At 35.5% G+C, this 247,412-nt stretch overlaps 2 protein-coding genes across 9 annotated transcripts; one reads left to right on the forward strand and one right to left on the reverse strand.

Annotated features, from left to right (window-relative positions):
- Positions 1 to 28,019: 28,019 nt before the first annotated feature.
- Positions 28,020 to 194,167, forward strand: LOC145686495 (armadillo repeat-containing protein 2). 8 transcript variants are annotated; one of them, XM_081759872.1, is made up of 18 exons: positions 127,230 to 127,403; positions 129,959 to 130,037; positions 132,245 to 132,303; positions 133,893 to 134,149; positions 139,235 to 139,491; positions 142,560 to 143,444; positions 146,079 to 146,260; positions 151,286 to 151,388; positions 156,805 to 156,977; positions 159,431 to 159,627; positions 160,848 to 161,016; positions 164,635 to 164,784; positions 168,722 to 168,941; positions 186,031 to 186,144; positions 186,980 to 187,112; positions 189,244 to 189,404; positions 191,600 to 191,801; positions 193,868 to 194,167. In XM_081759872.1, exons 4-18 carry the CDS (start codon positions 133,923 to 133,925, stop codon positions 193,908 to 193,910), a joined length of 3,216 nt encoding a protein of 1,071 aa, XP_081615998.1. In that variant the 5' UTR covers positions 127,230 to 127,403; positions 129,959 to 130,037; positions 132,245 to 132,303; positions 133,893 to 133,922; the 3' UTR covers positions 193,911 to 194,167. The 8 variants fall into 8 exon arrangements, with proteins under 8 accessions (XP_081615996.1, XP_081615998.1, XP_081615999.1 ...); XM_081759873.1 differs by lacking the exon at positions 132,245 to 132,303 and adding an exon at positions 132,622 to 132,819; XM_081759870.1 differs by lacking the exons at positions 127,230 to 127,403; positions 132,245 to 132,303 and adding an exon at positions 28,020 to 28,145.
- On the reverse strand, positions 67,023 to 67,952 carry LOC145685444 (uncharacterized). The gene has a single exon (XM_081757841.1). It carries the CDS (start codon positions 67,950 to 67,952, stop codon positions 67,023 to 67,025), a length of 930 nt encoding a protein of 309 aa, XP_081613967.1.
- Positions 194,168 to 247,412: the final 53,245 nt, after the last annotated feature.

Here is a 247,412-nt window from a genome sequence, read left to right on the forward strand (position 1 = left end):
CGGATGGATATAGCCGTTCTATAAGACTTCTAATACTTACGCTAGCAGTTTGGAAGTCCAACAACCGTAAACTGGTAGAATCTGCAGTGTGCGAATTAACCGCTTTCGCCAGGGAGTTGGGGGATAAACTCTAAATTTTATCATTTTAGTATTAGACTTCCGAACTATGCTATGCATAACAATCGGAAGTCTTAGAACATCTATGTCCGTACGTTCGACTGTCAACAAGTATCAGTGGAAGAGCGTTCACCTCTGGTTCATGGGGTCCCGGGTTCAAACCCTGCTCCCGCTAAGTGAACTTCGTAGTGGACAAACACTGTGTGCATGGGTTTCCTCGGGGTTCTCGCGTTTCCTCCCACTTTCTTCATTCCACCATTTCATTCATTTCTCATTATCACTGTCTAGCGTAGCCGGCATAATTATGGGACATAAAACTAAAAAAAAATCATAATACATACACAACAGCACCAACTTTAACTTTCGAGATCGGTGACCTGAAAATGTTATTGAATGTGAATTGACACCGTTATTTATATCTTTTTCCAAACAGTTGACAATCATGTATCATTGCCGGGAACATGAATCACTCACTCTCACATGACCTTGGAAGATATTCTAAACTGACCACAATAAACCATTTGAAAATCTTAAGCCTATTTATATTAGAAACTTAAAATTCCATTTACGAGGAAGGTTGGACTTTAAAAATTATCAATTTGATCATTCCTTTAAATATGCATTTATATGCAGTAACGACATAAATATGCACTAACCACCGAAATATGCAAATATATGCACTATAAAACTGCCATTTTATTCAAAAACGGCTGAAACGAATTTCTATTTAAAGAGCATATCAGTATCTGATCAGGAAAAAAAAAAACATGCAAATATGCTAAAATCCAAGTCTAGTGATAAGACAGTGAGTCACAACTAGAGGAAAGAAACGAGCTTAAGGGGATTGACTGGACTAATAGTCTAGGCATCAACTTGACAAAAGTGCTCTCCTTCTCGAGTTTAAGGGCAAATCATGTAACAATTTAGCATCCGATATTTTTTGAATATATACCCATCACTGATCACAAAAATGCCGGATGTCAAAAAAAAAAAAAAAACTCACGGGAGGGGAGGAGGAGAGCCGAAATTTTAGCCGTTTCTATTATTCACTGTAACTCCGTAACCATTGGAGCTAGAGCATCCAAACTTTCTTAATTTTGTTTGTCTCATTGTCTTCTATAATTTAATCCTAGTGCATTTTTGAGCTAAATGTAATGTTTTTTTTTTTTTTTTTTTTTTTGCTATTTTCATTTTTACTGTTTTGGTTGCCTTGTCAAAACACAAAATTTCTCTGAAGAATGAAAAGAGAGCTTTCTCTAGTACACAGTATGAGAAACTCTGCAAATCTGTTTCTTTAGTCTGTCTCTGGTACCTTCTAAAACATGTACAAACATGCAGCTTTCTATTTATTTTTGTGAAAAAATCTTGTTTCGACAAGGCTTGTTTTTGCTAATAATCCTTCGATTATTGTACTATAATGGTACTGAGCAAACTACAGCAGGAACCAGATTTCAAAATGTCCTTCAAGAGAGAATCATGAACAATTGTCATCCACGTTTTTTAACGTTTAAACTGTTAAATCTTAATTACAGAGGAAGCACTTGCCTATTATTAAGATTGAGTACAGTTGCTATAATATAATAAATCTATAATAAGAAACGTAATAGAAGAGAATCATATGCTTAAGAAATCTCTACACAGAGAATGAATTCTTTGATTTCTAGAATTAGGTCTCAATAATGTTATGTCACTCTTATATCCTAGAAAGATAAAGAAATTTGTGAGGTCTTTAAAGCATCTATTCAGTCTTTTTCATCACTCTCTTCATTAACTGATACTGAATTTTTACACTCTCTCGGACAACTACACATTGGAGTACACGAGAAACCGCGATTCTTACATTTGCATTTCAAACTTACACACTCAAGTTTCTGACAGCTACACATGGTAATCTCTAAAGAAGCCTTCGGAATATCTTCGAGTGTTTTCAAAACTGGTTTCAGAATTTGGTCCTCCAAGTATCATCTGGAGTCTTCTGGCCTTGGTAGATAGATCTCACACTTATCAGCGTTTCCTAAATTGCTGTTTGGTAATTGAATCTCTTTATATGTTGTTTCAGAGCATCACTAGTTGGAGGTAATCTCTCCAGGCTGCATTTTCCTAAAAGTAGGAGCCTAGCTGTATCTCAAATCTTCACATTAACCTTGAGGAGTTTTGTGTAAAACAGTTGGCGATAGGGCGAAAGTTAGTTGTTGGTGTGGGTATATCCAATATAATACCTGGTTGTGGCAGTTCAGTTACACCGTGAAGTTGCGTAAGGACATAGTGAACATGGGACCTCCACAAAGCGTCATATGCTGCAAGAGTTCAAACTGGGATCAAACGCTGCTTCAGCGGGGCGGAAGATTTGCCAGCCCTTTGGTGAGGGTGTCGTGACTACGCGGACTGTGCAGTCGTAGTTTAACAAGTTAAAGGACAGTGACGAAACACTCACCACGTGCCGGAAGACCAACACATGTACAAAATGAAGATCTTCAGGTAGCAATTGAGGCGAACAGTTGCCAGACATGTGAAGAACTGAGACTACAATTCAGTGTGTGTGGAAAAATCATTCGGCATCACCTCCATCAACTTCGGAAGCACTACAAGTTGGGTCGAGGGTCCCACATAATTAGACTCCGGGCCAGAAGGCAACGCGAGCAGACACCTGGCTTTCGTTGCTGTCTCGTCTGAGGAAGGAGTCATTTCTGTACAAGCTGTTGACATGTGATGAGAAGTGGGACCTGTACGAAGCTCCACGATGCCATCATCATTGGATAGCATCCCATGAACCTGTTCCAAAACAGCCGTAACCAGCACTGCACCAGAAGAAGCACCTCCTATGTGTTCGGTGGACTGCTCGCGGCATCGTGCATCGGAAACTGCTACCAGCTGGTCAGATCATCAATGCGACTGTGTACTGTCAGCAGTTGAGCTGTGTTCAAGAAAAACTCAAAACTCTGGAACCAGCACTTCTGAATCGCAAAGGTGTCCTCCTGTTATAGTACTACGCTAAGCCCCACGTGGCTAGGATGACCCTGGACACTATTCTATGCCTTGGATGGGGAACACTATTGCATCCGCCATACTGCTCGGACATTGCACCGTCCGATTATCAGCTGTTCCATTCTTTGGACAATCACCTTAAGGGACGCCAGTTCAAATCCCTAGTAGAGGTGCAAAATACACTTGATACTTTCTTCGCTTCACGGTCCACCAAGTTCTACCGCGATGAAATCCATGGCCTTCCTGAACGTTGGAAGAAGGTCGTAGATGTTGATGGGGACTATTTTGGATCTTCCAGGTACATCTCAGGAGACATATCGATGTTCAAAAGTGGTGGGTGAAAAAGCGACAGAACTTTCTTGGTTACCTTTATATATGAGTGGCATAATATTATTGAGAACTAATTCTAGAAATCAAATTATTTGTTCTCTTGTGTAAACTTTTCTTAAGTATTCTTCTATTACGTTTCTTATTATAGATTTATTGTATTATAGGAACTTTACACAATCTTAATAATAGGAAAGTGCTTCTTCTATAAATAAGATTTAAGAGTTTAAAAACTGATCATTTATAAAATGTGTTAGGCATATCTTATTTTATGCTTTTTCTTACCGTTACAGTAAGTATTAAGAGGAAAAGGTAGTAATATGTAGAAAAACGTAGATGGCAAATTGATCATGATTCTCTCTTGAAGGGAACTTTGAAATCTGGTTCCTGCCGCATTTCGCTCAATACCATTATAGTACATAAATCGAAGGACTATTAGCAAAAACAACCCTTGTCGAAACAAGATTTTTTCACAAAAATGAACAGAAAGCTGCATGTCTGTGCATTTTTTTTAGAAGGTATCAGAGACACGTATAAAGAAACAGATTTGCAGAGTTTCTCATACTGTATACTAGAGAAAGCTATCTTTTCATTCTTCAGAGAAATTTTGTGTTTTGACAAGGGTTATTTTCCGAAAAGGCCCTCAATTGATATTAAAAATGGATATTTTAAACTATATTATAGAGAGACTTAATCATTAGGATTATATACTTGCAGGCAGACAAGATTATATATATATTAATCATCATCAGCTGCTAATACCTACCGTTTGCAGGAAGGTAACTTTTGGAATGCTCCGTGATCAGTTTCACACACGACAGAATAAAGTCGCTTATAACTCACACGCTATTAGTCCTACACTAATATAATTGTACAATTTTTGAAAGAGCATAAAATGACGAAAACTTTTAGAGGAAACATTTTCCGAATTCCTCTTATAAAGAATGTGACTAAAAAACTGACGTCACGCGCAACCAAAACTGAGTAAAAATGAAAATAGCAAAAAAACCATTACATTTAGCTCAAAAATGGACAAGAATTAAATTATAGAAGCCAATTAGACAAACAAAATTAAGAAAGTTTGGATGTTCTAGCTCCAATGGTTACGGAGTTACAGTGAATAATAGAAACGGCTAAAATTTCGGGTTTCTCCCCCTCCCCTCCCCTCCCGTGAGGTGTTTTTTTCTGGCATCCGGCATTTTTGTGATCAGTGATGGGTATATATTCAAAAAAATATCGGATGCCAAATTGTTACATGATTTGCCCTTAGAATTAAATTTCTAAGCCCCGAAGGCTAGACTATAACCATTCATCCTACTTTATTTTACATAACAACGAATTTTTAGTTGAACATGTGAAGAAAACACTTCCTAGAGTATGAAGTCATTCCTTAATACTCTGACCTCCTTTCGATCAAAAACACAAAACGTGCTGTTGTTGTGTTATTTTATACTAAAGGATATTCCCAACATTTCAATCTTTTTAATCCAGGCCCATTGGAGATATAGGACAGTGAAACATGTCGAATTGGCATAATTTTCCAACTTCACGATTGTTTTTCAGGCCTTTGGTACCAGCTACAGGTCTGCAAACTTTTGTGTAAACTTATGACTCCGGACTACAAGCACACACAAATTCAGACCTCTATGCTTCAGTTGTTTCCTCTTCCCAAACATGTATTCAATGTCCAAAAATGTCGCATTCAATGTACAAGTTGGAGACGCCCAGCAATTTTCATTTCGGTAGGATCAACTCATGTGGAGATATTGAATAATCCGTAAATGCCTCAAATCGGAAAAACTCAAAATGGCGGCAACCGCTACGGTATGTTTTAAAAATCCAATGATCGTGGTTTTGAAGGGTGTCTTCCCACTTGCGACAGTCCTATTAGCGACAGGAACTGTTAACTGTCCTATGAGCGACCGATTCGATCTGTTAACTGCCCTACGAGTCACCGATTCGTTCATACTAAGATAATGGAAGAAGATAAGGTTCTCTCTTCTTTAACTTGTTTCATGCTAATGTGATTTAGAACCTAACAAATTGTACTATGAAAAATTTCGCTCTACCTGAATTTAATACGTGAGGATGCTCTCATTACATTAACAACCTTTTATACGTTTTTCCTAATATTATATTTTTGAATTAATTTCTATGAATACATTTACTCTATCAAGGGGAAAACTAACTAAATATTTAGAGTAGTTCCGCCTTTGTCTATGATTCCAATATAATTAAAAATTTCATGTTAAAATTATACGGAGCATAAGTTTAGATTGGATATGTTTATGGCATAAGAAAGAAATCAGAAAGAGGTAGGGGCGCCGGAAGAAAACTTTCTAGGGAAGGGCATCTCCATGGTTGCTGTATCACGTCTGGTATATCTGATATTTAATATATGTGGTTTGCTATATTACGTATACATTTTTGTGAGCCAGGGGGGCAACACCTGCCTTCCCATCGGGCACCCATGGAAAGAGGGTGTTCACCACTTGAGGATATCAAAGAAATCTAAAAACATGGTGTATTCGAAGAAATTATTACAAAAGTTACAAATCTCTCGAAGGACTTAACAGTTCGCCTAGTTATAAGGTACCATTTCAGATTGCTACACTACAAGCTTTTATGTATATAAGTCAAAACAAGGGAGGAAGGCAAATTAAGCAATTAGTTTACGTTTTAGTAGCTTACAATAGGGAAGAAGGTAGTTTAAAGAGTTTGTTTACCTTTTGGATTGTTTAGAGTGAACTGTGTTGTAATTGGTGGGATTGGTTGAGAATAGCCAATCAGATGTACGGGATCTCAAAAGCTGTCTTTTGTCATTGACATTTTTTTAAAATTTATTTTATTCACGGCGAAACTGTTACACGTTTAAGTTTTTCAAAATAAAATATATTACTGGACCTAGTGAGTAAGTAGATTTGAATCAAATTAAGTACAAAAAACAGAGCTTTTGAAGAAAGGGGATATTACAACTGGATTTTCAATAATTACAGAGGAATATAACTTACTTTTCATGGAAATATCCCTGTTGTCTCGTTAAGTTAGTTGATATGTTTTATGTCAAATCTAACTCAAAATTAAAATAAGTTTTATTTGCACTCACAGTAGAGGAGAAATACGTATATTTGACGAACAGTATCACTGGCACGTACATATTTCATACCAAGGTTGTTCGGACGCTAATAACGCCAGAAGCAAACATACCTTACGAGATGGAATCATATCATCTTCCATCATCTCAATGTAAATGAACTTGTCGCCCATAGGACAGATAACAGTTCCTGTCGCTAATAGGACTGTCGCTTCTGAGACTAATTCGTTTTGAAGTACTCTGATATAAGATAAACATTCATAAAAAATATTAGATTTTTTGGAGATGGTCGAGCGACATATGCTCGATCACTTAGAATGGATTGACTCGATAGCAAGAATAATTAGAAATAGCGAAAAGCGTTTTTTTGGGGGGGATTTAGCGTTCTAAGAATAGGTACCATCTTCTCTCTTAACCCTTTATTAAAACTAGAAATGGGAGAAATCAACCATTTCCGGTTTTAACATTGATCACTATAAAGTAAAATTGGTACTAGCGAGAAGCGGTTCTCTACAATCAATTATCCGCTCTAATATCTTTACTAAAACAAGAAGTGGTAGACCACTTCCGGTTTCAATGTTAGTTGGGAAAATATTACTCAGTATGAAACTCCATCATGTGATATACATGTGACACTGCTGCTTAATAATAATAATAATAATAATAATAATAATAATAATAATAATAATAATAATAATAATAATAATAATAATAATATATTATTATTATTATTATTATTATTATTATTATTATTATTATTATTCCCTTTCGGACAGCCAGCATAACATTTTATTTTTACTAATTCTATGCTATAAAAGAAGGAGTAAATAGCCAACTTTTCCTTATTGCTTATTATATGTAAGTTTAATTTTTAAACCCCATCTGCAACAGAAATCTCAATATTTTAAATTACAAAATCAATGAATGAGTATGAAAACAAAAAAGAAACTGTCAATGAGTCTGTGACGTATTACAAGGCAAAAAATAGTAAACATTCACTAGTTCAGCATTCCCATGTGAACTGCGTGCTAACCCTAATAATCCAAGGAAAAACATGTCGTGCTAGGTTGTTTCAGTTTACCAACTTTTCCCAACATTTTCAAAACTAATTCGAAGTAATTTGTTGTTTCAGTAGTATGAGTACGTAGATTTCTTCTTCTTCCTTTTTCATTATTGTGGAAGTCAGGTTTGTACTAGTGTCTGTAGTCTGCAACAACAAAACATTATTAAGGGTCACTAGAGTTCACATTTATTATTACGGTAGGTATCTATTGATTATATGTTTAAGTTCCCTCGAAGGAGTATAAAAGCAAAACAACAAACTGCGTCGCGCAATCAATATCTCACTGAGTTATTTTTAACAGCATTTTTATTTTACTTTTTTCGTTGTCACAATAACGGAAATAGGTCATGTTTTTTCCAAATACGTAAGGAAAGGATTCTATAAATCCTTATGTTACTTCATTTTCTCTCAAAACTAAATTTTCTTTATTTTCGTGATAAAGAAAGGCTGCTGAGATATGAAACATCCAGATCAATGGGCTCTTTTCACATGAAATTTCCACATCGGTGGGAGAGAAAGTGTTTCATAAATCAGAATTAGCTTTTAAATATCCCAAGGAAGTCTCAATCGTTTCTTCTTACAAATGAAAACGATAGTTATCTATCTTTTGGGTCATGTATTGTAGCTTTGCTTTATGAAGAAAATGAAGACCTCGGTGCAAGAAGGGGATAGCTCCAATTGTGGATTTGATTCAGAATGGTAACAAAAAAACTGTTAAAACGCAATTTGTTTTCATTTAGTCTGCAAACATTTTGTAAAGAAATGTGATATCATAGAGGTAAAATATTTGTTTGCAAAAAGTTTGGAGGCTAAAGTAGAGTAAATAGATTTCTAATAACATTTTGTTTCAATCCTGAACCAAATGTAAAATTAGAGCTGTCCCCTTCTTTGACCGACGTCTTCCGAAAAATATTTGAGTAATCATAATGCTGATCACAGAATGGAGATTCTTTTGACAAACAGGTATCAAATGCCACTCTTATCAGCTCTGGAGTTTTTCCATCCGTAAAATGAGTGAGATAAAAATACGCACCAGCCTGAAACTACGCAATAATAGAAAGGATTTTTCTAAAGTAGTTATTAGGGTCAACCATCCTAGTGATTTCCATTTAGGGGATTCTTGCTTCTTAACTGTATAACTCCTACATAGTTACAAACTACGACCAGCTGTAGATGATCAGAGCAAAAACATTGTTTGGTTAGGATGACGAGCAATTGCTTCTTCTCCCTGAGTTTGAGAAACACATATTTTTAATAAATCGTATACTAATATACTAACAAAAAATGTGAAATTCTTACGTCGGTGTACAAGCTTGACCATCCCTGTCAAAATCTGAAATGGACACTACTCGACCACGGCTTCCAATGGGTGTTCTATGGTCATAAATCGGCTCCCCTCCTTATTTATAGTTTTCTTCAATTGCAAGGAGCTCCTTCAATTCCGGTGATATTTAGTAAATAAAAATTCTTTACTCCAGAGGCGTCATTTGGGAGTCCAAGGAGATTTACCCCGTGAGTTTGAGAAGTGAATGTGTATTAATGAATTATATAGTAATACACCGATAAAAAACTTGAAATGTTTACATGAATGGATAATCTTGTGTCCCTTTAACTAAATCTGAAATAAGGCTACGGCTTTACTCCCGCCTGGAATCGAATGCGAGAACACACACATATGCGGATACTATACGGATACATGAGTACCGTGTAACAATGACAAATAGAACAAATAGCTTTACATATTGTTGAGAGTAAGTGAGAAGGAAAGTTCATGACACTTTATTGAATGCGAATCACAGATTATTTTTATATTTATCTGTTAGTTTCAGCATTATTGATCAACAAGTTTTCTTTCCTTAGGATTTTACATCTCACGATTAACCACGGTGAGCTAAAGGAGACGGATGATTAATAAAAACGAATGTTTACAAAATCACTAGAGGAATGATAATGTGGAAGAAAACTGAGTTAAGCTCAGTACACAAAGGAGTCAAGTCCACTTTGTTAATTTTGGACATATTTCATATTTAACAATTCTACTTGATGTTCCTTTCACACAGAGAAAAATCCGTTCTCCGGACAGCGGTATATTGTACAAATATACGGTATCCTCTTGCTTACTATAGAAATCAGTACGGAGCATGCTTTATCCGTATGCTACATAGGCACTGCCCTTAGATGTTACATCATGCCGTTGCAGGATGTCTGACATCTGACAGTTTTCCGTATATCACATGCATATACTCATGTTACCTCGTCAGTTATATGTTATATACGTCCATTTGTATCTGAGATCCTGACCGCCTACATTGTTTCATACAGAAAGTACGTATAGATAGAACACTTATACAGAAAGTATTATAAAACATGAGTTTTCAGTTATACGTTTGTTGTACGTTAAATCCAAAAACAACAGGAATTACGCATGTAACCTATCTTTTTAAGTACGCCACCTACAATTTTTTTCTCAGTGCAGTCAGTGCTTAAAACATTCATGCTCAGACATGGTAAATAACTTTTACAATGATAAAAAAAAAACAAAAAAAAAAAACAGTGTATTTAAACGGAGCGTACAATTCTTAAGTCTCATTTTCTCACAACTTTGGTAATTGAACTTCAAGCCTTTGTGTATTGAACGTCTCTTATAATGTCTCTTATAATGTCCTTCAGAGAAAAATCAAATGAAGGACGAAAAGAGAAGGATCGAAAGACGAGAGCCCCAGGGCATCATCTCCCTTTTCTTTTGAAACGATTAATCAAAATATTATGCTTCTTCATTCAATGGATACTCGTATAGAGTGCTTGAACATTTGTTATCTTATCACATCTGTGAAATTATACTGGAACTGTAATACTTCTACAGGAAATTGGTATGTTGAAACATTACATAATTCCGATATTGGTTCATTTTCAATACTTAGGTTCTCAACAAATATACAAATGTTTATTTTGTTAAAGCAATTGAAATTGTGTAAAGATGTGTAAAATTGTGTAAAATAAATAAATTAAAGTATACAAACGTCGAGATCGTAATACTGCAAATTATGGATGCGTTAAAATATCAAATATCTGATACATTTGATGCAGTGGACACTTTCAAATATCTAAGGTTAGTATTAACACACTAAAACCATATTCACGAAGAAATTTAATGTCGACTAAAAACAGGAAATTCGTGGTATTATTCAGTTCACAATATTTTGTCATCGAGAATTCTGTCGAGGAATTTGCAGCTCAAAATATATAAAACGATAATCACTCCTGTTGTGCTGTATGGTTGCGAAACATGGTCGCTTACTCTGAGAGAAGAACGTAGATTGAAAGATGAGAACAAGATCCTAAGACGAATATTCGGACCCAAGAGGAACGGGAATGGTGGAAACTTCATAACGGAGGAACTACATAATTTATATTATTCACCAAACATTATTAGGGTGATCAAATCTAGGAGGCTCAGGTGGGCAGGTCATGTAGGCAGAATGGCAGAAAGTAGAAACGCTTTTAAAGTTTTAAATGAAAATCCAATCGGAAAACAACCATTAGGAATACCTAGCGCAGATGGGAGGACAATATTAAGATGAATCTCGCAGAAATAGGAATACAAAGTAGAAATTGGATCCAGTTGGCTCAATATAGAAGTCAATGGAGAGCTTTTGTGAATATGGCATTGAACTTCCGGTTTCCATAGGCTAAAGAGTTAGTTTTAGTTAGGTACATAAAAAAATTGAAGAACCATGAAAGAAGAATAAAACATTTCTTTAAAATAATAAACTTTGTACAGCATACGTCTATTTTACTATTCCTCGAAATATGGTTTGTTATTTTTATTTTTAAAATATATAATTTGTGTTACGTGTCATTCTTACGCTTTAAGTGAAACTAAATTTTAAAATGAAATTAGATTTGTCTTCTAAAATTCGAGTCCTATGTCTATTAATTTCACTCCATTACTAGCAGTGATGTAATGGTAGAGCTTTTGATAGGTGTAGACTCAACAGTTTTCAAAAGTTTAGCTTATACCCATCTCTTTATACATTCGTTTCCTAGTAAATTTGTAGTGAACGTACGCGGCACTAATAAAGTAGTAGATGTGAATGTGCCATGTACTCCCGTATACGCCCCATTACATCTCCATTAACCATTATTATGTTCGTGCCATATACTATCGACTATTCATAATTATAAGTTATGCCTTTCACTGTTCAATGTTTGAACCTTGAAACACATGTTACTCTAAGCGATAATACAGTAATCCCATCACAACAATAACACATATCCTCCTATTTTCTTATCTTCTTCATCTTCTTTTTCTTGTTATTATGATGATGATTATTGACTATCACAGTGACGTCAGCAAGGAAGATGTGTGAGGTAAGTATTGCACTCTACAATATACAAAAATTGTATTTGTTTTATTGTCGGAATAAATTCTACAAAATTATTAGTGAACAGCGGAAAAATTTCTAAAGATGAGACATTTACCAATCGAAAGATCTCATTGAGCGGAACAAAATTATGTGAGTGTAAATTCTCATGCGCAGTATTCAAGAAATTGATTTTTTACGAACCTAAAAATTATTGATGTACGATGACCATATGACCCCTTTAAATTGAAACTGATATTGAAGTACCGTATATCCCTATCAAATTCATTACAACAGTATACAGTTTGGTTAATGAGATATAGTGCCGAATTATGATTAACCCTTAAACTTTAACCTTTGCTTAACTACTGTGTTTGGCAGATATTTAAGAACAAAGTCAGGGTCTGCAAGGAATAAGAAACAGAAACTGAAGAGAAAGTATTTATTACCTTTTAATGAATTGTAGAGGTGATCACATCCATAGTATCATTCAATAAAGCTGCTGTAATGAGACGGGCCTTGTGAATGCTTGCTATTGTATTTTGAACAACTATTTTTAGAGCCGCAACAGTGTTCTGTTATGGTTATTGAAGCTCCCCTCAACGCATATGTAATTGGGTTAAACCTGGGGAGCCCTGGGGTCATATGTTGAGAATGACATGATCATGAAAATTGTCGGCCAGCCATTCTTGGGTGGTTTGGAGTGAAGTCCTGCTTAAAAACATACGTTCTCCCACATACTACAGCAGTAATTTAGGGCTTGAGAACCGTGTTTAAAATCTCCGCATAAGCAACCTTCAAGAAAGGAATGTGGAGGCATCACGTCGCCTTCCTTGCTAACGACCCCTCAGAAACATCACTTAGGTTGGTAATTTCGTATGTATGATGGTCGGAACCTTCTTGTAGCTTTTACACAGCCACCGACCGTGTTTGCGGTTCACCTTCTAGCTCTGGATAAAATTTTATCCCAAGATGATAACCTTTACTTAGCTTTAAAACACCTATAACAGAAACCACTGGAGTGATTTCTTGCTGACGATAATGTTCCATTAATGTTTTATGTACCAAAATAATATCAAGGAGCGATGAAAATGCATTATTATATTTTAAATTGAAAGCGTACCAAACTATTATCTTTCCTGTTTTACTGCATATTTTATACAGATTTTGTGTCATTGATTAAAGTGTTTACCTGATGCAAGGATTGACACATTTCAGAGGATTTTTCAATGAAAAAAATATTCTATGCTGATCAAGTGTCAATAGAGAAGATAACAAATAAGTTGCATTTCATGATGTGGAACCACAATTTGCTTTCAAACTATGGGGATCCAGGATCTAATATTGAAACCAACAAATGAAGATAGACCCTACTCTTGGAATGTTGAATCTATGTTCTCTCTATATCTTTTCAAGTTTCAATTAGGTTGGCTGGTTTAAACTACGGTAATTTGGTTTATACCGTGCCTTAAACCAAGGTTTAAAATATTTTGTTTTCAATTAGGATTATTTTTTTTTTAAAAAAAGCAAACTTTTTATTAAAAGAAAAACAAATGTATGCATGAGAATGCTATCTTTCAAGCACTTGTTATTTTAGGATTAGGACCGTCTAGATAATTAAAGTCTGTGCCTGTGAAATATAAATCTCTTCATTCCGGAATTATCGGATTTATTTTAACGCTTAACTTTCACATCTGTTCTGATTTACGAGTATTTAAATCGCGATTATCCCCTTAAAGTCAATTAGTGATATTTTAACTCATTTCGAACCAACTATATATATGGTTAGTCTTGTTATATGGGAATAATTGAGACCAGAAACAGTCTACAGGCTAAGTCCAAAAGAATGTTGGCCGACCTCCTGATAAACCACGTCTTTCAGCAAGGTGAATTGTGGCAATCCAATACCCACACGAGGAAATCTTCCGGTTTAATGCGAAAGCTTCCATAAGAACCAGCACTCTAATCAGTGGAATGTGCCTTGCTAATTTTTCCCCAATGTGAAAGTACCTAACTTTATTGCTAAAAATGAAAAGGCCTTTATTTCAAACAAGTCACCATTACAGTTTTCGTATTTGAACACAACACTCATGAAAAGTCATGTTAAAGCGCGACTTACCCCTGAAAAAGAATATTTATCTTTTTTTAAGTTTTTTGTATTCCCCAAAGTACATGCGGAATTAGTGCAAGTTCCTTCAGCTCGCATTACAACGGCTACGATCTTGGTACTAGCACATGTTTCGGCTTCCAGATCTCAAATATTTATTTTTCAGACTGATTCTATGAATCTGAAATTTCAAATCTAGATAAGGGGCGCAAAAATTCATAGTTTATTCTCGGTGCTCATATTGTGATTTACTAAATAATTATTAAATCTAATTGTAAGATATACATTTGATATTTTGAGCTGACTGAGCAAGATAAATATACGTAAAAACTAGTCAATATTTGTCTTAACTGTTTATATTTTCTTAACCGTCAATGAAATAGGTCTCTTGAGGAAGTTTAAATATTCGAGTTTTGTATTCTGGTTTCAGATGTTCCAAATCCAGATGAGTACCTCGGTCCTAGAACCGGGCGGACCTAGATTCGACATTCGAACTCTCATCCGGATCAAATCAGATTTTTTTAAAATAAGGCAAGCATTTGATCTTTAGAGTAGAATGAAGGAGACAAATAGACTTGTCAATATTTGTCTTAAGTTTCTTTTTTCTTCTTCACTGTCAGGACTTCGTGAAATTACTTTCGGCGAATTTTAGATATTCAAGTTTATCACAATTTGGGTGGATGTGGGTTTGGATAAAAATAAAGATCTGAGATCTGGATTTCGGACCCAGATCCGAGATTGTAATTTCGGATCCAGATCCGAGATTCGAGATCTAGATCCAAAGAATCCGGGCCCAATCAGATCCGGCCAGATCCGGGTCCGGCCATCCCTACTACACACATGCATCAAACCGCACCTTCTTACTTATATTCGTTTACAAAAAAAAAAAAAAAAAAAAGGGGGGGGGGACATTTTATCGAAAACTATGCCAGATATAAACTTAAACCTAATGTAATAAATTTATATAAAACATAATTCCGTATATTTAAAAACAAATCATAGTTATAGCTTGTTTGTTACGCAAGATGCAATATTTTTAGGTTGTACTTTTTCGAAATTTCAGGGAGCTAGGGAAAGGCTCCTCCTCAAGGGGGAAACTTTTTTGCTTTCATTTCCTTGAGACCAAGACATGTTTTACAAAAAAAAAAAAAAAAAAATGGATTTCCGAATACAACTTATACATACCAAAACTATGCTGTATATTAGCAATCAAATTTGTTTAAATTAAGAGATACTAAAATGAAAATTTTCATTATTCAAACATCTTTATACCGTTAAGTTAATTGTTACTTCATAATTAACTTTAAATAATCAACAATTAAACAGTTGCTAAGAAATCAGTTTCTTTTACTTGTGCGGAGTGGTTATACGTAGTTTACAGGTAAGTTATCCCCACTTTTTTTCTAGTGGCGTTGAGGCTAAAAACGTTACTAGTAATAAAGAGAAGTCAAAGTACATGAGAACTAGCATGAATTTGCGTAATATGCTAGTTTATAACTTGGCTGTTAAGATTACTTAGGGGCAACGGAGGGAAGGGGAACAGCGCCCCGGAACAAGACCCTCTATGAAAAGGAAGCTTTAACGGTTGTTTACCTTAATCGTATCTTCCTCAGCTTCCTTTCTCCTTTGTAATTTGCAGGCCATGGGCGCTGAGGGCCTATAAACAATCAATTTGCATCTTCTCAGGCCCGGCAAATTCCCGAAAGATGCCTGGATAGTTAATAAATGGAGGAAATTTAACTGTGAGCTCTTACCTTCACATTTTAAAATACTAATATATAACTAATAGGTGTAATTTTAAAATCTTAACTGTAGGTGCACAAAATGCTAATTATTATTATTATTATTATTATTATTATTATTATTATTATTATTATTATTATTATTATTATTATTATTATTATTATTTATTGTTATTATTAATAAAGTTTATTATTATTATTGCAAGCAATACTGTGCATTGTACAGGACTCGGCAAAAAGACCTTCCGTATTTGGAGGGAAGGCTGTGTGAGTTGGTAGGGATACGGTGGCGGAGGGGTATCGATCGGTAGCGGTATACGTGCCGTTTTAAGTAGTCGCAATGATGTGGCACGGTGAACATCGTGCGTTTGTTGTGGAGGAGTATATTCGTAATGATTTTGTGATTACTATTCAGCAGTCATTTCGCATTCGGTTCCGTCTCGGCCGACATGATTCTGTTCCGGATTAAAAAAAAAAAAAACTATTAAAGTTTGGATATTAAATTTTAGAGCAACAGATTCCGCACTGAGTAAAAAATCGCCTGGCCGGCCTGTTTAAGCGCTGAACGCTTTTGCCGGCGTTATTACGATCCAAGGTCGGCCAGGCGATTGTTTTCTCAGTGCAGAACCTGCTCAGTGCGACCACCCAGCAAAAATATTTCGTATTAACCTATGCAGAAGTAAAGTACTAGATCTGGGGAAAAAGTACTATCATTTTATCTGCTTCGTTTCAATCTATTTATGATATTTTACGATATTAATGTCTTACTAAAGCGTTTTTCACAGTCCTTTGCACCTTTCAAAAACAAACTTTGATTAGCTATTAAAAGCTCCTTTAATAGAAGCTTTTCTAGTAACTTTCTCTTCCCTGTAGGTGGGGAAGTGACCACCACATTCTTGAAAGAACCCCAATTTGAATTTGAAATTTTTTACAGTGAAAATTCCATACAACAAACTGTGCAAACTGTGCAAACTGCTTACACGCTCCCAATTTTGACGTCACACCCCTAAACTAAAAGTCCTGGCGGAATCCGTGTTTAATTGTCGTATTATAACTCGTGTGAAACTACTAAAGTAATACAAATATGCCCATATAGAGGATGTCGGGAGAAAACAAGAAATATCATAAAATGAGCTTATTAAGAAAATTGAGTTTTAATTCCTTAATAGCCTACTGTTTAGACGGATCGCCTTTCAGGATTCTACATGGATACTGCTACATGGTTCATTTTCTTCCCCTCACCTTAACACTTGCCCCAAAAACATTTACCGCGACTTGTAAAGAAGCACTAAATCCCGTTTCCCGAGCTCTATGAATTATTAAGCGAGGAACAACTAACCACTGCCAGACTTCTTTCTCGTTGAAGGAGGCGACCGGGCGGCACATATGTTCCACTTCCGCTCTTGTAAATACCACTGTTGAAAATGAAAAGGCAGAAAAAGTTACCAGGAACGGTGAAATTTTCGTACATTGCCAAATTCTAATGAGATTCCTTTTTCTTTCTCAAATGTATTTATGAGAACAGAAGAAGAGGAGAAAAGTACTAGATTTGTTGGTGAACGTATTAGAACACTAAATTATTATAAAAGGTACTAGATCTAGTACGAAAGTACTAGCGGTGGTCACACTGTTGCTCGCATGTGGCAACTGAGTACTTCAAATAGCCGCCAAATAGCAATGACCTCATTTGATGTGCTGGCTGACAACTAACGTTACCTACACGACAAACCCAATGAGACGTCTATTGGATCAAAACGTCCACGTGAGTGCCAGCAGAAAGCACATTAAAAGCCAATCAAGTGCATTGGCGGGAAGTGTGCGAAGATAAAACAAACGTACTCTAGTATGTCAGGTTCTGAAGGGATATGCAGCCAAATTCAGTTTTAAGTAAATCGGGTTGCATACCAACAAGGAGTAAATGCTGAGAAATCCATTTACAGGTGTACTATATCAGTAAACGGTTAGAAAGAATTTATTGGATCAAAAGGTCTAATATATTTCAGACAAAAAACTTCTTGTAGGCCTTACATGTGGAGAACTACATATAGGAGCCAAACCCAGACTATCACTTAACTCAGTATGATGTGCTTATTCCGTTAAAAAAAATAAAAACGAAAACTCGATTTAGGGTCCGTTCAAAAATTTCGTGGTCCTGATCCAAAAATGCATCAAAAGATCAAACATAATTCAATCAAACTTTTTTGTACGCGTTATATCTGGAGAACTACATATAGTGTAGCCAAACACAAACTATCACTTAGCTAAGTATGATTTGTTTATTCCGTTAAAAAAAAATCGATTTAGGAACCGTTCAAAAAATGTTGTGGCTCCTAACATCCAAAAACTAATTATAGTGGCCAAGATCGCAATCTTTTGATGTAGTTTTTGGATCATTTCTAAAATTCTTGGCCAAGATTTGCAATCTCTTGATCCATTTTTTTGGGATCAGTCCTAAAATTCTTCTTGTTTTCTCATCTTTCAGTGGGAGGTATGCATTCAGTTTTAGGAAAATCGAAAAACAAACTACAAACATGTTATGCAGGTGGATATGGTTGATAAATTAGAAGAACAGGGACGTTTACTGCACCCAAGAGTAAACAAATTCCAATTAAATATATTTATACAATCGATGAAAGAAAAAAGGAAGCCAAGGGTATGAAGAAAGAAAAGCAAAATCTGCTATCAACCTCAATAGCAACTTTAGTTTCAGCCCTTTCTGTAAATATAACATAAAAATTAAAGTCGATATATACAAATCAACAAGATTAAAACAAAGCTTGTGTTCACTAATCAGACACAACATTATATGGATAGTACTTACTTTGGAAGTATTCATCAACATAAAGTTCTATTGATGTTTTTAAATAAAAAAGTAACTGTATTTGTAAATTTAAACATATTTTAATTGTTTAGTATAAAACACAATTCCAAAATAAAATCGTGATTATATTTTAATGTTTGAATATCATACACCTCAAAAATTGTACTGTGAGTTTGACTAAGAACTTATAAGCCAGAACAAGTTAGGAATTGAGGAAGGAAAGTTTTCGCTTAGGAATAACAAAGCAACAATAGAAGACCACATACATTACTCAGGTAAACAGTGAATGACATATATCGGAGAACGAAAGGAAGTATACATAACATTTATTGATTTGGAAACGCCTTTTCACCGAGTGAACTGGAATATTTTGCTTTAAGTGCTAAACAAGGTTGAATTGGAGTGGAAGGATCGAAGTTTCAAAACAAATTAACAAAAGTACCAAGGATAAGAGAAATAAGAACTAATAGCAGATAAGCGTATTAGAAGGAGAACTTCCCCAGGAATTTTGGCCTTCTACATTATTCAATACATGTTTAGAAAAAAAAATGGTGGTGAAGAAGAGTATACATGATTAACTTCGGTAAGAAGAAAAACGATTAAATTTTTTTTTTCTTTACAAGTGGTATGAACTCACAACAGAATGTGAAATGCAAATTAACTTATTTTGAGAAGGAATTGTCTCACTAGGGATATAACATAAGAGACGAAAATATGATAGAAGGTTTAAAAGAGAGAGTAGTATTGGGAATTTATTGGAGATACAAGATAGTTGTACTTACACTCACTCATTATGTGGATTAAGGACCCAAGGAATTAATCGCTGCAGAAACAGAAGGATACCATTGATCCTCTCCTGCGCCAAACCAATCCAGTCTTGACATATCCTAATTGTGTCTCTAAGATAATTGTTCCGTACTATAATCCTTCCCATCATATTCTACGCTTACTAAGAGATCTATTATTCAGAATTTTCCAACTAGAACCCTATACGCTATGCACTATTTTCCAGCACCATCATCATCATCATCATAGGTATTCTGCCTTTATTGGCAGGTCACTTGCTGCAACTGAGAAGCTTCCATGCTCCACGGTCCTCCGCTAATCTTTTCGTCTTCGCGTATGATCTTTCTGTTTTAATATCATCCATTAATTGTAGTCTCTTTCGGCCCCTCCCTCTCTTTCCCGCCACCATACCCTCTAGGACGTCCCTCATGATACAATCTCTTCTTAGGCAATGTCCCAACCAGTTTCTCTTCCTCTTCCTAATAATATCTAAAAGTGTTCTTTTCTCACCCATTCTAACACTCTCTCATTCGTTTTCCGCTCGACCCAACTAATTCTTTCCATTCTTCTCCACACCCACATTTCGAAGGCTTCCAGTCGATTTTCGTCACCTTTACGTAATGTCCACGTTTCCGCCCCATACAGTACAACACTCCACACGAAGCATTTTATGAGTCTTTTTCTCAACTCTTTGTCCAAGGTCCCACAAAACAGACTTTTCTTTCTTTTAAAGGCTTCTTTCGCCATTCCTATCCTTGCTTTTATTTCACGTTCGCATTTCATGTCATTACTAAGAACACTACCCAGGTATCGAAAACTATTCACTTGTTCTATTTTCTCCCCTCCTACTTTTATATTTGACACAGACTCCTTCGTTCCAATCACCATGGCTTTTGTCTTTCTAACATTTATTTTCATCCCATATTCCTCAAAGCCCTTTCTCATTTTTTCTAACATTTTATTGATTTTCTTTTCAGTAGCTGCAACAAGCGCCATATCATCTGCAAATCTTATACATCTAATCATACTACCTCCTACCGAAATACCATCATCATCATGTAGGCTCTTTTTCACTATTTCTTCTAGATAGATATTAAATAGTGTTGGCGAGAGGCAGCATCCTTGTCGAACTCCCCTTCCAATTGCACTCTCTTCCGTCAGTTCTTCCCCTATCCTAACACTTACTTGTTGGTTCATGTATAAGTTTCTTATGAGTCTTCTATCTTTCCATTCCACCACCAATATGTATAAATATCTGGACATTGTGTATATATGTATTATAGGAGTCATATTATAATACATTACGTAATTTTCTTTATTCAATTCCCTTTTCTTTCTCCAATTGTTTTACTCTGATAGTTTACTTTCAAGTTATGTTAATCCCGCCATTATCAATGACAACTGTTACACGCACTAAGTACCATGGATAAGATTATACTCCTATAAATGTTCATTTTTTAAAAAATTTCTCAATGGTCGTAGTGAAGATAATTTCCAATTATTCAAGCAACTCTCAAACAGAAGTGTATGCAACTTAAAAATACAGAATAACACTTATTTCAGAAAAAAAAGTGTAACTGGCTGGTTGACTAGACCAGCGGGTAGGGTTATGACCAAATCATTGTCAAATAAATGAATATATCATTCATCAGATACGCGCCAAAATAACAAACAATTTGTAAAAAAAAAAGAAAGAAAGAAAGAAAAAGAAAAAGAAAGAAAAGAAAAAAGAAAGAAAGAAATAGAAAGCTCTAAGTAACTGAATCAACTGAAGAAAGAAACTAAGATTAGTCTTCCTTGTTGATTTAGTGGCTAGCGTGGACGGAGTTGCACGGAGTTCCGGGTTCGAAATCCGGTAGGAAATCATTCAACGAATTACAGAGTTTCAGGTCCCGCCTTAAAATGTAAGTCAATGACTCACATACTCCCCAGTGGTAAAAATATACTCTAAGCTTTATTAAACGATAATGAACTAAGTAAAAAGAAATCAGTTTTTGTCTTATTGTATGTTTTCACTCTTGTGAGGGAGATTTATCGTTAAGAGCTAATAGAAATTAAAACTATGACAAGAATATGTTGGAGCTAAAAGTTTGAGTTTTAGTGTTTTGTGTCCTTACGCAAACAGGAAAGAATCTATTAACATGGAGCTCTGAACCAGGGAAGCTACAGAAACAGGACCATACCACAGCTTGAAGTTAAAAGGAACTATAATCGCGAACGTGAGTCGAAGTCCTTTCCAATTCTCACATAGAATATCACACTACACTTCAGTTCATAATGATTTCCTGATTACTTCAGTTATTTTATAGAATTTTTATGTAATTTTGACGAACACAGTTTTACAATGATTGTATCCTCTACTGCCCTCAATGAAAACGTTTAGAATGACAAAGAGAAGATCCCTAATTGGCTATTCTTTGACATCACAATGAGAAGATGCTTCTAAATCTCAAAAGATAAAAGAATTCCGACCCATTGATAGGATATTTGAGTGAATTTCAACCTAACAGCAATTTTTAGCTTCCAATCAGGAAGATCTTACCGAAACAAAGGAGCTTCTTCTTGAAGGTAAAGTGGCTGATTTCTAGAAAATTAAATTTTTGAAGAAATTACGAAAATACATTTTGAGATTTCATAAGATGACTTCCTATTTCGATTTTAACACAAAAGCAGCACAAAATCGATGATAAAATATGAAATACACCCTTATATATACTTCATCCTAATATTTATCGTGAAACGCACAAAATTATTGGATATTAATAATACATCCACCTAAATAATATGGCACACTTAACTATTATGCTACAACTAATGAACTATAATTTTTCAAGGTTATTCATAACATCAGAATAATTTACCCAATGTTTTCGTTCATTTGAAACTGAATACATATTAAGGCAAATCTTGTACAGGGTGTTCCAAAAATCCCGAATCATAATATATTATGCAAATGCATAATGTAACAGGTCGGTAGACAAAATGGGAAGATACCGTCAGAAGAAATATAGCCTTCAGTAAATGATTTGATAAATAACTCCCTATGTAGTTGACATAATATGTATGTAGTACAATATGTAAAGAGAAAAGAATAATTATAGTTACGTTTATCTTTGATCTCCTATGTACTATTACATTCAGAAGTTTTTCTTTCCTTTTTACTTTTTTTCCCAGAGCTTTAAATAAATTTTAATGTTCGATTTGCGAGATGAAGGTTTGGATATATACACTTCTGTTTGAGCGGCTCGGGTGAACATAAAGGTATGTCACATTTTGTAACTTTCGAGTAAACTGAAATAGAAGGTTTAACATTCCCAAACAATTCAATGCTGACACATACCAAACAAACTTTCCCTTTCAACTGCAGGTACATTTCCAAAATTAAACTATCTACATACTCTTCTGTGGTTTGATGTGGTGCTTACCATTATGACCACCCGAGCCGCTCATTTTTCAGCCCACTTTTACCGTAGTGCCTGAACCACTACCAAATCTTACGACTTTTGCCATTAAAAATTTAACATCTCGTTTTCTAAAATTTCATAATTCGTAAAGTATTTTGCTGAATCAGTTCTAGATTTCAATTTGAATAATGCAGTTATTTCCTTATTCATTATGCCGTTATTTTTATTTAAACTTCTACATTCAACAATCCCATTATGTATGTATGTTCAAATGGAAGTTACGTAAGTGGTCCCCTAAGCCACCTACTGGAGGCAAGAAACGTAGTGAGAAAGGGTCTGCCATGTATAATGTGATTCTTGATTTATTTATTGTTAGAGTGATTAGCAGGTCACTCAATAATAGGGTTAATGGACAGGTCACTATTGAAGAGTTTCTTTCTCGTCATTAAGAAGTATGATTTTCTATGATGAAATGGGTCTAGGTCAAAACCCCCACAGCCAAAACCCCCACACTCAAGAAATGTCAAAACACCCACACAAACGGTCATAACCCCCACACAAATGGACAAATCTCCCAAACGCACGAACGGTCAAAACCCCCACAGCCAAAACCCCCACACCCAAGAAATGTCAAAACGCCCACACGATCGGTCATAACCCCCACACAAATGGACAAATCTCCCAAACGCACGAACGGTCAAAACCCCCACAGCCAAAACCCCCACACTCAAGAAATGTCAAAACGCCCACACAATCGGTCAAAACCCCCACACAAATGGACAAAACAGCCACACATAGCAACGGTCATAATCCCCACATAAATGGACAAAACTCCCACAAAATCGGACAAATCCCCCACACTCTGAAATGATCGTCATTTCATGTCTTTGTTGCGGCTCTTTAAGACGCCCAAGAAGAATAGTTGCAACATCAGTTTAAGTGGAATAAAAGATGTTATTAAAAAGTACAAGGGCAATACATGAGTATGGGGGTTTTGTCAATTTGTGTGGCAGTTGAGATTATTTCTGCATGTGGGAGTTTTGCCCATTTGTGTGGGGGTTTTGTCCATTTATGTGGGGATTGTGACCGTTGCTATGTGTGGCTGTTTTGTCCATTTGTGTGGGAGTTACGACCGTTGGAGGTTATGACCGACTACCAGTGTGGGGGTTTTGGCTGTGGGGGTTATGACCGTTCGTGTATTTGGGAGATTTGTCCATTTGTGTGGGGGTTATGACCGATCGTGTGGGCGTTTTGACATTTCTTGAGTGTGGGGGTTTTGGCTGTGGGGGTTTTGACCGTTCGTGCGTTTGGGAGATTTGTCCATTTGTGTGGGGGTTATGACCGTTTGTGTGGGCGTTTTGACATTTCTTGAGTGTGGGGGTTTTGACGGTTCCCGATGAAATACGTACCCACTAATTCCACTGGATATAATTACAGAAAAGAGTTAACCAGGTAATACAAACTTGAGTAGTGATTCAGATCCCACTTATGTCCCGTTTCATGTATCAAAGAAGAAATATTTATTTACAAGGGTGGATTGGGAAGTACGTGGCCTGACTAGGAAGAAAGCAATTATTTTGTTTGTATACATTAGCTGCGTAGCTATATACGTTAATAGTCAGTGTGTAAAATTTCATTTCTATATTGTTTCAGACGAGGAGTTTATAAGGCGCTAAGTTGGCGGAAGTGACGAAAATTAGTGACGTGGAGAAAATCGAGTATCGAGCTGTCATTAATTGCCTGCATAAAAAGAGCTTAACACTACAGGAAATTCAAATGAACTTAGTTAGAGATATTAGAAGACTCCGCGCCCTCCTACTCCATGGTGAAAAAGTGAGTAGCTGAATTTAAGAGTGGTAGAAACAGCATTGAAGATGACCCCAGCCAGCATCGACCAGTACAGAAAATTTCAATGAAATTTGTGACCTTATTTTGAATGACCGCAGAATCAAAGTCCGAAAGATAGCTAAGTCTGTGGGCACTTTCTATGAGCAAGCACAAAAAAAAATAAATAAATAAATAAAAATAAATAAAAAATTAAAAATAAAATAAAAATAGAAATAAAATAATAAATAAATAAATAATAAAAAAGAAATAGTCTTTTCTAAGGTGTCCGCGAAATGCGTACGCAAGTTTCTTTTATTTGAACACAAACGCAACCGATTCACCCTTTCCCGTGATTGTTTGAAACTGTTTGAAAGTGAGCCAGAGGAGATTATTGATATATTTGTGACTATGGACGAGACATAGATACACCATCAAACGCCAGAATCAAAACAACAATCGAAGCAATGGAAACGACCTGGGTCTCCAAAGAAAGCCAAACAAGTTTTGTCGGCAAAGAAGGTTATGGCATCAATTTTTTGGGATGCTATTGGCATTATCCTGATTGATTTCTTAGAAAAAGGAAAGACTGTCAATTCTGAATACTACTGCACTCTTCTGCGACGTTTGCGTGAGGAAATCAGAATTAAAAGGCCAGGAATGCTACGAAGAAATGTGTTGTTTCACCAGGACAATGCGCGCGTTCACATATCTCTTGCATCCACGACATAAATTAATTCCCGTGGGTTCGAACTGTTGCTGCATATGCCCTATTCGCTTGATCTTTCTCCCTCAGACTTTCACTTGTTTAGAAACCTGAAAAAGTTTTTGAGGAGTCAGTGATTCTCTTTGGATGCAGAGGTGAAAAGTGCTGTACTGGGATATTTGACAGGGCTCGAGGAATCGGTTTTTTAAAAGTGCTATAGAAGCGTTACTGGAGAGGTGGCGTAATGTATATCAGCCAAGGGGAAATACTTGAAAAAATAAAACATAATTTATCCAGATATTTTCTAATTTTGCAGATCAGCTTATGAACTTTCCAATCCACCTTCGTATCGGATATTATACGACTTTAACGGGAATAGCAGTTTGAGCTTCTGTTGCGTGTTTGCTTACTTTAAGACTAGCTTTAATGCCCGTTCTTCATACGGGGAGATTATGTTTATGTAAAATATTTGAACCCCTTGCTCCCCTTAGGATGAGTATAGGGAGTGAATTTCAACTTAAACGGCATTTGCAGTGTCACTATTCAACTTATCAATTGGAAGCTAATGTCGACGTTTTGTATTAGTTTTACATGTCACCCTCTTTCCACCGTAGCCCATACTAGGGGTTAGCTGAACGTGGACTTGAACGGCATTGGGAGTGTTGCTAATAATCTAAGCAACCCCGAAAACTATGAATTAGATACTAATATCGATTGTTTTCGACTATTTTTACATGTCTCCCCTCATGCCTTCTCCTTTTTTTTTTTTTTTTTTTTTAACCAAAAAGGTATTAAAACATTTAGGTCAGAATCCACTAACGTACCAAAAATCATCAAAAGTGATGTAGTGGTCTCGGAAGAGTTAGTCATTAAACATTATTAAACATACCCCTCACACTTCACCTCCTTGACGAAAATGTGCTAAAGACGTTAGTGAGGCCAAGGTACAGTACACTCATATACCAAAAAAATTAAATTCCCTCCTCTTAAAATGGGAAAGTTCAAAGACACTGGGACACGGAGTGCTTATTTTAAATGAATGACTTACTGTATATACCAAGTTTTATCCTTCTAAGTTGACAGGATCATGAGATACTTGATTTTTCGCTAACTTTTGACTCCAGCTCCTTCTTTGGATACTCAACTTAATTAAGGTAGCATAATAACAATTTAAGATAAGCCATCCAGTCATGTGTTAAAATCATGAAAATCATTGCAACCTAGGAGAATTTCACGGACAAAATAAATATATAATTTATTATTCAATTTTAGAGATTTCCTGTAGATTTACATATAACTGTACAATTATACAATTACAGGTACAATTATATGTAACTCTCCAGGAAATCTCTAAAATTGAATAATAAATTATATATATCTTGCTATCCATGAAATTGAATCAATATTTTTAATGTGTGAGTGAAGTAGTTAGTGATTTCTTGTTATTTTTAATATGTGACAAATAATCACTTCCTTGGAGAATATTTTAGTGATCTTGAAAGAAAAACGCCGATTGAAAGATAACAAGAGGTGCTGGGTTCATGTCTGAGTGGATACCTAGAAAATTTATTATCTAATTGCTTTCAACTACATTCCTCGGTTGGACAAGCACAGGAAAGGTTTCTTGCTTCCCGATTGAATATTAAAACATATATGATAAAAAAAAATGTAATTCATGAGTTAACTTTTAACCGTTATGAAGTCTAAGATGAAAGACTATTTTGTTTCTGTTCTGCAGCTTTTCAGCTTCTCCAAGTTGATTTCTCCCCTGTGAACGTATGGGAATCTGAAACAAAACCACTTACAAACAATTCCAGCATATACGACAATTATACGGTGTGTTCTTGATAGAGAGAGTCAACATTTAGTTTCCATACATGTAGACTATAGTTTGTATCCCAGCCTGAATAATATTTTCCAAAGCACAATAGCACAGGTTAATATACCAAAATTTACAAGTATAATAATATGATTTTTTTTAAAGAATAAAATGTTAGCAATCCATTCGTTATGTCCTTGTTTAGTAGAGGTGTATTCCATTGTAATGACAAGAATTAGGGCCAAGGAGTTTATTCTCTTATATGCGGAGGCGAAAAACGCTGCATTGCGTTTCTTCATTGGTATAAAAGTCCAATTAGGCTCCTATTGCGTGAAGAAAATGGGGTCTTTCCCTTCTTAAATAATAAACAAGTCAAGAGTTGATTACAATTCTGAAAACTGTGATAAGAAGGAAAGGGACAAAGAATAACCAGGTACTTAAAAGTCCTTCGTTTTATACAAACAGCTATTCAACCGAGCGCTTGACGATCAATTCTTTCGAGAAAAAAAAAGAACAAATACTTTTACCTGATTACGTCAGCTATGTGCTGTTCAAATCAAATGAAAAATTGAAAAAGATTGTATCGTGGAAGCACATGTTAATCTTCCCCGCCCTCCAACAGTGTTTTCCCCAAGAGATTGATAGAAAAGTTGCCAAGATAATTGACCATGTCATCTTTTTCTCCTATCATCCCCTCGCCCCTTACCACACTTCTGAATGAGCTAAGAAACCCAGCCCACAGAGCATAACATTTGCAATTCTGTTGTCCGGCACGTAAGGTTTATTGATCTTAGCTTTTTGTGATTTGCGTGAAAGGAGAAGAAATCAATGTGGCTGGCTTAACATATACATACCTGAGTGGTAACCACATTCAAGATGGCTTCTGTGTTTGTGCTTCTAGTGACCATGTCGTTTGCGTGTTATAATGTTGGAAAACCGATTTAAAACGTTCTGAATTGTATTGTGAATGATTATAACTGTTTCTGGTAAGTTCAAATGCATTACAGTATATGGTTTAATGAAAAGTTGACAACATACTAAACGTACAATACAGTGTGGAAAAAATTTCACAAGCTGTCATTGTACTAACAACTGATTCCATACGCCAATGGTGTTTGTACTACGACATATTATGCCAAACGGCCATATTTAATATTAAATTCGTATTATTTTTATTGAATATTACCACAGAAAATGACATAATTATATAAACACGCGAAAAGTAATGTGATATCTTTAAACAATATATTTAAACTTTAGTTGACCTTGGTGATTGCATGCTTTTGTTGAATATTGGTACCAAACATTTTGAACCAAGTACACAATGTGAAATCTTTCAGTGCGTGTAGGACACACATCAGTCCATAACATGAATGCAAAGCTGAAAATGAAAATGAAAAAAAAAAAAAAAAAGTCTTTAATTCAAGTTTATACTTTCAAATACAGAGTCAGTGATGCTATATATGTGTCTGTTTGATGAACAATAAAACTGTTCGAAAGAATCACATAACTCTTACTCATGTAGAGCACAGCAAGGATCTGGAAAGAGTAATTTTTTACACTGCAAATACACGCGAAATTAATTAAATTTAGATGATTTTACGTAGAAGACAGGCCATTTTCAGTGCTTATAATATATTTAAAAATATCTGAAGTATTCGTTGTCCTTCACTTATATTAGTACCATATAAGATAAATTTAAAATATTTGAAATATTTTAATTCTTTTCCCTCTCTAGGGCGTGGAATATCCACTTATTTGAATATACGTATATGGATGGTTCGATCAAGTACGTCCATTAGATGTTTATCACCATCCCTGTTATAGAAGGTTTTTTTTTACAATTAAGTGTGAAAGTTTATTAGAATATTAATGAAAGGAAAGGAAATTAACAATATACCTATTTTCGTATTGAAAAGTCATCTATATTCGAGAGAAACATCGATAGAAGTAAGTCTACTTATTTTGTTGAATTCTGTACGTAGTTTACTGGGGTATAGTCAGTACTAAGGATGTACACAGGAAGTAGATCCTAAGGTTTCAAGCCTCTGTCCCCCCACCCCCGAGATTCCAACTTTTTTTGTAAATTGAGTCTAATTTTAGGAGTTATTTTTACAAACTTTAATATAATTTATCCTCACATTGGATTTGAAGCTCCCGAAAGCTTTGGATCCCTAAGATAAATTCCTATGTACCTACCTGAGTCTGCACTATCTCCATCCGACCTTATCTCGCCAAGTTTTCCCAGGGGCCCATTTTATAGGGGGAGGGATGCCAATTACAAGGGATTATACGAACACCTACAAATTTACCACTCTTCTCAAACATTTACTGTTTCCCAGAACATTTTATCATTTTGTACCCAAATTTAGCTTTTTCTCCGCAAATTTACCTTTCTGACCCCCAAATATACCTTTCTACCTCAAAATTCACCACGTTTAAGTTTGATTGTATAATTTGCAATGTAAATTATGATACGTCCCCATCCCCACAAAATATCATATGAGCAACTCCCTAAAATCCGCCTGTATGCACCTCTGTACAGGGGTAGCCAAATCTCTGTTCCAATTTGGGAAGAGGAAAGGGAAACGAATGAATCTCCCACCCCCCAGTTCGGTAGGTAGGTAGACTCCTAATCGACTTACCACGACTCTATACGTTTACAATGCTTTCAGTAGTTTATTTATGTGTTTGTTTGTTGGTTAGAGTAAAATCTTCTTACTTAAATTTCATGTTGTTCCATACTAACCAGAGCTCTGAAATGTACAGATATGTAAACCCGATAACAATGCAATATTTTCATATAATTTTCTCTTCAGCTTATCATTTTAGTAACAAATTAATTAACTATGTATTTAGATTTCCTATATACGTCAGTTAATGAATAATTACTTCAATAGACAGCAGAGTAGTTCAGTTCTGGTTCGAGACCTCTATGTAGTGCCTTTAATGGAAAAGTCAGAAAATATGAGTAAAGAGTTGATAACAAGATATTGCGTAACCAGAGCCGTAGCTAGAGATTTCGGCGCCCGGGGGCGAAGTAGAATTCGGCGTCCCCTACACTCACCACACCAAGCCTTTCCGGTTTATTTTTTATATAAGAAACGCAACTCTTGTTATGGTATGTTGATTTTTTTTTTTTTATCAAGCTACTTGGACAGACCATTGCAACAGCTAAAAGCAATCATTATGTATTCTTTTACAAATATGAGCTATTTGCAAGAGGTGTATTTTGGATTTTTTGTTAAACTTGACAAAACTACCTTTGGTTGGTATACAGATCCACTTGGAGATCAGTTATGAAAATTTACGGTACAGCTATTTGTAACGTTTCATACTATAGATAAGAAGTGAAATTTCAATACATTAGAAACTATGTGTTTTTAAAATGTTCGAAATGGGTGACAGCATTAAATTTCCAGTAATAGTTATAAACTTCTGTAATTTTGTAATTTTATTCTGTATATGACCACACAAATAGCATTTTAATTTCGATTCTTTTAGTATCAGCAATTAAACGGGCTGAATTTGTTAATGATAGACTTTCTTTTATTACTCTTAAGGGTCGGTGGTGATATTATTGTTTTAAATGTACATGTCCCAACAGAAGATAAGGATGACGATATAAATGACACCTTTAAAGAAGAAGTATATCACGGGTATTCGACAAGTACCGCGATATCATATGAAAATTCTATTGGAGAATTTCAATGTGAAAGTAGGGCGACAGGATATTTTTAAACCGTTTATAGGGAAAGGGAATCTGCATAAGGAAAGTAATGATAACGTCGTTAGTTTCGTGAACTTTGGAACATCAAAAACCTTATCGTAAAGAGTACATAATTCCCACATCGCGACGTTCATACACATGGACCTCGTCAGGTGGAAGAACACACAATCAAATTGATCACGTTTTAGTAGATACCTGTAGATGAAGACAGTGTAGCATAATTGATGTTCGCTCGTTCAGAGAAACCGAATATGACACTGATCACTATCTGATAGCAACCATAACAAGAAAGAGAGAGAGAAAGAGAGATTATCGTTGAATAAAGAGAATATTCAACATCTGAAAACAGAGGTTTAGCTTAAAGAAATTAAAATGGAACCAGGAGAGAGAGGAATACCGGATTGAAGTGTAATAGATTCTCGTTTTCAGGTTTTGAGAGGACTAATGTTGAGGATACTTGGATTCAAATTAGAGATAGCATTAAAATTTCAGAAAGAGAAACATTGGGACACGCGGAAATACGTAGGGACAAATCATGGTTCGCCAGGCGAAGGGAAAATAGGCAAAATTGCGTTGGCTGCAAAAATCCGAAAGATATAACTACACTAAATTTCGTTGAAACCAGACGGGAAACTTCCAAAATGTTTAGAAGAGAGAAACGCGATTGTTTGAAAGCTTAAATTAATGAACTTGAAAATAATAGTACGTTAACTAAAAACATCGATACATGTTCAAGAGCATCAACGAATTTAAAGAAGGCTATCAACCTCGCGCGTAGAGAGACGGCGGAACAATTCTTACTGATACAGATAGCATCTGGAATAGATGGAAAGATTTCTGTGACGATTTGTTTAACACGCAGCTAAAAACTAAATTTGTGGGGAAAGGAAAATGCACAGTAGAATGATACATTTCAAAGCCTAGCCGAACAGAAGTAGAAACTGCTATAAAGAAATTAAAGAAACACAAATCTCCGGGTGTAGACAAAATTCCGGCTGAGTTCATTTTAGTTAGAGGGGAAAATTGTGGAACAAGATACACACTCTCATTTTCTTATCTGTAACAAGGAGGAATTCCCACAAGAGTGGAAAGAATGAATCATTGTTCCAATTCACAAGAAAGGCGACAAAGCGGATTGTAATAATTATCGATTCATTTCCCTTGTTTCAAAATCCTATAAAATCCTCTCAAGCATTTTATTAACAAGATTTATCCCATACACTGATAAAAATTATTGGAGATTATCAGTGTGTATTTAGGTGAAATCAATCAACATATACCATTCGAAAAATACTGTAAAAGAAATGAGAATATAATACCCCGGTACATCAACTATTTATTGATTTTAGAAAGACTTATGATTCTGTTAGGAGATAAGGACTGTTATTATACTACATTCTTGCAGAATTCGGAATAGCAAAAAAGCTAGTTAGATTACTTAAGATGTGTTCAAACCAATCCCGAAGTCCAAGTAGGAAAATTCTTGTCCACGAGCTTCCTCGTCAAGAATGACCTGAAACAATTTGAAGGCTATCGATATAACTATTCAACCTTATTCTGGAATACACTATAAGGAAAATTAAAGATAGCAACTAAGGGCTAAAGTTGAATGGTATTCACCAGGTTATGGCGTATGCTGATAATGTAAATCTGATAGAAGATGATAGGAGAACAATAGAAAGAAATGAGAGACATTATTAAATGCTTGCAGCTCTAGAAGTAAATGCAGAAAAAAACTAAATACATGGAAGTTCACTGGGGTCGTAATACGACAAATTGTGGATGCGTCAAAGTATCAAATAATATTTTTTGATAAATTGAATACTTTCAAGTATCTAGGATCAATATTAACAGACAAAAATCATATTCACGAAGAAATTAAATGTCGACTAAAAGCAGGGAATTCGTGTTATTATTCATTTCAAAATCTTTTGTCGTCGCGAATTCTGTCAAGGAATTTGAAGCTCAAAATATATAGAACGGTAAACATACCTGTTTTTCAGTATTGTTGCGAAACATAGTCGCTAGGTTTAGGGAAAGAACGCAAACTGAAAGTATTTAAGAATAAAAATATGAGAAGAATATTCGGACCCAAGAGAAACGGGTATAGGGAATGGCGGAAACTTCATAACGAGGAACTGCATAATTTATACCCTTTAACAAACATTGTCAGAGTCATCAAATCTAGGAGGCTCAGGTGGGCAGGTCATGTAGCGAGAATGAAAGGAAGTAGGAATGCTTTCAAAGTTTTGACTGGAAATCCAATCGGAAAACGACCATTAGGAAGACCTAGACGCAGATGGGAGGACAATATTAAGATGTATCTCGCAGAAATAGGAATACAAAGTAGAATCTGGATTCAGTTGGGTAAGACAGAAGTTATTTGAGAGGTTTTATGAACGCGGCATTGAACCTCCGGATTCTATAGGCCATAGAGTTAGTTCTTTTACGAAAAAAAAAAAAAAAACATTTTGTGAAATATAAAGGAAATTCAGAAGTTTCATGTTTTGTCTGTATGTAGATAGATAAAACAGAACATAGCTGATACATATGCACAGAAAACATATCCTGGCGATGCAACTAGTTGATGGAGAAATGATCCCAAGAAATTCCTTCAAATTGGAAGCATTTCAATGAAATAGTTAAAAAGAATCACTGGTAGTGATTAGTCTTTGAAAAAGACGAAATTCGTTGGATTAAGTTCTGACCCTTTTAGCCGCTACTCTACGATTTCGAATATGTTACTATTCCCCTTGTTTATCTTCATTTTTAATATTCCCGCGCAAACAGCAGATTGCGTGTGTGTCTCTTCATTACTCTCATTTGCATACTTTCATTCTTATCATCTTGATTAATCCCATTGGGTAGAAAAGCGTGATTAACCATATAAGCAAACTCATCACCGTCACAACACTGAACACTTATTTCAGACTTTGACCGTTTCCAATTTTGAAAACGCTCCTGCGCACACTATAAGTCATTAATCGACACCTTGTATATCACATCGTCATTAACAAATCGTATATAATAACTTTCTTTAAGTAATAAGTAAAAACTTGTTGTGACTGTTATTGAAAATTTTGGATTGCGAGCGGAGCGAGCAAGAAAATTTTTAACAAATGTATTTCTTTGCAAACCGACAACAATATTGATTTAATAGGGGCGTCAATTCTTTTACGGGGTGCCGCGTCTTTACTCTTTCTCGACTTCTTTTATTTCTTCTTGCTCGTTCGACGCCACCTTGGTTTCAGCGCCCGGGGCTACCGCCCCGCTCGCCCCTCCTAGCTAAGGCTCCGTGCGTAACGACTAAAAAGTAAACAATAACCGTAATAAAAAGCTATTTAAAACAATGCGCTTTTTAAAAAAATGCACTAAAATGATTCCTTTGTGGGATGAATAAAGAAATGAAACTACACTGAGAAACATTGTATATGGTGTACGTAAAATCGTATGCTACATTTGTAATCCTGTAGTTTTTGGACTTAACGTACAGCAAACGTATAACTGAAAACGTATCTTTTATAATACTTTCTGTATAAGTGTTCCATCTGTACGTACTTTCCGTATGAAACAATATAGGCGGACAGGATCTCACATATAAATGAACGTATTAGTGGGGTAGCTAAACCTCCGAAGTCGGGAAAATATTTCACTTCCGGATACCAGTCTGTCCTTTTCAGCGCAGTTGATTGGAACAGTTTTTGGAATGGTCAGATAAATTCCTTACAAGCTGAGATTTATCAATATAGTCTCATTAGTAAAATTGCTTCACATCTATTTTTGGTAGTAAAATGTCAAGGAAATCAATATGGTGTGGCATGACCGTATTTCCCTGGCGTATCTTTATTATTTATCAGGGTTTTTCAAGAAAATTTTTATAACTGCACATTGCTCCCTCCTAAATATATACAATGACAATGACATTTCTCAGTGTTAAAATTTCTGGAATCAAGTCATGCAGCTGGAAAGTTTGCTTCTATGCTTCATTTTTAGCATCCGAACATCTAATTACCACATGTTTTGGAGACATTAGAACTTATATGCCCATGGACATTTGCCCTGGATGCTGTCCATTATTCTCGGTGGTTGACTGTATTTGTTCGCACTCTGAACGAGTTACCAACCAGACATCCAGAGATTTACGCGGAATTCTGCAACGGCCATTTTACTAGTTCTAGAACGAGCATTGTTTTCATCTATCCCCGATGACCAATACCACAAACAAAACAATAAGCTTGTGAAAGGAAATGGAGGTGCCATAGGAATTCTGGATAAGAAAGACGCTTTATTGAAGTGGATGTTGGCAGGTCCTACACTTTCTGCAATGTTATCCAATTCCGAGGAGAGTATATTTTTCCAAGCGCGATCAACATCATCGCGACCACTGGATCACCACGAAGATACTAATGTTCATAATGAAAGATTTCGGAAGTACGTGAGAAATTTTATTGCTGCTCTAAATGAACATGGAAATCCATTTCAAGGCAGTGTGTTGGTATCAATTGACATTCGGCAGATAATGCCACAAGATGAAATGAGACAGAAAACTAAAGAATTGCATGAGAAGGTACTTCAGCAGTATGAGGAATACGTAACAAATCGTCTCGATTATATTAAACTCTCGATACACGATCTCATTCCGAAAAACAATATTTCAATATTCAACACACCCGCGAAGAAGAAATGTGCCACAAACGAGAAGACAGTGAATTTGCGAAGAGATTCAAATCTCTATTTGTAAATTGTTCATCGCATCGCAATCACGTGAAAGTGATATTTATCAGTTCTTTGCTCACGAGAACCAACCATGCCCCCTCTCTCTCTGACAACGGAAGACTACGTCAATCTGCTAATAAACACGACGTTCTGGAGTGTATTAACATCGAAGAGGAGGAGAGATTTGACGCACCTGACTTCAGTGCTACTGTTCTAGATGGTGCGGCTATAGTGCACATTCTTAAGATCGGTAAATCTAAGACGTTTCAAGACTACTTCCACCAAGTTTTTAAACCATATATAAATTATGTGTTGAAGACCATAACTCGAGTAGATGCCGTCTTTGATACGTACAAGTCCACTTCTCTTAAGAGCGATACCAGGCAAAGAAGAAAATGCAATAGAGGCCTTTACGTACATGTTCGGCCATCTACTCAAGTTCTTAGAAATTTTAGTGACTTTCTGAAAAAGGCAGTAACAAAGAACAGTTATTTACGCTTCTAGCGGAGCTGCTCACCCAAGAAATATATGATGGTAAAGAAGTTGTGTGTACTGTTGGCGAGAATGTTGTGACTTCATCCTTAGTGCTAGATGTGAGGGGTATTTCACCATCATGACATGAGGAAGCAGATGGACGACTTAAGTTACACGTCAAACATGCAGCTGAGCATGGTCACAGAGAAGTATGTATTCGAACTGTAGATGTTGTAGTAATTGCGATCGGTGTGTTTAGCAAGATACAGCACCTTGATGAACTATGGATTGACTATGGATGTGGAAAGTTCAGGCACTATATCGCAATTCATGATATCTGTTCTTGCCTATGTCCCCAGATCCCGAAAAATCTACCTGCATTTCATGCTTTTAGTGGGTGTGACACTGTGTCAGCATTCTCTGGAATAGGCAAACGAATGGCACGGAAAGCATGAATGCAGTACAGAGAAATGGATTCAGCATTTCAACATATGTACGAAATGGGTTTTGAGGTAGAGGAAGAGGTGCTTGCTGTTATTGAGCGGTATGTCGTTCTCTTATATGATAGAATGTCTCAATTGAATGATGTGAACGAGTGTAGACGGATACTGTACACGAAGAAAAATCGCGCAATAGAAAACATACCACCTACGAAGAATGCACTTATTCAGCATATAAAGCGTGCTGCTTTGCAAGCAAAACTATGGCACAATTATACAAATCATGAATATATGACACCAGATCCAGACAGCTATGGATGGAAACGAAGTGGAAATCAGTATACACCTATTTGGACAACAATTCCAGACACATCCAAAAGTTGTAAGCAACTCGTTGCATGTTCTTGCAAAAAGCGCTGCTCTACATGCAAGTGTGTGAAAAAGAGTTTACCATGCTCCTAACTGTGCACATGCGAAGGACACTGCTCTACAGCTGATTTTTCGTAAAATTAAGTTCAAATTGTTAACAACTTTTTCCTTTATTAACTATTGTAAATGCACTTAATAAATGTAAATGTATTTGTTTCAGTATTAAACAACTTAAAAATATTCTAATAAACTGAGTCACCTCTGAAACCTATAAATGGACATGAATTTTACACATGTAACGCTTTTCCTTCCTGATTTATGCTCAGCTTGAGCCTTATACGTAGGCCATTTCTGAAAATTTCGGCTTCCGGCAATCAAGCATATGTCTCACCATTCCAAAAACTGTTCCAATCAACTCAGTGACCTCGAAAACCTATAAATGGACACCAAATTTACACTTGTAGGACTTTTACTCCCTGATTTACTTCCATAAATAGCATTATAGGTCCGCCATCTTTAAAAATGGCGGCTTTGTCATTCATTATGTATTTTACATGTTAAGAAACTATTCCAATCGACTCAGCGTCATCAAAAACCAATAAATAGACACCGATCTTGCTCATTTGAGATACTTGCACCTGACTTATACCTCCTACACTTTGTGGTACAGGGCGGCCATTTTGGAAAATTCAGCCACGCCCACCCTAGAGCAGGAAAACCTGTGTCCCGGTCTTTTTCGATTTCTTATGACCTATACTTACTGCGCTGAAAAGGACAGACTGGTATCCGGAAGTGAAATATTTTTTCGCTAAGCTATCCCACTATATATAACATATAGCTGACGAAGGTAACATACATATATGTATGTAATATAGGGAAGACTTAGATATCAGACATCCTGCAACGGCATGCCTATGTAGCATACGGATAACGTATGCTCCGTACTTATTTCTGTAGTAAGCAAGAGTATCCCGTATTTTGTACAATATACCGCTGTCTGGAGAACGGATTTTTCTAAGTGTAAGACTAAAAGCATTGGGCGCAAGATAATCACTTTAATATACGTACATAAAAACTTTAGCTCTCAACCTTTAGGAGAGCATCCAATGGTTTTAGTCTTAGTTCTATTTCTTCATTCACTCAATTAAAGATCCTTTTAGTGCATTTTTTGGATCAAAAGATCCAATATATTTCAGACAGAAATTTTCTTATAGGCCTTATATCTGGAGAACTACATATAGTGTAGCCAAACCAAAACTACCACTTAACTCAGTATAATGTGCTTATTCCGTAAAAAAAAAAAAAAAAAAAAAAAAAAAAAAAAAAAAAAAAAGATTTAGGGGCCTTAAAAAATTTTTGGACTGTGATCCAAAAAATCCAATGTTATTCATTCAATTATAAATTTTCTTGTAGGCCTTATATCTGGATAACTACATATACTGTAACCAAACCAAACCTACCACTTAACTCAGTATGATGTGCTTATTTCGCAAAAAATACGCAATCTCGATTTAGGGTCCATTAAAAATTTTTGGCCCTCATTAAAAAAATTCCAATATATTTCATTCAATCAAATATTTTCTTGTACGCCTTATATCTCGAGAACTACATATAGTGCAGCCAAACCAAAACTACCACTTATCTCAGAATGATGTTCTTATTCCGTAAAAAATACGAAATCTCGATTTAGGGGCCATTAAAAATTTTTGTGGCCCCTGATCCAAAAAAATCCAATATATTTCATTCAATTACAAATCTTCTTGTACGCCTTATATCTCGATAACTACATATACTGTAGCCAAAGCAAAACTACCACTTAACTCAATATGGTGTGCTTATTCCGTAAAAATTATGAAATCTCGATTTAGGTGAATTCAAAAATTTTGTGGCTCCTGATCCAAAAAATCCAATATATTTCATTCCAACAAGTATTCCCTTGTACGCCCTATATCTCGAGAACTACATATAGTGCAGCCAAACCGAAACTACCACTAAACTCAGTATGATGTCCTTATTCTGTAAAAATACAAAATCTCGATTTAGGGGTCATTTAAAATTTTTGTGGCCCCTGATCCAAAAAATCCAATATATTTCATTCAACCAAACGTTTTCTTGTACGTCTTATATCTGGAGAACTGCATATAGTGTATCCAAACCAAAACTATCAGTTAACTCAGTTTGATGTGCTTATTCCGTAAAATATACGGAAACTCGATTTATCTAAAGCCCGTTCAAAAATTTTGTAGCTCCTGACCCAACATCTAACTATTGGCCAAGATCGCAATCTTTTGATCCATTTTTTGGATCATTCCTAAAAATTCTTGTTTAAAGCGTTGATTTTGTCTTTAACACTTTAGATATTGACATTAGCAATTGTACAGTAAAATCTATCAATCGGTCACCCATTTAATTTTTTCGTATGCCTATGAATCATACTATAGATGCAAATGTCTTAGATTTTGCCAAACACGGAAGTCGACTGTAAAAATCCGGTTTTGGATTGATTGTTTTAACAAAAGAGACACTGACCAAAGCTTAAAAACCACTTTATTTTAAATTATAATTTGTAACTGTTTCGGACATCTAGCATATCCTTCTTCAGACACTATCGAAAATAAATGAAAATACAGACATATATAAAAATATTGTTATGACTAAGTTTAAATTCTTTAACCGTCATATATAGTCATTGTTATGAAAAATTTTAAATTCTTTTAACAGACATATATATATATATATATATATATATATATATATATATATATATATATTGTCATTGTTGTACTTTTTTTATTTTTATTTATTTTTTTTAAAAAATTATTTATCTATTTATTTCTTATTTACTGAGGCCTTCAGCCAATCCCATAAGTCTTCGTGTTTTCGTGTTCACTTTACAATTAATCACGTTCCTTCATTTTTGGTTCTTATAAGGGCCTTTTTTTTTTAATTTTCTTTTTCTCTATGCTATTAAAACTTCCTTGCCATAATTCATTAATTGGTAAGCCTCCTGTCCAGTTCATCAGTTTATCTCTTCCTACCTTCTTTATCCAATCCCCTTCTTTCCACTTCCTTATTATCATTCTTTTCTCCATCTCCAATACTTCCGTCTTATCCCAATTAATTCCGTGATTGGTCTCCTTAACATGTTACTTTTTAGACATGACCGTAATAAAACAAGGAGAAGGGCTGGTTACGAGGTGGTACCAGAAAGAGTGCTCAGTGGGAGTGTACTGCAATGAGAAGAGCGACGTGGATAGGAGTACAAAGAGAAATTTCATAACAAATATGATAAGAAGAATAGAAATGCTGGAGGACGAAGAGGAAGGAAGGAAGGAGAGCATACAGAAATTCTACAGACAGAGAAGAACGGTTACAGCAAGAAAGAGTTAGAGAAGGAAGAAGAACGCAGGAAGAGGAAGAGAGGGAGAAAGAAGAATGAAGAGGATGAGAGTGGAAAATGGCATGGCATAGAAAGTATGGGAGAAGAAACTGAAGAATTTATTGAATAAAGGAGGGGTCAGAACTTATAGAAAGAGTGTAGAAACTTTATTAAGATCAATAAAGAAGAAGAATAGAAAAGGATCTAACAAGATTAATGAAGAGGAAAAAGGAGTAATCTACAGGGTATGATGTGAGGACTGCGATATGTCATATATAGGAGAGACAGGAAAGAGAATGAAAGAAAGAATAAAACAACATGAAGATGATGCTAGGAAGAAGAAAGATACCAAGGCAATATACAAACATGTTAAGGAGACGAATCACGGAATTAATTGGGATAAGACGGAAGTATTGGAGATGGAGAAAAGATTGATAATAAGGAAGTGGAAAGAAGGGGATTGGATAAAGAAGGTAGGAACAGATAAACTGATGAACTGGACAGGAGGCTTACCAATTAATGAATTATGGCAAGGAAGTTTTAATAGCATAGAGAAACAAAAAATTAAAAAAAAGGCCCTTATAAGAACCAAAAATGAAGGAACGTGATTAATTGTAAAGTGAACACGAAAACACGAAGACTTATGGGATTGGCTGAAGGCCTCAGTAAATAAGAAATAAATAGATAAATAATTTTTTAAAAAAAATAAATAAAAATAAAAAAAGTACAACAATGACAATATATATATATATATATATATATATATATATATATATATATATATATATATATGTCTGTTAAAAGAATTTAAAATTTTTCATAACAATGACTATATATATGACGGTTAAAGAATTTAAACTTAGTCATAACAATATTTATATATATGTGTGTATTTTCATTTATTTTTGATAGTGTCCGAAGAAGGATATGCTAGATATCCGAAACAGTTACAAATTTTTCTTACATATTTGTTTTAACATAAAAGTCGCATTAAAGCAGAAGACGACGAATTCATAAAAGGAATCATTAATTATTCTTCAGTCTTGTTCAAAGCACAATTAGTAAAATAAAAACATTTTAAGATTTCACCACAATCAACAGCACCATCAAGAAGATTGTAAAAGCTGCCACTCCTAGAACACACATCATTTTCCGACTTCTTTTCTGATGTTTCTCTGCTTTCTGCAGCTGCTGAAGTCCTTCTTGTACCTGCACTTGGCCTTGTTCTATGTTGTAGTCTATTCGATCTAATACAGTTCCCGGTATTAGCCATGACTTCAAACAATATATATTTATCCAAACTGGATTCAAAACATTCTTCATGAACATAGTCAAAGTGGTTGTCAGCCTCCTCGGATATGTCTCCTTCCGTCTTATTGTTTGTTATAGAAGAAAAATCTCGTCCAGTTCTTTACCAGGAGGTAATGTGCCTAAGATCGATGACACATTCCCGCGCTGGATGGCGATGCTGATACGTTGGAAAAGGAATGCAGTAGCTCGGGGGTCACCAGTTTTGATTGCTATTCGATGACCAACTTCATTAATTAAATTAAATCCTTCGTGACCCCAAGACCCACTGGTTTCTATTGCTACTGTTACAAACCAATATTTGTCCAATAGGTTTGAGTATTTTAGTCTTTTGTCTGATTCTCTGTGAGCGGCGACGAGACCTGCCTGAATTGAAGAATGGGGTAAGTTGGAAGGAGCAAACGTATCGGAACATGTGAAATCCCAGACTAGTGCTTTTCCATTTTTCCACGGTACCAAGGTCATGCCATCAGGCCTTTTACCATCAGAGCGGCAACAACCATTTGGTTCTTTTATTGAAGGAACTCCCGCTGAAACGAGGGCTCTACAAATAATGTCGTTTACAATATGATGTCGAGATTGTCTTCCCGCACTTTTTTTACATGAAAGGCCATGTAATCCTTTATTATCAACATATGCGTTGCAAGCAGGACAAAAGTGAGGCTCACAAATATTAGCACCTAAGCGCAGAGCTGTAGCAATACGAAAGCTCTCATTAGAAAGGTGTAGCCCGAGTGTGTGAGAAGGTAGGGCTTGAAGCCATGCTCCGTTTTTGGAGGAAGAGACAGCTAACAGCCTGGCTTTGTCATCTGGGTTATTAGTTGATGATAGGAGTGAAGATAAACGAAGCTTGACTATAGGTTCATCCCAAACAGACTGAACATGTCTTTTGTCGATAGGTGGGGGATCCATTCCAACCAGACTAGTCCATTTATCGGTGCATTCTTGTACATCTCGAATCGAGTCTAAGTCAACTTCCTGTTGAAGAAGAGATCCAATTAGTTCTCGTGAGCCATAGAATGATGCGAGGAAAGAAGGTATGGCGATATCCATGGCTCGACGAATCCCAAGGCCTCCATTCTCAACTGGTAAGGAAGCTTGTAACCATGAACTGTCTTTCAAAGAACAGTTTAGAATGGATTCCAGTCCTGTTCTAAGAGTGTGGTCGAATTTGTCAAGTAATTTATCATCCTGCCAAGAAGGGGAGCAACGGAGGAAATACAGTAATCTTGGAAGTGAGAGTGAAGCTCGTAGTAAATAATAAGCGGAGTGTGCAGAAAGTTTTGATAATTGAGAAAAGAAGAATTCTAATTTTGATATCTTGTCCAATAAAATTTTGCTCCTTGATTCGGTAGAGATGGCAGCCCCTAAAAGTTCCGCATTGGTAGGTGATAAGAGTTTGATACCAGGTGCTACTTCGTTAAACTTTTCATAAAGGTCATGGACTTCATCAGCTCTGGCGCTCAGAAAACTCACTTCACATTTGGCAGAGTTAAGAAACAATCCAATAGATGAAGCTTCTAGACGAATTTTATTAAAAGCGCGTAGTACTACGTCGATATTTCCAGCTATGGTACCGTCATCCAAGTACCAGATATTTAAATCTGTGTTAATATCCTTAATAATGTGATGGATTGTTAGGGCGAACAGTGCTGGTCCAAGTGGGTCGCCTTGCTGTACTCCACGTTGTGAGTGAATTATGTTATCCCTTATAAAAAGATTGCTTGGTTCGGAGTAGCATTGGTAGATGTATGGATAGTACGTTGGAAAGTTAGTTTTAACAGATTGTAACATTGAGTCGCGGTTGAGTTCATTGAAGGCGTTGCGGAAGTCAATTTTCAAAAATGCTTTCACTTCAGTATGGGAAGATGAGTAGTACATTCTGGCAGCATGTACGGCTGATTCTGCTCCGAATGGTATACAGACCCCAAGTTGGTGTGGTGATAGTATATTAATTAATGAATCTCGTATCCGGAAGCAGATAATTTTTGCTGATAAGCGTCTCCAAACATTGCCAACAGCTATTGGGCGAATTCCACCGCTTTTCTTCTTCAGTGCTATAAGTGAAGCACCAAAAAAAATTGGTCGTAAAATGGTCGGCACTTTCCCAGATATAATTAAGTGCATAAATTCACAAATGGATGTGGTTAACCGTTCCCTTGAATCAAAGTCTTGATTTATAAGTAGATCTTTTAAGATTGAGGGACGGAGATTATCCATTCCGCCTGCCGAACCAGAGGGGAAGGATTTTATAGCCTTTAATAATTCGATGGAAGAGACTTTAGTTACTGTAGTCGAGTCCTCAGGTGGTTCGGGATTGATGAATGAGTGAACGTGGGCTGGATGTTTTTCTCGTAGAGCATGTAGTACTGACGTATCTGGCGTAGCCACAGTCATCGGATATCAGTAGTCTGATAGCGCCACGTATATCACCATCTGCTAATTTTTGTTCGATGCTTTTCGTATTGATTGAACCGGATTTTTGTGGTTTGCGAAGTTCGTTGGTCACTCGATGCTGCTTTGTTAATACTTCACGCTGATGTTCCCTCCAGTTTCTAACTCTTAGCTTCATCCAAGTGGTGAGATTACTTACTTTCTCAGAACGCGGTGGAATGCAAAGCACTGCGTAGGGGAAAACTAAAAGGTCGATCCAAGAATCAACATTATTGGTGTTGTTGATATTACGAATAATATCACATAGAGAATCAGCTACCGATGAACGAGCACCGCGCGGGACACGACGATGAACCGGAACATTAGCCTTCAAATAAGACATAAGATCATTCATTTTGGTTAAAAGTTCAGAAGAATTGTCACTGAAATCTAAGGTTAATAAATCCGAAATATAGTTGGTAGGCTGTTGAAGTTTCACGTTACTGTCCTTACTCTTGCGTGTCGCGTGATGACATTTCCCTGTGTGAATGGATAAGCCTCTTTGGCTAAGAAAATGTTTATTACAATGAGCACATTGCACATCGTTTGAAATGTTTGATGTATCCATATTATGGTTATATGTTATTAAAATTGTTTTGTTTCACTCATTGTTATTGTTGAAAATTTCAAACATACACTTTTAACGAATAGTAACTGATAAAAATGCACTTTTCGTTTTTCCGTTGCACTAGATTTCATTGTTAAAGATTACGGAATTTTAACGTTCATTAGGCCTATTTTTTATTTCTTTATAATAAAATAACCACAACACCAATTTTAATACGGATTTCGCCACTTTCACCTCGGAGACATCATGCACACCCATATACGACTCAAACTCGTCAATCGAAGATATTTCCTCATTTTAGGACAGAAACCACACAGAGAACACTTTTGGATTCCACACTGGTGTCAACAATAAACAACAATAGTGAGGTAATCTGTTACAAATTATAATTTAAAATAAAGTGGTTTTTAAGCTTTGGTCAGTGTCTCTTTTATTTAAAAAATCAGGTGTAATACTATTACTAATAGAATAATAAATACGTTTTATAGCCTATATTGTATTAACAAAAACGAAAAATTGTTTAATTTGTCTTCTATCAAACACACACAGAATTAAAGTTATAATGAATGTAAATGTTAAGATGTAATCGCAATCACACATTCAATGAAATGAAATGAAATCTTTCAGTTTAACGTCTCTCGATTATGCCCTTTAGGCTAAGGGAGACGATGATTAAATCAAGTGAATGATGATGGAAGAATTGGCGGAATGATAATGTGGAAGAAAACGGGAGTACCTCGAGAAAACCCACGGACATGATGTTGCCCGCCACAAACTTCCTTGCTTTGGGATCAAAACAGGGACCCCACGCATCAGAGGTAAGCGCTTTACCACTGAGCCACCATGGCCCTCAAACACACATTAAAAAAAACTTCAATTACTATAGGAAAACGGCTTTCTGTAGCCCTAACATTTATTTACTTAGTTTTATGTCCCATTCTTATGCCATGTAAGCTAAAGGAGATGAATGGTGGACTGAGATCATGGATGGGAACTGAAAAATCCCGAGAAAACTCTCGTACACGATGTTGTCCACCACAAACTCACATGGTCTGGAATCAAACCATAAACCTTTCGCCCCAGAGCTAAGCGCTCTATCACTGAGTCATCCAAGTACATCATAGAGAAAAATGTCAAAAATCGTTTGCTTAAAATTGGCTAAAGCTAGAAAAGGTTACAAAATATTTGTTTCTGACTCACCACATTGGTTGTTTAATTTACTTATTAGGATTAGAATTTAGATTTCTAGATTTTCGGCATCTATGGCCATGTTAGCCCGTTACGTATCAGGGATGATATACTTCGGCGATATCACACTACCCGAAGAAAGGGAAGGAAGGAAGCGGCCTGTGTATGTTAGGTACCATGCCGGTATTTGTCTGATGTGAATGAGGAAAACCCAAGAAGACCTCACTCAGGATGACTGGCTTGAAAAAATATTAACAATTTTGCGACCAAATGTCTCCACCGCGAATCGAATCCGGGACCACTCGCACTAAAGACCAGAGCGTTAGCCACTACGCTACGCGGGGTCACACTAACATTTACTTATGTTCTCCCGTGAGAGATTCTTATCTAAAATATAATATTTACACTATTTTGTAGCTTATTGAGTGTCGCTATGTTTTAGTTAAAGTTTTTTTTTAAAAAAAATCAACAATGTTTAAGAGTTCGTACATCTTATTTATTTACTTGTACTTATTTTGTCCTCAATTCAGAGAGAGAGAGAGAGCCAAGGAGCTCCTCACAATTACACTCTGATTTATGAGTTCCAGGGAAAGCTACTAGCAGAAAAAGCAATAGAGGAAACGCTATGAGGAGCGAAATTCACTCAATTTATCCACCTAATGTTTTATTGTTTTCACAATAGCATGTGACAAGAAAGTTGCGTGCCAAATAATAAAAGATTTTCTTGTCTCTTACATACGCACGCAAAATACGTAACTGTGGTGAAATGATTATACAGAGCCTTATCAATTTAATGGAAACACCTAAAAAAGAATTGAAACCAGGCCCGTAGCCAGCCCAAAAATGTAGAGGGGGCCGGTAGAAGTTAGGGGGCCCGAGCTCACCATATTATAGTTCATCAAATAGTAACATCAGCAATTCATCATTTCTACTCTTGAATGTTTAAGTATTTTGCTTCTACTTAATTATATTATCACCTCTACACACACACACACGCCCATTAAGTTAACATTCTGTAATCTACATGAAAAAAACGTGAATTTTATTAAATGGGTATTACTAACTACACGAATTAGAATTAAAATATAAATGTTTTAATAGTCGCACATGTAATGCTAACATTAAGATCAAGAACGAGAGATGATCTACTGTGAAATAAGGAAATTCAACTTTATTTAAGCACTTGTTTAGGGTTAACTTGCGAAATTGCCCGTCCGTTTTCATCAAAATTTTGAAAATTTACCTAGAAGAATTCGATAATTTGATTGCTTGTGTGCTTGATAACATGTAAGTGAAGCGTAATTTATGTGTAATATCTTTTCATAAGCGGTTATAAAGATGGGACTAATTCGCAAGTAGAGGGAACTACTTGTCTCTAGGTTCAGGACGGTTGGATTGTGGATAATTTTCGAGTAAACATACCTGCAAGTGTACAGGGTCTTTGCGCTGGATGTGAATGACAGTACTAACATTTGTAAAACATGATTTTATCCGGGTAAGCGAAGCCTCTCAGACCCAGTAGCATCATATATATATATTTTTTTCGAATTTCTCAATAACCATAAATATTGCGATGACATAAAATTCTGAATTCTTCTATCTTTAGTCGGAGTTAAAGTCATGAACATATCGAGTTGGTAAGGTTAATAGAGTTGGTAAGGCCCCAGTTGCCCGTCTACGTTACAGAAATATCTTGCCCGGACAAGGGTTAATCTTTTGAATATTCATGGCTTAATGAATGAAAGAACAAAGACCACCAACAATCGTTGACGAGTTGCTGCTTGAGATAGGAGAGCTCTGCAAACTACGGTACGTACTAAGGTAAGTGCGAAGTAGACATAACCTAACCTAAGTAACCTAGTAGTGCGTTATCCCACCTTACTTCAGCTTCTCGCTTCGCTCGTTCTTTCCTCTCAACTCCGCACTCCCCATTAACTACCCACAACCGTGCTCCGCGCGGCCCGCCAGTCTCCCCTTTATGCTAACAATGGATTCCCATATGTAATTGTGTTTCCTCCCCCATACTCAAGCCCTCGAGGTAACGTAACAGAACATAAAGTGAGTAAAGTTTAAGTAGAAATTGATGATAGTAGATTTTATTATGGTTTTTGTTGAAAATTAGGTGGGCGTGTAATTTTTTTTAAAAATATTTATACTAAGTTCTTGTTTAAAATCTTAAATTAAACTCCTTTTATATAAATGAACCACCTGCATACTATACCAAGAAGACACATACCAAAACAGCTTTAAAAAATACTATAATGTTATTCAAATCTACACTGAGAAAAAAATGTATGCGGCATACGTAATATCGTAGATTACATTTGTAAATCCTGTAGTTTTTGGACTTAACGTACAGCAAGCGTATAACTGAAAACGCATGTTTTATAATACTGTCTGTATAATAGTGTTGCCACGAGACGAGACGAGACGAGACTTTAGGCTGTCTCGTCTCGTCTCGTGCAAAGCATGTCTCGTCTCGTGTCTCGTCTCGAAAAAATGTACTCGTCCCGTCTCGTGTCTCGTCTCGAGAGGTTTTGTCCCGTCTCGTCTCGTCTCGTCTCGTTTGTCTCGTTTTGTCTCGTAAAAATATAGCAGCATACCATGGGAACGAAAGTAAAATGTAGCAGACTGCACCATGCTAATCAAGATACAACTAAGTTACAAGTATTACCCAGAACACACAAGCCAAGAAATGTCACGGTAGCTACACCGTGAAGCCTTCACCTCTGGTGTATGTGGTAGTCGGTTCGATCTCGGTTAGTGCCATGTGAGCTTTGTGGTGGACAAACGTCGAATGTGTGTGGGGGCCGCGGTAGGTCAGTGGTAGAGCGTTCACCTCTGGTGCTTGGGGTCTCGGGTTCGATCCCAGCACCCGCCAAGTGAACTTTGTGGTGGACAAACACCGTGTGCGTGGGTTTTCTCGGGGTTCTCTCGTTTCCTCCCACTTTCTTCATTCCACCATTTCATTCATTACTCATCATCACCGTCTCTTTTAGCCTAACCGGCATAACAGTGGGACGTAAAACTCAAAGATTTCATTTCATTTCATTTCATTTTTCGTATGTGTGTGTTTTCTCGAAGTTGTCTAGTATCCTACCACTTTCTTCATTCCACTAATTTTCCCATCAACATCCATTCGGGGTGGGCCAAAGTTGCCTAAAGGTCTTAAAAATAAATTCAAATAAGCTCACGAGGCAAGGAAAAATAGTTTACAAGTTAATATATCTCTGCTGTTAGTTGTCTGAGGCTTCTCGACTTTTTTTTTTTTTTACATTCTGAAACATTGTAATTTGTTTCACCAGTTTCAATACACGAATATACAGTAAATTGGTCATAGGTACGTCGAAGATGAAGACACTAATGTCAAATAATGTTTACATGACAAGCAAAGTTCGATGTAAAGGTGTCACCATCCCCGACACTATCGTATACTACACTTGTATACAAAATTTTGCTTATTATTATTTCTTGATGAATTTTTATGTATTTTGACCCCCTGAACACGAATCTGGCACTTATTTTTATGTAGTGTCAATATTTTCAATGATATTAGCATGTCTTATTTTTCTCCTATACTGATTTATGCAGAGTAATTTGCGTCCTTTTACTTCGATACTCACTAGGTGGTATCGCATTTGTTATTAAAGATAATTGTTCGGAGTACGAAACAGAGAATATATATTCTAAAGATACATAGCAGAATTGTAAATTGATTAAATAGAGTTATTCAAGTGTGAAGCTGATTTTGGAGAAAGCAAAATATAAGGAACATCAATGGGACGTGTGTGGGGATTTCAAAATTATTGGTTTTCTTCTTGGGTTGCAAAGTGGTTATACTAAATATTCCTGCTTTCTATGTCTGTGGGACAATCGGGCAACTAACCAGCATTATGATCAAACCACGTGGCCTGAAAGAACGGAGCTTATTCCAGGAACACATAATGTGGTAAATGAAGCATTAGTGCCCAGGGAGAAGATTCTCATGCCAACATTACATATTAAACTGGGATTGGCAAAACAATTTGTGAAAGCTCTGGGTCGCAATTCACCTGCCCTACAATGTATCAAACAAATGTTTCCAGCTTTATCAGAGGCAAAAGTTCTGGCTGGCATTTTCACAGGGCCTCAGATTCATGTCGTGCTTAATAGTGCTCCACTTAAACAAAAAATGACGGAGTTGGAAAGAAACGCTTGGGGGGCCTTTCATAAATTGGTGACGGGATTTCTTGTGCATAACCGAAGTGAAGCGTTTGAACATCAAGTTAAGACACTCATTGATCAATATCGAGCATTGGGATGTAGAATGTCTTTAAAATTACATATGCTACATTCATACTTGGATTTCTTTAGGGAGAATTAAGGAGATGCTAGCGAAGACCAGGGGAACGTTTCCATAAGGGCATTGAGGTAATGGAAAGCAGATACCAAGAAAGGTGGGACTGTACAATGATGGGTGATTATATTAGGGGGTTAGTCCTTGACGAATAAACGTTTCCCAGTTCCCACAAAAGAAAAAGAACCACTAACTTTCACTTTTCCTAGCTACGGAATTCCAGTATTTGATGAACACTTTCCTCCAATCTCAAGTACTTTTGTATATAATTTTTATAAGAAATGTAATATTCATATATTTTAGTATTTATGTATTGTTATGTAGATTTTTGTTACCCAGAAAGTTGATGTCCAAAATGTGTTATGTTTGTAATTCAATGTTCGTATAAGACACAATTGTATAATATATTACTGTTTGAGTAAAATCTAATATGCTTAGCCCTATAGCATTACAAATTTTGACATTACGGGAAAGTAACTGTCATACTCGTATTCAGCGGGTGCAAATCATTAAGAAACCAATGAAAAATCAACAGAAGCACGACTACAATGTTTGTGTTATGCTTGTAATTCAATGTTCCTATAAGACACAATTGTATAATATATTACTGTTTGAGTAAAATCTAATATGCTTAGCCCTATAGCATTACAAATTTTGACATTACGGGAAAGTAACCGTCATACTCGTGTTCAGCGGGTGCAAATCATTAAGAAACCAATGAAAAATCAACAGAAGCACTACTACAATGTTTGTGTTATGCTTGTAGTTCAATGTTCTCGTAAGATACAATTGTATAATATATTACTGTTTTAATAAAATCTGATATGCTTATATTATCACAAATTTTGACATTACCGGGAAAATAACTGCCATACGTGTTCAGAGGGTGCAAATCATTAAGAAACCGACGAAAGACCAACATAAGGACAACCTTGATCAAAATTTGTATACCAGTGCAGCCCACTTGCTTTATAGTGTCTGTGATATATATATATGTATATATATATACATATATATATATATATATATATATATATATATATATATATATATATATATATATATATATATATATATATATATATATATATATATATATATATAAGGGCGGATCCAAGGGGGGCTACGGGGCTATAGCCCCCCTTTGACGCTCAGGTTTACACTGGATAAAATGGGCTTCAATTCTGCTTTACACTGGATAAAACGGCAAAATATGGTTTAGCCCCTCCCTTGATCATATCCTGGATCCGCCACTGTGTATATATATATATATATATATATATATATATATATATATATATATAGAGAGAGAGAGAGAGAGAGAGAGAGAGAGAGAGAGATGGAAAGATATATAGATAAATAGAGAGATAGATATGTGTGTACACTTTGATTTCATATATTCCAGCCTTTAGATTTCTATACAAACCAAAAACTACTTTCCATTTTAGCATATTTAGATTTGTTGCAATTATTCTTTTTTTTTTTAAAAAAAAAAGCTCGGAACCAAATAATTTTATTGAGTAATGGAAAGTATTTGATTGAAATGTTATATGTTACTGCACAGTAAGCTCTACTTAAAGTGCCATAGTAATGGGAGCTGAAAGACACATCGGACCAAAGAATGCTTGGGGCCAGTCTTCACCTCCATGGTACAAATCTGTTCCCATAACCGCGGGGTGTGTGCCACTATATGGTGGTTGCCCCGTTTGTGTAACAAACTCATGACAGTACACCCAGATTAGCTAGTGGTTTAAAAAAGTAGTTGATTTTTGGGTAGCCATTTTGGATTAAAGTTTCTTATATTGTCGTGATCTATTCGCAATCATACAACGTACATCTTCATACCAAGCCGAGCGGTCTGCGGCGATAGACCATCGGCTTGAAGGCCCCGGGTTGAGTCCCGGAAGAGTCATGTGTATGGATTTTAACAGCATTTGTTTTTTCGTATTGTGTCAGGGGGCGAAATTGTACAAGATAAAAGGATTTAAGTCTGAAAAAATTGGAGAGAATATCCTCCCTAGGATACTTTCATGGGAGTAATAAATTAGTAAAAATATAGGATATACATGTTATAGCAGGTTTAAAATTATGGGTATCCTATTTCTTTTCTGTTAATTATGTTCTTCAATGTTCGAATTTTGATCATTCTCATGATATTTTCTGCTTTCAACGGAGTTCCATGAATATTATACCAAATTTTCTTTACACTCTGTAAGAAACCATTTCTGAAGATAATTTAGGCCCTAATGAATATTGTTCACTAGGAAAGGGAAATATTCCCCTCCACTGAACATGGAAGCAGAGGGCAATTTCGCACTCTGGTCAGATCAAACATTTCCGCGTAACAAAACGAAGGTTCCCCTGTAAAAGCTCTTCAACTAAAGAGTTATTGTTAGTATCATAAATTTGCTGAAAGCAAACAATTTGAAGGGTTCGTCGATAACATCTTTGCTTTTTTTGTCCTTCGACCGCCTTCCAAACAAAGAGGTGAATTTTACATGACTGCTGTATAATAAGCGAGCGATTGGTAAAATGGTAAAAGTGTGTTTTTATGTGTATGTGTGTGTGTGTGTGTGAGAGAGAGAGAGAGAGATTGAGAGAGAGAGAGAGAGAGAGAGAAGACAAAATTTTAGTTGCAAGATGACATACTTCAATTGCCATTTTCGGTTCATGTAGCAAAAAGAATACCGCCACCAGAGAATAAAGACAAGTGTAGTGTGTTCTGTTCTCTTCCGCCATCCCAGGCAGAACTTTCAACTACAGCCTGTAATGAATATAGACCTTATCCAGTTTTCAAATTGAATAGATGGTCGTGGTAGTTCGGTTTCTTGACCTTGTAAAAATCTTCCCTGTCTTTGATTTTGTTTGTCATCATTCCAGCCAGAAATGAAAAAAAATGAGAATTCCTCAGTTTACAGCAAGGGGAATTGGGGACAAGACATTAAGGATGATATTCCTGGAAGCTCATGTATCACGATTGTTTCATTCAATAGACAGAGGACACTTTTGTATGAAGGCTTTCGATATGTTTTCACACAAACATGTCTTCTCCTTTTGCAATCTATATGACTACTGGCAATTTCAATCTTGGCCATTTCCGCCAGCGTTTTCATTTTCGAGACACGAGACGAGACGAGACATTTCAAGAGACGTCCCGTCTCGTCTCGTGTCTCGTCTCGTTTTCGAGACGGGACAAGTAGTCTGTCTCGTCTCGTGTCTCGTCTAAAAGGTTATGTCTCGTCTCGTGTCTCGTCTCGTTTACGAGACAAGACGAGACGAGACACGAGAAATGTCTCGTCTCGTGGCAACACTACTGTATAAGTGCTCCATCTATATACACTTTCAGTATGAAACAATATAGGCGGTCAGGATCTCACATACAAATGGATGTATATAACATATAGCTGACGAAGGTAACAAAACTGTAACTGTAACTTAAACTCTAACCAAACGTTTCTTTCTACTGCAGTCCTACGTGATGAATGAAAAAAAAATTAAAAAGTAGTAGGACGAAAATTCGAACGCAGATCGCGGAATGGGAATTCTGCACAGACCCAATGAGCTACCGAATAAGATACAAAAGTCATTTACTCTATAAATATATGACAATAACCGCAAGCTTTACACTGTGAAAGATTTTTTTTCTTTTTATTAAGTTTTACGATATTTCTACAGTATCTTGTGGGAACTGCAAAGAGAGAGATCATGCAGTTATCGATTTGGTTAGGGATTGAGCTTTTAAAACCTTTAAAACATTTAATTAAATCGCAAGGTGGTAGGAAGGAATGTGTACCGATTTCATTCTCATAGTAAGGGGGAAAAGATACTATCCCGCGGAAAACATGCATTTTCTTATGTGACAGACAATACACTATGATAAAAACAAATTCCTTCTCGTGGTGACACTGCTACTGCTTATTTTGGGCGACTCTCAGCGTTACGCACGGGACATTTCTACACAAAACTGCTTTTATAAACAAAAATGTGTTTTAGAGTAAAATAAAACGTATGTCAAAATTAGGGGAGAAATTATTAGTGCATAGTTAAATAAAATGATACACTCAAAACAATTGCAAATTTGAGTTATAAGCCAAAATTAAGCGTTACGCCCGGAGCTCAGACAAAAAGCTCATTTGACAACTCCGATTTCAGTGGATATTCTCTTTGATTTATAACAGCAGTTTAATTTTATATGCCATAACTTATGTTCTACATTCATTCTCCTCACTGTGCATTACGTTTTTAAATTGTAAAATAAAATTTAATTAGCGTCACATTGCGTTTTCTTTTTTGTCTCACCGTTACACAGGGACAGAAAAGTAACCATCCAATTGTTTGGTTGTTCTAAGGCCGTTATCATACAATAAACTTACTAAAGAGAATGATATTTTAACATTGACATTTGGACATTAACAATCATAAAAAAATGCATCCATAACTTATTTTAAACGAATTAAATTACATTCCAAAGTATCAAAATCATCTTGCTTTGCTAGGCAACTCGCTGAGTGTTATTATCATGTCTTTGAGATACTTGTCTGAGCGCTGATTGGTTGGTATTCAAACCACATAATGTTGTACAACTGTTGAGCTACTCAATCCTCTGTGCTACCTACCAAACGTTGAGTCGTTTTAACGCAGCGCAGTCGTCAGGTGAAATGCGGGAAAGTGAAGGGAAACAATTGTTTTTTTGGTTATTTGGTATGATTGTTACTTCACAGTGAAGATTTGCTTTAGTGTATTTTTAAATAAGTAATATTGATTCGCAGGCAAGTAACTCTGTTCCAAGTAATATTCTCAGTGATGAATTGAATCGATCAACAAAAGCAATGAGTGGCGCTGAAAGGGCTAGAAAATTTAGACTTAAACATAAGGACACGGTGAGACTGAAAATTAAAGTGAGAATGCAGCGTTATAGGCGTTATATTAAAGACTATCTCTTTTCCTATCACGTTCTTTTTGCGAAACTCATTCCGCATTGTTTCGTTGCTCGCCATTTAGAAAAGGAAAACTCTAAAATGTGAAGAAGAAGAATGTAATTCAAATCAGATTGGTTCAAGGAAAACGAAAAGAGTGTCAGTGTACATAATTATATCGTCGGCGGCAATTCAAAACCTGCTATGTGCATTTTGCAGGAGAAGCGAAAAACAGTATCCTGGTTAGATTTTTCGCTTTATAAAAGTGATGTTATAAGTAATATTTGATGCTGCACGTAACTTGATATCTTCTCAAGTTACTTGAGAAGCTATCAAGTTACGTGCAGCATCAAATATTACTTATAACATCACTTTTATAAAGCGAAAAATCTAACCAGGATACTGTTTTTCGCTTCTCCTGCAAAATGCACATAGCAGGTTTTGAATTGCCGCCGACGATATATTCATCAAGTGAAGAGAGCGACATTAATTCAGACAACTTTGAAGACGATTTTCATAATGATATTACAACTAGTGATGTCAACCAGCTCGGCTCGAGCCCTGAGCTATCGGCTCAGCTCGAACTCCGGCTCGGTTCAACTGAGCCATCGGCTTGAGCCGGCTCGGTTGCGATGAGCCATCGGTTCGGTCCGGCTCATATGAGCCATCGGATCGAGCCGGCTCCGTTCGGCCCAACTGAGCCGAGGGCCCGAGCCGGCTTAGTTGGGTGAGCTGTTGGCTCGGCTCACTTCTCGGGTCGGTGCTGACTGAGCCGTCAGCCGAGTAGCTCGAGCTGTTGACAACGCTAGATTAAAGTTGCTAACTACGTGCTACGAAATGTTATAACAAAAGCCCAATTTTCGAAGTTGGATTTTCGAAGTGAAAACAAACAAAATGTTTTATTTTTGAGTTTGTAGTAACTGATTTGTTAATCAATCTCTTAAACCAGTGGGCACTACTTGGATCTCTGTTGTAAATATAATTCATGAAACTAAATAATAGTATAAATATGTAAAAGTTCGAGTACGCCTACAACTATTATTGTCAACGTCGTGTAACACCATCTATGTAGTTTTTTAAAGGCATCATTTGTGTTTATCTAGACTTGTTCTGTTTTATTACTTCCAGCTATTTATTTATCAATAATTGAAAAATATTTCTAAGCGAACTTGTAGTTTTTCTTTGTTGTTAATCAGGACGATGTTGCGCCCAACCAACTCAGCTCGAGCCCTGAGCCACTGGCTCAGCTCGGCTCGGTTCACGTGCGTCATCGGCTCAAGCCGGCTCAGTTGCAATAAGCCATTGGCTCCGTTCGGCTCGGATGAGCCATCGGCTCGAGCCGGCTCGGTTCGGCTCAGCTCAGGTGAGCCATTGGCTCGAGCCGGCTGGGCTCGGTTCGGCCCAAATGAGCCGAGAGCTCGAGCCGGCTCGGTTTGGTGAGCTGTTGGCTCGACTCACTTCTCGGCTCGGCTCTGTGGTGACTGAGCCGTGAACCGAACCGTTGACAACACTAATTTCAACTCTCCAATCCTCGAACTCAGAGTGGACAATATTAGAGCAGGTGTATTTCTGCTGAGTTCTTAAGTTGACACAACCAGAGCAACAGGACATGACGTCACTTAATGTCGTCACTAGCCTGGAGCACTTCATGCGCAGTGTATCCATAAGCAAGGCAGCTCTGTTGACCGCATTACGGCTGAGATAATATGCCAAGGTGGATTATAATTTAAGACATACCTGGAATTTGTTCGTGTACTGGTGGACAATAAAAAACACATTATGTGTTTACAGCGGTTGTGTGAGTTGCGTTTCACATTCAACAAACGAACAAGATTATACACAAACAATGCACTGAATAATGCGTAAATAATGGTGGCTTGTCCCATCAAAGGCGGGAAGAACGTCGGGATTTTTTAAAATCTCATTTCGTGCTGCGCACTGATACGTATATCAAGATTAAAATTTCAGGTTCCCTCAGTTATGTTCTAATTTATAAGTGTACTGACATTCATGATATATCAATTTCTTTTAGCTTAAATAAACTCTTGTAGGTTTAGTAAGTGTTTTGGAGTGGCAGAAACGGGATTAAGAATACGTGGACATTTTTAAAATTATAATTTACAGGTAAAAGGTGTTAATTCAGAACAAAAGACAAATGTTTAGGGAATTTATTTATGAAAGTCGCAGAATATGTAAGTCATCTGTGAACATAGATACGGCATTAAGATATTGTTTTCATTTCTATGAAACTCTCCATAAGGGCGTTATTCCAGGGCTGCAAACTAATGTACACGGAACTTGAAATATGACTATTTCGCTGCCTGAACCTACCCTAACCTAACCCGAACTACTGCTACTCTACTACTAGTAGTATACTATTATTACTACTACTACTCAACTACTACCATTACTGCCTTACTATATTACTACTACTACTGCTACTAGCCTACTAGCCTATTATTATACTAAAATTGCTACTACCAGGGCCGAAACCAGCTACAAAGGTTTGGGAGGGCCGTGAATATGTTACGGGGGCAAAGTCATTGAAATTATCTTATAAATATCTAAATTGTTTTTTTTTTTTTTTTGTATCAATAATAAAATTTTGTATTGAAGTCAGTAGGGGCCACAAAAAGTTTAGGGGGACCTGCCCCCTAGCCCCCGTGGTTGCGGGCCTGGCTACTACTAAACTACTACCCTACTACTACTGCCTTACTACTACTATACTATAGTACTACTATTATTACTACTATTGTGCACCCATAAATTTAAAAAAAAATGTAATTTTTGAACAATTATCTCTTGTAGCGCCCCTGAATTTTATCAGTTCCTGGTGGATCACTAGCATGCGCCAACACATGTACAGTCTAGAAGGCGTGATGACACTATTTTCGTCATGAAATGTGAGTTTCAAAGTAATATGAATTTGTCCACGTATTGTTGATCTGAACTGCGGAAACTGCTGTATCCCAATTTAAGGATGCGTATTAACACTGATGTAATAAAGTAATTATGCAGCCTATACCTAAGCTATACGAGGTTTGCGTTTACGCACCCACTGGCTCAACTTATGAAGTATTTCGTTTTATCAGCTTATCGACGTCGACCATACTCTAGACGCCTCATGGACAAAGTCGCACATAGTACGAACTATTCGCAAAATCAAAGTAGACGAATCACTTATCGACAATTTTCGCATTTACTGCTGCCTTAAAATGGGAAGGTCATTAAATGACATGAATTCCCGCCTATATCTGTGTGCGTTGTGGATTACACGCACAACATTTAATGGATTTATCAAGAAATACTGAACCCACAGGTTCAGCACCCACATAACTGCATTACTTATGAACAAGGGCGCCCATCAGGGAGGGCAAGGTGGGGCGCTCGCCCTCCTAAGAGGAAATTGTACTTGGGAATATTGAAAACCCAATAGAATTTTTGCATTACTTCCAGCAAATTTTGAAACTATATTTGAAACGTCGCTTATACTTGCTCCCCACCCTTGAAAACCACAACATGAGCGCCCTTGCTTATGAACTGCACACTAAAAAAATCCGTCCTCCGGACAGCGGTATATTGTACAAATATACGAAATCATCTTGCTTACTACAGAAATCAGTATGGAGCATATGCTATATAAGCACTGCCCTTAGATGTTACATCATGCCATTGCAGGATGTCTGACATCTAAGAGTTTTCCGTATATCACCTATGTTACATTCTGCAGCTATATTCGATTGTACTATGGACATTCTGCGTCGATTTGTAGGTGAGATCCTGACCGCCTATATTCTTTCATACGGAAAGTACGTATAGGTGGAACACTTATATGGAAAGTATTATAAAACATGCGTTTTCAGTTATACGTCTGCTGTACGTTAAGTCTAAAAACTACAGGAATTACGCATGTAACCTACCGTTTTAAGTACGCTACCTACAATTTTTCTCTCAGTAGGCCCTACGTGCTTTGAAAACTAGCCATATGTCGGATTACGGGGAGAAAGCATTTTTTGTTGAAATTCATTGCTGTTTTCTGAAATTCATTGCTGTTTTTGAGGTTAATCTACCTAAAGCCAAACATACCACTAACTAAAGAGTTTCAGACAGTATTGCTGAGCATGAGTAGTCGCTAATGCTCTCACCTTTGGTCCTGGGCTCAATTTCCGGCAAGGTCAGTCGGTCGAAAAAGTGTAGCAACTTTTTCAGGCTAGCTATCTGATTGAGGGTTTTCCTGGAATTTCCTCATTCACACCATGTAAATGCCCGGATGTATCTAATTTACAGGCCTCAGGCCGCTTCTTTCCTTATCCGTTCCTTATATACCTCCCCCGTACCGTGATTGTGTGCTCGCCGAGGATGTCATCCCTTCAACGTGACTTGCATAAGCCCATAGATGCCGGTAATGGCCATGACTTGTATCAATAAATAAATAAATAAATATTGACGAGCGAGCGCTAGCAAGCGAAGTCGAGTTAGAACGCCGCAATTCACGTTGTATTCGTCCATTCTAATTAATAGCAAATAGTAATTGCAAAATTTTCCATTCCGCACACGTCATTTCCAGTCTACTCAGTCCACAAATTACTCACATATCAATATCAATTATCTTTCCGCAACATGAACTCATTCCACCTATAAACATTGTATTTTTACGTAGTTTTGGTCCCCCGTAATCCTACAGAACTCGAGAAATATATTACATACTTCTTTCGTAAATTTTGCAAATTCAAACTCATAAAATAGGACAACACCATCGTTTTCTACATACAGTAAACGTTATATAATTTTTAAAAATTAGTAGTACAGTCCTCTTTCACACGCAGTCATTCATTTTAATCATAAATTACTGTTTTTATGTTTATGTACTCTACACACCTGCATCCATTTATCCAGCGTCGTAACTTAGATTTTTTCTTGGGAGGGGGGTAAGCATTAATACGCGTATTTGGTGCTCCTAGAAAAAAGTTGTTTCTCTAATTCTTGGGCTCCCTCTTTCCATCTTTCTCTTACTCTTTATGGCCCCGGGTCGTTAGTTACACCTTTGGGCCCGTTCCATACATGACAAATGAATTAATGGAACAAGGGCCCCTAATAGTAATTTTTTTATGGAAATGGGCCCACGACTCATTTTTGTTTTATTTACCTTTTATGTGTTGTTTTGTTTATGTAATATAGTGGACATATTCAATGCTTCATTTATAATTTCATGTTTGTATCGTATACGGAGTAAGAAAATTTTGTCTTAAAATGGGTCCCCCGAACGGCGGGGAGCTTCTTTGGGGAAGCATTTGCCCTCTCCCTCCTCAAGTTACGGCCCCGTCACTTATCACATACTAGGCTGGTAGCCAGCCCAAAAATCTAGGAGAAGCCTGGTAGAAGTTTGGGAGGGGTCCCGATCCAAACGTATTATAGTTAATCATCATATTATAGCTCAACGCACAAATTTTCCGGTCGCCAAGTCGCCATTGGCGACTAGAAATTTAGAACTGGCGGCCAGTGGCGACCATGGTTTCTGCCTGAATTCTAATAATTGTCACTGAGTGAGAGAAAACACGGAATGTGAAGTCTTTCTTTGTCAAACCAAAGGCCGTTTGGGGGGGGGGGGGGAGGACATCTCAATTTGTACGTGAGAGATACTGGCGACCATTATTTTTTGATTGGCGAGTGCGTTTGACTTTGAAATTTTGCACCTTGTTATACTTCATTTGCAAGTGTACTGTGAAAAATTTAGGGGACCAGTAAAAATTTAGATGGGGCCCGCCACCTAGAACCCATAGATACGGGCCTGTCACATACTAATATGATGTAGACCTGTCATTAATTTTTATGTCAATTATATATTTGGATCTCCAAATTTTTTGTGGCAACAAATCTTTCGCGGAGCACATAATCAAATTTCGCGTGTGGAGACGCTATGTTTTCATACAAATATCTCTTTAAGTATATTACTTCATTAACAAATAATCATTTTTAAACATATTGGGCCTTATGCAGAGACGTTCTGACGCGTAATTAATGTCATACTAAAGAACTTGACTAACACATGTTTCCTCCAGTACTCAAGTCTTTAGTATGACGCTAATCATACGTCAAAAAGACTCTTCATAAGGTGTGGTAAATGTTTCTATATAACTTAACGTAGTCGTTTTTCGTAGTTATGTTTAGTTAGTTTGGTTTAGTTTTTTTTTATCAAATTAATGTTTCTTTGGATTAATATAAAAGTTTATTCTTCATTTTTTAACTTCAATAAAAGTAAACACGTATTGAAATCTTAACTTGATTTTATTCACTTTCCTGCATAAATCTGTAATATCCCGTGCGTGCACGGGACAACATTTCTATACCTCATGAAATAAATGAGGAGGACAATAAAAAAAAAAAATAATGAGTACCACAAACAGGCTAATGATAATTATACTTTGGGGCAAAAGTTTCAATAATTTATCTTCTACAGTTACAAAGAAAACACGAAAATTGCATATTTTCCGTTACGCATGGGACAGCGAAACATGACATGAGAAAACTATGATTTTCGCCTACCAGAATCAAACATTAATTAAAACAAAATTGTCAAATTTTTGTCAGTTTCGCTTCATTCTTTTTTGCTATTGTTCATATAATTACAGATTTAGAATTGTTTGAAAATTATTTGAAAACTAGGATATGTGAAAAGCATTGAGCATGGTGCAGAACAGATAAAGTTTATGTGGTCAAAACCTTACAAATATATTTTACAAAAAGATTTTAAATGTTTCACTATATAGTTACACTATTTCTTAATAGAAAAACATAAACATCATAGTTTGAAATTAATTTTGAAATTTTACTGATAATGGACCACTTGCCAGAAAATCGCCCTTTTGCACTTTCAGAACGAACCCTATTACGTAGTGTGAGATCAGAGGACTTGAAAATAAGAATTATTGGGTGATTTAAAATCAAGATTATATATAATATGTTTAAAGCAGAAAAGAGCTGGAAATATATTAATAATGACAACAATAATAATTGTTTTTATTTTCTAACAATTAGCGCAGTTGCTATGTTCATAAGAAATAAAACTCATGTACTGCCTTTTGGTTTCTGTAAATAGGTAACACATCATTAAAATGTGTTTGATTTATGCAACTGCACATGCTCAAACATGTTCATATTAACAACAACTTCATGCCATGGATTACTACTGCGCAAATGTTTTACTTGTCTACATTCATAAAATATGTACTAACTCTTGGTCACTGGGAAAAGAAATAATGGTAGCGTAACGCAAAAATATAACGAAAGAAAGCAGGAGCGACTGTTGATTTTTCGTTGCTTTCCATTGGTAACTAAATGAGGACAACAAAACGAGGCGTATTTCCAAGCGACGACAAAACAGAAATAATCAACATTGTTTGGTATTTATGGTGATGAAGTTGGCGCTATATATCGATTGAACATTTTTACTTTAGAAATCTTTCCACTAACTACGCTCACTATGTTTTCATAATTTTCCAATATTTTTTATTTTTACTTTAGAAATCTTTCCACTAACTACGCTCACTACGTTTTCATAATTTTCCAATATTTTTTCTGGGATTGGTAACGTGAAAATGTCAATACAATATTATTTTTCCATTTACTTATTTTTATTTGTTTATTGGTTAGTTCATTCATTTGGATTTAGCGTCAATTTTAACACCGAGACTATACGAGACATGGACCTACATGGAATTCGAACCACATAATCTCCCACCAAGAGCACGGTGTCTCAGTGGTAGAGCGCTTACCTCTGGTGCATGGAATCCCTGCGATTCCCGAACAAGTAAGTTTGTGGTGGACATCATGTCCGTGGGTTTTCTGAGGGTATTCCCTTCCCTCCTAGTTTCTCATTCCACTAATTCTTCCATCATCATTTACTTGCCTTAATCATCGTCTCTCTCAGCCTAACAAGCATAATCGTTGGACGTCAAACTGGAATATTTCATTTTTACGATCTCCCATCGGGAATCAAACCCAGGTCTCCCGGCGCCAAAAGCGAGTACGTTAACAATATAACCACGAGTGAGCTCTGTATTTGCTTATTGTGTTTACAAATTCAACGCGTATCCAGTGATCCCCAACCTCGTTTACCGAGCGCTTCCCTTCGTAAACTATGCATGCTTTACGCCATCCACTCTTTCAGTCTAGTTCGTTAGTCCTACGTGGTTTTTGTCTTATTTCTGCGAATTGAGATGCAACATTGAATTCTGAAGCCTTCGATAATAATAATCTATAATATTAACTATATTCTCACAATTTATATTTATTTCCAACAGGACTTATGCTTACCATTATAGTGCAGTTTAAGTTTCTTCTTGCATAAACGCAGTTATTATCCAATAGTTACAAGAGCCTTAACCTGCTAAGTCAACAATTTTAATATTCATTCTATACACTGGCGGATACATAGAGGAGGCGGAATGGGCGGCCGCTTCCCCCAAAGGTCTTTTTTTTTCCCAGCATTTATCTTGGGAAAATATACATATGATATTTTTTCCTACCGATCCAAGCAAAACGTATGGTACGTGTAGTATTTAATACAGACATTTAAATTGTGAATACTTCTGTCCCTAGTTCGTTGAGGCTGTCACCATAAGTCCCAAAGGAGCGAGAATATGATTCACCGTTGAGCGAACAACTGTAGGAAGGAGGGTAAGACGACTCACTCTTTGAACTAAAAACGTATATTTTAAAATTGTTTTAGAAAAAGGATATGGAAATGAAATTCAGGTTCCGAAACTTCAATTACCTTTACCTTGAATATAGAGAAATATAGAATCTTCAGCGCTCCTTACCGAAAGCTCTCAGGATCGGAGACTTTTCGGTTGGTTGATTGATTGATACAGTATATATACTGATTATACAACGTTCTTACAGAACTTGGAATACCGAGAAAGCTAATTAGATTAATTAATATATGTTTAAGTGAATCCCAAAGTAAAGTCCGGGTAAGAAAATTTTTGTCCACGAGCTTCCACGTCGAAAATGGCCTCAAAACAAGGAGATGCGTTGTCGCCATTATTATTTAACTTTGTGCTGGAATACGCCATAAGGAAAATCAAAGATAGCAACCAGGGCCTAGAGTTGAACGGCATTCACCAGGTTATGGCATATGCTGATGATGTAAATTTAATAGGGGATGATAGGAGAACAGTAGAAATAAATGCAGAGATCTTATTAAACGCTTGCAGGGACATGGGTTTAGAAGTAAATGCAGAGAAAACTAAATACATGGAAGTGCGTCGGGACCGTAATACGGCAAATTGTGGAGGCGTTAAAATATTAAATAATGCTTTTGATAAAGTGGATACTTTCAAATATTTAGGATCAATATTAACATACGAAAATCATATTCACGAAGAAATTAAATGTCGACTAAAAGCAGGGAATTCGTGTTACTATTCGGTTCAAAATCTCTTGTCGTCGCGAATTCTGTCGAGGAATTTGAAGCTTAAAATATATAAAACGATAATCATGCATGTTGTTCTGTATGGTTGTGAAACATGGTCGCTTACTCTGAGGGAAGAACATAGACTGAAAGTATTTGAGAACAGGATCCTGAGAAGAATATTCGGACCCAAGAGGAACGAGAATGGGGAATGGCGGAAGCTTCATAACGAGGAACTACATAGTTTATACGGTTTACCCAACATTGTTAGGGTCGTCAAGTCTAGGAGGCTTAGGTAGGCAGGTCATGTAGCTAGAATGGAAGAAAGTAGAAACGCTTTCAAAGTCTTGACTGGTAGACCCATAGGAAAACGACCATTAGGAAGACCTAGGCGCAGATGGGAGGACAATATTAAGATGGATCTCGCAGAGATAGGAATACAAAGTAGAAACTGGATACAATTAGCTAAGGATAGAAGTCAGTGGAGAGCTTTTGTGAACGCGGCACTGAACCTCCGGGTTCCATAGGCCATAGAGTTAGTTAGTTAGTTATGTATTTACGTCGTTTGTCAAAAGCGATGCTTTACATAACGAGAACTAGTTAAAAGTTGGATCTGAACTACTGTAGTGCGTTCAATGCTCACTCACCGGGAATCAAAGCACAGAATTTCATGCATCAAAGATCAAAGGTACGTTCGCTAGCTACTAGATCAACAAAGAGATCTATGATTTTGGGATTCAACACGGAAACTTTACTAAGGGACCAGAGATTCATTGTGAATTTTAATGGCATTTTATCTTTTCTAGAGGAAATAACACAATCTGTAGATGAAATCCTGAGTGAATAACTGATCTTAGCACAGACCAAAAAGAGGTGAAAAGAAAAACGGGCGGGGATTGCAATTATTATAATAAGATATCAATATCTAAGAATCTTTGAAGGTTAGAAACACGGAGTAGAAGTTATTATTATTATTATTATTATTATTATTATTATTATTATTATTATTATTATTATTATATGCCCATTTCTAGGGATACCTTGCGGTTAGAAACAAGGTTTGGTAGTTTGATTTTCCATTTCAAATAATTAAACATGTATTTTAGCGTTTTTTGTCACTTAACGTAGAAGGGAAGGAAAAGAGGTGGGGGTGGTTCATTAAAACGCCTTACAAGGTGTTTGAATTTCGTGACAGAGTTTTAGCTCAATCCAATTCTATATGAAAGACACAGAAGGAATAACGCGAGATATTGTGCCACCGTAGCAAGTAGGTGCATTTGCTATATATGTGCAAGGACGTATGCCGAGCAAATTAGAGGTTTGGGGGAGAACCCCCACCTAGGCGAACGCTAGTATAATAAGGGAGGGGGCCCAAATTTCGTCCCCTAGTCATGTTTTCGTACCTTGAGGCTGCAGGATATAGGTTAGGAGAGCCAAATTTGCACATTATCTATAGTGACTATTCCTTTATTGGGTAGTCAAGATGAGTTGCGTGTATCAGCATTTAGTTTTATTTTTACAATATGATTTCAAAAGTATTGCAATCTGTCCAAAAACAAAAACGTGGTCCTAATTCCGTCCCCCATTAAAATTTCAAAAGAAAGTACAATGTTAATGTTTCTTTTGTAATAAGCAGTTTTATTTAACTACTTACAAAAAAATAGGCAGAAAAGTGAACATGTGTAGCTGACTATGATGATGTACTTTTAACTTTTACGTGTAACGAAGCAAACTACAAACAAATGAACTAAGGAAAATACAAGTAAAACAAGTGCAAATAGAATTATAGAAAAACTGGTTATCAGGATAAGATGAGGATTTAACCATTTAAACAATCCCGGCAAATGAATGTAGCACGGCGTTCAGCACCACAACAAGCTTCATGAAGCCATGTAAGGCATTGCGAGCAGCGTATCCACGTTTCACCATGTCTATCTGTCGAATATTTCCCCCCACCAATTGTACATTGAGCATCAGCATCATCCTCACTAAAGCTGTCAGACGAGTCGGCATATGGAATGTCAAAGCTGGAGTCACTGTCGCTTGTCGTGTCTTCTTTGGCTTTGCGGAAGGATGGTTTCCCGCACTTTTGTTTGGCAGTAGTAGGTTGAACACGTGTCTTCAAATGTCTCAAGCGATTTTTTGCCATAGCTTCTTCAATCTTTCTCTTATGGGGCGAGCTGGTGATAACAGTTGCTGTACCTCGTCTCGTAGATATTGATGGTTGGATCACTGGAACGTTCCTAATGTTTTGAGGGGTAACTGCTGGTTGCTGGTTTTGAAACTGCTTGCTGGTGGATGCTTGGTCAGAAGGACGGATCATATCATCGGAATTATTAGTTCCATCCTGATGTTTGGTGTCAGACTGTGGAAGGCCAAGAAAATCCGCTTCACTAAAAATATTCGGATTGTATGGAATAATGCCCGTTTTGCGAAATCCGTTGACAGCTGTTTGTACGACTGCAGCACGCTCATATGCTTCACGGAACAAACCAGCTACCTGAAGATTGCCAACTGTGCGACCAGGATGGTCACTCAACCAACTTTCAATGGCTTGACCATAATACGTCTTAAAGGGAAACATGAAAGCAACATCAAGCGGTTGCAGTTTCGATGTAGAATGAGGACGCAAGCAAGCTATTGACAGTCCACGCGTCTATTACATTGATGTTACGCGTGTGCGAATAATGTCCGTCTACAATTAACACAACGGGGTCTTCTTTTGAAGGTTTTGTGATCAACAAGAAATGTTGAAACCACTTCTCAAACAGATCGGCCGTTATCCATCCAGACGGGTGAAGCGCTCCGATACTTCCTGGTGGTGCTCCATCCATCAGTTCACTTTTCATTAGTTGTCTTGGGAAAATCATCATTGGGGGCACAAATTGCCCAGCAGCAGACATACACATCACCACAGTGATTAACGAACAGCACTCAGCAGAGGACACTTTATGCACCTCGCGTTTTCCTTTCATGGCCACAATGCGCGCAGCTTTGTGTTGCACGATCGAAATGCCCGTCTCATCAACGTTGAACACTTTGACCGGGTTAGATTGCACTTTTTCCAGTTCTGGCTTTAACAGAGCAAAAAACTGTTCAACACTTTGAGGGGTGAATCCTTGAATACGAGCAAGTGACAGAGATTGAGGTTTTCGAATTGAGATTTCGGGATGTCTTTTGAAGAATAGACGCATCCACTTACGTCCAGCTCTTTTATTTTCTACTGAAAACGGGTGTGGAATATTGTTCCGAATAGCAAGTTGATAAGCCATGCGTCGTAAATCTTTCAGTGTTACACCGTAAAAGTGCTTCTCCATGACCATGCAGTATTCAACAAGTTGTCTCTCCAAGTCGGGGGTCAGCACTGGTTTCCTGCCAATTGTCTTCGCTACCAACTCTTCTCCACTTAAATGTCCACCTTTCTTCACATAGTCTTTCAATGTCGCCCTATGAACATTATACATTTTACTGGCTGCTTTGTATCCCAACTCTTTCTTCCGCACTGCAGCAATCGCAGTCCTCATAGCATTTTTATTCCATTGTTTCCGGGGACCCATCTGAAACAAATGGAATGCATGTGTGAGTTCCTAATTTCGTCCCCTGGGAATAAGGGGACGAAATTCGGAACATACAGTGGGACGAAATTAGGAACAACTTTCACGCTCACATGGCTCCTCCTACCTTCCTAACAAAAATACCTTGTGACACTTAAACACATACAAATATTGCTATTGTCATCTACTTACACCACTGACATGTGGGCAGTACCAAACCAATACTTCCAACAAATACAATAGAATAATATGAACAACACTGCAAGAACTCACCTTCGCAAAAATCACGTTTCCTCGTCAAACAACAGCACACGCGTCCTTTACCGCTACACTCTCACAACTGCCCCCGCTTGCCTTCCCCTGCAAAAATGTTGCTGCACCGACAGCGCTCCTACCATCAACAACGTGAAACTGAAGGGGACGAAATTAGGCACGTGGACGAAATTTGGGCCCCCTACCTTATAATTTTATTGTTGTTGTAAGTATAATTATAATTATACTACGTTTCTAAAATCTTCATTTAAGAAATTACCTAATACTTCTGTACAGCCAATTGCTAACCTCCTGTTCCTAGTCTGGTCTAATTTTTTATTTTCTTTACAAACTCAATTATACCACTGCAAAAGCGGTGTATTCGAACAAAATACCCTATGCGGTGCTCATGGTCCCGGGTTCGATTCCCGGTGGAGGTACATTTGAATGAAAAAAGTGGTTCGGATTTCACTATAATCAGTAAGTGCAGGTCTCCTTTAGCCGCCATGTCATTACCGTGGAACGTTAAGCTCAAGCAACAAACCCAAATACCCTATGCAGTCACTTTTGTAACAATGTTCTATATTTGTCTTCTCGCTCTCTCCTGTTTAAGTGAAAATTTCCTGAATGTACCAGCAATTGAATTCCTGATACATGTACCTTTAAATGCATCAATTGAATACACTTGGGAGCCTTTCTTGAGAACTGAATAATTCCATGGACACATGATGTCAAAGTTTATCAGTGACTTCCAACGATTCCTAAATCTTGGGTTCTATATCATAGAAATGCTTTCTTCACAGTTGATGCATCAGACGATTTTGGTACGATTTATGGAGCCGCAATCCGAATGCACATTTAAGAAAATGTCAACAATGTTGACAAACTGAAGTCATGATGAAATATTGAGTTTCGCAAAACGCAACGTAACGAAAATCCAACATTTTGCCCTCAGGAAATGTTCTTCGCATAACGCCATAGTTCAAAGATCGTGTCCTTCTCAGAGAGGACACTGAAAATTGTCATGGATAGGGTCGACGAGCGGAACATACCCTCGCATTCTATTGGATAGTAAAATCGATGAATTTAGGTCAAGCTTCATGTTTTCCTGCGATAACTTTAGTGCAACAAAGGGAAGCAGCTATATTTATCTATACAGAGGAGAAATGGGAGGGGCTTAGTGGCAGATAACACATGACAAGATAACTTTTAAGTGTGACCCTACTCAGTTACTCTGTTACATCCACAGCAATAACTTTTTTTTTTTTTTTTTTTTTTGCGTAGATTGTAATTTTGACATATTTCAAACTCAAGCCTTTATGTATTAATTTACGGTGGTTCTGTTCGTGTGTGTGTTGAGACGAGCAAGAAACAAGAACGGGACTCTATTGCTAATTTTTGGTGAAGCCACCGAGACTGGAAGAGGCAGTAAAAATATGTGAAAATCCAGTGATAAGAAATACATGCAATTCGAAGAATATTGGCACATTAAAACAGGTGGCTTCCAATTCTTTCTAAATACATTCTTTGCTTGCAATGCTTTGAATTTTAAAAAATGGACTCTATTCAAATCGAAAGAAGTGAGTGATTTACAGGCGTGTACCACTGACCCACCATGACACCCCTCCCAAATATCAATATCAACAAAATATGAAGAAAGCTTGTTCCTTTTAGCACGATGCTATATGAGACGTGCATCTACAGTGTTTGGTGAAATCAGAATCTTTGTAATGCGCTCAGAGAACAAAAGATATTGCCACTAGTAAAAAGTACCTACTCTTGGGTAAACTTCTAATTGTTCTCTTTATACTAATTTGAGGACTTTGAATCCAATTGAACTATTTTAAAGCATATCCGTCCATGGAGTCACGAGAACCACTGTCTCAGAATTTGAATCCCAACTCTGAGGTCATTTTTCTCGTCGCCTTATGCACCGATATGTTTAAACCTCCATATATTGGCCTCAGCGTTCTCAAATTAGTATAAAAAGGAGCAATTCGAAAAGAATTCAGCCATGAAATTTCTATCATTGACATATATTGAAATTAAAATATTCCAGTTTTGAGGTTATTTGGCTAATGAACCCATGAACGGATTTGTTTAAAAATAGATACATTGCATTTAGCGTTAAAAGTGTCAGAAATTTGTCTAAGCAAGGGCACTTTTTACCAGTGCTATTGGCATGAGTTAATTCTTTCAAGGCTGTACCGCCAGGAGTTGAACCTGGGACACCATGAATGAAGAAAGCATAGTAAGTTATATGTAACGCAATCAGTGGCTGAAAACACCATTTTTTAATAATGTAACTTATTTTTGTCTATTTTATATAGCGTTACACTATAGCCCACAGTCCGAATATTTATAATCTAGTTTACTATTTTACCAAAATTCACTTAAACACTGCATCTTGATGTTACCTTTTATTATAATACGTAATGAAGGAAACATTTACACCCTTTAAATAACATGCATGCAGATTATACAAGATGGATCCTTTGTTATATCTTATATTTCTCGTTGCTATGGCGACCAATAACACATATCGTCAGATTGCTATGTTAACAGAACATCAATTATAATATCAGAAAGAAATTAATTCTATTTCTTTTTATATTTTCTTCTTCTTTAGCTAGCCTGTGCATATTTTAATATTTTAATAACACATATTGCCCGTAAATACAAGTAAAGATGTTAAAAATACACAATATCGTTTTATATATATATATATATGTCATTATATTTTCTTATACCTCGTGACAGGCACGTACGTAGGACTTTTGTGAGGGGGTTCAAAGTTGTGGGGGTCCAAATTTAAAATGAGTATAAATTATATTAAAATTTGTAAAATCACCATCAAAATTAGAATAAATTCACAGAAAAATTGAGATTTTGGGGAAGGGGTTCGGACCACCTTGGACCATCCCATGCGTACGTCCTGCCTTGTGATGTGATACTTCAACATCCCTCTCTCTCTCTCTGGATGGATCTTTAAGTAGACTGAGGATAAGAATATAAAGAGTGATCTTCTGCAAGTAAATTATGAAAGTAATTACTTAATTGGTATAGCGCAAGGTAGGATGCACTTGTGTTCTATTGTCACTGCTGCGATGAATCTTCGGGTTCATTAAGCCATAAGAAAGAATATACTTGCCTTTAAAAAAATCTTACAAATTCGGGTTCCAAAATGGAATTTGTGAACTAGGTTTACACCCCCAGCCCCGGATTCATATATGTCCCATTCTTGCAAATGAAAATTCTAGTCTTCTTGAAGCTGCTCGTATCTTCAAGGAAGCGAACCGCCCCCTCCAAACGATCCTTCTGGATCCGCTAGTGATTCTATACTTTAAATTTTCTGGTCTGTTTAAAATGATTTTATAATGGTTTTAACAGTGTGCTTTATTTTTGTTTATGAGCTGTTCGCAGCACTGAAAAATAAAACAACAATAATAATAATGATAATACTGTTTTAGCCTATGTGGACATGAAATAATAATCGTGGATAATATTAGATAATCGTGGAAAATAATATTCTTTGGATCAGTTCTCAATGCTTATGATTAGTTGAGCTGTCTCAAACCAGAGTGAACTGAATGATTGAACCAGAATAATTTTCGCCGATTTCTGAATCTAAATTATTTGAGTTACGGACATTTCACACCGAACCTTATACCATTACAAAATAAATACATAAACTGACAGAACAGTCACATGTAGTCATTGTTCCAATGGTAGCAGTTTGTGCCCGCTTGTCACTATTCCCATAAAAGCTAATTTCCCACAGCACGAAAATATAGTTAGTTCACTCTGGCTTCAGACAGCTCATGAGACTTGGACCTACAGCTGAGTGTGGAATCCAAAGCACATAGGCTTCTGCTGAAAATCGAAAGCAACCGCTTGTAGTAATCCAATTCTGTACATAAAAATTCGATCTTTACAAATGAAAAGAAAACGTAACCTAATTTTCCGGGAGAAGTTCAACACCTACCCAAACCATACACTACATTAATAATCGTCAAGTCAAGGACGTGGTAAAATCACATTTACTCAGCATGATGTTAGCGTATATTGGAGTTCGATATATTCTGATCATGTGACATTCAACTTGTAAACAACTAATGAAGAAATATATTAAGAATGACAGGGGAAAATGTTTTAAAAATAAAAATAGTCGCCTTTTCCACCTTAAAGGCATAGATTTGATTAGAGATAATCACTTATCGATGCGCAGATTAATATCCTATTCGCCTGTAACCTGTAGCTTTTCCCAGCGCATTCAGTTCAATATTGACTAAGTCCAACTTATAAAAATGACTGAACCAATAACATCGAATATAATGCATTGTAAAGTAACTATGTGAAATAAAGAACGTACAATACATATATAGGGTGGTACGCAGTTACACCGCCAAATTGAAGGAGATGATAATAGATATAAAATTATGTAATATATATACAGTGGCGGATCCAGGATATGATCAAGGGAGGGGCTAAACCATAATTTACCGTTTTATCATGTGTAAAGCTGAATTGAAGCCCCCCTGGGAATTAGCCCCCCTGGATCCGCCCTTATATATATATATATATATATATATATATATATATATATATATATATATATATATATATATATATATAATTGGAGTCTGTTAAACGCAGAATATTGAACTTAAGTTATGTCCCATGTTCATGAAAATAGGCGGACATAGGTCTTGTTTGTTTTCTGAGTAACACTGGACGCCATCTTTAAAATTACCTAGGATATTGATAATCTAACAGCTCATGAACGTGATGTAAAGCCATGTGCAGTCTCAAAACTTTGCCAAATCCGGGTTATAGTTCGAATTTAAGAATTTACACAGTATGTGAGAAAAATAACGGATTTAAAAATAATAATTAGGTATTTTACCAACTGTAGTTCTTTTTATTCAAAATACATCCCTTCCGCATCAATGCACCGCTGGGCACGTTCAACCGATGCCCAGTTGAGAGAGTTTTTAATGTTCGTATTCGGAATTGCCTCAATGACCTTCGTAACGGCAGAATGGACGTGTGTAACATTGCCATAAAATGTTCCTTTCATGGCCAATTTTAATTTTGGGAATACGAAATAGTCACACGGCGATAAAGCAGGCGAATACAGAGGATGCGGAAGCACACAGATTTTATTTTTAGCCAAAAAGTCACAAACTGTAACGGTTCTATTTTAGTTGTCAGTTAAGGTGTGCTGAATAAATCTAGCACACACTTTCCGTTTCTTTAAATCTTTTTTGTCAAACTTTCGTGAATCATGTCTTTCGTCGTATTTAATCCTTCCGCCATTTATCTCACAGTCGAATTCGCATCTGTGCGATCATTTCAGCACTTGTTCCATCAACTCATCGTGATTTTTGTTTTTCGGTCTGCCTGGTTTGGGTCGTCTTCCAAGGATTCACGACCGTCCCAAATTAGCGCATACCACTCAAATACACGTGTACGAGATAGGCACTCATCACGTACACTTGTTTCATCATTTCCAAAATGAAAATGAAATGAAATCTTTAAGTTCTACGTCCCACGGTTATGCCGGTTATGCTAAAGGAGACGGTGATGATGAGAGATGAGTGAAATGGTGGAATGAAGAAAGTGGGAGGAAACGGGAGAACCCCGAGAAAACCCACGAGCACAGTGTTTGTCCACCACAAAGCCCACACGGCGCGAGCTGGGATCGAATCAGGGACCCCAAGCACCGGAGGTGAACGCTCTACCACTGAGCCATTCATCATTTCCAATGTCTGTGTAAATGTTTTGCCTAGCTTGAAACAAACTTTAATATTGGCTTTTTGCTCCAGCTTGTTTTTGTGTCGAGGTGACACCAGATACCACTGGCGTCTCTGGCATGTAAAATTTGAGGGAGGAGGGCGCATTAAAGAAAGTGATTTAAATTTTAGTACCTAGCACAACCTGTTTATTATCTTCGATTTCATTTGTTACCTTCCTGCTTACCTTCACAGACCCCCTGAGGTCTATCAAGAACTCTGTTATAATCAATCCATAGTCTGAATATTATATTCCAAATAAATATAATAATTTATATGTTATTCTGAAGTTAGTAAATAAATTAAATTAGAATAAAATATTGAATATTTTGCACTTCAAAATATTGGGGACGCGTCCCCCTCGTCCCCCAATCAGAGACGCCCATGCCTGATACACTCACTTTTCTTGCAATAACTTGACACTCCGTTAATCGGTTATCATGATTGTAGTCTCGTTGTGTTGAGCAGATATCCAGCTTTCCGATAATCTGTTGCTTCAATAGATAGAGCTATTGGCTATCTGTAAAGAAAGTTCCTTTAATTTCCGATATACTGTGTAAGAAATATATCTGTCAACTTTCCGTAATGAGTTCTAATTGTGTAAATAAACCTATCATCAGCGCATAAGATGAATGTAGAAACATGATTGTATATCATGATCCAATTTTTCACATACAATTATTTACAAGTAATCTTAGTTCTGTATTTTCTGATGTATCCTAAGAGCATAGTATTAAAATGAAAATTAGATTTACTTAAAATAAAATCTAAGATTACTATCAGAATGTATAGGCCTAAGCCTTACATAGAAATAGGAATAACAGCTTGTCATAAGTATGAAAATAAATTATGTCTATCAAAATAAGAAATTCAAAATATTCTTTAAAAAGATACTTTTCGCTACTAGGTCCTAATTTTATATATATATATATATATATATATATATATATATATATATATATATATATATATATCTTTTTACTTCCATTCGCGACCACCAGATTGAGAAACCTCGCTGTACACCATCGGCGAACACATTCCATTTCCGGCTCGTTACTTAAAATTTTCTTATGCGTCACATTCGTTCGTTCGCGTGCTCGTGCGCTCCTTAGTGTGATTTACTATTATCCTCGATAGGAGTAACACTGAATCATTCCATCGAATTTGTGAAATAAGAATTGATGGCGATACCTTCTCGGTCTTCATTTGTCAAATGAAAGCTTTTGAATTGCTGTTGCCTTACGTTTAGGTTTAGATGTTTGTGAGCCTCTTCGCTGTCCAGCTTGTGGAGATGAGGTCAACCAACGTAGCCTGCATGACCTTTCCTGAATGAAGAACGCTGGTAGATTCGCCCGACACTCCTCCGTTAATGATGTAATACTACGGTCCCTTCTGGAATTCCTTCAATACGAGAACCTTCTGGTTGCTGTCGTTCTGATGGAAAGCGACCGGATGGGATGACACTAGTTCCATGGATGAGAGGTAAATGTTTATTGTGGGACTTCACATGCGCTGATACATACGCTGATTCAAGTCTCCCTATGTCAGTAATGAACGCTGCAGCTGTTGCTAATAGCAGAGAAGCTGAAAAGCAAAGAAAATACAACAACCTTCTCGAAAATTTTGTTTTCACTCCAATCGCTATTGAAACCAGTGGTGCTTGGGGTGCAAGAAGTCTTGAATTCATAAGGGAGGTAGGAAGACGCATTTCTTGTGTTTCCGGCGAAGTTCGCTCCACATCTTATCTAATACAGCACACATCTGTTTCTACCCAACGTGGTAACCTCTCGTCGGTCCTTGGCACTTTACCACCTGGAAAGGAGAAATGCAAACTCAGTGTAATCATGTCATTTCAGTTTTCTTTAATAATTAATTGTTATAATTGTGTATGGAATTTGACAATGTAGTATATTTAATTGAAGTGCCCTTATAACAAAGAATAAAGTCTTGTTACAAATGGCTGAAAGTTTTGTCTCTAATAAAACATGTTTTTAAATGCACATCACTGGTTTAAAATATTGATATATAATTGAAAACAGACAAATATTTGTAGTGGCGTAAAATCTAATTACTGAACTAGAAAATTAAATCTAGAACTTCAAGAATTTTGTGTTCATTTATTTGACCACATGGTGTAAATCAGCTGATATCATATTCAAGGTTGCCATCTCACTAATTTCTAGTAAATTTCAACATTTGCTGATCTATTGACGTTTTTAAAAAAATCAACTACTATTTACAGTATCGGCCGTAGAAGATAGGATTTTGGCTTCAGAAACTACCTTTCAGAGAGAAACTAAAAGATCCTTGCTACAAACTCGATATAGAATTTCTTATGAATACCGTTCGTTCTAGCTTTGAAACTTCTTTCCCTTAATTGCAATTAAAATCTTACAAGAAAAGACATGTAACATTATTTATTAAAAGCCCTGGCGCAAATCCCGGGGGGATGAGGGGGACGTGTCCCTCCAATCTTGGAAGTGGGGGGACTATCTCCCTAATAATCCGATCTCCCATGCATGAGGGACCTATAATCACATGCAGACGACGGCTTCTGGCCCCTCCCACGGAGTAGAAGACGACATCGGAGCAGCAGCGCCACCGCCACCCAAAGGACCCTATAAATTGGATGGACGAAGGCAACTCGATACCAGTTTTCTGGTGACCCTCCTTTAGTCTGCTACGGGACTCTTGGAGTAACCTAACCCCAGGCCTCTAGTCTGCTTCGAGACTGCGCCTATCCTTTCTCCTGGCTTAGCCTGCTTCGGGGCTCTGACTGGGAATCCTAATCTCAGCCGCTTAGCCTGCTTCGGGGCTCTGTTGGCCATCTAACCTACCCACTGCTTGCTTCGGAGCTTTGGGCACCTAATTCCACTCCTCTTAGTCTGCTTCGGGGCTCTGTTGGAGATCCTGTCTGCGACCTTACGGCCAAAGACCACCTATAACTCACCTTGATTCTAGAGAGATCAATTTGTATAGTATTTTGTGAAAATACTTTTATAGAGGAAACTTTTTATAATAAAAACTGGTAGTGGGTGTCGATTCCGGACGCTCTTTTTATTAACTGCTCTACCCAAAAATCCTATATGAGACCAAGTTTTACATGGTAGAGGCTTTGACCGGCTCAGTATCGATCTGAATACTCCCCTAGCGGACAGTATTTTTTATTCCTAATAATTCCAGTGCAAATAATTCATTAGATTTCACTAAATTAGCAAATCAAATGGCTGAACTATCTCTTCTTGTAGCTCAAAATGCTATAAAGAAGTCACAATTTAGGAGAGGTGGCCGTAACAATTATAGATCAAAAAATACAAATAATGGTAATCAAAATCGGCAGAAAAATGGAAATAAGAACAGTTCTAAAAATAATAATAAAAATAATAACAGTAATCCTAGGCCGGAAACAGTTACAGTATACGGTACATGCTATAAAAAAGGTCATTCTTCCAGTACATGCTATAAGAACAATCAGCAGGGAAACGCCTAGGGGGCCCCAGGACAAACCTTCTCAAGAACATGTTCTGAGGGCGAAAAAACAGGAAAGAAGTGAACAACAAAAATTGGCAAATACATCACTTTATGCAGTGGCTCCGTTATCAGATAGAAGGGAGAACATTAAAATGTTAAATCAGGAACATAAATTATTAATTAATGTAACAATTAATAAAGAAAAATATCCTGTAATCATAGACACTGGCAGTTCATTGAGTCTATGGCCTAAAAATTGGCTTCCTCCAAACACAAAATTGATTCCTTTTAGCACTAATCTACGAGGAATTGAGAATTCCATCGTAAATTTACGCTATATAGCTTTGATTAAGTTCAGAATTGGCTCAACAACATTTTCTCATTATTTCAAAATTTTAGAGCATGGAGATTTTTTTGCCTTTATTTGGTGAAGACATTCTAAAAAGATTACAGACCAAATTTGACTTAAAGAATAACATGTTGTCGGTATACAAGAAACCACGGCCTCCGCAGTATCCAATTGATATTGATACTCAGGGAAAATTATCTGCTAGCGCTATGCATGCAATAAGACAGCACAAGTCGGCTGATGTTTTTACAACTCGAAAGGTTACCATACCAGCCAGGTCACATTTCTTTTTACAAATTAATGTCAAGAATCGGCAAAAGAATAATGAATATTTTTTTATCTCTCCATTAGAAAATTTGCTGGACAAATACGGACTACAAACGTTGCCTACTAAAGTACCTAAGAATAATTTGACTTTATTGATATCAAATCCTACTAGTAGACCGGTAACGTTAGTAAAGAACACCCCAATTGCATATATTGAAGAGAATGTTCAAGAAGTAGATTTACAGGGTGATTACCAAAAAGATGAACAAAATGACGAAACATTTTATAGAACGGAACAAGAAATTCAGAGTAGGCTAGAAGAGACCAAGTCACTTTTTGATGTTAAGTTATTTGACATCAATCCAAATTTCCCGTGTCAACAGAAAAAAGCTGTGCATGATCTACTTTTTAGATACAGGGATGTCTTTTCTTATACAGCAATTGACATTGGCTACTTTCGTGGTTATGTGTATAAGATAGGGATAGATAAAGGAGCGTCTTTTCATCAGAGATCACCTCCCATTCCATTGGCAGTAAGACCGCAGATTGATTTACAAATTAAACAATTTTTAGACGCTAATATTATTAAAGATACTAGTGACAGTTCCTTTTCCTCACCACTTCTCATAGTGAAGAAGCCAAATACTTCGGAGTTTCGCCTAGTTTTGAATCTACAGGCTTGTAATAAATTTACACAATATTTAAGCATTCCGTTCCAGTGCACAGAAGACATTTTACATGTACTTAGAGGCAAATCTTGTATTTCAACTATTGACATAAAAACCAGTTATTTCCAGCTATTATTGCATCCCAAAAGTAAAAAATACATGACTTTTGAGCTCAATCATACTAGAAAGGCGTGTAAGTTTCACTAGGCTGCGTAATGGGACACACTTCGTCCGCCGCTGCCCTAAGTATAGCTGTACGAATACTTTTAGAGGGTCTACCACCGCGCGTAACAGCCTTTTGGATGACCTCGTTATAGGGAGCAAAAATTGGAAACAACAACAATTGCTCTTTAAAAGATTAAGAAAACACGATTTTAGAGCAAACCCGAACAAGACCCATTTATTATACTCGGAATTAGAAGTTTTAGGATTCACAGTTAATAGAAAGGAGATTAAAATATAACCTAAAATTGCCAACAAAATACGAAATTTTAAGAAACCAACATCTAAACGGACCTTGAAGAGTTTCCTCAGACAATGCTCTTATTTGAGGGCACATATTAAAGATTTCACGGAAAAGGTGGAACCATTTCAAATTCTTTTAGACAAAAATTCAAAATTTAAATAGACAACACAGCATGATGAGCTATTTGAAAAACTTAAAACGGATATTATACAAGCTCCATCTTTATTTCATTTTGATCCGTCATTGGAAATCCAAGCATATTCAGATGCATCGTCAACCTCCGCAGGCGGCATATTGGCTTGTCATGATAATAAAACCAATCAGGAACGTGTTGTTTCCTATTGTAGTCGACGTTTTACCAAAACTGAAAGGCCTCAACATGGCAAAAAGAACTATATACACTGATATATGTTCTTCGAAAATTTCGTTATTTCTTACTGGATAGGAGATTTAAATTATTTATAGACGCTAAATGTTTGACTTCACTCATTACCCAGCCGGATAAAGTCGGGAAATTTATCGCTATAAAATATTCTTGGCGGATTACAATTTTGAAATTCAACACATTAAAAGTCAGCAGCATCCCGCAGACATTTTTAGCGGCCTAGAGGACAAGCAAGATATACAACAAGACGAAAATCAAGAATTTGACAACTTCTCCGACACAGAAGACGCTAAAGTTTTTGCTTCACATTCTTTAGAGCACACTTTTCAAATTGACCAGTCCATTATGTTACCTAATTTAGCAGATGAACAAAGGAAGGATCCTTCATTTTCGGACATCATTACTGTATTGGAAAATAAAAAACCTAACAAGTTATCTACACTCGTGCGGCGAAATACTTTTCCCTTAAAAATGGATTATTATATAGGACTCAGAAACACCCTCAATTAGGACTGCTGTATTTACTTTGCGTACCGAAATCTTTACTAGGCAAATGGTTCGAGGCTATCCATAACAACCCAATGGCACCGCACTTCGGTTATACCAAGACATACCAGTTGGCGCTTAGGAAATACTATTTTCCTAACATGAAAGCTTACATAGCCAACAGAATAAAGACATGCAATTTTGCCAAAAACTCAAGAAGTTACCAGCTAAACCGGCGGGCCAATAGTTGCATCACCCATCTAAACCCATTGCTACTGCCTGGCAGTACGATTCAATTAGGCGAGTGCCGGTCGGAGATGGAAAATTCAAACACATACTAGTTGCTATTGAAATGTCCACGCGATACTGTGTCACCAGAGTTGTAGACAACATCACAGCAGAAGAAATTGAACAATTTCTTATATATGACATTATTCTTAAATACGGAGTTTTTTCGTACATGTATTTGGACAGACACCCTGTACATAAGGCTAAGAGGCTGCAAACTTGGCAAAATTCTACAATTTTGAATTCAAATTTTGTCCAGCGTATGACCACAAAAATATGGGTGTAGTGGAAACATTCCACAGAATCATACAGAACGCTCTTAAATTTTTTGTACAGGAAAATCAAAATCAATGGCCAAAACTAATTCCATACATAACATTCGCAATTAATACATTTGTACAAGCCGGAACTAAATATTCGGCTTTTTTCCTTATGTACGGTTATGAACCTAAGACCATCTCTGATATAGCATTAGTATCAACTCCGATGTTATGCGTCAGCAAAGAACATCTGAATAAGATATGTGGGATCGTTCAGGATAATTTAATCGCAAGTTATAATAAACAGAAAATATATTTTGACCACAGACATCAACAAACTAATTTTGATAAGGGCCAGAAAGTACTTGTATTTTTTCCCAATCGTCAAGTTGGGATACCAGAATCATTTTCATCCAAATATGTAGGACCTCTAGAAATTATCGAAAGAGTTAACCCTAATCTTTATAAGATCAAATTTCCAAATTCATATCGCCAAACAATACAGGAGATTTCAATAGACCGAATTAAGCCATTTTATGAAGATACAGAAGACATAGAACAAGAATAAATAACTTCTTTTTATTTTCTACACGAGCGAAAACATCTAAAAAAAAGTGTATATAATAGCCAGGGCAGAGCGCAAGATATATATATGATCTGGAATATCTCATCTTTTACATATTTCTATTTTTTCAATTAGCTGCACGAAAAGGAAAGCACAAGAAGAGAACATAAACGCATCTAAACTATTTATCTCAATTGGCAAAAAAATAAATAAATAAAGCACTCACCACTAGGAAGAAGAAAATACGAAGACAAGACTTTAGACCGATAAAAACACTTTTCATAACGATACAAACATTCATTTCCTCTTTGTTTTATAAAAAGCTGAATGATTATTCTGCAACTGAATGAAATAATGCTGATATCTGCATTTCCGCATTTAAAAGGCAACTGATCTTTACAAGGACAGCTAACATAATTCTACATTTTCATCGATATTTTTTCTTTTGCTCTGTGTACTACATAGTATTGTGACTAACATTATGCAACATAAATATTGTACAGGATGTTCCAAAAGTTATGACCACACTTACATTATACAGGATGACCAGGAATTCAAAACCATCATTATAATCACTGGCATTTAAAATTGGAATATTTTTATTGAAATACATATCTTTAGTGCAAATATTTTAGAAATTTTACACCTTATACAGGGTGACCAAGAAACCAGGCTGTTCGCATAACGAACTTTCCAATATATGTTATCTTTATATCTCAGTATCAATAGCAGCTTTTTAATACTTCTAACTCTTATCATTTTATATATATTATATATCCGTCTTCGCTCGTTACCAAAAATATCCAAAACGCCTCGCTTAGAAATATCACCTCCAATTCCGATGGACACATTTAATACCAATAACTTAACTAGGGAGCAACCGACATTACACGCTCCAACACCACTCATAAGTCAACTAATATATGTGTATTAAGCCAAAGCTTAAAACAGCCCTACCTCGAGGGAAATGAAGTGACATATTAAAATGCACCGATAATGCCTGTGATTAGGGACTAACTATTTAGTGCTTTCTTCCGCTACCTTATTACTGCTCCGAAAAGTGATTTTTTTAGTGATGCAAGTGATTTTTTGTGTGTGATACCTCAATGTTGCCAACACGCATATTAAAAAAATAACCCTTCGGCTTATTTTTTAAACAAGGCAGGGGGTGTAATATCCTATGAGATGTCGTAAACAAACAATTCCACGCATCAATGTTTACAAACACCACCACATGGTTCGGCAAGAGGATCTCCCACCAGAGGGATCTATAATCACATGCAGACGACGGCTTCTGGCCCCTCCCACGGAGCAGAAGACTACGTCGGAGCTGCAGCGCCACCGCCACCCAAAGGACCCTATATATTGGATGGACGAAGGCAACTCGATACCAGTTTTCTGGTGACCCTCCTTTAGTCTGCTACGGGACTCTTGGAGTAACCTAACCCCAGGCCTCTAGTCTGCTTCGGGACTACGCCTATCCTTTCTCCTGGCTTAGCCTGCTTCGAGGCTTTGACTGGGAATCCTAATCTCAGCCGCTTAGCCTGCTTCGGGGCTCTGTTGACCATCTAACCTACCCACTGCTTGCTTCGGAGCTTTGGGCACCTAATTCCACTCCTCTTAGCCTGCTTCGGGGCTCTGTTGGAGATCCTGTCTGCGACCTTATGGCCAAAGACCACCTATAACTCACCTTGATTCTAGAGAGATCAATTTGTATAGTATTTTGTGAAAATACTTTTATAGAGGAAACTTTTTATAATAAAAACTGGTAGTGGGTGTCGATTCCGGACGCTCTTTTTATTAACTGCTCTACCCAAAGATCCTATATGAGACAAAGTTTTACAATATATATATATATATATATATATATATATATATATATATATATATATATATATATATATATATATATAGATAGATAGATAGATAGATAGATAGATAGATAGATATAGGTAGCTGCAATGGGTCTATTCCGGACGTTTTCGTTTCGTTTAGACCCCTTTTGCAATGCATGAAAATACACAAGGGGTCTATACGGGACGAATGGGTCTATTGAGGACCAAAAATGGGTCTAATCCGAACGATAGGGGTTTAAATGGGACGGAGGGGTCTAAGTAGGACGATCAGTGCTACCAACATACTTTTCTTGAAGTGTTCAATATATTTTATTGAAACTTTATAAAGTATGCCCATTTGATAGTGATTTTAAGTTTAGTGTTTCTTTTCACCAGTAAGGCTATTTCACACTTGAATCTAAAGTTTGAGGTGGAATCCGAACTACATTTGTGCGTTCCAATTTCTGTTCTTTTTCAACCGGGAATCAAACTCGGGACCCCACGTACCAAAGTCGTGAGTGCTAGACACTATAGCAACGAGAATAGCAATAATTATGGCATAAGAGCTTGTGGTACCATTATAGTATCAAACTACATATATCCATTATATTTCTTCCATCTCATTTGGGATTTTTTTTAAATGAAAAATGTTATACTAGTTTCCAACTCTACCATTATACCAAGATCACGAAAAGTACAGTCATCCAAGTAAACAAAACACATCTTAATTCCAGGTAATTCGGAATACTTAATAAATAAAAAGATAAATACACAGAAACATTAAATTAGAAACATAAAACATTAAACACTTGATGTAGCATTTACAATTTGGGACATGTTTTCGGTATAGTTCATAAATATCTTATTGATAAAGTGGTAGACCGCTTATGGTGGCGTTTCCTGGTTCGATGGTGGCTAGTGCCAAGTCAGATTTGTGATAGAAAAACACCGTGTGCATCGGTTTTCTCTGGGTTCTCCCGTTTCATCTATTATCAAGCGTGGGAGGATACAGTAGCCTCCGTAGAAAAAAAAAAAAACTTTTTAGAAGCTCCACTATTTTCACGAGATGTGGTCAAAGTCCTCTTTCAAGTATGATGTTGCAAACTAAATGTGTTTCAACTTTCATAAAACTCAAACCGGTTAGAAGTATGTGAAGGAAAGACTATGATGATTATTCAAGTTTAGCATCTCTTTTATGCACCAAGGCTATATAAGACGTAGATATACAGTGAAATATGGAATGTGAACGACCATAATACTTTAAAATTTAGGTACTCTTTCATCACGAATCGAACCCATGATCTAATGAACCAAGGGCGCATGTTAATTACTAAATCAGCGAAAAGTTTGGGGATAAAATTGAAAGTGTATATATTACATCTTGAAAATTGATCTACCATTTTTCACAAGAACTTAAAAAGAAAGTCAGGATACACGGAAGCGAATTAGATTAGTCTCAACTTATGAAACAGTAAAGAGATACCTGTACCTGTAGTATGCATTCAAAGTTCACTACTCTTACGCTTTTGGTAAGGAAAAAATTTAACTTTGCACATCTAGTGGCAAACAGTTTCTAGTCACCGCGCTCCAATCACCGCAGGCTTCTTAGAGGTACAAATAATGATTTATTTATACTTTGTCATTTACCCCACACTTCTCTGGCTCAATTCAATTGAGAATTAGATATTTGGAAGCTTCCAGTTGGATGGTAAATTAGGCATAAAGCGTATATCAAATAACGAAGGGGCACTAATATGTTTGGTTTAAGTTAAACATGAAAGATGTACGTCATCTCATTGAACCCGTGCCCTTATGTGTGGAAGCCATGCCATGAATGCGCACTTACAAAAGGGGCCAACCTGTTCCAAAATGAGTGTTTCTTTAATTGACAGTTTAGTGTAATACGAATTTTGATTACACCCTCAATAATCAACATAGCTAATAGGATCATTAATAACAACTAGCTTTTTATTTGTGTTAACATTCTCGGATTTACAGATTCTATAATTCAAAGAGAGAAGGATTACATTCATTAGATTGAATGAGTGGAGAATTGCACTGTGTTATCAGTGGCATATTTAAGATTTTGTTTCAGGAGGGGCTTTGCTAACTTTCGGGGGGGCTTTGCCTGTAAATGTGAAAATTTTGCAAGATATTTCATTTACTTTACTATAGTAAGTAAGATTTCGGAGGGCTTAAGCCTGGAATACCCTCCTAAATACGCCACTGTGTGTTATTGTTTATATTATTAAAAAATATGATCATTCCAATGCAAAGTAAACATTTTTAATGCACTTAATTTTTCAACTTTAAAAATTTCTAATGTTTCTTAATATGCCAGTATTTACTCTAATTTCTCATCTTAATTTATGTTTTGTGCAATTTGTGTTTTGAGTATATTCTTCTATAGTTATTTTGCGTTTTTTTTTAAATTCAATTATTGTCAAATTACTTTAAGTTTAAAAACACACGAAAGTTCTATCAACAACAGGAATTGATATAGCATAATTACATAAAAGTATTGTTAAACCTACCCAGGGATTAGTGGCCGCATTGGCCTAGTGGTAGGGCGTTCACCTCTGGTGCTTGGGGTTCCTGGTTCGATCCCAGCTCGCGCCAAATGAACTTTGTGGTGGACAAACACCGTGCGCGTGGGTTTCCTCAGGAGTTTCCTATTTCCTCCCAATTTCTTCATTTCACCATTTCATTCATTTCTCACCATCACCGTCTCCTTTAGTCTATCCGGCATAACGGTGAGACATAAAACTCAAAGATTTCATTTCATTTCCTACCCACGGATCAAGGCCTGATTAAGAGGGCTTAGGGGGCTGTAGCCCTGAGCCTAAAGGCGGATGGGGCCCCCCAATTTGATTAAAGTCTCAACTGGCTGTCTAAAACGAATCATACAAGATACAATCATCATAACATAAAATATGACCAAAAATATTATTCTCTTAACTTTCCTATTGCACTTTCACAGAAATATATTAAGCAAAGTCTACAGGGCTCACTGTTTTTTCTGGCCCCGGGTTTCCAGATGGGTTAATCTAGTCCTGCCAGGGATCTTCTACTAGAAAGTGATGCATCTGTGCATATATGTGTACTTGTAAGGAAGTATTCTGCTGGACACAATCGAGATTAGTAGACTAGTACACAATTAGAGAGAGCAATTCTAACTTGTTCAAAAATGTATGTAAAAACTGCAGAGTATAAAGCTATAGAATTAGAGATTTTACGTATACAGTAACAGAGTAACTACGGCTTCATCATACTGAGGTTTACTTGCCCACAAATATGTGTATCAGTAGACGTCAAAGCAGGATGTGTATTTACTGGGCGAGCATCGGTAATCTTTACTGATTTGCAATCGGAAAATCCTGAGACCAAAATAAAAGTTAGCATTCTGTTCAAAATAAAAGTTAGCAAATGGTTTTATGTACATACAAATACAAAAGTATTTTAAACTCATGATGAAAATTTTCTATTTCTGATTACTATATTACAATATGTTGATGTTCTTATGTTTAGTATGTTTGGTTACACCAGACCCACCACTCTCTGCTAATACTTTAATATATAAACAGTACAAAAATATTTCTGTCTTCAACTGCTTTTTCATCACGTGACCATTTTTCTATATAAGATTGTTCTGTTTCAGCTTCTAAGCTGTAAGTTATCTTCTCGTAATTGATTCTTCGAGATTTCTTTCCTTCACAGTTTCATTTATTATGACTATTATGGTGTTGCTCTCGTGTTTTAAGGCAATTGGAAAACCCTTACATTATGAGCTATCAAATCTTTGTTTCGAAAAAAAAAAACAATAAATGCTGTTGGATGTCAACGCGCTGCCCACACACTATTGAGTCAAAGTATGCCATTTGATTCGCTGTAGCCATTTGTTGTAAGTTCAGATAGATAGAAACGCATCATATTCAATGGGTCTATTCGCGTCGTTTTCGGCGCTTTTAGACCCATCTTGGAATGAACTAAAAAATGCAAGGGGTCTAAAACGGACGACTAGATAAAAGAATACACTCTTCGTTTTATTATTCTCGTTTTAGAAGGCTGAGGTAGCTAGATAACATGAAACAAAAATAGCAGCAACTTGTTACAAATATGGCTTTTGGCTCGCGGCGATTATAAACTATAAATTACATTCTCAGTGTACTGTGGAGAACAATAGTCACTACAATAATACTGTAAATAAACATGATTTAGTAGCACAACAGTGCTTCAATCCAAGTTTTCGCTTACTTTCAGCTGGTGCATGCCGTGTGTCTAGTTACGAGGAGCAACTCAAAGATTATTCTGCACATGTACAAATTTTATCTTTCCTTGAAGATGATACAATGAGAATTTATTGCGTTACTATTCTAAACTGCACCAGCCGATAGCCTTGAACATTAGTGCTGTCATACAATAGAAGTTATTAGCGAAATACTCAATCGGAGCCAAACAGAGATTTTTCAAATTTTGTCCGACCAAAATGATGCAAGCACCAAAGTGCTTCCCGAAGTGCATTGTTAGTTCTTTCCGAAGTAGAAAACACTGACGTTAGTGCAATCATAGTTTAATAGTTATTTGGGAAATACCTGGGTGATGGGGTAAAACTTTAAATGTTTCAACTTAGTAACTTTCACAGTAATTATCCCACGATTGTACAAACGCCAAAGATTAGTGCATCGTAAGTACTTTCCAAAACACTAAGCACTAATGTGATCACTATCATAATATAAGAGTGACCAACGAAATGCCCAAGTGGAACCAGATTTTTCATATTAGTCCCACGAAGATGGTACAAACGTCAAAGATTAGTGCATCGTTAGTGCTTCCCACAACAGAAAATACTAACGTTAGTGCTATCATAGTTTAGAAGGTATTTTCGAAATACCTGTATGGGATTAACTTTAGATTTTTCAACTTTTAGTAACTTTTTCATTAATTTTCATGAAGATGGGACAAATACAAGAGGTTAGTGATCGTAAGTACTTTCCATAACACTAAGCACTAACGGCAGTGCTATCATAGTATAGGAGTTACCAGTGAAATATCCACCCAAGTAGAACCAAACATAATTTTTCATATTTGTCCTACAAAGATGGTACAAGCGTCAAAGGTTAGTGCATCGTTAGTGCTTCCCGAAACAGAAAACACTAACGTTAGTGCTATAATAGTTAAGAAGTTATTTGTGAAGGTAATTCTCATTTTAGACACTGATTATTCTTTCTCTTATTTAAAGTTGGTCATTAATGGGTTATCCACCTTCCAGTTTATAGCCAGTTAATGAAAAGTTACTAAAAGTCTAAAGTTAATATCTATCTAAAGTTATCCTCGCTCATCTAGGTATTTTACTAATTGCTGCTAAACTATGCTAGGACTAAAGTTAGTGTTTAGTATTTTGGAAAGTACTAACGATGCACTAATCATTGATATTTGTCCCATCTTAGTTGGATAATTAATATTAAAAATGAATAATTAATGTAACATTAATGTTATTAATTACTGCTACTAAAACTGAATAATCTAAAGTTAGCCCCTCCTCCCAGGTATTTTTGCAAAAAAAACTTATAAACTGTGATAGCACTATCCTCAGTGTTCGGTGCACTAACCATGTGGAAAGTTTGAGTAGTTTCCGAGAAGTAGGCGAAGTTAACTTTAGAAACATGTATTTTAATCATAATCAAAATATTTCTGAGTAATGTTATCATTATAAGTTCTAAGCATTGTTATCTTGTTTTGTTAAATATTTCTTTTTTATTTTTATTTTTTTTAGATAAATGAAAATTTCTATTGTTATATTTGAAAATGTAAATATCACAATTACTTATAGCTATTGATGACACTATAAGTAACATCTGAGGAAAATCAGTATTAGCCATAATTGTTTACTATATAATGTTTTCTCTGTTAGTGAGAAGTTAGAGATTTATATTCTAAATATTAATTTACAGTGCAAATGTCCTAATACATCGGCAACAATTGAACAATAATGGGTTTTATTTTTGTTTTAGTTACAAATATTAATCTATTTAATCTATGTTAATATTACTTTAGGCACTTGATGAAATAGTCATGCTTTCGCTAAACGTCTTACCTCAACATATGTCATATCTCATAGTGCATTGGTTCGACCAGTAGCGTAGCCAGATATGTCAACGGTGGGCACGCAAATGTATGGAATCACGGTCACCGATGCCGGTGGCAAAAGATCCCGTACACCCTTTCGATTTTTTTCCCTGCATACAGCTAGATATAAAATACTGTCAAGAAGAGATAAATTGAAAGAAGATCTGCACTGAAAACAATGTTGGTACAACAGTACAGCTGAGTTCTCTCGTCATGACGCCATTAGCTGTAGAAGAAAGAGGCAATTACTTATTGGCTGCCAGAGCAATACATGCGTTTGGTTCCATATGCCGCGCCCTGTTGTTGGTGGCTCAATGTAAGAGGACGCAGCCGTATTGTATAGAACTATCATGTTGTTAATTCCCATTGCTGCTTTGTGATAGTTTGGGGGTGAACTACAGTTTTGTCGGGTTAAATAGAAAACTTCTGGGAAGTTAGTTTTTTCCTAACTGACTTCATAATACTTGGCTTTCTTCTTTGTGATAAATTATATTTAACAGGTGCGAGCGGTCCCGTGTTCGATTCCCGGTGGGGACACTCGGTCGAAAAACTGTAAAACGCTTTTCAGTCGTCACCCTGAATGCGGTTTTTCCTCATTCATACCAGGCAAATGCCGGGGTGGTACCTAACTTATAGGTCCCAGGCTGCTTCCGTCCTTCCCCAATCCTTTCTTCCTTCCCTTTCCCCGGATTGTGTGCTCGCTGAGGGACGTCATCCTTTCAAATCGTGAGGGGCTAAATGGCCTTACATGCCGAAAGCCCAGAAATTTAAATCCTAAAACCTAAAGTTGTATTTAAAACATCAGAGCAGTGGGATCATAATTAGAGCATTGTATGTAAGGGAAATCATTATTTATATCTCAACCTTGAGAAGGGTTAGCCTCCCTGGCTACGCCACTATGTAGGATCAAGAGCTGAATCAGTCATTTCGAAAAGGCCATATATACATCAAAGTAAATTGTTGAGGAGAAAGAAAAAATGGATTGCAAACTCGACATGCACAATGGCATCGATGATATTGAGGCAATAGTGTAGGATAGCAATAGTGTAGGATAGAGTAGCCATATGTAGCATAACGTTGGCACACAATTGGTCTTTTCACAGGGTCTAAAGTAAAAATGTGGTGGGGATGGACATATGGCCTTTTCGAAATGACTGATTCAACTGTTCGTTAGACGAATTGTTTGTTTGAAATATACCGCAAGTAACTAAAAATTTCGTAAATGAATTATCGCTGGGTTTTTTTTTAAGTTGATTGATAGGCGCCCCAATTGGTACAGAAGCTCAGCAAAATAACGCACTATATACCTTTATTTCTCGTTCTTAGACCATAAGTTAACTGTAGACATCCTACAAGTGATAGTTTAGAGAGGTCTGGTAACGAGCGTGTAAAATGGAGTCATGGTACTGAAAACAAAGGAAAATGAGCTATACTCGGAGAAGAAACTCTAAACTTGTGGCACTCACTTCTGCGTTGATGTTTGATTAGCGATATTTGGAATTCAAATACTATAATTCAGATTTTTTTTTGAATTCTGTAGTTTCGAAATTTCTTAAGTGTAATGATTTCGGAATTCTGTAAGTATCATATTCCTATACTCTGAGATTCCACAATGTTAAAGTTCCCTACCTAGGAAAAGAAATTCCGAAATTACTACACCGGAATTTCAGAAATGGCATTATATAATCCGATCTCGGATTAAACATATTTATTTCGAAACATTCCGTAATCTGAACACCTCTACATCTCTGAAAGACCATACTACGGCCTGCACTGCTAACGATGAAAGCATACCATACTAGGAAAGTCCCTAACAACAATGAAAAAGATATTATCTATAGGCCTAAATGTTCTCTGAACACACTTCAGAGGGTGCTGTATTCCACGACACGATTTTAAGTTGGCCGATGTCTGATGATCCAAAGTAGAAAGAAGAGGAGATTCTGACTAACAAGCATAGGCTTACTAACAAGTGTTCCCTAAATTTTGACTTTGGACAACGCTTTTTGAAACTTTATTAGAGGAAAGAATTTTGGAGGGATATAGTAAAAATGGGAGGAGCACTGAATGCATTGTGTTCGATTAGACTATAATTTGAATACTAATGGTCATACAGAATTTCTTAACTATTTCAGTGGTGGGACCCCGGTTACTGAGTGAACGAGCGCTCCTCCCCGGTGTGTGGGGTCCCTAATTGGATCTCACCTCGCACCAAGCGAGCTTTATAGTAGACGAACACTGTGTTCCGGTCGTTTTTTAAGGATCTCCCTTTTTCTCCTATTTTCTTCATGCCACCATTCCATCCATTTGTCATCATTGTCTTTTTTAGCCCCGGTGCATAACAGTGGAAAGTTAAACAGGAAATTTTATTTCATTTCATTTACTTGCTTCGTATCCGAAGAAAATGTTCACAATGGTTTTCGAGTTCACCTTGTTTTTGAAAGTTATTATTTACAGTAAGGGGTTGTTCGCCTCACGCCAAACGCACAACCTAGGAGGCCACTCACTGTTGGTTGTCCGTGACTGCTCATTCGCATATTCGCAGCTAACTCCTCCATATTTGGGGGACTTTTCCTCGATTTCAACATGAGAACGCGCCATGCTTTGCTGACAACAATTCACGTTAGTCTCAAAACTGATTATCTACAAACTAAAACAAAAAAAATATTTTAGTAAATGTGGATAATTTGCGAGTATCAGATCAAGTATTGAAAGTGATACGGTAAAAATAACATGAGCAATTTTCCTCCCTGTCATTTTCCCACTTGTCTTTTGCCTGCCAATTTTTCCGCTCTAAAAAACTATATTACGATTTTTCCGCCTGGCCTGACCGCGAATCATTAAAAATACCATTAATTGGAATTTCGGTTTATATTAATTGAACAACTCATCAGGTAGAGGAAATGAGGCCAATTTAGTCTGTAATAATTAAGGACAAATCAACAGAAATTGGAAATAAAACCAAATCATATTTAGAGCTATCACCCCGGCATTCATTGGCTAAATTCAGGAAAAACCCTGAAGAATCCTCCAAAAGGCCGTTCCCGAACTCAAACACGGGACCTCCTGATTGGAAAGCAAGAACACTAACCCCTAGCCTACTCTCGATCAAGGTCATATATTTGAGTTCAACATTTCAAATAACTCGGAATTAAGGGAGAGTTTGATATTACTTCTGATGTACAATATGATTTTTTTCCTCAAAATTATAATGAGTAAGCTTCTTACATACATAATGGAGAAGAGCGAAATGCAGTGTTTCTTAATACAGGGAATAAGCACTGTTATTACCCCTAGACGGTGATACCTACTCCTCCCCCACCGCCAACGTTCTTCTAGGCTAGATATTAATAGTAATCATCCTTCCATAAATACAAAAGTACCATTATCGGAAAGCTATCGTCATTAATTGATGAGATTTAACAGAAAGATTCTAGAAAATGTTTGTTGTGAGCATGTCATAATCAGTTAATTGAGAAATTGATCTAGCTAATTTTCCACTAAAACGGAAAGCTTATAATTTAAATTGTAGATTTTTTTATGTCATTGCAAGTGTTTTGAATGTATAACCTCAAATGATCTGTTTATTACCTGTCACACTCCAAACTATCATTTTTTCCTTGCTAAAGAAAGGAAAGAAAGAGAGAAAGAAAAGGGGAGAACAAAAACCCACTGTCGAACTTTGAATCTGTCGCGTGTCAAAAGCCTCATGTAGGGTAACATTGACTCTTTTATTTTATTTTATTTTATTTTTATTTTTATTTATTTATTTTTTACAATTTTTGTAACTAGTTCCAGGAAATGAAGTTGATCACTTTGATTGATTTATGATGGGTTCAATAGCTTCACCGTGTGTGTAGTTAAAGCCCGGCAGAAATAAGGAAAAAAGCTTTCCTTCCTATTTTCTGTTAACAACAACAACACTAATAATAATAAAAAGGATTTCAATTAGGAAAAAGGAAAGGAATTGTGACAACATTGGTTTTCAGCCAGAAGAGATCATATATCTCTACCACGTGTCGCGAAGACTAGTAGGGGAAGGTTTAGAGGGATGTACAGGGTTTTTAGAATTCTATGAAAGTCCCAAGTGGTAATAATAAGTTTACAAGTGATAGTAATAATAATAATAATAATAATAATAATAATAATAATAATAATAATAATAATAATAATAATAATAATAATAATAATAATAATAATAATAATAGTAATAATAATAATAATAATAATGAAAATTTATATTATTATTATTATTATTATTATTATTATTATTATTATTATTATTATTATTATTATTATTATTATTATTATTGCTTTTTAATGTTACAAATTAACTAAGTTTGAACGCCGAATTATTCTATTAAATGTGGACTGGTCGATACAGCTTACCTACAAAGTTTGCCCACCATAATAATTTATGGTAGTAGTTTCAGCAGCAGCAAACAAATATTTTTTAAGTCACTTAAAATAATTTTTTGTCTCTGAATGTATTAATTATATGATATTAATAACCAGATTTTGTAGTAGTTAAATCCCTTATCGATTGTTTTCTAATCTTACTTGTCAGGCTGTCTACTCTGGATAATATCTTAGTATTTTTCTATTTTGTGAGCAAAAATAAAACCTAATTTTTATTAAAACCATAGATTCATTTTCCCTTTTTCTGCTAGACTATTTTTTGAATTGGCTGGAATTTTTTCATATCTGAAAAAAGTTTAGGATCAAAGGCATTTAAAACAAACAAAAAAATTATATAATCTGCCAGTATATTTTCAAAATGTCTGCATTAATCTTTTAATTTTTAGGACTACTGCACTCTTTGTTATACTTTCTTCCTTCATAAAGGGTATAATATTGGTTATAATCACTATCTGCATTTTTATCACAGAAAAAACAAGGCATTTGAAACTTTAATAGAAAGAAGACTTCTCGCTAACCTTTTGTTTACAAGAACCATGTAAATTTTATGACATATTTTCCACCTCAATTATTACACCATCTTTTACGTTTAACAGACATTTGTTATCTTATTAAAGCAATATTATCTTACATATACAGTGGCATATTTACGATTTTGTTTCGGGGGGGGGCTTTGCTAACTTTCGGGGAGGGTTTTGCCTTAAAATGTGAAAATTCTGCAAAATATTTCATATACTTTACTACAGTAAGTAAGATTTCGGGGGGGCTTAAGCCCGGAAGCCCCCTAAATACGCCACTGTATATATATATATATGAATACAGTGAGTCGTGGGTCGTGATTTGTAGGTCGTGATTCAACAGTATGTGACCCACTGCGACTCACCACCCACCGTTACCCACTGTGTTATAATAATAGCAATAGGACTTATACTACTACTTGGCTTCCGAGACACAGCGTGTGAGTTTTACTACTACTGGAAACTACTGAAAAAAAAATACATTTTTGAATCACTATAATATACAAAATATTATATAAAAAATTAAATGTAACTATGTGTGCCTGATCATCACGGCCAAATTGCAAAGTCAAATGAAATGACTTTTGGTATATGGTTAGGCCGTAATCCAAACTGTGGTGTTATCATATCGATTTCATTATAATACATATTCTAAGGTGGTAGTGGGGATACAATTTTTATGGGGGAAAATGAGTGTCTCGCAAGCCGTTAAACTTATGGAACTGAAATTCAGTATATTAACTCTTTATTGAAAATTAACAAACGTGTCCTAGCGTTTTTTTTTTTTTAATTCTCCTTTATGGAGGCGGCACTTTTCTTGTATATGGAAAATTGGTAGTGAGTTGGTTTGTAAAAATAAGCGAAAACGATCGATGTTAGTTGAGAAACAAATTCTGGAACAATTATTGAGAAACAAAAAATACAGTGCTTAGCTTGATATATCCATTGTTTTGTATCATAATAATTCCTGAAGCTTAAGTTTATTATATGAAATGCTTAGGGCACAGGGCAATCAACCAATCAAATTGCGAGAAAAATACACATAAAATTTGTACTGTAAGCTTAATTACACGGACATTTTAACTATGGACTGTACGCATGATTTTCCTTTTTTGTCCTTCCGTTAGTCTACTTATCTTGATTTGGAACTTTCAAATGTAATCCTTTCTCCCATTGAAAAGTATCGATCATTCAACAAGCAAGTAATAATACCATGATAATTTAATTGAAATTCATCGTAATTTGGCCCATGACAAACACTTTACAATTTTATATCGTAAAGGTCAGATCCACCGGTATTGTAACAGAGCTGTGATTCAGCAATTGACGCTAGAAATTCGAGACCCGATTACTTAGAATTTTACAACCTGGTTTCATTACAAGTGTAAACTCTTTAGTCAGTAGAGAAAATGACGTGGATAATGCGTCAGAGTTGATGGCGATGTGTTTAATGGGTCAGAGTGGGTCACATTGATGAAAATGTTTCATGGTAGGTGGTGGATCGGTGTGGATCAGGGTGAGTCGGGGATCAGTGGGACGTGGGTCACGATGAGTACTGGGTCAAATTTTCATTGACCCACGTGACGCTGGCCCAGACGAAGAGAAGAAACGCATGCTAACAATTTGGCTAAAAAGAACTTTTACACGATCTAACTATGAGATCCATGTCCCCAGTTCCCAATCTTACAAATTGACAGTCTTTTCTACACCAAAGTTTTGTGCACCGATTTGGTGAAATATGTTTTATTTTCACCCTTCAGTAAACTACCCTTACTTAGGGGTCTAGCAAAAAAATTCTAACACCCCTCCGTGGGAAAATTCATAAAAACATCTAAAATCTTATCTCCTATCGTTCTTAGAAAGTAGAAAAAAAAAAAAGATTGCGAGTTTGCCCTTGCTACCCGAACGCCTCATATCTGTATAAAGTAGTTTTGTTATCCAAACTTGTTTTTAAAAAAATGGAGTGTTTACAATTTTAGGTTGAAGCCTGGATCATGCTATATGAATTTTGTAGTGAACAGCACTGAACATGTAGGTTTTCTCTGCTTTTCTTCCCTCCGGCCGCGTTTTAAGTCCCAAGAATTATTTTTACATCATCCCATTTTATTTAACGTGGTTTCTTTAGTCTCAAGAGCTCTTATTCGTGGCTAAGCGGTTAGCGGACGCACATTTGGCGTGGGAGATCCGGGTTCGATTCCCGGCGGGAGCTCATGTGGTTCGGATTCCACGTTAATCAGTAGGTCCATGTCTCATATAGCATCCCTGCTGAACAGAACGTTAAACTCAAAATCAACTCAACTTTAGTCTCAAGAACATGTCGACGATATTAAAACTACTAATACATGTACAAGTTTCTTTTAATACACGTTGAATAGTCTAGTGCTGTCATCGCGGTTGGTAATTGTGTAAGTAATATCTACTGCTTTTATTTCCTCTACAAATTTAAGAGTGGAACAGATAAGCCCCTCTTAGCGGTCTCTGTGTAAAAGTAGTCTTGAAACTTCTATCCCCATAACAGAATGCCCGCTATTCGCACGGGCAGGCCCGTGCTGGCCCACCGGGACACCGGGACGTGTTCCGGTGCGCCCTCCCAAATATCACAGTATAAATAAAGGTACAAAAAATTTTTAATAATAAATTCTTGCAGTTTTATTGGTAAATAACCCGTGAAAGGCACAGTGCGCCCTTTACATTAGGGCCCTTGCGAGACCACATCAAAGATGAACGATTTTATTTATTCTTATGTATAGCACAGTTCTGTACAATAAATACATACAGTTACTGTTGGTAAAGAACCCGTGAAAGGTAGAGTGCGCCCTTTACACAAGGCGCCCTACGAAACATCACATTATAGATAAGTGGTTTTAGTTATCCTGTATACCAGCTTTGTATAACAAATTCAAATACTGACTGGTAGTACAGAACCTGTGAAGAATACAAGGCGCCCTTTACATAAGATGCCCTGCGAAATATCACATTAAATTATTTTATTTTATTTTATTCTTCTGTATTTCAGTTTTGCATTATAAATTCATACAGTTGCTATTGGCAGAGAACAGGTAAAGAGTACAGTAATCAGTTACAAAAATATTATAAAGTTATGTAGCTATAAAACGAAACAATGTGATACATCAAGAATAGTTCGGATAGTCAAACGTACGATGCATTTATGTAATACTACACTGACACTAGTCCCTAATTTACGACTTTTACGACATCGAAGCTTTCACAGTCTTAATATGCATCCATATATCTGAGCATATTGATTGTTCCTGTGTGTTTTAAAGCAGTGTTTGGATAAACAGTACCTATTGTATTTCTGAAATAGAGCTATATTAATTTCCGTAAAATGTGGTATTCCTGTCTCCACGACACGGCTCGTTCTCAGGGTCTGGATCGAGGAGAAGGCCTCTGGGATATAGAGGTTAGCTGCGAATGTACTGAATAAGCAGTCGGGGACAGACAAGGGCGGATCCTCCAACTTGGGGATTTGGTGTGGGGCTAACAACCTCATCCTGTAAAAAAAAAAAAAAAAGAAGAAGAAGAAGAAGAAGAAGGATTGTTTAGATAAGTTCGCAGAATCCTCGGATCAAAACTGATAACTTGGCACGAACTCAGCAATGAGATTTGGAACATAGAATATAAGAAGTCTCTATAGGGTAGGCGTGTTAAAATTTGTAAAGAATGAGTTTAAAAATAGAGGATGGACCTAGTGGGATATCAGGAAGTTAGATGAGAAGGAAATAGAGGAGTCAAGTCGGGAAAGTTTACGTTGTTTTACGGGGAACGAATTAAAAATTACCAACTAGGAACAGGGCTTTTCGTTCACAAACGAATACGCAATATCAGCAATTACATGGGTTGAATTTGTTAATGATAGATTTGCTTTTACTTCTCTTAAGGGTCGATGGTGTCATATTATTGTTTTAAATGCACATGCCCCAACAGAAAATAAGGATAGCGATTTTAAAAAATACAGTTTTTACGAAAGAATAGAACTGGTATTTGATCATCTCCTGCAATAACATATGAAAATTCTATTAGGCGGTTTCAATGCAAAGGTAGGACGAGAGGATATTTTCAAACCGATTATAGGGAATCTAATGTTTGCATAAGGAAGGTTGTGTCAATGGCGTTAGGCTCGTGAACTGTGCAACACCCAGAAACCTTATCGTGAAGATTACAAAATTCCAACATCGCGACATTCATAAATGTACTTGACTTCATCAGATGAAAAAAAAAAAAAAAAAACACATATTCAAACTGATCATGTTTTAGTAGACAGAAAAGAACAATCTAGCACAACTGATGTTCGGTCGTTCAGAGCAGTTGATTGTGATAGTAAGAGAGACTATCGTTGAATAAAGGAAATATTCAATATCTGAAAACGGAGCGGTTTAATTAAAAAAAAATATAGGAGAGCCAGGTGAGAGGGGAACCAGATTGAAGTGTCGAATAGAATCTCGATTTTAGAAGGTTCGGAGTGCACTAGTGTTTAGGATACTTGGTTGAAATTAGAAATAACATCAAAATTTCAGCAAAAAAAAATATTGGGGGACGCAGAAATACGTAGGAACAAAGCACGGTTCAACCAGGAATGCACTAAAGTAGTAGAGAAGAGAAAACAGAAGAAATAGCGTTGGCTACAAAATCCGAACGAAATAACTACGTACAATTTCATTGTCATCTGGCAGAAAACTTCCAAAGTTTTTAGAACAAAGAAACGCGACTTTTGAAAGTTAAGATCAATTAATTTGAAAATAATAGTGAAAACAATAACATTCGGGACATGTATACAAGGATCAACGAACTTAAGAAAGGCTGTCAACCTCGTGCTTATATATTAAAGAAAGCTAACGGAACAGTTCTCACTCATCAGCATAGCATCTTAAATAGATGGAAAGATTTCTTTGACTTTTTGCTTAAAACATAGCCAAAAACTAATGCGCGTGGATAAAGTGAAATGCATACAGCATAACCGTATATTCCAGAGCCTAACCAGACAGAAATATAAATCGCTATTAAAAAATTAAAGAAACACATCTCCGGGTGTAGACGAAATTCTGGTTGATTTAATTTTAGCTGGAGGGGAAAAATTGTAGAGCAAGGTACACAAACTCATTCTCCTTATATGGAACAAGGAGGAATTACCACAAGAGTGAAAACAATCAATCATTGTTCCAGTTCAGAAGAAAAGCAACAAAACAGATATAATAATTATTGAGGCATTTCTTTTCTGTCAGCATCCAATAAATTCTCTTGAACATTCGATTTAGAAGATTGACTCCATATACAGATAAAATTACTGGAGATTATCAGAACGGATTTAGGTAAAAATCGATCAACTATCGACCAGATATTTACCATTCGACTAATACTTGAAAAGAAATGAGAATACAATATCCTGATACATCAATTATTGACTTTAGACTCGGGTAGGAGGGAAACATTGTACAACATGCTTACAAAATTTGCAATACTGAAAAAGGTAGATTAATTAAGATATGTTTAAATGAATCCCAAAGTAAGGTTCGAGTAGATAAATTCTTGTTTACGAGCTTCACGTTGAGAATGGCCTGAAACAAGGAGATGCGTTGTCGCCATTATTATTAAACTTTGTTCTGCAGAACACTATAAGGAAAATCAAAGACAGCAATCAGGTCCTAGAGCTGAATTGTATTTGCCAAGTTATGGCGTATGCTGATGATGTAAATTTAATAGGGAATGATAGAACAATAGAAAGGAACACAGTAATCTTAATTAACGCTTGCATGGATATAGGCTTAAAAGTAAATACCAAGAAAACTAAATAAATGGAAATTTGTCGGGATCGTAATACTACATTTTATGGATGCGTTAAAATACCAAATAATATTTTCTTTCGACTAAGTGGATACTTTCAAATATCTAGTATCATTATTAACAAACCAAAACCATAATCAATAAAAAATTTGATGTCTATTGAAAGCAAGGATTTCGTGTTATTATTCAGTTAAAAATCTTTTGTTGTCGCTAATTCTATTGAGGGATTTGTAGCTCAAAATATAAAACTATAATCATGCCTGTTGTGCTGTACGGTTGCGAAACATGGTCACTGACTCGGATGGAAGAACATAGACTGAAAGTATTTGAAAACAAGATTCTTAAACCAATATTCGAACTCCAAGAGAAACGGGAATGGGGAAAGGCGCAAACTTCATAAGGAGGAACTGCATAATTTTATACCGTTTACCAAACATTGTTAGGGTCATCAAGTCTAGGAGTCTCAAATGGGCAGGTTAGGTAGGCAGAATGGAAGAAATTAGAAACGTTTTCAAAGTTGTAACTGGAAATCCTAATAGGAAAACGACCGTTAGGAAGACCGAGGCACAGATAGGATGACAATATTAAAATGATTCTCGCAGAGATTGAAATATAAAGTAGAAACTGGACCCAGTTGGCTAAGGACAGAAATCAATGGAGAGCTTTTGTAAACGCGGCACTGAACCTCCTGCGTCCATAGGCCATAGAGCTATATTAAGTTGTTGATACATTTAGCTTCTTTTTATTTGACAGAAATGTTATTACAGGAAGTAAAAAGTTTTCCTCTAGTAAAGAGGATTTCGATTCGAAGTTAGCTATTTACGTTAATACTAAAGCAAATTTGGTGGTGATTTTATATAAAATGGCATTTATACTTTTTTCAAAGTCTCTCTCTCTCTCTCTCTCTCTCTCTATATATATATATATATATATATATATATATATATATATATATATATATATATATATATATATGTGTGTGTGTGTGTGTGTGTGTGTGCGTGTGTGTTCCCTTTTGTATGGGCGCCCTTTTAGTAGATTTGTCCACCTCCCTCATTAGTATCCCAGCACGGCCCTGCGCACGGGTAGAATAAGTTTTATGGAAAATATTTCAAAACATTGCAACAATGAAAAACTCGATCAACGGATTTTAGACATAGAATTAAACATAGAACTTACTCGTTACTCGTAAGTTGTGTTTAACACTACGGGTTAAGTACACTGCTTTTAAAAATAAAACTCATAATTGAAGAAAACTCGACATGAAATGAAAGCTTAACCTATTTTTGTTTTTGGTTTGTTTGAGTTTAACGTCCCACTCTTACGCCGTGGTGGCTGAAGGAGACGTGAACCGACTTATTATTGTGGAATCAGAACCACTTTTTAGTATCAGACTGGGAATCGAACCTAGGGCTACGCGCGCCGAACACAAGCGTTCTAAACTCTAAACCAAGCATGGGTCCTCAACATCTTCGTTTTACTCCCATTTAGATGAAGAACAACAATGATGTACAGTGAATTATAATGGAGAAACCCAGGTAATGAAAACGCCAAAGAAAGGTAGAATAAAGCTCAAACACCGAGTTGTACACTATAAAATTCACATGAAACTTCCTGCAATTGAACAAAGGACGAATATCACCAGATGTTATACCTTTAGCACTTAATCACTGCGGTACCCTTTAGGGATCATTAACCCGATGACCCTTTCCCCCTTTTTCACAGGTGTCTCTTTTCACAGTGTTTGTGATCCATGTGACCTCTGTAAACTGCAACTCAAGTATCCAGTTGTGTGAAGAAATCGGTAGTGGATAGTCGGAAAACGGAAAAAGCTAAATCACAGCAAAAGGTTTCATAATGCGGAAGAGGGGGAACTCCTTCCATGTGGCAAGATGTTGGTTCAATACTTCAAAATAGAACAAAAATTTTACACACCTGGATTTTTGTTACTGACGGGAGTGAAATAGATGTTCTACCATCAAGTTAAATGTTTCCTTTGTGTTTTTAGATTCTTTGAATTTCTCTTTACGATGAATGTTTCAAGAAAACTATGTCAGTTGTTTTTTCATTCTTTTTCTTTTCTTTTTTCTTATTATAAAAAAGCAACACTCTCTTGTCACTTGCTCAAGTGTTAGGAATGAGCTAGTGCATTTAGAGTAGAAAATATTTGCTTTCATTGTTTGTAGGCTCTACTGTCTGTGTACCCTAGAAAACTTTAAAGATATGGTTATCTTTAATTTTTATCTGGCACATAGAAATAAGCTTAATAAAACATGATACCATTCTTATCATTCACGGCATCAGCCATTCAAATTTTACATATAGTTGTATCTGATACCGCCTGTGTGAACAACAGTCCTGGTGATGATTTATGGTGACTTATTGATTACTCTCAATACCTATATGAATGATTCGCTAATAATGATCGCAAATTGATATGAAATTGATCATAAAAATCATTAAAAATTTCTAAATTATATATATATATATTTAGAGAGAGAGAGACTAAAGCTCTTTTAAAGAATCGTAGAATTTGAAGGAGTCCGGGTAGGGATGGTACATAAACAAGGCTGCAGTTCCGGTTTCGTCTCGTTTGACGAAAGTGGTCTCAGTCCCGATCTCGTCTCAAAGTAAATAGTATAAAATAAAAAAAATATGTAAGTAGTATAATTTTTTGCTTTTATTATTCAATTTGAATTGTTTTGTGGCATATCCATTAGTACCTAGGTGGTCAACACTCGTGCCTTTTATGCGTGTTCGCGGGTTCAATCTTTAGGGTGTAAATCAAGCATTGGATAAAACTCGAATAGTGATCCACATTTCACTTTAAACAACAGATCTTATCATATAACCTCAGTACTTGCTTTGCAGAGAAACTCTTCACAGTCAACTTCAATACCATAGTTAATTTCCTTCTTTCTGAATCAGAGTTATTCAATATCTACCAGATAACACAGTAGATAGCTGTAAGAATGTATTTAAATGATAGGAAATTTAAATTTGACAATTTCTCATTTATTCTTCGCTACCAGAATGCCCGTTTTTTGCACGGGGAGAATAACTTTCATTTTGGACATAAGGACAAAAATACTGTCACCAATCAACTATGAATTCAACACTAATATCGATCATTTTCAGTTATTTTTAAGTCACCATCCCCTTTAAGAGTACTAATGGGAGCTGGACTTAGAAGATTTAAACAGCATCGGAAGTGTCACTGTTCATCTCAGCGACCCAGAAAACTATGGATTCGACACTATTATCGGTTATTTTTTATATATACATATAAATATATATATCGGATGTCCTAAAAACTGGCGCTCACAAACTACAGAACACTATTCTGCAGGTCAAAATAAAGGGAAAATGTTATATGATGGAATGCCCTCCGGGGCCTCCCTCAGCTTTTATGGGGAATTAAAATTTCACTATGTGGCAACATCGCATATTAATTTGGAACATTAGCATCGCTCTATAAATCCATCAAACAGTTATAAGAGCTCCTCCGCGGCTAAGCGGTTAGCGTACGCGCCTTTGGCGTGGGAGACCCGGGTTCGATTCCCGGCGGGAGCTAATGTGGTTCGGATTCCACGTTAATCAGTAGGTCCTCGTCTCATATAGCCTCGCTGCTGAACGGGACGTTAAAATCGAAATCAACTTAACTCAAACAGTTATATCGATTGTTAAGGTAATAATGGGTGCTAGTGTCAACGTCTATTGACTTCATGGGCGTCTCTGGCGGTCTAAAGAGCGGACGCGTCCCCCAAATATTTTGAGTACGAGATAAATGGATCAATGCTGAAAGTATTTAGATCTATGTGGAAGAAGTAAAAATATAGGGAGAACAAATTAAAATTATGCTGTTCTTAAAAATTAGGTTAACGTGAATAGAATATCCGCCTGACGTATGTTACTTTGAAAGAAGGCTTTTATTTATTTATTTATTTTTAAAGTTACGCTTCTTGGTTAGTCAAAGTAGCATCTGCTGCAGGCACATAAGTTTTTCATTGCTTAACCAGCAACAATTGGGTTCCATGACGAAGGGAGACTGGAGAAGGGGAGGAAAGGGTGTATAGAAAGTTTTCTGGGAATTAAGAAGGGAAATCTACAAGGACGGAAATATACAATAGAAGCGAAGGTGACCAAAAAGAATTTAAAAAGATAGAGAAATTTGAATATTATATATGAGAGTAAACTTCATGTGAATACTGTAGAAGGGTAGCAAGGGACAACTACTATGACAATACATCAACTAAAGATAGAAATGAGTGTTTAATGAGTGAATTGAGTTTGAAGAAAATGGAAAGAATACATTGAGGAGTCGGATGACACCAAGAATAAACAGTACATTTTAGACATTAAAACGGAAAATGAAGTAAACGAGGATGGTTAATTGGACAAGTTCAAAAACATACAGCGAAATGAAGAACAAAAAGGTAGATAATATACCTTTTGAGTTCATTCAGAATGCAGAAAAAGAAAAATTAAAAAAAAAAAAATCGAAATTCACAAGCAAACCAAACATCATCATAAGACTTCTTTCAGAGAGTTAAGATTTTGTTAGCTAAACAATTAAAATATATGAGACTATGAAACTACACTGCTGCAAATGCGTTTAAGAAAACTGAGCAGGAATTCAACGGTAGGAATGTCAAGGTGAAGAAATTACCTAATAACCATATTATATACAAACATAATTTTTTTCGGCAAGTAGTCTAAAAGTCATGGAAAAAAATTATGATGAACTGTGTTGCTAAGGCTAGAAAGAGCGGATGTCATTAGTAAAGTAGATTTCAGTTTACTCATAATTTTCACATAACTTTAGTTGAGGTCTACTAGCATTCTAGTCGTCCCCGCCCCCCAATTTTAACATGCTAGAGACGCCCATGATTGACTTTAACTGTTACCTGGCAAGAATCGATGTAATTATTTGATGCATCGGTAGATCTAATCAATGGTTGTTTATCTGCGACGTTGCCACAAAGTGCAATTCGCTTTTGAAGACAAGGACCCGAAAGGTATACATATGTACACACACACACACACACATATATATATATATATATATATATATATATATATATATATATATATATATATATATATATATATATATATATACCCATTCCTTCCGCCAATTTGCAGAGCTGAATTTGGATTTAAACGGCATCGGAAGTGTCACTGTTCATCTCAAGACACTAAAAACTATGGACATTAATATCGGTAATTTTCGATCATTTTTAAATTACTCCCTCCCCCTCCATTACATTGTACCGTTAAAATGAAATAATAAAAACCATCCCAGGCTGGAACTCATCTATGTTGAAAATTTGATTGTGATCGATGGGTGGTTCAAAATTTATTAAGTCACAAAAGTAGTCACTTTTATTTTGTATATAGCCTATAGAAACCACTACACTGCAGTGCTAGTGTATATAGCCTGTAGTCACTTTTATTTGGGTGAATAAATACACACTAATTTTACTTTATAATACTGATGCATTAAATAATACAATAAAACAATTAATATAAACAATGAAATGTGCAAATTGTACATAAGTATAACAGAAAAGACAATCCCTTTATAAACATCCAAGCGTATGTCGTTACACTTAGTGAGCAACTTTGTAACTTACAGGATGCTACATAGATTTGCTGTGATGATTACTAAATTAATCTCTCATATTAATTTAGTATGATGATTAGTAAATTTAGTATGAGGGATTAATTCCGCTCTTTCCAAATAGTTTCTCTCAGGCTCGTGACAGTCAGCTCACCGTCGTGGCAGTCAGCACCTTGATATTTGCAATCAGCGCCAGTCGTGGCAATCAGCACCAATAATTGGCTGTGGCAGTCAGCACACTTGGCAATCAACACCAAACCTTCAGAACGAAGCGATAGCGCAAAATATCACATCTTAAAAAGAAAGAACAAGAAATGGCTACCTGCATTTTCGAAGGTCGAAATTTTCTGAGCAAGAACGCCAATGCAAGTAATTTCTTGCGATGTATTGCTTCATTAAACTTCTACAACGTAAAAAAAAAAAAAAAAAAAAAAAAAAAAAAAAAAAAAAGTTCTTTGGATCTACCCTTATGTGTAACAAAATAATATTGGACGGTTGAAATTTTATGTGCTTGTTTTACAAAATTAGGTTTCGGAATTTGTTGAAAACATGCTCTTTGACTAAAGATGACTTGAAAGGGAGTAGCTCTACAGTATATTCACTCACAACTCAAAATTTGAGTTGTTTTAAACACTTTCGATATACCTTGTGAATCACCTCAGAGGTGGAATTCCTCTTTCTCCCGTGTATATCCCTTTGAACAAGGTCACCCAAGGGTAATTGTTTACTATCAGAAATGTAACTTAACAATGCGTGCATTTTGAGTAAAGACAATGGTATATATATATATATGCATTTTTTTTTTGTCGACATTCGAAACGAGAGACCGAGATTTTCGAGAGTGAGCTTGATTTTTTTTTTTTTTTTTTTACGAGCTACTTTCCCTCACGAAGTTATTCCCCAGTATTTCCAGGTGGCGTGTTGTTTGCCACGACTCGATTTTCGTGTTGATTGCCACGATTTGCATTCCGATCTTACCATATCTCATTATCGTGAAAGTTCACACACACCTGGAGTAAAAGGAAGGGTTGCAAGGCACCTCTGTTTTTGATTCTCTGGAACAAGTGGTAAATGTTCTCGCCTTTGAACACAAAACATCATTGATATCACAATAGCTTAGTAAACTGATATAATTGCATTTTCTCTTGTAACTGAGTTTTTAATATGGGCTGTTACAAAATGTTACGTTTTTCGTTATGCTACGCGACTAAAGAACTGGGTTTTATATACTTTAGAAAAATGAAATGAAATATTTCAGTTTTACTTCCCATGGCTATGGCGTGTAAGCTAAAGGATATGTTAATGATCAGAATGAATGAAACATAGTGTAATGAAGAAAGTGGTAGGAAACAGAAGAACCCACTGCATCACTGTCATCTAAAGTGTTTACTCTGAGACTTTCTTGAAAAATTAAGCTAATATTTCTCATTTCTGCACCCCGAGAATCCACCTGAGATACTATCTTGTGTACGATTACATCACAAAAACAATATTTTAAATTGTTCTTATTTTTTCTGGGGGTGGTTCAGTATCGAATGATTTATCTTTCGATTGCGGAATTCAACTTCTTACATTTATATAGTCTAAATTTTACCTTCAAACGTCCGAGAGAATTAATGGTTCAAACTTATGGAAATGTAATCTGCTAGTTTACTTCTGCCATAGGTTTTATTGTATCAAATCGTACACAGTGCTCCCTTGTGGTTATGTGGATAGCGTACGCACCTTTGGGGTGGGAGACCTGGGTTAGATTACCGGCGGAAACTTATTTGGATCAGATTCCATGTTAAGCTGTAGGTTCATGTCTCAGTCTGCTGCTGAATGGGATGTTTAACTCAAATCTACTCCAATTCATGCACATTCCATCGTGTTTCAAAAAAACTATGAAGGGATTGCCGATCCATGTATTTTAATAATCTCTGTTGAATTGATTTGATTTGATTTTTAGTGGCCCGCTCAGCATCGAGGCTATATGAAATGTGGACCTACAGTTTTAACGTGGAATCCGATCCACATGAGCTCCCGCTGGAATCGAACCCGCGTCTTCCAAGTCAGAGACGCGTACGCTAACCGCTTAGCCACAAAGGAGCTCTCTGAGTGGGCTTGAAAATAGCCAACTAACAAAACAAAAGTAACTAAATTTTTGTATTACCAATAGAAGTTTCCTTCCTCTCACCAAAAATTTTAAAAGATTGCTAAATCCATATATTTAAATCTAATTTTGTTTAATTTAATCTCTAGGAAAGCTATAAAAGATAAAAGAGAAAGAAAAAACATGCCCTCTTGATGGTCTGGGTTCACATTTTTCGGGATGGTTACCTCCTACTTATGAGTGTTCCTGATGAAATGCCTACATTCAACGTTGGCTACACATTCGAACACACACAAATTGTACGTCATATAAATATTGAAAATGCATTTGGGGAAATTTTAAGCACACAAATGATTACCTCCTGTGCTTGAACTCAACTTGAATAAATTTAACAGCGGCGTTAGCAGCTGATAGCGTAGTAACCCAATAACGTGCTTGGGACAGTTTGTGTTATATGTATTATATTTATAAATATAATAGATTTGATTTTTATGATATGGTCATCTGGCAACCCTCAGCTTATGAGTCCATTATCTATAAATCTTCACGATTGTGATATAAGATAAGCCAGAGATAATACCGTGACAAACAACACCAAAATGAAGTCGTGGCAAACAACACGTAAACTATTTCCAGCCCTTAAAAAAAAAAAAAAAAAAAAAAAAAATCTGAAGTTTGGAACTTCACTCCTAAGTCCTCGCAAACAACTTCTAAACGATTGATATTCACGAAGAGTTTGACTAATGGCAGACCTCACTATTTTGTTGTACTGTATATCCAGAACTTTTAACTCATAAACTTAACAATTTCACCCCTAAATCCTTCGAAACAAATCCAAAACAATTAACGTAGGTTTCATTATTCGTGACGAATGGGTCCACCTTTATTTTACTGTCTGTATCTTGAGAAGTGTAAACTTCTAAACTTTAGGATTTCAGTTTTAAATCCTCTCAGACAATTTTAAAACAATTGATGTAGGTTTTAAAATTATATGTGACGTATGGGGTGCTAACTTCACGAAGTTGACCCGCAATTTGCGGTAATGTATCTTTAAAATAGTAAACTTCTAACTTTGGGACTTCACTCGTATATCTTCCCAAACAAATCATAAACGATTGGTGTACGTTCTAAGAATATCCGCGAGAAGTTGGACTAGATGCATAAAACTTTCGCATACAAAGAACTTTCAATCTTTAAAATGGGGGCTAGAGATATGCATTTTCCACATTTAAAATGGGGGTAAGTCGAAAGCTGTGAAAACACAAAACTCGGGGTTTTCAGCAAAAAACGGCACCAAACTTTAGCATAGAAAACACTTCCTATTTCTAAAGTGGGTTGTTGCATGTCTCCAGCCCCCTCAAATTTATTGTTGCTTTAACTTGAGAAATGTGAGCACGGAACTGGGGATATAAACTGACATAGAAAATACTTTTAATTTCTAAAGTGGGAGGTTGCATGTCTCTACCCCGCACCTCCAAATTTATTCTTGTTATAACTTGAGAACGACAAGAGCACAAAACTTGGGGTTTTCAGAGTAAAAGGGTTAAAAAAAAAACTTTGGCATAGAAAAGATTTTCAATTTCTAAAGTAGCGGCTGAAGAGATGGGTACCCCATATTTAATAGAGAGAGAACTCTAAAACGGCAAGAGAACAAAACTAGGAGTTTTCAGAACAAAACTAGTACAAAATTTTTGCACAGAATGAACTTTCAATTTCCGAAGTCTCCAGCCCTCCCAAATTATTCTTGCTATAACTTGAGAACGGCGAGAGCACAAAACTTGGGGTTTCCGGTACAAAAGGTAAGAAAATACCAGAAGACTTTGCCGTACAAAAGACTTCGAATTTCAAAATTGTGTGTGTGTGTAGGGGGAGGGAGGATTGAGACCTGGACCCCTAATTACGGGACCGAGGTGGGTCAGTGGTATAGTATTCACCTCTGGTACTGAATCCCTGATTCAATCCATCACATGCTTACTCACATCCTTCTCGTTTAAATCTATTCATGTTTATTATAATACTGACAACCTGAAAAATTTCATCGTGAGTTTGGAATGAAAACTAAAAAGAAACGGAACGCTGTGGTAGGGTCCAATCAAACTGGTATCGAAAATAACTTTCAGATTAATTATTTAACTTGCACTTATGAGAAATGCATCAGGGAAGCAGTGACTGGGATAACAAGTCCGCAGTCGCTGCAGTGCAAGACGGCCGTGACGTTTAGTATCCCTTCCTCAAAGTTGTAAAACCAGATTCGTACAGGGTTAGCTTTTTTTTTTTTTTCTTCGGGGTTATACTGACACTGCATAGAAAACTTAATATCAAACTAAAGTGAAAAAAATACATTTCATAGTCAATTCGTGCTACTTGGCTCTGAATGTTTCAATAGAACTAGAGTGCCTATCGAGCCCGGTCCTGCTATTCTTGAATAATTATTTCGCCATAGCATATACAACAAGGTTTAATACCATAGATAGTTATAGGACCCCCATGTCGTTGGAATTAGAAAGTATAATAGATGCGATAAATTGTTTGGAAGCTGGATTATCTGTGTAAATTTATTCAAGTTATTACGAAAATTTCCTTATGTTCTTTTAAATAATATTATTCGAACATTGTTTTGAAAATTTTCACAAAAATAAAAAAAATAAAATAAATGAATAAATCTCATGAACTTTGAACTTTCGTTTATCCCATCCTAAAAATTGATCATGTACACCAAAGAAACAAAAAGCAAGGCTTGTAAAACTTGGTTTGGTTTAAATACAATCTTTTCTTTTTTCCTTTCTTTCTTTTTTTTAAGCAAAATTGCAAGTAACGTTTTAGAGGTTATTAATATATATATTTCTTTTTTCAGCTTCTCACACATGCAGCAATCCTTTCTTTTGTAATCACTAGAGACCGGATGTTAGGCAAAATACCTATTCTTTAATATTAAAGATATGATCAAAAATAACGTTTTTAATTTTATGTGGGGGGTTATAGTTTCGATTTAAGGCAATTTTATTTAGCCTAGTTTGCCTATTTCGACCTTTACTGCCTAAATAATTGCTTTAGTGCCTAATGTTGCCTATTCTATGCATTTTCTTTAAAATAAGCCTTCATTGGGAAAATATATAATTTATACAACATAAATAATATACACAACTGTTTGTAAATACAAGCACGTGCTACGTTAGAATGTACATACAGGGTGAACTTTAAAGATGTGCACATACTTTGGGAGGTGATTAATGATTTCAAAATAAGACAAAAAGTCCTGTTGTATTTTGTCGAATTCTGTGTCGTGTACGAGTGACAGTGGTGCCAACTTGGAATCGAAAATTGAATCTTGACAATTGGAACGGAACAGATAGATGTGCACAAACTGCACATACGTTGGGAAGTGATTCGTGACATGAAAAGAAGACAAAAAGTCCTGTTGCATGTTGTCGAATTTCTCGTCGTGTACAAGTGACATGGGTGCCAACTTGGAATCGAAAATCGTGCACATACTTCGACAGATGATTCGTGACGTGTAAAGAAGACAAAAAGTCCTCTTGAATGTCAGGAGACACCTCCCGAAGTATGTGCGCACTTTTATGTCTCGTTCGAATTGTCAGGATTCGATTTTCAATTCAAAGATGGCACCCCTGTCACTCGTACACGATGCGGAATTCCACAACATGCAACAGGACTTTTTGTCTTCTTTTGATATGCATCATGCAACAGGTCTTCTTTTGATATCACGAATCACCTCGCGAAGTATGTGCAGATCTTTTAGGTTCACCCAGTATGTACGGAATGCATAACAAACTTCGTTTTTATATGTACAATAAAAGAAGATATTAACAAACAAGTATGTTTCTATATTCTTTGAACATTATCTATGATCTGAATCTATTTATTATTGGTATTGAGTATTTATCTTCATTCTTTCGAGTTATATTTTAGTGCCTATTTTACTGCCTATTTTTTTTAACATTTTAGTGCCTATTTACCTGCCTATTTTACAGGTTTTTAGTGCCTAAACATCCGGTCTCTAGTAATCACTCACGCGGTCGGTCGACAGGTGAGCGTGGCGCTCACAAATTACGCATAGTCACATTTATAAAGCCAGTACTACTCCAACAGAAGAGAATGAAAAGGTTACACTTGACTCTCACACACAAGACACATCAAGAGACAGCTAGACAGCGTCTCAGGTCTGTGACCCCACTAGGGCGGCTTTGAAACGAAAATATAAACCAGGGTGAGCGCTGCGCTCACCTGTCGACCGTTCCCGGGTTAAACAAAATAAAAAATCACAATAATAATAATAATAATAATAATAATAATAATAATAATAATAATAATAATAATAATAATAATAATAATAATAATAATGTTTATTCGCATTTCTCTTTCAAAGAGTTTTTCGCGCAAAAACTTCAGTAAAGAGACTTTTTATAAAATGTTTAACTTTAGAAGAAAATTGAATAGGAGATCCGCAGCAACACGGAGAACTAATTGTTATATGAATAATTTGCGGTCACTAGCACTCATATGCAGTAATATTTTTCAAGAGGTGGTCCAAGGTATTGCTCCCGGAACTACGAAATTTCCCCCAGGGCATACTTCATATCGAGCTCAATGGGGATTCCCAGTATTTTGCAGTAGTACTTTTCACATACAATGTATTGAAATCAATGAGTAACAAATCTGAAATCATTACTGCCCATATGAGATATCGCCAAAGGATCGACTTCAATCCTCAAAGTAACGACATATACGAAGTGTTTCTAAAGAACAAGTAACAACTCCGTGAACATATAGTACTCACAAGGGAACATTCCGATTTGGTGAATTAAATTGCTGAAACTGATTACTAGCACTGGATTCAGCACCAAAAGAAACAGAGAAAAAGAGTGTGTTTAGTGGCAGACCGTATACTGGGTGGGAGATAAGTGAGGGCAAAGTGCGAAGATAGAACGTAGAAAATGTCTAGAAATGTCACGTTAATTTTGAAACGAGTACAGGGATTGAAACGAGTTCATGCAGACATGCTTAGTTTTACACACCTCCTTTTTTTTGTTAAGGTTACTGATCAGAACGAAATAATTATTCTACCATCGAGTAAAATGTTTTCTTTGTTTTCAACTTTCTTTTATGATCAATATTCCAGGTAAATTATGTCAGTTGTCTTTTTTCGTTCATATTTTCTTTTCTTTTTTTTTTCCATCGCTCACTTGTCGCACTCTCCCATGTTTGAAATGAGCGAGTGAATTTAAAGCAGATAAAATTTCTGCTTTCATTGTTTCCGCTGGTTATTCCTTTTGTTTGGCACATAGAAAGAAACTTCACAAAACATGCTATTATTTCTTATCATTCACGGCATCAGCCATCCAAAATTTTACACATAGTTATATTTGTCACCGCCTATGTGAACAGTTCCAGTGGTGATTTCTTGATTATTCTCAGGACCTGTGTGAATAGTTCCCTAATAATTTTGGTAAATTGGTATAAAGTTCATCATCAAAAAATCATGAACATTTTCTAAACTATGTTACAAATGGTTGTTGAGCCTATAATTCTTTCAACTTCTTTTAGAGAATCGTCCAATTTAGAGGAGTTCGGGTTAGGGGTGGTATAGAGACGAGACAGCAGTGTGGGTCTTGTCTCGTTTGACAAATAATGGCCTCGATCCTGATCTCGTCTCGATAAACACACTGTACGCTTGTCTCGATCTAGAATGTCAAGTCTCGATTTCGTCTCGGATTAAGTAGTGTGAAATAAAAAATGTGAAAGTAGTATCATCTTACAGACTGTCGTTTTATCTTTCTTATTTTTAGCCTTCATTCTTGAATTAGAATTATTGAATGGCGTGTCCATTCGTAGCTAAGTTGCAATGCTCGTGCTTCGTATGCGTGTTTGCGGATTCAATCATTAGTATTCAATATCAAGCCTTGGATAAAACTCGAATAGTGATCCACATTTCACTTTAAACAACATATATTTGTTATATAGTGAAACTCTAATCAATCAACTTCAATACTATAGCTTATTTTCTTCCTGCTGAATCAGGGTTATTCAACATTTCTACCAGATAATGCCGTCGATAGTAGCAAGAATGTATTTAAACGATAGGAAATTTAAATTTTACAATTTCGTATTTATTATCCATTAATTCTTCTTTGACTGCCACGTTAAACAAAGAAAATCACGTTCATTATCTTAACAAATAGATATTTTACTAATACAATATTTGTTTCAAATGGATGAAATCCTTAATTACCTTTCACAACACCAACTTTAATTGACACTTTATAACACGAGGTTATTGCAACCTTACGATACGCTTATTCTCCATAATATTATAGTTACACATTAAGCTGTAGGTCCGCGTCTCATATAGCCTTGGTGCAGAACGGGACACTAAACTCAAATCTAACAATCATCTTTTATTATCTGTGGTCTCGGGTTGTGTCACCAAACACGAGATTCAAACTCAGATATCTCTCCTAGTTCAGATTTCACTTTCTGTTTCTTATACAAGCTGATAAGACTGTGATGTATTATATAGGTATACAACCTTTTTTTTCACCTAACAGTATGAATAGTTCCAAATTATCGTACATTTCCGTGTTTGTAGTCGAGCAAATCGAAACTGCTAGAATGTTTTATATCTATGTAATAACGAAAAAAAAAACATAATTATGCAAAATGGAAAAAGAAAAATAATAAATCTCAGAATACTACCTACCATCACTGAATTAAACTTTAAAAAAAAACACTGGCGTAACAGCCTTTAGCGGACCATGGCTTAAAAGCTGGTTTACGGCACTTTTGCCTTTGGAGTGATGTGTGGTCAGCACATCGCTCCCCTCGCCGTTAATGCTGGATTACTAGACGGGAGTTCACCGGGCTTCAAGTTTCGCCTAATACCTCCTAGCTATGCAAACGTCAATCAAAGCGATGACACAATTTTCTTACTAGGCGAAAGTTGATTTTTTAAAGCACTTCGTTTAGCTAGCATACGTTGGTAGTCCTGCACCTTATTAATAGTTATCATTTTTTCTTGAAAGTATTTCTTATTAAATAGTTCAGTATGTAGCGGAAAATTTTGACAAACCCAGCGCAAATTGGTAGCCTAACGAAACTTGCAGGATAGTTTCCTTTTATCAAGTATAGTAATATCCTGAAAGTCCTCGAACATTCATTCCTCTTGAGCTACATTCAATGTGGCTGCCATATTCAATTTGGCCGACACTGTGTATAGAAAAATAATGGTGTCCTTGATTTCTTAGCTTAGGTTCAATTATACGGTCTTGGTACTTGTAACAAAATATTTTTGTGTATAAAATTTAGTTTCGTTTCGTATATTCATCTCTGTAAGTCAGGTAGATATAAATCTAGAAATGAAGGAGTAGGCTTGTATCGCTTAATGTTATACCTGTGTTTCTGTCAAGCGTATTTTTCTGATTTCTTTGTTTGTTTATACAAATAATATTATATAAGTAAAAAAAAATAGAGAAAAAAATATGTGAACATGCTAGAATTACACTTGACATATACAAAATATGATGCATTTGAGAACAATAGGTAATTATACGGAAATTTCTGTAATCTTATTTAGCAAAATAATCTATAGAGAAAACGTTGTTTAAGCAAAATTCAGTTTTTTATAAGCGATAGAAATAATTTATGGTACATAAAAGACAAAAAAAAGTCCATCCCTGGCACGGTACACTGTTGGGACATAAACGATACGGTTGGGTGTAAATAAAGGCCTCGCAGACCCCGCATTGCGGGGGGAGGGGGGAGGAAAAGCCATCACGGGGCCCCAAATCGTGATGTAGGACGTAGAGAAGAGGCCCCATTCCACGTTGTCTGCTAGGTGGCCCCCAAGCCCTTAGTTACGCCACTGCATGTCTGAGTGAAACAATCTCGAACATAAACAATAGGCCCAAGTACGTGAGAGTTTTACATTTGCAATACATGAGCTTTAAAAAAAAAATGGTGCTGCTATGTCCAAACAACGAACTAGTTAGCGTTCTCCATTTTCTCTTCCGATCCCCAATACTTGAATATGTTGCTCCCCCATATTAATTACTTGAATATGTTGCTCCAGCAAAGTTAGCTCCTTATGGTACACTTTCTATACGTGCCGTCTGCTCACACTTGCTCTTAAGAGTAAAACTGAGAGGTAAGTGACTGTGTGAAATAAGTCTTCTGTATGTGAAATATCGACAGAAAGCCAGTGCGTCACCCCATGGGATGCATAAAAGTATAATTGGAAACGTTATCCCACTTTTACTAGTTCTTCAGGTTTTGTGGTAGAATTATTGAATATACTCACAACCTATTATAATTAACTGTCTATCTCTTGAGTAGTTTCAAAGGTTTTCTTCCCTTTTTGCAATAGAGACAAATCCATGTTACTTCCTGAAAATTCATGTAAAAATATCATCACATCATCCATGTTTCCTCCTGTATTTTCATGTATTTAAACATTTTGACTGATTGATGAAATCTGCTTTCTTTATGAAAAATCAGAAAAATACGCTTGAAAAAAAAAACATACAAGATTAAACGACACAACCCTCTCCTTCATTTGTAACTTTATATCTACCTAACCTGCAGAGATTGTACTTTATATCAAACGAGAAGAAATTTGTTTACAAAATATTTTGTTATAAGTTTCATAATCGTATAATTGAACGAAAGGTAAGAAATCAAGGAAACATGGATATTCTATAGACTGTGGCGATCACGTGAGATATGGCAGCCATATTGGGTGAAGCTTAAGTGAATATCTGGTCACTTTTAGGATATGCCTATATTTGATGGGAAGAAGCTGTCCCATAAGTTTTATTGTTACTATTCTTTTTTCTTTTCGGTTCAGACCCCTGCATACTCACTAGCGGATCTAGAAGGATCGTTTGGGAGGGGCGGTCCGCTTCCTGTAGCTTCAAGGTGATCAGAATTTTAATTTGCAAGAATGGGACGCATATGAATCCGGGACTGAAGCGGAGCGGGTGTAAACCTGATTCCACTTTGGACCCGAATTTGTAACGTTTTTTTTTTTTTAATGGAAGTACATTCTTTCTGTACATTTAAATTAAATACGTACTTTCGTTTCGGAGGCGTGGCGGTGTCATGACTCACTTCACACACAATCACCGCAACATATCAGATGCAGTGTCGTTGACAGTACCGGTATTTGCACAAAAGAAAATACTGTATTGACGATAATATTAATTTTAACGAAAGAGTGTACAATTTGCTCTAATCATTTATATTTTGAATAACAATTGCGGGACAACAGTTAGAACCTGCCGTTCTTTCAGAAAAAGTGTTCCGGGCGGGCACACGTAGTATTCCGGGGGGCACTGCTGGTACTATTTTATTAAACACGTATAATTTTGGTCTCGTCCGGGGGGCACTCTCAGAGGTCCGGGGTGCAGTGCCCCCAAAAAACATGTCTGGAAGAAACACTGGAGGCTCGAGCTACGCAAAAATAGATAACAAAAGTATATGTGTATAAAGAATAATACAAAATCTCTATATTTGTGTGCGGTCCACGAAACATAGTATAATTATAGCTCTGCTTACAACAACAATAAAATTATATTATGCTAGCCTTAGTCTAGGTAGGGCTTCGTTCCAGATCCCCAATTTGCTCGGCATACGGCCTTGCACAATATAGCAAATGCTCTTACGTGCTACTGGGGCAGAATATTTCGCGTTCCTCCTTCTGTCTTTCATATAGAATTGGATTGAGCTAAAACTCTGTCACGAAATTCAAACATCTCGTAAGGTACTTTAATGAATTACCCCCATATCTTTTCCTTCTTTTCTACGTTAAGTGAAAGAAAACCGCTCAGATAGAAAAATCAAACTACTAACTTTCATGTTTCTAATCGCAAGGGATCCCGAGATATGGGCATGTTATAATAATAATAATAATAATAATAATAATAATAATAATAATAATAATAATAATAATAATAATAATAATAATAATAATAATAATAATAATATAATCCACCCCTTTTCTTCCTTCTAAGTAAAATATCAAATACGCTGGAACAAGTATTGAATTATTTTAACTGAAAAGTCCATATACTAAATTCCATGTTTCTAACCTTTAACGATTCTTAGATATTGATATCTTATTATAATGTTTGCAATTCCCGCCCCTTTTTCTTTCCATCTCTTTTCTCCGTTTTACTAAAATATCAAAAAACGTTGAAAAGCGTGTCAAATTATTTTAAATGAGAAATTCAAATGCCAAATTTCAAGTCTCTCCTCTTAACTGATTCGAAGAGATGGCCATCTTATTAAAATAATTTCCACCCAATTCTCCCTTCCTTTCTTCGAATTTCCAAAAATTCTTCCTTAGTGATACCCTACGTAACAAATCTTACCTAGTTTCCGATTTTAAAGTTTCTAGCTTAAGCGGTTTGGCCTGTGCGAAGTTTTTCACTCAGGATTTCGTCTTTTATATATGAATTACAATAACGGCTTGTGTTATTTCTCAATAAAAGATGAAATGCCATTAGAAGTCATAATGAATGCCTGGTCCTTCCTAATGTTTCCATGTTGAACCCCAAAAGTCACGGGTCTCTTTATTGGTCTAGTAGCTAGCGAACGTACTTTTGATCTTTGATGCATGAGGTCCTGTGGTTTGATTCCCGGTGAGCGAGCATGGAACGCACTACGGTGGTTCAGATCCAAATTTAAACTCTAGTTCTCGTTCTGTAAAGCATCGATTTTGACAAACGACGTAAGTACACTCATGTCTAAAATGATTGTCGCATATCTATAACTGTCTTCTTGTAAGAATATAATTTGATAATAACTTTGCAGGATACTTTTAATACTGATACTATGGGTATAATCGGGAAATGTATATTTGTGGTAAATTTCACAGGAAAAGAATTATAAATACGAAAATTAGAATGAGTAAAACAAAATGTTGCTAAATGAACAAGAAAGTTTTATTTTCGTTTTATTGTTCTTATTTACTGCTCTTTTGACATGAAATTTGCCACATACATGTCTTCGCCAATTATACACATACTAACATTATAAGAAATACCGGGCGAATTCGTTATCAAATCATATTCCTACAACAACATATTTATAGATATGCGACAATAATTTTGGACATGAGTGTACATATTAATCAATCAACCAACAGAAAATTTTCCTTGCAGATTCAGAGAGCTATTCGGTAAGAAGCGCTGTAGATTCTATATTTCTCTTTATTCAAGGTCGCAAAGGTAATTGAGGTTATAATCCGGAATTCCGAAATCCATTTCATATCCTTTTCTAGGACACAATAACACATTTTTAGTTCAAAGAGTGAGTCGTCTTACCCCCTTCCTACAGTTGTTCGTCCAACGTCCAATGAATCGTATTCACGCTCCTTTGGAGCTTATGATGACCGTCCGAAAGAACTAGGGAGAGAAGTATTCACAATTCAAATATATCTGTATTAAGTACAATTAAGTACCACACATTTTGATTAAACTCTGCTAGGCTTGTCACAGATTGGATCGGTCGGGAAAAGACCATATTAGTATTTCCCAATAATAAATGCTGAAAGTTCAAAAAACTCTTTGGAGGGGGCAGTCGCCCCCTCCGCCCTACCGTGGATCCGCCAGTGTGCATACTGCACTAAAACAGTTTGCACTTAATTAAAAATTTACACTTTTAATGGTGATGCTCGATGTCAAGTGTATACTATCTATACCGTAATTGTGCTTATACTGATCTTTGGTGCTTTGTTTAATTTTATTTTATGAATTATGCAAACTCTCGTCGAATTTGTGACTTCACTTTATATTTTCTGTAATGCATCTTGTAACTTCACGTAATATTTTCATATCTTGGTGTCAAACATATAATATCTATTCATATAGCGTAATTGCGCTTATACTGTTTTGATGTGTACGTTTTATTTATTTTTTTAAATTTAGAAACTACAAATTTCTTAAATTTTATCATTTCTTGTCAGTACTACCAACATAATTTCACATTAGGCAATCTTGAATTCAAGATTCGCTTACACTTTTTCTTGAGTTAACATCTGCAAATTTCATTGCCTGAGGTTATTAGACGAATCTTGAATAGCCGAAAGTTGAAGTCACCGAGTTCAATACTTTCTTTCAAGTAGTTCCCCAATTGTCCTCACGACGCTGGGTGGATACCGAAATGCCGATACCATGTAATGAGTACGCATGGTCAACCGGTACTATTTAACTTTGCTGATCTCACTAGAACATTGCCGACTAAATTAAACATTAACAACTTTGCTTTCCAGTTAACATTAATTAGCTTTACATTGGTATCTACGTAAAATAGAAATTTCGTTTTATTCCACGCATGCAAGCGCTTGTAATAAACAACAAAAAATTTTAAATGAATCTTTCTGTGGATAATTCCTTAATTGTGTAACTAGAGGCGGATCCAAGTTGAATATTGGGCGGGGGGGGGCAGTCGTTCGAGCTCAAAACAAGGTAATAATATATTGCAAAAAAGAAAGAAGAAAGAAAAAACGAAAAGTCAAACAATTTTAGAAAAGGGAATGGACTCTTCTGTAGAATTAATATGAACAAAAACACCAGAGATACAAACAGTGCAGCCAAGTTCGTCAGCCTCAAAAAGTGTTGAGATGAGGATGGATGAGCCAAGCTCCTTACCACTGCATCTGCGAGATGTCTAACATATTCGAATACATTAAGATGTCTGTTTCTAGTTTCACGGCGGGACATTTCAGTCATAAGGCTAATGGTGACCCCCAAATCCACCACGCTCACAAACACCATCCCTAATGCTCGTTAACATCATTTACCTTGACACTTCGTGAAGGAATATAAGTTTTCCCTGTCTGGGTTTCGAACCACCAATCTTACTGCAGTATACTGTATATGTGCCTTAGCGCCTTAGAGAAGTTGATATTCCTAAGGTTGGTGGTGGTTCCAAACCCACCACGCCCACCACCACTATTCCGCGAAGTTCCAGTGTTCGTTTCAGATGCAGGGCCAAGGAACTTGGTTCATCCATTCTCATCTCAACACTTTTTGAGGCTGACGAACTTGGCTGCACTTTTTGTACCTCTGGTATTTTTGTTCATATTTCACTTCTTTTTGTAGTTCACCATGTCAATATCGTATATCTTAATTGTAGCATATTGGATCATTGGGGAGTACCTTATCAATTTGATGAGTGAGTGAGTGAAACGATTTCTTGCTTAACTAAGGACAGTTTTTTGCCCATGAAAAATTTCCCATAGCACATTCATCAGATTTTGGACTTTTTCTATACTCAGGTCATTATAAAGTACCTTTGTGCTAAGTTTCACGTCTCTGTCTCATTGGGAAGTACCTAATTAATTTGATGAGTGAGTCAGTGAGTCAATGAGCCTGAAAACTGCATATTTAAGGGGTCCAGTACTCGAATATGGTTGAAGGTAGGAATGTGAGATTTGGTATATGATCACATCTCTCGGATATCTCCTTAAATTCTAAATTTCATGTTTCTTCCCGTCACTAGAATCGGTTTTACAGAGCCTCGAAATCGGTGATTTTGCCCAAAACTCTTGTTCGTGTATAATATGCTTACGGCAGGTGCAGGCCAGTTTTCATTTTCTTCGCGGAACTTGGCTGCCATGCACTGCCGTACATGTTGACTTGTTTAAACGTTGATACTGATGGATTACTACTACTACTACTACTACTACTACTACTACTACTACTACTACTACTACTACTACTAATAATAATAATAATAATAATAATAATAATAATAATAATAATAATAATAATAATAACAGTAGTAGCAGTAGAATAAGAATAATAATAAGAATACGAATTCTTCTTGAATCATTCACTTTAATTTCTATTCATACGCTAGTTACTTGTATAATGCTTCCTTCTTTGTATTTTCAATTGCACTTGCATGTAAAATGCCAGAACCATTACGTTTATTGACTTTCTGTACTGTCAAACTGGACTTTCTAAAACAGGAATATTGGGAAAAAAATTGCGGACAAATGGGTTTATAGCTTACTGTTTACTAATTGTTAACAAGAAGCAGAAATCAGTTTTGAGAAGGAACGGATAGCTCGAAATATTGCATCTTGAAAAGAAAGAGGAGAAGCGGCCACCTACATTTTCGAAAGTGGGCATTTTCTGAGCAAGAACTCCAATGCAAGTAAATTATTGAGATGTATTGATTCATTTAACTCCTGCAATTGAAGACTTACTTATTTTAGGTTTTATTCTACAATTATAATACAAAGTTTAAAAAAAATCAAGAGCTACAACTTTGTCATGGTTTTTATTTTTTTTAAATCCTATTCTTGGGGTTGCGATCGCCCCCGATCGCTATCCTGGATCCACCCCTGTGTTTGTTTTACAAAATTAGATTTCGAGATTTTTAGGGAACATGCTGTTTGAGTACTAAAAATGACTTAAAAGGAATAAAGTATAATATTTGGAATACATATTTGTGATGAGAGGGGAGCTAACTTCAGGAAGTTACAATTAATAGGGATCAGGTCCCTGTATTTCACCCCCTACAGTCCCCGCTCTGTTCTAGTGGTTAGCGAGCGTGATGTAAGAGGCTCCGAGTTCGATTCTTGATCAGCTTTAAAATTTGAACTCATTAGCGTAGATCTGATTCGATCTTAAGGTATGGATTCACTTATACGAAAACCTCGGTGGCTCAGTGATAGAGTACCAACCTATTTCTTAGGATATGTGGCCCCAGCTTCGGTCCTGGTTCTCGCCAAGCCGGTTTCATTGAGAATGAAAACTATGTGCACGGGTTTTCTCGAAGATCTTCCATTACCACCCGCTTTTTATATCGCCAAGATTTTACCATCATTTGTTTGTTTCATTCGCTACCATACCCTTCAGCCTTGGAGCATAATTTTGTGGCACTAAACTCAGAGATTTCATTTTCAAGCAGTGACTATTTCAGAGAGTGACAGGGAGCCCCTTGGAGCTATTGAATTCCTCCTGGGCATGTTAAATGTGGATTTCCTACCATTTCAACAATATTACTTGTCACACCTAGTGTATTAAAATCCTCACCCCTGAGGGAAAATCTAAAACCATTACTGTTTTCAAGCAACGTATAACTTCGGTACTAGAAAGAGGTCATATATAAACTCATTTATTCATTGGTAAATCCTTTGGTAAAGATGATGCTGAAATTATAACAAAGCAAAGTTTTTATAAAATGTATTGCAAAGAAGAAACTATTTTTGAGAAGGTAAAATGAAGAAATTAAAAACATTGAGTGCGGTTTTCTCGAATATCAGGGAAGTAGTTTAGTTTATAGAAACATTTAATCTCGCAAATGCTTTTAGTGTTAATTTCATTTCTTCAATTTACCACCACAAAAACTATTTTCTCCCAAAATTATTGTTTTCAAAATTTCTTGATGTTATTAACTATATTATTTGAATACCACTCATTCTAGCTTTGGAACTTCTTGTATAAATTAAAAGAGACATTCTGGCCAAAGCATATATTGACTAATAAATAATAGCGTTACAGTTTCGGAAAACTAATTTGCCGAAACTGTAATACTATTATTTATTAGTTAATATATGCTTTGGTCAGAATTTGTCTTTTAATTTAAACTATATTATTATTATTATTATTATTATTATTATTATTATTATTATTATTATTATTATTATTATTATTATGAGTATCTACATACCTAAGCGATTAGCGTACGCGTCTTTGGCGTGGGATACCTGGGTTCGATTCCCAGTAGGAGCTCATGTGTTTCGGATTCTACGTTAATCAGTACGTCCGCTTCTCATACAGCTTAGTTGCTGAAACGGACGTAAAACTCAAAATCAACTCAACTCACAAATAATGTAATAATAATAATAATAATAATAATAATAATAATAATAATAATAATAATAATAATAATAATAATAATAATAATAATAATAATAATAATAATAATAATAATAATGATGATGATAAACGACACAATGTAAGGAGTGAAAGGCAAGAAACCATATAAAAAACTGCATGCGATCAGATGAAGTCGGAACCTCTCCTTTCAGTGTAATTACCAGTGAGACACTAAACCATAAATAAAACAGTAATACGTATAACGGTCTTATTGATGGTGTTCCTGAAAATATGGGATATATTGTAGAGTGGTGTTACATTGGATTATTTAATTATCATTGAGTAACATGTATTTCTTATTCTATATACATGTATTGTAGTTATAATTTCAAATGGTGTGTGTCTTTTAGTCTAGGGCTTCTACATATTTTCTCAGCTTTAAATATGTTTGTGTAGAGCACAGCCTATACAATTGTTATTGAAATCTGTAACCAGTCTTTCTTGTTCGCTTTACTGCTTTATAACCAGCGGAAGAAAACAGCTATAAAGGAACTTCAGGTGTCAATCAACTATTGAGCTGCCCTGCGTGGCGCACGTGGGGAGGCCTCCTCCTCTACATACTTCCCCCTTCTCAATAGCGTTTGTTTTGAGCGAACGGTGATGCGACTTTCTCCGAAGCAATTGTGTATGGAGATGATGTTCTATCTGAAATGTTGGTAGACACTGTTTTTGTCAATTTTCCATCCTAATTTCTGTGAACTGTTTAAACAGAATAGTTTATGAAATGAAAAATGCTTGAGAAGAGACGTTTTAAAGAATACGCTCACAGTTGCCGACATTTTCTTACACATTCTGTTGAGAGTTGGATACCTGGAAATAACCAAAAATCGTCCCGAAAAAACCCCTTGACCATAAAAAATATCGTCATATCAATCAACGTTATTTCTATCTAATTACTGACACATCTCGGGAAAACGTTTCTTATGCTACTTAGATTGAATTATGTCAGATTCATTGCAATAAGATGTAAAATATTGATGTTATTTTAAAAAAATCCAAATTATTGGAAACATTTCGTCCCGTTTAAACCCCTCAAAATTATAGATATGTATAAATATGTTATTTATTAAAATTAATTAACGAAACTTTCTATAACGATGTTTCTCACAGTCCTTTACCACTCTCAACAAAATTTATTGGAAAATTAAAAATTTTTTGTCCTTCGACTTTTTCGCCTCACAGAAAGATGCCTTGGTGGTATGTAATGAACAAAATACATTTTGTTTCTTAAAAAACAACAAAATATTTATTTGTGAATAGATAATAGGGTCGATAAAGCTTTTTATACTTATTTCTTTGTAAAACGGTGACATCAAAAGTCATTTCTGCAAAAATAGTGATATTTTAGGAAAAATATCATGACATTCCGAAAACTAAATTAGAACAAAACGTGTTGATGGCAATAGCATATTCATAGTTTTATTGTTTCACGCATTTCTTCAGATCAAGATTTAGTGAATATAGTATAGAGAAGAGCAAATAAATCAAAGTTAGAAAATTTAGAATATATCTATTGTTTCGTCCTTTTTAGACCCCTAGCAGCTAAAGATAGATATAGATATAGATATAGATAGATATAGATAGATAGATAGATAGGGTGTTAATGATCTATACCGACAAACTGTAAGAGCTGATTCCTCAAACGTAAGAGAAAACGTTCATATGGACCTATGGCAGAAAGTGCATAGTTTCAGAGCTAGTGCTGTCCAAAATCACGGAAAAGCCAAATTTCAACAGGCCTTATTTCAAATTCCAGAAACTATGGATGTGGTTCTTATCAGCATTAAAGGAAGCCACACATACACAATCCAAAACTGCATTTTTCGTCAATTTTCAATAGATATAGGGTGTAATTCTCAGATATGCTCTGAATGAAGTTTTCAGATATACCCTGATTTCAAGGAGGATCCAAAGTAGGTAGAAGGTAAGTCTTGACAATAATGGACACCCAATGCTTCGGAGCGAAGTCGGAAGTGTTAGGAACCGGCAGCTTCATTTTGTGTGTGTGCGTGTGTGTGTTTGGAATAATGTGTGACGCGATGTATTTCGTCACGGTATATTTCACTTTTTCTTCACTGAAAAGTGTGAAAGAAAACATTGCAGCATGTGTTTACCGAGTACGAGAAACCGTGCTGTTGACAATCCTTAACACTTCCGACATCGCGAAAAAGGATTCTTGTTCACTGCTATCAAGGTTTATCGTTTGCCTATTTTGGACCAATCATAAAGTCAGAGCATATCTCAAAATTCGGTTGATGGCAGTGGCGTATTTTCGATTTTGTTTCGGGGTGGCTTTGCCTGAAAATGTGAAAATTCTGCAAGATATTTCATATACTTTACTATAGTAAGTAAGATTTCGGGGGGCTTAAGGCCGGAGCCCCCTAAATATGCCACTGGTTGATGGCAAATCTGGGGATTTCACCCTGTATGGAATACTCTGTACACCGACTGAAAATTAATAAAATATGCATTTTTGGATTACGTACGTATGGCTTCCTTTACGCTGATTAGGATCAACATCCAAAGTTTCTGGAATTCGAAATATTGCCTGGTTAAATTTGGCTTTTTCGTGATTTTGGACAGCCCTAGCTCTGAAATTATGCTCTTTTCCCGACAGGTCCATATGAACTTTTTCTCTTATTTTGATATACGGAATCATCTCTCAGTTCAGTTTGTCGGTATAGTGCATTAACACCCTCTCTCTCTCTCTCTCTCTCTCTCTCTCTCTCTCTCTCTCTATATATATATATATATATATATATATATATATATATATATATATATATGAACCGTCTTGTACATCCCCCCAATGTTGAAGACAGATTTGCGCCGCTGATTAAAAATGAAGATTTTAGTTTTGATTAAGAACTTCTTGATTTTGTATTCTTGTTATTCACTAATTTAAACAGATAAATGCAGGGTGAAGATCTCCATATTTTATATTATTTACGAATGTTGCTGCTTCTGTGAGAAACGCGTTTTTTTTTGTATTAAGAAATTGAAAATGAAATATTTGAGTTTTATGTCCCACGCCTAGGCTAAAAGCGACGGATTTTTTTGTTTTGTTTTTGTATTTTAGTTTAACGTCTCAAGATTATGTACCGAGGCTAAGGGAGACGCGATACTGAGATGAATGATAATGATGGAATGACGAAAGTGAGAGGAAAATGAAGAAACCCAGATAAAACCCACGCATACAAGGATTTTTCACCACAAAGTCACTTGGCAAGAACTGGGATTGAACCAAGGACCCTACTCACTGACGGTGAACCAAGGTCCCTACTCACTGACGGTGAACCAAGGTCCCTACTCACTGACGGTGAACCAAGGTCCCTACTCACTGAGCCACGGCGCACCCGATTTTACTTATAGCCAGTAAATCTTCCGACTCAAGATATAAACTTTCCGACAAAATGTTTGGACGAGAAAACCTTAGTTATTTACCAACGAAAAGTGTGTATAGTTTTAAATTTATAACATAACTAAATATAAATGGGTGCAGTATACTTAAACAATATCATGCAAAATTCTTCAATTAAATAGCTCAGAAACTGCATTAATATGACTGTCTAAAGATAGTTCGATTTTTTTTTTTTTTTATATATATATATTTCATATATACAGAAATTTTCGAGTGTTGCTACTGATGTCTTTGACCCCTTACCTGGCAACGCTGATCGTATTTGTGAGGGGTATTTGTATTTGTTTATTATGCAGTCTGCTTGTTCTAAACCGGAATTGAATAGTTTTTGATCATTATATATACTTAAGATTAATATTGATGAAAATATTTTGCTATTATCTACAGTTTAAATCTGGAACTAAGAAAATGTCCAATAAATTTAAGTAAGTTCTTGCACTGAAGATGTCGAATATTTTAATCGGTTTGTGTATTTGTCATGTGCATGTATATTTGTATGTATAAGACATAATAACGTGACAAAGATAGTATGTCGTATATGCAGGAACGTAAAAAAATACATACTTCGCGTAAAGCTCAGAAACCTTAAACCCATTATAAGTGCAAGGACTAGAGTGCAAGTTATATATATTGTATAAATTCCTATTTACAAGACTTGCTGTTAGAGAAACTAGTGGTTTACAGTAGTCTATCATAAAAATGGTAATTTTAAAATGAGTGAGTGTATGTAAAATAGGACTGTTCATAATATTAATTGCGCATTTCTGCACAATGAATGTAGGAAACCAGTATTGTACCAGTTACAAGCGTAATGTTACTAGTGCCAGACCGTTACAAGGGTTAACATAAGTGAGTTGAGTTGATTTTGGGTTTAACGTCCCGTTCAGCAGCGAGGCTATATGAGACGTGGAATTACTGATTAACGTGGAATCCGAACCACATGAGCTCCCGCTGGGAATTGAACCCGGGTCTCCCACGCCAAAGACGCGTACGCTAAACGCTTAGCCGCGGATGATTAGAGCAAGCGAATTGATGTCAAAGACGACTGCGTAGCATACTAATTTCGGGTTAAGTGCCGTAGAGTAGGTCTAATAATATGTAACATAACCAGTGGCGTATTTACGATTTTGTTTCGGGGGGCTTTGCTTGAAAATATGAAAATTCTGCAAGATATTTCATATACTTTACCATAGTAAGTAAGATTTCGGGGGTAATTAAGCCCGGAAGCCCCCCTAAATACGCCACTGAACACAACCAAGACTAAACTAACCCAATCTAACCTGAACTAACTAACGTATGCTAACCTAAGCCTTAACATGCTGGACCCACTCTGCGACACAAAAATCTTTATTTCTACCGGCGGAATATTTCTGCACGATCTAGGAAGGCAATGCAGTGACAGGAACCGATTCATCGGCAAGGTTCTAGATTACTAGTCCCCCTTCCCATCGAGCAGTAATAAAGACAAAAAACGACGTGCCCTGCCGGGCTCTAACACGCCTTCACTCGCTAACGCTTGCTCGGCAATACTGTGTAAATTAAATGTATAAACTTAAGTACAGAAAGAAACCAACCCAGCTACTAACCTACATCGGGGACCAGTAATCTAGAACCTTCCCCGATTCATCCGAACCGGTTCCCGCAGGTACAGTTCCCAAGAACGAAAGACAGAAACAGACGTGCCCAGCGGGTCTTTCACTCGCTGACGCTCGCTCGGCAATACTATGTGAATCAACTGCAGCGGCATCTAGTGGGAAAATATAAAAACTACATCCATGTGAATTAGAAATAGCAAGGAACCAGTGACAACCTGTGAGTAATAGTAAGAGTGACAGGATGTCACTGCCTTGTCCAAAATAAAAAGTTACTCTATGTGATTTTATGCGATATCAAACTACCCTCGTTTGTATGCATACCTTTCGTCGCTGATGCGCCTGCTTCCTGTAGACGTATCTCCGCAACATATTGACATATTGAAGAAACTTTTAAAATTAGCTCAACAAGAGGCAATAACATCAAGTTTTCGTTTGTGAAAAATAAATTATAAAACCAAAAGTTCGTAAGTTTCATATTTTTATTCAAACGTGATTAAAAGTAATTATAATAGGTTAATTAAGCACAAAAGGAAGTGTACTAGAGAATTAATGTAATCTTTAAGTTGAACACTGAGGTCATTCCGGAAAATACCAAGTTCTGAGTTGTGATCGTATTCAGTTTGTAAGATTTTTCGTTTTCTAATGATAACACGTAGAGACTAATGATAACTTCACTCACCTTTTTATACGTCGATATATTTAATTACTGGAAATTCGATGAAGGGTTTCATGTTTCTTTGAAACATCAACTGCTACTCTTAATCATATCCATGGCGTCAACTTATTTTCTATAATCTTCGCCAGTATGGTTCAGATGTACTAAACTGTAACCTTGTGAATGCAAAAGAAGAGGTATTTCATGGGGTTGCTATGTAACAAATTTTGCACTTATTCTTTGAGGTTCATATCATGTGACTGATACATGAAAGTAGCCTTGCCGATAATGATATTTAGTAACTATGTTACAACTTAAAAATGTTCTGCCTTGGTTGCAGCCTTACAACGTGTATTTTCTTCCATCATTGTTTTTGCAATCCTTATTTGTCGTGCTGTTGGTGGAAGTTGATCTGAACATAGCGTAACGGTTCCTTTTGTGTTCTTTAGAACTGAACATTTGACGATAAGGAGATAAATCTTCAGCACTCGATTAGTTTTCCCGTAGCTTCTACCATCTTCATTTTATCCAACAATATGGCTTCTTTGGACATTATATAATCTTACAGCAGTAAGTTCGAAGCTTACTTTTTTATTTCGAGAGTGTCAGTAATTACTCACAAACTTGAAAAGATATACACTCATTTTCATGAAATATCTTAATATTCTTCTGATTTAAATTGTTTATATACTTCATGGTTATCTCTAATAGACACTTTTTTCTTTTTCAGATAAAAAACAACAATGTAGCATGTTATCATTGTCTTCTCTGAAGCCAGCGGCTTGTATTCGTTAGCTGATTACAGAGAGGTAGGAATATTTTATTAAATGCCATTCAGTTTCACATTTCTTTTTGTAACTATTGTGATCATATATTCAAAACTAAAACTTGTAATTTGTCGTGTTTTTAATGTACGTATTATATGGTACATATATATATATCCACGTTTTACATTAAATAGCCTCAGATTCCAGCTTGGACAGAGAACTACATATATGCATAATGGCAGATATATACAGGAAAACAGTATTGTAGACTAAAGTTTTGAAATGGGTAGGCTGAAATTAGACCCGTAGCTAGGGGGTGCCTAGGAGTGGCCCAGTCCCCTTGCGATCACTCCTAGCCGTATGGAACCTTTCAGCTGTTTGTTGTAGTATATATGAGTGTAAATTGAACTGAAGTGAGTACCCATTTCTCTGCGCTTCTAGTTAACCATACTCTTGTATGATACTACTTATACTGTAGGACTTACTTTTCGTCTTTTTCTACAAACAAGAAAGATAAAGTGGGTCCTTATTATTTGTTTCAACTTTCTCCTCTATTGTGAAATAAGTGAAATGTGTCTCGTTCTCAGTGAAATCGTCCACTAAGTTCCGTGATAATCTTGTAGTAGATCTACATATGTCACTTCACTAACACACCTACATACACGCATATCACATAAAATTGACAAACTACATTGTATTACTATTTCAGAGAAACAAGTAGAAAGGAATATAAGCCTATATTTAATTATAAGTTCCCCAAATCATACACACAAACTTAACCACTTCGCCCACAACCACACACATCAGCGTAATAATACAAAACAGTAGTGCTGCAGCGCGCAGTCAATTGTGCTGCAGCGCGCGCAGTCAATTGTGCTGTTGTGTGCTTTTACGGAATATATATTTTTAGATGGAAATAATTAAATATATATATACATATATATATAATGTATTCTCCTTTTTGTACTCTACCGGTCAACTCGTCCCATTAATTTTATAATTTTTCACTAAACTCGTTGCACTTTCAGCCACTTTTCTATTTTTTATTATTTTCATTTCATCGTACATCTCCCTCTCTTTATCTGATGATACGTTTAGTAACATTGCTTTTAATTTTTGTATACTTAACAAAATTCTGTAAATGCATTTATTACAACAATATTAATTCAGGGTATTAATTTGGTTCTTGATTCGGAACGCCAACTGATAACATTTTATTTATTTATTTTTTTCTAGATAAAAGAAAACAGTGGTACACATTTTAAAGTAGCAGGGTTGAATTATTTGTTTGGATAGTGGATGATTGTTGGACCATAGCGTTTTTGGAGAGTTTGTAATGGAAATGTTTCTATGTTTTACTAATTTTGTTTGTTTCAATGTCAAATGTATACACTTAGCTGTCGATCATGGGCTCTTTATTTACAAAGTCCATTCAACTTTGTAGTATAGGTCTAAGCTTTTTTTTTTTTTTTCCACTTTCGCACTTTGTTCGACGTATCATATGATAGACGTTCCTCACCATATGAAATGATATCTTTTATTAGGTCTTTCGTTCAAATTTCCCTTAAAAATACAATAGCAGCATTACGTTTGAGCCAGCAGTGAATGCAAGCCCGTCTTGGCTTGGGAGCCCAGAAAGTCTCAGCTGTTTTAAATGACAAAGGTCAGATTTGTATTATGGCGTTTTGTAAAATAGTCTTAAATATTCATTGTGGGTAGTTCATTATAAATCATCAAATAATTCCATATTTTAGTTTTGTGCTGAGCTGGATGGAGTTGTTAAGATTCTCACCGTTTGAACAATCAACTAATATCGCCAATAGTATATCAACTCTCTCGCGAGCATACTACTCGTATCTGCTTTCTGCCAGTGTTGCCATAACGTACCTACGTGAACTTAGGAGATTCAGATATGAAAAATCAGGAGATGTGAAAAACCAGAATATAATTGCAGTTAACACGCACAAAACTATAAATATAAACAGTACGTTTTATGGTACTTCTTTCCACCCAACCCAGTTAATAAATTTAAGGTTTATCCTTCATCAAGAGTTCTCACTGAGGCACAACTTTCAATCTATTTTAGGAAATAATTTGTGACAGTGAAAGAGTAATACTGGGATTTTAATAAATCAACACATTGTTTTTATGCGTAATCGATTTCTTGGTTTTATTTCCTGCAAATTCTCTATTTATTTTTATTTTATTTTATTTTATTTTTATTTATTTATTTATTTTTTTTTTTTAAGGAAATGAAGAAGACTTCAATAGTTGCCAAATGAACAATGAATATTGCAGAAATATCATGGTACATGTTTTCCTTTACACCTGGAAGCACATCGCATGTTTCAGTTTCATTAGAGATCAATATTTAAAATACACGCTGAGATACGAATACATAGTCATTGAATATTGAATTTTTGTTTTCTAGCTATATGTATATTAATATAAAAAGATGTTAATAATTTATCTGCTGAATAATTTAATAACTCTCACAGTTAATATAACCTAATAGTGATAAATAGTGCATTGACTTGCATTTTATCTGCTGCAGTATACCGTAACTAATTGTAATTCCTGTAAATTTTTCATGTATTTTTAGAGGATTCTAAACTTATTTTTACAGGCGGGACGAGACAGTTATCGTTACGCAACTGAAATGCAGGAATCTTAACATAGTTTGATACTAAAGTTCGACTTTGTCCAGCAGTATGCTGTTTCTTACCGTCGTGGCTTTAATTCAGTTTAACATTAGTTGTCCTATTATTACTGAGGTACCGACTTACAACAGTATAAAACTTCAAATCTCTAGCACAACATTATGGTGAGGTTAAGAATTTTATTGCTTTCTGTCTTAACAAACATAAGCTTACAGATAAGAATACACAGCAATCGGTTTATGTCGGTTCTGGTAATTCATTTCACATTTAATCGAAAGTTGTCTCTTTCCACATAAATATAGGTAAGCATGTTTCAATGGTACTTTTTCTTAGACTTACGTTTGTTAAAGGTTCCTATTTTTAATTTTTTTCTGGTTATTTGAAAAAAAAACCGAGGGTGTAAAAGTGACACTTTCAAGAATATCAAACTAAGAAAGGTAACTAATATATTTAGTTTTCCACATATTTGATGTGGTATTTCTTTGTTTTTAATGGATGGGGCGAGCATTCATGATCTTAAATATTCATGTTGTATAAAATATTTTCGGTTAATGACTTAAAATACGATGCTGTTCTTCAGTTTCCAATAACAAACTGTCTATTTGCAGTCTTTTGGAAAATAAACAAATAAAGACTTTACGAGCTTTAATTACTAAAAATGTGACTATGTTCTTACTTGAAATATATCATATTTTTAATTGATTTAGGAAAAACTTAAGACTTCTCTTATTATAAAATTGGTTATGTTGTTCAGGGTAGTGTGTTGTATTGGTTTACTAATTTAGCACAATGGTAGTTAGATGTGCAATTATTTATTGATTTCGAATTGTCATGATACGTTGTTGATACGAATACATTTCTTTGTGGTGTGATTCTTTTATTCATTCAGAAGGTAGAATATAATGCGAGTTTGTTTATGACCTTTAATGTTTTTGAGTTTTCTTGAGTTTACACCAGTTTAGGATAATTATTATATAAATTTAGAAATAAAGAAATATTATGGGGATTTAAAAAAAAAAATAATAATTCCGAATCGGAATATTAAATTTATAGTTCATCATATTGAATCACATGTAGTTGAAATTAACTTGACCAGTCTTGATCAGTTCCTTTTAATTTCCCATTTTTTCTGTACAAGTAATACTAATAATTACCTAGTATGACAGAAAGCTATTTGTTTAGCATTATGTAATAAATTTTCTTTGATGGAAAAATTTGTCTTTTGTTTTCTTCATAGGTTTATTTAATTTAGATAGTTCTTTTGAAGATGGAAGCAACGCATCGAAGCAAAGTTACCATGCCGTTTTATGCTCTTCCACCGACCAAGAAAACAAGTGCTGAAATCATCAGTGAGGCTCGTGCTGCCATTGGCGTTGGGGATGGACGTCTTGGCATTAAGCCAGTCGACACTAAACGCCCTTTCACCCCAAGAGAAAGGCAGCGAACTTTATTTGGAACATCCAGTAAACCCTGCAGGCCTCCAAGTTCATTCAGGTAACAAATTTACAAATAAGAGTCAATACTGTTCATAGTAACTTTATATCAGTCTACAATTTAATCAAATAACAAATTCTGACCAAAGCATTGTTTAGTTAGATTTTATTACGAGGCGTGTTTTTTTAAGTAAGTACTGTTTGAAATTCTGCCGCTGCAGCGCTGCGGTCGACATCCCGCGCATAGGCCCTGTATACCCATATCTGTTGGCAAGCCACAGACACCATTACGGAAACATTCGACCTTTTTTTACATTTGTTTGTAAGTAGTTAAAATGCCTCTGCCGGTTGAGAGTCAAAATACATACTGTGATTCGTTTTCTTAGTGCTAAAGACGTGAAAGCGGATGAAATTAATGAAATTCATGAAATTAGTGAAATGAATGGAGAAAATATTCTGAGCTGTGGAATGGTATGGAAATGGTTAGAGCTTTTAAATATAACCGCACGAATGTTTATGATGAGGAATGAAGTGGGCGATCTTTTGAAGACTTGGTGCAAAAAATTGACGAAAAAGTGAAAGAGAACAGACGCTTTACGATTATATATTATCGCTCATAATGTTTTCTCCGTACACTTCACTAATGTGGCGATGAATTTCAGCCGCTTTCATGCCTTCAGCACTAAGGAAACGGATCACAGTTGCGTATTTCACAGTTGGCGAGATTCTCAATTGGCGGAGGCATTTTAACTACTTACAAACAAACATAAACATGGTCGAATATTTCCGTAATGGCGTCTGTGGCTTGTCAACAGAAGTAAGTACACAGCGCGCATGCATGGGATACCAACCGCAGCGCTGCAGCAGCCGAATTTAAAAACTAACTTTAAAAAATATGCCTCGTATTTTCCACAGTAAAGTAAGTTACTTATTTATTTTTGTAGCATTATGTAGTTAATGAAGAAAGAATTGTTTAACTTCAGGTTAGTGTTGGTTCAACTTGAATGTTTTCTAAAACGTGTAGATGTAAGAATGTTATATCATTACTGTTATAATGATATACAGAGAGTGAAAAATGCCCGACTGGACCAAGAAACGATCGCGGTCTCTGTCTTACAGTAACGATTAGTTGTGCTACAGTTCGTGTGGTCTGAGTAGCAGAACATTGACCAGAAGAATGTATGGCTGTTCAGGGAGGGACTCGGTAGCGTAATGGTCGGCACGGTAAGTCGTAGATCTGGGTTCGATTCGTGGTCTAGTCAGGGTTTTTTAAAAGTCTTTGTATATCATTATAGTCGCACTTATAGAGAAATTGGAATGATATAAAATTGTTTATTTCCTCCAGTTATCAAATATCAATAATATTGATATGCTTTCAATTTCGTGAATTGTTTCTATGTTGAGGGTAATCATTGACTCTCCACTCTCCGTTCTACTTTCTCTTATTGGTTTGATTATCTGCAATATTCGAAAATAAAATAATATTTAAAATAATTTCATGATGTATTTGCAAACTACATGGCGCAATGTCAAGAAATAGTACTTAATCGAATTATGGTAGTATTTTGTTTTCATTTTAATCTAATAATGTTTTTTGAGAAAGCTAAAAATTCTTAATCGAAGTTACTTCGGGCTTTTTTGTTATTTAAGGGAATACTAAGATAGTAAGACCACACAATTGGAAAGAATACGAGGGTCATTTCATAATTAATGCACACTATTTTTTTTTGACTTTCACGTTTATTGCTTGGAGAGGATTTCTATACAAGCCTTCAATATAATCTCCCTGCGTGGCAATAACGGAATCCTAACGTCCAGGTTTCTTCTGTATTTTATTAAGGACGCTATCTTTTCAAAGCCGTCGAATGATTCGGGTAACGGCTGCAGAAAGTTCTTTAACATGGAAACCGGTGTCCATGCATACATTGTTTCAACTTTGGGAACAGGCCATAATCTGGTAGACTCATGTCCGGACTGTATGGAGCATGAGGTAACATCTCCCAACCGTCTTTTGACGCACAGCATGAGCCGTGTGCGGGCGAACGTTGTCGTGGAGAATCAATGGATTCGACGTGAGCAACTGCAGTCTGATCTTGTGCATTTTTCTGTGCAGTTTTAGCAGGAATTCACAATAATATATAGCTGTGACACTTCTTCCACATAAGACTTTGTCCCTTATGATAATGCGTGGTGATCACAGGCAAAAATCATTATTTGCTTAGCCTTTGATTCAGATCGACGACACTTTTTTGATCTTGGAGAAGATAGAGTTTTCCACTCGCTGGATTGTGATTTCAACTCCGGCTTAAAGTCTCTGATCCACGTTGAATCTTTGTTTCAGTACCGTTGCATTATCCAGACATGTCTGCTTCTGTTCAACAGTCAAGAAGTGGGGGACCCATCGGGCAGAAGTTTTTCTCTTCTGTAAATCACTTGACAGAATTTGGTATACTGACGCAGATGGAATCCCTGTGATGTCAAAAAGTTCCTCACATTTTACACGGCGATCTGGTTCCAGTGCATCTGCCACAAGTTGCACACTTCTTTCATCGGTTGATGATTTCGGCCTTTCTGGTCTTGCATCATCCTTTATGCTCACACGACCACTACAGAAACGAGTAGGCCAACAAGAAACTGTACTACGGTCCACGGTTGTCTCACCACAAACTTTACATAGGGGACTGTGAATTTCTGCGTAAAGCTTCAGTCTTCATGCACTACTTCTATCTTCAATAAACACGTTACCCGAGACACCTGCCGCCTCCATTTCCAACACTTTGTCACAGTCATACTGTTTCACTAAAGAGTGCATTTTAAGCACACATCCTGCTGTTTCAAGACCTCAGCTTTAACTGACGAAATGTTTACCTCGATTTCATCATTCACTTCGCAGTGTTACCATAGTGTACATTATTTATGAAATGACCCTCGTGTTTCTGCTTATAAAAATTGTTTACATTTTTGCATTTTTAACACAAAAATTTTGAGATTCATTGTCAAATTCTGTATCTTAAAATCAGAGTGAAACTGGGTGATTTTGAGAGACAGCATTAATAACAATGGTATCATTAAACTACATTTTCAAAGAATTTAAAAATACGTTAGAATCTAGTTTTTCACCTCTGTATGCTAGATGGCGAATCCACTCATTATACTAGTACTGAGTATTCTAAAAACATCATCTAAGGATTTCGATGTTTCTGGGAGCCTAAACAGATCATTTTTATTACATAAGAAACCTTCGAAACTTGAATATCACAAATATAGAAGGATGAGTCATAAACCTTGCAATATTTCCGTAACCCAAACAACAGGCGCGAGTATGCCCCGTGATCGCCGTAAGTACAAAATCAGATGTGCCTAAGAGTTGGTTTGGTAAGCAGACTATTTAATACGGAGGCCGCTACTCTTGTCAGTATCTTCAGTTAGTTTTTAGTGACAGTGGCAATAAGCGCTCAACAATCTCTGATACGTGAACTAGTTCGAAGTCGGGCTAAACGCTGAAGCAGCAACCCAAAACTCTTGTCATGCGAAAGGTGCAGTGAACCTCAGCACAGCAATTCATTGGTTCCTGAAATTTCATACAACTTGTAAAAATGTCGAGGATCAGCCAAGTTCCAGCCGCACCAGGTAATAGTGTCTAAGGTCATACGATACGCTATTGAGGAAAATCCATTTACGAGCACACGACGACTGCAGACAGTCCAACACGAAATATTAACCTGCTTTCATTGTCCTGTAATAAATATAGGTATGTTGTGTACCTAATGCTGCGAGAAATGTAATATGAAAGTCATTTAAGAGTCCCTATCACTGCGAAATTAAAATACCGCTAATTTTACAATAATTATGTGATATCTTCAAATAGATAAAAGATAATCGAAAAGTGAATCAAGACCTCCTTAGACGATGTTATTTTGCATGAGGTACCGTTATCACGAGTCACCTAGTAGCTTTCCGTTTGCAGTTATTTAGAAACGCGAAAATAAATGCCGATTTTCTAAATGGCTGGAAATCGAAAGCAGATAAATGAGTCGTAATAACGGTATCTCACGCAAAATAATATTGTCTAGGGAGATCTTGTTCCACTTTTCGATTATCTTTTATCTATTTGAAGATATCACATAATTACTGTAAAATTAGCGGTATTGTAATTTCGCAGTGATGAGGCCTCTTAAGTTAGCAAATATAGTGATATACTAAACATTGAGAATCAATTAAATGTCATAAAATATACGCACTTTAAGTGATCCTCTAAATAACCTTGAGATCATGCGTAACTCAAATTTTCGCCAGTCTCCCTGTTAGCGTGCACAAGTAAATGGAGGAAAATGTACATTTAAGATGTAAGTTAAAGTATATTAAAAACTAAATAGTGGAAAGCAGCTTTTTCTAAAAACTGTCTTGATATTCATTTTCTGGTACTTTAATTAATTAATCCCAAGTTCATCTACCCCATTAAAAGAATTGCTAGGTTATACTCCATTGCTGCTGTTATCATCAGAGTTTAATTAGAACTCTAATGGTAACAGCATCAGTGGAATATAACCTAGCAATTCTTTTAAGGCTTCAAGATCACGGACTTTACGTCACTGAAAAAGGCTTAATCTGACTTATTAATACATTAATAATTTGTTATTATGAACTGATAAAAAAAAATGGAATACGTAAAATTTCTTGCTGTTAATTTTCTTTTGTTTTTCGTAATTACTGTTTATTTTTTACCGCCGATGATAAACTGTAGAATTAGTTTATAAATACAGATGATGACCTGGCATTAAATGATTTATTGTTAAATTGTATAATTTGCTTTCGTCTTATTTACCTTCGCTTTCTTTCTTGCGTCACTCTTTTTAAGCGAAAAGTTTTCCAACAAGTTCAAATAATATTATTCACATATTAAATAATATTTAATAATTTCAGTATTTGCTGTTTCTTTTAGGCAACAGATTGCGTACAAAATCGTAAAAGAGGCAATAAATTCTCCATCTAAATTTATTATAAAAATTTATTAATAAGTAGAACACCATTTTTGACTGTTAAGTGTACAAAATTGTAGTACAATGTTATGTCTTTATGGATCTGCAGAAATACATAAATTATGACTCTAAATTCGTAATTGTTGATGGAATTGGTGTCTTTGTAGCCTCCGGTATCTTCAGTTTGAAGAAATTGACACCCCACCACCTCCAGGAATGAGACTTGTTCCACTGTCTGCCTCTGTGGATCATCCCAACTGGAAAACTCTTGTGGGCGCTGCTTCCATTCAAGAGGGCAAAGTAGCCACCATTCAGAATGGATTGTTCCCCGCTTCAGCACATGGTGGCAGAATTAAACTTCCATCTATCGGATCAGGGGGAAAACTGCATAGACTTCAGTTTCGAACTGCCTCACTTTGTAATCGTAAGTATAACTTCCTTTCAATACTACAACAGTGACAAAAGAATAATAAATAATAAAAATAAAATAAAAAATAAATAAATAAAGGATCATATCAAGACTTTTATTTGTGTTTAGGGGCGAAAGTTTTATGTATGTATATAAGTACGTAGGGTGGACCATTTATTTTGAAATATCGTTGTAACTTTTAAACTAATAGATTAAAAAAAACTGAAATTTTGTATGATAAAAATATAGACAGAGGAAAATGATTTAACATACTCTCCAATATTATCAGATTAACAGTGTTGCCAATTCAACGAAGTTGTATTTTTTTCAAATGAGACTATGGCATATTATTTACCTATTTCAAATCTACATATCTAACGGGAACTTAAAATATCACATTTTCATTCAGTGTTACAAATTAACGACACTACAATATCATAAACCTTCAAATTTTGGAAGCTTTTACAACAGTAATAACGCAGTCTTAATGGACGGTTGGGCAACACACATCCAAAGTGCCTTAGTGTCAAATACTGTGGTCATGCTATGGCGCATTATGACTGAATAGGATCAAAGTTACAAGGGATTGAAAAATTGACTTTTCAAAAGGTCTTATGTCGGAAACCTGCGTAAATAAGTATCATATTCAAGCACGTAGGGGTTTTCAATTGATTGATTGAGTAAGATTTAATGGTGACGTCAGCATCGCGGCTATTTGTCCCCGTCCCGATAAACTCGACGGTTCAAAACACGAACTGTGGTAAATACACGTTAAAAACGAACAAATCGAAAGATAAAAAAACTGCTGCACAATACAAAAGAGACGGAAATAAATATAACAGAACAATAAGAATAATATAATAGTAGGTGGTTTTCAATAGATGCAAAGATCATAATAATTTGATATCTCAAACTAGACTGGAGATAACGATAAACATAGATAAAGTTTCAACTCTGTTTTAAAATTATGAAATTACGAGAACTGAATGTAAACACAACTACCAAAAGTATTATAATGTTATAGATGTAAAAGAAAACAACAACCATGTTACAAATTTCCTACAAATACGTAATTTTAAGCATTGTAGCAATCTCTGCCCATGTTTCTCTTTCGCACACACATATACATGTTATAACTTTGTTTTTAGAAAATGATACTCTCAAACGTATTTTCATCCTATATTTCGAGTGTTACACTCGTACGCCCTCCCTCTGGGACACATAATGGTTTTTTTTCCAATAAGATCTTAACATAATTTTCGTTTCAACAGTGGTAATTGAGGAACTATTACGAGAAACGTTATCACTCCTGATAGTCATTTCCTGTTCCCAGTATATTGTAGGTAACTTCTATTACTTTACTTGCTATAAATATATACCCTAAGATTCGTGGGCTTACCTCCCAGTTACACCCTTTCTAACGCATTATATATATACAACTTTTTTTTTTTTTTAACCAAATAGATTCTTAATTTGATTCGTTGTCCTATCACTTGTGAGACGATTAACTTAAATTGAAGTGTGCACAATGTAGCCAGATCACACTATTATCTATTTTTGTATCCACAACCATACAACAAATTTTTACCGGGTGGGAGTGTACGTGGCTCGGATCCCACGTTAAGCTGTAACTCATATAGTCTGTGTGGTATTGGAAACTCTGAACTCTAAGCCAACTAACCAAACATATATCATAGGTTATGTCCTAAATTTGGCATGTACGTTAGTATGACGTAAGAATTTTTGTTTTATATAAGTTTTTCTTTTTGGTAAGGAATTCTTTGAATGAATGCGTAATAAGGATGAGAAGAAATCGGGAGGGGGAAAAAATCCTTAATTGATTTCTGGAAATGTATGATTACTAGTGGATAGTCATTTATTTGAAAGATTTTCTTTGTGTGGAATTGAACGTCACTTTCTTTAACATCGAGACTGACGCAGGGTTATAGTCAAACGTGGAGTCCGAAGCATATATATCGAGTTCCCCTCACGAAGATGAAAAATCGAACCAATTAGGTACAATGGAGGTAAATTGCACTTGAGCGTTTGGGGCACCTGTAGTTGATACAATCAGTTAATCAATATAGATTTTGAGGGAACGTTGAAAGTTTTTACATTTTTGACTCTATTTTTCCTTCCAAGCTGATGGAAATCTTATGCTTTTACCTAAAGATGACTTCATTGAAGTAGACCGAAAATAGCTAGTTGTTTTAGCAGAAAAGCAATATATTCTTGAGTGTATTCATTGGAAGCAGATTTTAATCGAAAAGGTGGCTATGTTGAAGAAGAAATATAATGGTAACAAGAATTCCGTATTCACCTAAGCATCCAAATAGTAATTCAAATGCAAACCGCACTTCAGAAACCATGTACATTATTTATTTTGCGTAAGAGATTGACTAAAATTTAGTTCTGCAAGAACATAAGTTTTTCTTAAAGGACAGCCTTTCCCACAAATCTAATTGCTAGCGTGCGGACCTTTTGTACACGGAGCTCCGTGTTCGATCCCAGCTCGCACCAAATGGGCTGTTTGTTTGTTTTCCTGGTGATACTTCCGTTTCTTCTCACTTATTCCTTCCACCATTTCATTCATTTTTATCATCACCGTCTCCTTTAGCCTACATGACATAACCATGGGACGTAATACTGAAAGACTTTCTTTCATTTTTTTTTTTTAATTTCCGGTGAGAAAACCTTGAAATTTGAATGCATAACGGAAATCTGGAATTATTTTAAACTGTATTCACGTATCATATAGCCTCAATGCCGAAAAGGGACGCTAAACTCCAACGAACAAGTTTTTAAAAGAATACGCACTGAAAATGGAGAAAATTTGTCTTTGAAACATTAGGGTTTGGATTGTTATTTGGGTTTTGTGTGCTCAATTTTTATGATTATTTGATAAGCATTCTATTACTTCATTAAATAATTAAATATGTACTTTCAGTTCAAAATAATAAGTAATTCTATTAATAGGTTATTTATTGAAAGAAGGAGAGGGAATCATCCTTTTTGATTTCTTTCTATGTTTAGTTTTAAAATATTGCTATTAAAAATATAATTTCATTTTTCTCTACTTCTAGTTCCAGAAGAAACAGAGGAGGAAGGTCCTGCTGGAGAGATTCCATTACGGAAAGCGTTCAGTGGACCAAAAGAACGTACCACGGGCTTAGATGAAGTGATGTCACCTGAGCCAAATGGGAAGCGACCCATGCCACCTTCAAGTGTGATGAAGTTCACCTGCTCTTCGATCCAAGAAGACTCTCAGCCGGAGGACTCTGGTGGTGGAGCTTTAAAGAAGGTGAAATTGAAGAAAAAGAAGAAAAGCAATAGCAGTGGTGATGCCCCTCCGGATTCCAATAACGACCTGCATTTAAGTGACCTGGAAAGTTCAATGAAAAGTGAAAAATCTTTGAATACTTTAAAATTCGAGACTGGGAAAGCAACCAAAGAAGAGACTTCTAACAATAACAAAAAGAAAGCGATGTCAACCAGTGCTTTAGAAACTACTCCCACATCAAGTGCAAGCGTATCACCTGATGATATTCAGCCCACTGTCAATGTTAAAAAGGACTCGTGGTTAGGCGAGCAAACCAAAAACAGTGGAACGAAACGAGAGAAAGCTAGTTCGTCAAGAAAACGCGTATCTAGCAGCAAAAATAAAGAAGTAAGTTCCGATACAATTACAATGAATGCAGAAATATCGTCAAAACCGAAAGAAGTGGATTCGGCTGTGTCACCGCCAGTGTCTAATGATATATGTAAGGAAGACAGTTCGAAAGTAGTGACAGCGCATCAACTTTATCCTGGTTTGAATGGTGCTAAAGAAGTTGTAAATAGTGTTAGTGAATCGCTAAGTAGCACGAACTCAGTTTCGTCTGTAAATTCGTCAGAATCGGTAGAAAGAAGAGACAATTTTGATTCCGTTCAATCTATTTTGGGAGTTTTAAATATTTTGTCTAATGATGGTAAGTGTTTCTTTTCGTTTTTATTGTAATTTAATCGTGAACAAATGTAGTACAGTCTAGATAATTATTCTTAATAGTCCGCGTCATTTAAAAAGACTCGAGTTCTAACGAACGGGAATCTACTTCCCAGCGTGCCCTTGAAATCTGTTACAGCGTGGTGCAGTACCTAGCTACCAACTTAAATTGTAAATAACTACTAACTGAAAAGACATGAAAGTCACATTTAAGTTTCAGTTACGAATACATGAAGGTCACATTAATTATGATTACATGTACATAATTACAATATGTACATCATTTACATCATCACCATCATTTACAGTACAATATTCTTTTCGATATGTTTTCCCCTTAACTTCAACAATTTTACGCAATGTAGTATCAAAATTTCACTCGACTTGTGAAGACAATCCTCTAAACTGGCAGAAGTTTCACGTTCTATACCTGATATTACCTCTTCCAAAGATAGGTCATTGTACTTTTAGACTGATTTACAAACATTCGGGTACACATAATGCGTCACTTATGTTCCGTCAAATCTTATAACGGTTTCAGAGAAAGTTACTTTTAAGCTTGGTAGGTACATGTATCTCCACACTATATGTTGTTGTTTGTCAACAACGGATAGTTTTGTACGTAGAAATACACTTATTCGTCCTGACCGCGCCAGTTGAATCACAGATACTTATCTCATTTTTGTTTCATATCACAGTATGTCCAAAGTAAGTGCTAAGAATAAAAAAGGAAAATACACACAGTTAAAGGCACTGTAAATTGAGGCAAAACCATAAAAAGACCAGCAGAATGTGGTGTAGGGTACTGGTGTCGAAATAGGAAAAAACTAGAACAGTTCTGGTCTAAGCAGTTTCTGGAAGATTCAGTGCACAATTTTAAAAAGAACACAGTTAATAAAATAATTTTTAAAATGTGGTATTAGTAGTACAGAAAGACAAAGACAGAAGTTTCATAATCCTACAGTGGTGGCGCATAAATTTAGTCATAAAGATGAAGATTCCTGGCAACTTTGGGAAGTAAACACGGACATAAATTAGCATGAATGGGACCACTGATCACTACCAAACGATAACTCATTTGCAAGATATCGCTGTCTTATATAGCCAGTGATGTTATAGTCGATGTCATAGAGCTTTCGTGCTCGCTTTAATCCAAGGACATATCTCTGTCAGCCCATTTCCCATTTGAAGTGATATACACTTACCTTTACACGTAGATGTATACTGCCACGGACATTGGATATTACACAATTCGTTATGTGAGATACCGACATCGCGCAAACGAATTTTAGTTTGTTAGTGATTAGTTGTCCAAACATGCTCATTAACGCCCGTGTTTGCTTTCTAGAGTTACCAAAATCTGTCCGTCTCATGTGCCGCCACTAGATGATTCTGAAACATGTGTCTTTGGATATAGCATGTTACGAGCATATAATGGACTCATATTTTGGCAATATTCATCGTCAAAGTTCATTATCGCATGACTTCGGAAAACTGTAAGCCCTAAACTACTCATGAAATGAAATCTTTGTTTTACGTCCCACGGTTATGCCGGCTAGGCTAATGGAGACGGTGATGATGAGAAATGAATGCAATGGTGGAATAAAGAAAGTGGGAGGAAACGGGAGAACCCCGAGGAAACTACCACATGGTATTTGTCCACCACAAAGTTCACTTTCGCGAGCTGGGATCGAACCAAAGACCCCATGCACCAGAGATGAACGTTCTACCACTGAGCCACCGTGTTCCCTAAACTACTCTTTGCCGGACATGAGTTGATAGGGAAAAAATGAAATGAAATCTTAAGTTTTACGTCCCACGATTATGCCGGTTAGGCTAAAGGAGACGGTGATAATGAGAGATGAGTGAAATGGTGGAATGAAGAAAGTGGGAGGAAACGGGAGAACCCCGAGAAAACCCACGAGCACGGTGTTTGTCCACCACAAAGTTCACTTGGCGGGGGCTGGGATCGAACCCGGGACCCCAAGCACCAGAGGTGAACGCTCTACCACTGAGCCACCGCGCCCCCGAGTTGATAGGGACTTTTTGTCTTGTATTCATCGCCCCGAAGTTTGTCCGTATACTTCATGTATGGTATTGGTTAATATGACTTTCATTCCTTGTCCACTTTGTGCTCTCAGAAAATAAGATTTCGTAACGACACTTACTTTGTCAAAAGCTCATTTGTGGCTAAGCAGCTAGCGTACGCGCCTTTGGCGTGAGAGACCCGGACTCGATTCCTGGCGTGAGTTCATGTGGTTCGGATTCCACGTTAATCAATAGGTCCACGTCTCATATAGCCTCGTTGCTGAAAGGGACGCAAAACTCAAAATCGACTCAACTTTATTTCTCCAAGATGCTCGGGTATAGGTATCCGAAAATAGGTATACTACAAATTGCTTTTAGTTTAAAGGTATGTACCGAATATTAATTTTAAACTTAAGTGGTAATATCAATTTCCAATACTAAACTTTTGCTCTGAATGTATATGTAACAGGTCGTGTGTATTCTTATTTTTGAGCTCTAAAGGCTCAATACTTTTAGTCAATCTAATATTAATGATGCTTTTTTATGTATTTCCTTGCTGTTACTGAATTTCCTTGCTGTTTTTCCTTTTCAGAAGAAAACGATTTTGATGTAATTGTAACGCTTGAAAAATTGTATAGTATATTAGAAACTGAAGGCTTCTTCGGAGGTAGTGTGAATCCAAGGTATAAAGCCCAGATTTTGAAGACTTTGTACAGATTTATAGAAAGATCGAACGAAAGATTGTTGCTTCAGATTGCTCGCATCATTCTTGCGGTAAGTAATATTGCTTACTTCTTCGCAGTACACTGTTTATTTCTGTATAAACACAGTAGTATTAACCGAGAATAGAAAATATGAAAAGTTGAATCGTAAATCATATACAGTTTCCGGCTTCAATGTCCAAATAATTGTCGGGGACGTTTTTTGTGCTTCTTGGTTCGATCTCCACCGGAAAGTGAAATCACCATTAAAATATCTTTGATGAAATTGCTATCTTCATTTAAGGAAGTGAAAAACATACCAGAACAAGTTTAGTTTATTACCTAAATAATTTTATCATCTGGTACTTGTGGCCGTGTCTGTGGCACATTAATGTATATACACATTTTTTAAATCCATAAATTGTCAGATGTGTGAAGCTGTTAAAGGACTCGACCCCTGAACATTTGCTTTTCGATGAATTATCTATGAGATGAGTTACCAATGATACGTCGAGTTTCCTCTTGTTTTTAGTGCTTTATGTCTGAAGCCCCAATTAACCATATTCCGGCAACTTTCTTGTGGAGCCAGTGCACTACGGGGGATATTTTGATTGACTCGTTTTTTTCCTTTTTTTTTTTTTTTTTTTTGTTCCAACATTGTTCATACCGAGTAATAAGTACACAATTTAAATTAGTATCACATTGTAGAGGCATTAACATATAAGCGTAATCATAAATTGGGCAAAGATACAAGCAATGTATAATTTCTGACGGTACGCAGTACCTGCACTGTTTTTTGTAAAGTCTAAAATACTGCTATTTCTCTAACCATTTTTGTATTTGTGAAATATTTATTTCCATTTTAATTGATGTGAAGATTGAAACAACAATACATTATATGGATTTACAGGATGTCTATCGGTCACGAAGGTCCTGAAAAAGTCACGAAATATAGCTTTTATGTTATGATTTTTTTTTTTTTTTTCTGTACCAGGGTTGGCTGGTTTGAACACTGGTGGTTTAAACCTTAGTTTGTTTAAAAGAAAGAAAGAAAGAAAGAAAGAAAGAAAGAAAAAAAAAAAAAAAAAAAACGAAAAATATTCTTAAGTGTAAGTGTTCGAAAATCTTGAACACACATTTGTGGGTTATCATGTTTCACTCCCGTGTATAATTCGTATTCAGACCTAAATTTCCTATTCATTACTCAAAGAAATTATACCACAAAAGCAACTTTTTTTATATAGTTTATGAATGTTTCTTTTGTGATTTTTAATAGTTATTATTGTTATGCAATTGCAATCAAAGTAAAATTCTAAATATTGTTTCGTTTTAATAATGTTTACTATTGATAAAATACATCGAAATGCCGTACTTTTTTGAGGAGAGAGTCATACAAACTCCCCGAGAGGTATTTATTGAAATCAAAAGTATCTTTGGTGACTGTTTATGTATAAATGGGTCAGAACCAAAGTGAACTCAAATAATTCGTATATTTATTCACTTTTCTTACTGCTATGCAAATTAAGTCGTTGTATTTCTTTAACTTGGACTAATAAAAATCGTAGTGAACTAATTTGGACTAAATTAGTTCTTCTGTACCCTGCAGTATTTTTAAATTGTCCATATGTAATTCTGTATAATGGTTTCACTTGTGCAGCTGTTTACCTTTTTGTTCTTCTGAAATGGCTCTTGACAATTATTTTAACAAGTATGTAAAGATCAGCACAACGTATTTTTATCAGGAGTCCTTCGTGAGTGGATCGGCAGGCGTATCACATTTCTGGCCAATTAATCCCGTTTCGAGTTCAAATGGAGGCCAGTTTCTCTCGGATGTAAGCCGAGAAGCGGTTTGGATTCCGCTTTAAGCTTATGCGACCCCTTCCAGCATAACCCGGCTGTTGCATAATAACACCAAAGCAAACAAACTTATTTCTGTCCATATGTGATATAAATACATAGAACAAATTATTTAAACAAAACAAAACAAAAACAAAAAAAGAGGGTTTAAACAAAAAAAACTTTTTTTTTTTCGTTTTTTCAATAAAAAAACATGGTTTTTGCCAACCCTGATCTGTACAAATATAAGTACAGACTGTAAAATTTTGTTCTATAAAACGTCAAAATTTACCACCAAAAGTGTTTGTGGTCGGCTTTAAACGCTACCAAATCGCAAGCAAAGTCGCTCTTGAAAATGTCAAGAAATTTTATGGTTTGGTAACGGAAAAGTCACGAAATTTCATTTTGGAATTTTGTGGACACCCTGATTTAAGAGATATTACTATCAGTAGTTTGGAGCAGCTGGTAGTCTGTTAGATATTGACGCTTGCCTTCGCAGCCGCTAAAATTGCGTTTAAATAAAAGAAAACCACTTCGTGGTTTTCGTAAGAATTTCTAGGAAAGTAAAGTCCCGGACATACTGTTTCCTCTCACGCATACTTCCCATAATTGCAATTTCCTCCAGTGAATGTGAAATGGGGGTTCTTTATCTCAGATGAACGTTATAGTAACTTCATCTTTGCTTATGCGGACAAATTCTGCCCCAATGTTCATCTGAATAGTAGGACTGCCCCTCCCTAAATGGAACCCTAACAAATATGTGGTATCATATTTCACTTTACGGTTGTTACAAAAAGCAATAAGCGATCTAGAGACGCTGAGGATATGTCAGATATGTTAAAAGTGGAAGTTTTGTAATAACATACACATTGCGAATACCGGCACCATTTCCTTAAAAAACTGGATGGAAATATATTCGTAAGTGACAATACCATGGTGTCTATCGGTCACGAAATTTAGCTTTTGGGTCACTTTTTTAACTGTACAAATGTAAGTACAGATTGGAAAATGTTGTTCTATAAAACGTCAAAATTCACCACCAAAAATGTCTATGGTCGGGTTTAGACGTTACCAAATCACAAGCAAAGTACGTATCTATCGCATGGATGAAAATTCGATCTAATTCGCACCCAAATTCGCTCTTGAAAATGTTAGGAAATTTTATGATTTGATAAAGAAAAGGTCACGAAATTTCATTTTGGAATTTTAGTAGACACCCTGAATACGTCTGGGGAACTAACAACGCTGAACAACACCGTAAACTAGCATTAGATTGTGATAGTTTTAATTGTAAAGGTCTCCTTCATTTGGTCCTTCCATTTAGCCCAATAATTGGCACAAATACTCGTAGTTCGGAGTTGCTGTATTTATTTTTATTTATATTCATAACTTCTATCATTACATTCATAGATGGGGTTAGTATCAAAATCTACCTGCTTTGACTACCATCTTTAGAGAATCGATATAACTATTTGATGGATTCATAGATTATGGATATGAACCAGCATTTATATACGACGTTGTCACATCGTTAAATTTTTGGTTGGCCGTAGCGTCTAAAGGGGACTCCTAAGGCTATACGTTATATAACATTTTCGCTTTATTTTGATCTGGAGATTAATTTTTCTGTGGTCCGTGGGCACGATTTTTAAAGCATCCAGTGTACGTATTTTAATGATTTCATAGATAATTTCATGGACAAAATTAAGTAAATAATCAAGTAACAAAAGGTCTCAATTTCAGAGGCTATACGGTAGAAAGAGTGTTTTGCATGGAATTAGTATGTAATTAATAAATAAGTCACTTTAAAGTGATCAAGGTCTTCAGTTGAAAGTGTTGCATTCTCCCTATCAAATTATTCCATGCCATAAGTTCTCAAACCACGTTTATATTAAAGCATAAAACAATTATTTGCTGTAAATATTTGAAATGACAGTATTAGGCAGTTAGATAAAACATACATTGCTTGTATCATTAAAGAAGACATGTTTTACGTATATCTCAGTTTATTAATTAGTTTTGATTTTCTAGTGATGGTTCCATGTTCTTTAAAAATCAAAATCCTCAAGTTAAACCTTTACTACTTTATCTTGGGTACAATTATTTACATTTAATTTGAAATTTTTGTTGCAAATAAAATTCCTTTTAAGAAATGAAATGAAATCTTTCAGTTTTACGTCCCGCAGTTATGCCGGCTAGGCTAAAGAAGACGGTGATTATGAGAAATGAATGAAATGGTGGAATAAAGATAGTTTTAGGAAACGAAAGAACCCCGAGGAAACCCACACACATGGTGTTTATCCACCGCAAAGTTAACTTGACGCGAACTGGGATCGAACCAGGGACCCCATGCACCAGAAGTCTACCACTGAGCCACTGCGACCCATTCCTTTTAAAAGTAATGAACATTGTGTAAAACTGTAATTGATTAAAGTTTGTTAAAAGCGCGTAAAAGTCTTTAAGATGATAGAATTTTTCTTCTGAAAAGATAAATGCAGTGAAAAGTTTTGTATTTCGCCCACTTCTATTAACTTCTTGAAAATGTGAAGAATCAAAATATGTACACTTATGTCCAAAATGATTGTCGCATATCTATAACTGTCTTCTTGTAAGAATATAATTTGATAATGATTTTGCAGGATACTTTTAATACTGATACTATGTGTATAATTGGGAAATGTATATTTGTGGTAAATTTCATAGGAAAAGAATTATAAATACGAAAATTAGAATGAGTAAAACAAAATGTTGCTAAATGGACAAGAAAGTTTTATTTTCGTTTTATTGTTCTTATTTATTACTCTTTTGACATAAAAATTTCCATATACATGTCTTTGCCGATTATACACGTACTAACATTATAAGAAATACCGAGCGAATTCGTTATCAAATCATATTCCTACAACAACATATTTATAGACATGCGACAATAATTTTGGACATGAGTGTACATATTAATAAAGGAAAACCTGACAAATAATGTAAATACTCCTAGAAGTACTGATTGAAGTGGAAAGGTGCCATGAGTTGTATTTGTGGCGTTCTGGCATATATATATTTCCAATTTTATCCTGTTTTAACTCTTGTTTCTGAAAAATCAAATCAAGAATGGGCAAAATATAAATGTCTACCATCAATCCATTCATTTTTATGAAAATAAAGGATAATTTTCTTTTTTAAATGCATATTTTAATTAGCATAAATACTATTTTGCCTCATTTATTTGCTACTTAAGTATTAACTGACTTTATTGTCTTTGCAGATGCGAGTAACCGGAAGCAATCTCTCAGGAGTTTGTAAATTAGTATTTAAAGTTTCTCGATGTGATAAGAATGACCAGTTATTTTTAGAGGATAATATTTTGGGTATGTAATTGCTATATTCTTATTGACTTTAAGCAAAAATGATTTGAAATTGACAAAAATATGTATTTAAAATGAATCTTTGGTGTGAAATATTGTCTATTATATGCATGCTGGAAAGGAAGTAGCTCTGTTTTCTGCTGTGAAGATTTTGTTTTAAAAAAAGCTGTAGAATTTAATGTATAGAATAATTTATTGGAGAAACAAAGAGTCTCACTGGTTGAGAAAATGTTAAATTTGTATACAGTGGTTAAGTTCTCGTGGTTCTGCAGAATTGCTACTCTATGAGTCGTGACGTACTAGTCGTCCATCGGTTGTGTTCATGGTAGAGGTTCCCACAGGAGACTTCTTCAGTAATTCCAGAACTCGCCGAAAAGCCTGTGGACAGGAGAGACTTTTGGGTCCCCTAATATAGCTAATTTCATATTGCCAGTCTTTTGTAATAAATAGCAAAATAATTCTAAATGAAACGAGCTATTATTGACTAAATTGATTTATTCAGTTTTGAGTGCTAATCTTGATAATCTCATACTTTTATTCATAACGAACTGTAAAGGAACGTAGGTCTGTTCGGTATTTATTTTACTAGGGTGAGCCAAAAGTTAACCAATATTTCGGTTATTTACTTGCTGTATGCGTCAGGCCACAGCAAAAGATGCCTAACACTCAAAGTAGAGACCATTGTATTGCACCGTCTGTAGCCTCCTTTCAGCCAGTTCTTATCCCTCGAAGTGGAAAATTGTTGCACTGCAGCTTCCAACTACTCCTAGTTGTTAAAAGCATCGCAAGCGCACGGAGTGAGCCATGGATCGGAATAAGTAACAATCCGAGGGCGCGAAATCTGGACTATATACTGGGTGTATCATAAGTTTTATTCCATCAAGTTCTTCAAGTTTATTCGAGAGGTATATGATTTTATGTTGACACGCTGCAGAAAGGTTCGCTTCCTGTTCACCAATGCCGGGTATTTTTGACCAAACTATTCGGTTGACACTAATGGTTCGACCGTTCGGAGTGAACTCATATTGAATTATTTCCTCATGATTCTACCAGATGCGTAGCATCACCTTCTGTGCGACACTCCCACGTTTGACTACAGGCTGAAGCTTTTGACTCTTGTTTAACGACTGTTTATGCGCTTTGGGATTTCGGGAAGATATCCACTTTTCGTCGAATGTTCTTATTTTCTTTAGGAAACAAAGAAGTCACGGGTCTCCAAGGAGGTTCCTTAACACAGCTATTCGCCTTTGTACTTGAGATGAGATCAATTCGTGAAGCGAATGGTACAGTTCCGGGTGCTTTGCCAAGATCCGTGAAGATGAAGAACCACATTGGACTGTGATATACCGAGCTTGTCTGATAATTTCCTAGTACTACTTGTTAACATTTGCCTCTATGGCCTGGCGCAGACCTTGGATTCCATGGTTTTCGCCCTTCCTGACCTTGACTGATTGACGCGGTTCTTACAACCCAAGATAAATTTCTTCAGCTATCTTGTTTCTGTGCTGCGATTAATTACCCATTCACCTTGTAGACAACCAGTGTTTCAGATTGCTTCCGTTGGGTTATGGCACAGTTCGAATTCGTAAATCAAAGGTTCCCAAATTGGACTCCTGCATCATTTTTGTGATTATTAAATCACGTACGGAACACAACACTGCACAGATTTTTAGGCAGAAATTATCACTGTCTATTCCCATGCTAGCAGCACTTTCGACGGATTAAACTTTCAGCCACGTGACATCCACGCCTTAAATAATACACGTATACCAAGATTGCAAAACTTAAGACTCAGCCTTGTATTTGTTGGTATCATGAGTCCAAAATACAGTATGAGTGAAATCAATATTATTACAATGTACTTTTTGATAGTAAAATAAGATTCCAACTCTCATTGCAGTAAGTCATAATTTTACTTAAGTCGTAATTTGAAGTATTAAGATTTGTTTTTGAATTATAATTTAATACTTTGATTATGTTATTATATTGTGTACAGTGAAACCTGCCTCAGTTGGCGAGATTTGTTCCTACATAAAATGTCCAACTTACAGAACAATGAGAGTACATGGCCAAAGGTGTATCGTTTCCAAAATATGCTTCTAAGTTAAACCAGGATCAAGTTAAATAGGTGATAACTGAACAAGTTCCATCGTACAGTAACTTGCATAAGTGGGCATCTGTTTCAATAAAAATAAAGAATGTTTATCTCGATACATCATTATTCTTATTCTGTACCGAGATGATTTTAATGGATACTACCACCCTTCCCAACTGGGGAATCTTAGTGTAGATATTATTCACATCTTAACTAACTCTATGGCCTATGGAACCCGGAGGTTCAATGCTGCGTTCACAAAAGCTCTCCACTGACTTCTATTCATAACCAACTGGATCCAGATTCTACTTTGTATTCCTATTTCTGCGAGATCGATCTTAATATTGTCCTCCCATCTGTGCCTAGGTCTTCCTAATAGTCGTCTTCTGATTGGATTTCCAGTTACAATCCTGAAAGTATTTTGACTTTCTTCCATTCTGACGATATTACCTGCCCATCTGAGCCTCCTAGACTTGATGACCCTAACAATGTTTGGTAAACCGTATAAATTATTCCTCGTTATAAAGTTTCCCATTTCCCATTCCCATTCCTCTTGGGTCCGATATTCATCTCAGGATCTTATTCTCAAATACTTTCAGTGTGTGTTCTTTCCTCAGAGTAAGCGACCATATTTTGGAACCATATAGCACAACAAGCATGATTGTCGTTTGATATATTTTAAATTATTCATATCCTAGTTATATTTATAAGATGTTAATTTTCTCATATTTTAATAATAAATTCTGGCTGCTATCTTGCTTCCACAAGCCGGTTGTATAAACGTATACAGCTAGAATTTATTACTGAAACCAGGACACCAACATATATAACTAGAATGTGAAGATTCATTGATTGGGAAAGGTGATAGCGTTCATTGAAACTATCTCAGTATAGAACGAAGATAACAATGCATCAGCGTTAGTATTCATTTTTTTTAACAGTATAAGTCATTTGTGTACTCTGATTTACGAGGGCTATCCAGAAAGTAGATTACGTTTTGGAATAAAAAATCAACAAAGTATAGGAAACAAATTTTATTATATACAGATGAAAGCCACACACAAATACTACTTTTCGACATAGTCACCATTCAAATTAAGGCATTTATCGTAGCGATGTACGAGCTTGGAAATTCCTTCGTCGAAAAATTCGGCCGCCTGCGACTTCAACCACTTCGTTACCTCTTCTTGCAGCTGTTCGTCGTCATCAAAACGCTGCATAGCCAGCCACTTCTTCATTGCTGGGAATAGGTGGAAGTCGCTCGGTGCCAGGTCGGGACTGTACGGCGGATGAGGAAACAACTCCCACTGAAAAGATTCAAGAACTTCACGCGTGACATTTGCCGTGTGGGGCCGGGCGTTGTCGTGAATCAACAAGATCTTAGAGCTCAACATTCCTCTGCGCTTGTTTTGAATTGCTCTTCTGAGGTTTTGCAGAGTTTGGCAATACCTTTGAGCGTTTATTGTAGTGCCTCTTTCCAGGAAGTCCACCAAAATCACACCTTTTCTGTCCCAAAAAACAGTCGCCATCATCTTCCTTGCCGACATTGTTTGCATGCATTTCTTGGGTTTTTGGGGAGAACCTGTGTGCCCCCACTGCATTGATTGCAATTTCGTTTCACAGTTCACGTGTTTCACCCATGTTTCGTCACCAGTAACGATGCGATCGAGTAAAGAGTCACCATCCTTATTGTAGGCGTCCAAAAAGTGCAACGCTGCAGCCATTCGCTGATTTTTGTGGTCCTCTGTCAAGATTTTTGGAATCCATCTTGCACAAAACTTGTGGTAACCAAGGTTTTCGCTGATGATTTCGTGCAACAAACTTCGCGAAATTTGTGGAAAACTCAAAGAAAGTTCCGTTATTGTGAACTTTCGATTTTCACGGACTTTAACATCGACTTTTTCGACAAGTTCGGCAGTCACTTTGCTGGGTCTCCCACTTCGATCTTCGTCGTGAACATTGGTTCGGCCATTTTTAAATCTTATGACCCACTGTCGCACTCCACCTTCAGTGATAATGTTGTCCCCATACACTTCACACAGCTGCCGATAGATTTCTATCGGTTTACAGTTTTTTGCTGTCAGAAACCTTATTACTGCACGCACCTCGCAGCTCGCGGGATTTTCAATTAACGCAGACATTTCAAACCGTCACAGTATCTTAACGGAGCACAGCACGAACCTCTCACTAGCACGGCTAGATGCCGACTGAGCTGCGCAACGCTCTGACCCCAAGATGGCCGCGCTAGCCCCGCCCCTAGCGGACACAGACGAAAACGTAATCTACTTTCTGGATAGCCCTCGTATTATTCGTTTATATCACTTCTCGGAATTATGAAACTGTTTACTTTCATATTCCTGTAATATCAAGAGGACATGGTCTTCTTCAAGCTGCAGCAAACTATATTCAAATTGGGTGACATTTTTGAAGTTTTTGTTAAAAGTAACGCTGTAGTGTTTTCTTTCTTCTTCTTCTTTTTTTTTTTTTTTAATTTTTTATGAGAGAAAGATTGAATATTATTTATTTTGGTTACTAGCAGAAGCACCTGGCTTCACACAGGAAGAATTATGTTTGTACCTTAAAAGGATTCAGTAGAATAAATGACGAGCAACGCCGTCGCCACTGCTCCAGTCTATTCCTGAGCCAGCTGACATACTTGTTCTTTACCAACCTTCGGCTTAAATGTTATCGGAAATGTCACCAATCAGGTTAGCCATCCAGAAAACTATGAATTTGACATTAATGTCGACTATTCTGGACATTTTATTTTTCACTCTACATGCCGATGGGGGCTCAGCTTAAACAGCATAGGGAGTGTCGCTATTCATCGTAGCGATCCCAAGAACTATGGGTTCGTCTCTAATACAGTATCAACTGTTTTCGACTTTTTTACATGTCACTCCTTTCTTATCCCGTAGGAGTCTTACCCACAGTATTTTTCCTGATTGTAAGTCATGTGTACACACTTGAGTTTACATACCGAGTTTTATGTTCCTGATATGACGAGCTCGTGCAATACTCTTATTTTTTGCATAAATTTTAAACCACCTCTTCCGCTTTAGCTTCGCTTTGAGCTCCCTCCTCTCCCTGTAGGATACTCATCAAAAAATTCTAAATAGTCTGCTGTATCTTCCAGACTGCAGTCTCATAGATACAGTTACATCAAAGTATGCGAATTCAACGCTGTAGGTTTGTATACTAGACAAACATAAAAACAAATTAACATTCATTTTTATATATAAGATTTGAGATAAGTATTACATATAACCTTTTAATTGTATGAATTAACTAATAATAATATTTTTTTCTTTTTTTTTCATTCAGAGCTGTTCTTGGAAGCGTTAGGTTCAGCTAGTCCGCTAGAGGATGCAGAAGCGTGTGTGTATGGGTATGGAGCTTTAAAATTCCTTACGATGAATAATATCGTTCTTCATCGTGTTCTAAAGTTGGGAATTTTGGAACTAATGGTATTGCATATGAAATTGATAAATATACTGGTATGTATAATTTTAAGTTCTGATTATGATCTTTGATAACACAAAGATAATAGGGTTGTATATTATTAATTTATAACTTTTCACTTCGTTTTGCTACAGTCGTATGACTATTCCTGTCATTTAACAAGAAATTTTACTCTTGGACATCATGTATTTGTTTTTAACTGCAAAATCTTCAGAGGACTTTCGGTAATGTAATGTTGAATACAGACTTCTTTTCGAAATTGGAAGGGGTGAGAGTGTTTACTTTGTAAACCGTATGACTTTACAATATATAGAAAAGTTATACTAATTAAATGAAGGCAATAAGTTTAGTTCGTTTCGTTGTCTGTAAAGTAAGTGCATTGTACTAAAATAGCCTAGTTGGTTCTGTAAGTCAAACTTACGTTGAGAGCTCTTTCGTAGCTGTATGGTTGGCATACACGCTTTTGATGCCGAAAACCCAGGTCGAATTCCCAGTGGGAGTTCGTATAGTTTGGATTTGATATTAAGCTGTAGGTCCACGTCTCAAAACCTTGCCGCCGAACGGGATGATATACTCCAAATAATCTAAACCTAACCTTCTCGATGTTAGACATCAATCCCCCCCCCCCCAAAAAAAAAATACTTAACAGAGGTGTGCAAAATAAACTAAAAATAAAAAGTGAAATTAAATCTTTGTTTACTTCCCACTGTTATGCCGTTTAGGCTAAAGGAGACGGTGATGATGAGAAATGAGTGAAATGATGGAATGAAGAAAGTGGGAGGAAACTGGAGAACTCCGAGAAAACCCACGCACACGGTGTTTGTCCACCACAAAGTTCACTTGGCGCGATCTGGGATCGAACCCGTAACCCCATGCGCCAGAGGTGAACGCTCCACCGCAACCTCCGAACGCCACCGCAAACTAAAAATAAATAAATATGTAGCGATGCGGTTTTTTTATTCCAGAGGAGAGTATGAATGGTAACAGTGTATCCAACTGATGATCTTCACGTAACTGTTCATGAATCAAAAATGCTTTAAGTTAGTTATTGTCGACTTTGATTTTGAAAATAAAGGCTAGAAAGAAAGTTGAAATAAAATATTCTAGTTTTACGCACTACGATTATGCTCTTTAGGCTAAAAGAGAGGATACTGGTAATTAATTAAAGCGAATGATTATGAAATAATTCGTGGAATGATTGTAAGAGAAAATGGATGGACCCCAAGAAAATCCATGGAAGAAAAAGTTATAAAAAGCTTTGTACAGTTACTATACAGCTCAAAAGTTATCTAATTGTATATTTTAAAATCTTTAAATGCTTCTTAAATAGTTTTAAAATGGTTCTGCTCAAACAATTGAAAAGAGTCAGTTTTACAACGGACATTCGCGTCAAGCCCGATTTTGTTTCAGCTATACAATTAGCATATCCTGTGGTTTAGAACTCACGTTAAGCTGTAGATCAGTGTCTCATAGCCTTGGTACTGAAATGGGCGTTAAACCTTTTAGAAAAGTTACTTCAGTAAGTGTCTAATGTTTATGTTTTGACATAAAATGTGTGATAATTACAATGATATGCGTTTATATTTGTCATCCCATAGCATTGTTGTCATATCTACCTTATTTACGAGGTTAGTCTTTGTGTAGTTCAGTTTTACTCATCACCTTTTGAAGTAATTTGTCAAAGAAGACAGTTCGCGATGTTTGTTCCCGATTTAAAGAAAGGTACTAACCTGTACATAAAAAGGACTGAAGCTCAAATACTACAGTAAGAAATTATGTCAATATTCAATATGTAGCGAATCTAATTTTGAACAATAAGCAAATGACTGTTCGTACCGTAATGGAGGAATTATTGGCAGTGTTAAAAAATATATCGAAGATCATTTGTACTTCCTTAAGGTGCTCATGAGATGGGCATCAAGAGAAAACTATCTGATCGTCAGAAGCAACAGAGGAGTTCGAATATGTTCAGAAATTGTTTTCAACAAGACCAGTCATTCCTGGAACAAGTAGATATCTGTGACAAGACAGGATTTATCATTGCACACCATTCACAGATATCAAGTATGCAATGAAATGAATATGGGAGCAGCAAGCTCCTTCAATCAAAAGATTGTATGTGATAGTGGTTCAGACGCCAGGACAGATTTCTTCTATTGTGTCTATTAATTTAGTGCTATATTAATGGCTAAAAGATTGTAATGTAAGTGGAGATTACATTGAAAAATAAATGTTATTTACTTTCTTTTTTACCTTTATAAAATAAACCAAATTCCTGTTTTATAATTTGGTTTATATCCCTTGTATTTTATAATTTGCATAATTTTACAGTTTTCATAAATAGTTAAGCCTAAGGAACTATCCATATATTGCCTGCAACACAATCCTTTTTGTATGAAAATGAAGTGTGTAAATGTGAGAGAGAGCCTGAAAAATTACTGTTAAGATGTGATTAGTATTGTAAACTGCGAACTATCGTTTATTTCAGAGAATGGAAGGTGGACGCGTCCCAGAACAAACCAGTCATGCTCTTTTCCAACTTACTGGAACTCTTCGAAACGTTGCTGGTGAGGATGATATGTTCTCATCTTTTGTTGCCACCGGTGCAGTTACTGAATTGTGTAAAGCAATGGAGCTCTTTGCTTCAGACCTTGATGTCATCAGCAATGTTTCTCGAACATTAAGGTAAGTGAATTGCAGCCATGTACCGGTATAAAATAATTATTATTCTATTCCTATGTGAGATCAAATGAGAATTGTTGTTGGGTGCTTTAAAGAAGGTGGGATTGAAATGGAAGGCTTATAAGAAAAACATATATAGCAAGTAAATGTTAGAATAGGGGAAGAAATGAAAGAGAGAAAGAGTACAAGTGGAAAAAAAATGAAATCTTTGAGTTTTACGTCCCACAATTATGCCGGTTAGGCTAAAGGAGACGGTGATTATGAGAAATGAGTGAAATGGTGGAATGAAGAAAGTGGGAGGAAACGGGAGAACCCCGAAAAACCCACGAGCACGGTGTTTGTCCACCACAAAGTCCACACGGCGCGAGCTGGGATCGAACCAGGGACCCCAAGCACCGGAGGTGAACGCTCTACCACTGAGCCACCGCGCCCCCTAGAGTACAAGTGGAATGGGAGTTCGACAGAAATATTGCTTTTCGCTAATATTATTTAATATCTATCTAGAACAGATAATGTAGAAGGGTCTGCATAATGAAGACAGTATTTCGGTAAGAGATAGAAGGATTAAGTTGGTATTAAATATAGAAGTAAGAGGGGATAAGGTAGAACAAGTGACTAGTTTTCGATACCTGATAAGTGTTATTAGTGAGTACTTGAAATGCAAACTTGAAATAAAAATAGAAAAAGGTCCATAAAATGTTTCATGTGGAGTATTGTACTGTATGAATAGATGCGACGCTAAAGCATGAAAAAGGACTGGAGGCTTTCGAATAATAAATGTGGAGCAGAATGGAGAAAATTAGTTGGGTCGAACAGAAAACTAATCAAGAAGTGTTAGAAATAACAAGGGAGAAGAAAACAATTTTAGATGTAATTAAAAGGAAGAAAAAATAGTGGGGACATTGGCTGAAAACAAACTATATCATGAGAGATGTGATAAAATATGGTGGCAGTAAGGAAAGAGAGGGGCGATGGATGGTATTAAAGTAGATAATTATTACGTGTAGATGAAGAGGTTAACTGAGGACCATAGTGCATGGAAGATTCTCAGTTTGCAACATGTGACCTGCCAATAATGTCAGAATACTGATGCTGATGATATGTGATCATTTAATATAGGATTTATATATATATAGATATATATATACACTTTAAGGATATATATATATAAAACTTTAAGGATACATACAGACTGAATATTGTTTTCTCTTTATACATTACAGCATAATATCTACCCATGACGATTGCTGCCTTGCCATTATTGAATATGAAAATAGTCTTAAGTTCTTCGTTGTCCTTTTCCAAAAATATCCTGGTAGGCAAGATATTATGGTTAGACTTGGGTATGCTCTTGGTAACCTAATGGCAAAGAGCGATCCAGCAAGGATAAAGGTGAGACTTGCATTAATTAAAATCTCTTGTAATATGTATCGTTTATTTAAACTTGCATATATTCAATTATAATATCAATTAAAGTAGCTACTCTGTATGTATTGACTGAGACTCTGTAAATTCTTCTGACCTAACAGGGTGAAGGATTAAATTGAATTTGATTTGAGTTTAGGTGAATTAATATGTTCTTCCGATTTGTTTTCCACATGAATGTGAGACTTCACCCTAGCGTTTTAGAAATATTAGTCAATCTTGAAAGTATATGGTAATGTTCAGGATAATAATTTATTATTAGATTTTTTTCAAAATTAAACATTGAGTGTTAAACATTGAATATTTATAGGATCTTAGTAATGAAATCATTTTTAGGTAAGCCTTTTTGCAGATTATTCACGTTTAGCGCATCTATTGCGTTTTTTTAATATTTAATATAGAGTGGAACTTCTCTCTTAGAGACATCCCCTCTCAAGTACCATTGTTTTTCGTGGAATCGATATAAAAGTTTTATATAGTTAGTGTATTTTGATTCTGTGTTCAGCGGGCTTTGGAGGAAGATATATATATATATGTACTCAATCTTAAGCGGTCACTTGCTATCATCTGTGAAACGCCCACTTGACAACGACACATTCCACATAAACCAAAAACTAGTTTTCATAATTCATATCCTTGAGATAATCGCCAGATTTTGTTCTAGATTTGAATACTACTAATCCTTCTAGAATAAAACCATTTTCTCCACCAGTATGCATAATTATTACGTGTTGTCCTTTGGATATTGTTGCAAGCAAACCTTTATTACTCTTATCACTCCACGCGCATTTTATTTTGTGTGCTGTCCGTGCAAATATGTCTCTTTCATGTAAATTATAGGACGGTTAGCTCATAAATAAGCGAATCTCTTTGACTGAAATTAATCTTTTTCAATGAGTAGTCACCCATTATTTCCAGCTTTAGTCCATCGAAATTCTAAGGACCGGATTATTTTCTGTAAAGACTAAATGCTTCCAATAAAATAAGTCTTTTCTCAAAGTACTTTCAACAATGATTTCGCGGAAGGTCGTTGACCGTGAACAATATAAAATTAACTAATTGTTTGAGACGAACAACACACTTGTCAAAATGATCCAGCACGACTTTTTTACTTTTGTATCTCCTTCTTATTCTCGTTCTTGTTAATTCTTTCTTTTTCCGCTCACTCAAAGCACGTTTTAATGTAGAAATAATGTAAGTAAAAGGCTATAATGAGAACGTTTTAATGTACTTGCAAAAGCTTCGATAACTTCAGAAACCCGCTTTCGTACTTGTTTTACATTGATTGATTTTCAACTGTCAGCCTCTGTTTTCATAAAAATCATAAACGTTAACCAAAAATCTATTCTTTGGCTGTGATTCTTCTTACCCTCCGCATGGTAAAAAGGAAGCAAGTCAGCACATAACTCAAATAAAGACAGCATAGAACTATACACAAACGCTATCACATTTTAGATAACTAACACTGTTCGGCTACTTTTGTATTCTTCAAGACGCTCCCATTTCTTTCCCATAGGTAAGCATTCTGGGAGGAAGAATACCAAAAGACCATTTTGGTTACCTCCCGAAAGTGAAAAACTTTACTGCATGAGGGGAAAAGATGTAACAGGTCTGTAAAATTAGTGGACTAAATATATATGATAGTGAATGAAATGGTTTAATGAAGAAAGTGGAAGAAAACGGGTGAACCTCAAGAAAACCCACGCATGATTTTGTCTACCATCACTTACCTCGAACCGGGATCGAACGACACACCTCATATATCAAAGGTGAACACTGTACCACTGAGCCACCGCAGCCGAAAATATATATCGTATCATGTGATGTAAATTTTACTTAATATAAATAACTATACGCTCATCACGCATTAAAAAGAAAGTAAACGCAAACCTCCATAAAGCCACCGAGTATATTTGAATTATTTGTTAAATTAATGTTAAATACTGGGACATATCAACATAAGTGATCGGATCGTTTTAAATGGAAGCGAAAATGTAAGCCTGGAGATAGACTCAAGGCGTATTTATCATTCCTCCTCAGAAATGCTGAAATTACCAAACTTTAGTTTATGATTGTGCTAGTTAGCAACACTATTGGCAACACCAATATTTCTTAACTATGTTAACTGCGTCGGATTTCAAGGTCATAGTTCATGCTATTCCTCTTGGTTTCTACTGTGAATCGAATGATGAGAGTACTCTACATATTTTCTGATTTTCTTCCTTGCCCTCAAAATCCTTCAAGTCAGATGGTAATGAGGACAGTGATGATAGATCGATTCAAATTTCTCAATATAATTTCAGAAGGCACTGGAAATTATAAAACAACAAATTTTACGATACTCGTACTGATAGTAGACACACAGACTCACTTGAAAAGAAAATTCTTCGAGAAAAATGTATCGAACAGAAAGAACTTGCAAGTGATTCCTTTGTAAAGGGACATTAATTCCAATTAATGGAAAACAGAGGTTCATATACTTTTGAGTTAAAAGATGAAAGAGCTATAATTCATATCTTGTCCGAAAGAAAATACTTCATCTGGATTAAATCACTGTATTGTCTGTGTTTCGAATACGTATCCATAACAAAGGTGCTATGTTGAGAAAAATTAAAAGCCAAGACCCGAAATGATCTCTTTTAATGACGAATTTTCGGTTGAACAAGCTGTGGTCACTTAACAGAAGTTTCACTGAAATTACTCTGCTCATTTGTGAACTAGAGCAATGAACATATGCAGTAAATTCATTTTTTGACTTACTTTGATTCCTTATATGTCTATTAAAAAAAAAAGTTTTCAAATATTGACTGCATTTGCCTACTGGGTGGGCTACTGGGAAAGGATAAGATGTATGGCAAATATGTTGAAAATATAGAATCAACAGAAAAAAAAAGCAGGAATAATTTAACGGAAAAACAATTCATCAATTAATGACATGTTGTAGTAATCTTGCGTTATGTTACCAGGTCAGAATTAGATGTCGATGAGATTATTTACAATATTACTGTTGTTATTTTTTATTTATTTATTTTTGAAGTTACTGATAATATTAGTAAGAAAATAAATAAAATATGGCAGGACCAATAAGGACAATAAAGCTATCAATAAAATAAAATCTCTTTTACAACCTTCTATTACTGTGATTGAATATTACATTTTATTTTTGGTTACAATAATTGTGCTGAAATTCCAGTTAACAATGAAAATTTTAGGAAATACTAGTATTCTGTAAGAAAATACTGAATACAGTTTTGAAAAAGTTTAATTTTGATAAGTATGCCGCGATGTGTTTAGGTTCCAGAGTATGCGTAAGTTCGTATGTTTCATCGGAGAAGGAATTTAAATTGTGCGGAATTATGTTCAGTATTTTAGTATAGAATACTAGTATCCCCTAAATTTGGGTTGTTCAACAGAGTTTCAATTAACCAAAAATAAAATTTAAATATTAAGTCACAATAATACAATTATGTAAACGAAACATGGTTTTATTTATAGTTTTATTGCTTTTATTGCCCCTGTCTATTTTGTTTGTTTTCTTCTTAAAATTTATTATTTTAAATTTCACTAATGTTAATTGTACTTCAGTATTATAATGAAGACGGATCTATGGATGCCATGTTGAATCTTCTATCAAATTACCTGGAGAAAGATATAGAGTTAATGGGATTAAATCAGAGTGAAAATTCTAGGAATGAGACAGGATCTAGTGGTTCGGTTGAAGATGTTATAGTCAAGGTACGTAATTTTTAGTTCTGTACATTGGTAGAAAAAGGGTTAAAAATTGACTTACTGATTTTTATTTATTTATTTCTCAAGTTATTAATTTAGCATACAAAAACGTGCTTTATAGTGGTGATGAATTTAAATTGATATAATAGTAGTAATTGATAGTAATAGTGGTATATAATAGTGATAATTGATGATTTATAGTGTTGATGAATTTAAATTGATATAATAGTGGTAACTGATGATAATAACTCAAAATCAATAGAGTTCGGAGATTGCCGTGATGCGTAACTATGAATATAACTTTGAATATATTCAAAAGAAATAATTATATCCAAAGTATGAGCTGCTCTTTTAGCAAAATGGGAAACAAAAGTATTTTTCCGAAAATAACTATCTAAGTAGTTAGTAATATTTAATAATAATAATCTTAGAACTAGACTACTTAAACGTATACGTCTTTAGTGCGGGAGACCTATGTTCCCGGCAAGAGCTCATGTGGTTTGGATCCCACGTTAAACTGTAGGTCCATGTCTCATGTAGCCTCAATGCTGAACATAAGACTAAAGTCTAATCCGACCAACAAAGATTATGGAAATAAGACTGAACTTAAATTTTTCGTTAATTTTCATAAGTGTGATATTTTCAAGTTATTTTATCTCACAGGGTGTCTATCGATCAACGGTCATGAAAGTCAAGAAAAAGTCACGAAATTTAGCTTTTGGATCACGATTTTATTATTATTATTATTATTATTATTATTATTATTATCTGTACAAATATAAGTATAGACTGGAAAATTTTGTTTTATAAAACGTCAAAATTCACCACCAAAAATGTCTATGGTCGGCTTTAGACGCTACCAAATCGCAAGCAAAGCACGCTTCTACCGCATGCATGAAAATTCGGCCCAATTCACACCCAAATTTTCTCTTGAGAATGTTACTAAATTTTATGATTTGGAAAAGAAAAGGTAAAGAAAAAAAGTCACGAAATTTCAGTTTAGAATTTTAGTAGACACCCTGTTTCAGTATACATTTTAGTCATTTAACATGTCATTAAAGTTAATGTGATTAATATATTAAGTAGTAAATTTATAATCGGAATATCATTAGTCCATATGAGGATTACAATTTATTATTTTCTAAAATCGTGTTAAATTTTGCTTTCGATCGATGATAGAAGAGAAGGAAGTTCTGGGAGAAACTGAAAAGTATGAAGTAATTTTGCCGTCTTATGAGAGTATTATTATTTGGTTTATGAGGATAATGTCATTTGTGGTTACTAGTGATAAAACTACGATAAGGTACTGAAATTTTCAAGAATAATGTGAGAGATTTGAAATATTTGTCTATGGAATAAAGATTATAATAAAGATAATGGATGTATAGTGCTAATATAGAGTTGTGATGATATGAAGTGTGAACGTGAAATAACAGCAAGGATAGGAATGGCGAAAGAAGCCTTAACGAGGAAGAAAATTCTATTTTGTCGTGGGATCTTGAACAAAGAGTTGTGAAAAAGACTCATAAAGTGCTTCGTGAAATGAAATGAAATCTTTAAAAGTTTTACGTCCCAGGGTTATGTCGGGTAGACTAAAGGAGACGGTGATAATGAGAAATGAATGAGATGGTGAAATGAAGAAAGTGGGAGAACCCCGAGAAAACCCACGCATTAAAGGTGAACGCTCTAGCACTGAGCCACCGTGGCCCCTAAAGTGCTTCGTGTGGAGTATTGTTCTCTATGGATCAGAAACATGGACATTACACAAAAATGATGAAAAACGACTGGAAGCTTTCGAAATGTGGGTGTGGGAGAGAATTAGCTGTGTCGAGCGGAAAACGAACTAGAGAATGTTAGAAATGATGAGGGAGAAAATAACACTTTTAGATATTATTAAGAAGAGGAAGAGAAACTGGTTGGGACATTGCTTAAGAAGGAACTGTATCATGAAGGAAGTTTTGGAGGGTATGATGGCAGGAAAGAGAGGGAGGGGGCGAAGGAGACTACAATTAATGAACGATATCAAAACAAAGAAATCGTACGTGAGGACAAAGAGGTTAACGGGAGACTGTGGGGCATGGAAGCTTCTCAGTTGCAGCAAGTGACCTGCCAATAATGGCAGGAATGACAAGGTAGAGATTATTAATATTGTTTCCACTTTTTTTTTTTTTTTTTTTTTTTTTTTTTTTTTTTTTTTTTTAGTTTAACATCTCTTGATTATGCATTGAGGCTAAGGGAGACGATGATGATAAGATGGGTGGTAGTAGTGGAATCACGAAAAGCGAAGGAAATAAACGACCTCACGTACAAGAGGTGAGCGCTTACCAGTCCACCGCGGCTCATTATTGGTTCTTCTTGGAGCAAGCGATAAATAAATGTTGATTCTAACGATATGAAATAGTGTTTCTAACTCATTTGTCCTGGATCTAATGGACAGAATATTTCATATACAGGATGTCCAATATACAATGCAACCCGGAGTAGAACTTCTGAACCTGAAGTGATACACAAATAATGGTTATATCAAAATGAAGCCTTGTTCATGCATATATTTTTAAACTAGGAAGCAATGATTGAAGTACATTAGGAACCACCCAGTGTTGCCAGATGTAACCGAAGGTGTAAATCTTTTTTTTTTTTTATGCAAAACATGTTAATTGACTCATAACTCATACGTATGGAAGTTCTGTCGTTAATTTTCAGTTTGTTTAGTTGGAGTAGCTTGGGAACTATGGAGCAGAAAAAAGAATGTTTCATTTCCACCGATAGCTAATCGGATGAGGCCTCTGTAAGGGGGAACTAAGGAAATCGTAGTTTTCATAAATTAACATTCTGAATTGGCAACCTTGCTGATGTTTCAGTGCATCAAAAGGTGTATTAAGAATCTGTCTACATTATGCAGTTCCTGTAAACAATGAAAAAGAAACTTTGAAATTATCATGATAAAACTTTTACTTACATGCACCCGGCAACACTGCCATTCATTTCTGTGGGACTGCTTAAAGTAAGAGGTATACAAGAACAATTCTCAAACTATTCAAGACCTGGAGACGAACATTCGCAGTGTCATTGAGAACATTAACACTACTAATCTTCGTAAAGTTGCTGCCAACCTGGTGAAACGTGTAAACCAGGGTTTGAGTCAAAACAGGGGACACTTCAAGCATCTGCTGTATAGCTGGTAACTCATTTCTGATAGTAGCAGCGTTGCTGGGTGCATGTAAGTAAATGTTTTATCATGATAATTTAAAAGTTTCTTTTTCATTGTTATCAGGAATTGCATAATGGGGACAGATCTTTAACATACCTTCGATGCACTGAAACATCAGCAGGGCTGCCAATTCAGTGTTAATTTATGAAAACTACGATTTCCTTAGTTTCCCCTTACACAGGTCTCATCCCATTAGTTATCGATGGAAATGAAAAATTATTTTTTCTGCTCCATAGTTTCCAAGCTACTCCAACTAAACAAACTGAAAATTAACGACAGAACTTCCATATGTATGAGTTATGAATCAATTTACATATTTTGCAAAAAAATTGATTAGACCTTCGGTTATATCTGGCAACACTGTGTGATTCCTATTGTACTTCGGTCGTTGCTTCCTAGTTTAAAAATATATGCATGAACAAGGCTTCATTTTGGTATAACCATTATTTGTGTATCACTTCAGGTTCGAAAGCTCTACTATCCCAAACTCCGGGTTGCATTGTATATTGGACACCGTGTAGAAGAGGAATATGAAGTTGCATTTTGTAATGCGTTTGTTTCTCTATATTATATTGCTAGTTTTGTCTTATAACACTGGGTAATGTACAGAAGGTATGTGAAAGATACAGTAGGTTTATTTTAGAATGTATTTTTAACAATATTTTATTGTGCAATACGATACAAAATGTATATATTTGCCTTTAATGATATTTTCTTAATTTTTCTTCGCAGATGATTCGTATTATTGCTAACATGAGCATAAATCCTGAAGTGGGCTCAAATGTTGCCCGCAATGAGCAATTTCTGGATGTCCTACTAACTGTTCTATGTCGCAAATCGGTCCTGGAGAGTGAAGAATTGGTCCTTAGCACATTAAGCACTTTAAATAATCTCTCATTTTATCCTATCTCATATGGAGCCTTTGTGGAGCGGCAACTGGACATAGCTGAAGGTATGGTTCGAAATATAGTATTTGAGAAAGTTTCCCGTGCGTATTTTTATTTTTTAATAAAATAATAATAATAATAACAATGATAATAATAACAAAAGAGCTCTTTCGGGCTAAGCGGTTAGTGTACACGCCTGGTTCGATTCTCGATGGAAGTTCATGTGGTTCGGATCCCACGTTAAGCTGTAGATCCACGTCTCCACGTCTCATACAGCCTCGCTGAAGTAGGGACGGTAAATATCAAATCAAATTTAAATCCAAATAATAATAAAATGAACGAGTATACTTCATTGTAAGCGTAGAAATGACATTTAGAAACGTAGTAAGAAGATTTGTACTTGAGCTACATGAGCATATGCTGTATATGAATGTAAATGAAATTAAATCTTTGGTTTAACTTTTCATTATGACTTTAGAAGATGGGTGAGAAACATAATTGAAATATTCGGAAAAACTGTTGGAATGAGAATGTGGAAGGAAGAACCATGAGAAGATCCATGGACACGAAGTCTTCTGCCTCAAGCTGAAGTGTTTTGGGACCGAGCTGTGTAGAGATGAGCACTATACTATGAAGCCACTTTGCCGTCCACTTTATGAATTTGTTTTTGTTACACATAACACAAACACACACACACACGTATATATATACATATATATGTACACTATCCTTTGGCTAGCTGGGGGCTTTGCTCCCGACCCCCGCGTTTACTCGGCCTATGGCCTTGCACCTCTTAAACCCACAATTCTACCAAATGTCAGGTTTCTTTTCCTATTTCAACTATCTAAAAGATAAGATTGTGTATCCCAAGAAAACGTGGGGAAGATTTTTCAGTTCCCCACAATACCACTCTAAAGTTGTAAATTTTTATTTTTAGTGATTCACTTAGGTAACACTAACGAAAACGTACAAGCATACCGAATTTCAAGTTTTTATTACAATTCCAAGCAGAGTTGATATATTTAAAACAAAATGTTTAAAACGAGGGCTGTTGTTTTATTCAGTTTGTTTTAAACGTTTTTTTTTTTCGATGGTGGTTGGACATGTTTAAAATAACTAAAATATCAGATTGAAGAAGCTAATTTAATTTTCTAACAAATAACCCAACTTCCGTAGGATGTGTGCATGGAGCAAATTACAAGCAGATTTATATTCTTATTATAACAGCAATTACTGAACGAAATTCTGCACATCAATGTGCGTATAACTAAACCAACAGAAATTCAAGTGAAGTATTTGAATATTTCTTAATTTCCAAGAATAACAGAAGTTAAACACACTATACACTATTCTAACATCCAAATTCACAAATTCAAAACCTGAGTACTTTTTGGTCACTATCATTTCCATAATAATGAACAGTTCTCACATCATAAGCTTGAAGAAATACTCTGACAAATACAATACAACTCATAGTAGAGAGCAGTGACTAGCCTACAAGGAACAAATGACATATTTTAACTAAACCGTTTTCAAGATGCATCTCTATCTGCAACATGGATAGCTAACAATGATTAGTGTGTACGGCATAACAACACAATTAACTTTTAGACGCCCGCCAGGGATTTTAACAAAATGGTACTCTCACGTTCAGGACTGTGGTTACCCTCCTAATTATCACAGTCATGATTTATACACTGTTATAAAGCTTATAGACCACAGATTCCAACGAGGTACAACTCGTAAAATTCCCGTCGTATTCGTAGAAAAAGAAAAGACAAAAATAATTTTAAAATATGAAAATATTGACTTTGCGGGGCCCTGGCAACCCTTGCAGTCACCCTACGCTGACAAAATGATGCTAATGTGTAGGCCACATACTTGTGACAATAATATAAGAAATGGTAGCCATTGCTGCCATTGCGTAATGAATTCATTTTATGCAGGAAATATATATATATATATATATATATATATATATATAAAAGCGCAGAAAAACATTAATTGAATTAGACATTCTTTCCCCTCCCCCACCATAGTACCACGTTCATATGCAAATCATTTTTGCTGCACACATCATGTATACGAACAAGAATTATGCTTCTAGACCACCTTAGTGAAATATATCTTGTCTTATATGGAACAGTTCAGGAAATAAATGTAAATTAGTCAAATTTGACCCCCTCTTCGTCTGTAAACAACAAGGACACATACAGGTTACTATCATGCAGGATATGGGGTTACTTTATTGCTTCACATACCAATTTTTATGGATGTATCACAAAGGAGGGAGGAATAACCCCAAAATCTGATGAAAAACATTTGATGAAAAATTTAAAAAAAAAACGAACTTCATCCTCCCTCTCTCGGGCGTACATATGATATATAAAATGCATACTGGCGGAAAGCTTCATCCCTCAAAATACTTTGGTACCAAATCATCTTTCTAGCTTAATTAGGGACTGAGCTATTGATGTTTGCTGTAAAAATAAATGTAATTTACGTCAAAAGACTAAAACTCCAAACATTGGCTAACTTTGCCCCCTCCCTGCTCTCCCATATAAGCTAGAAGTACAAATACACGATATTACCATGTTATGGCCTACTTCATTGCTTCACGTACAAATTTTTATGAATCTATCCCCCACGAGAGGAAATGGCTCCCAAAAAACTGTTGAAAAAAACAACAAAAAACACAATATTTACCGTCTTCCTACCGCCATGTGGTACCCCCACGTACATAAAATGACCCCGGTGGAAAGCTGCATCTTTTAGGAATAAATTAGTACCAAAACCATCTTCCTGCCTTAATTAGGGACTGAGCCATTGCAGTTTAAAGCACTGACACAGCAGTTGCGTCAATGTGCGTTTAAAGATTAAGAATGCAGACGACCAGTAGAACGTAACACAAAGAAACTAAACTACATATTCCGTGAGCGGAGATCGGGAAAATCCCGATTTCTTTCTCCGGAATTGAACATTTAGACGGGTCGACATTAGGGAAGTTACCGAAATTTGATCTAGCGGTTGAATATAGATGGCAAGCAATAACTGCGCGTGTAAAAATGTAATATATATGCTATTTTAGATTGTTGTTTTAGACAAAATAAACCTTTTAAACGTTTTTGTTTGTTTAAAACAAAGTACTGTGCCAGTGCTGTGTCATCAGTCGTAGCTCAAAATACTTATTAAATGAGTGCAACCAAATGGGGATGAAACTGATGCACAACACGGTACTTAACTGTAAAATTATGGTTGAATTTAAATGAAATTCAAATGTTTTAATTTTGAAAAATGACTAGTTGTGGGAAAGGTAAGAGAAAGTGAAAGGTTTTATCTAAGATAAAGGAATAAGCACTAGCCTGGTAGATTCGACGAGACGCTGCTCTGGTCATCTGGAACGATGAATGTCTTTCTCTGGAGGAGCCTGGATAAACTGGAGTCAGTCAACATCTGGATCTCTATCCTGTTGATCTGCAAGGGGCGTCGAGTTCTCTCTTGCCAATGCGTCTTTAAGATGATGTTCTCCTACACCTTCATTCCACTAGTTTCAACTTAAGCTCGATGTATCTGCGGTGATAAACCAACAGAATGGTACTTTTGAATTATGGAACTGGTTGTTCTCCAATGGTGCGATCCGCTTCTCTCGTCGATCCTGCACCTATCCTGACCATGTGTCGAATATCCCTTGTCGATGTGTCCTCCGTGGTTTTGTCTGGCTGTAAAGTGATGACTGGTGTTCAATGAATGGGGAAGTATCAGGCTGTGCGTAAAGGTATGCGGAAAGGCAAGAAGGAAACTAGTCGTGTTTATTGACAATTTCGAAAGTGACAATAAACAAATACATGCTTATTCAAACTGTCTGGCAATGTACAACATTAATAAAAGTTTTGTTCCGTTGGATTTTAAAGAGTTCATGGTTCTGTAGAACATAAAATAATTGAATTTGGCGAATTAAGTAAAGAGTTTACACAATTATCACATGGTCACTTCACATCTAATATACAGCTACTTCATACTGTTACAGTTCACTTTTCCCGTAAACTATAGCAATATAGTTTTTATATGTTCGTATAGAGGTAAATACGTAAATATTTTACTAAGATTTTACATTGAGAATCTTACGGGTTATTTTCGGGAGGAAGTATTGTGGTCTGGTTATTCTTAATCTGCGCCAGCTGGTATAACACTACTTCCGTTGACAATGTTTACGATTTGGTATTACACATAGTCTTGTTTTACCGGTATTTAGGATTGCTTCTTAGGCTATAAATTTCATTTATTGCAAGTAAATTTCGGTTCAGAGGACAATTATGACGTTGATTGGACATGCAGAGCAGAAACACGTTATTAATATACATGTGAAAGAACCGAGTAAAGAATTGTATTGTTGGAGTACGCCTAGGTGCAATGTACGAGTAGTTAATTTCTATAGCATTTTTTCCTCTATAAAATTAACAAATTTAATTTCATTTAGATCAGGTAAAAACTTAAGAACTTTTTAATATGATTGTTGAGGTCAGGTGAGGGTTTTAATAGTGATAGCGATGGCTAAGAGTCAATGAATATTATTTATTTACATACCTACCTGATGTCGGAAACGGAAAGTTTGCTAATTCAAAATAAGTATAAAATTTATAATGGGTATACATAATAGTAATAAAATTAGGTTGCTAAAATTAAATTAGAAATTTAGGAAATTAAATAATACTACATTTAATAATAAAGCGAATATATGGAAGTATATAATAATAGTAATAGTTGTCCTAGAGGGCGCTATGATATCCGGTGCAGTGAAAATAAAGTAGAAGGTGAAGTAAGTTTCTTTATGTAGACAGTACCCAGAAATTGAAAAATATCGCCGCAAAAAGTGCTATTCGGCCAAAAAACCTTATAAAAATTAAAATCAGGACAACCTTCAGATCATTTGGACATACGGGTACTTGCCAGTTAAGTGTTAAAACATAAAACTTTAAGTATTAACTTCTCCGGGATTGGTAACCCGTAAGAGTAGCCATCTTGTCCGTAAATGTAAATTGGTATAGAAGTGAGTTTTGGTATTCAGACAAATCTTCATGGTGACGATGGATTTATGGGAGAACGCCAAATTTCCTACCATGAATAATTAAACTCGTTTCATCTGCACATAATCCTGGGTAGGCCTATGGGGGTGGATTAACTTTATCGCTGCTAGGTCTATAAAAATGCATAAGTATCCTCTGAACATAGTCATCCATTTTATTATTCGGAAACATGAAATACGTTATTGGATATCAGATTTAATTAACTCGGAAAATCTGTGAATCAAATTATGATGTCAGTTTATTCGATAATTGGATAGTGCTCAGAATGCTGTTAATTATAATAGGCTACTCGAATCTTGACCGGAATATCAACTATCTCATATGCTACCTAAAGTTCAGTGTAGGTAATAATAATAATAATTTCATACCTCGTTCACGGGGGAATACCTATAAGGGTGTAATTTTTTTTCTTGAGTACTTTAAATATGTCCACAATATTTAGGTTAAGTTAGATTAGGTTAGTTAGGTTAGAGCTTCTATTAGTTAGTAATATATATTTGATTTGAATGTGTTGTAATGTAATAATTGCATGTGGTAAAAGGTGACGACAATTTGAATGCAAATAGTGAAATATAAGAATATGTTTTAAATATGTGGACCACATGTCGAAAGAAAGAGATTTAATGAAAAAAAAAATGTGAGTTGATATTACCGTGAACGATTGCAGACTGTGATATGGATATAATTTATATGTTTATAATATATGAAATGCTTGAGTGGAATTGTACCTAGACTGACCAGAACTGTTAAATACTGTAGTTTTCAACTAACTACTTAAATAATTAGAAATATGTTTAACAGCGATAATTTATTGTGATATCTTATATACAGTGAAATACAGAAATAAACTATTCATAGATAGTCGGCATCAGAGAATAACAATAACTAGGATGTAATAAAATCGTTTGTTGTCAAAATTATAAGCTTCCTCTTGAAATTAATGACCATAATTTTGTATATTTTTTTTTTCTTTTCTTCTTGTCTTCTATTGATGTTTAAGTTTTCCTTTTTCTGTTAACAAAAAGAAATAAATGTTTTACTAATATTCAAAAATCCCCTTTCATTAATATATATATAAAAAAAAAATCTGAGTAAAATAGTAGTTCATGGGATGACTGGATACAGACCTAAGGATGTTTATTAGACTGCTTATCGGAATGCCATTACCACAAGTTCTTGGATGTACAGGTAAATAATTTGTTATTTTCTCTAAAATTGATAACCGTTGCGCATAACATTAACAGTAATAAATTTTAGCAAATTTGTTGGTGGATGAGAAAATTGTAACTATAGAGACTACTAAATCATTTAGGATTCATTAAAAAAAAAAAAAAAAGTTTTCTTCGGGAAGCAGTAATGTTATAAAGTGACATCTACAGCCAGGATTTACTTAGTTTTTTTAATGGCGTATAGTGCCTGCTAGAAAGTGGTTATAGCAGCCAGGATTTGTAACTATGGAGATAAGCCTAATCGTTTAATTTCTAAACAGACAGAATAATGAAATTCTATAAAGTGGCGAACCCCTTAGCCAGGATTACTGATAAGGTGGAATGGTCATTTCTTATAAGAAGCGATAAAGTTAAAGAAGTTTAATTTGTTGTATTAACCCTTCCATATGCTTGCCTGGGATTTGTGCAGACGAATATTTTATGAAATAATGATTATTAGTTTCAGTGTTAGTAATATGGAGACAAGAGTTCATAATTGTTGTAAACGTAAAGAAAGTGCAGACGAGGAAGAATCAATGGGTTGTGATAAATGTGAAACATTTTTTCATGTAACTTGTATTGGAATGTCAAAAGAAAACATTGAATTGATAAAACAAAATGATGGTCTTTGGTTGTGTGAAGCATGTGATAAAGAATTAAGACTAAGCGATAGTTCACATGAGATGGTCCTAATGGTAATTCCCGTGATGGTGTTAATATTAATATAATTAGTGATGAAAGATCCGAAACGCTCGTTGGGTCTAGCAATCCTGAAACCTCTATACGTGGGGTTGGAGGTGGTTATCGGAAACAGGTCCCGGAGATCGAGATTAGAGGAGGACCCCTCCTCGAAACTTTGAAAAATCTAATGAAATCCTTCCAAACTCAGATGATTAATGAAGTGAAATCAGTTAATTCACGGATTGATGGGGTGGCAGTAGAAATGAAATTAGTTAATTCACGGATTGATGGTGTGACAGTAGAAATGAAATCAGTTAATTCACGGATTGATGGTGTGACAGCTGAAGTGAAATCAGTAAAAGCGGAAGTAAATTCAAATATTGATTCAGTGAAAGTGTCTATTGTTAATTTAGATAAAAAGGTGTCAACCGAATTATTGGCAGTAAGATCGGAAATTCAAACAGTGAAAACTCAATTGATTGAAAGTTTTAATGAAATAAGTTCTAATATTGAGTCTGGGAAAATGGAAGTAAACTTGAATAGTGACTCTGTTCTAGATTGGAATGAAAATCTGGCCCAGGACTTGAATGTACGAAAGTAATCTAATGATAAATCTTTGTTAATGATAGAAAATGTAGAAAATAAGATAGGTCCTGTGATGTTTCTAGGTTAAGAGTAGAAGTAGTTTGTAGTAGAGAAATCTATAATATAAATGTAGGCCATATTAATAAACAGCTATTCTAAGGGAGTGAATAAGAAGCTTAATAAGGACACTGATAAATCAAATAAAAGAGATAGGAAATCCTTCTTTTACCCGAATAGACAGAAAAATCTAACTCATTACCGAGTAACCAAATCAAAGATTTTTGATTGGTTGGTAGGTCGGTGTTCAAGTCAGGGTAATCGATCTAGCGTCGACAAATGGTGTTGGAAATGGATAGAGGCACTCCGCTGAATTAGACAAGCGAGAGTTTCGCCTCCGGTAGTAGCTCCTTCCAGGATTCCAGAGGGAAAGTGGTAGTTTTGTTCGGGATTCGTTTGTGTTGCTGTTTGTGTTTGTAGTTGTAGAAATTTTATTTCACATTTTTTTTTTTTTTTTTTTTTAGATTGGTTAAGTTTTCTTTTCCATACTTACCGTATATCAACTATGAAATTAAGTCTCCGACGAATGACACTGGGTCCTTGTCCGTGTTGAATCCTCCATATTGATAATATTGTATTAGGTAGTTCAAATTATTCATTGACTGGAAGAAAAGTGGGGAGAGAAGTCCGCGAGAAAAAAAAAGAAAACCCACAACAAAAATATAATTTAGAAAAGGACATGAAGGCTTATCTACTACTGGGATCTTCTTTCTTTGTTAAATTCAATGCAATATTAGATAATAAAAATAAACAGTTAACGTTAGAATCTGATAAATTACAAACTATAGTCTTGGACATTTCATATCCGAAAATATTATTAGTACATTTGGAAGACGAATCTCAAAATCCGTTAGAAGAAGCAAATTTATTAGCTGTTGAGAAAGAAAATAATCTTTTAACTAAGGAAAATGATATATCATCGAAATTTAATAATTATGGGGAAATTTCTGAGGAAGAGTTGCAGAATTATATTATAGATCGTCATGATTTAGATGATAATACGCGCGACAAGCTATTGCAGTTATTGCTTAAATATAAATTCCTTTTCTGTGAATATCCAAAACCTATTCGTTGCGAACCCTATAAAATTGAACTAACAGATCAAGATCCGGTTGTTGGAAAATTATATCCAATACCGCAAGCAATGCAAGCAGAATTCGAGCGTGAAATACAGAAATGGATTAAGTTGGGAATTGCAAAGGAAAGTCCAAGTAACTACCATAACCCAATTCATTGCGTAAGGAAGTCATCGGGAGGCATTAGACCTGTAATTGACCTTCGTTTACTGAACACTAAAGTCATTACACCAAAAATCCAAGTGAAGCCTATCAATGAAATTCTTACGCGAATTGTGGGTTCAAAAATTTTTAGCAAGAAAAAAATTTGTTTTCTTCGGGTAGTAGTAATGTTATAAAGTGACATCTACAGCCAGGATTTACTTAGTTTTTTTAATGGCGTATAGTCCCTGCTAGAAAGTGGCTACAGCAGCTAGAATTTGTAACTATGGAGATGAGCGTAATCGTTTAATTTCTAAACAGATAGAATAATGAAATGCTATAACAGCCTCTCCTCTAAACTGGAAATACACGAAAATTTCCGTAGTACAATAAAAAATATCGAAGAAATCCCCCCCCCCCCCAAAAAAAAAAAAATGTAGAAGGTAAAGAGTTCTTTATATGAGATATTGTTTGTTTTGAATCAAGCTTCCATTGTAAACTGCTGAGTATGTATTTCAAAGACAGTTCGTGTAGTGCACTGGGTAACATTGAACATGTGTCGGGAGCTTCTCTGGAAAGATGGAACGTAAGAAAAAGAAATATAAACATTAGTACTTGCATAATATCATAGTGAGTGACATGTGTTTTAAGGTGTTAGTGTGGACTACCATTAGTGCCCAGGGATGGGACATGAAAGGTAGGGATAATAATAAATTCAATTATCACTAATACAGATGATCAGAAACTTAGATACGTATAATAATAAAAAAATCATAATCAAATAAATAAATATCTCATGAATGTGATATGATATAATCTAATATAGACTTATATATATATATATATATATATATATATAATGTGTGTGTGTTCCTCTAATGCAAAAAATAACTTCAATATCAAACGTGACTAATACGCAAGAAGAAAAAATGTTGTAATACTATCTAGCTAACCAAAGATAGTAAAGTTAGACTGCACAAGAAGGGTACTGATTCAGTTCCAGAGAAAAATGAGCTTTAGGTTATTTAGGCTTAAAGCATCCGTAGACTGGAAAATAATTCCAAAATATGGTTATAGCCCCATATACTGGCTGTAATCAAACTATATGAAATCAGCACGATAGAACTATTCACCACATATAACCTACAACTCTAACTAACATATAATTCTTCTTATTTTCATCTTCTTTCTTAAGTCTTGTCCTTTTCGGGCATCGAATCCTAGACATCGATCATGGCATCAAATCCTGGACATCTGAAGGGATAGAGCATGGTTCTTGCAGTCTTGACATCGATCTTCTTGCATCTTCTTTATGTATCCATTGAAATATCTATTCATATACATGACGTTAATTTTCTTCATTCTTCACATACATTTCAAAAGAATAAAAGTAAGAAACTTTTGTAGTCATACATTGTCCAATCAAATGAAATGGTACATTTCTTGAAGATATCAACGTGTTCCAAATTTGTTAACGAGGCTAGCTGATCGTAAATAACCTAGTGATTCGAAAATTTCTTGTTCAACTGTTTGAAATGCTTCAAGTTTCAAAGTATTCTACCGGTAGATTTGGGAGCACAATTCAAAACCAAGATAAACTAACTTCTAGGCGTAGACAGTGGCAAAAGAAAGTTCATCATCCATCTACAAGGTGTTCGTATCCACAATTCAGTCTTCAAGAAAAGTAATCCACATAGATGTTACGTGTGGACAGACGGACTAAAAGGTTCGTCATCAATGGGAAAATATATGGGGAGTAATCGCTGATAAATGTCCCAATTTTCTCTGTCATAAACACACAATACGATACGGTCTACGTCATCAAGGTGTTCCTCTAAAAATATTCTTGTTGTAGCCAAAGCAATTTTGGCAGCTTCTAACTTCGGAAATTTAAATGCTCCAGTCGAAATGTTAGGTAGTACAATTGTGGAAAGATCATTCTCCAACATCACTTTAAAACGATTTTTATACGTCTATCATAAAATCTTGTCTGAATTACGTGGTCCACATGTCATAATAGCTGGTAAACGTTACATAATTAGCTGGTAAACGATAACCATTGGCAATCTTCGCTTCTCCTGGCTTCAATGATGGTATGGTCAAACATTCTTCTAAAAATTCAGTTCCAGCTGCGTCTTGAATAACTTTATCTGCACCACCTAAAGGAGTTAAGGTTTCCCTCGTCGGATTTACTAAGGCATCTGCTTTTATATCCGCTATATTACCTTTATAAATACTAATCTTCTGATGGCAGTATTACAAGCAAATTTTGTTTTTTCTTCTGTGGAATTCTTCCCTGTAGTTGCCCACGTTGGTAGATTTTCGGCAATCCCAACATCTTTGATATGAAGAGAAGGGATGAAAACTTCTTGTTCTAAACATTGTTTCCTGGGGTTGAAAATTTCTTCGGTTGGTGGTCCTTGATGGTTTTCGCGTCTCGTCCCGTAGGGTCTTCCGTGCAGACGTTAATAGGCATCTCTTCGTCAGAGTCTTCAAGGTTGTCTTCCTCTTCCGGGTTTTTCTTCTCATAAAACGTCTTCAATCTCTGGACTGCTATGCTGTCTATCTTATAAGATCCTCGGGCGTCTTATACTTAACAAAACACGAATTTGGATTTTCCACTCGTTCAATTATGCCTGGACCAAATGAACTTTCCGCTGAATGCTTTGGCGTGACCTTTCTTCCTTGTAGTATCTAATATCCAAACTTTTTCTCCTTTAAAAGCAGGTTTTGTTTGTCTTTTCAAAAAAATTTGTCGCCGTTTTATGACGTTTATAAAGATTTTCTTGCGCTCTGTCCCTAATCTCTTGTAATTGCTGTAAACGAATGGCATTATCTTCGTATTGACACGGGGTATTTAAAATTGCCTGATGAAGTAACCTAGGTTTAAAGCCAAAAAGACATTCAAATGGTAAAATTTGAGAAGATAAATTCTTGGTGACGTTAAGCGAAAAGACTATGGGTTGCAATAAGTCAATCCATTCTCCTAAATCTTTATCACATAAAGCTGATTTCAATTGTTGTTCTATATTTCTAATAGCAATTTCACAAACACCATTACTATAATGCCCATGTACGTTTACAAAACGCATGTTAGCACCAATCATAACACATAATTCTTTAAATAGTCCACTAGTGAATGCACTGCCTTTGTCTAAGACAATTTCATAGAAAATTCCAAACTTTAAAATTACTTTATGATAAAAGAAATGATGCCAAAGTACTTGCTGTAACATCAGGAAGGGAATCTGCAATTATGTGTCTGGTACAACTGTCTACTACAACTACCAAATATTTATGATTCAACATATTATTGGAAGAATAATTCCCACCTACATCTATGTGGACGCGATAGAAGGGCGGAACTGAGGGATAAGTAAGCAATCTACCATACGGAGAACCAATTTTCGATTTTGATATCTGACAGGCACACTCACGACATTTCTGATATATATATTTCTTCATGTTCGGAAAATACACTGTTTTTACCAACATATCATAGGTTTTAGAATAACTAGAATGAGATGATCCCAATGCAGATACGTGACAGGCATTAAAAGCTTTATAACGTAAAGAAGTAAGAACTGCAACTAAAAACTTTGTACCTTGAGAAGTTTTCTGTTTTCTATACAAAATACCATCCTTAATAGTAAAATATAACGCTTGGCGATCTGTTTTAGGATTTCTATCTTCTTTCTGTTCCAACCAAGAAAAAATATGTTTAAAAAACGAATCTTTACGCTGTTCTGTTGCCAGATTTGGTTAATCTAAAATTGAAAACGAATTTACTATGTTCTGAGTAAACAACATTTTTTGATTTTTTTGATTCTTTTTCTCATTTTCCAAATCCCTAGGGGGTTAGAAAAACGTGAAATAGCATCTGCCTCTATGTTGCTGGAGCCACTGATATGTGAAATAGCAAAATTATACGATTCAATTTCACTCAATCATCTGGAAATTTTACTTACATTCTTTGTTTGCTTCAAATAGAGTAAACTGACATTCCATCTTCAAATAAAAATGACGTCCCAAGAGAAAATACCTAAATGAACGTAAAGAATACAGCAATGCTAGTAATTCAAGTTGATGTAATTTTCTGTCATTAGGAAACGTCGCACGACCACAATAACTAATGGGTACTAGATTTGTGTTGTCAGGTGAATTTTGAGGTGGTTTGATCAGCCCAGAAAGCGCAACTTTGCTGGCATCAAAATAGAGGTAAAGAGGATAATCAGGCTTATGTCATTAAACAAGGAGCTGAAATGATGGCTTGCTTGATATTATTGAATGCTGTCTCTTGAGGTTATTTCCAGCGAAAAGAGGCATCTTTTTTCAACAAGGAAAGTAACGCTTCTGCCAATTAACTGAAATTAGGTAAATATGAACGAACAAAAGAAGCCAAACCTAAAAAAAACTGGGACGTTAATAGTTGGAAATTGAGTTAATTATTCGTTTCGAAATAGACAAACCATCTTTACTAATAGTGTGACCTAGAACATCTAATGAGAAATATCCTAATTTTGTTTTTTTCTGGGGAAAGCTTTAAACCAATTTCTTTTATTCTTTGAAGCATCATGCGAGTTAAATGCACAATTTCATCAAAACTATCACTAGACCAAAAATAATCATCAACATAGGCAAATATTTTATCTTGTGGAAGGCCTTCTAAAGTGAGTTTCACTAATCTGTTCATACCACTAGAAGATGTCTTAATACCCTGAGGCAAAAGATTAAAATGGTATGATCCGACGCCAGGAATCGAAAAAGCTGTAATAGGTTTTGATTCTTCAGTGAGGGGAATATTAAAAATGCTACGAAAACATCGCTAGAACATAAATATTTGCGTCGTGCCAAATTAGGTCAAAATGTCTCGGATAAGAGGAACCGGAAAGGAGTCAGCAACCATTTTTTATTGATGTATCTCCCATCTTCTATAAATCGATATTGTCCATTCTTCTTTTTAACAAGCATTACCGGAGAAATATAAGGACTAATACTAGGTTCAGTGATCTTACTTTTCAATAAAATATCTACTTGTTTTTTAATCTCATCCCATAGATGATATGGGATGGCAAATTGCAAGCGATTGACTGGAATATTGTGTACTAATTCAATTTTATGCTTATATCCTTTAGCACAACCATAATCAAATTCATTCCAAGAAAAAGTAGAATAAAATTCCTCTACTACTCATATAATTGCTGTTGTTGATGAGGCAACAATTCAGGGTTAATATTTACGCGATATTTATCGTAACCTTCAGGAAAAGATTTTGTATCTACTGCATTGACTTGATGGACCTTATTGTTAGCGCAATTTTGTTTCTTGAAGTGGGTATCACTGATAACATATTCGGTAGAACCCAAAACAATATCTTTTTTCAAATAAAGTTTACTTTTAGTAAGGTTAATCACAGAAATTACTGGATGAATTTCGTCTACAACTGATTTACGCACAAAAATTTGTGGCTGCGTGTCTATTAATTCATTGGGAACAAGTAAATTGCGAGTACCTGCAAGATCATTTATTTTCTTCAACGTAACCTGAACACTTGAATTTGGAGGTAAAACAGAGCGAGCTACTAAAAATTGAGGTTTATATAATTTCGCTATATGGTTAGAAATTTCATCAAAAGATACGTATGGCGGCAATTCAACTCTTGGAGGAATACCAAATTTAACAAAACTGAAAGAATTCATATTGTGACCTACTATTGCAAGATGATTTTTCAAGAAATCTTGGCCAATTATACTATTATACGGAAAATCTTTATACACTCGAAAAGGATGCGTAAAATACTGTCCTCCTAATTTAAATTTCACTAAAGCGATTTGATCACTTTCTTGAGAATTTCCAGTGACGCCACGAATAAAAGTCGTTCCTTTGAGTATTTTATGCTTATTACTTAGATTATTGCCAGAAATTATGCTGATAGTGCTGCCTGAATCCAATAGAAATAAATGCGGCTTATTATCAATATATACTTTAACATGAGGCAAATAAGCTTCCTATTGAATAGGGACATAATATCGCTTACTATTTCTAATATTATTACACATATTACTGTCTGCTTTATTCCTATTCGACTTAACATTCTGATTTACATTGACTGTATTATCAGAAACAAGAGGCTGCGTATGAGAGAAGGCGAAGGTAGTATTCCTCGATTAATTAACAGTCTTCGACTTCCTAAACGCTCATAAGAAATATTTGCAAGGGATGGATTTCTATGCTCCAAACGCGAACGCTCATAAGATTGTATACACACAGATTTTCCTTTGTGTGCGTGAAAAACTTTTGGTAGCGCAGTTCGTTGCACAAGATCTTCAAGTTAAACTTTGATATCCTTTAACTGAGTGATCAAGCAATTTTTTTCTGCATAAGGCTGACTTAGATTCATTTACGTTCTGTTTATTAGATTCTAAAATATTTTCTTTTTGCTGTATAGCATTATTACCAACAGGATGTATATTATGTTCGTCTGTTACTGCCAAGGACTTCGATCGCTGACTACGCATGCTGACAATAAAATTAATTCTTTCTTCTAAACCCAAGAACTTTGCTAACTCAATAACAGGCCTAAATGATTTTCTTACGACTACAGAATAGAACGAAAGCAATAGCCCGTCAATTATCAAGTTAATTTGTTCGGTCAACGGCATCTTCAGATCGTACTCGAGTATTAATTTCCACTTATGAAAAATGTAATCTAAGACAGATTCAGAATCTAACTGTTCCCTATTTCTCATTTCTTGCTCCAAAACTTGTGAAACTATATTATCTTGATAAGCCTCTGTTACTTTCTTCTTAATCTGAACATACATAAAATTGTCATATTCTGCGGTCGATTGTAAAGCTAACAAGAAGGCGCGAGCTCCATTTTCTAAACAATACGGTAACAAATGACGTTTCTATACATCACGAAGGTTATGAAGGATAGAAAAATCCTCAAAATGATTAAAAAAAATGACTGAACTGACTCGTTCAATTTGCCAGAGAATTTGGGGGATTCTACTAAACGATCTAAGGCAGAGGATATAACTGTAGTATTGTCCATTATAGCTATTTTCTAAGTCACAATTCCTAATCACACTAATAAATAAATATCTTACACTAATATATATATATATATATATATATATATATATATATATATATATATCCAACACCAGAATATAAATGACACTTCTTATATACTAACAGAAAGAAAAACAAAATATAACAACTTGGCAAAATCTTTTCTTCTCACCCACAAATAAGTCAATAAATAAATAAAAAAAATGAAACAAAAGTTACTCTAACTGAGCAAATGCACAAACGTAGCGAGGGTGGGCTAAAAATAACTCTACTGAATTTCTCTCAGCAAAAACTATAAATTACATTGTACTCGTTACTCAAAATGCATCGTTATTATGTTCAACTCAATGGGATTTATCTTTTAAAAATCTCTAATGTACCTGACTTGTCTATCAAGACTGTTATCTATCGAAAATATTTAGAAATTTGGGATCGTTACAATGGCGTAAGCCTGACGGTATTTCCATCATGTGCCGGTGGGCACCTGTAAAATATTTGATGATTTTGGGATCTTACAGCATCTACCACCATGTGCCGGTTAAAAACGTTTTGTTTTTTTTTTTTAAAAAAAAACATGTTTTAAACATAAAAAACGTTCTTTCTGTTGTTTTTTCAAAAAAACTTTGTTTTTTCAACCCTGATTCCAAGTACGTAAAACATGAGATTATAGGTCCAAAAAAAGACCCGTTTAATTAACATGGGGAATTTCTTTTTGCCTCCTTTAGAGACCCTAAAAATTAAAAATATTCACTTTTGACAATTTTCCTTTGGATTAGTCCCGGAAAGCTACAATCATGCCAAATTTCAACTTTCCACGTCAAACGGAAGTACCCCTGTATTTTATATCAGTTCATGTAGTTTTATATATAGTTAAGATATATATTACTAATAGCGTTTGTTATTTAGAGTTTTCTGAGCCAACCCTATATGAAATGTGAATCTACAATTAATGTGGTATCTGAACTACCTGTTTTGCCCATTATCATGTATGGTGTTGCTTTTCTGTAAAAAAAAAAAAAAAAAAAAAAAAAAAGGTTCAAGAAAAATACTAAAAAATTAGAAAGGCTTTATATAAGAATTTTGGACGTCCAATTTCGTATTAAGATTCGTCAATTACTTTCGTTAAATAAATATTGAGAAATCCAATCTTTTTTGTGAGTTGACATTTAAGGATTTAGCCAATATATTGTATTGTATTTTTATTTATTGTAACTTTCCTATGTTAAAACATCTTACATATTCTAGCGCTTTGCCCTCTTGTTTTGGGAGACCACATTGAAGGTATAGTTGAAGCTACAAGAGTGTTTGGCAATTTGACCAGGTCAAAAGAAATTCGGGATTACGTTGTTGAAAGTGGAGGTAGGTACATTTATAAAATTAATTGATTTTAAAACGATTATTCTGTTAACGATAAACAATTTCATAGATGTAGACACCTTTAAAAGTAAATTATGTTTAATAACATCTAGTTTGTCAATAATTTTCTGCATAAATTGGCCATACATTTTTTAAACCTCTTATTATTGTTTAAATTACACAAAGTAACTGAAGTTATGACAACGTTTTGAAAGCTATTTTAAGGATATAGAGAATAAATCAATTTTGAAAATGACTGGGCGATTATCTTTAATGTTCTAACTATTTCATGACAATTTTAAGATTTAAAATCAGGTTCTTTAATTTTTGTTTAGATTGTTTAGCAATACTAGATTTACCTAGCTTTGCATATCAAGAACGGTTATTATCCATTTGACAACAGAAAGTTCAATTCTTGATATATATTAACTTCATAGACTAGCAATATTTTTACTGTAATCAAAACAGCGTAAAATGAGTTGACTTTCAAAGTATAGGTTCATGTGATAATACATTCATATACATATATCTTAGGTTAATAACATGAAAGTTAAGTGCAGCTTATAGCAATATGAATAGCACTCTTTTTCGTGTTATTAATACAAAACATGTAAAGATTGAATAGATGATACATGTATACACAGTCTGAGAAAAGATAACACCATTAAACTTCGGGAGGTTACTGCTTATATCAAATAATAGAAAGGCTTTATGTTCACTGTTTGATATTGTGTACATTGAAGTATTGCTTCAGTGTAAATTAAAATGTATCATAAAACATTTTTCCTTGTTATTATAAATCATTTGCACATTTTCATTTTTTAAATATTACTTCTAGTGTTAAACAAGTTACTTCAACTACTGGATTTAGAGAATCGAGAGCTATTATACACTACAGTAGGAATTCTAGTCAACATGATGGCTGATCCTGATAAAAGAGGTGCACTAAAGGATGGGAATGGTGTTCAAAGGTAACGAATAACTCATTTAATTTCTGTATATTTTTATTTCATTTCAAGTTTATTTAGACTTGAATTGGAAATAAGGTGGACAGTTCCTCTGTTCGACTGAAATTGCTTTTCACTTGAAAGAACATGGGCAGTTGTTAAGGTAAGGCTTCACACATCATGACCTTGATGTGTAAATGATGATGTGGTCACTATTATGCTCTGGCCTCCATTAGTCGTAAACTTTTCCATGTACCCATTTCATACAGGAGGCTGAGTCAACCCTTGAGTCGCGTTTGTATGAATCACACCCTAGTTTGTATAAATCACTCCCTAATCAATCGAACCCTAGACATCTTATCGACTACTCTCCCTTAGCTCTTCTTGCACTAGTACTGAAAAAATAATATTTTTTCCTTTTAATTTTTCACAGAAGATTCCTTACAACTATAGGTAATTCTTTTACACCATTTACATTTACGCAAGCAAAATAACACTGTCTCCAATTTCTCTTGAAGCAGTTGGTCTGGTTATTAAAAAGGGAAAATAATGATGATAATAAAAACATTAATTCCATAAATATACACCTTTACATTTTATTTCCTTTATTATAAAGGAAACAGATATATGAGTTTTGTACGATATCAACTGTACATTTCACCGTATTTTATTGATCTACCTTCTAAATTTATCTCCGTACATAGTTACGCAAAAATTAAATCGTTGTTACGTACGACCACTGTGTTTCGAGTTGCGGTAAAACATTTTTCTTTTTGTAAACAACAGAGAAACCTTTATACAAATCATTCGAAATTTAAACCCTCTGATTTCTCCATAGCATCAGGATAGGCCCATAGATTCAGGTTATAGGGGAAGTGAACTTTAATTTCTTCATTGAGAGATTACATTAGAAACAATACATGAAAAAACATGGCCTCCTCGCAATTAATTCTCAACAAAATATATATATACAAATTTATTTATATATTTATATTTATATATTTATTTTGTTGAGAATTAATTCCGAGGAGGCCATGTTCTTTCGTGTGTTATTCTTGATGTAATCTCTCAAAGAAGAAATTAAAGTTCATTTCTCCTTAAATTTCGAATAAATTGTATAAAGGTTTATTATTCCTTGACAATTGATGAAGCCTGGCCGCTTTGGTCGCAGTGCTGCTCGCAGTCTGTCCAACTGTTCACAGGTAGAAGGCAGTAGTAGTTGTTCGATCTATAACCTCCTAGTGAATTATTCCTTTGACATACCACCATGGACAACATATTTAAACACTTTTCTGAGATGAAGTTCTGGTGTGGACGTTGATGGTGGCGTTTCAGAAATGTAACAGATAGTCCTGTGACGCCTTACGTTCTGGTTCATAATCCACTTTCATTACCTGTGCCAGTAGGTGGCAAGAACTGATTATTTTTATATCGGAAAAACAAAGTAACACAGGTCACGATTTGCCCCTCATGTTGATTTCCACTCAGCTGATGTGAAGTTCGACGATCAAACTTTGTGGTGAAACCTAGTGTTTTAAGTCATCTTTTGATTGTTATCTTGTGTCCCTGTAAGGTTTCCGCTACGATTGGCTTTGGGCTGTTTCTTATGACTTGGTCAAGATCCTCTTCAAAAAGTTCTGCAGAAGTCCAAGCTATAGTTGATCTTGATATGTGTGTCCTAAATTATAGAAACTAATGTCGACGGTGCTATCGTTAGCTAAGTCTGCCCTATGCTCTTGCCAAATGTTACAGCAGGCTGTGACTGCAATATTGCCTGTGCCGAACTCAAAAACTAAACGGTGTCTGATGTGTTACTTATTGATGTCCACACACTATTTTGTCCCGCAAAATCTTCACGTCCACATTCACTGCCAGTTGCTACTCTAAGAACTCTTGATTACATGATCACTAATTCATGCACTGGGAGCGCCGTCTGTTAGGTTAGTACTTTGCTAAACGGTGAGCTGTGTAAACGACCAATTTTTACTCATACCCAATATGAACACCAGTTCTCAGTAATTCAATAATTTGATTTTAAACTGCAATTGACTAATGTATATATTCACACACTACCTGCTTGTTTGCTTTAATTTTGCTAAATAGCAGATTATATTGGTGCCATTTTCTATTAATTTATATGCTAACTTTGTTTCAGATTGACGAACGTCCTGTGTAAAATAGACGATGGTGATTGGCAGTTAGCATGTTTGGTGTGTCAAGTTCTATGGAATTATATAATTGAAACCGAGAATCTCATTGGTGCATTAGGCAAAGAAGAGACTGATAAACTTTTAAGTGTCTTGGCAGATTATCTTGGTAAGTGAATGTATTCGTGATTATTAAATAGTAATTATTATTTTACAAAATATAACACTAAATATGTATTGTGTATTAGTGTATTAGCCGTGAAAGACACTGGCTTGTGTAATTTTTGTATGTGTATTTATTATAATTGTTGATTTTGTCCGGATTTTTCGTTTAAATGATACTCAAAACCATTTCTTACCTCCATATACTGATATCGAATGCTTAAAGGACAGAACTATAAATAAAAATAAAATATACAAACTTTCTGCTCTATGTAAAATTCCAAATTCCAGTTGCTTAATTTGTGAAGTTTTTGCCATCAAATGGAAGCATTTTCAAGAGAATAAAGTAGGAAGAAAGGCTATTCAGATGAGAAAAATAGAAACCACAGCTATAAATATTCATTTAAACACTAAAGCCATTATATTTGATGACACTACCAACTATAATGAGATGAAGTAGCTGTGACTACTGAATAAGCGTAAATATATTAAGTGGTCAATATAAGCACAAAATATCATTCATATTTGGCTAAATACAGTGTTTTATCTGCTTTGCTTATAAAACGTGTTGTTATTGCAATTACAGCAGTTTCCTTAGTATTGTACGATAACACAAGTTTGAAGGTAAACTCTGCAAGTTATAAATGTTCAAAATGACAATGAGACAAGGGGTTTATGGAGGACACTGTAGCTCAGTAATAAAGCGTCTACCTCTGGTGCGTGGGATCCCTGATATAATTCCCAGACAAGTAAGTTTTTGGTGGATAACATCTTGTTCGTGGGTGTTTTCGGTGTACTCTCGTTTCCTTTCATATTTTCATTCCACCAATTCTTTTATTATCATTCACTTGCCTTAATCATCCGTCTCCTTTAGCCTAACGGGTATAAACGTGGGACGTTAGACTGAAAGATTTCATTTCATTTTTTTTGCAAAAGGTTTATGTAGATTACTTGCATATGTATTGATACAGTGAAACCTGTCTTTAGCGGAATCGAGCGGGACTTGCAAAAATTTCCGTTAAAGTCAGGTTTCCGCTTAGTGGAGGTAGACCTTTCCTTTAAAAAAAAAAATACATGCTTATAAAGAGGCATACTGAAATATATATTGCTGTACGTACATTGTTCGATTACAGTGCTTCTTTCTTCTACGAATAAATACACAAAAAATTTAAATGAACACAAAATATGCTATGCACACGTTTTCTTTATTTTTCTAATAGCCAAGTAGGGTTTTCTGTGTACATTGCTGCTTGGCTGCTTGACTTTCCGCATACACTTTAGCCTGAGAAATTATACTAAGTGAATCAGAATCATTTTTCTGTAAGGCAAATTCTTGCAGTTCCTTTAAACTTCTGAGAGCATCTTGATATGTATTTATTCTACACACTTCTTCGAACTCGATATCGTATTCCTCTTCTTCCTCTATCTCGTTTTCTTCTTTCCGACATTCCGTATGATTCTTGATTAAGTTGCGGGGATTAAGGACAATTTGTGGGAGTGAATATGAGTAGTGGTTGGGGAAGGTCTACACTGTCCAGAAATATTTAACAAAAGAACGAACATTTTATCGCAGACAGTATAATGTATGTGTCTCACAAAATGTCTAAACATCTTCTAAACGCTGTAGTCCGGAACTCAGAATTTTCCGTTAAATGTTTATTTTTCTTTCCGTTGTCCGCGTAACACAGTTTCCGCTTAATGAAGGGACTTTTTACACGTTTTGTTCTCCAAAATTCATGGGACCAAGAAATATTTCCGTTTAAGACAGTTTTCCGTTTAATAAAGGGTCCGTTGAAGACAGGTTTTACTGTATTAACAATTATTAGAATCATACTAGTGGTCCTTATAAGATGTAATATTAGTACGTCCGTTACTCCGCACAATAACTCTTGAAGGATTATTATTATTATTATTTGCAATAGAGAGTTTCAGCGATTATTTCGGCAATCTCGGCAGTTCGTTAATGGAGTCGATCCGTTAACATCTTGATGAGTAACGGTGACATTAATGGTGGTTTTCTATATCCCATTTTCTACTGTTGAAACAAAGATGTATAATCTTAGAAATAAAAAAGAAAAGTAAAAATGATTGAGAGAGACAAGAATAGTATTTCTACCATATTTTTTATTCATCAATTTGTTTATGTTTTACGTGATTCCATAAAGAGAATATTAATTAGGACTTAATTTTATTTTTTTTCAGATGAAGAACGCTTATTTGGAATCACTGAAGGAATGGAAGCCGAAGAATCCATTGTTATGTCCCTTGCGTATCAAACATGGGAAGAATTTGCAGGTGTGGCTACTAGTTTGCTTGAAAAAATTGAAGCATTTCTGGATCGGTTAGAATCACTGAAATCTCAAGAGCCTTTGGACCTTGAGCCTTTGGAAGATTTTCAGTCTGTGTAAGCATTCTTCACTACATAATGCAAAGGACAATCGTACTAGAGGTATATGTACGCACATTTTTTACATTTTTAGTTTACCTTATGAATCAATAAAAAAATAATTTTAATCATAGTATTATAGCTACTTTACATCACTTTGGATTTTAAAATCCAATTCCAGAAAGCAATAATTGTTTAGTTGTAACTAACCTATTTCAATTGTTTAGTTTTGTTAAAAGATGTTTGCTCAATGTAACTTGTCAGCTGTAGAAGAAGAAGAAACAAACCGAGTAGATGCGTGTTGAAATTGTGTAAAATAGTAGTCTGTGAGTGTGCGCCAGCCTATAGTTGCATCATCATAGTGTGCGATATGCATTTTATTTTAATTGCGGAATTGTAAGAAACATTCATAATATTATTAAACCAAACTATTGTAGAATGAACCAGCGTTTATATTATACAGTCCACCAATATTAGTTTCAAAGATTCATTTAATCAAACTTGAACAGTTTTTTAAAACCCTTATTTCAATCACCATAAAAAAAAGAGAGTAGTGCATATATCTATTATCTGTCAAGGTGCGCGCGATAAATTGGCAAAAAATTAGTAAAATAAACAACTTACCGCAAAAATGTTATATAAATTGATTGTTATATGTAAATAGATAAACATAGTCATTAATTATATTTTCCACTACCCAAAAAAATCTTAGTTTGTATAATAATAAACTCGATTCGATTGCAAAATCTTTACACTTTAATTAACTTTTGTTTCTCCATAAACATCCTAATGTTTTCATTCTTAGTTTTAACAACCTCTGTATACATTTGAGGAGGGGGAAACACGGTGGTTCAATGGTAGGGCGCTGATCTCTAGTGTATAAGGTTCCTGGTTCGATCCCCGACCAAATAAGTTTGTGGTCGACTACATCGTGTCCGTGGATTTTTTCGAGATACTGCCGTTTCCTACCACATTCTCATTCCACCAATTCTTGCGTCATCATTCACTTGCCTTAATCATCCGTTTCCCTTAACCTGCGATTGGCAGACAATTGTGAGACGTCAAACTGAAAGATTTCATTTCATTTTTTATATATATATTGGAATGAAGTTGTCCATTAACTTCTCTCGTACAGATGCTCTTTCAGACCAATTCTCATCTGAGAAGAAAACAGGTGTAATTTCTTAAATATATTGGAATTTTGTTATCAGTTTCGTTGCCTTTTCTCGCAGACCTTTCGAATCGAAATAATAAATGCATTGGAATAATATCCCATTCATTCTGCACATGTGATTGTCATTTTTAGCACATCACAACATTCCGATGGTTCGCGAAGCTGCACACTCTCTGGATGTAGCCTCCTCCGATTTTCAGCTGTTCCCGAAAATCAAAAGGCACCTGAAAGGGGTGCACTATTGCATTCAGAGAACATGCAGCGTAACACAACGGCTGCTCTAACAGCACTTCCCAAGGAGGAGTTCCAGGCCTGTTTCGAGTAGTGGAAAGTTCACTAAACTGGGTGTATTAAGGCAAGAGAAAACTAGTTTGAAGGTAATTAGGACGGCGGAAACACTAGGTGAGGATATTGTTTTTCCGGATCTATAGGCGAATACTTTTCAGACGGATCGCGTGTGCAGTGATCTCAACAAGTTTCTATAAGGCGCTTAAAGGATTATGTTATGAATGAAAACAACCTGCTCTTTTATCCTGTACACTAAGATAATTGATTTCCGAATTTTCATTGACTTCACTCTTCTAGACAAAATGTAAGAATTTGGTTAATGAGAGTTATATACAATAGCAGAATGTGTATTCCTAATATTAATTTATTTTACCTTCTCTTTATATTATCCTCATTAATCCAGTTGTCACCTATTATCTCGATAATGCTGACAACAAAATTTCGATGGTTTTAGTTAAATCTGACCTAGTACACAACACAGAAAAGAAGGTTTAATGTTTTGTTTATAGTGGCTCAAATGAATTGTATTAGAGTAGGTAATATAAATACCTTCATCACAGTATAAATGCTGCAAATATTTTAATATTCGAGACTAAAGTTATTTTCTTATGTTCTTTTGCAGATTTTTATTGTCAGAACCAAGGAATAATTCCACAGTCATGTGATATGAAGTCCGTCCAAATAATGAAATATCATAATATTTTGTGTATATCTTGTATATTTTATTCACAGAAAATGTAGTAGTTTGTTTATATTGTACAAGTGCTAAGCGCTCCTTTGAAAATAGGTGGCGCAGTGTACTAATAATAGCATAAACAATGCATTTGAACATGAAATACAAAAAGAGCATGATTATTGTATTTTTGTTGTTGTTGTTGTATATATATTCCGACAGACAGTAAAATAAACATTGAAATTAGAATTGTTTTGTTGTTAACTGAATTTTATTCTCTCAGTAAATTACACCCGAACTCTGCAGCAATTACATACACACACAAAGTTGTCTCCAACTTGCCAAATGATAAACAAAGTTTAGTTATTCACTTTAAACGTGTTAGAAAAGTATGTAAAGATTCAGTGAATTCCTATTTTCATTGATTGTACTCGGATGAGAGGGACAGAGAAAGATGGAAAACGCACGATAATGTAGTGAAACTTATCTATATTGACTGTCATCGGTTTCATTGAAGACTACAGAAAATGAGTGTTTTTTGAAGCAATAACTATTATAGATTATGATATACACGTTTCTAGTGCAATAACTACTTATTACCGTGTATCCGTTTATATCTTATAATCGTTGCTTCTCGTGGCTATGTGGTTAATGTACGGAACTTCGGCTCGGGAGACCCAGTGAGAGTTCATGTGGTTCTGATTTATGTTAAAACTTCGATGCTGGTCTTATATAGTCTATGGGGGCTGAAAGGGGATCAAGCTCCGAATCAAGCAAACAGATGCTTATTATAATAGAACAACTTCTCAGTCTATGTTTAACGCTAATTCCTCTGCCTTCCTGAGGCTAATAGATGGCGCTAGCATGTAGCGAGCCGAAGACTTGGGAGGGAGCAACTAGTAACATTACTAAAAATTATTTCTGCAATATAAAAGATATTACATGTATTAAATATCTATCTGAATTTGCCATTCGCATTTTATGAGTCAAATGTAATTTGACACATTTTCTTCTCCCTTCTAGTTTAAGATCGTCGGTTAAATAAAAGCATCCATGCCTTATCACTCCTATAGGCTCTTAGTTCTGGATTCACAAACCGATTCATCCTGCTGTTAAGTTTTGACCACCAAGGAATGGGAACTGTTTTTCTTTTTATATTTTGGAATATGAATCCGATCGTCATTTGTTATAAATTTCGTACAAGTTTCCCAAACGGGAAAGGTTTCGAATACGTGACGAAGACAAATCGGCCAAGCCGGTGTTACGTGATGATGCTAAATTTGAATTTTCAGTTTCCTTTTAGTATGAAAGTTTTGTGTGAACACCCAGCCACAAAAGTAATTCCCCCCTAAGCGCTCTAATTCCATTACTTGGGGTACAGGTCATTTGCAGTTGTGAGAACGCCTAGACACATGCAACCCAACTTACACGTAACTTTTCTCGGCACTGACAGCAGTTGGTAGGACTGAGTCAAGTCTGTATGGAAGTAAAATTGTGAGTAGATGAGGCACGAAACATTTCTCCATTCTGAGATCAATCTCTCTGGTTCAGAGCGTGTTGTCCAATGAACATCATATGTTAATTTCAGTATTGTTGTGTATGTAGTGTATTTTTCATTATATACTGTATATTCAAAGATATAAAAACACTGATCACATATGAATCAGAAAATGCTTGAAAGTAGCTGAAAATATCAAATGTAGAACAACTGTTGGAAATAACTTTGTAAATAATTGCCTCCATGAGAGACCTTCTCCAATTCTCCTCATTCCAACATATTTTTCTTTCTGGAGGAGAGAACATCTTGCATGTCACACTGAGTATGCATTGAAATTGAAATTGAAACACTTGAAAAAAGTTTCAGCCTCGCCGGGATTCGAACCCAGGTCCACCAAATAGAACTTCAATGCGCTAACCACTCACCCACCGCACCATTTAAACTTCTATCCAAATTAATACCTAGTTAAAGTCGTTTCATGGTAAAATATAAACAAGATACTCAAATATAACAGAAACAAACAAATATAAACAAAATATTTATAAAAATATAAGCAATTTGTGTGTCTTAATGACTTACTCGAGATTTCCTTGTTTAACTCAAAAACAAGTTATATAGACGTTCCTCAATGATGAAAATATCACGAAACGTTCAAGTTGAGGCTACGCCATCGGCAGAGTCATAACTTATGGGGGGCAGGGGGCACCTGCCCTCCCAGAGAAGCTTCCCGCCATTCGAGGAGCCCCATTTTCAGACAAAATTTTCTTACTTCATATACGATAGGAACATGAAATTAGAAATGAAGCATCAAATAGGGTCGCCACATTACATAAACAAAACAGCACACAAAAAGTAAGTAGAACAAAAATGAGTTGTGGACCCATTTCAGTAAAAAAAAAAAAAAAAAAAATGCCTACTATTAGCGGCTCTAGAAATAATATTTATTCATATAGCTTTGACATTTATCAATATTGTCTCCTTAATAATTTTCTGATGTACGGAATGGGCGCAGGTAATAACTAACGGAACCGCAGACCTTTCCGTGCGGGAGGGCCCACAGGCTCTGGGGCTTCCATAAAGATTAAGTGAAAATTGGAAAGAGGGGCCCAAGAATTAGGAGAACAACTTTTCCTAGGGGGCCCAAATAAGCTTATTAATGCTTGCACCCCCAGAAAAAAATCTAAGTTACGGCGCTGGTCATTGGTTGCAGGGGTTGTCCCGATTTATTTACGTTTCGTCTTTACCACAACTTCTAATTTCCAAAGGAGAAAATACGACAAAATTATTTTCACATTCTTTAAATTGTACCAACACGTGTAGAAATAGATAGTTCTATGTTTATGTTCCATAACTACTAGTTTATTTTCTTATGTTCATATGAGGAATGTGTGGCAAATTGAGGCCAAATGATCATGAGGCTGCTGATCATCAGGCGCAATCCACTAGGGATTCGAATTCCTCTGAAGAGCAAGGTCGGAATTTTAATTGTCCTCAGTATTTCTGTGTTCGTGTTTCTGTAGTGTTTGGAATACGTTGAAAGGACATGAGATGCCAGTGGCGAACAATACTCCGGTTGGGGCGATTTGTTTAAAAAAAAATGTGAAAGCAGGAAACTCTCATTGTAGCTACCTGGGTTCAAATCCCGTCGTAGCAGTTGTTAATTTTTCTGAATGGGAAGATAATGTTTATGTAATTGCTGTTGTAATTATGTCATTCCTTTATTATTATTATTATTACCACAGAAGGAAAGAAAAAAGTAACAGTCGAAGGTATTCATAGGAACAGAAAAGATAGAGAGTATGTCAGATGTTTCTTAGGTTTACATATGAACGCAATAATATTATTACGTTTATGGATTTACAGATAGAATTATCATTTTATGACAACAAATGGAATATAAAGATTTGTTAGCTGATGACAGTCATGCATTTTGTTTCACCCTTCTTTATGATAGAAAAGAAAAATGCATAAGACTATTAGTGCAATTTGAATATTTTCAAATTTCTGTTATTTTATTTTATATAAAGATCAATAGAATTGTAAAATTGCATTGACAATTAACATGTATTAACAATGTAATTATATGATATTGTTACATATTACAAATTTAAATTATATATATATATATATAAAAAGAACACTTAAAATTATATAAATGAAAATGCTAACTAACGGCTGAGGAAGATATAAGATTTGCTGTCATCTGTCTTTTCTCAATGTCTGATGAAGAGGACGTTAGGTCCTTGAAACTGTAACAGAAATCGTATAGTTATTAAGTAATTCATTTTGTTCTGGTCAGAAAAATGTGTTTTTAAAATTCATAAAATATAAAATATGTAGCCAAGTCTCGACTTTGCAATAATAATAATAATAATAATAATAATAATAATAATAATAATAATAATAATAAAGGAATAACAGAATTACAATATCAATTACGTAAACAATACTTTCCAATGAAGAAAAAATAATAAATGCCACGCCGGGATTCGAACCCTGATGACTATAATGGCAGTTCTTTGCTCTCACACTTTGCCATCAATTCCTCAGACAAAGACAAGAAAATAAACTAGTAGTTATGTTAGGTAATCATAGCACACACTATTTCTAGACTTGTTGATATAATTCAAAGAATGTGAATAATTTCTATCGTCTTTTCTTCTTTGAAAACTAGAAGGTACAGAAGAATTGTAGGGATGGGCACGAGCGAGTTTTCACTGAAACTCGACTCGACTTAAAAAAAGACATCTTTGAGCTCGACTCGAGAACTCAACTCCAAAAATTTCCTCCAAGCTGACTCGAATTTGACTCTAGTTTCGATTCGAGTCGAGTCAAAACGAAGAAAATCGAACCAAATGCTGTGTGTAGTTTCAAGTACTTTCTTCAAGTATCCTACATAAACAATATAATTATTATCAATGATGCTACTACTACTACTTCTACTTATCATTATTATTATTAGTTAAATTACGAAGTTTCAAATCAGGCAATGCAGTATTTACGTAAACTAAATGATAATTTATTTGATAATATTCACTAGCCCACTATACATTTGCGAGGTTTTGCTTTCGGAAATGAAGTGTATACGACATTGAATAGTAAAAGTATTACAATAAAAATATATTATTAAAAATATTAAGTAATTGAAGTTAAACATGCTTTCCAGTAAGAATCATATAGAGAGAGGATTTACTTTAAAGTGTGATGCAAACGAATATTCTAGTTTTAATCCGATTAGAAATCGACAACTTACACAATAATATTTACTTCATTAGTTCTATAAATTTTTATGCTTATCGTATTATAATTCTCTTTAAAATTATGATTTTGTAATTTCAAAACGTAGAACGAGAAATAAATGTAATATTCTACCTAGGTATTTGTTAAGGAAACCTTTCAAACAGTGATGATATCAGGGCATGACCTGTGGGAGAATTTGAGACCCTGTCGACATAAATCTCCCCCTTTCGTGGCCATATCTTCGATCATGCTCAAAGTGGACTAATAATGTTCTATCAGTTTTCTCTCATTCATATATTGACCATTATCCGGGGAGAATCTTCTGAAATCATCAATGCTTATAATTAGTTTTTCATTACAAATCAAAGGATAATAATGAAATATTGAACATACTTAATATTTTGTTTTCAGCTGTGGATTTTAGGTTTGCAATTCATATAATGTTCCCTTCTAATCGAATTTGAGAGAAAAGTAGTTGCCAAAGATTTATTCAAAGAAATGTTCTCAGTTCTCTGATGAAAATAGGAACACACTTTTAAGAAAAAAACAAATACTTCATACAGGGTTTGAACACACAAACTTTTGATTAATAGACTAATGATCCAAACCGGTCGACAAGTTCGTACGTCTGCACTGAGCTTTAAACTTTTGTGTAAAGTTGTTTCGTGCTCCACACTATTTTTTATTTATTTATTTATTTATGTTGATACGACTATAAGTTTGTGCTGAATATTTGGGCGTTACAGGTCTTGCAATGCATAAAAGTCTTTTTTGTATAAACTACATTCAATTTTACGTCGTAATAACTTATATACAACTGGTTGAATCTGTGAAATGATTGGTTGGAGTGATCGTAAAATTTTTCATAGTTAGGAGTCTGGATATGCAAATCCGCTTAACGTAGGGATTTACTTCTCTGAAATTTGGTACCTATGAGAGAAAAATCACATGGATGACAAGTGATAGTCACAGTATATGTCCGTTCCTAGGCACATGCCTGACATGTACCTGGGGAACTTACCTAGTATGTTCTAGGTATGTTTTTCCCCCATACCCTAAGCAAAAATTACTCCCCCAAAATACGTTAAATAGCCTTTATGTGTAATTTGTTTACATTAAGGTGAGTCTAAAAAGCACTTTTAAAGAGTAAAAAAAATGTACCATGGAGTGGGCGCGAACCACCAAACCTTTTATTACCAGGCACGTGCTCTAATGACTTATCCACGGAGGTGATGAAGAAAATGTCGCTTGTAGAGGGATAAAAGATAAATCCTTGGGGTCTTTTTAATTTGGCTAATCAGAGTGCTCTTGTATCCGTATATATTCGACGAAAACCATTTGGGATCAGATAAAATCCGCTCGCCATGTAATTTTATATCAAAATGACGCGCGTCTCTTTACTTTATTTCATGGTTCTTCCATATTCGCTTTCAAATGATCGGCGACAGTTGGCATCTAAATAATACAATTCTTTATCCCTAACTACGAAAATAATTAACTCTTCACATATGTATGAAAGATTCATCTTAATTTTTATTCATTAATTGTGTCATTTTTCTTTCTTCTAAATTCATCTCCCAAATTTGATGCATTTGTTGCTTCTTTTTTCTAAGCGATTGTGTATGCCTACTAGAAGGACAAATTGGAGCAGAAAGCGCGAGAAACCGTTGCATGTTACTGCGCATGAGCAAATGCAAACAGCTGACTGTCATTCGTGCGACGCTGCAGATATCAATTATGTGTCATAAGTATCTGAATAAGTATGCACCTAAAGGAAGTACCTCGAACATGAAAGATATATGTCCCAAGTGACGCCATAAAAACAAATGACTATCACAATATGAAACTGAGCCAGGTATACAAATGTTATATTTGTGGTACATAGTCCCAACTATCAATTAGGTGTAACAAGCACCTAAAACTTTAGGTAGCTGAAGTACATACTTAGCACATGATTACCATATGTGCCAAGTGTCGGGTACCTAAAAAGTAGCTGGGACACCTAAATGGCACGTGCCTAGCACATCTTGGGCTGGTAGGGAAATAAGAGCCAGTATATTTAAATTAAATTTGAGTTTTTTAAATGTCTTTAGGCATCTGTGGTGTGAATGAGAAGTAGTCCTGGAAATGCTAAGTATCTGTTCTCGATGAATCCTTTTCCTTCAACCTTCAGAAATTTGACTGAAACTGTTGATTTTGCAAAACTCACTGCTAGCTTCTCACTTTAGGTAGTGTAAATTTACAACGAAGGGGGGTGCACGTGCACCTTTTCACCCCCTAAATCCGGCACTGCATATATATATATATATATATATATATATATATATATATATATATATATATATATATATATGTGTGTGTGTGTGTGCGTGTGTGTGTGTGTGTGTAATGTTCTAGATGCATGAGCGCCTCTGGCATGTTAAATTCCAGGTAATAATAAAACAATTGTACAAATATTTCTAAATATGGCGTCTCTGGCATGTAAAATTTGGGGGAGACATCAAAGGAAATGATCTAACAGCTAGTGAGTATCTAAATAAATTAAATTAAAATAAAATATTGAATATTTCGTATTTCAAAATATTGGGGGGACGCGTCCCCCCGTCCCTTCCGCCAGAGACGCCCATGAACAGAAATATCTGTCTAATAAAGCTAATCAATGCCGGATTTCCGTATAAGCTTCGAGCCTCACTCTCTTGGGAACCCGAAAGAAATTTAAAGAAAAAAACTGAATGTAGATTAAAAATAAATAATATGAAAGTTTCATTATTTTGGAGGCTCCCAAAGAAATTTAAAGGAAAAAGCTCTGAATATAGGTGAAAAATGAAGCAAATGTTTCACTTTCTTGGGACCCCCAAAAAAATCAAAGAAAAAAGTTGAATGTAGGTGAAAAATAAATAAAATAAAAGTTTTACTCTCTTGGGGCCGCAAAGAAATTCAAAGGAAAAAATGTATGTGGATTAAAATATGAATAAAATAGAAGTTTCACTTTGTTGAATAATCTCAGAGAAATTTAAAGGAAAAAGCTGTGTAGATTAAAATATAATAAAAGAAAGTCAAAGTATATTGTGTTGTTTACATTCTAAGGTCTAGGGATGCGCACGAGACAAGATTTGAGACTGTCTCGACTCGAAAATGTGCTGTACAAGTGATGTCTCGACTCGAAAAATATATATTTTTCTATTGGAAGAGCTGTGTCTCGACTCGAATTTTCTCAGGAAAATTCTGTCTCGACTCGACTCGAACGCATCCCTACTAAGGTCTTATGATCCAAGTAATGGGGGCCCCATCTACTACCTTGCTTCCGAAAACATCACTCTTTATTTATTTATTCACATATCAGTTGAAGAGAAGGGTAGAAAGAAGGGATGAACGTATATAATGCTTTATTAGGGTACTAGCATTCTGTTGCTAACTAAAAGCTCTTTGGTGCAGACGCTATAGTCGCAGATTCACTTGTTTGTCTTGTCTTTTTCCTTTGTCCCTTACAAGTCGAATTTTCAGCGAGCGAAATCCTTTTGCTTAGCTGGTTTCCCCATTTCTGCTCTTGTTTTTTGGTGTATGAATTTACATTTCAGCCCACAAATTTAGAGTGAAGAAAATGTTCAATAAGAAAACAAGTATTCAAACATTCAAAATACTTCAGCATTATATTTATTTCAACTCCTGATTGTTCTCATGTGGAACAGTTGTCACAAATAATTTCATTTGTTGACATACAACGTGATTCTGTTCAAGTTCGGGAAGCATTTATTGATTTTATCCCTGTCAAAGGAAAGACTGCTGAGAGTATTTCTGCTGAAATACTGAAGTAACTACAAGTCATAGGCTTGCTATTAAGATTGCAGAGGCCAATGTTGTGATAAAATCAGCCTACAATGACCGAGCAAAATTCTGGAGTTCAAACTTTGATACGGAATATAAGTCCTTTGGCCATTTTCGTTCCTTGTAACAATAATTCGTTGAACCTTGTGGCTTACATGCTGCGCACGTTAACGTTCTGGCGAACACTTTGTTTGGGGCAATGGAACGTTTTTGGTAATCTTCTCTAGATCTACTCACCGATTGAATGTGCTGCAAAATCACGTAAAGGTTGGTCTGAAACGTAAAACTAACACTAGGTGGAGTTCAAAAGAAGAAGCTTTGAAGGCACTTTCTAGTCAATTGGATGAAGTAATTGATCTGTTGGAAGATCTGCGTAACACTTCGACTGAAATACTTGGTACTAGAGGAGATGCTGGTCTTCTCCTTGCAAGCATCCAGTCATTTAACTTCATCGCTTACTATATTTCTGGTCTGCAGATCTCTTATACATTAATCGGTTCTAAAAATTCCTTCAACCTCAGGATATGAGATTCAATCAAACTCTTATTCAGTTACAGAGCCTGCTTAACACCATTGATACCTGGAGACTTGAGCTGGGCAAGGAAATCATATCTGCAGCTGAAGGAAGTTACAGGGCATGGAACATAACTGCGGATACACACAGGAGAAGCAAAGAATGAATCCCTGACTGCACAAGCCAAAGTGAAGCGCTCTATCAATGAAATTCTAGATGAGATGAGACAACAGATGTATGACCATTTTACTCAGATGCATGACCTGAACGACAGATTTCGATTCCTGTGTTCTATGGCCAACTTTGTGCAGTAGCTAGATGATGAGAGCGAGGAAAGGCTAAAAGCATGTTGCTCTTATTTGGCTTTCTTCTACGCGAATGATCTGGATGGCTTAGAATTATTTCAGGATTGTAAGGATATAACCCATTCACTGAGGTGTGCTCAGAAAGCTAAAGAACAGCTTGACTTTTGCCCACAAGGCATCCTGAAATATGTATCTTCAATGGAGCTTGAAATTTACTAAAGTTTACCAACCGCTCTTCAGATTTTGATAACACTGCACGTATCTGTCGCATCGTGTGAAAGGTCTTTCAGCAAAATGAAATTGATAAAATCATACTTGCGTTTCACAATGAGTCAAGAAAGATTCACTAATCTGGCCATTCTTTCTATCGAAAATGAACTAGCATCCACTTTGGATTTTGATAATATAGTTGAGACTTTCGCTGCTACCAAAGCAAGGAAGGTATTCTGAATGTTGGTGGAACACAGGCTAATATGAAAGTGGAACTACTGTCGAAAGTAGTTTCATGTTTCAAGTAAAGGAAATAAAAATAGAAAAGTACCAAAAGAGTAATAAAAAGCCGTCAAGATCTGTCAATTGACTGATGATAGCTGGTAATAAAAAGTAGGATGGTATAACCCGTAGTAGAATTCTGTGCTTACATATTTAATCTATAATATATCCCCAATTATTCAATACATTCAGGATTTTTTGTTATAATATATTCTAATACTATGTTAGTAAGAGGTAATAGAAATAGTCATAGATGACAGAATATAAACATGACTGAATTATTAAATACAAAACAATATAATCATAAAACAAATGTGAAATCGGGAAACAATAGTAAAATAGACAAGCAGGAGAGAAATATTCTAGTGTTTAACTATTCATTGATACTTCGGCAAAAGTAGTGGAACTAAATAGATAGTACATTATCACTGGGGAGAAACCTAGTGAAAGATAAATGAAAAAGACACGCAGGTGAGAAATCTATTCTAGCCATTATTTACTGATAATTCGGTTAAAAAAAAAAAAAAAGTGTTTAAGTATTGTGTATGATCACTGGAGAGGAACCGAATGTTAAAGTGAATGGGGCTAATTGTAGAAGAAAAATCTAATCAAATAAAACCCATGTAGCGAAATTCAGACAGGAGAAACTATAAATAAACTGACTCATATGAGAAAATTGCACAGGAGAAACACCAAAGAAGAGAACCGAACAAAGAATTCTGGAAAAGATTGAGCTTACATTTAGAAATCGCGTCGGTTATATTATTATTTGCAATTTTTGCAATATCAGCTCATTGTTACATTTTGTAGGTAAATAGTCTCTAAATATATTATAAGGAGCATTACTTCCACTATTCCATCTAATTACAGTACGCGTTGATCAGGGGCGGATCCAGGACGGACTTCTGGGGGGCGGTGGGTTGTGATACTGCTACTTAAAGCTACTTTTAAGAGCTCAAAACTCTGGGATGGGTTTAATTTATATATAAAATAAAAAAAAAAAAAAAACTTTCGTCTTCTGGAGGGTGCATACGGCTCGATCGCGCCCCTGGATCCGCAACTGACGTTGATACTAGGATAGTATAGGTGTAAGATAAATTCTGGATTCTTGATTATTTTTTTTCTTAAGATTATGTTATTTCTGTCGTGGGTTGTAGTTTCCGTTACACTTGTATCCCTAATCCTTTTTCTATCATGTCCTTTGTTTAAAAATGAATATATATATAAACAATATGCAATGATAGTCCTGGTCCAGTTTTATTTTTAGATACCAGCCTGAAGGAGGTTCTAAGTATTAAAAAATAGACAGGGGTGTTGAATGTCACCCCATTTCGTCGACAGCGTCACAAACTGTCGTATCTCAGTTTTCTAAACTTTTCAGGAGAGCGATTTTTAGGTTTTCACACAATTTTGAACAGCCATAACTCAAAATCTATTTTACCGAAAGGAGAGAAAATTTACTAATTTATAACTTAAATTATAAGAAATCAGTGTAGAAAGTTTTATGGAATTTGCCTGTAAAAGCTTGTGGAAAATTTGGCGGGAAAAAGATACGACAGTTTGTGACGATGGTAATCCTCTCTTGTATGAAAGATACGACGCATATTTTTTTTTATACTGAGAACTACATTAATAGATGAAAAATCGGAATATATTGCACTTTTATTGAAAAACTTCGTGTTTATTACACAAAATAATTTAACAAATGCTTCCTGAGATTCTTAAGGGTAAAACTAAATTAATCAGAACACACAAGAAACACAATATTAAGAGCATACTAACCATAACATAAAATAATGCTATCAAGTTGTCATTGCCAGAATATAAAAACTTGCAAAGTAATTGCAAATTGCATGCTTTGATATTGCACTTGAGAAGGATGGCTAATGTAGTAAGTTTCTGTAAAATTGAAAAGATTCACGGTTTCGAATGATTGGAGTTGGGAACGGACACAATGATAACGAGTCCTCGTAGGCGTGGGAGACCCTGGTTCGATTCTCGGCGGGAGCTCATGTGTTTCGGGTTCTACGTTAATCAGTAGGTCCACGTCTCATATAGCTTCGCTGCTGAAAGGGACGTTAAAAATCAACCAATCAAAACGAGTCCTCGTACTTCTCTGGAGCGATAATTTTTGACAAGTCTGCAAAGTAGACACTTCTATCTGGTGGATTCGATCTGCGTTCTTTTCAGGGAAATAGTTAGGTAAGTGTCCTCAACATGACTCCTTAAAATGACTTGTCTTAAACTGAATGCAGTTTGGACAGTCTTTGTTCACTTTCACTTCGCGCATTTCCGTCACGTCTGACTGACAGAATGCAAAGACATTGGGACAGAGATCTAGTCTCATACTTCGCTTCTGTCAACACAATGAACGGTATAGGGGTTCAGTTTAACAATCGGTTCAAGTTGCGAGGGTACAAAATTACTGCCACAGTGCTTAATAGATGTGCTTATAGCACTGTGGACTGAATCTCCCTCATTTTGTCCATGCCTAGATTCAAAGAATCGGAGAGAAATTTCTCTGATGTTCTTACGTGTTTGCACCGCATACCCCATCATAGCAACCAACTTGAACTCTTACTAGGTCCATCCTGTATTTCTCTAACTCATTCGTTACGGATTTTAACGCGCCTCCCTATAAAGAATTCTAATATTCCATGTTCCAAATCTCATGTCCATTTTCTTTTGCTGATATGCCAAGTTATCAGTCTTGGTCCGAGGCTTCTGTGATTGTCTTTTTTTTCTATTACAGGATGAGTTTGTTAGGCTCACCCAAACCCCCAAGCTGGAGGGCCACTGCTTGTCTGCCAGCGACTGCTTACTCAGTATCTTCGCAGCCAACCTCTATATCTAAAGGCCTTCTCCTCGATTCGCAACCTGGGGCCGCGGTGGTTCAGTGGTAGAGCGTTCACCTCTGGTTCATGGGGTCGTGGGTTCAAACCCTGCTCCCGCCAAGTGAACTTTGTGGTGGACAAACAGCGTGTGCGTGGGTTTCCTCGGGGTTTTCCCGTTTCCCCCCACTTTCTTCATTCCATCATTTCTTTCATTTCTAATAATCACCGTCTCCTTTAGCCTAACCGGTAACCGTGGAACGTAAAACTCAAAAATGTCATGTCATATCGATCCGCAACCTGAGGATGCCCCATGCCGTGTAAATATATATGTATACAGCCACGCATTGATCAAGTATAACATTCTAGCTTATAAGTTTATTTGCTTTGGCTGTTCCGAGCTTAAGATATAAGTAAAAATACATTAGGAACAAATGAAAAAGAAACTAAGTCTACCTGATGGATAACAATAAGAAATGATATAAAAAGCTATGAGTTTATCAGTGCGGTACTGTATACCTACTTTTGGGCCACTTTGTATATATAAACAAATTGCTTTGAATATAGGCGTATCTGTTCAGTTGCGAAAGATCTGTTGCTCACAAACTGTCGTAACTCAAGATACGACTGTTTTGAAAATGGCTTATATGTTTCATCTTAAGATACGACACAGTGACGTCATCACCACCGTCAAAACAACGCACATTACAGATGTGTCGTTTTGGGAAATTGTAGAAGTTAGTGTATGCAACTACATAGTAAAATATCTCAATTTTCGATTTTTTTGAGATACGACACTTTGTGACGCTGTCGAATATATATATATATATATATATATATATATATATATATATATATATATATATATATATATATATATATATATATATATATCAGATTAAAATGATCTAAACACACACATCAACGGGAAAGGGGAAGGAGTAAACAGAAAAATGATAATGTAAATGAATGTCAAAAATAGAAGTGTATAAATCACGATTGTTCGAAAAGGGACCCCAATCTACTTCACTGGCCCCGGGGCCCCAGTTTGCCTTACGTCGCCACTGCCTCCACATATTATAGAAGCATGGCGTGGAGCGTTGATCATAGTTGGTGCAAAAATAAAACAGAGAAGATTGGCAAGGGACTTTATTGGAACCAAATTAAACTACCGCTAATTTTACAAATTTTACAGTTTTTCTGTAATGTCTTCAAAACAGTAAGTTAAGATAACGAAATATATACGAAAACGTATTTAGAACGGGCCCTAAGCTATTGAAGATAACGGGACCCTTTGTATGTATTAGGTCCATAAATTACCATATAGCATATATTCAAATAAAAAAGGCGAAATTTTGTCGCTGAAAAGAAAGCTAGAAATACAAAGGGTCCCGTTATCTTCAATAGCTTAGGGCCCCATCAAACCTAAATCCGGCACTGGTCACCTTCATTATTCTACTTCTGGCGGCGAGGCCATTTATCGAGTGGACGGTTGCCCACCCCGCCCAACCTTAACGCTGTCCCTGATATTCAAGAACATATCTATTTTTTAATAGGTTACTACATATGTATGTATTTCATATCAAATGATTTACTTGCCTCCTCTAACTAAATGACCATCCTTTTGTTGCTATACGACGAAGCTAATGAGTTAATGTATTAATGACGATATGACGATTTTAATTGAATTAAATGATCACGTATGTAATGGATACGATGAAGTATATTAAATAAATGTTAAGTATGTACAATGATGGATGATTCATATCTGAAAGAGGAGTGCTAATTACATAACTTGGATGTTGATATGGATAAGTAACGATATGCATGTGGATATTGTACCTTATTGCAATTGTACTGGCTTGAGTGTATAGAACTCATGTGTTGAACCGACAACTGTTTGTGCGCTATATGAAGCAAGGATAATAAAATTGACCAACACTTAAAAGCTGCATTTGATTTCATTGTCATCTTACTTATCATATTGCGTACCCATTTCTGATGTATTTTACTCAATTCCTATGTCCTGTTTCCTTCCTTATTTGCCTATCCTACGTTCGCAACGTACCAGCACTCGGAAGTCCGATGCTTTAATGTTAACCAAGCAGGTATCAACATATTTCTAGTTGATCTTATAATAATAACACTTGTGGGATTGCCTGCGCCGTGCCAGAACGGTGTAAGAAAGGGCACTGCACAATTTTCTTTCAGTCCCTTCCATTTTTCTCAGACACCCAAAACATTTCACAAATGTTCTGCATATTTTACCACCATGAGCTTGAAATTTGCATCGTAAGATCTTCGCCTTTGCTGGTTCAACTGCTTTTGCTGTGTAGGTCTACCCCTTATTTCCACTTTATCAAGTTTTTTTTCTTTTTGATATCCATTTTTAACGTAATTGGAGACCACTCCACTTTTTTGGATAAAGCACGCATTCATGGAGTATAAGTTAGATTACAGAAAAGACACAAGCAAGAATGATGGCAAAACACTTCGTCTTTCTATAAAGAAATATATTTGCGACAAAAATCAACTAACAGTGACTTAAAATAATAAAGGAGAAAAACAGAACTCAGATACATATAGCTCTGCTAAGGGATGGTTCCTACAACAGGAAATAATTTTACAGTTCCGCAAGAGTCATCTATAAACATCTGCAGAGAATGCAAATTTAGCTATTTTCGCATTGTCCTGAATATAAGTCGATCTGAACATACCACAAGTCGACACCGAATAAGGCATAGCAAGGAATGGCTTTTTAATATGGATTCAGCATCTGGGAACTGATTCTACATGTATCTTTGATATTATTAATCTATTGCAACTAGTAGGCCTAATTATAGATCTACTACTTGTAGTTTTGTTGAATTCACATAGCTTACAAGTAAGGGACCATATGGTTGTCGCGCAAATCAGATGCAGACATACGCCATCTGATTGAACATGAAAAGATATGGAGAACACAGAAATTTAAGGTGCTAAGTGCCATAGGGAGCGGAGCGAGGAAAGAGGAAACATTGATTGTCAGCAAAATTGGAGAAAGTCAGGAATGACGGGAAAAGTTAATTTCGTGCAAACAGGGAAAGAAAGTAAACCAAAAGAAAGAAACTAAACATAACAAGGGCATCAAGGACGAAGAAAGATCATAATCAGGGTTGCCATCCGGACCGCAGTGTTGCCAGCGCAGCATAACATTGATATGGAAGATATAGCACAGTATAGCAATTCATGCACAAGGAAAAATGTTAGTAACACAAAAGACAATTGAAAAGACTTTGTACACGTGCGTAAAAAGGTTTAACGTAGTCGTGAGTGAATATTACACCCGCGTGAATACAAGTGGAGGAAAATAGAGAACAGTACGCACCATTTGTAGTTTAATTGCAGTTGACGTGAATATCACGAATGAATGCGTGTTCAACACAAACATTTCTCGCAGTGAGCACAGGGGATGAAAGCAAACTGGTCACACGCGTCTCTGCAGCATTCCTCTGTGAGTCCTTTTCAAAGCAATATGCGGAAGGTGTTTCAAACTGTCCAGGATGTTCATTGGAGTAGCCACATTTGAAAAACGCAAAGCGTATCATCTTTTGGAATCGCCTAGAGGAAAACTGGTAATGAACAAATGACTGAAGGCGGAGAAAGTTCTCACGTTGCCACACATTAATAAAGAGAACACTAACGTATCTGTGATGAACTTCACCATGCTTTTGAATGGACGAAAGAAGAACACATCAGCAGGTTGTATAAGGCCTGTACATTTCGGAGGAATCAGCTTTTTGTAGAACTGAACATTGTCAGGAACAGCCATGTTGTAAAGAGTATCATCCTTGTTTGGAGTCCGGGAGTCAACCAAAAGCAAAACACGATCCTTACCCTGAACATCGGGCCACAAAACTTCTTCCAGGAAGATTTGCAAATCCCGTTTGGTCATATTAGCTGATTTGCTTGCATATGCTTTCACATTGGGGAATTCATGGAACGATGCTCCCAAACACTTTCGTTTCTGTGTTATCATGTGTACCCCCTTCACTTTCATGTCTATATTTGTCCCCCCTCATGTACATAATTCACTCACGACTATCGTTAAACCTTTTTACGCACGTGTACAGAGTGAATTGCTATACTGTGCTATATCTTCCATATCAATGTTATACAGCGCTGGCAACACTGCGGTCTGCATGGCAACCCTGATTATGATCTTTCTTCGTCCTTGATGCCCTTGTTATGTTTAGTTTCTTTCTTTTGGTTGACTTTCTTTCCAAGTTTGCACGAAATTAACTTTTCCCGTCATTCCTGACTTTCTTCAATTTTGCCGACATTCAATGTTTCCTCTTTCCTCGCTCCGCTCCCTATGGCCCTTAGCACCTTATATTTTTGTGTTCTCCATATCTTTTCATGCTTAATAAGATGGCGTATGTCTGCATCTGATTTGCGCGACAACCATATGGTTCCTTACTTGTTAGAAGTCTACCGTAGTTTCACACTATAAACTAAACTCACTTGTTATACTTCAAACTATGTTATGTGCAGGGATAAACGTGAGGGAAACGCGGGGGAACGCCGTTATCCCACTTCCAAAAATATTACAATGGGCAAAGATAGGCATGGTGACTGCATAACGTCATGCGTCCCCTACATTTTCAGATCCACTTTTACCCCTAGCTAGAAGTGTTGGAAATCTTATAGAAGTACTTTGTCCGTCTGTCCACAGGTCTCAGAGCAAAAACAGTAAGAGATATTGACAAGTAGGGCCTTATGCGGAGTAGAGTGGAGCGTTTTGCACTTTTGTTGGAAATTCGATGACGGCTAGTGCGGAAAAGGTGCCATTAGTGGCACCGTCCTTACCGACCGACTGTGATATGCTTTTCTGTAACCTCTCGTCTTCGTAGTTTGCCGTTAATTTTCTCTTGCACAAAAGTTGCATCATTTTTTCCGTCGAAGTAGATACTTGTAATCGCCCGGCCTAGGTGAGCCTTTTCTTCCTGGATCTTCTCACCCAGTTTATCTTTCCCTCTTCGTACCTTAGATCTGTCAACAAGATTTTTGTCCTCTGGCGTTATGAGTCTCGCGTCCTGAAGTACGGCATAAGCGATCAAAGCAACCTGTCTGTCTGAAGCTCCAGTTCTAAACACTGCCTCCGCTGTATTTTGAAGATAGATGCGCTTTAGGCTATATTTCCTTCTTGGTCGCGCCTCGAAGTCAGATCCCGATGTGCTTCCCGATTCAACAGCTTCGCTGGATTCCCCTGACGACGCCAATATCTTTGACCTGTGCCTATGCCTAATCCCACTAGTTGATGGACTTGCTTCAACACTTCCAGCGTCTTTCTTGGTTGTCTGCCCCTTAAATCTGCTCACTTTACGGGAAAATATCTTTGACAGAGATTTGCTTGTTCGGACGTCAATGTTACAATGCTCATTTTCCGTGATGTTCTCTCGTCCAAAATAAACTTAAATTCTCGTTTTGGAATCTTGCGTTTCTCTCACAGTTGCAATCTCTTCGGCATTTTTACATTTGCAAGACGCAATATCAAAAAGAGACTTTTCCGCATGTGCAACAAAACCTGCACGAAGTGTTGCTTCTTGTCCTTGTTGACTGAAATGTTTTTTCTTGGTGCGACACTTATTATAAAATGTTTTCAGAATGTCAAAAACTCTCTTTTCTGAAACCACAGGAATGCTCGCTTTACGCCAAATATGTACAACTCTACCCAACTAGTTTACAAATGTCAGTCACTGGTAATTTAGTTACACTTTCGTCACCACTTAAACTACTTCGAAACCAATGATAATGTCGCATAACGTCAGCGTACGGGGTAACTGCACTTCACTCATTTCCCTTGGAGTGCCAAAGAAGCATCGTTTCACACTTTCCCGCGTTGGTCTGCTATGAGGCTTTTTCTTCATCTTGCTTTCCATTGCTTCCGAACTTGGAAACCAAAGTATACAAAATGTCTCTGAATCGTATCGCACTAAGAAGAGTGTAACTTTAGGCACAAACTCTCTGTCTTAACAGAAACAGTAGCGAACTAAAACCGTTAAAGCTTAGACTGCAATAAACTGGCCAGTTGGATTGGTTGGCCGAAGTACGCAATATTTATACCGCCGAACTTCGAGCGAGAATATTCTAGAAACGTCGGTGTAGGTTCTGGAGCCAACGAGGTGAGCGGGAGGTGCGCGAATCTTCTGGACGCAGCCGGACGTTGCGACGACGCTCGAAGAGCGTGGTCAAAGTAAGCAACCACGAAGTTGTGTAGCCTGCCGTTAGATGGCATTTGCTGTCGGTGTACCTAACAATCGAAGAGATGCCAAAAACAAATCGTGTTATATCAAGAGCTATGCCTATAATCATCGTTAACGTGGCATTCCAAAGAAAATCTGGACATTAATTCCAACAACTGTGCTAATATGGCTATACTTTGATTCATAAACATTTTAAAATTATTTACTGGCATTGCTACAAGTTTCTTTTAATAAAATAATTGTATTATAGCCATCAGATAACTCTAAAAACGACCACAAGTAGCTTTTCTGTCATTGCTGTTGTTCATGTTGCCTAACCAAACACTTAAAAACTTTAAGTCCGTTAGGACAGAGTAAGGGGTTGTCGAAAAAAAATTTTAAAAATCAGTAGGGTCGGTGCCACTAATGGCACCTTTTCCGCACTAGCCATCATCGAATTTTCAACAAAAGTGCAAAACGCTCCACCCTAATGCGGAGTCGTTTTGACGTATGATTAGCATCATACTAAAGGCCTGACTATTGCTGGAAACATATGTTAGTCGAACTCTTTAGTATGGCACTAACCATGCGTCAAAACGACTCTGCGTAAGGACGTACTTTCTTGCAATCGATTAAGCGTCTGTAGAATAGGTTTCATTTTCTCCGTTAATTACCTGTTCAAGGAGGAAGTATCGGCATAGAATGAAAAACAGTAACAGACGGTGATTTTTTTTTGGGGGGGGCAAACGATTCAACGTTTCAAGGCAACATAACCGAAACCGAACGTGGTTCATAATTTAATATTACTTTCGGTTTCAATACTGATTTCTGCAGAGCAATAACATGCATTGGCCCAAGAATAAGTTCCATTTTCTTCATTCAAAATGGAAGTGGTTCAAATTAACCATTTTCGGTTTCATCACTTATTGCCATAAAATAAAAACTGTAATAGACAACAGGAAGTGGTTTTCTGCAATCGAATCAGTGTATCAAGAAAGCATATGTTACAACCTGCAACATGCTAACAAAACCGGCACTATTTGAAATTTACAGCTTCCTGATTCGATACTGATTTCCGTATAGCAAAACCGATAAGAGATATTGAGATGTAGTTACTTATACAAACTTATACTTTCAGCTTTTCAAGAATAGATTCTATCTTCCTTTAACCTTCTATTCAATCAAAAAGTAGTTCAAATTAACCGTTTCCGGTTTCAACCTTTATCGATATAAAACAAAAAATCTAAGGCAAAGCTGGTAATGTTTTTCTAATGTGGATTCAGCGTTCGAGGAATAGGTTCTATCTTTGATTTTATTAATCTATTGTAACCAGTATTATAGAGATACTACTTGAAGTTTGAGTATTAAATTCAGATAGTTTGGATGTTTACTGTAGTTTCACAGTGTGAAACGAAACTCACTTGTTAGACTTCCAAACTATACTATGAATAAGTGTCGGAAACAGTGGCGGCATAAGGCAAACTGGGGCCCGGGGCCAGTGAACTAGATCGGGGCCATTTCTCGAACAATCATGATTTATACATTGCAATTTTTTATATTCATTTGCATAATCATTCTTTCTGTTTACTCCTTTTCCCCCCTTTCCCATTGGTATATGTGTTTAAACCAGGGATGCAAATAAGCACTCGCCCAGGGCAAGTAGTTCATCGGTGCGGGCGAGTATTTGATATCATACCGAAGGTAAGTAAATCATTTGTGTTGTGGAATGTGGGCTAGTTGCTTTTTTCTTGGGCGAGTAAAATTGTGTTGCTTATTTGCATCCCTGGTTTAAACCATTTTAATTTATTTTTTAATGCTCAGAACAACCTTCAGGCTGGTATACTATCTAAAAATAAAACCGGACCAGAGCCAAGGGCGCCGATTTTTCTGTAAAATTGGGGGGGGGGACATTCAGATGCAGAAGGTATATATGTAAGGATTTTAAGACAAATTGCATTCAAATTATGCCAAATATTGTATATTCATAAATACAATAGGGGGCTCACATGAGCTTTGGGGGGGGCGGGCCCCCCAGGATCGGCGTCTTTGACCAGGGTTATCATTGCATGTTTTTTCTCTTTTTTATTCATTCTTAAACAAAGGACACGATAGAAAAAGTATTAGAGATACAAGTGTAATGGAAACTACAACCCACGACAGAAATGGCATAATCTTAAGAACAAACAAAACGTAACAAGGAATCCAGAATTTATCCTACACCTAAGTTATACTATCCTAGTTTAAACTCGTACTGTAATTAGATAGAGCAGTGGGAGTAATGCTCCTAATAATACGTTTAGAGACAAATACGTACAAAATGTAACAATGAGCTGATTTTGAAAAAAAATTACAAATAATGCGATTTCTAACTGGTTATAACCACTGGTGCTATTCAGCCGGTTCGCTAAAACCGGTTGTTAAAAAATATTTCGAGTTCGCAGAACCGTTTGTTATACAAAGACATAACAGTAAATTTTACCCAGTTATACCTGGAACAGTAAATTTTAGTTTAACTATCTTTGTTTTTAGAAACTCTTACTCTTACAGCTTAAGGTGAAACTTATAATGTCTCAGAATAAGTTATAAGCGTTTATTTCTTAATCTCAAATGCTCAGATATCAAGAATGAGAACTGGGATTACATGAGTGTGGGTGATTTATATTTGAAACACAGAGATACCATAATCAACAGTTGTTGATCCATTACTGGATTAAGGTCTTTTCAATACTTTTTGACAACCATCTATTTGTGGATAATTCGTTTCCAAGATATTCGCAATTCTACCTAATTTCGTCACACCATCTTGTATTAAGATGCTGTGTAGGTCTCAGGTTGTCACTTGTGGTATCCAGTAAAATATTTGCTTTAGTCTACTTTGTATGACTTGTTCCCTAAGAGAGTTGTATCTATCTATCTACTCTCTCTGTCTTGGGGTGGCCCATTTTAATCTTTCCACGGAAATATCTCGAAAATGGTTGAACATAAATCAGCGGAACAAAAACTCAAATAGGAAATACCATGGGGCAAATCGAATGGTGATGTCGCGGTGCCCCCAAGGCCGCTCTTCAAGGGGGTCCGGGACTCAGCTTTAAAATTTTAAATGGAAATATGGGGCGATTGACACCTCGTTCGATAGATCTTTAAAAACTAAAAAACGATGTTGCAAAAGATTTTTCATATCGTTCACCGGATTCAAAATGGCCGCCAAGATATGCTACCTGTATTAGATAAACGTCCAGCACCACTCATATGAAAACGGTTGAACATAAATGAACCAAACAAAAACTCAAATAGGAAAGCCATGGGGCAAATCGAATGATGTTATCGCTGTGCCGTGTCATGGGGGCCCATGATTACATTATTTTGAAAATGAAATGAAATGTTTGAGTTTTACGTCCCACGTTTATGCCGGTTAGACTAAAGGAGACGGTGATGATGAGTAATGAATGAAATGGTGGAATGAAGAAAGTGGGAGGAAACGGGAGAACCCCGAGAAAACCCACGCACACGGTGTTTGTCCACTATAAAGTTCACTTGACAGGGGCTGGGATCGAACCCGGGACCCCAAGCACCAGAGGTGAACGCTCTACCACTGGGCCACCGCGGCCCCTAAATTATTTTGAATTTAATAATTCAGTCATATTCATATCCTGTCACTTACGACTGTTTCCGTTACCACTTCCTAATGCACTTAGTATTAGAATATATAACAAAATATCCTAAATGTATAGAATAATTAGGGATATACTATAGATTAAATATGTGAACACAGAATTATGTTACGGGTTGTACAGTTCGCAGCAAAAAACCTGCAATATGAGCATGTAATTGTATTGTGAAACTACGCCTCACAGCCCAGGGAATCAACATAACTTCTAAGTGTCACGAATCACGCCAGGAGAAACCTCGGCATCCCAGGCCGGTAGCCACCCCAAAAATTTACGGGGGGGGGCGGCAGAAGATAGGGGGCCCGATCCAACCATAATATAGTTCATCACCATATTATAGTTAATTTGCAAGCCTACCGTCAAAATTTTAGGGGGGCTAGTGAAAATTTAGGAGGGTGCCCCCTAGACCCCCCTGAATACGGGTCTGCGGCGTCCTCCCCTGCACACTTATTTCAGACCAAACAATTTTGCTGTTTCACAATAAACTTACATGCTAATATTGCAGGTTTTCTGCTGCGGACTGTACCATTCTACTTTCCATTACCACCCATCACCAGTCAATTGACAGATCTTGATGGCTTTTTATTATTCTTTTGGCACTTTGTATTTTTATTGTCTTAAGTTGAAAGGTGAAACTACTTTCGACGATAGTTTCATTATCTTGTTATCCTGTGTTCCACCTTGCTTTAGCAGCTGCGTAAGTCTCAACTGTATTATCAAAATCCAAAGTAGATGCTATTTCATTTTTGATAGAAAGAATGGCCAGATTCGTGAGTCTTTCTTGACTCATTGTGGATTTTATCAGTTTCATTTGCTGAAAGACCTTTTACGTGATGCGACAAATACGGGCAGTATTATCAAAATCTGAAGGGCGGTTGCCAAACTTTTGTAATCTTCAATCCCCATTGAAGAAACATACTTCAGTATGCCTTGTGGGAAAACTCAAGTTCTTCTTTAGCTTTTTGAGCACACCTTAGTAAACGGATTATATCCTTACAATCCTGAAATAATTCTACGCCATCCAGGTCATTCGGGAAGAAAAATGCCAAATCAGAGCAACATGCTTTTAGCCTTTCCTCGTTATCATCATCTATAGCCTTTCCTCGTTATCATCTAGCTGCTGCACAAAGTTGGCAAAGTATAAAAATAGTTCTATTTTATTTCGATCTAAATATAGAAGAAAGCAATATAACATATAATTCATGTAAATATATATATATATATATATATATATATATATATATATATATATATATATATATATATATATATATATATATATATATATATAGTGAATATTCGAACAATTGTTTTCTTATTGAACATTTTCTTCACTCTAAATTTATGGGCTGAAATGTAAATTCATACGCCAAAAATCAAGAGCAAAAAGGGGAAACCAGCTAAGCAAAAGGGTTTAGCTCGCTGAAAATTTGAATTGTGAAGGACAAAATAAAAAAGAAGTAAAATAAGTGAATCATCGACTATAGCGTCTACACCAGAGCTTTTAGTTAGCAACAAAATGTTAGTTCCTTAATAAATCATTATGTGCGTTGATCCCTTCTTTGTGCCCTTTCCTTGACACTGTTAAATAAATAAATAAACAGTGATATTTTAGGAAGCAAGTTAGCAGACGGGGCCGCATTACTTGCACCATAAGACCTTAGAATGTATTCAACACAATATACTTCGACTTTTCTTTTATTATATTTTCCTTTTTCCTTTAAGTTTCTCTGAGATTATTGAACAGAGTGAAACTTTTATTTTATTCCACATACAGTTTTCCCTTTAAAGGGTCTTTCCTAGTAAGATAGTAAAATTGGCTCTTGATCCAAATTGGGTTGCTATTGACCCAAAAGGTTACTCTTGACCTAAAACTACTTCAAACATTTTTTGACCCCCTACCCCCTCCCCTTACCGAATTAAAGTATCATACATGCTCAAAATCGAATATTTTTAATTTTGGTGGGGGTGGTCCAAAAAGTTTGAAAGTTTTACAGATTGTAGATACTACCTAGATGCAAATGTGCAATTTTTTCGAAACTATCGATGCGTATTTTCTTTATTTTTTTTGCGTGTTGAAAATTTCAAAAAATGTAGATTTTTTTGGAGGGTACACGTTCCTGATTTTTTTGTTAAAAAATTTGTTATATACTTTGGTATAACATATATTTTTTTCACGGCCTGAAAGTGATGTCAACATTATCAAAAAGAAATAAAACTGAAAACAAACGTGTTTTTCGCATAGTTTTTTTTCATTATTTTAGAGCCCTGAAGATGAGGGCCTCTTCACACAATTTTTTTTCCAAAGTTCAAGATTTTCCTTTCTCTTGCGTCCCTTCTGCTTCTGTCGTCCTTTGGATGCTTCGATTGTGTTCACTTCGGAATAGAAACACCAAATATAACTCCGTTACAGTGCTTCAACTTCAACCGGCTCTTGCAAATACATACCTCGCGTTTGTTTCTCGTCTCTATCAGTGCTTGCTTCAGTGGCCACACACAGTGGTGCTCTCTACCGGCAGCGCTCTCTACCGCGAGCTTTGTGTAATCATGTGCTGAGTAGCATAGACCGCAAACGTCACGAACAGTGGTGCTAATTCCCTATGATAAAAATGATATGTTTTATTAAAATTTACAAATTTTATCCTATTTTGTGGTACAATTTATGGTGATTTTATACAAATTATGGTGATTTTATACAATTTATGGTGATTTTATGATAATTTTATACAGTATTTGGTGATTTTTTCTCATATGTCTATTGATTTTTAATGTTATCATCCAATAAAAATTATTGTAAAATATTTTTGGTAATATACTTTGATATGTAAGTTGGTAACACTTGATGGAAACACACAAATGGTTGAGAATACAAAGTTAACTTCCTCAGCCTCTAAAGAAAATTGTTCCTTCCCTTTTCTTTTCCTTCCCTCAAGCGATGAAGAACAGGTGAATGAACTTAAAGAAACTATCTGGAAAGAGTGGGAGGAAGGAGACCCAGGTGCACGAAAGAATGCTAGGAATTCCTTTGTTCAAGGAGTAGTGTTAGGACCAATAAGTGGTAATGAGTTTTTTATGCTAATGAGCACCTGCGCCGTAGTTTGACTAGTTTTGAGAGGGGTGGGGTGAGATAAGGTGACTGTTTACAATAGGTCTTTGTTTACAGGAATGTCGTTTATCCTTGAATGTTCACGTACGCAGGTGGGAACAATGGATGCCGCAGATGTGTGTATATGTAATAAATTAGGGTTATTGACATGTCGGTTTCCTTTATCCTTTGTTGACAGAGAAGTGGTTGGAGTGACTACGTGACTGAATGCATGTACACAGGAGAAACTTGTTTAGGGAGTGCAGCTGTATGTTAATTTTTATTCAGGACAGGAATGTCGTTGGAAGGACTACGTGACTGGATGCACGTACGCAAGGGTTGAATGTTTTGATAGATGAAATTTTTGATAATAGGATGGAAAGGTAAAATATTTCAATCATTGTAGGTTGTGTGGGATTGCCTCTTAACAGATAGTTGAAAGAACGAAGTGTCCTTGTTGTGTTGTAGTATTGGTTATTGATATTTTTATTGATAGGTAGATAAAATATTTATATTATGTCTAGGGAACATATTGATTGAATAGAGGATGAAAATCTAATCAATTATGTTAATTTGTATTAATTTATATTTAAATTTGCATGAATTATAAGCTGTTTTTGGTTCTTAGGAGATAGGAGAATATAGCCTGGTAAGAGGTAGTTCTTTCTGTTCTAACCTGTCTGAGCTTTGATGCAGGAGGTGGAGCTTGTTAACTTGTATAGAAAGACTCCAGCAAATGAAAAACCAGACTTGGAGAATGGATTTACAACTTTTTATTCCAACCCAAAACTTGTAGGAATGACTACAATAATAAAAGGAAAGAGGAGGGACTAGGCAAGAACGAAGAACGAATGATAATTTGATTCCCATTGCTTGAAGGAGGTCCTTTACGGCTTAAAGATCCCTTTTCAATTGGCCTGTCCCCTGTCAACCAGCTTGTTTTATGATCCTGCCACCCGAGGATAAGGAAGATCGACCCTTCTTTACCTGAGTTTATTTTTATTGCAGGGTGCAATAAACCTGTTACCTGCCTTTAGGTTTATGAGGGGTACAATAAAGTGTTTACCTGACCAGAGTCTTCTTTCCTTCTTGCAGTTAAACAAGATTTCTTTAAAATATTTTTGCATAAATTAGATTAATGAATTAATTATTCATGAATATTAATTAGTTGGTAATGAAAGGGTTAGAAAGAATAACTTTTTCGTATTTAGCGCTTATTTAGCGATATATTATGATATGTATCGTATAGATTAGTATATATTGTACACACATACCCAGATATTGTGGGAGGAAACGGATACAACTCTAAGAAAAGTATCTTATGCATTTGTACAGTCTTTTCACTGAATAATATGGGATTTTATCGATCTTTTATTGACGTTTGGGTGTACGAAACACAGCTGAATCACAAATTACGTATGTATATAAGTACATTTTGGTAATGGACGTATGTATATGTGTTTTGCCTGATATGTGGACAGGAATATATGTGCATGCATATTATGTTCTGTATACATGTAAGTGTTTTATAGTCACCTTTATTGCAATGTGTGGTTGCATAACTTCTTCTTTGGTGGTATGCTAGGTTGCATAACTCACACCTTTTGGATTGCATTGTAGCCTTATATATTATAACTCTATGCATGTGCGGGGGCCGCGGGGGCTCAGTGGTAGAGCGTTCACCTCTGGTGCATGGGGTCCCGGGTTCAAACGCTGCTCCCGCCAAGTGAACTTTGTGGTGGACAAACACCGTGTGCGTGGGTTTTCTCGAGGTTCTCCCGTTTCCTCCCACTTTCTTCATTCCACCATTTCATTCTTTTCTCATAATCACCGTCTCCTTTCGCCTAACCGGCATAACCGTGGGACGTAAAACTCAAAGATTTCATTTTCTTTATGCATGTGCCATATCTTCAACGTAATGTAGGGTTGCATAATTTCTTTGGTGGTATGCTAGTTTGCATAACTCATACCTTTTGATTTATATTGTAGACATGTCTATAGTGATTCTTTACGTATGTAAGTGTTTTAATATGGCCTTTAACGTAATGTTGGGTTCCATAAGCTCTACTAGTGGTATAATGGTGGACGCATAGCATGTAACATGTAACCTTATTATACATGTAACCTTGCCTTGACTGGATTGTTAGGACCTCTTGTTATGATTCTAATGATGGCTTGCATAACCTTAACTTTTGTTTGTATTGTATGGTTATATATTGTGGTGCTTGACGTATGTACATGATTTAACCATGTCTTAAAAATGTATAGTTGAGATATATATTGTGACTTTTTACGTATGTAAGTGCTTGTTAGACATATCTTGGTTGTATTTAACCACATATAATATCAATGTTTAATTGAAGTTTTAACTGAAGTTTAATTTTGCAAATAATTTATTTGTACGTCCTTGTAGAAGACATTATGACGTCATCAGGCTTTGCAGCACATACTGATTTATCACAGGGTGTCAAATAACCTTATACGAACCATATATATTCCTTCTTTATCTTATATAGAATACCATATTTATTTATAAGATACCAATATTCTGTATAAAGGTTTGAACGTCACATAAAGTATTATTAAACCATGTAAAAGTGATCGGTAAATACTTGATATGACGCAGTATATGTATTCTTCCTTTATCTTATACAGAATACACATAATTCTTGATATGATACCAATTATTGAACGTCATTTGAAATAAAACATGTAATTGAAATTTGTGTTATTTGTTTATTAGCATTAATTTTTGTTCTACAGTGGTAGGTTATGTTATTGATTAGGGATATTATTTACATATATTTAGGTGATTGATATATTTATAAGTATTCAATATAATAAATAATTATGTATTTACAGTTGACATATTTTCAATTGTATATTTCCTATAACTGTTGTTTTCTATTTCCGTATTTACAATATTGATATTTTCAATTGTATATTTTCAATATTGAAGTTTTCATTCATATACTTATATTATTTACAACGTACTATTTACATATTTACATTATTTACAATATACTATTTACATATTTATAATATTTACAATATTTACATATTTGCATTATTTACAATAACAATATACTATTTAAATATTTACATATATACACGTAGGGAAGTGCAACTGACGAGTGGTGTGAAAATATTTATGAAATTTGTTTCTGTCTGTCTTAGTTTCAGTCCTGGACACAATGACAAACCCTGGATTTCGAACAATCCTCCCTGGATCGTTTAACTGTTTCTTGTCAACTATATCGCGAATTAGATTATAAAAATGTTCAAAATTAATTTCTTCCCGCGTACGATGATTTAAAGTTATTCCCGTAATTTTAAATACATAATCTACATTGTCCGTCCCAACCTCTATTAAACGGTACGCGTAATTCTTTGGCCCTATTCCTATAAATGCATTAATTTCCCACCCATCTGGAACTTCGTTAGTTAGTTCACCCAGGTAGGAACCCAAAGAAAGCGGAGGTTTTTCATTACGTGGCTTTACAAACATATTACTATCGGTGTCGCAGTACAACACACGGTCAGGCCCTACTGTTGTTAATAATTCATAAAGTTTTAGACGTGCCCACGAAGTGATGAACGCGGCAAGGACAACATTCGAGAACTTCCATGGTTTGTTTTTGTTCTCAATGTTTTTATACGTTACAATGAGATGCCGCTCTAAAATAGGTAATACAGTTTGCACCTCGTATTGTGGTGCCCATAGATAAGTCAAAAATTTTTCCGGAGTATCGACACTTTCCGATTGCGATAAATCCGTTCGCTGTCCCCATTTTCCATATAGTGAATTGAGGAATAGTTTAGAAATATACCTCAATCCCAGATTTTGCCTTATATTATCATAATTTAATTTAATGCCTTCATGGGCATAATAGTCAACAATATATTTTTGCTGGTCTTCGCTTTTGCAAAAAGCAGGAAATCCCGAAGATTCCTGCTTCATTTGAAGAAAGGAATTCACATAGTGTTCAAACAGACCATCTGAATCCCCTTCTTCTGGGTCCAGGAATTCAAACTCCCAGATTTCAATTACTTGCAGAATTTTGTATCCGAGCTGTAAAGCTACATGGAGTTCAGGGGTACAGTATGTGGCCGTTAAGGCACGCTCGGAATCGCTATGCACGCAATTGTCAATACTTTCTTTCATACACGTACGGCACAACCCAAACAAAAGATGACCATTGCACGCATATGGTAACACCGGAAAATACAAGTCATTAGGCGGTAAAACAGTGCATTTTACTAACCCATGAATACTTTCCACTTTTGGAAAGTCTGGCCCCTTGTACTTTTTTGGCTTACCTACAGGCATTGGTTTACGTGCCATCACCCAAGGGAATAACGATGTTACATCATAATATGCCACGGTTTCCTCGCTGCTACATTTGTACAAAGCATTAAAGCATTCGGTACGACCACCATGAAAACTATCCTTCGGTATTAGGTGATCAACAAGAATCCTTACAGTGAGTTTGAATAAACTCCTGCATGGACTTATCAGTCTTCACCCAATGATCCCATTCGCATTCCCACATTTGAACATTAAGATTTCTTTTTTTAGAAATGCTATTTTCGTGGCGGTTCTTTCATACCGGTCTTGTAAGGATATACCTTGGTTAGAAGTGGAATCCAGAGACACATGTCGATGTGTAGGATAGCAGGTTAAGCACCCGTGGAAAAAACACCCATGAAATTCGAAAACTATTCGTTTGAGGTTCAAACCCATCGACCTTATACCTCCCAAATCGCTTTTCCAAGCCATTCCCGGAATGTTGGATTTTATTACCCCTGGTACGTTCTAAGTACCGTAACCAGTACTTTGCTTTCAGACTTTGTCGGTCACGATGATCGAACCCATAGGGTGGAATAATTGGAATAATTTCTTTAGTGAAATATAAGGTAGATAGGTCAGTATGGCCAAACTAGCTGTCACAGCCGTACATCTTATTATTGTATTTTTCTTTTTCTTTTCTTTAATTGAATATTATGTGATTGTTGTTGTTGGTTAATTATATTTAGTTAGGCCATGGGATGATAAAAGGACGGCCGACCTCCCCTTCTTAGTTGAGAAGTTACCAATTGTTTATATTGTATATATGTATGTTTCTTTTATTTCATCTGTTCAATATGTGTGTTTTGTGAGTTCCTAAGTCCAAATGATAGGAGGTTCTCAATGGAAAATTCCTATTAACAGTGGATATTGTAGGAGAGACTTCAAGGGTGAGACAAAGTCAAAGGGGTAATTCAGAGCAGGATATGAAAGATTTTTGGAGATGTTTGTTAGGAAATGGTCACCGGCCTTACACGTGATGAGGACTTAAGCACTGAATATCAATGTGTCAATTTTTTTAATGTAACAAAAATGTTTACGAAAAGGAAAAATACTTAGAGTCTATGTGCGCACGCAGCTATATTGTTGGGTGCACAAAAGGGTTTATATGGAAAGTTAACATTGATGACCAAAGTACAAAATAGTCATAAGATATGACGTAAGTTGCAGAAACTTGTCACGTTTTTAGCATTTATTATAAATGTGATGTGTCTCCAAAAACTGTTGTAACTTCGTAGACACACGTCGTACTGTGTAGCTCGGGAGTCCGTCGGTCAATCTCTTTTTCGGCAATTGTAACTCCAAATTCACCGACGGACTTCAACTGTAACTTTACTTTTTCTTTTGAACTTCATTTTACAAATAAACTGAGATATTAAATTCGTCTCTATTATTTATAGTGTATTTGCACCCCCGGATCTGTCTGCAGCTAAAGATTAAGAGAGACTTAATATGTTTGTTGTTTATTCATGTGTGACCGCTCGCATACTGTTAATCCTGAAGTTGAAATTGTAAAGTACGTTCCGCTCGCGTACTGGAGCTGCGACAGATTAAAATTGGTGTTAGGTGCGGGGTCCACTTGTGGGGTGGCCTGTGGTGTCACTTATGGACTGGCTTGTTGTTGAGGTAGTCCAGGGAACAACTTGTTAGTTGTTTGTGAAGTATTCCGATAATCCTGAGAAGATCGAGATGGAAGTCCTGTGGCGTAAATGCAGGAGTCCAGTGGTTCAGATCCGAGCAGAGGACCGAGCATGTACGGAGACGAGAAGGCCAATGAAGCAAGTACGGAAATGAACATCGGCTGCTGAACTGTTACAAATTGGAGGAGAGTATGGGACGCAGGAGACACATGCAGCACAGGACAGTAACTCCCACCTTTTGAGTTATTTCACAGTGCATCGAAGCAATAAACTGGATAGTGGTTAGTGTTCTGATTTTCACAACAAAGTTCTCTTGTGTGGAAGGAAATTCCTATAGGACTAACATCTCAGCGCCCTGCCACGGAGAGAACCATAGTACATCTTACTACAGCGGACAGTTATGTGAGTACAATCTTTTTCAATTTATTATTAGGGAGAAATCTCTGTGTATGTCCCCGTAAGATTGAACTGTATTTCACCTTCCCGGGTATTAACGTACAGGTGAAACAATAGAAGCCATTTTGTATCACAGATTGTGTATAAATTGGTCAGGAAAAATTTGTATCACAGATTGTGTACAAATTGGGAGTGTTTTTTAATCCATACAATTTATTCCTTATCTAGGGGAAATATCGTTTTATTTCTGATTAAAGAACAATATTGAAAGAGCAATTAGTAATAGTTCATAAAGGTAGAATCACGATAGAGGAGCAGTGAGATTGAAATTCTTTAAATGTGTAAAATTAGAATAACGAGCCGAGCTAAGATAAAGATATTAGTTCTGTGGCAACAGATATGGGGAGAAGTTAGATAGTTTAAAATATTTATCACTACAGCCTATCTGCCGGCTATTATGTTTGCCAGTAGGAAGAAGGGTAAAAGTGTTTCCAACTGAGCATGTAGGAAATAGCCTTTCTAAATTTGATGAGAAACAAGGAAAAGTAAAATTCAAAAGTAAAACCTTAAATTGCTAGCATTATTTGAACGGCCAATCGGCAAGACCCTCGTAACATTAGAAATTAATTTGTGATGAACATTTCCTACAAATATTGTTAACAATTAGATATGTGTAAATAGTATTCGGTGCTGTTGCAGTAATGTAAGTGCTCGTTGTTGCACGTTGTGTTCTGTAGATGAATCCCAGGTTGACTCGGGAATAGGTTCACGAGTCGAAGGGTAGAAACCCTTGGTAATCACTTCTGTGACTAGGCGGAGAGATAGATCTGTAAGTCGATGGGAAGAACCCCTTAATGATCTCGTCATGAAATGTAGCCAGGTAGGAAGTGATTATGGTAGTTGTTTGGCGAGAGACAACTAAGGAGGAGGGAACAGGGAACCCTCAGTAAGAGATAGGTATACCTAGAGAAAAAAAGGGGACAAAGATTGTGTGTCCGATAGTAGTGAGTCGGGAGGAGGACTCACTGAGAAAACGGAATTTGTGGGGAGGAAGGTATAGTGTCGTCCGGTACTATGGAGTCTGCAAGAAGATTCGAGGTAAAAATGGCGCCAGATTCCGTTGAAAATGGGAAGCCATTGCAAAGTAGAGTAAAGGAGGTGGAAAGGCTACTGCCACCTCGGGGCATGGTGATCCCATGCAGGAGGGAAAGACAGTAACGTAATTATTTTTGAATAAAAGAAAAAAGGGTAAACAATTCGGAGAACTGTTTCAAAGTGTAGGTACAGTAGATGAGTATCTTAATTACTGGACGGCCTCGCCAAGAAAAAGGTTGAAAACACATACAGAAAATTTCTTTCGTGAAAGAAGTTAAAACGTTTGTGCATTTTGTCATAGAAAGAAGTTCATTATACATGAATGCATAGATACTTCATTACTTGTGAAGAAAATGCATGTATAAATGTCTCCATTGGTGGTCTGGGTTGTTGTCACGTAAGAAAAATAAAATTAGCGAAAACAACTTTTAAATTCAGTAGAATGGCCAATGCAGTAGTGATCGTTCGAAACGTGATTGCGCTAATTTTCAATATCAATAAGTAAAGATACGTTTCAAAGTATCGATAGGTGAAAGTAAATTCGAAAACTCGAAGTTTGTTAGGGATACACTTCCTTTTTACATACCTATGTGTCTTTAAATTTCTCTATCCTTCCTCTTCCTTCGTAGTTTGTAACCCTACTTCTCACTGTTAGAAAAAAAATCGAAGCGAGTTCAGAGGTGGTCACAGATATCCTCTGACACCCCCATCCTTTCGTCCGTACACGGTCGTGTTGTAGACAAACATTGAGTTATATGTCTTAAAAAGAAAAGAGAGAGAGAGAGAGAGAAAGAAACTATCGTCGTTTCCAGAAGGCAGTGCCCTTTAGGTCACAGGAAATTTATTAACTTATGTATTTATTTTTTTAAAAAAAGAAAAAGAAACAATAAACTTTTTCTAAAAAAAGGAAGTATTTTAGGAAATTGTGTCACTGGAGCAAATAGTTATCAGTGTCCTTGTCCTAATTTACAGATACACTTAAAAATATGTAATTCTTTAACCCTTGGCCTTAGTACCTTTAGAAGACTGAGATAATGTCCCTCCAAAATGATTTTGGAGTTTTGCAAAGGTAATCTGACAGTAGCAAGTAAATAAGCTTCTTTATTAGACTTAATACTTAGGTTAGAACAGTCACATCTCCGCGAAAAATAATTAAATATTGCCAGTAATAACTTAACGACTTGAAGTTTCACTATCTGCTAGGCCATAAGTTAAATTATATTAATAGCTAGCGCAGAAGACAAGCTGTTCGAGATTCCATCAAAACATGAACGCGAAATGGTAGACCGTTTATGTAGGATGTTATACTCACAGTAACAATATTTAAAGACAAGTTCAATAATTATTAAAGTAGTATATATAATTCAATTACACGCCAGTGTATCGAATACTCTTTCTTTCTTTGTAAATGAGAATCTGGAGTGCCAAGTGTCGATAAGTATAGTCTTGTATTTTTAGACCGTAATCGAATCTTCAGTTCCTATACGGTTCCCATTAGTAAACATGTAAAAAGTAATTACACAGTTGGGAGACGACAATAATAGTTCATTATCTTAACGTCAGCGGTTCGACTTCCAGGTGTATTCAGGCCGACCAATAAAAGATTTCAATTTAAGGTATAATACATACCAATACGTATATATATTTATTTGTTTGCAGTGGAGGTTAGGTTTCAAAACGGGTTCTTACATTCTTAAATTCATTTTTGATTGTTAAGAATCTTCAAAATACAATGTAATTTGTATACTTCAAGTTCAATGACAACTAATTCCTTAATACACAGAGAAAGTTATATAATAAAATAATATTGATGCAAGAGTAACACTTGCGTTGTACTGACAAAGAATCCTGTTTGATTCAGTTTTTAGGAACATGCCTTACAAGGTTTTACATTAGAAATGTTGTGTTCCAAGCAGACGCCAGCGAAAATTTCGGTTCTGGTCTTCTAGTAAAACAAAGAAGCAGTTAGAAGCAAAATCATTTAGTATTAATGCAAATGATTGATTCATTTCAATTAATGAATTTCGAAGGCTCCCAAAAATAAATAAAGTAATAGTAATAACATAAATTATAGGACTGTGCCTTGTATTTAGGAATCGAGTGAGCAAAGTTGTGGAAAATAAATGTTCATTTATTTTTTTTAAAAAATCCCTAACTACCCCTTTCCTAAACAAGAGACAAGCGCGACGATATTTATGCTTGAGTCATTGCTATGATCGTTTCACAAAAAAAATATAATAGCATTACGGAACCTTGAAAGAAAAAGATAAAATTTATCTAAACTATAAACATAAGCGAAGGCTGACGTCTATTAAGATCTGCATTACACTATTAAGATATGTATTGCAATTGTAGTTTGCAATGTAGTTTCGCGACAGCGTTCGGCATTACCGATGCTACTTAACCGCATATTATCGCTAGAAAAGAATAATAAATACCTCCCTATTTCTTACTTTAACAGAGTATTTAACTAATGAATTAAAGCTACTGATAACAGTAAAAAGAAAATCGCCGTTGTATTTGCAGTGAATACATCTAGGCTAGGCACTATTATGATATTGCGTTCACGTTGCTTAGAGACTTGTAGATATCTTGCTTAATTATATCAAGTTAAAAATTCTCTCTAAATTAGTAAACTTGAAATGGTCTTTCTTAAAATAGACTTGATTAATTACAGCATTTAAAGGAGATTAAATAATTAAATAAATAAATACATAAACGTGTCTTGAATAAAATGATCCCTATAAACAACGGCACAATAAGGAAGATATAATATGCACACTAGAGCATAGGTATTAGAGTGGACGATTAGAAGTAGATTAACGACAAGCTATTTTATATGAATTTCACACAAACCCCTTACATGATCGCTAGTTGGAGACAAATCACAATAAGATTAGATAAGTTTATTTACGATTCTTGGTAGCCCGAATTCTTGGTACAAACTAAAGAAAAATTGCAACAGTAAGAGATCCTCTTATTCTTATCAGTGAAATAAAAACACTGATGATAAGTAAAAATGCGAATAGTTATATTCGATGCTTCACCGCAATATTTTAAAAAATGTGTATCTTAAATATAATGGGAATTCTTTCCGACAATGTCAATAGAAACATGTTTATTCACAGGCAAAATCATTTGTCGTAGTGTCTTTTAGTAGTCACTTCCTTGTCTAAAGAGGACGGTGAGACTGTCGCTTGAGGTTTGAAAATCATGTAGTAAACTAGTCTTTGACAAATGATTTAATAATTGCAGTACAAATTACCATAATAAAATTAGAACGTAATAAATTACAAGACATGGAGAAATAACCTGTCTGGGAGTAAAGGTGGTCTTGAATGTAGATATGCCTTCTTAGATAAGTTTCTTTGACATTGTGTATTGGCGTACCAATGAATAAAGTATGCAATATTTGTGCATGAAGTGATTATGCACACTCCCATTTCCTATATTCACTCGAAATGTTGTTTGTGAGAGTTGCAAGTATTCCAGGATTATTGCAAATAATGCTTATTGAAGAGCATTGCGGGTATGGAAATTATATCAAGATTTTAGGGAGCAAAATATAAGAAATACACTCTAACGCTTTAAACTCATTGGTTCAGTTCAGTGGAAGGATAACGTAATTCTTATCTGTTTCAACTTAAAGTAATGGTTTTTAATGGCATAGTACGTGGAGTACTTAAAAAAAGAAAAAAAGTTAGGATTGTTTGGCGTGGTCCGTATACAGTCTTAGAATTTGAACTGCATAATTCAATGAGAAGGCTAGAAGCGAAAAGGCTACGAAAAGGCTTAAATGATATAATAATAATAATGATTTAATGAGATTTTGAATACTTTAAGTAGATGAAAACTGTCTTTCTTTTTCGTATAGTCGCCATTTTTGTGTGTTCTACAAAAAGGAATTTTAAGAGGGGAATTCAACTACAGAACTAGGACAATCTTGCAGAGATTTATTAAGATTGTAAGAAAAATATTCAGAATGTTCCTATGTAAATCTTACTGCCCTCGATCAAGTGTTTGAATTGGTTCAATACATAGTGCTTAAACTGAAAGAGTCGTCCTTGTGAAATAAGCTTTGTTAATTAAACAAATTATAACATATATGGCAAGTAAATAATTACGTTGGTAAAATAGATAAGTGAAATTTGTAAAAATAAGGTAATAGTATCGACTGACTTTCAGTAAGAGGAAAACTGTGTTCAGTCTGAATGATGTGTGTAAGATATTGTTTGGTATCCTAAATAAAGGAGATGTTTAATAATACAATAGTAAAATAAATAGTAGGACCAGAAAAGTTTGATTGTTAAAAACTGAGTAAAGAACAATTGGTTCAAGTAAACTATCTTGTTTACCTTAAATATTTTCGAATGTTGCTCAGAATGAAAAATTTTTGAAACAAAATAGTTTGGAGAAGGTTGCTGATTTCTTTAATTTCAATCGAAACAAAATATTACAAATTAATCGAATTTGGGTACTAACTTAAAAATATTATTCTTTCCATCAAAATGTATTTGAAAGAATGGTTTCTAAAGTACCAAGTTTGTTAAAAGCGGTTCTAAAGATAAAAGAGAAGTAATTTAGCAACAGATAACTAGCATTAAAGATGTATTGAAACAATCCATGAATAATTCTATTTCAGTATACTTAGAGAAGAATTATTGTTGCCAGTTGCCTCCAGATTTGATTATGCATTTTTTATGTTAAAGATATTGCATATTGAGGTAGTAGCTTATTGTATGTAATTAAACTATCTTTAACTGCTTCGTTTTGTTTATTCTACCTTCAAAGTAATACGTGGTAATACGTGGTCAAATCAGTTGAGACAACCTTCTGCTGAGCTGGCTAAAAGTAACATGAATAATGTGTTTCTACAACTTATTATCGATTTGATTGTAAATTGAATCTTTCCTTTATAGTCAAAGGTTTACATCAGATTGCGAAGCTAAATTACAAAAGAATTTGACAATTCACCAAGTTGTAATACAATGCGATTAACTGAGTGTATTTTGTTTACTTTGAAATATAATGAATAGTCATACGTTACTTCTAAAGTCGTAAAAGGAATCGTAGTTCATACAGCGTATGAACAGTACTATGTGATTGTAGTTAGTACCGGAATATTGAAATTAGATGTGGATCGTATAGGTTACGTAATGATTACTGTGCAAAAGGTTTCCAAATATTCCATACTAATATAACTGAAAGACAAATATATTCATAATATAGTAATCCGCCTTTAGACGTAAACCTTACTAGTTACCAAAATATAATAAAAAATATAATAATAATAAACTGATCAACAGTGTAAGATATTATAAGCGGGTGTAATTATTCCACTTTTGGTGACCTACTGGTGGCTAGGAGTACTTTGATTGATTTTATTGTATTATTCTTGCCTCAAAGACGTCTTGTTTGAAAAATTGTCAATTATTGTCATAGATATATATGGAATCATTCATAATACGTGAGTTTAGTTCTCATAATGAGTTAAGGCAAATGCGAAAAGTTAAGTCCTGCATATAACTGAGTAAGATGCTTCAAACATTAATGTTGCACCATTTCAAACTGAAAAGGTAAATGAACAAATGAAAGAAAGAGTAAACCTGAATAAAACGATAATGTCTACAGAAATTTGTACAGATAACAAATTTCCTCAATTAAGGGGGGAGGAAAACGTCACAGCCGTACATCTTATTATTGTATTTTTCTTTTTCTTTTCTTTAATTGAATATTATGTGATTGTTGTTGTTGGTTAATTATATTTAATTAGGCCATGGGATGATAAAAGGACGGCCGACCTCCCCTTCTTAGTTGAGAAGTTACCAATTGTTTATATTGTATATATGTATGTTTCTTTTATTTCGTCTGTTCAATATGTGTGTTTTGTGAGTTCATAAGTCCAAATGATAGGATGTTCTCAATGGAAAATTCCTATTAACAGTGGATATTGTAGGAGAGACTTCAAGGGTGAGACAAAGTCAAAGGGGTAATTCAGAGCAGGATATGAAAGATTTTTAGAGATGTTTGTTAGGAAATGGTCACCAGGCCTTACACGTGATGAGGACTTAAGCACTGAATATCAATGTGTCAATTTTTTTAATGTAACAAAAATGTTTACGAAAAGGAAAAATACTTAGAGTCTATGTGCGCACGCAGCTATATTGTTGGGTGCACAAAAGGGTTTATATGGAAAGTTAACATTGGTGACCAAAGTACAAAGTAGTCATAAGATATGACGTAAGTTGCAGAAACTTGTCACGTTTTTAGCATTTATTATAAATGTGATGTGTCTCCAAAAACTGTTGTAACTTCGTAGACACACGTCGTACTGTGTAGCTCGGGAGTCCGTCGGTCAATCTCTTTTTCGGCAATTGTAACTCCAAATTCACCGACAGACTTTAACTGTAACTTTACTTTTTCTTTTGAACTTCATTTTACAAATAAACTGAGATATTAAATTCGTCTCTATTATTTATAGTGTATTTGCACCCCCGGATCTGTCTGCAGCTAAAGATTAAGAGAGACTTAATATGTTTGTTGTTTATTCACGTGTGACCGCTCGCATACTGTTAATCCTGAAGTTGAAATTGTAAAGTACGTTCCGCTCGCGTACTGGAGCTGCGACATAGCAATAGTAGGCGCGACGATAAAACATTGAGTGCCATTCGTTTTTTCCTCAATTGAGTTTGAAAATTTAATTACACCCTCTGCTAAAATTTTGACATCATTTCGACAATACGCCACCATCTCCTTTTGGAGATCGTACTCCTCGCCTCTAGCAGCACATTGTTGGTGCCAGGCGATTAATTGTTGTCTTTCTTCCGTGCTTTGCGAGTCAGGATCAAAATATTCAATAGAGGGAACCGGACCTATAATTTTGATTTTCCAAACTGATAGATAAATATGGGAAATCTCCCTTTTTCAAATTTTCTGATAGACTTAAAGTTTTAGGGAGTTTTGATAATTTAACGCCCATATACAAATATGTGTCACGGAAGTAAATCTTTTGTTCTAAACGTATTTCAATAATTTTTTGCCCTGACATTATTACTTCAGGTGTATGATGATGGGTCATTATCAAAGTTTTAGCACAGAACTGCATGTCATAATTACTCCCATTTTGGGAATGTACAATGATTTTTTTAAACATTGATCGTGTTATTAATACATGATTAACAAAACCGTCAATGTCTTGGAAATCAAACGAACGGAACCCATTTTTATCTCCGCATACAAAGCAAGGATCATCCAGTTTTACGTCCTTACACTTGTAACAGGCATGAATACAATTTACGAAATTCACGTAATGTTCTTGTTCTTGTTCTCCCTGTTCATTTTTAGGAAGTAACATCGTTTCTACATCAAAGATGATGTATAAAAAGGCCTCTACATGTTGCAAAGTAGCAGCCTGAACAAAACAAATGTGGTCATCGTTCACATACGTATAACACGTTTTACAGTAACGTTCACCGCATTCGTTTTCAGACTTACGGCCTCGCATGTCAACCATATCACAACATTGGACACAAATTTTCTTTGTTTCGCATAAAGTCATCCCGCGAGCAAACACCGTTTTATGATTGGCAAAGCAGTCTTCTGAAGAAAATAGTCTGCGACAATCATTACATTCGCGTTTAATATCATTATCATCATCATCAGAAACATTGTGATATTTCTCGCACATCCTACATTTAAAGTTACACTTATGGTCTTCTGTATGATAATATCCTTCCAAACAATACTGACAATACCCATGTTTGTTCAATAGAGTTCTAATGTTAGTAATTAATTCATAATGTCCTTCAGTATACAAAATGAAAATTTTCTTTGATGCATGTATTCCAGGATAAATTATAGTGTAGTCTCGAGTCGACCGGTTCTTCTCGTAGATGACAATTTGGTAATGAGGCGTTAGCTTATTTTGGAACTTTTTCACATCATCAATAGTACATCCATTACGGATTTCAATGTCAACTTTAGCACTGACACACAAATCCTTTGCCTGATTTAACAATCGCTTTGGATGATTTTTTAATTCATATACGTAGTTACGAGGATGATCAGCCTTACCTTTTACAAGGACAATGCTCTCGGGAAGATAATACACATCCTTTTCCATCGGTATAGTACACTGTTCCAGGTGTGTTACAAGACTGCTATATTTTTCTGATCCCATACTTCGACCCCTACCCTTACGTGAATCAACAATATGAATTTTGAAAGTTACTTTATCACCAAATAAATAATTTTCGCTACTATTTAAAACATTTTCAATACTCTGAAACAAAACCTCGGGACTTAATTGCGACTTTTGACGCCATGATATGTATATTGGCTTTTTGATCGTGGAAGCAGAACTTTCTATTGTCATGCCAACATACATGTGAGCGTCGACTTCGTTTAACGTATGCTCCTTTACAAATTCAAATAATGAATGAATGTATTTTTCAGGGTCATGAATTCCATTGGCGCGCATACGTTCAATAGTAACTTCCTTTCCTGTTAGTCCAAAATAAGTATAATGCTTGGTTGTACTATTGACAATACGAAAATATTCATCCGTTCCAGCACCATACATTACAGGTTCTGGTGCAGAATTATTGCTACGCTCAGGAAGAATACCGAGGAACTCATTGGACTCATCTGCAGTTAAACCGAGTGTTTTCCATGAAGACACAAGTTCCATAAACTTTTCACGAGCTACATTCCTCATATTATCTTGGCGAAAGAATCCTACATGATATAAATCAATAATATCTTTTGCAGACCTACATTTCTCCAAAACAACATGTGGATTAGAGCCAAAATGCATGAACAACGCTTGCAATAGCTTGGAATAAGCTTCATTGCTTACCCTTGCACCCGTAGCATGGCATTGCGTCAACACTTCACATGTAAATAAAACTTCGTTTGGATTTTCGTATCCGCGCGCTTCTCGTGCTGCCAGCATGGTACAAATCACATTACGGTTTTCCATTGTATCACTGTTTAAGTAAAATACCCACGTTTAGTTTTCAATTACTGTTTGTTAGAACACTATAATTACTTCTTATTTATCAAAGATACACTTAAAAGTTTTTGAAATTACAATGTCAGCAAAGGTTTAACTCCTCTTGAAAATGATAATGTCACGTAACTTTTACAATATACCGACGATCCAGCTGAAAGTTTATCGGCAATTGCATTAATACTTTCCAATAACTATATTGATAAAATTCCGGTAACTTTTTCAATTCAGCGTAGATGTTCTTCTAAGATTATTGGTTAATTGCTCCACGCTAATTGCTTCAAGTTAATTGCTTTACGCTACGTACAACCAGCGAAGGTCTTCAGCATACAACTTCTTTTATACTAATTTGCGACGACCTCTTATATACATGCAGACTATTTGATATATTTCCACTTCGTTTTTCCCAAAAGTGACAAACTCATGTAACCTTTTTCAGTACAGAGATGATGTAGTTAAAAGTTTATTGACAAATCTTGCAGTACTTTCCGATAACTATTAATCTCAATGTTCCGTAATTTTATCTAGCTGTGTTATGTTTACAATTACAACACGTAATGTACAATCACAAGCGTCTTCACCGTAGCAGTACTTCTTCTAAACTGGGGCAGCGCCGATTTCGCACGCCTTATATAGAGGCGAAACGTACTCTCATCCCCAGCTACATTAGTTTGTAATCTCGTCCCCAGATAGTTTGAAATGTACGTGATTTTTTCTAAATTAGTATTAGTAATATTACAGACAGTGTTAATTATATTACATTATAACAAACACAAAATAATTTTATGATCATTACGTAACTTATACAATATCTTGCAACAATTTCACAATTTTAAACGGTACGCTTCATATTGAAACTCTGAACAATCTGTGATTGTGATCTTATAAGTGCTATTTTGACGGTTCGCTTGTATAGTATACATCCTAGAACAGCTCAGAGGAATTATATTCCGAAAATACCAAAAGAAATTGCGAACTTGTAAATAAATCGTTTTCAAACTTTTTTGTCAATTCGCTTGTTCAAGCTCTGCTTTTGTAATCTCTCGTATTATTAACAGATTCGTTTTCTACGAAAACTCCTTTTATATATTATTTCGTGTTGTTTATTATAACACTCGTTGCTAAATGATTCGAACGCTTCGTGTGAATGTACTAAAAGTGCTTTGAAAATACTAATATGTTTGCTTCTACTAAAAAGTTGGTTGTTAAAAATAGTTCTGATGTGTTAACTTATTTCACTACATAGTACATAATATTCGAATGTAAGTTTATAAAACCAAAAATACAAAAAGTAAAATGTAAAAATGCAAGTTAAGAAGCAATATTGTAAAACTGAACATGAAAATTCTGAAAGAAAATTTTAAACACAATGTTACAAACTAAAACACAAAAAGTAAAATATAAAAGTACAAGTTAACAAACAATAATGTAAAAACTGAACATGAAAATGCAGAAGGAACATTTTAAAACAATGTTACAAACTAAAATACAAAACTAAAATGTACAACTTAAAAAGTGTGAAACTGAAAATGATAATGCAGAAAGTAAAAAAATTAAAACAATGTTGCATACTAAAATACAAAAAGTAAAACTTAAAACTACGAGTTAAGAAACAATAATGTAAAACTGAAAATGAAAATGCAGATAGTTAAAATTTAAAACATAGTGTTGCAACTGAAATACAGAAAGGAAAATGTAAAAGTACAAGTTAAGAAACAATAATGTAAAACGGAAAATGAAATTGCAGAAAGAAAAATTTTAAAAAACAATGTTGCAAACTAAAATACAAAAAGTAAGATGTAAAAGTACAAGTTAAGAAACAATAATGTAAAATGGAAAATGAAAATGCAAAAAGTCAAAATTTTAAAAAACAATATTACAAACTAAAATACAAAAGTAAAATGTACAACTTAAAAAGTGTAAAACAGAAAATAAAAATGCAGAAAGTAAAATTTTAAAACAATGTTACAAACTAAAATACAAAAGTAAAATGTACAACTTAAAAAGTGTAAAACAGAAAATGAAAATGCAGAAAGTAAAATTTTAAAACAATGTTACAAACTAAAAGAAGGAAAAAGTACAACTTAAAAAGTATAAAACAGAAAATAAAAATGCAGAAAGTAAAATTTTAAAACAATGTTACGCAGTAAAATACAAAAAGGAAAAATGTACAACTTAAAAAATGTAAAACGGAAAATGAAAACACAGAAAGTAAAATTTTAACATCAATGTTACAAACTAAAATACAAAAAGGAGAATTTAAAACACAAGTTAACAGACAAACATGTAAACTTAAAAATTTAAAAATCCATATATAAAATTTTAAAAACAATGTTACAAACTAAAATACAGAAAGTCAAATTTAAAAGTACAAGTTAAGGAACAATCATGCAGACCAAAAATTAATAACAAACACGAAAGTAAAAAAATTAAAAAGCAGAATATTGCTATTCAAATACAAAAGTAAATTAAAATGTACAAGATAAGAAACAATAATGCATAACTAAAAATTAAAAGTGCGAAATTAAAATTCTAAACAGCGTTGCATTGATAATGTAGAAACTAAAAAAAATAAAAATGCAAACGCATATTTTTTCCAAATTTTTTACAGGGGTTGACAACACTTTTCGTGACATGTGCGTTCTAACCTACTCCGAGATGCGTTTCCATTTTTGTTTTTTTAGTTTCTCATTTTCAATGCAACGATGTTTAGAATTTTAGTAATGCATTATTGTTTCTTAACTTGTACATTTTCATTTACTTTTTGTATTTGAATAGCAATATTCTGCTTTTTAATTTTTTTACTTTCGCGTTTCTTTTTAATTTTTGTTTTGCATGATTGTTTCTTAACTTGTACTTTGAAATTTGACTTTTTGTATTTTAGTTTGCAACATTGTTTTTTAAAATTTTTCTTTCTGCAATTTCATTTTCCGTTTTACGTTATTGTTTCTTAACCTGTACTTTTACATTTACTTTCTGTATTTTAGTTGCAACACTATGTTTTAAAGTTTGACTTTCTGCATTTTCATTTTCAGTTTTACATTATTGTTTCTTATCTCGTAGTTTTAAGTTTTACTTTTTGTATTTTAGTATGCAACATTGTTTTAATTTTTTTTACTTTCTGCATTATTTTCAGTTTTACACTTTTAAGTTGTACATTTTTCTTTTGTATTTTAGTTTGTAACATTGTTTTAAAATGTTCTTTCTGAATTTTCATGTTCAGTTTTTACATTATTGTTTCTTAACTTGTACTTTTATATTTTACTTTTTGTATTTTAGTTTGCAACATTGTGTTTAAAATTTTCTTTCTGAATTTTCATGTTCAGTTTTACAATATTGCTTCTTAACTTGCATTTTTACATTTTACTTTTTGTATTTTTAGTTTTATAAACTTACATTCGAATATTATGTTCTATGTAGTGATATAAGTTAACAGATCAGAACTATTTTTAACAACCAACTTTTTAGTAGGAGCACACGTATTAGTATTTTCGAAGCACTTTTAGTACGTTCACACGAAGCGTTCGAATCATTTAGCAACGAGTGTTATAATAAATAACACGAAATAATATATAAACGGAATTTTCGTAGAAAATGAATCTGTTAATAATACGAGAGATTACAAAAGCAGAGCTTGAACAAGCGAATTAACAAAAAAGTTTGAAAACGATTTATTTATAAGTTCGCAATTTCTTTTGGTATTTTCGGAATATAATTCCTCTGAGCTGTTCTAGGATGTATACTATACAAGCGAACCGTTAAAATAGCACTTATAAGATCACAATCACAGATTGTTCAGAGTTTCAATATGAAGCGTACCATTTAAAATTGTGAAATTGTTGCAAGATATTGTATAAGTTACGTAATGATCATAAAATTATTTTGTGTTTGTTATAATGTAATATAATTAACACTGTCTGTAATATTACTAATACTATTTTAGAAAAAAATCACGTACATTTCAAACTATCTGGGGACGAGATTACAAACTAATGTAGCTGGGGATGAGAGTACGTTTCGCCTCTATATAAGGCGTGCGAAATCGGCGCTGCCCCAGTTTAGAAGAAGTACTGCTACGGTGAAGACGCTTGTGATTGTACATTACGTGTTGTAATTGTAAACATAACACAGCTAGATAAAATTACGGAACATTGAGATTAATAGTTATCGGAAAGTACTGCAAGATTTGTCAATAAACTTTTAACTACATCATCTCTGTACTGAAAAAGGTTACATGAGTTTGTCACTTTTGGGAAAAACGAAGTGGAAATATATCAAATAGTCTGCATGTATATAAGAGGTCGTCGCAAATTAGTATAAAAGAAGTTGTATGCTGAAGACCTTCGCTGGTTGTACGTAGCGTAAAGCAATTAACTTGAAGCAATTAGCGTGGAGCAATTAACCAATAATCTTAGAAGAACATCTACGCTGAATTGAAAAAGTTACCGGAATTTTATCAATATAGTTATTGGAAAGTATTAATGCAATTGCCGATAAACTTTCAGCTGGATCGTCGGTATATTGTAAAAGTTACGTGACATTATCATTTTCAAGAGGAGTTAAACCTTTGCTGACATTGTAATTTCAAAAACTTTTAAGTGTATCTTTGATAAATAAGAAGTAATTATAGTGTTCTAACAAACAGTAATTGAAAACTAAACGTGGGTATTTTACTTAAACAGTGATACAATGGAAAACCGTAATGTGATTTGTACCATGCTGGCAGCACGAGAAGCGCGCGGATACGAAAATCCAAACGAAGTTTTATTTACATGTGAAGTGTTGACGCAATGCCATGCTACGGGTGCAAGGGTAAGCAATGAAGCTTATTCCAAGCTATTGCAAGCGTTGTTCATGCATTTTGGCTCTAATCCTCATGTTGTTTTGGAGAAATGTAGGTCTGCAAAAGATATTATTGATTTATATCATGTAGGATTCTTTCGCCAAGATAATATGAGGAATGTAGCTCGTGAAAAGTTTATGGAACTTGTGTCTTCATGGAAAACACTCGGTTTAACTGCAGATGAGTCCAATGAGTTCCTCGGTATTCTTCCTGAGCGTAGCAATAATTCTGCACCAGAACCTGTAATGTATGGTGCTGGAACGGATGAATATTTTCGTATTGTCAATAGTACAACCAAGCATTATACTTATTTTGGACTAACAGGAAAGGAAGTTACTATTGAACGTATGCGCGCCAATGGAATTCATGACCCTGAAAAATACATTCATTCATTATTTGAATTTGTAAAGGAGCATACGTTAAACGAAGTCGACGCTCACATGTATGTTGGCATGACAATAGAAAGTTCTGCTTCCACGATCAAAAAGCCAATATACATATCATGGCGTCAAAAGTCGCAATTAAGTCCCGAGGTTTTGTTTCAGAGTATTGAAAATGTTTTAAATAGTAGCGAAAATTATTTATTTGGTGATAAAGTAACTTTCAAAATTCATATTGTTGATTCACGTAAGGGTAGGGGTTGAAGTGTGGGATCAGTAGAATATAGCAGTCTTGTAACACACCTGGAACAGTGTACTATACCGATGGAAAAGGATGTGTATTATCTTCCCGAGAGCATTGTCCTTAAGAAGGTTAACGCTGATCATCGTCGTAACTACGTATATGAATTAAAAAATCATCCAAAACGATTGTTAAATCAGGCAAAGGATTTGTGTGTCAGTGCTAAAGTTGACATTGAAATCCGTAATGGATGTACTATTGATGATGTGAAAAAGTTCCAAAATAAGCTAACGCCTCATTACCAAATTGTCATCTACGAGAAGAACCGGTCGACTCGAGACTACACTATAATTTATCCTGGAATACATGCATCAAAGAAAATTTTCATTTTGTATACTGAAGGACATTATGAATTAATTACTAACATTAGAACTCTATTGAACAAACATGGGTATTGTCAGTATTGTTTGGAAGGATATTATCATACAGAAGACCATAAGTGTAACTTTAAATGTAGGATGTGCGAGAAATATCACAATGTTTCTGATGATGATGATAATGATATTAAACGCGAATGTAATGATTGTCGCAGACTATTTTCTGCAGAAGACTGCTTTGCCAATCATAAAACGGTGTTTGCTCGCGGGATGACTTTATGCGAAACGAAGAAAATTTGTGTCCAATGTTGTGATATGGTTGACATGCGAGGCCGTAAGTCTGAAAAAGAATGCGGTGAACGTTATTGTAAAACGTGTTATACGTATGTGAACGATGACCACATTTGTTTTGTTCAGGCTGCTACTTTGCAACATGTAGAGCCTTTTTATACATCATCTTTGATATAGAAACGATGTTACTTCCTAAAAATGAACAGGGAGAACAAGAACAAGAACATTACGTGAATTTCGTAAATTGTATTCATGCCTGTTACAAGTGTAAGGACGTAAAACTGGATGATCCTTGCTTTGTATGTGGAGATAAAAATGGGTTCCGTTCGTTTGATTTCCAAGACATTGACGGTTTTGTTAATCATGTATTAATAACACGATCAATGTTTAAAAAAATCATTGTACATTCCCATAATGGGAGTAATTACGACATGCATCTCTGTGCTAAAACTTTGATAATGACCCATGATAATTCACCTGAAGTAATAATGTCAGGGCAAAAATTATTGAAATACGTTTAGAACAAAAGATTTACTTCCGTGACACATATTTGTATATGGGCGTTAAATTATAAAAACTTCCTAAAACTTTAAGTCTATCAGAAAATTTGAAAAAGGGAGATTTCCCATATTTATTTAACAGTTTGGAAAATTAAAATTATGTAGGTCCGGTTCCCGCTATTGAATATTTTGATCCTAACTCGCAAAGCACGGAAGAAAGACAACAATTAATCGCCTGGCACCAACAAAGTGCTGCTAGTGGCGAGGAGTACGATCTCTAAAAGGAGATGGTGGCGTATTGTCGAAATGATGTCAAAATTTTGCAGAGGGTGTAATTAAATTTTCAAACTTAATTGAGGAAGAAACGAATGGCATTCAATGTTTTATCGTCGCGCCTACTATTGCTAGTTTGGCCATACTGACCTATCGTACCTTATATTTCACTAAAGAAATTATTCCAATTATTCCACCCTATGGGTTCGATCATCGTGACCGACAAAGTCTGAAGGCAAAGTACTGGTTACGGTACTTAGAACGTACCAGGGGTAATAAAATCCAACATTCCGGGGATGGCTTGGAAAAGCGATTTGGGAGGTATAAGGTCGATGGGTTTGAACCTCAAACGAATAGTTTTCGAATTTCATGGGTGTTTTTTCCACGGGTGCGTAACCTGCTATCCTACACATCGACATGTGTCTCAGGATTCCACTTCTAACCAAGGTATATCCTTACAAGACCGGTATGAAAGAACCGCCACGAAAATAGCATTTCTGAAAAAAAGAAATCTTAATGTTCAAATGTGGGAATGCGAATGGGATCATTGGGTGAAGACTGATAAGTCCATGCAGGAGTTTATTCAAACTCACTGTAAGGATCTTGTTGATCACCTAATACCGAAGGATAGTTTTCATGGTGGTCGTACCGAATGCTTTAATGCTTTGTACAAATGTAGCAGCGAGGAAACCGTGGCATATTATGATGTAACATCGTTATTCCCTTGGGTGATGGCACGTAAACCAATGCCTGTAGGTAAGCCAAAAAAGTACAAGGGGCCAGACTTTCCAAAAGTGGAAAGTATTCATGGGTTAGTAAAATGCACTGTTTTACCCCCTAATGACTTGTATTTTCCGGTGTTATCATATGCGTGCAATGGTCATCTTTTGTTTGGGTTGTGCCGTACGTGTATGGAAAAAGTATTGACAATTGCGTGCATAGCGATTCCGAGCGTGCCTTAACGGCCACATACTGTACCCCTGAACTCCATGTAGTTTTACAGCTCGGATACAAAATTCTGCAAGTAATTGAAATCTGGGAGTTTGAATTCCTGGACCCAGAAGAAGGGGATTCAGATGGTCTGTTTGAACACTATGTGAATTCCTTTCTTCAAATGAAGCAGGAATCTTCGGGATTTCCTGCTTTTTGCAAAAGCGAAGACCAGCAAATATATATTGTTGACTATTATGCCCATGAAGGCATTAAATTAAATTATGATAATATAAGGCAAAATCTGGGATTGAGGTATATTTCTAAACTATTCCTCAATTCACTATATGGAAAATGGGGACAGCGAACGGATTTATCGCAATCGGAAAGTGTCGATACTCCGGAAAAATTTTTGACTTATCTATGGGCACCACAATACGAGGTGCAAACTGTATTACCTATTTTAGAGCGGCATCTCATTGTAACGTATAAAAACATTGAGAACAAAAACAAACCATGGAAGTTCTCGAATGTTGTCCTTGCCGCGTTCATCACTTCGTGGGCACGTCTAAAACTTTATGAATTATTAACAACAGTAGGACCTGACCGTGTGTTGTACTGCGACACCGATAGTAATATGTTTGTAAAGCCACGTAATGAAAAACCTCCGCTTTCTTTGGGTTCCTACCTGGGTGAACTAACTAACGAAGTTCCAGATGGGTGGGAAATTAATGCATTTATAGGAATAGGGCCAAAGAATTACGCGTACCGTTTAATAGAGGTTGGGACGGACAATGTAGATTATGTATTTAAAATTACGGGAATAACTTTAAATCATCGTACGCGGGAAGAAATTAATTTTGAACATTTTTATAATCTAATTCGCGATATAGTTGACAAGAAACAGTTAAACGATCCAGGGAGGATTGTTCGAAATCCAGGGTTTGTCATTGTGTCCAGGACTGAAACTAAGACACATCAAAATTTGAAAATAAAAGACGTCGACTTGATCCTCACAGTATGACCGACTTTAGAACATTACCGTAGGGTATCAAAGTAATATGCGTGTCGAATAATTGGTATTATTGTTATGAGCGTTCAATAAATATTTGTATATATGTTATGTTAAATCTGTCCTAACATAGTGACATAGTCATAATAATCTCGGACAGAAACAAATTTCATAAATATTTTCACACCACTCGTCAGTTGCACTTCCCTACGTGTATATATGTAAATATTTAAATAGTATATTGTTATTGTAAATAATGCAAATATGTAAATATTGTAAATATTATAAATATGTAAATAGTATATTGTAAATAATGTAAATATGTAAATAGTACGTTGTAAATAATATAAGTATATGAATGAAAACTTCAATATTGAAAATATACAATTGAAAATATCAATATTGTAAATACGGAAATAGAAAACAACAGTTATAGGAAATATACAATTGAAAATATGTCAACTGTAAATACATAATTATTTATTATATTGAATACTTATAAATATATCAATCACCTAAATATATGTAAATAATATCCCTAATCAATAACATAACCTACCACTGTAGAACAAAAATTAATGCTAATAAACAAATAACACAAATTTCAATTACATGTTTTATTTCAAATGACGTTCAATAATTGGTATCATATCAAGAATTATGTGTATTCTGTATAAGATAAAGGAAGAATACATATACTGCGTCATATCAAGTATTTACCGATCACTTTTACATGGTTTAATAATACTTTATGTGACGTTCAAACCTTTATACAGAATATTGGTATCTTATAAATAAATATGGTATTCTATATAAGATAAAGAAGGAATATATATGGTTCGTATAAGGTTATTTGACACCCTGTGATAAATCAGTATGTGCTGCAAAGCCTGATGACGTCATAATGTCTTCTACAAGGACGTACAAATAAATTATTTGCAAAATTAAACTTCAGTTAAAACTTCAATTAAACATTGATATTATATGTGGTTAAATACAACCAAGATATGTCTAACAAGCACTTACATACGTAAAAAGTCACAATATATATCTCAACTATACATTTTTAAGACATGGTTAAATCATGTACATACGTCAAGCACCACAATATATAACCATACAATACAAACAAAAGTTAAGGTTATGCAAGCCATCATTAGAATCATAACAAGAGGTCCTAACAATCCAGTCAAGGCAAGGTTACATGTATAATAAGGTTACATGTTACACGCTATGCGTCCACCATTATACCACTAGTAGAGCTTATGGAACCCAACATTACGTTAAAGGCCATATTAAAACACTTACATACGTAAAGAATCACTATAGACATGTCTACAATATAAATCAAAAGGTATGAGTTACGCAAACTAGCATACCACCAAAGAAGAAATTATGCAACCCTACATTACGTTGAAGATAAGGCACATGCATAAAGAGTTATAATATATAAGGCTACAATGCAATCCAAAAGGTGTGAGTTATGCAACCTAGCATACCACCAAAGAAGAAGTTATGCAACCACACATTGCATTAAAGGTGACTATAAAACACTTACATGCATACAGAACATAATATGCATGCACATATATTCCTGTCCACATATCAGGCAAATCACATATACATACGTCCATTACCAAAATGTACTTATATACATACGTAATTTGTGATTCAGCTGTGTTTCGTACACCCAAACGTCAATAAAAGATCGATAAAATCCCATATTATTCAGTGAAAAGACTGTACAAATGCATAAGATACTTTTCTTAGAGTTGTATCCGTTTCCTCCCACAATATCTGGGTATGTGTGTACAATATATACTAATCTATACGATACATATCATAATATATCGCTAAATAAGCGCTAAATACGAAAAAGTTATTCTTTCTAACCCTTTCATTACCAACTAATTAATATTCATGAATAATTAATTCATTAATCTAATTTATGCAAAAATATTTTAAAGAAATCTTGTTTAGCTGCAAGAAGGAAAGAAGACTCTGGTCAGGTAAACAATTTATTGTACCCCTCATAAACCTAAAGGCAGGTAACAGGTTTATTGCACCCTGCAATAAAAATAAACTCAGGTAAAGAAGGGTCGATCTTCCTTATCCTCGGGTGACAGGATCATAAAACAAGCTGGTTGACAGGGGACAGGCCAATTGAAAAGGGATCTTTAAGCCGTAAAGGACCTCCTTCAAGCAATGGGAATCAAATTATCATTCGTTCTTCGTTCTTGCCTGGTCCCTCCTCTTTCCTTTTATTATTGTAGTCATTCCTACAAGTTTTGGGTTGGAATAAAAAGTTGTAAATCCATTCTCCAAGTCTGGTTTTTCATTTGCTGGAGTCTTTCTATACAAGTTAACAAGCTCCACCTCCTGCATCAAAGCTCAGACAGGTTAGAACAGAAAGAACTACCTCTTACCAGGCTATATTCTCCTATCTCCTAAGAACCAAAAACAGCTTATAATTCAT

This window comes from Thermobia domestica, chromosome 5, assembly GCF_964235325.1.
Source record: "Thermobia domestica chromosome 5, izTheDome1.hap1.1, whole genome shotgun sequence".
Classification (NCBI taxonomy): domain Eukaryota; kingdom Metazoa; phylum Arthropoda; class Insecta; order Zygentoma; family Lepismatidae; genus Thermobia; species Thermobia domestica.

Coding starts and splice junctions, on each gene's coding strand:
- LOC145686495 (XM_081759870.1), top strand. CDS start 133,923: ATGGAAGCAACGCATCGAAGCAAAGTTACCATGCCGTTTTATGCTCTT. Junction 159,628..160,847: donor AATGTTTCTCGAACATTAAG/GTAAGTGAATTG, acceptor TATACATTACAG/CATAATATCTACCCATGACG. Junction 164,785..168,721: donor TTGAAGATGTTATAGTCAAG/GTACGTAATTTT, acceptor TTTTCTTCGCAG/ATGATTCGTATTATTGCTAA.
- LOC145685444 (XM_081757841.1), bottom strand. CDS start 67,952: ATGAGGACTGCGATTGCTGCAGTGCGGAAGAAAGAGTTGGGATACAAA.